Source organism: Amphiura filiformis, chromosome 6, assembly GCF_039555335.1.
Source record: "Amphiura filiformis chromosome 6, Afil_fr2py, whole genome shotgun sequence".
NCBI classification, from domain to species: Eukaryota; Metazoa; Echinodermata; class Ophiuroidea; order Amphilepidida; family Amphiuridae; genus Amphiura; species Amphiura filiformis.
Window position 1 is genome coordinate 52,259,599 of NC_092633.1, and position 231,197 is coordinate 52,490,795.

Genomic DNA, 231,197 nt, shown 5'->3' on the forward strand with positions numbered 1-231,197 from the left:
AACATTCCAAAAACATTTTTGAAAACTTGGTACAAATCATTCTGAATAAAATGTTATTTTGGGGTTGGAAAAATATTTTGCAAAAAATGTTCGCCCAAAATATTTCCAATAACGTTTTTAAAATGTTTTCACAACCTTTATATAACCCGACATTTAAATGTTATTAAAACGTTTTGTAAAAAACATTTTAAGAACATTTCTGTGTTTGCTGGGTGCAAATATTTTAACATAATGTTATTTAAGTGTTGACAAAATATTTGGCCAAAAATGTTTGCAAAAACAGTTTGCAATGACATTTCGAAAACATTTAAAAAATATTGTTGTAGTGTGTTTTCATACAAAAACGATTTCATGGCCTTTATATAACCCGATATTTTAATGTTATTAAAACGTTTTTACCTAAACCAAATCCCAAAATATAACTTATTTAAAACGTTTTAAAAACGTTTTTGTGTTTGCTGGGAAGGAACAAAATGAAATAGAACATTCCGACTTCCGACTGAATTTGCTTCATTACAACACACTTACAAACAAATTTAATATTGTCATCAAAGACAATGGCCATTATTTTGCCACCATAGAATAATAGACAACAAGTCATCATTCATATTAAACACTTGTTGGTTTCTTTGATAAACCAATCCAATATTCAATATTTGTCACAATTGGCAATAGAACATTTTATAATTTATTAGATTACATACATTTGGTCACTTAAAGAGATTTAAGAACCTTGATACTGTTGGAAAAATATATTTAGTTCCAGTTTTATACAGTTTTATGACTATATTTCAATGTCATAAACAACGTAACAGACAAGTTAAACATAGATTTTCATGTAAAGTCAATTGACATTTTGTATTCAATTCAAATTTCAACCAACACTACTTTTCTTTATCATCAAGTAACAAAATGACCCAAGTTGTTTGTCTCAGACTCCACTTCACATTTTTCCTGTAATTTTAACAGGATTTTTCTTGAGAAAGTTTAATACAGCAGCATTTAAATTACACATTTTCCCGAGTATTTTCAATTTTCATTTTTTCAGTAAATGTCAGGAAAAAGCTACAGGGTGTCCCGGAACTATATCGTTGGAAACTTTTTTGGGGTATTTTAACGCATAAACCAAACATAGCTAAATAACCGATGTGCTTGAGGAAAATATCAGCTATCACCTACTATTGTGAATTTTGACGATTGACCGCTCCGCTTTTGAAATAAAAGAATTTTACGAAACTACCTCATTTTCAATCCGTTCCACGGTGTCAAATATCTATCAATGACAATAGACGCCTCTACTCATGCGCTGATGATGTACAGTGATTAGCACTCCGAATACAGATCATCGATTGATATTTGAATCTGTGGAAAGTTTTGAAAATGAGGGAGGTTTGTAAAATTCGTATATCAATAACGGTGTGGTCAATTGTCAAAATTCAAAAAGTATGTTGTAGCTGATTTATTTCTCAATCACACCATCTATTTAGTGATAATTAGTTGTGGAGTTAAAATACCTAAACAATTAAGTTTCCGACGATACAGTTCTTTCAGGGACACCCTGTATAATGCTTGATATTGATTCTTTTTTTTTTTTCAAATCCTGGTGTTAAACTTGAAACGTGAAATACAGTCATTTAGTGTAAGATTTTCGATTTTTATAGGCTTAAACTTGGTCCGCGAGCTTTGGTTTGGATCAACCTTTTAGCTTTTCAAAGTCATATAGTTCGCTAATGAAGGATTTTTACCAACTTTCTAATGCACATCACCGTGACCAATCACAGTTTTTGTTGTTGTTTTTTTTTCACAGAATTTCCGTTTTGATTTCACAATTTGTTACTTCCGGCTGAAACTTTTTCAAAATCAACGCGTGAAATCCGAGGCTAGTAAAGCGCAAAAAAAGCGCAGTGATTTATAGTGCGCTACGCACAGGCACAACGCCTAGACGTTGATCCACAATCCTCAGCACACTTAACAGGTGTGCATTGTGAATCGATTTCCCTGGGATACTGTAAGAAGATTGTGAAAAGCTACAGTGTTGCTTAAACTTCAACATGGCTAAGAAATTCCCAGGCATGACACTTGACCCAAGCACGATGTCACGCAATGATCTTTCACCACGTGAGTGATGTTTATTATTTGTTTTTGGTGGTTTTTTATTCAAAGCGATAGTTTTACATAATTAATGTGTTTCTTTGACCCCCAGAAATCTAAATGATATTTAACTTTACCAGAACACCCATTGGAGATTTGGGCTACCAAATCGCTAGTTGAGTAATCCTTGCTTTCAGTGCAAAAAGGATCTGGATGACAACAATGGAAATATCGATTATTTCTGCTGGTTGCTTTCGAAATAAAAGTACTGAGTTTGACATTTTAGGAGTATGAAGTGAAAAAGGGTGAAATCAAGACGGAAATTCGGACAAAACTATAATATATAAACACACAGAGGTGGGAAATATCTTTCTTTAGTTTGAAACGCTAAAAAATTAATTCCGAAAATAGCTCGCGGGCGAAGTTAAGGCATATAAAAATCAAAAATCTTACACTGAAAGGGACCAGGATTTTAAAAAAAAAGTATATCCAAGCACTATATTTTTAACTCACATTTCTGAAGGAACAAAAATGATTGCTTTATATTTGACCGAGAAAATTAATTTCATTGCAAAAAGGTGTATCTCTGAATTTTGCTGATTTCAATATGTATCGATCGACTTTCAGCGCGACTATGCATAACAATAGCAGCTGGTGACCACCGTTCTGACTGTATCCCGATCATTATGAAATTAATTCGCATAATGTGAAATAGTATCTAAGTAATAACTGTATCTTTCATGAGTTGCATTTCATTGTGGGTGGTAATGATCTGGTATTTATGCAGCAGTCAAAGAAAACCTTCACCCTACACTCCTCAAGACTTTACCATTTCTTTGATGGACAAAACTATTAGTTGAATCCTGACCCAATGAGTTTTCAGATGCGGTGAATCTTCAACCAAATAATTAATGGCAAAAGTGATTCTTTGACTAATCTTTGCCGTCATGTAGATACATAGAATCAGCACTCATGGATCAGGTGAATCATGACCTAATAGTTTTGAATCTTTGCCTAAATATAATTTTCAAAGAGTGAATCAAGGTGAAGGGCTTGAGGAGGGTAGGTTCAAGACACACGTTTTGGTGACCGCTGGTGTAGCCAATGTAAATGCATCGGTTTCCTGCATTTAGGAGCCAAGATGGATTTGGCATCAATAAAGTCAACTCAATTACGAATAAAAGTATCAAGATCATCATTCGGACCCCCTGAATATTTGAGACCAAAACTAGCATACTACGCATGTTATATTTGAAATACATGTTTGAATAATCAATATCACTACTCAAATCACTATTGATATCACTTATCATCATGATCATGCTAATGAGATTTTTCTTCTTTTACATCATCATCATCAGCCATGAAACAATCGCGTAATTTAGTGGACAACCGGTAATTTATGCCAAGATCAACACAAAATTAAATTTTGATTAAATTGTGGTTAAAAAACTATGACAATGTACAATTTGAATTGAATATTTACAAAATAAATATATTATTATGTAACTATGATAACATTCACACAATTTTAATGCCGGTTCAATATGAACTACGATAAAGGGTTATGTGAGTAATTGAACAACAAGAACAAAAATAATTACAAAGATATGTACATGATGTATAAGACACTGTCCATTTATTGGGCTGTTGCATTTAAAATCCTCACTCCCCCTGTGGAAGATTTTAGAAATATCTTCCACAGGGGGCGTATAAATTACAAATGGAATTAGTACATTAACCATCTCTAACTGAAACTCGCCCTCCCTAGATTGAATCTTTCCCAGAGGGTGTATGAAATTCAAATATAGCTGCCCAATGTGTCCATTCCATTTGAAATTCCTCTGTTAAAGACATTTCCAAAATGTTCAAAAGGGGGAGAGTGAATTTCAAATGGAATAGCCTGTGCGATGAAGAAGGATAGTCGGAATCTACCATATTGAAGGGTGTGGCAGATTCGCTACCTGAAAATAAATTCAGTCCAAACAGGGAAGAATTGGAAAATTTAAGCGAAGGATGAATGATGAATAAAATATAATAAGATGATCATGATGACCGATGATTTTAGAATGAAATCGTTCAGACACAGATTAAATTAGCATAATACCCACACTTATGCGTGTCAGATAATTAAAGGCCCGTTCAGTGACTTGCTCATCCGGACGATCGTAAAGATCATCAAATTTCAGATTTTGGTACCTTTGTCATCGTCATAAATTAGTTAACATAGCCTGCTAGTAGTTCAGCCGAATGATGCGTATTTAAAGATAAAAATAAGGAATTTACATGAATCTGTAATTTATATACTGACATTTAGCTAGATGTATTTGAATGGAGCTTCAACTTCGTCAATACTGTTTTCTTCATTTTTTGCCAAATTTTTGATTTCAAAAATACCAAATGACAATTTGAATGACTTATCCTTCACTTTTAAGCAATTTATAAACAATTTTGCTAGGAATTCCTGGGATCACTGAAGGTGTCCTTAATGATACAATAATGATACAGTAGGGTGTGTCAATCGATAACCAAGTTTTCATTTTATCCATTCATCAAGCAACGATATACAATGAATTACAATGTAAATAACTAATATAAATATATTTGATATACAATATATAATGAAAAAGCAATTATTTTTTATGAAAAACGTCAACGAGCAAGATGATGGATGGGGACACTTTTGAACCATAGACAGTCTATGGCTAAACGCAGAGCGTGAGGTGCAGTGCACTCGGCCTAAGTTATAACTTTAGAACATTCACTACAACAACAAAAAATAATATGCAAGGTACATGCCCAGCAAACACAAAACGTTTTCGACATCATTCGCAAAAGGTTATAAAAGGTTGTCAGAAAACGGTTAAATGTCGGGTTATATAAAGGGTACATTAATGGTATAAAACGCTTTCATAACATTAAATAACATTTGTTGGTAATTTACTGCACAGCAAACACAAATGTTTTACAGAAAACATTTAAATGTCGGGTTATATAAAGGGTATAAAAACGTTTTAAACAGAATGTTGAAAACTAAACAGAATGTTATTTTGGGGTTGAAAAAATATTTTGCAAAAAATGTTTGCCCAAAATATTTACAATAAAGTTTTTAAAATGTTTTCACGACCTTTATATAACCCGACATTTATATGTTATTAAAACGTTTTGTAAAAACATTTTAAGAACATTTCTGTGTTTGCTGGGTGCAAATATTTTAACATAATGTTATTTAAGTGTTGACAAAATATTTGGCCAAAAATGTTTGCAAAAATAGTTTACAATGACATATCGAAAACATTTTAAAAATATTGTTGTAGTGTGTTTTCATACAAAACGTTAAAACGATTTCATGACCTTTATATAACCCGACATTTTAATGTTATTAAAACGTTTTTACCTAAACCAAAAACCAAAATATAACTTATTTAAAACGTTTTAAAAACGTTTTTGTGTTTGCTGGGTGCTTACACTAAAAATCGTGCACTGAGTGCATATTGACGAAATAGTGAAAAGCATAAAGTCATTTGCAAAATGCTGTCCATGTCCACTGAACACATAATTTACAGTGGAATACCACATAATTGGACATTCTATTACAACCACGACCCATTGTTCAAAATCGCGCACTGTGATTTGTTGAACCGCGTCGCGTGAAAGACCTTTAATTACAATAAAGTTGTTGTGACGATAACCTATTTGCATAATTGAATATTGATCATTGTGCCTTAAGCCCTGATACCCGGATTCTCCACCACGTATTATGACGTTAATTTGGGGAATTAGTCCGAGGGAAAAGCAGAGCGAGGTACCGGATTTAGAGTCCACAGGGATGAGGGATAATGAACGGGAATGGGAATGACTAACACGAAATTAACCAAATGAAACAGAAATACATTTTAGAGATTTATTGTGAATTTACATCATCAGACAAACTGATCAAAATAACGTAATGTATGTGTTAATATAAAGTCTTACCAGAGTCACATTGCAGCATAATAAGTATATTTGAATATAATTTTCGTGCAAGACATGATGACAATATATTCACCATCATGTTGACCAATCTAAACTAAACATCAGGAGATGAGTCTGGTTCGTTCGTAACCGGTTGTAGGGTTAACAAGGAGTTCAATTGATGCAAGGGGACGAAACCACGTTCACTTGATGAACGGGTATCAGGGCTTAAGGCACAATGATCAATATTCAATTATGCAAATAAGTTATCGTCACAACAAAGTGATCATGGCAACGAACTTTATATTCTTCTCGCATAACATCTCACCCATTACTTACGTTTTTACACCCTTAGACACATTATTTGGGTGTGAAGGATAATGTATTACCCTTTATTTCTTAATATAAAACTAATAGTATACTGAATAATGTACCAAAAGATGAGGGCGATGACAATAAATGCTGACATGATAGCAAAATACGATAGCGACCATGTAATAGTAGCAATGAAACATGATGGAAATTACGAATCACTTGGCAGATATTTTCTATTTTCATATTTAAAAAAGAGCAACCGGTCCGAGGGTCCATTTTTCAGAGTTGATGGTAAATTATTCACACAGTATAGTAATGCAACTTGGATTCCAATGGTGTTATACGCAAGACATGTGTTGGTTTGATCAATATGGATATCACCTGCAATCCTGAATGACGAGTGTGCACATCATCGTGATCACTGTTGATAGTAAAGTAATTTTGAGAAGGACACCATGATAAAATTGATACATAAAACTCACAAGTTGGGAATGTACAAATCGTGTATTTTTAATGTTGTAAATGATTGAAAAATGTTCAGAACATACACATCCAGAAGTAAATAAATAAATAAATTTCGGATTTTATATAGCGCATTTTTCCAGATGATTCAAAGCGCTCTAGTGGTAAATCGTCACAATCAGATCGCATCAACAAAACTTTGTTCGGCTTATATAAAGCGGAAATTATTCGGCACGTCAATAAAGTCCCAAATCACGCTCGCGTAAATTCACAGAAGCGTGCGCCAGTCACGCATTACGCAACGCACAACTAGCGTAAGCATTGCGCCCAAATGCGTGCATGGCATTCTAAATCAATACACGGTGTTATGAGTCTTATTTTTCCGCCTTATATAAATCGAACAAACTTTAGGTTGGTTGCAGCCGAACCTGGCGCAAACCTATCCGCACTTACATTGTAACATCCACCCATTTTCTGCAACTCCCCAAGTTCCATTGGGTGAAGGAAGTTTTTGATAACCAAACAACTAATCACAGATTTTGAAAGCAGGAGCCTTGGGCACGGTCGGGGCTTGAACCTGGGACCTCAGTGGTGCGAGGCGAGGGAACGACCGCTGCGCCAACTCGCTCTCCCAAGCTAATTAATTAGTAGACAAGATATCATCATAGCATCACCATTTGCTGAAGACGGTAGTCGAACTAGTAAAAACGTTACAGGTGAGCGAAAAATAGTGTAGTGTCGAAGATAAACTCTATTCAAATTAATAAATGTTTGTATTATTAGAGTTACATTGCGGCATAATTGAATTGAAATTGCATGACAAGCAGCAAATTCGCCCTCATCTAGTTCCCGGATCTGGTTACGGCATCGCGGCATCTAGGCTCCACATCCACCACAACCTCCACACCCTCCACCACCTCCACCACATCCACCACAACTACCACAACCACCACAACCACCACAACCACCACACCCACCACATCCCCCACATCCACCGCAACCACTTCCATCACCTGCATCATGACTCCCACACATAATGTAACTATTACACGGTGTGTCGTACATGTAACCCGCGGCGACCACCACGAGCAGGCTCTCCGAGTTGAAGGCGTGGATGGGCCGTTTACTGCTGGGCCTCTTGACCACCTTGTCCCTGTCGAGTAGGTTACGGGGCTGGCAGAGGACTTGCAGCACGGCGATGCTGAAGCCAAGACAGATGTTCTGCGGTACCTCGTCCGTGGTGGCTCGGATGGTTATGTTTCCACTCTTCATGCACATGTGGATGTCCTCGATAGTGAACGAGAAATTGCACGCCTGTTCCGGGATCCGTGCATGGTACCATGTCTGCGTCCTTAGGTTGTAGAAGCGGATGGTTAGATGACCAGGACTGCCCGGGATCCCTGGGGTGCCCTCCACAGGTTTGCTAGTTGCTGAACCAGGCTTCCCTGAAAATATGTGTTGTAACATAAGGGTTAATATAAATTGAGCACTTTCTCTCATGTATATGCGACAGAATCATACATCATTAATCATTTAATAAAAATATGTCCATTAATTCATTTTCATAAAATGAACATAGAGCTCAACTTTTTACACTACACTATTTCTTCGCTCACCTGGAACGTTTTGACTAGTTCGACTAGCGTCTTCAGCAGCTGTGATATCTTGAGGCACATTAGATAACCTGTTGATGCCCGGGGCGGCACAACATCGTAACATCCTATGACGTCATACTGTCAATCACATCAGTGAAGAATATCCCGATTGTAGACAATACATCATCACAGCATCACCAATTCACCATCTGCTGAAGACGCTAGTCGAACTATAGTGAAACGTTCCAGGTGAGCGAAAAAATAGTGTAGTGTCGAAGTTCAACTCTTTTATATTCATTTGATCTTCCATTGGGTACGAATATCAACTCGTATTAGAATTGTGTGATGATGGCCAAAAGTGGATTTTTTGGCCTGATAATTATTATTTCTTAATTTTCTAGGATTTTGTTGGCATATGCCAGTGTACTATCCTGGGATTCTACAGAATGTGCCCAGGGTTACCATGGGCCGGGCCAGTCTGTGATCTTATTAGTTATTCTTACCTGGTGTTCCAGGGATTCCTCTGCGGAATCCCTTCCATCGACCTAGGCATATACCCCAGTCTCCTTGTGCATCTTTAATTATAAGTGCTCTCTCCCCCGTAGTAATATCCATGGTGACATGATTCTGGGTAGTTACCTATGAAAATGAATGGATTCCACGCAATTAAAAGGGCATTTCGTGATACACAGCCTCATCCCCCAAAAAAAAAAAAAAAAAGTTGAGATTTTTATATCACTGGAAACCTCTGGCTACATAATGTTTATGTACAAAATATTTCTTGCAGATTAATTCGTTTAGCAAAGATGTCGTGAAATTTCGTTCTGGTGCACCAGAACGAAATTACAACGCATTGTCTATGGAGCAGTGTAATACACATAACCATGCATAACTCGCGAACGCAAAATCGGAATCAACTGAAATTTTGGGAATAGGTTTTTTTCGTGGATATCTAATGAAAAAGGACATAAATAGAGGATGCTAGGATCACGAAATACTCCTTTAATAATTGATATCCTTTGTTTTTCACCTATTTTTATGATAAGATTTGGTTAATTTTGTAAGTGAGTTATTACTTTGTAACAAAATAAAATTTAAATATTGACACAGTTGTTTTTAAGTATTTGAACTTTGGTTTACAGTGACAAATCTCGAGCATTCGACTGACCTGATTGGCTGAGGGCAACTGGTCTGCGCCAATCAAATGAGAGACGCACACCATTTTGTCTCCCATGTAGATCTGAACCGCTGACATCATCAACGGGATAGAATGAATCACTCGACATGTAAACGTCAGCTGCTGAGCGTGGTTGAATAATCTACAGAGAGAAATAGAGTAAAAAGTTAATGGGCTATTCCAGAAAAAGATGCACACCCCTATAGAAGAGTTCGGATTTCCGGACTGTTTGTCCAGTCGTGATTGTTGGGAATCCAGACTAAAAAAAAATCTAGCAGAAAACGCCCAATCGGTGAACACGTCTACTCTAAACCTTTTTGCCTTTTGATATAAACTGTAGCTAATGAGATCTTTTTCAGTAGTCTGTGATCAAGTACTAAATGGTTTATAATTCCAGAGCTGTAAATTGGAACCGTTCGCTTTCCAGATTTTACACGCACCTCAGGGGTATAAGCATATTAATTGTGACACATGCTGGGGTAGGGGACACATTCATATATTCACGATATTATTACATTACAAGTACCTATTATACAATGCTGGTTTCATACTTTCTGCCGCTTGCCGCTGAGCGGCATGACGCTTCATCATGCCACTTGCACTTGTCTGCAAGCGGAGCGGCATACCGCTGAACGGCAGCGGCATGAATCTAATCTAAAAGCCACTCTTGCCGCTCAGCACCGCTCCAAAATGCCTTTTGATATAAACTGTAGCTAATGAGATATCTTTTTCAGTAGCTTTCTGTAGTCTGTGATTTTTGTTAAACAAAACAGAGTTTAGTAATTAAAATAATATTTAACTGACTAAGAATGAGAATCGTCTGCATCCACTTCTCAAAATATTGGACCTTCCTGTCGTCTATCACACGGTAGAGGATAGTAAAAACAAAAAATTCCTCTCGTAATATTCTCTAAATATAATAATTATGTTTTTAAGAGAATACATCAGAAGCGATATTCTAATTTAATGTTCTAATTCATAAACACAGGTAACCTTTGGATGCTATCCTTAAACACAAAAACGTTTTTAAAACGTTTTAAATAAGTTATATTTTGGGGTTTGGTTTAGGTAAAAACATTTAATTAAAATGTCGGGTTATATAAAGGTCATGAAATCGTTTTAAAACGTTTTGTATGAAAACACACTACAACAATATTTTAAAAATGTTTTCGAAATGTCATTGTAAACTATTTTTGCAAACATTTTTGGCCAAATATTTTGTCAACACTTAAATAACATTATGTTAAAATATTTGCACCCAGCAAACACAGAAATGTTCTTAAAATGTTTTTTACAAAACGTTTTAATAACATTTAAATGTCGGGTTATATAAAGGTCATGAAAACATTTTATAAACGTTATTGTAAATATTTTGGGGAAACATTTTTGCAAAATATTTTTCAACCCCAAAATAACATTCTGTTTAGAATGATTTGTACCAAGTTATCAAAAATGTTTTTGGAATGTTATTAAAACGTTTTTATACTGTTTATATAACCCGACATTTAAATGTTTTCTGTAAAACATTTGTGTTTGCTGTGCAGTAAATTACCAACAAATGTTTTTTAATGTTATGAAAACGTTTTATACCATTAATGTACCCTTTATATAACCCGACATATAAACGTTTTCTGACAACCTTTTATAATATTTTGCGAATGATGTCGAAAACGTTTTGTGTTTGCTGGGATACTTTTCAATTTAATAATTAATATTAAAAAAATATAACACTTACTTGTGCGATGCTACAATACAAGTATTTGGTACGCCATCTGGTAGACGGGGAAGCGGTATTGGACCCCAGAGCTGTTCGATATTTTCAGGCATAGTACACGTCTGAAATGGCTCGGCTTCTAGGCTGAACTTGCAATGACCCTTTACTGGGGGTCCCACAAACGCAGACAATACCAAGTTGAGGTTCTGCTGATTGCCCGCTTCATCAGTGAGCGGTAATGTCTGTTCAATCCTCTTGCCGTTAGATGGGGTCGTGTCTACGACTGGCAGGAAAGGAAACCTGTGACCTCCAAATGATTGTTTGCGTGCGAAGCAAAGGAATCTCTTTTTATCCATCAGTTCAAATTGCAGTGCGGTGTACTCACCAGTGTCGAACGTAAATCGAGCAACTCCATTCTTGTTGTCTTCCCAAGAACTCTGTGGCCCTTTTAATTTCAATATGGTTGGACCGAGTTCTTTTCCAGATAGAGCAAGTCGTAGGGAAAATTTCTCTTCATTCTGAGCCAGATTCTGTAAGATCAGCTTATTTATATCCACTTCTGCCATTTTACTGGAAATGGAGTATATCTGTTCTGTGGAAACTGTGCCTAGTTTTCCGGTTGGGGGTTCTCCGCGAAACATACATCCATTCAGAGCGAATTCCTCGCCAAATGTTTCTTTCCACAGTTCCCGTGTTTGCTTATCTGACCGTACAAGTTTAGAATCGGGTTCGCGATCGTTAACTGAATCGTCATGATTGAACATTTGTCCTAAAATGGCAGTTGTGTCACTCTTATAAAGCAATGGGTGAAGCTGGTGAGAATGCCAAATTAGGTCAAAGTCGTAGCAAGGCACTAAGAACGTGTCTGCATTTAACCACTTCAACATCAGATACTTTTTATATCGTGAGACACCGTTGCTCAGAAACTGGAAATCCCGATAATGTGGCAATGATACCTGATAGAAGAAAAGCCTCTGTCTACTGACAGCCGCCTCCAAATTGTACGAACATCTTGACTTGTACGGCTCATTGCATGCCATTGGCTCCACATCTATGTCAACCTCGAATGGTTCCAGCATATACTTCTCTTCCCATAATACCCTAGCTCGTTCGAGAGCAGCACGTCTGACTTGCCCAGACATCAATTTATGATCCACAACAACACCTGAGAGAAGCCTCATGCAGTCCTTCTCATAGAAGTATGGAGCGAGCATGTGACAATGCCATACCCAATGGATGTCAAGAGGAGCTGCCAGTTCTTTATCCTTATTGGCTGCTGCTAACGGTAACCAGAACTTCTCATAACGATATATTGCATTTTGGATGAGTGTTTTTGAATATAGCTTTGGATGTTCATCGACTATGGTAAGAAAATCCAACTGATTGCGTGCGGCATAAACCAAGTCGATGCTAATCTTTATGTCATCTTCTTTGATAGTTATATCCTCTATTGTGGTCGGTACTTTATGTTTATATAGATTCCTCTCCATGGTCACGAAATCCTTTATTGTGGTCGGTATTTGATGTTCATTAGATAGCTGTCCCTCCATGGTCACGGTTCTAAAAAATGACAAACGAAAGAATGATTATATATAATACTAAAGAACCGAATTCTTTTTAAACTTCTGCTTTATGTTTTCAAGTCGTCGGCAGAGTACTACACTATCGTAAGCATGGTAAGTGCAGTTTGGACAATTTTACAGGAGGAGCATATTTATGTTTTGCGTAGTCGTTTGTTTCCAAGAGCCACAAAATGACATGGGAATGTAAAGCAATTTAATTTCTATATAAATGGTGTTAAAGTTAATAAATAGATGAATTATTTACTGATTTTGATGTCGTAAGTGCCACATACGATAGTGTTGCACTCAATTAGAAATGAGTGTACACAATGTTCTTCTTGGCAAGAACATAATAGAAAACATTGAAAAAATCGACTTCATACAACACGCGATATACGATACGAAGTCCACATGGTTATGTCGACACTTTTGGCTCTCATTTAAAGCTAAAATGTGTCAGTCACACAGCCTTTATATTAGTATATGTGGCTTAAGTAAACTATAGGGAACTAATATGGGTGGGTTTATTGGTTAAAAACGATATTGTTAAATTATATCGGTCCAACTTTTGTATAGCAACAGAGGGCGCACCAGCACCCAGAAGTGGGTCGTATACTTCTCTGTTAGTCATATAGACGAATCCAACGAGCCAAGTCATGGTCAGGATTTGGTCGGCCATCTTTGAGTAGTCGCTAGCACCAACCTGGTGTTTTGAGTGCCCAATTGTGCAAATAAAAGCCGCCTAACACGTAGAGTTAATAGAATAATATATAGGCCTACAATAGAGATAATTCCGCAGGTAATCCCGTCGCATCTATTCATACATAGTCCTTTTGTTCGCAAGTACATCCATTTGTAGCGTTTGATATGGTGTATGCATAGATACCGTACCGCGTGTAGTTAATCCGATTATTATATGGCACTTCAACAGCCAATAGACCATGTAGAAGCTGTGTGTTTTGCCGAAGGGAACTGTATTGTGTTGTAAACTTTAATCATTCTTTTGTCTACCTGTTTTTAGGGGAAGGTGTAACACGGGTGATGGATTGCAGTTAAAATTTCCGCCAAGGCCGAATCATTTCACATTTTGGGTGCATTGTAGCCGACGGGTACCCAACTAAAGGCTGCTAGTCAGTTGTAGGAATGCGTGGATTTGGATTCGTCTATAGTGCTCCGTGCTTTCTTCCTTATCCAGATTGCTTCTCTGATACGGCGGGCTCCCTATGATGTTGTCCTGATTTGAATTACTCGCTAACAGATTGTTTTCTTCTGGGCGCTGGTGCGCTCTCTGTTGGTATAGACGAATCCAACGAGCCAAGTCATGGTCAGGATTTGGTCGGCCATCTTTGGTTTCCCGCTAGCACCAACCTGGTGTTTTGAGCGCCCGATTGTGCAAATAAAAGCCGCCTAACACCTAGAGACGATGCAAAGACGAGGAGGGTTAATAGAATAATATATACAATAGAGGTAATCCTGTCGCATCTATTCATACATAGTCCTTTTGTTCATCCATTTGTACATCTATGAATAGATGCGACGGGATTACCTGCGGAATTATCTCTATTGTATTATTCTATTAACCCTCCTCGACCTCTCTAGGTGTAAGGCGGCTTTTATTTGCACAACGGTTGGAACTGTGTTGTGTTGTAAACTTTCGCGGAAGGTGTAAAACGGGTGATGGAATACAGTTTAAAATTTCCGCCAAGGCCGAATCATTTCACATTTTGGATGCATTGTAGCCGACGGGGACCCAACTAAATGCTGCTAGTCAGGTGTAGGAATGCGTGTATTTGGATTCGTCTATAAAGAAGTTGGATCGAAAAACATCACTCTGAAGATGGCCATTGACCAAGATGGTCGAAACTGTCAGGTCAATTTCTTTTGGTTTTGACAAGATGAAATGTATATTATGAGTTTCTACAAACCTATATGAACCTCTTCAAGAATATGGTGTTAGATACAATAATACAATACGAATGTGAGGACACAGTACCATAGAAAGTCTGTGGAATAAGTTCATAACAATTTGATGACATACTAGTACTTTTTTTCTGTTAATGTTAAGTTGAAAACAAAATCCATGATTATTTAGTACCAATTTGATATGGCAGTAATAATTGTAGGAACTAAATAATTAATTAGACTAACGAGCACGTTAACAGGCTCGTCCATGCTTTTTCCCATAGGCTTTTATGTAAAACGTCAATTTTCAGAATACCTGTAATTGGTACGTAAAAAGGTATAACCATTATTTTCAAAATTGATGTTTTCAGCTATGAAAACAGTATGTCACTAAAGAGGGTCGCAACTTGTGACACATGGTCCTATGTATATATTTTGATTTGTTAGTAAATAAAACGCCAGTAGGGTCTAACTTTAGGCTATTCCATTTAAAATCCACACTACCCCTGTGGAAGATTAAGCTAAAGTCTTCCACAGAGCCTGACAGAGGGAGTATGAATTCCAAATTGAAAAGACAACTGGGTAACTTCCATTTGAAATACTCACTCCAGTTGTGGAAGATATAGGGGGAGTGTGGGTTTCATATTGATTAACCCTGACCAATTAGACCTACATTTGAAATTCATACTCCCTCTGTGGAAGATATTTCCAAAATCTTCCACATGCAGGGGTAGTGTGTAAATATAGACATTTTCCAACGTAATAAACAGCTATAAACAGAATGGTAATTTAAAACTGATCATGTCGTATCTTACAATATGTATTTAACATTTTAATCATCCATTCTACATATTGTTCTCCTGCAAATTAATATGCTATTGATACATTCAAAAATATCACAACCCCAATAATGCAGATATTCATTTTAAGGTTCGGATAGCAACGGTTGCACAGTATTTCTTGTGGGACATGGTAGCACATCAGGCACATCAAATTGCATTCTGAATATGAGGAAAGTTCTTCTGATATCAAATAATTTAGATTTTATGAAATTCGCGATATAATACAAACAAATTGGGCTATTCCAGGAAATAAGTGCACACGCCCTATAGAGGAGTAGCTTTTCAATAAAAGAAATGTCTGGATTTCCAGGTCTGCTTTCTGAAAGCGACTGGAATGCCGGTTGCCAATGTTACTGGAAAAAGCTTGGAAATGCAAGTGAATAAATGAAAAATCACGGAATTGTCCGAAATGAGCCCCCAAATTCTGGATTTCTCGCTGATTTTGAACTGATTTTCTGCTGGATTTTTCGCCTTTCGCCTTAAGGGATCTGGAATGAGCGTTTTGAGCGTTTCGACAGTATTTTTGTGGGATATGAAAGCACATCAGACATATCGAATTGCATTCTGAATACGAAGAATGTCTTTCTGATATCAAATAATTTTCATTTTTGAAATTCACGATATAATACAAATTTTATGACAAATTATTAAAATTTGATATTTTTCAAATTTTTCACATTTTGATAATATATAACAGTACATTTTATAAATCTAATGATATATTCTTAAAGTGTATGTAGCTGGGAGGAAAAGCCGACGATCAATTGAAAATGTTGACCTTTCATATTGAAGATATGGATTTTTTCCCAAAAGACTTAATTTTTTTGTGTGTTTTGGGGAAAAAATCCATATCTTCAATACAAAAGGTCAAAATTTTCAATTGATCGTCGGCTTTTCATCCCACCTACATACACTTTAAGTATAAATCATCAGATTTATAAAGTTTACTTCAAGTACTGTTAAATATCAAAAATATCAATTTTAATGATTTGCCATAAAATGTGTATTACATTGAGAATTTCAAAAAATCAAAATTATTTGATATCAGAAGAACATTCTTCGTATTCAGAATGCAATTCGATATGTCTGATGTGCTCTAATGTCCCACAATAAATACTGTCCAAACGTTCATACCCCATCCCTTAAGGCACTTCAAAAGCTTGGATTTCCAACAATCACCACTGCACAAAAAGTCCGGAAATCCTCTACAGGGGGTGTGCATCTATTTTCTGGAATAGCCCACATTGATCCGATTCTCATAATGTCACGCCACTCGCTAAATGAATTTGGATTTGGGTGAAAAGGACTCCAGTTTACTCATAGACAGTAGAGAGAATGTCTATGGTTTACTACTGGATGATTTTGGTATTGTTATTTTGAACAGAACTAATGTGATACTTAAACGTGCAAATGGTATGTGGAAGATTTAGCTAAGGTCTTCCACGCGAGGGTATATAGATCTTAAATAGAATAGACAATTAGGTAATTGCCATATAGTGTAATATAATATGCCAGCAGTCTACGCTTACAGCACAAGTTACCAGTTTGCAAAATTAATGACAAAAGCATGAGGTATTCATGTGATCAAATTGGTATAATTGGGCTATACCATTTAAAATCTCCACCACCCCTGTTGAAGATTTGGTTAAAGTCTTCCACAGAGGGAGTATGAGTTTCGAATAGAATAGACAATTGGGCAACTTCCATTTGAAATACTCAAGTTGTAGAAGATATAAGTAAAGCCGTAATACAGGGGGAGTATGGGTTCACAATGATTGGCTAATTACATTTGAAAAACATACTCCCCTTGTGGAAGATGTTTCCAAACTCTTCCACAGGGGTAGTGTGGATAATAAATGGAATAGCCCATTGTTTATTTGTGCATTGTGTTCAAACAACAGGCCAAAAAAGGAGGAGCATTGGTGACCCGGAATATTAACAGGCATTTAATTGTAGATTTATCAGAACAACTAAATCTATTTTGATTCCTCATCCAGACTCAGATTCAGCAATGTAATGTAAATAAACACTTCAACACTTTTTATACTACTTTTCAAATAATATTGGCTTTTCAAAATCGACACTTTGTAAAGTTTTCAACACAATTATTCTTATACAAATAACATTTGGCTCTTTCAAACTATTTCAACTTCACTGAAAAGATTAATTCGTCAAAAAAGTTGTCTTGTCATTCAAGATAAAACTGCTGAAAATGTGCTTGGGATATCGAGGAAATAATCTATAGGATTTCAAATTAATTTTCATCATTACAAATATGTTTACGACTTATAAATATTCATAGCCAGTGACCCCCTTTTACGTCTGATAAAATTATGATCACATCCGAAACATAACTGATACTGCGCATGTACTGCGCATCGTGTCAATCATCACTGATCATGACTTGTATTGAGTGGTTTAGCGCCCAAAATTGTCATGTAAATGATGTAATGTAGTGGTGTCAAACGTGGGAGGATGCGGGAAGATGTTCTACGTCAATAGCAATATCTAGTATTGCCAAAAGCAACGTGTAAATATGCCCAAAATGCTAACAATCCATCACGCATTTTAACGTCTGGAATTGTAGACTTACACCAAGACCAAGCGTGAAAATATGCGCTAAAATTGATGTACTGTACAGTATACACCAAATTTTCACAATACCAAAAGACAGCATTTTCAATATAAATAAGTCTACCACTAAAAATATAAATGCAAATACATGACGAGATTTAAAAAAAATCATTAAAAAAATTATATCCACTTGATTGCAAGAGCTTACAAGCTATTCTGCTAATTGATAACATAGTAATAAACACTTTTAATTACTCGCTAATTACTATAACATTAATATAATATGGCAGCATCAAAGATACTTTAACCAAAACTAACCATGCCATAGGGACCAAATAAAAATAGATATAGACATTTCAGACGCATTAAAATAATATAGATTCCCGGGTTTAGATTTCTTTGCATATGCACATATTGACATTCAAATATAAACAATCTTTGGGGAAAAAAAACAATACCAAACAATATTTAAAGAACAAAGTTGTCAATTTTCAAAATTCATACAAGTACTTGATTCAATCTTGCTTGGTGCATGAATTAAAACAATAAACAATTCTATTTCCAATGGTAATGTTCTTTCATAGATATGTGACCGTACAGCACGGATAAGCTGTAAATGTCCTGAATTGTATTCTGAGTTACAGTGTAAAATGTGCACGAAGGTCGTATTCATCGGTACCTCAAGTTGCTTCGACAAGTATCTCATTTATATAGTCAAACACCTTTTAAACCAATCAATAATCCTATTGTTGAAAAGGATAATAAGCTTCTACCTTCTACGTCTATAGAATTCTTAAAAGCTCTGGTCTTTGTTTGCTTTGGCTAAATCCTGTTCAAGTGGTGGGTTCAATGACCGCCAATTATGACTGCTTGATATTTATTACAAGCAATGTGGAAAAAGAGACACATGTAGAAACGAAAAGTACCATTTTGCTGAAGGAGCAAATTTCAACAAACCATAACCCCGCTTCTAGATATCGTTTGAAGTCAAATTATATACCATTTTAAAGCTTATGATATATATTTTCTAAACACGAAATAAAATAAAAATTGACCGGGGAGGAATTTACGGCTCATTTGTCGTGTACAGTCACATATTATGATAGGAAACATCTTCCTTAAATTTCACATATTCATCCAATTCCTGATTTCCTGATAATATCGGAATTGTTTGTTATTTTTGGTACCGATGCAAAGGAAGCATTTTTCCTATAATATAGTTTAGTAAAACATAAAGTAAAATAAAGTATAATGAAATTTTACATAATTTTTGTACGTATAGAACCTCATAATAATTAAATAAAATGTTACCTAGCAAGGGCTGGGTAAAAATACAGAGCAATTAAGTAAAAACAGAGCAATTAAGTAAAAACGTTACATAACAATTTGGTTTAAAAAAATACCTAGCAATTGAGTGGATTTTTTTCCTGAGTAGCAAAGTAATGTCTAACCCAATAGCTTGGTTTTTTTTACAAAACATAGGTTTATACGTGTAAGGTCAAGTAAAAAATAACATGTATATCGTCCGGAGAGACGGAGAGACCCTTAATATTTTGTTATTTCCCCAAAGCCCTACCCTAGAATGAAGAGAGTGTTTGCCATGTGTTTACAAATGATAACCAAGAACCTCCTAACATGTCTTTTCATTACCCCAATTTTAGCAACAAAGTAAGGAAAAAAAGAAGAGAAATAACAAAAATATTTGAAAATCTCCAAAAATTGGTGAGGGCGGGGACGATATACATGTTCTTTATTTTACTTGGCCTAATATTATATAATATTTCATCTCCGCCAAATGAATATAAATGAAGTGGTAAATACACGCAAACACATACTATTATATATTATGATTTATACTCTTGATTTGCTCGAGAAGTCTAGCCACGAATTTGCTCACCAATGAACTATATTATTATATTAGACTTTATTTCAACACGGAAAGCCCAATTCAACAAAAGTTGTTCTTCCTTGGGGCCGTGCATATATATACAAACATACATGTACAAAATAACAAACAATTACAAAAGCTTATATTATCTAGACATATACGTCTAGCCCTTTTCTATTCACAGATTATCCATTGTATTCCTTTTGTTTGAGGTTCGTTGCCTCGACCATTACCTAGAGGACTGGAGGTAGCTAGCGGCCCAGAGACCGTTATCAACACAATAGCTCAAGATAACGGTCTCGGGCAGCGAGCTAAACAAAAGGAATACCATGGACATTCTAGAAACACTATGCAAAGGATCACAACATACATGTAGAATCTGAGTTGGTTACTATTATTTGGAAAAAATGCATTTACAGCTCGATTTAAATGCAAATGTTACATGGCAAGAGAAAATTATAGAAGGCTCCTGCAGTCCGTATAACAGTAATTAAATTTTAATTAGCATAACGAAGTAAATATTCATAAATAAAAAGTAACCGTTTCGTTGAATGTAAACTCGGTACATGTATATAAACTTGCCATTGGTTTTTAGAAGGGAATCTGCCTTTATCCTTGCCCAACCCAAAAACGCTCAACGGTCCATGCAAATTAGCTGCTAGGCAAGAACCCCGGGATACTACCTGACCAGGGAGCTTGCAAACTAACCTGCGGTACTCATTACAAGTCAAGAGGCTGCGGGTGCAAAGCCTTACTGTGACCTACCCATAATGGGGAGCACCATTGGACACAACGTTACTAGGTCTTTCAAATATCTGCTTATACTCACATTTTTCCAAGATATAAATTTCATGGTGTTGAAACAGATTGTAGTCCAACAGTCCGTTGACAACTCTATATAATTTGCATTATTCATTAATCATTTGAATAACAATGGTCACGGGGTGAATAAACTCCAGCGGATTAAAGCAAGTGAATAACCTACCAAACCACTTCAAATACAATTGTCAATTGAGATCAATTCTGTATTGACTTGATTAAATCACTTTGCATTTGTCATTAAATAGACTCGCACGCAGGACACATGGGAAGAATATTACACTATCTCGAGGTGTTTTTATTTTGGAAAAAAACCCACAACTTTTACAAAATAATACATCAGTTTTTTCCATTTTGTTTTTTTGGAAAATTGAAAATGAATACACTTTTACAACAAATTCGTTTATTTTTGCTCGCCGTATATGTAAGATAAACGGTTCAAAACAGACCATCACCATAGATAATCGGTGTCTTGTTGAGATATGGTTCGCATGTTAGTCGCTCGGAAGGCTCGACCCCTTCGGGGTCTCGCCTTCCGAGCGACTAACATGCTCACCATACCTCAACAAGACACCGATTATCTATGGTAATGGTCTGTTCTCACCCTTTATCTACTACTTAGGGACAGTTGCGTTTTAGACCCAAGAGAGCTGCCCGAGACGAAGCTGGACTAGACGAGGTGAGCTACCCGATGGAATTCAAAGACCTAGACGAGCGATGAATTGAAGAACCATGACCTCGCGATCGATCGTGTATTGAAACAGCAATTTGCGGTGGCGAATTTTAAGTGCTTTCCTCAAGTGGTCGATTACTTTGGTCACCGATTACATCGATCGTAACTGGACTAGTGTACATAATTTATCTTATTGAATCAGAGAAATGATTCCCGATTTTACCATCTGAAATTACTTGAATTTTTACCTTATAAAATGATACAACAATTAAAGTATCAACAGGCTATACTATATAGCCTGCTAACCCAGATGTTTTAATTTTGAGCACAGAGAAATGTTTTTGGTTCACTTGTAGAATATTTTGGAATTTGGGCGGAATTTCATAGATCTTAAAGATTTCTAATTAAAATACTTTATAGAGCCTAAAAATAAGGTTGTTATATTAAATATTTGATTGTTTTTCTAAATAAAGAGAAATTTATGCATAGGCCTATACATGTTTGTTTGTTTCGAAAGATATAGTGGTATTACGTTTTTTTGTCAACATGATCAAATAAAGCTATACTACTATTTAAATTTAAAAGTGGTAATATGTGGAAAACACGTTAACTTCCTTTAGATATGTTGAAGAAAAAAAACGGTAGGCCTACTTATGTTGTTGACATAATATGTATCATAAATGATTCGTTGTTGAAACAGTTTTATATGCCTTCTTTTAGATTTATACCTGTTTGTGGTTTTGATTTTGGACTAGACACGGAAGCTTGATGAAATACCCGCTGCGTGACAAAATAATATTTGCATTTATTCAAGATGGTGAATTTTTCGAAACACGTGCAAACGTGATTTTTTTTTTTTTTTTTAAGAAAATTCCCTCATTTCTCTAACGGGGTGGTGATGTACTGATGCTGATTTATGAAGGTATGTTTTCCCATTATTTTTAAACGTTTGTTCTGAGATATAGGCCCTATCTCCCGGCCTAGAACAATTCTCGCATCGAGCATATTTTATTATAAAATATTTTTATACTTTTCTATGTAAGCTGAATTTATGCTCCATCGCTGAGCGACGAGCAGTGTGTATTTTACCAATAAGGTAACGCGCTCTTTCCAGTGCAACGAAAAGCTGATTAGGCGCTCTACCTCATTGGCTAAAAACTAATCGTTGTGGCTTAGCGATGTAGTATAGATTCAGCTTTACTTGCGCAACAAACTTCAATATTATCTCAGATTCAGTCGTATTCGTTTTGTTGTTGACATGAATGGTTTAATGAGAGATAAATACAAGAAAATAATTATATTTTGATTGTTTATTCATTTATTTATCTGTAGCTTTATTCTATCTGCTCATATATCTGTTTGTTCATTCATTTACACAGGCCTACATGTCTGCTTGCTTATTTATTAATACACTTATCTTTTGACTTTTCATTCCGCCTCCAACCCCTTCTGTTGATGATTGATTTATTTAGGCCTACATGCATATATCTCAGTATCTAACCATGTATGTATTTATTTGCTTGTTTCACTAATTCATTTACTTATTTATTTATTCCTTTACCTATCCATTCAATAGTTTCTTGTTTATTTATTCATTAATTTATTTTTATATTTTGACCTATTTATTTATTTGTTTGGGCCTAATGATACAATATTGTTATGATGATAATGTTATAGGGTCATATTAAATTCCAATTTTGCTTTAGTTCAGATCTGCTTTTTATTTCAATTAATGTGTTAAACAGCAGGCCTATTTAATGTTAGTTTAAATTAGATATATATATGAATGAACTTAAATCTATTGCATGGTTGAGCCATGAGGAACAGCCGTTAAAAAGAGCATGCATACGGTATTAAGAAAATCGGTTTTTTTTATATTCTTTGGTCATGATATTTTCTGAGCTTAATTCGTGCGTATTAATACTTTTTTCGTCAAAAGTGAAAACACCGCCCATAAACATTTGTTTTTGAACATTTTCCCTATTTTAAACTTTCTACAAAGTGATTTATATTAAGACAAGGACAAAAATAAGTTGAAATATCATGCCATAACGCACCAACCATGTGTGGACCATTTGAAAATGAATTACGACTTTATTATTCTTCCAGTTTATCATGTTTATCATAATTGCAATTATATATAGTTGCTTCGGCAGTCATAAATTCTAGTTCGTAATCAGTAAGGTCTAATTTTTGCATGTCTTTAATTTACTGAGTTACAAAACGGGAACTTTGTAGTTAAGCATGTCCGAACTCGAATTTGAATTGGAATGATGGGACAAACTTTTCTTACGGTACATCTGAAACTTCTAAAATGTATATCTTGCACCTTTAATAAATAACATTGATTAAAATATACATGTTAAATACGATTTTGTTAATTTTACACAATACGATAAATATGTGCATGGATATTGTCAGATTAAAAAATATTTGTGACCTTGGTGATGAGTGTTATTTGTTAATAAATAATGATAATAAAATTTCAAAGTGAATGATAGTTTTATTTCATTTTTGAAACAGTGCGATAAATTGATATGCAACCTATATGTAGAAATTGAGAACGTAATTAAAAGCGATGACGGTGTAAAAATATCATAATGAAGTTCATAGTGTTTCGTTCTTATGGTTTTACGTTAAAAAGATGTGGAACCCTATTTGTTTAATATTTGATACGGAAAACCGACCTTGATTGCAGCAACGGTTTATCGCCGTTTTGTCAATTTTCGCCGTGGTAGGCCTATGTATTGATAGTAATTTCGACCACATTATTGATTGTAGTACGTTGTAAAACATAACGTACAAACGAGATGAAATGAATTGCAAAATTTGATAAAAATTGAACAATTATTTTACTATAATTATTAATAGATATAGACCCTGCACATGAGTCCACTCGCCAACTCAGCAGCCATCGATCAGAAATTTTTGACAGTAAAAATGAAATTACTGCGGTCATCTTCCCTTTGTGTTGTCATAAGTGGGTTGAAGAAATTACTACCAATTATAACAATAGCATCGAGTACCGGCAATTTACAAGATCGATTCTCACAACGAGCGGTCGTGATGCTCATCTCAGTTATCTGGTTTATGATTTGACCTTTCCATTCTTCAGTGTTTCCAGGGGACGATGATGTATAGAAAGCGGGACGATCAATACCCGAGAAAACCAGTGGGTCTAAATCGCAATTACGCCTTACACATACAAAAATGTATTACAAACTCAAAATTATTAATTGTCAAAAGCCAAAATGTTACTTATGGTTTCATACTTACCATGTTTACAGGCATGGCTTTATGATTTTTAAGATTATTTAAATCTAGCTTCGAATCGTTTGCAAATTCGAAGCTAGAGTTCTCTGGTAAGACTAGCTGCCATTTATAAGATACACCGTGCCTATATGTTTATTTCTCGTATGTGATCCTGGGAATGTGATTTAAACGCTTTAACATTTTGCGCAGCTCGCACATTTATCAAATTTCTTCGCAATTTGGTTAATGTTTTTAAAATTGGTACTCATAATACAGATCACCAGATTATTATATATCTTACCTGAGTTATCCAATTAAGTGAATCGTGGAGTTTTCGATAATAAAGATGATTTCCAAGCTAGTGACCCCTACGTCTGATAAAATTATGATCACAGCTGAATCATTAACGGATACTGCGCATGTGCGCACATATATCAGTCGTATGCATACAGCTCTATGGTCGTACCATGAAGCTCCATGACTTACATTGAGTGGTTTAGCGCCCAAACTGTCGTGTAAACTGGGAGCCCACCAGTGGTGTCATACGTAGGAGGATGCGGGAAGATGTTCTACGTCAATAGCAATATCCAGTATTGCCAAAAACAACGTGAAAATATGCCCAAAATGCTAACATTCCAGCATGCATTATAACGACTGTAACAGTAGACTAACACGTGAAAAAAAATCAACGCTAGCCTATAAAAACTGATGTACATCAAATGTTTTCATAATACCAAAAACATAGCATTTTCAATATGAATCAGTATAACATACAAATATAAAAAGAAAAAAAAAAAATACAAGCACTATCCACCTGATAAGAGCTTGCAAGTTACTCTACTAATTGTTAACATAGTAATAAACAATTTTAATAACGAGAATATAACATGGCAGCATATAGATTTTGAAACCATGCCATAGGGACCAAATAAAAATAGATATAGACATTTCAGACACATAAAATATAGGCAACTTCTTTCAGCAATAATTTATAGGCCCAACTTGCTAAATTTCCGGGATTAGATTTCTTTGCATCACATTTGACATTCAAAAATAAGCCATCTTTGTGAAACAACACAATACTAAATTACTGTTTTTAAAGGGCTGGTCTATTGCAAAAACAAGTTTATCTCTATTCAAAGAGAATAATTATTACATTACAAGTTGACACTCGTTGCAATTTTTTATGCGTATTTCTCCTGAAAAAGGAGAAATTGTGTGGGTAAAGTTCAGCCTCGTACGTGTTCTTCCCCGTTTGGCTGATGACGTAAGTAAATGAAGCGAACACTATATCATGCTCTCATCATACAATCACAATCACTTTGACAAGTTTGACATTAGCAAAAATGAGTTGTACTATTATTTACCATAACAATGCTGCATAACAATATGCAGACTATTGTTCTCATTTGGGGAACAAAGCGTTACACAGTATTGTTACTAGGCGTTTGCTTTGTAATATTTCATCCATTATATTGTAATATCGCACAGTGAAATCAGATACATGAGTTTGTGGACTTAGCACGGTTTATATGCTAGTCTCAGATGGATCACGCTGAAATTCTAAGCTCAAATTATTTTTTTTATTTTTTTTTTAAATATTCCTCATGATATTGATATACATATGAATTGTAACATCACAATTTACTAATATATATAAAAAAGAAACGGCTGATTTTATCCATATGTTTTAAAACCATTAAATTTGTAATACTTAAATATTTTTTTCTAGGCCAAATCTGTCTCGTGCGAAGGAACTCATCGCTTAAGTTGGTTTTGCGGAATATCAATTTTAAACGTCTTATTTTCTCAAAAAAAGAGTCATTTTCATTGTCTTCATAATATTACCTTGCCAATGATATCCCAGCAAACACAAAACGTTTTCGACATCATTCGCAAAAGGTTATAAAAGGTTGTCAGAAAACGTTTAAATGTCGGGTTATATAAAGGGTACATTAATGGTATAAAACGTTTTCATAACATTAAATAACATTTGTTGGTAATTTACTGCACAGCAAACACAAATGTTTCATAGAAAACATTTAAATGTCGGGGTATATAAAGGGTATAAAAACGTTTTAATAACATTCCAAAAACATTTTTGAAAACTTGGTACAAATCATTCTAAACAGAATCTTATTTTGGGGTTGAAAAAATATTTTGCAAAAAATGTTTGCCCAAAAATTTTTAAAATGTTTTCACGACCTTTATATAACCCGACATTTAAATGTTATTAAAACGTTTTGTAAAAAACATTGTAAGAACATTTCTGTATTTGCTGGGTGCAAATATTTCAACATAATGTTATTTAAGTGTTGACAAAATATTTGTCCAAATATGTTTGCAAAAATAGTTTACAATGACATTTCGGAAACATTTTAAAAATATTGTTGTAGTGTGTTTTCATACAAAACGTTTAAAACGATTTCATGACCTTTATATAACCCGACATTTTAATGTTATTAAAACGTTTTTACCTAAACCAAAACCCAAAATATAACTTATTTAAAACGTTTTAAAAACGTTTTTGTGTTTGCTGGGATGATGTTGTCCGAGCAATATACCTGACCTTTAAATTAATACATCTGCCTACTCTACCCAAAAATATAGAACATCAAATATGCTTACTATACGCACAATATTCGCCGTCGAAGTGACGCCATAATCGGATTAACTACCATAGCAATAGATGAATAAAAATGTTGAATAGATCGCCCTGCACTACAAGCGGATTGCACTAATCACCTGTGTATGTCAGCAAACATAGATTGAATACAATACCGCTCTTTGCAAAGATACTTATCTTACAGATGCGAGTGATCAGCCAATCTTTGACATCTATGGTTCAATGCACCGGTGCCGCGTGAATGTTGTAGTGCAGGGCGATATAGTCAAAATTTTATTAATCTATTGCTATGGTAGTTAATCCGATTAACTACGTCACTTCCACGGCGAATAGAATATTGCCAAAATAAAAATATCAAAGGATGAATACAATGAGAAACATCAGATTTCTTTTAGGTCTATATAAATACATGGTCAAAATAATAAAGAAGTGTAAAGATTATGGTGGTTCGAAAATATTTGGTGGATGGATTCTCTCAAAATTCGATTGACGTCAGTTCTATACCATATATTATGATTTTGTTCTTTACGTTGTTATTTAAATTTTTAAAAAAAAAAAAAAAATGAAATATGCATATGGAAAGGTTCCTATACAAAATGATTCTCTTATAAACCATCATGCGCACAGTTTCCACCTAGATACAACTGAGCACACATTTTCGTCCCAAGAGCTTCCAAGCAGAGGACAACAAGCGGCGAATGTCTCCACCACAGTCTTTGATTACAAGCTATTACACTACACGGTTGAGTTCTTTGTGAAACAACACACTACTAAATTACTGTTTTTAAAGCGCTGGTCTATTGCAAAAACAAGTTTATCTCTATTCAAAGAGAATAATTATTACATTACAAGTTGACACTCGTTGCAATTTTTTATGCGTATTTCTCCTGAAAAAGGAGAAATTGTGTGGGTAAAGTTCAGCCTCGTACGTGTTCTTCCCCCGTTTGGCTGATGACGTAAGTAAATGAAGCGAACACTATATCATGCTCTCATCATACAATCACAATCACTTTGACAAGTTTGACATTAGCAAAAATGAGTTGTACTATTATTTACCATAACAATGCTGCATAACAATATGCAGACTATTGTTCTCATTTGGGGAACAAAGCGTTACACAGTATTGTTACTAGGCGTTTGCTTTGTAATATTTCATCCATTATATTGTAATATCGCACAGTGAAATCAGATACATGAGTTTGTGGACTTAGCACGGTTTATATGCTAGTCTCAGATGGATCACGCTGAAATTCTAAGCTCAAATTATTTTTTTTATTTTTTAGCCCAAATATTCCTCATGATATTGATATACATATGAATTGTAACATCACAATTTACTAATATATATAAAAAAGAAACGGCTGATTTTATCCATATGTTTTAAAACCATTAAATTTGTAATACTTAATTATTTTTTTCTAGGCCAAATCTGTCTCGTTCGAAGGAACTCATCGCTTAAGTTGGTTTTTGCGGAATATCAATTTTAAACGTCTTATTTTCTCAAAAAAAGAGTCATTTTCATTGTCTTCATAATATTACCTTGCCAATGATATCCCAGCAAACACAAAACGTTTTCGACATCATTCGCAAAAGGTTATAAAAGGTTGTCAGAAAACGTTTAAATGTCGGGTTATATAAAGGGTACATTAATGGTATAAAACGTTTTCATAACATTAAATAACATTTGTTGGTAATTTACTGCACAGCAAACACAAATGTTTCATAGAAAACATTTAAATGTCGGGGTATATAAAGGGTATAAAAACGTTTTAATAACATTCCACAAACATTTTTGAAAACTTGGTACAAATCATTCTAAACAGAATCTTATTTTGGGGTTGAAAAAATATTTTGCAAAAAATGTTTGCCCAAAATTTTTTTTAATGTTTTCACGACCTTTATATAACCCGACATTTAAATGTTATTAAAACGTTTTGTAAAAAACATTGTAAGAACATTTCTGTATTTGCTGGGTGCAAATATTTCAACATAATGTTATTTAAGTGTTGACAAAATATTTGTCCAAATATGTTTGCAAAAATAGTTTACAATGACATTTCGAAAACATTTTAAAAATATTGTTGTAGTGTGTTTTCATACAAAACGTTTAAAACGATTTCATGACCTTTATATAACCCGACATTTTAATGTTATTAAAACGTTTTTACCTAAACCAAAACCCAAAATATAACTTATTTAAAACGTTTTAAAAACGTTTTTGTGTTTGCTGGGATGATGTTGTCCGAGCAATATACCTGACCTTTAAATTAATACATCTGCCTACTCTACCCAAAAATATAGAACATCAAATATGCTTACTATACGCACAATATTCGCCGTCGAAGTGACGCCATAATCGGATTAACTACCATAGCAATAGATGAATAAAATTTTTGAATAGATCGCCCTGCACTACAAGCGGATTGCACTAATCACCTGTGTATGTCAGCAAACATAGATTGAATACAATACCGCTCTTTGCAAAGATACTTATCTTACAGATGCGAGTGATCAGCCAATCTTTGACATCTATGGTTCAATGCACCGGTGCCGCGTGAATGTTGTAGTGCAGGGCGATATAGTCAAAATTTTATTAATCTATTGCTATGGTAGTTAATCCGATTAACTACGTCACTTCCACGGCGAATAGAATATTGCCAAAATAAAAATATCAAAGGATGAATACAATGAGAAACATCAGATTTCTTTTTAGGTCTATATAAATACATGGTCAAAATAATAAAGAAGTGTAAAGATTATGGTGGTTCGAAAATATTTGGTGGATGGATTCTCTCAAAATTCGATTGACGTCAGTTCTATACCATATATTATGATTTTGTTCTTTACGTTGTTATTTAAATTTTTAAAATGAAAAAAAAAATGAAATATGCATATGGAAAGGTTTCTATACAAAATGATTCTTTTATAAACCATCATGCGCACAGTTTCCACCTAGATACAACTGAGCACACATTTTCGTCCCAAGAGCTTCCAAGCAGAGGACAACAAGCGGCGAATGTCTCCACCACAGTCTTTGATTACAAGCTATTACACTACACGGTTGAGTGCATAGCAATGTAGGACCTGAGAAGCTTCTAGCTAAAAAAATGGGCCTCTTTGATTGTTTTTTGTCGAAACCTCAAGTGTTTCCACTTCAGATTTTTTTTCATATCAAACGAAAGCTAACACTTCCCCCTAAAAACACCTTTAGTCACTAGGTCAACAGATAACACAATTCAATGTTATAGCAAGGCGAATGTGGAAAATCTGTTGAAAACTACCTATCCAAGCACATTTTTTGACCAAAATGTAGGTTTTAAAAGTCAAAACCTCAAGTGTTCCTTACAATATTTTTCAAATTTCATGTCATTAAATGAAAAAGCACACTTATATTGTTCATACTAGAGTCACTAGAATGAGCAATGGTCAATTCTCTTTAAATTGTAAATCTTGTGCAAAAAGTTACTATTTTCGCCTGTTTTGTCATACGGTTGTAAATTCGATGTACTATGACTTTTAAAAAAAGAGCGCTTACAAATTGATATGTTACACCTTGTTTTCTAATCTTCTCATAATCATAACTTATGTTTACGTCAAAACTGACTGGGGCTATCGCACATGACACGATCTAGTCCATGGGGGCCAAATGAGGCATTTCTGGAAATTGAGTTACTGTAATTATTACATTATACATACAATACTGATAGGATATCATTTACTGTTGTTTTTTACTCCATATTTTTGCCTATATCTCAGTTTCAAATTTGCCGCCTTTGGCCTCCATGAAGTTTGAAAAGCAAACATGATTCGCATCTCATATGAATTCATATCATCATCATCATCAGTCGGTTGCGGAGCAGGCGACTACAAGCTTTCTCCAACTATTGCGATTTTGGGCAAGCGAAACAATTTTGTTTGGCTGCAGCATCCTTCAGTATCTCCCAGGAGGTGCTGTACATACTGTAAGTACAGTGCGCGTGGCCGTCTTAGTCCCGGTTTCCTCTTCCCATGTGGTGGAATATAAAGGGCAAATTCTTTCACAGGCTCGTCGTCTTCAAGACGCAGTATATGGCCGAGAAATTTGAGTTGATGAATCTTGACTCTGGCAACCAGTGGAGCGGTGTTGGTCAGATTGTGGATGGTTTCATTTGGAATCCGTCCACACGCTTGATGTTTAACATGACTCTGTAGCAAGATGTTGCAAAGGCATTGATCTTGTTTTCCATGTCCTTGGTGATTACCCATGACTCGCACCCGTACAGAGGACAGTAACACAAGTTGTCTCAAACAGCTTGATTTTTGTTTCGATTGGCAGGGATGGGCTTCTCCAAAGGCGTTCCAGTTTCCAGAAAGCAGCCCAGACTAGTGCTTTTCCTCTTTTTAGGTCTCCAACACTAGAGCCCATCTTGGAACCCAAGTACTTGATGAAGTCTGTGACATGGTTGATGGCGCTACCATAGACATCAAGTGCTGGCTGGGCGTTACAGTTTGCAGTCATATATTCTGTCTTAGGTTCGCTGATGACAAGGCCTAGATCTGCTGCTGCTGTTGAAGTCCTAGTAAGTTATCTCAAGGACAATATTGTTCAAGGTTGCGCCGCAGGCTTACAAAGAGACAATATTGTTCAAGGTTGCGCCGCAGGCTTACATAGAAACAATAGCAATCAAGCTTAAACTTTAAATTAGCACCCGATAGAGGGCAGGGCCTGAAGAATGAGGGAAATTATGGGGTAAATATTTAACGGAATAAACTGCATAATCATATTATTTAGATTTATTCCGTTAAAAATCTTATTTTAACTTATCAAATTACTAGTTTTTATATTCTATGGTGTCAAATTTTTATTCACAACGTTGTAAATACGCATTAAATACGATTAATAACAACAGAGGCCGCTTTTTCTTTAATATGTGATCCTGTCTTCTGGAGTACAAGAGTATACTCTCACATGATACTTAATATGTGATCCTAATACAGTATCTCATATTAGTTTTCATGTTCTCCTACCCACTATGGGTGCGGTGTCAGCGTTGAGAATACTTCCATGTACAGAATTTGAGAATCATATCAATCATGCTATCCCCTCCTCCCTGAAGTGCTTCAGCAATTATAGCACAGTCCAATGCTGCTGCCTTGTTGGTCTTCATGGCTGCTATTGCTTCGACTACTTCTTCACGGGTTGGGGGCTCGGTGATAATAGGAAGATCTTCAACAGCTGGTGCAGGAAGTTCTGAAGCTGCTGTGCCACTGTCGTTGTTAAGGAGTGAGCTAAAATATTCCTTCCATTCCTCAAGCAGTTCATGGTCACTGGTTGGGGCTGATCCATCTCTCTTTTTGACTTTTACCCCTTTCCTTGAGTTCTTCCCAGAAAGCGAGTGTATGATTTTCCAGGTGGTGATGTATAATTCCCCATTTCATCGGCCAGCTTCAGGTCTTCCATCTGCTTATTCAGGGTAGCAAGCTCATCAGATTTATGGTGTTCAAGTTCCTCCATCTTTCTCTAGATTGACGAGACTTTGAAATGGAGCACCGCTTTTTGGCCTCATCCCTTTCACGTTTAAGTCTGATGGTTGCATCTGATACCCACCTTGGCAGTCCGCATGGCTTTTGCTTTCGAATAACTTCCTCAGCAACTTCACGAACTACTATCTCAAAGGTCTCATACCTATCAGAGATGGGTGTGGCATCATCCATGCTCAAGACCTGGAATCTGTTCGATAGCTCCAGCTGAAATTCCTCCTTTGTATCAGGATCTTGTAACTTTTTTCCAATTGAATTTTGATCTCTTGCAAGGTTTTCCTTTGCTTGTTCGCAGACTGGCAGCTAGAAGGATGCTCACAATACGATGATCGAGTCCACTTCTACTGAATTGTATGCTCGACAGTTGCGAAGAGAATTTACCCACTTGCTGTTTATTAGAATGTGATCTAACTGTGCATGGGTTGATCCAGCTGGATGGGTCCAAGTCCAGAGACGGTTCCTGGGTTGGGGGAATCTCATTTGGGCCGGTCTGAGGTTGTACTCCTGGCAAAAGTTTACCAGACGCTCACCATTTTCATTGGTATAATCATGGTAGCAGTATGGACCAATCACCCAAAGATGGGAAAGATGACTACCTGTTTCTATTCTGGCATTAAAATCGCCGAGGATGAGATGGATGTTGTGCCTTTTCATACCATCCAAGTAGTCAGATAGAGATGAATAGAATTCCTCCTTGTTTTTGTTGTTGATCACTCAGTGGGAGCATATACAACAGTGATGCTAAGCTGAGGATTACCATGAAATGCTACAAATACTATCCTCTCGGAAACAGCCTCAACACTCTTAAGACATCTGTGAACGTGCTTGGACAAGACCAGACCCACTCCTCCGTGCCTTTGCTTGGTAGCAGAACTGAATATTAAAACCCAGTTCCTATCGTCTGACCAAAGTTCATATCAAACTGTTTTTGAAGATTTAAACACACAAAATAATCAACAAAATGTCAACAACAACTATTTTTAAAGTATAAACACATTAAAAAATACATTTATATTAAAAGCCTAAACATACTGACACCCAAAACAAAGAATATCATAAAAGCCAAAATGTGAACACGTTTACGTAAACGTTTTGGATAATTGCCGCATTAAAGTTGTGAAATTCAGGTTAGCATATTTAAGACTCGGATAGCAACGTTTGCATATTTTTACTGAGACATGAGAGCACTTCAGACATATCGAATTGCATTTTGAATACGAGAAATGTCCTTCTGGTATCAAATAATTTTGGACATTCGCAATATAATACACATTTTATGGCAAACAAATGATTAAAAGTTGATATTTTTTAAATTTAACAGTCCTCGAAGTAAATTGTATAAATGCTAGCACAATTAAACATGAAATTGCAAATGGAAATATGATATGCATAGGCACATAAACCACAGTAAAAACTCCGGACATACCTGCATGTGCGGGGACTTGAACCCAGACCTCTCGCTTGTCGGGCGAGCGCTCTACTACTGAGCTACACGGATGTCCCTGATAAACATGACCCATGTCTGGTACTTATGGATATGAGCAGTCAGGGTAAACAGTACAAAGAACACATTACATACCAGTACAGTGTACGAGATCATTAATGATGCTTATGTATCCGCCAGCCTAATATAATCATACAAACAAGGGAAGAGGCTTACGCATCATACACTGGAACATGGAAACATTCAAACATTACAACTAGCGCACGAGATCAAATTAATAATGCTTAATCGTTATTCTATTAGATGTATCAATATACAGGGGGAAAAGAAGAATTACGCATCGCACACTAGCACAATTAAACATGAAATTACAAATGGAAACATGACATGCATAGGCAGATATACCAGTGTTATATTAATACCATCACTTATATAGCGCTATTACAATTTCAAAGAACATAAACATAGCACTTGACACAAAAAGAAAAGAGGAAAACAACAACAAATTATTCTTATAAGGTTAACAAATGAGTCTTTAGATGGCTCTTGAAACTGATGACAGTGGGACATGACCGTATGGATGATGGCAAGTTGTTCCAAAGTTTGGGACCAGCAATGCTGATAGCCCCACCACCAACCACCCGGTGATTCCAAGGGATGACGAGACGAGTAGTGTCTGTAAGCTTCTGTAGCAGAGCGTAGACCTGGTCTAGTAGATTGATAAATGGTAATGCAGTCTGTGAGGTATGAATGAGCCTGATCATTAAGCGACTTGAAAATGTACAAAAGTGTCTTGACGGCGATTCTATTTTTAACTGGGAGCCAATTAAGACTAGCGAGAAGAGGAATTGTAGAATGACGGCGAGCAACGGCGGGTGATGTTGCTAGAGTTGCATCTAATTAAGAAAGAGTTGGCATAGTCTAATGTGGACAGAACAAGGGCTGTGTCCCTGTTGATGAATCTTCGTACACAGAAGTTTATAGAGCGACATAATGATGTCTATCCTCTACAGACAACCCCGGCAGACAACCAGTGGAGCTGATGTAAAAGCGGCGATACATGGTCCCTTTTCTTTGCACAAAAGATGATTTTGCAGCCCAGTTTTGCAGGGTCTGCAGGCGAGCGATATCAGTAGTGTTGGTTAGGAGAACATTGCCATATCAAGTCTGGATAAGATAAGTGAGCGGATAATGTCATTACTAGTATAAAAGTCCAAGAATCGTCTGATGCGAGAGATATTGCGAAGATGGAATAAAACACTGCGTGTGAGTGAAGAAATTTGGTTACGCATGGTCATGCAGTTATCGAAGATAACTCCAAGATTTCGGACTGTTTCCGATGGTTCAATGGCCTCACTTCCAATTTGGAGTGTGACAGCAGGCATCTTAACATGAGATGAAGCGGCGATGAAGAATTCAGTCTTCTCACGATTGAGTTGAAGCATATTGCACGTCATCCATGATTGAATGTCACCAATGCATGATGTAAGAGAGGAGAGTGCACGATCAATGGACGACTGACATGCCGGGTCAAAGTTGGTATACAGTTACACGTCATCTGCATAAAGATGGTAAGAAAGGCGGTGTTCGCGTATGATTCTTCCAATTAGGATGGTGTACATGCTGAAAGACACAGGACCAACAATTGACCCCTGAGGCAGACCGTAGTCGAGGGCACACTTCGCTGATTGGCAACCATTTACACAGACACTGGTGGTTCGTCCCCTGAAATATGATTTCATCCACTGAAGGGCTGTGCCACAGATACCAAGTTCTTGATGCATTCGCTGAAAAAGGATGTTATGATTGACCGTGTCAAAGGCGGCACTTAAGTCTAATAACACAAGAAAGACCCCTTGTCGATGATGAAGAGATGTCATAATATCATCTTTGACCTTTAATAATGTCGTCTCTGTGCTATGTGCTGCACGATACGCCGATTGCAGTGGCTCACCCAAATTATTATCTTGCATATGTTTGGTAATGCTGTTTACAACAATTCTCTCAATAACCTTAGATAAGAACTTAATGTTCGATACAGGTCTATAGTTCTTTAAAATGTTCCTATCAAGAGATGATTTCTTAATCAACGGACCTATGATGGCATGTTTTAAAGAGTCCGGGAACACACCTGTAGATAAAGACAATTTTGGTAATGGCATTGACAAAACCTTCACAGTTGCTTTTCAATCTAGAATACAATGTTAGCTGCAAATCCATTAATAATCTTCATAACATCATCAGCACTAACTTGATCAAACTCAGAAAGAGTACATGAAACATGACTTTGATACACATTTACACTCAAATCATTGACACTGTTTCTTTGCTGCTCCAGACCTTCCTGGATCTTATCAACTTTTTCTTTGAAAAATGTAGCAAAGTTGTCACATAAAGTTGGTAGAGAGTCATGAGATGGAAGAATCTTATTATTGTTATTCAAAAGGCTATTTACAGTTCTGAACATTGATTTTGAGTCAGCATCTTTCAACTTGCCTTGTAGATACACCTTCTTAGCATTCTAAATCATGGTATTCACGAGCTCCAATTGTTCAAGGTAGAGTTGGTGGTGCACCTCAAGACATGTTTTCCACCACTGTTTCTCATACCTACGGCGGACTCTCCTTGCCTCATGGATCTCGTTGCAATACCATGGTTGATGAATACGACTGCTACGGGTTTTCTTTATAACAGGAGCATGTTTATCTACAGTGACAGATAGAGCATTCTCAAAGTTAATGATGACACTATTTACATCATCCTCAGAAATACAGTTCTCACAATTCATTGTTCACCAAAAGTAATTTTTGAAGGCATCCAAGTCGATGTTCTTGAAATTTCTGGACGTGATTTCCTCCTTTTGAACTTCTGGTCTGGGAACTTTGAGTTTACAGTAGATGATGTGATGATCAGAACCCATCCTTGGACCTATCGACCAGCTTGCAACAAGGTTCTCCTCTTATCATGAGAGTATCAAGTCGAGGGTGTTACCATCCCTGTGGGTGGGACCGACGATATCGCTTACATAACTTTCGTCCAGATCGTTACTCTCAATGTGCTCATTGATCTGAGATTTGGCTGCCTTCTCAATCACTTTATCAATATAGTTGACATTTGACACAGGCCTATAGCGTATTGTTAAGAGGCCCCATGTCCCATGGGGGAATGGTAAATAACACATATTTAGCAGCACTTCTGCTCATTTATCACCATTTTGCAGAATTCAGCAGTGTTGGCCACAGATTTTGTCGTGATTTCTGCCGACCTTAGGAAATTGATCAAAATTTGAAACAATGACAATCTTTGTAAAATTTACCACAAATTTTCCTGTGATTTATCAAAATTGATCACAGTTACCGCAGTTTATAGCAATCTGACTGTTTTTGTGTGATTTACCATTTTCCCCCATGTGACATGGGACCTTCCAGATCATGATTTTACATTTGAAATCACTCACCTTACAACAAGTAACAGGAAAAAAAATTCCTGAGGGGGGTGGTGGGGAGAAGATTGGAAACATTCGAAATCGCCCATATTTTCAACGTCCGGAATCTCAAGGCAGTCAATGTGTGGGATATTGCTCAATGTGTGCTCCAAATCTTATCTTTTCCACAGGGTTCAATGTAAAATTAAAACTTCACATGCATTTTTCTTGAATTCCAAGTGCTTTTTTCCTCTGGCGTCAAAAAAATAGAATTGATTCCGTCACAACGAGAACGTGCATATTACTTGCGGACTTCGAGATAAAAAAAAAGCGGGAAATTTAAAACGAATTTGCTCCACAGCTCCAAAGTACACAATGTGCTAACACTGTGATACCTGCAGCCTACCTGTATGATGTCCGATGTGTGAAATGCAGCCAATGGGCTGTTCCAGTCAAAATCCTTACACCCTCTAGGTGGAGGTTATTGACGTCAATCTTGCACACAGGAGTGTAGATAATCAAATGTAGTCACCCATTCAGGCATCTCCATTTGATATTCACACTCCCTGTGTGGAAGATGTCTTGCCGGGTGGGGAGTTCCAGTTTAAAGATTTCTTTAGTATACATGGAAGCACCACATTAAAGCGATGTATTTACAATATCAGTGTATAAGGTAAAACCACATTGCTTTTTAGTAACCAAAGTAGTTTTGAAAAAAATACCAAGTTCCATCATGTGTGTTGAAACATTTTGAAAAAAAAATCAAGTCCCTACTTGTGTGTTGAAAAATACCAAGTTCCATAATGTGTGTTGTTTTTCAGGTTTTAACGACAGTGGGTTGAAAATACAATGCAATATATATGTGTGTTGATTTTTTTTGGAAAAAAACTAAGCCCTACTTGTGTGTAGACATTTTTGAAACAAATTACCAAGGTCCAACTTGTGTATTAAAATTTTTTGAATTATAATACCAACTTGTGTGTTGAAATTTTTTGAAAACTTGGTAAGTCCCAAAATGTGTCTTGTTTTTCAGGTTTTAACGATAGTGGGTTGAAAATACAATGCAATATATATGTATGCTGAAAAAAAGGCCCTACTTGTGTGTAGATATTTTTGAAAAAAATACTAAGTTCCAACTTGTGTGCTGAAATTTTTGAAAAAAACTAAATTCCAATTTGTTTGTTGAAATTGTTTTTGAAAAAGTCCCAAAATGTGTATTGTTTTTCAGTTTTTAACGATAGTGGGGTTAAAATACAATTCAATAAACACGTGTGTTGAGGTTTTTTTTGAAAATACCAAGTTCCACTTGTGTTGTTATGGTTACTAAAATGATCCAGCCCAATATCACCTGCTTTAATACGAGTTCACTCAATACCAAACACGCAAACACACTGTTTATTACATAGAACAACTTATGATTATTTATTAATTAGTGCATTATGGCCATCAATCAAATCAAATCCTTATACAATATTACAACAATTACTATTAGAATTTCTTTAGCTATATTTCCTTAACTATAAAAAAAGCCTGGAGATCTTGATTGGCTGACTTTCTGATGAGGTTCCGTTGATGGTCTCAGTTCTTTATCCAATATCCGGCAATCTCCAAGATCCTGTCTATCCAAGCACTGTGATTCAAAGTAAACCCCTGGTTTACCACAATCTCAGTCCAAAGTCGTGATGACTATGTTTTCACTATCCTAGCTGCTATTCTAGTGCTTTCCAAATGGTCTTCTATGTTGACCGTAAATATGTATGTATCTCCTCTCTCGGGGACCTCTTGAGCAAACTTTCTGCTCCACTTGACAGACTATGCTAGTCCAGCAAAATACCACTTATAGGTTAATGAACGCGTATTACTTGTTGGGAGAGAAATTAGACAAAATAATGCAGGTCCAGCCCGTTCCATTTCACTCAATTCTCTTCCTTATTAGCTTGGATCGCCGCGGCGCCAGTGTAAGTCTTCGAAAATCTTATACTACCTTGATGATTTCTGGTGTGGCGACGAGAAGGACAAGTGCCTGCAGACATTCATCACCTTCAAACATGTCTGTAATCAGCTCAACATTCCATTATCCCCTGGCAAGTTAGAAGGCCCAACCCCAATCATCACATTCCTGGGCATTGAGTTGAATGCACCCCATCAATCCTTGTCCTTACCACCTGAGAAGCTCCAACAGCTGCAGCAGGAATTAAGCGAATGGGACCCAAACGGCAAGAAGTGCACCAAACGTGATCTCTTATCCTTGATAGGCAAATTATCTTTTGCTTCCAAGTGCATTCCCGCAGGTCGTATATTCTTCCGTAGGCTCATAGACCTATCTATGAAGGCACAGAAGTTACATCACCGTCTGGATCTCACCATCGAGGCTAGACAGGACATTGCCTGGTGGGCCCGATTCCTTCCAGAATGGAATGGCACAGCCCGTTTCATCGAACCTACATGGACACCAGCTGACTCCTTGCAGTTGTTCACATATGCAGCTGCATCGGTTGGGTGCTTACTTCATGGGTAGGTGGTTCTTCATTCCGTGGTCCCAGGAGATCAAGGACAATGAGTCCATCCATATCACATTGATGGAACTCTTCCCAATCGTAGTAGCAGCAAGAGTCTGGGGGCAGTGCTTGGTTCGGTAAACGAGTCCTATTCCATACAGACAACAGAGCAGTCGTTGATATCTGGTATAAGCAGTCCTCACGGGCCCCACTGGTCATGTCTCTCGTCCGCAAGCTTTTTCTCACCGCAGCACAATACAATTTTCATGTTGCCATCACCCACATCCCAGGTCACACTAACACTTTTGCCGATTTGATTTCTCGTAATCTACAGGCCCAGTTCCATATCGTGGGTCCAGAAGCGGATCAGGATCCCACATTGATCCCAGCATCAATCACGGCGGACCTATTCCGCAACACCTAATTCAGCAATCTCAATGGCTTTTGGAGCGCAGTGTTGCCAGAGGAACCAATGCCAGAACAGGCAGCAACATGTGGGAGAAATTTTGTCGTTGGCACTCTATTAACATTTTTGTCGCCCTCTATTGTCGAGATTCCACAATTGATTGTTCCATTTTTAGCATCTTCAGTTTTCTAGCTGCTACTTCCCGCCCTCTCCTCCCATTTAGTTATGCCCTCATTGGCGCTCTCAGCTCAGAGTTTGTTATCTTCTTTTTGTTTTGGGGAAGCGGGTGCTTGGGCGATCGGGTCAGCGCTTTGTGCCTTTTCACAGGCACCACTTCGCTTCCCATAGCCAGATCAGTGGAACCTGACGCTCCGTTTTGCACGCTAGGGATCCACTGGTCTCCTCACTATGTTGAAGCAGCTGCTTTCCCCGGTCGGGCAAATTATTCCCTTTTCTCACCTACACTATGTATAGGTGAGATTCAGTGTGTTGGGTTAGGCCTACGGTCCCGTCATCCTTCGGACCTTGTGTTGGCGATTGTAATGCGCATAACTATAAGTGTACTTTTAACACTATGTACATATACAGTGACTACTTGTCACTCTTGTTGCTTTTTAAAGAAACTTTCGTTTGTCTTATTCAACTCTGGATGGACAAGGCATCGGCCATAACATTCTCTTTTCCTTTTATATACTTGATGTCCAGGTTGTATTCTCGTAATGTCAAACTCCACCTCACCAATCTTTGATTTTTGTTCATCCCATGAATGAATGTGAGTGGAATATGATCTGTGAAGACAAGCACAGGGCACACTGTGATACACAAATATACATCAAAATGTTAGATAGAACGTGTAATATCCTCTGAAGGATCAAGGAACCTGCGGAACGATTTTCAGCGTTATCAGAAGGCGATAGACGCAAAAGCTTACAAGTTGAAAATCAGTGGCGTTTGAATGAGATCCTGAAAACGTGGTGAAAACGCATCACCTAACCATCTTGTGATTCCCCGCTCTGCATAGCAGAAGCATATGGAAGGGCAATTCTAAACAAAAAGTTAGCATATGACAGTACTCAGCGTACGAATTACCTGCATCACAGACAACAACACACAGATAATCCATACATTATATATAGGCCTGCATGAGCTGAGCCTGAGGTGCGAGGCGGTAATCTGGGAAACTGCAAAATAACTTTGGTTTTGAGTAAGAGATTCATATGTAACAGGTCATACTGGTTAACATGCACACAGATGGCCATTGAGCTCACACACTGGGCGAAAGTGAACACTTGAATAATGGTTAATTAACAGGCCACGGTCGTAGGCATCATGAACAAAAAGTTCTGTTCATGAAAACTGAACACGAAGTGCTGTGTTCAAACTCATACTATTATACTAGGCCACTGTCATATGCCTACATAAACACTACAGTGCTGTTTATGAAAAGGTGAAAAAAGGGAACTCATGGTGCTGTTTACAAAATCATACAAGCAAGGCTTCGGTCATAGGCCTCGTAGACACGAAGTGCTGTGTTTTTATGAAAGTTGACAACGGAACACAAATGCTGTTCACAAAGAAATAGAGAAAAGTGAACACAAGCCTAGAGATCTTGATTGGCTGACTTTCTGATGAGATTCCGTTGATGGTCTCAGTTCTTTATCCAAGATCCGGCAATGTCCAAGATCCTGTCTATCCAAGGAAAACCCTGGTTTACCACAATCTCAGTCCAAAGTCCTGATGACTATGTTTTCACTATCCTAGCTGCTATGCTAGTGATTTCCAAATGGTCTTCTATGTTGACCGTAAACTCCTCTCTCTGAGATCTCTTGAGCATACTTTCTGCTCTACTTGACAGACTATGCTAGTCCAGCAAAATGCCACAGTTCGATGAAGATATATCAGTCTGCCGCTTCTTTGAGTCGACAGCACAATCGAGCAATATTTGTTCTACTACCGCCTTTGGCGTATTTTATTCTCTCCAACACAAGAACCGCGAACCGAAGTTTGAAGATTTCAATTATGGTAACTTTGTACCAATACTGGCTAACATTAATTTCACAGACTTCTCTCTAAGAACTTCATCCAGCTTCTCTCTCTCAAGATCATTTCCTGTCCAGGCTTTATATACACTGATAGCCAGAATGGAGTCAAATGACTCTGTAGGTGGAGTAAACTAGCACTGACTCTCCAAAGGAGTCACCTGATTATCACAGGAGAGTCAGTTGACTCTACCTTTGGGGTCAATTGACTCTACATTCAGGGTCGTCGACGGAGTCAAGAAATTTATGTCTCTTCAAGGAAGTCAGACTCTGTAATTGCTTGGCTCTTGACACCATGGAATGTATATTCTCCCATTCCAAGGGGATGGTGCACAGTGTAATTTACCCATTACCAACTTCAAAGTAATGCGCCATATTGCCTTAGCTCCAAAGCTGTAGCACCCATATTTATCCAACAGTCAAATATGTTGTAAAATCACTCATTAACTTTTATGTTCATTTATTTTTCAGATTCAAATTATTGTTAAATTATTCAAATCCTTATATTTACCCAATAACGTATTTGAGATTAAACATTGACTTTGTTGTATATTTTACACCCTGCTACGATTGGTACACGTAGTCAGCAGTACTAGTGTTTATGCATGCAGCGCGTGCATAGCTGAACCCCGTTCCCACACACACACACACACACACCCCCCCCACACAGCGGCCATGCGAAAGATGGATTTTTAATGTCACAAAAAACAAAAGATCCGCCAAATTTGCAACGGATCCGCCTCACAAGCTTCAGCGCATTAAACGCTACGATAATACGCAATGTTAATTTGAGATAGACAGTGACATTCATAATTACAAAAAATAAATATTTGCAATTAAAAACTCGTGTTTTTGAACGATTCTGAATTTCGTGAATGACGTCATTGGGTTAACGATTTTCCAACTGCTGATTGGTTGATTGCGTCACTGTCTGTGATCTGTGCATGCACGGTACGGTCCGTACGGAATGATTTTTCGTATGGGTAAAATACACTGTGTGGTGGTCAAGCCAAATTTTCTCCATCGTGTCGTCTGACAATCGCCTATGGCGTGAAACTCAGAGTTAAGTCTCCTATTCCGGTAGGTCTATACTTAGAATTTTTATCTTGATGTACATCTATATCTATGTGTATCATTATTTTGTCCTTTTTTTTCGGATTGTCGGAGTGACCCTATAATGGAGTCAGGGCCGGTGCCTCTATTAATGGAGTCTGGGTTACTCTAGGAGCAGAGTCCAGCCACTACGTGACTCTATGTCTAAAATGACTCTTGACTCCCAGTATGTAGTCATTTTAGACATAGAGTCGCAGAGTGGCTGGACTCTGCTTTTTAGAGTCACCTAGACTCCAGTTTGGCTTTCAGTGTACAATTTCTTATGATTCTAGATTAATCTTAACTATTTATGGCATATTACAACATTTAATCATCCCATATATGGCACATTACATTATTTCTTAAAATATCTCATTAGATCACCACAAGCCAATCACAGTCATTAATCTGTTTACATCATATCTAAAAATAACACATTACCTCAACACAAACCAATCATTAGCATTCTATATAGAATATTCAATGTACAAACAAACGGAGATAAATATCAAAACTAACGAAAATCAATGTTTGATGACGAAATGCATAACTTTTGATAAATATTATGGATTATTTTGGGGCACATAACAGTGTATTGAAATTTTTTGAAAAAAATTTCTAAGTCCCAAAATGTGTGTTGTTTTTTAAGGTTTTAACGATTGAGGGAAACATACAATGCAATATACATGTGTGTTGATTTTTTTTTAAAGTCCCTGCTTGTGTCTGAGACGAATATTAGGTATATTCGTCTCAGCTTGTGTGTGGAAATTTAAAAAAAAATACTAAGTTCCAACTTGTGTGTTGAAATTTTTGAAAAAAATACCAAGTTCCCACTTGTGTGTTGAAATTTTTGGAAAAAAAAAACAAATTCCAACTTGTGTGCTGAAATTGGTTTTCAGGTTTTAACGATAGTGGGGTGAAAATACAATGCAATATACACGTGTATTGAATTTTTTGAAAAAAATACCAAGTTCCAACTTGAAATTTTTGAAAAAAAATACCAAATTCCATCTTGTGTTTCAATTTTTTGAAAATTTTTCTTAGTCCAAAAATGTGTGTTGTTTTTTCAGGTTTTAACGATAGTGGGGTGAAAATACAATGCAACAGGGCAGGCAGAGGTTTCGAAAAATACTCATAATTATTTAGTGGTATGCGCCCTTATTTTCGGAGTGCTGATATTACAATGCTTCTAGCGAAGTTCATTAAGTCTTCTGTTGTCCCTCTGCGGCTTTGAATGCACACATTCGAGACTATTTTTTCTTGGCTAATGTACGGTGTCTTTCGGTATGCATGATCATGGGTGATTGGAGCTACAAAACAGTCGGGTACCTGCAGAAGAAAAACAAAGAAAATGGCGCAGGAAGAAGAAGTTGTTGTATGGGAATGGTTCTCTGATCACGGCCGATGGAAGGCCTACGATCCCCAGATTGTCAATGCAATCGAAGCAAATTCAAGCTCTGGTACTAGATTTGGCCTCGGTGAGGTCGATCCGTCGTTGTCAGCATACGCAATCGACTTCTCGTCGAACAGACAGATCCGTTTAAACACAGGTTTGTTCAATTCATGAATTAGAAAATTTTACATTCCATTTCCAATCCATGACATTATTATGTTTTGAGGGTTATTAGGAGTTAAGAAAACCTAATAATGATAATATCGGATGGCTTATTTCGCATGATACCATAACATATCGGATTCGTCATACAAATATCGAACTCGCCGTTGGCTCGTCCGATATTTTTATGACTCATCCGATATGTTATGGTTTTATATCATGCTCAGCCATCCAATATTATATGGCTTATTCCATGAAGTTGGGGCACAGTACAAATTGGGAGAATTTTATAATATGAATGCAGTTTAATATTTCTTATATGAACCTTTTCTCCTCAGTTGATATTTTCTAAATAGATATGAAGTTTAACTTTCATGTAAAAGTTACTTGAAAATTGTACCTATTATTTTTTTATTTTTACGGGCCATTAAAAATGATTAAGTGGTTGGTGTCCAGCATTTTTTAGGGCAAAAAACGTGACATAGAAAAAGCAAGTATGCGGAATACAAATAATTTCAATTGTAACATCAAACAGTCACAGTTTTACATAATATTACATGAATTAATGTTGGTAGTAACTAAAAAGTACATTTAAACAAAACAGAAACCAGTCAATTAAAATTTATGGGATGTCAAAATGAGCTTCCGATGCTACATGCGGTGTCCAGAAAAACTTGTGTAGCATCGGTATTTACAGCTCACCCACAGCACATGTACTTATCATTCAAATCAATTTGTTTTGTGTTTTGATTGATGTAAACGTGTTTATAGGAAATTTGACCAGCATTTGTGCCCAAGCTCTCAGTCGTTTTAAATTTCATGAGAAAATGTCACTATGGTGTCCACGTGTAGCATCGGGAGATTTCAAACCATTACACTTGCTTACAGCAAGGTCAGTACACATACTGACATGAATGGACTTATTTTAAGATGTGACTGGGTAGGGGTTTTCAAGGAACTTGATTTGAGGAGCTGCTATTTTACAAAGAGTAAATATTTTGAAAAAAATGGTGCGGTGTCCATGTAGCATCGGGATGTAGCATCGTGATCAAAGTATAGCATTGGGAAGCAAACAGTTAAAATTTATGTAATTTCTTCTTATATTTTGAAACTAGATGACAAACAACTAAACATATTAACTTTTGAGGGCAGCCAAACATTGTAAAATATTTATGTGTTCAATACAAATTTTTATGCACTATCAGACACGGTGTCCACTGTCCATGTAGCATCGGTACACAGTTTTGTCAGTTTTATGTATTCACCAGTTTTTTAGGTATCCTTGTTTTATTTTTTCTACAACTTTTAACATCCCTAGGCCCAAATGTAATTTTATAAATAACTTTACCACAAAGTATGATTACTTATTGTGCAAAACTCACAATCCTACCGATTCTACAGGACACAGTGTCCAAGTAGCATCGGTAGAATTATGTTGAATTTTTGCAACAAAGGCAGGTTTTTTTTACTTCTAGTTTCAAAATAAACTACCAGCTGTGAATCTAATACTTTCTGAACCATCCTAGGTAGCTGTAAATATATTCCTGGTGAATTTTAGATACAAAAAGAAATCAAACATAATTTTGAATAGATTTACCTGTCATTCTCCATTTTTGATGCCTCATAACTTTTGTTTCTGATTTAAGATAGTGTATAATATTATGCGAATTTGCCATGGTAGGACATCATAAAAAAGTATTTTATTAAGACATGTCATGGACAGTATGTTTAAAATAGAGAGAGCTATTATAAAATGGTGTCCATGTAGCATCGTGATATTTGCCTTGACTGCTGAACAACAAACCACTACCACAGAAATTCTGTACTTTCCAATGTAAAAAGATCACTTTTTTGTTGAAGTATGATAGTTAAAGTAACTAAAACACACATTACATTTAGAATTAAGTCATTTTGAAATTTTGACCCTTGTGTCACACTTTGTGCCCCAACTTCATGGAGTTAGCCATATCAGTATCTGTATCTGTATCTGTAGTAGCTCATTCACGTAGCGGTTTCGTTGTCCCACTGGCCTACTTCGTAGATTGCCTGGCGATCGGAGTGTTATCGTCAGAGCACCTCGGACTATATCTGTACTATACAACACTCCCAATGCTGGAGCCAGGCGTAGGGTAGTGTGCGCATACGGAGTGAAAAGTTAGTCTTGGCGAAGGTGCTGAAGCACGGCTTCCTTGAAACTTGTTGGCTCAGTTATCTGCGTAATAGAATACGGCAAGTCATGCAAGTTGTTCCAGTCTTTGACTGTTTTTCAACTTTTTGGCAGGTAGGAATACTTGTGGCAATCTTTGGTGCTGGTTATTATTTGATAGGCTGCTGGATGTGTATGCCGCGATTGACGTGGGTTTGGTCTGAGCAAGTGATCCACCAGCAGAGCCAAGAGGCCCTCTCTGGCTTTCTGAAGTATTGTCAGTCTGTTTGCATGGCGCCTGTTTTGGTGTCCCAACCCAAGTCTTTGATGAGGTTTGTGATGCTCGTTTTCCTGTCATACATGTAGGTATTTGTGGTGAACCTTGCAGCTCTTTTTTGGATTTTTTCCAATTTATTTATGAGATCTTTTTGATGTGGGTCCCACACTGCGTTAGAATACTCAAGTATTGGTCTAATGAGTGACATGTATGCAGTTTGTTTGAGTGGTTTGGGCATGTAAATTTCGCCTAATCGAAGCCTAGGGATCTGTTAGCACTTAGCAGATGATATTATGTTGCTTATGTGGTTTGACCATGAAAGATTGTTAGATATGTTGACGCCAAGATATGGGTGGTTGTCTGTTTCCTCCAGTATGCATTCTCCGATCTTGTAACTGTACATTTTGGGATTTCTGACATGAGTTACCCTCATAACAAAACACTTTTTAATGTTAAAATTCATTTGCCAGTCTTTTTGCCACTTCTCTAGAGTGTTTAAGTCATCTTGGAGAAGGATATGATCGATGTCATTCACAATTTGGCGGTAGACGACGCAGTCGTCTGCAAAAAGTCTGACTTCTGAATTTAGATTATTTGGGAGGTCATTAATGTATGCTAAAAATAACAACTGGCCTAGCACCGTGCCCTGAGGGACGCCAGAACCAACATCTGCCCAGGTCGAGTGTTCTCCACCGACAACGACTCTCTGTTCACGGTGCTTCAGGAAATTTGAAATTCATGCGAGTAAATTATTTCGAATAACATATGAATGAAGTTTTAAAAGAAGACGGTTGTGGGGGACGGTATCGAAGGCTTTCGAAAAGTCCATGATGAGATCTCATATCTGTTTGGGATTTCTTATTTAATGAAGTGGCTAGGTCGTATGAATGTTTGTTTCTGAAACCAAATTGTTTGTCTGTTAGGATGGAGTGATTGTCAAAGTGGGTCATGATATGTGAATGGATGATGTGCTCCAGAACTTTGCTACAAATGGCGGTAAGGGACACTGGACGATAGTTGGAGGCATCAGAAGTCAGAACGGTCACCTTTTTTAAATATGGGAGAGATATTTGCATGCAGCCAGGATGATGGTATCTCGCCAGTGTCTAAGGATTTCTGAAAAATGGTTGTAGTATTAGTAACTACAAATTTTGAACGTTTGAGGACTTGTTCTCAAGTTGTAGAAGGTGCCATAGGGTGTCTTCAGTGTTAATTGTTTTCATTTTAAATGTCGCAAAATAAACAACCTGTTTAACCTCTCCATTAACCTCTCCATATTATATCTTGAGGACTTGTTCTCAAGCGTATTGATGTATGGAACCAGACATAATTCATACATTGCTCACCTGTGTTTTCATATGATATTTTGTAGTGAAAAATGATTACAAATGTCAATGTGTAATTTGCAATCATAGCTAAGCATGCATGTGAATTACATGGATCGAATCCATGGGTTCCTACATTGTACAGTCACCCATGGAAAACAGGGTACTGAAAAGCAGTACACCATGTCCATGATGGGCCAAGCCCAAGGGATGGTTTGTTTTTACATGGCAATATTCCTTCAGAATAGGCAATACAGATTCCAAACATATAAAACTTACCTATCAGTTTTAGTTGCCCCTAATAACGCCAAATTGACATGGCAATTAATTCTATTTGCTCAATTTCAAACCAAAATCAAGGAATACATGGTTTTGTTATTACAAAATAACATCATAACATGAAAATCAGAAAGGTTATATCTGGTCATTTGCAGTAGGCCACTTCAGGTAGTCAATATTGGTACTTGAATTGCATGACTCAGTGACTTTCTGCTCATTGTAAGAGTGATAGTGTTGTAAACTTGATTGCATAACATTAAGATTGCCAACTTGATATCCTTTGTATTTGAGTTGTCTGATGATGGTATTAGAACTGTCATGGATGTAAACATTACACAAAATGTCAACAAAACATATGCTACATCAGAACTCTATGCCTGTATGTGTGTGTCTCAGGTCTGAGGGCCGATCTGAGGGCTGATGACACACATTCGATGGGTGTACATGTGAATGCACATTAAACACATACCGGTACACAGTACCTGTTGGAACTCCCAGTCGGAGCAGGAAGTTTCAATTATTGGAATTGAATCCATGATGATCATGATGATGAATCATTCAATACAAATTTCGAACGTTTGAGGACTTGTTCTCACTAGATACGGTACTCTCGATGTAGGGTGCCTCCAGCCAGGGTTTTATTTAGGCAAGTTTGCATTATAAAATACTCACTTTAGAAACCTGTGTCACTGATCATGCTGATGTCACTTGTAGTAACTGGTCATTTTCACGGTAAAGGGTGTAACTTTGGATTTTTAACATTTTGATCCGTATTGTTCTAATAAAGCCACAGAATTCCATGATTTTTGGCCACATAAGTCATCTAGTTAGCAGCTACCTTGGGTAGCAGAATCATCTTCGAGTGTTCCTGCGTTCAGTTTTAGCAGGCTTAAATGTACCTAATATTGCCATGTTGAAAAACTATAAAAAACAGTAACATTTTTGTAAAACCCTGTGTTTTCTTCAGTTAGTTCATGGATAATTTTTCTTATCCTGAAAGTACGGTCATATGTTCAGTAAACACTGCCACATTAGATTTAATTGTGAACAGCCCTGTATTTTTTGAGAATTTTTTTTCTAGATTTGTCGTTTCTGAGTTTTCATTTTCCGTTAACAATTGTTAACAAACTTTGTGGGTATAGCTTTGGTTCATAATTCTTGGTTATTTCTTCACTTCTTGATTCATAACAGTTGATATCTTAACTTGAAATGGGTTTTTACAACAAAAATTAGTCGATTTGCAAGCTTTTAAAATTTTTATAAAATCTTGACTTCAAAGAGCCGATTTTCCGTTAACTTTTTTGAAGCCTCCGAAACAAACTGTTCAGCAAGCTTGGGCAAATATAAATAAAAGAGCTCATCCAATCTGTTTATCAAAATCTAGCAAAGTAGATCCTCAAGTCACTTGTTTTTAAATCATGGAGATATATATCACCGTTTGAAAATGGGACCCAATACAAACTTTCCGTTAACAATTTAAGCCTCCGAAACAAATGAAGCCTCCGAAACAACAATAAGGTTAATTATCATCTATGCATATCTAAATTGGTGTGTTCCATATATTGATATCTGCATTGTAATTGTTACATGATATGTGCAGAATGTCAAAAAAAAAAAAAAATTGATATTATGGTTAATGTTTGAAAAATATACTGAAACACAAGAAAGCCCGTTTCAAAGGATTCACATGCAAATAACACCATACCGGTACTTAACAAATGGGTGAAAAAATGACCATGTTATAAATCTACAATATCTGCCACATAGAATCATTGATTCAATGTATACTCACAATAAAATAACAGCTTAGATGATCCCAACAGTGTTGTTTTCAAAAAAACTACTTCTGCAATGTTTAACCATTGTTAACATGAAGCCTCCGAAACAAAAAAAATGACTTGCTGTGATAATTTAATTTTGTCACAACTGAAATTCAATACTTAGAAGCAAAGCATGAAAATTGGTAATTGTGATATTTTTACCTATTTTTTCATGTCAACTTGTAGTAGTTAGCCAAATATTTTACTTTTATGATCACCTGTGTTGTTAACTGAAGCCTCCGAAACACAAATCAATTGAATTGCCAATTCTAATAAATAACTCCAATTTCTGTGAAACTTGGCTGGGAGGTTCCTTTCATCAAGTAGTATTTGTACATGAAGTTAGACATTCAAATTATTTTAGGAACCCAATTAAAACTTAAAAAATATGTTTAAGGTTGGGAAATTTCCATTGCAAATGACCCTTGATGTTAAAAAATTTCAAAATTGCAATTACAAACATAGCAAAACATGGTATAAAATTTAACTTATATCTGTTGACTTACTTTGGAATGGGATTTCACATGTATTCCAGCTTTCATGTCATAATTTTCTGAGCTTATGTAAAATACATTTTTTCTTAGATGTTAACCAAAATGTTATGGAAATGTCAATTTTTTTATCAGAAATCAAACGTTATTTTACTGGAATTTAAGTTGCTTCTATGCATGATTACAGTAAACAGAAACATATTTAAGTGGTTTGAAATTTTGACCCTAAAAATCAAAAGTTACACCCTTTACTGTGAAAATGACCAACTACAAAATTCGAACGTTTGAGGAGGACTTGTTCTCAAGTTATAGCAGGTTCCATAGGGTGTCTTCACTTCAGTGTTAATTGTTTTCATTATAAATGTCGCAAAATATTGCTATTGACAATAATTAACAACCTGTTTGACCTTTCCATATATTCATACATTGCTCACCTGTGTTTTCATTTTTCATATTATATTTTGTGGTGAAAAATGATTACAAATGTGTAATTTGCAAACATTTTTGGAGCAACGATTTCTTCGTACCGACGGCGAAGCCCGGCGGCTAAGTATGTATGTGAATGCACATTAAACACATAAACACATACACAGCACCTGTTGGAATTATTGGAACTGTGCTGATGTGTGTCATCTGTGATTGTTCAACTTATTATACGCATCAGCTTTGTCCAAAGAAATATTTAAAAAGATGATTTTTGAGTGATTTTTATGAGCAGCGAAAAGTCCACTCTACGACTGTACATGTGAATGGTGATGAATGCACGCTAAATCGCGGTGACACATACACGTAGCTCTTTGGAGCCGTGAGTTGCAATTATTGGAACTACATCATGATCATGCATGTACAAATGTACATGTACATCATGTCATGATGCATGTGTAGTCCCAGTAACTGAGACCTGCGGACATTATCACTTACATTGGGTATTATCTGTTAATTGCTTAGTCCCAGGTACCCTTTGGCCATGTTGGCGATGGCACCATACAAGTTTATTCGTATTATAAGCGTCTCTGTGCAATTTGAGCTTCCAAGTTCCTATAATATTTAATTCTCAATCATAAGAGCCAACTTGGCATGTTGGGCATTGATATTTGAGCCCGCATCGAGCGTACGGTACTACACAAAGACCACACGCTACGGAGCAAGCATAGCGTGACTAGAAAACAGTGATGTCTGTGACTGCTCCTGTGCAATGTAATCAGTATGTCACTGTATGTGCCTGTTTGTGCTGAAATGCAAAAAAGCTCCGATTGTAGGCAACACGTTGACATTACATAAATTACCGATAACCAAATAAAGCACGTCGGCTGCTTCCAAAAAACAACAACAATAAAATTACAATTATGGTAACTACAGTATCATTTTTGTACTTCCTATCCACTGTTAAATGTAATAAAATATACTGTTTCAATAATATCTGTGTGTCCATGTGTTTCATTTTTAAAGATATTAAGCAAAGGTGTTTTAAAACGAAGTTTAAGCAATAAGCATGTTAATTGCATGAGCGGTAAACTCCCAGAATCAAAACTCCAGCAGGATCCTGCTCTAGGGGGCGGGCCCAAGTAGGCAATTCCCCCAGCAGCTACACCACTGAATATGATGAGAAATCAAAGGTAGTGGTAGAGGTTTTAGGATATGAAAAAAAAAAAAAATGAAAAAAGTAAATTTTAGCTAACAATTTCAATGGACAACTTCACACTACGGTACCTCCTACACTTTTTTACGTGGCATTATATTTGGATTCCTCATGCAATTTCCTTTCAGAAAATGTGTATACATTATATGGTGGGGTGTATGTATGTGAAATTTTATATCAATTTGAAACTCAAAAGACTATAAATAATCTCAAAACGGCTGCGCAACGCAAAATGGGGCAAGTTCAAGACGTGTGGCCATTATACATGTACAATTTAAAATATCATCCCTTTTATGCATCCATGTAAAAAAACAATAACATTTTGTGATTAATTAGAACAATTACCGTACTTACCAAGCTAATATACGCGTGTGGCCCTTGTCATTTGTAAACAGCAAAGTACATGTATGCCATATTTCATGTTGCAATTTCTTTTGAGAAGAAATAGTGATTTTATGTCGATATGTAGTACACTTACTTACAATCTTACGTTCTAAAGCATGCTTTAAGCCTTTCAAAATATGACAGTGTCTAAGATGGGGCTAAATATGTTGTGCAGAAAATCATCCAAAGTATTTTTGCTGAAATGTTCATTTTGTTGTCCGCGAGAGACAATGGAGACAAATAGGCTATTCCATTTATAATCCACGCTACCCCTGTGGAAGATTTTGGAAATATCAACCACAGGGGGAGTATGAATTTCAGATGGCATGGACACATTAGGCTGCTCCATTTGAAATCCACCCTCCCTCTGTTGAAGATTCAGGTTTAAATCTTTCTCAAAGGGTGTATGAAATTGAAATGGAGCTGCCGAATGGGCTCCTTCCATTTGAAATTCATACTCCCCCTGTGCAAGAAATTCCCAAAATCCTCCACATGGGGAGTGTAGATTTTAAATGGAATAGCCCAATATACCTGACCAAAGTCACATAAGGGAACAAACCAAAAGATCAATGACGTCCTATAAACGTAACTAGTTTCGTTTCTCAGCCGACCTCCTCCCTCCCTGCCAGAAACGTAATAATGAAATGTTGAAAAATTTAACATAATAATAATAATGACACATTCTTCAGACAGATGTTTTTGTACAAACGTAATCGAATTTTTTTACCCCCTCCCCCCTAAACAAAACTAGTTTCGTTTATAGGACGTCATCGATCTTTTGGTTTGTTCCCTAAATTTAATTTTATACTTTGCAGGTAAAGTAAGACCAATCCGTCGCAGTACATTCCCCGCTTCTTCAGCACCTGGCAAAGGTATACAATGGCAATGGCTAGATGATACAGGATGGAGTTCATATGACCTGTCTGCTGGGAACATTGTAGAGGAGGCTTATGCCCATGGCAAATCAAGTCTTGATCTGAGCCAAACAAACTGTCACTTGCCATATGTGGTAGATTTCACCAGTATGGAACAGACACGAAAAGGCACAGGTTTTCAAAGGAAAGTCCAAAGGATATCTCTAAATCCTTGTTACCCAAAAGTGCAAAGTGCTGCTGCAGACAATAGTGACGATGATGATGGAGGGTCATTATCAGGTCCGTCAGTAGATGGTCCTGTCACAACTGTGACATCATCATCAGCAGCAGCAGCAACAGCAGGGGGAGCTGGATCTTCATCTGTCGTGATTTGTATAGAGAAAACAGCACCTGCTACGGTGACGAGACCATCTGCCTTAGTTTCGTCAACCAGTGCTGTGATATCTGATGAAGTGGGGACGACAGAATCGCCCACGTCCGGGACAAATCCTCTGCTGCTGCTGCCAACGGAGCTCGTGCAAGCAAAAAGAGCTACAGGCAAGAGAACTGGGTCGAGAAAAGCGGTAGCAGCTGCCACTAGTGGTGTACAGGCTACAGTTGCGTGGTCAACTCCACCTGGTAGCAGTAGTGGTGCTAGTTCAACGACGGTGCTGACGTCAGCAGGGAGTGGTCTACCAAGATCATCTAGTGTCCCTATGGGAATAGGTCCAGAAGTGACGACAACAGCAGGTTTGACTAGCACTTTGTCATCATCATCGTCGTCGTCATCTTCAGGCCCTACTATTAGTCACAGTGCCACCACATCGTGCCTTGCTGCTGCTGCAGCTGCCCCATCAAGAATGACAAGGTATGATGATAATCAATTGACCTATACGGTAAATCCCATAAGCCTTTGCAGGTAGACCTGAGATGTCATTGACGTCACGCCGATGTGTTACATTGTTTAGCGAACATTGTTACTGCGCATATCTTAGCCGTGAAAGTGCGCAGTAACGATGGGCGCATCGGCGTATAGACATCACAGGTCTACCCACAAAAGCTTATGGGATTTACCGAAAAGGTGAATTTTCTAATAAAAAATAAAGGTCATGCATAGAATGAACATCATGATCATGTATGTGTATTGTATGATAATTAAGTTACACAAACCTAAGGAGGCCTGGAGAGAGATGTCACACTTGGAAATCTGCCTTGGATTTGTACATGTATGTACTAGAAATGAAATTCCATGAAGTAAAAACTTGACTAAGGGTAATATAGTACATGTACCATTATTTCTGAGGTGTACTGAGTAGCTGTGAGGTTAGTGATAGTTATGGTCCTGGACTGTAACTGGTCTACTCATAAATCTGCAGAGTGTGGAAATCAGAGTTGAACCTAAATTACTTTTGTCCACCGATCTGATATCCGATTAAATTAATTGATGTTACTAATACCACTGAATACTGGCCGATATCCGATAGTTATAAAACATTTTTTACCAAAATTGAAAAAAAATGGAGTTATAGACCCTACCTGTTAGAAAGCGGAGAATACTGCTACTACAAAAAAGTGTAAATTTGTTTAAAGCAGGGTAAAGTTGCTCATTTTAATTACATACAATTTGTTCCAGCTTTGAAAAAAATACTTTCAAAATAATTTTTTTTGTAGGAGCAGTAGTTCTCTGCTTTCCAACCTTGAATAATAAGTAAGGTTTTTTTACTGATCTGATATTTTACCGATGATGCACATCAATTCGATTCTTGATTCAGCCCTAATGGAAATCAATATAAATATCAGTGTCAGCAAAGACTTACAGCTTTGCCGCTGAAGGAGTTGTAAATTTGCTGACTGCCCATTGTTATTTTACATTGTTTACCCTGACAGGTCACAGTCAACCCCATGTAATATAACAGCCAAACCAGCACATGCTGCAGGAGCTAAACTCAGTCCTATTATGACAGGTAAGTGTTGTGAAATATTAAAAATTAAAAAAAACACCAACTACTCCTTGGGATTATAAATGTTTTACATGTATAAAGGTCTGCCAGATGAAACTTATCTCAATCCTATTCATTTATTTGGTACTAACTGGAGATAAAAGAAAAAGTTCATTACTTCCCATGTTTGCACGCAGGCCTGGAAATAAGCCAGAATTTGTGAGGGCCATTTGGGCCCTAGATCTTAAATTTTTGAGGGCCCTCACAAATTTTTGTGGGCCCGAATTTGGGCCATTGGTTTTAACCTATGGACCCCACAAAAAGTGAGAAAAATTGCCACAAATTTTGCGGGCCATTTGGGCCACTGGATGTATCTTTTGTGGGCCCTTACTGATTTTTTGGGGGCCAAGGGCCCTTCGGCCCTCCTTATTTCGAGCCCTGTTCGCACGTCACTGATGGAGGTTAACAGATCATATGTAATGTTGTCTAAGGTGAATGAATGGGCTTAAGTTAAAGTGACCATGTTAAATAGTCTATATATAGGAGGGTTGGGATATATGTCACTTGTCAATTTGGGGTCTTCCTGGTCAATAATATTATTGAACTTGTTATTCTTCTCAAAAACTTTCAGCGCTTCAGAGTGAGTAAATACTTTTAACTGACTTTTTTCTTCACTATGCTTTATATAATTGGTTTGTCGGGATGAGAATTTCTGCAGTTTATAAAAATGCTAAAGTTGCTAGCAATATTCTTATTACAGGCTTTTGCCATAAAAATAAAGAGGTTTGGGGTTAGGGTCAAAGAAGATTTTCACAGCATCCCAGAATACTTATGTGAAATTTAACCTTTTTCAAATTTCTCATGCTATACTTGTAAAAGTACAAAAGTAATTTACTGTGCTTGGATGATGCGGTCTGCATACATCAATGACAAACAAAAGAGAAGCTAGGTTGATATCTGTGTCAAAAAATGAATGGCTCCCATTTATCATTTCAAATTTCATAACCCTATTTTGTCTTACTTTTGAGGGCTCTTATACACTTGCAATGAGTACTTTCGACCCCAATTACTCAAAAATACCATCCAAATCCCAAGAGCCCCAGTGAAATTGCTGAGCTGTAAAGCCTTCCTTCATGTACATGTTCAGTGGGAACTTGCATGCATTAGGAAACAGTTTTAAGGTGTTTTGCAAAATCATGGTGCATTGTGGTGATAATCTTCTTTGGGGTTAGGGTTTTTTTTGTTTTTGCATTTTGTGAAGAAATTAGAAAAAAATTGGACAAAGTGGTATGCAAAATGAAGGGGCAAATCTTCTCGTTCTATTGGTGGCATGGGTATCATTGTAGCTTACATGCTTTTAAAGGTAGAAGCCAAAAAGTGGTACATCAGTGATGTGTTCAAGGTCATGAGGTCAAAGGTCATTTGAGGTCAACTTGTCAAATTGCTGCTTGAAAATTCTGTTAAAATCTTTTTGCAAATATATGTTTATGTCGATCAAAATCAAGGATATTTCAGGTGCATAAAACAGCTGTATGCCTTATAGACGAATCCAAATACACGCATTCCTACACCTGACTAGCAGCCTTTAGTTGGGTAGCCGTCGGCTACAATGCACTCAAAATGTGAAATGATTAGGCCTTGGCGGAAATTTTAAACTGCATTCCATCACCCGTTTTACACCTTCCATGAAAACACAGGCAGACAAAAGAATAACACAATACAGTTCCCTTCGACAAAACACACAGCATGATCTATTCGCTGTTGAAGTGACATAATAACCGGATTAACTACACACGGTATCTATGCATTGATGTAATTGCGAACAAAAGGACAATGTATGAATAGATGCGACAGGATTACCTGCAGAATTATAATTCTATTAACCCTCCTCATCCTTGCATCTTCTCTGGGTGTTAGGCGGCTTTTATTTGCACAATTGGACGCTCAAAACACCAGGTTGGTGCTACCAGCTACCCAAAGATGTCCGACCAAATCCTGACCATGACTTGGCTACTTGGATTCGTCTATACATTGTGTGCTTATATTTAACAAAACTAAATGTAACTTTTCACTGCTGCCATTTTGTACACTCTAATATGCTAATTTCAAAGGTTTGTTAGAAATTGTTACTAACTTCTGACTGATGCAATAATCGCATTATACAATGTATGAGGATATTGTGTTTAATAGATTTGTGTTAAATTAAAATTAAAAAAAGATTGACTGGAAGAACTTGGGACTCCATGTGTGTGTCACAGAGGGGGAAATAGTGTGCTTACACTGTAGATTCATTGACAGATTTTAATTTTAACCGCATGAGAACTACCTGCCGATTGGCCAAAAAGAAGTTTTCATTATCAATTGGCCCAATCAGCAACATTGTTAGAATAATTTCACCATGCAAAAAAAAAAAATTGGGGTGAATTATTTCCAAAGCTCCATTCTGATTGGTGATTAAAGTGAAGACGTCATATAGCTGACCAATCAGAGGTAGTGTTAGATCGGCAGGTAGTGCTCAGTTAATAGCAAGCTTTTTTGCAATCTGGATCAAGTTTTGTGCCAATGATAAACTACATGCACAAATTTTTATTAAAGCAGTAGATTAAAGATGCCAATTGCTTTTCAATTTCAGATTTTCACTGAAAATTTCCTGCACAATTTTTGGTTCCCATTTTACCAATCCAATATGGCTGATATTCTCATAATTTGTCGTCTACATCACATAGTCGTATCTCAAAAGGCTGCCTTGTGTGATTTTCATTATAATTGTATTTCATATTTTTATTTTATATTTTAGCATGCTGCTTTCTTTTATGAATGGACATGAGATGTAATAATATTGTAGTGATACCTCAAAGTTAATATATAAAGTTCATTTTAAAGTGTATCTTAGGACAATTAGGTGACATTAATAAAAAGATCACACCAGGCAGCCTTTTGAGATACGACAGTATGTGATGCAGACAACAAATTGTTTACACATGTGTGCAAGATGGCGCTCTCCCAGTCTATTGGTTCAAATTCATCCTCACTCCATCGCTTTTGCTTTTATCATTTTAAAAACTATAACTCCCATTGACATTTTCTGCCATCTACATGTAACTACCACCTGTGTTTTTACTTTAACATTTTTGGGGGCCCACTTGTGGCTTTATTGTTGTTGCGTTCATTACTGTTCCATTGACCAATCCGTTGCCATGACAACTGTAACCATAACAACACAGCCATCACCAGCATGTTGCTCTCCACTGCAGTCCCCATCAAGCTGAGCCCAACACCGATACCAGTCTTTACTCCGCCACCTACTTCTCGTGGAGGAATTCGACCAGTAGAGGGTGTCAAGCCAAGCAGGAAGAAAAGAAAAACATCATTCTCAAAAGGTAATAATTTGTTGCAAGGAACATGTCACTCAAATTAATATATTTGGGGTTTTTTTTTCAACGTTAATGTGCGCTGTTGCCCCTTCTCTTGCGAATGCATATTGCTTCTTTGTCACAGATGACTTTTACATCGTTCAATATCACAAAGTAATTTGGCTGATTGCTTTCTTCTATGCTTCTAATTATAATCAATAATTATGCGAACTACCTTCCATTTCAACCCTCATCATAGATATAATTATGCCTTCAATGGGTGTTAACCCTATGAGAACTACCTGCCTATTGGTCAAAAAGGAGTTTTCATTATCAATTAGACCAATCACCAACATTGTTAGAATAATTTCACCATGCAAAAAAATGGGGGTGAATTATTTGCAAAACTCCATTCTGATTGGTGATTAAATTGAAGATATCATGTACATGTAATTGACCAATCAGAGGCAATGTTAGATCGGCAGGTAGTGCTCAGAGGGTTAAGGCCATCTGCTGTTAGTGCAGAGTCAGAGATCTTAAAAACAATTTTTTGGGAATATTTCTTGGTGTTGTTACTAATTGATGTAACCTTAGAAATGTGTTGTTTATTTTTGCTGCAGTTGACAATGCAGAAGATGTCTTGAAGAACTATGTGAACAAAGTCAAGAAGCCACCAGATGAGGTAAGCATATCATGACATTCATTTATATCTATACTCAGTAGACAAGCTCTTTAGTATCAGATCCAGAAATTGAACTTACATTAGGTTTCAGCAATCACCTGTTACCTTTATTAACACTTGAAGAGCTTATTTCCAAACCGTGTTACTGATTTACCTGTGCGATATTCCAATAGGTTGTGACGCTATATAATTTCAGTTAGATGCACCATAACAAAGCAAACAGTGGATGGATGCACAGTAACAATACTGTGTGAGGCCTTTGTTTCCCAAATGATAACAATAGTCTGCATATTGTTATGCAGCATTGTTGTGGTAAATAATGGCTTGTTGGTGGTACAACTCATTGTTGCTAATGTCAAACTTGTCAAAGTAATTGTGATTGTGTCACACAAGTAAATGAGAAACATGTGGTTGTGGACTTAACAGAGTTTGGAAATAAGCTCTTCACTTGATGGGTATTAACTGCTTTTGGCTACGAACGCTAGAAATAGTTCCAGGACGGATCTTAAAGCTACCAGTTGGTTTTTTCTTCCAAGGGATTTTCTTGGTCGCTGTTTCAGAAACTCATCAAAAATGTGAGATAATTGGTACTGTCCTTCATCCCTGTTCATGGTGGTGCCCCTCCTCTTTCTAATTTCTATAGCCCTATTTCTATAGGGAGAACATAAGTGGTATCTTAATTTTGCAGTCTGTATAACTTCGTTTAAGTGGAATTCACTGCAACATGTTAATTCATTATACCTTTTTATTATTTTGTTTACCATATAGGACTGTCCTATATGCTACGAGAAACTAGGTGATACATCTCACTTCAGTGAAGAGACCAGCGGGGAGGATCCTATCTTAAGACTACAAACCTGTAATCATATGTTTCATCAGAGCTGTCTACATGCTATGTATAATAGTGGGCCAAAGGTAAGAAACTGGAGTTGATGTATTATCCCCCCAATGCCCCCCAAAACAATTCCTGGTGCCGCCACTGTATTATAAAATGTTTCATAATAAATGAATGATTTTTCCTGGCATATCCATATTTTGATAGCATATCATAGATTCAGTTTCAATTTGGCAGACTGGCAACCCAACTGTTTTTGTGTTGTAAACATTGTTCATTTTGTGCAATTCCAAGAAAAATGAAGACGTTTAGACTCACATTTTTAGTTACTACAACAATAGTGGTTTCATCAGACTGGCAACCCATCACATCTGACTGTTTCCTTTTATAGGTGACAGAAACCACTGTGGATCGCGTGATGATTTGATCAAAGATATTACTGAGTGAATAGGCCCCCTCGTCCTTATTCAGAATGTCTTTTCCATTTCAGCATATCCAAATGGCTTCTTTCAGCCACCTTGTGGTCTTGTAAAGCTTCTTGTCAATAACTGTTGAGTCCTCCCAATTGTTGTTGTGATTAGTAGACACAACATGATCGGTGATAGCTGACTTGTGAATGTCTGTGTTAGCGATGTATAGATAGATAAGAGAGATAGATAATATCACTGAAATAGCACTGAAACAAGTTCTTTTGTTATTCAAGTGATTGTCCAATCACACTGAAAAATGGAGTGAAACACTTCAGAAAATGAGTGGCCACAATAATCCCAGTGGTGCTAACCACAGTGAAATAATATTGGACCATGCTATTGATTATGGAAATAACAATAGCATGTCCGTGTATGTACGTAATGTGCATAATCAATTCTTATTTAACTTCTATGGGTATTCTGTCACAGAAACCAATCTGGTTTCCGTAGCAATCATTCAACATCAACTACCCTGAATAATGTTCAAGATTTCATTTTGAAAAATTTGGATAATGAATGGCCAAGCCACCGGTGCAACTTCTTGATCTTAAAAAGGCGTTTGACTGTGTTAACCATTCTGTTTTAATTGAAAAGCTTAGCAACTATGATATAAATGATAAAACACTTTCAATCTTACCTTGGTAATAGAGCTCAAGCTGTTTAAAACATTAATGCCTACAAAAATGTATCAAGTCTGACTTCGCCATTCTAAATATATATACTTTTAATATATAGTTAATCAAAACAGCTGAAGATAGTGCTCGATACTATTAGATAGTAGAGCTTGTAATAAAATACATAAAACAGCGTAATTATGTTATAACAGCATGATTTATTACTCGGAGTTTCACGCCTAAAGCGGCGATCATCAGATAAATAGCTGAACACTGAACTGTAACTCCAAAACAAAACAAATAAATTCACAGCGTTGAAAGCGTGCAGCGTCTTCACTAGAAAAGTATGACAGCGCGCATGTTTAAAAGTTTCTTTAAAATGCGGAAGGCGCAGTAGGCGTAGCAACTCACGCAAGTAATGAGGTGCATAATTTATTTTTTTCTTTGCGCGGCTTGGTGGTTTCCGACCGTGTCGGCATTTTGAGATGAGTTCGGTTTTATTATTGAGGGTGTTAGGCCCTTTCGCACGCAGTATTTCTAATTTCTCTTCAATGCATAGGTTGCATTGTCCTGAGTCACGTCTGTGTGTGTTTGATTCTTTCAAGATTTCCCAGTGGATAGAGTAGTTACTTCCTTTTCTTTTAAGTTGCCATACATATTTTGAGAGTTCTGTTTCCTTCTCATATTTGTCATGTTTGAATGATTTGGTGTGGTTGTTGAACCTCTGTTTAAAGGTTCCACCTGAAAGTCCTATATAAGATTTAGATTCTGTATTGAAGTTACACTGGCTTTATATACTAAGGCACTTGTCATGCACTTTCCACGGATGGGACAGGTTTCTTTGACTCTACAGTTGCAACTTTTTGTTGATGGCACTTGGTTGGCTTTTTTGGTGATTTGTGAGTTGTGGGATTTGATGATTGATTTCATATTTTTCATACAACTGTAGCTGATTTTCACAGTGTTCCTGTTAAATATTTTGTTGAGTTTGTGTCCACGCTTGGAAGTGCTTGGCCAGAAGCTTGATGAACGTATTTCCTACATTTGATTTCACGGCTTTGTTGTACGGAGGGTTAAACCAGATGACTTTTCTGGTGCGGCGTCGTTTCTTCTTTGCTGATGGTCTTGTATCATTCTCCTTGGTGGTGTATTGAATGGATTCAGCGTGACCACTTGATTTCAGAGCTTCATCGTATCCGGGGGCGGCTTTCTTGAAGACGTCGTGGTTGGACGAAAGTGTGGAGATTCTTTTCCCAATGGCGATAGGGATGTGGTTGATGACGTGAGGTGGATGGTTGGATTGGGTATTGATGTAGACTGGATGGTCGTTGGGTTTTCTGTAGGCTTGATGTTACCGGTGTCGACTTCCTTAACCTCGACACCGGTATACATCAAGCCTACAGAAAACCCAACGACAATGCAGTCTACATCAATACCCAATCCAACCATCCACCTCACGTCATCAACCACATCCCTATCGCCATTGGGAAAAGAATCTCCACACTGTCCAACCACGACGCCTTCAAGAAAGCCGCCTCGGATACGATGAAGCTCTGAAATCAAGTGGTCACGCTTGAATCCATTCAATACACCACCAAGGAGAATGATACAAGACCATCAGCAAAGAAGAAACGACGCCGCGACCAGAAAAGTCATCTGGTTTAACCCTCCGCACAACAAAGCCGTGAAATCAAATGTAGGGAATACGCTCATCAAGCTTCTGGCCAAGCACTTCCCAAGCGTGGACACAAACTCAACAAAATATTTAACAGGAACACTGTGAAAATCAGCTACAGTTGTATGAAAAATATGAAATCAATCATCAAATCCCACAACTCACAAATCACCAAAAAAGCCAACCAAGTGCCATCAACAAAAAGTTGCAACTGTAGAGTCAAAGAAACCTGTCCCATCCGTGGAAAGTGCATGACAAGTGCCTTAGTATATAAAGCCAGTGTAACTTCGAATACAGAATCTAAATCTTATATAGGACTTTCAGGTGGAACCTTTAAACAGAGGTTCAACAACCACACCAAATCATTCAAACATGACAAATATGAGAAGGAAACAGAACTCTCAAAATATGTATGGCAACTTAAAAGAAAAGGAAGTAACTACTCTAGCCACTTGGAAATCTTGAAAGAATCAAACACACACAGCGTGACTCAGGACAATGCAACCTATGCATTGAAGAGAAATTAGAAATACTGCGTGCATGAAAGGGCCTAACACCCTCAATAATAAAACCGAACTCATCTCAAAATGCCGACACGGTCGGAAACCACCAAGCCAGCAAGAAAGAAAAAAAATAAATTATGCGACCTCATTACTATGTAGTTGCTACGCCTACCGCGCCTTCCGCATTTTAAAGAAACTTTTAAACATGCGCGCTGTCATACTTTTCTAGTGAAGACGCAGACGCTTTCAACGCTGTGAATTTATTTGTTTTGTTTTGGAGTTACAGTTCAGTGTTCAGCTATTTATCTGATGATCGCCGTTTTAGGCGTGAAACTCCGAGTAATAAATCATGCTGTTATAACATAATTACGCTGTTTTATGTATTTTATATATACTTTTATATACTTTAGACCAACAATTTAGCAGTTATGAGGCCCAAAATGTCCCATAATGCCAGGGTTAAGACCAAATCACAAAGCCCAACAATCACCTCCTTTGTATGACCAAAACAAAAATAAATGTATGTTACCAATTGCTATGTTGTCAATTTTACTCTTGCAGGATGGAAGTATACAATGTCCAACATGCAAGAAAATCTATGGTGTAAAACATGGTAACCAGCCCCCTGGGCGTATGGATTATCATGTAATACCACACTCGCTACCAGCGTATGATGACTGTGGCACTATACGTATTATTTATGATATACCACCGGGTACACAGGTAGGGCCAAGATCTAGGTGTACAATTTCCGTCTAATAGCTTTGTCCTCCTCAAGTTAATGCTCTAAAGTCCCAAATTTTGAGATACTTTCTCAAAATATCAAGAGCTATCTTACCAATTTTTACCAATTTTTACCAAAAAAATGTTTGATTTGACATGTTTCACCGTGCAAGCTCCTAACAAAAAGCGCTGAACAAGGAATGACCTCCGTTTACTATCTTCATCCGTCCAACAGTAGAATATGCTGCCACGTCATGGGACTCCCACACACACAGAAACACAAGCTAACTGCAGCAAGTTCAACGTAGCTTAGCTTGGTATGTCATAATAATAATGCCAAATAATTGTGTGCAAATTTCCGCTTTACAGTATTATAGTTATAACGTATATTGTAATTTACATTCAATTATGTGTCGTTTTCTTTTGTTTTGCTTTGTACTCAGGGTGAGGAGCATCCCCATCCAGGAAAAAGATATTCATCCAGGGGGTTTCCTCGACATTGCTATCTACCGGACAATCCTATAGGACAAAAGGTGAGACACATTTTTCAAACAAAAATGTTTGCCTCCCCTTTTTTTTTGACCTGCCCTCCCAAATGTTTGCTTTACCTATAATGCTCCCTGGGGTACACATAAATATTGTACCACCGCCATCACCATGCGAAAATGTTAGTGAACCTTGCAACTGTGAAAATATCTATACACAAATAACTTCTGCTGATAACACAAATACAAACATTTGTAAATAATTGGCCAAAAAACAAAAAAAATCCGGAAATTCAAATGTAAAAAAAAAAAGTTTTTATTTGCATTTCCCGAATTGGATGATGATAGATAATTCATCATAAAAACAGCCAAAACTTTTTAGGAGGGGGCGATGATACTCTGCTGCCTATTCCCCAGACAAACCCCACTAAATGCCGCACACAAGCCCTCGGCCACCTGTGTAAGGGCCAGATGGATATGATCATACTGACTTCTGAATTATTCTTGAGGGACTGTTGAGGAATTTCCTTTCTTAACCCTAACTGCCTAAGGGCTTTTTGGCGACGAGAAGGGAAAGAAGGAAGGAATAAAGAGAGAAAACAACGGAAGAAGTTGCTTGCTCTGGGTGGGATTCGAACCTGAGACTCCTCGCATGCCAAGCACTGGGTCGGCGACACTTTACCACGGGTGCTGGGCTTCGCTAGCCAGCGAAACCGTGCCTATATACCACAGCGCATATATCAAGTAGTATTTTGTAGTACCCCGTCCTGTTAGGAATAAGATTTGTCAAACTCCCTAATTTATAACAAGTTTGGCGAATTTGTACTGCTACAAACTCTTACAGGTTACACAATTTCAGGACAAGAGTTTTTGCAATGCGAAGAATAGCGTTGTCTCTAAAGATGGTATGATGGCACAGCCATTTTAAGCCAATGAATTTCATGTGCATGTATGTATAATAGGCCTACCCTGCTTTATGGAAATCCTATGTGAGCACTCAGTATTGTACAATATGCATTGTAACTGTGTAACTTCATATATCATTGATAGTGTTATAAGAAATGTGAATAAAAGCTGTGTTCATATGCTACATGATGTGTACTTTAAAACAATCCACCTTGCTATTGTATAATGATAATCTCACTTATGAAGTTATGACACTAATCACATTAAATAAAACATTTACACAGCCAACATATCAGTACCATTTACCAACAGCGGAAAGGTGCTGACCGCGAAAGATGGTGACCGTGAAGCACGGGTGACGGCTAGTTTATAAAATTATCCATATCTTGAAAAGATATGGATATGCTATTTATATAATGCTATTTATAACATTTTGGTAATTTTAATTTTTGGTATCATTTTAAAGCTTATTGTCTGATGCTTGAATTTATATTCAAATCATGAATTTGTTGTGCGACTTGTTCCTGGTTTTGTCAGAGTGGGTCACATTTTATAAATAATTGATTTAAGTAAATAACATCTTGGTATCACCCTGTGTCTCTATAGATGCTAGTTAGCTCAATTGATAGGCATTTGACTATGATGCCAGAGGTTGTGGGTTCGAACCCTAACTGTGGTTTAGTACGCTCTTGTGGAAAAATTAAGTTAATTCCCTTGAACAAGAAACTTAACTGCTAATTGTCTCATTGTAACTCGTACCAAAATTGGGGAGCTGATCCTGGCTGTGATGGTTATTATGGAATGTTTAGGGTGTGTGCTTCTTACCTGCAAGTCTCTGTGTTGTTGTTTAATGGTTTATGGCATGATATGGGGCCGTAGTGGTCAGCAACAAACTGTAAAGTGTGCTGAGGCTTGGGGATCAATGTCGATGTGTTGTGCTTGTGTGTTGCGCACTATTATTTATAATAAATCACTGCACCTTCTTTTTTTGTCTCTGTAGATCCTCAAGTTACTGGTGATCGCATGGGAAAGACGACTCATCTTTACTATTGGTACTTCAGCCACCACAGGGGAACCTAACACGGTGGTATGGAATGAAATACATCATAAGACTGAATTTGGCTCCAATGTAACAGGGCATGGATTCCCAGATCCAAACTACTTTGATAATATACTATCTGAGCTTAGTTCGCAAGGAGTCACAGAAGATTGTCTAGATACCTGATTATGGATGAGTGTGAGCAGTCATAAGGCAAAAAAAATTGACCGGGAGCTGACTTCAGGAGAGGTTTGTGGTGGACAAGTCACATTTGATCCTGTTTAAAGCTGGTTTAGCCATTGAGCTATTCCAGTTGAAATCCATATACCCCCTGTGGAAGACATGACCTTAATCTTCCACACAGGGAGTATGAATTTCAAATGGGGTACCTGATTGGGTGACTCCATTTCAACTGGATTAGCCCATTCTAGCTGCCAAACAAGGACTGTCTTTTGGAATTTGCAGGAGAGCATTAAATAGCTCTTCTGGAGCCTTCAAGGAGAGCTGTTTAGAGCATTTATAATAGTGTAAGGAGAGAATGGTCAGTTAAGTAGAGCTAAACATCACTCTTCTATATCAGATTTAAGGAGAGCAGTAGAGAGTGATTGCTCTCGCTCTCCTCAAAAGGCAGTCCCTGCGGCAATTTATATTATTACACAGGAGTGGTTTATGTGTATCGATGATTCACGCCTTTGAAGAAACGGTGACAATAGACCAGACAAAAATCTTAGATATGTGCTTCAAGGCCACTTACACCACGGTACTAGAGGCAGTTCTTGTAGCTGAACAATTTGTTTATATCTGTGTCTGTGGCAGTGAGGTAGAGCCAAAGATTACAGACTCTGTCATGTTTTGTTTCGCTTATGGAGGCCAAAATTAAGTACTTCCAGATTATTTTGTTATGCGTCAGACAAATTTCTCTACAAAGTGGATGTTTGTTTGCGTTCCATGTAACATATTGGGCCAAAATCGCTTAATAGGCATTGGACAACGCACAAGCGTAAAGATACAACTTATCGTTTAGTTTCTGGGTCTTGCCAATAAACGCTGGAGGTACACTCTCTGCCCTCCACAAGCAACAAACCAAAATGGCGGATTTACCTATGTAGTGTTACACATGGTAATTTTGAGTTTGTACTCTTTTGGTATAATCTCTATGATGGATTTACCATAGTGTTACACACTAGGTAATTTTGAGTTGGTACTCTTGGTATATCTCTATGGTGGATTTACCATAGTGTTACACACTGGGTAATTTCGAGTTTGTACTCTATGGTTAAAGTCTTTGGTAGCCTATGGTGAGTTGGCCTATCTGACAGAAATTGTAAAAGGGAATTTCTATGGTGTCCACAACTCCAGTCATCCTTTCAAATGACAAGAATTTTTATATAACCCCAATATAAATTTATTGTCATACTCTCGCACAATGTAAACCCAAATTTATACTCTTGTGGCTATACAAGTGACTATTACAAATCTGACCAATGAGAATGGGCCTTTGAATAGTGCTTTGGAAAGAACCGACTCTTGTCATTGGTCAAAAACAAAATCCGCTTGCCGTTTGCTACTTGAGTGTAAATTTGACCATTGAGTTTGATATTTTGATAGTTTTGTATCAATAATAGCCGATATTCAGAAAGGCGCGTTGATTTTAAAACTGAGGCTGTTGGTGTTGTGTTAATGACAAGGAGAAAAAGGTGTGTGCAAAGATTTGATATATTTATATATAAGCTGTGGCATCAGATGATCAGACTTTTAGATGTTAAAATGAGACAAAAAATATGTGTCATGGATGAATGGACCATCAAAGTAATTCCCCAAAATCATTCGCAAACTACGTCATTCTACTGTCAATGGGCTATTCCAGAAATTAATGGCACCCCCTAAAGAAGACATGAAAAGTTTGGTTTGTACCATAATTTTTTGGGAATTCCCAGACCAAAATCTTATCCAAAAAAAATAGGAATTCCCATTTTGACAATAAAATGATTAAACAATTTGGAATTCCCAGTGTCCCTAAAGAAGACAGGCAAATGTGTGCCAAAATTTTTGGGAATTCCCAAGCCTAAAATAAAAAGGTGTCTTTTTCTTGGGAATTCCCATGTCTTCTTTAGGGTTGTGAAAATAATGACCTTTTTTTTTGTGTGTGTGTGTGGGGGATTCCAAGAGCAAAAATGGTGAAAAATCCCATTCCCATGTCTTCTTTGGGGGTGCCTTTAATTTCTGGAATAGCCCAATGCGCACACTGAACAAGTTGAACACAAATTAAGGCTAGTCCATTTAAAATCCACAATCCCCCTGTAAAAAATAAAAATATCATCTTATTATACAACCCTATTTGAAACTCGCCCTCTCTGTTCGCAGAGGGTGTATATAATTATAATTTAAACAGACTTGTCTAGTGTGTTGATTCCATTTGAAATGCATACTCCCCCTGTGGAAGATATTTACAAAATCTTCCACATGGGGGTGTGAATTTAAAATAGAATAGCCCATTGAGGATGTGTGCATTAACAATGCTATATGTGACCATCCAGCACAACTGAGCCCTGAAGTTGCCAATCATCATTTTTGAGATATTCAACCAAAATATTCTGCTTGAAATTAGCTTTAAAATGATGTATATCATGTCTATAGTACTTGACTTTTAAGTAGTGAAAATCAATAAAACAGTCAAAAAATCCTTTGTTTCCTATTGTTTATTGTTAAGTTCAATGGAGCATATCTCAATAGTGGCACTGGCGACATCCGGGCTCAGTTGTGGTGGATGGTCACATATAGTGTTGGTTTCTTTGCAATGGAATTTTGGAATTACTGAAATGTGAATTGAGATTCATCTGAAATTCAGGTCTTGGAAGACTGATATTTTGGGTCTTTTAAATTCTACAAGAGGCACTGTAGTATAGTATACACTAATTTTCAGTCATAATTTTTTTTCAAATTTAATATTGATGTTAAGATAAATTATAATGTGTCTGTTTCGAGATGTTATTTTGAGAGAAATTATATTGTTATTTGATTGAACCTTACTGAAACATCCTCACAAGATTTAGATAATTCAGACGATTAACCTTTGAAATGAGGTGATATATCATGCCACAAAGGATTCTGGGAATGGTAAGAAATCTTCTCTGGGTGCAGACTACTACACTTGTAAAGTATGGTGATTATTTTAACTTGTCACTGAAACAACTCATTATTTTTACAACATTTTTGTACTAGGGTAAATTCTAAGCTGTATAAACCAAATGCTTTACAATGATGCAATTTTGTACTACTAAGTAAAATGTGACTTTGTAATTTACAGGAAAGCAAAGAACATTTGAAACAATTTCTAAATTGAGCTATTTTATTTAAAATCCACACTCCCCCTGTAGAAGATTTTATAGTGTAATTTTTCTGCAGAGGGAGTATTGGTTTCAAATAGAATAGACAATTTGGCTACTTCCATTTGAAATACTCACTCCAGTTGTGGAAGATATTTAGAAAAGCCATATACATGTAGAGGGAGTACATGTATGGGTTTCAAAATAATTAACCCTAGACAATTCCATTTGAAAAACATACTGGCTCTGTAGAAGACTTTTCTTATATCTTTCACAGGGGTATGGCAGATTTCAAAGAACCCATTAAAGAGGAAACTCCGCCAGAGCAGTTTTTCTGGGGTGAACCAAACGTGCCTGGTTATCAAATTAATCAGTACAAGGTTATCTTTAACTTTGACAGTGCTAATTGATGCAACAACATTAAACATCAATTAGCACCTGTCAAATTCAAAGATAACCTTGTCACTGAGTATTTTGATAACCAGGCAGGTTGGTTCACTCCAGAACTGCTCTGGCGGGGCATCGGAAAGAACATCGGTACCCTGTTCAATGAGATCTTTTTTTAACTATCGACCCACATTTGAATGAGGAATTAAAGTTTGAAAGGATAAGAAATCGATATACGAAAAGCAGAAATTCCAAAAATGAATGAACACAGCTGCCAACAGCTGTACGCGATGTAACAGCGATCGTATGTCGCGTATTTCAAAGTACAACATGAACGCACGACCATGGATACAATAATGAAAATATTAACCAATCATAAGCAAGTAGGCAAGGTTGGATTCATTTCCGCATTACGCCCGTTCATCGCACAGTGTACGCAGAGAATCATCACGCTGTTAACAGCTGTGTTCATTCATTTGAAATTTGTAGTAGACTGGTTCTCAAGTACCCTGATGTTTCACTAGTATTATGGGACAGCCTATGAATCTTCTCTGATCAATAATATTTCTCCATAGGCCTATTTGTCTTTTTTCTGGATATTTCAAGTCTGTTTGGATTTCTTTTGGTTCCTATTCGACTGTTGATATCCAAGTAGTTTGTGGTCCATTGAAATTTTTTATGGGCCCCCTAAAATCCTGGACCCAGGTTAATGCACCCCTTTACCCCCCTCCCCTTGCCAGCGGTACTGATTACAATCACTCTTTGTATTTTAAATACACATGATTGACAACAAGATTCTTGATTTGCTTATACTGTTTTATTTCACAATATCATCAATATATTAAGCCCAATATGGTAATAATTTTCTAGCTTCTATCAGGCATGGATCCAGAAAGGTGTGGGTGGGAGGGGTGGAAAAGCAATGGGAATGAGAGTAATGCTGGTAGTGGTAAATCCATGCCTATCTTTTGTGGTTTATTTTCATTAGAACCATATTAAGTATATTTTAGGTAGATAATTATTGTTGTTTCAAGTAGTTTCTTTAGTTGCATTCTTGATTGTCTCGTGATTTTAATTCATTCAGCACAAAGTGTTTATTTTTGGCCTTTTTTCCACACAACCCATAAATATATGGGAATATTCTCTGCATTGCACAGCGGCCATCTTGGATGTGCAGTAAAGGTGCATTTAAAATCTGTACGAGGAATAATCATATGAAATGTTTATGAAGTAATTTTTGTAGCATGTTTTTCCTTTACTCGCATAGCCAAGATATAGAGTCCATAATATAGGGTCCACAATAATTTCAATTTTTAAGAAGTCCAAAAATATTTTACGAAATATGAAAATGTAAAAAGGTATGTATAGTCCTACTTGTTACACATGTGGACCAATTTATATCGTCACACATCATTGCATTCAGTCACAATGGTTAATTGTGCAAGAAAAGAAGCTGTTTTAAAAGTTGCACCCGAGTCCATAGCAGTCTTTAACAAATGAAAAGACCTGGCCTACTGTATTGTTTGAGAGCCGATTCCTATGGACTCGGATGCAACTTTTAACACTGTTTAAAATGGTCTCTTTTTTTACATAATGAACCATAGTGACTGAATACAATGACGTGTGATGCTATAATTTGGTCCATATGTGTAAAACAAATAAGGCTACCAATACCCTTTTACAGGCCACGTTTGTATTTCGTCAAATATTTTTCGATTTATTTCAATAAGTATTTAGAGGGGGAACTTAGTTGTGGACCCTATAGTTGGTGCATTTATGAGCCATGAGTTGAAGGACCTAGTTAGTTTCCCTACCCTAGTTGCACTTGTGTAACATGGGATAAACTGTTCTTTGTACTACAAATTTACAAAATATATTTATGGAAACTTAATACATTATGCAATACATTATAGAAGATATCAATATCATTTTAGTTAAGGGATGAAATCAAACCGCCGGTTCAGGCGGTTCCGTCCGGTTTCCATTGTTCAGAATAGCAACCGGACTGAACCGGCAGATGACGGCCGGTCGAGTTTTGATTTCGTCCCTAACACTTTTAGCAGTTCTGTTTTTATTTTAAGTGTCTGGTATTTTTGATTATGTCCATGTACAGGTAGAAGCAGTTCAAAAGTGTAAAAAATATATTATATAATGGAAGTTTTTATATGCACTAAATAAAGCAGTATTAACTTAACTAATACATGAAGTGATTTGTTTTGCTATTCAATTTTGATGTCCTATGTTCAAGGGCTGGGCTATGAACGTTTGCACAGTATTTTTGTGGGGCATGACACCTATCGAATTGCATTCTGAATAATGAAGAACGTCTTTCTGATGTCAAATGATTAAAATTTATATTTTTGATATTTAACAGTACTCGAAGTAAACTTTATAAATCAATGATATGTACTTAAAGTGTATGTAGCTGGGATGAAAAGCAGGCGATCAAATGAAAATTTTGACCTTCGTATGAAGATATGGATTTTGTCCCCAAAAACACCAAAAATATGTAGGTCTTTTGGGGAAAATAAATTAAAATCTTTAATATGAAAGGTCAAAATTTTCAATTGATCATCAGCTTTTCATCCCAGCTACATACACTTTAAGTACATATCATTAGATTTATAAATTTTGCTTTGGACCTTGGGATATTCCTTGGTTCCAAAGGCAAAAATGTTTAGATTTTTCACAATGCCCTCCAAATAACCGATGCGCAGTTATTAACTCTAAATACAGACTGCCAAAGAATTAAGGTACCAGTTATGTTCACCCCTGTATATCCTAAACAAAGACAAATATGTCAAGCTTAAAACCAGCAGCCAATACCTGTACCCTTTAGCTTCGATTTATTTGTTGAAATTGGTTGAGAATTAAAGAAACGGTGACCTAAAACCCAAGGAAGGAACAAAATTAGACGTTGCACTTGAATGTTCTAATCAATCGAAAGCACAACGTGACCCATCTTTTTAAAGACAGACCCTGTCTTGGAGCTTACCACCTGTTTGGTTAGGAGTCCCTGCCATAACCCCATGAGAACTACCTGCTGATTGGCCAAAAAGAAGTTTTCATTATCAACTGAACCAATCAGCAACATTGTTAAAATTATTTCACCACACAAAAAAATTGTGGTGAATTATTTGCAAAACTCCATTCTGATTGGTGATTGAAGTGAAGATATCATGTAATTGACCAATCAGAGGCAAGGCAATGTTAGATCGGCAAGTAGTGCTCAGGGGGTTAAACTCTACCTTACCATATCTTTAACCCCCAATGACAACCCCTTCAACCCCAGATACCTAACCCTAAACCTAGGCTAAGGATAACCCCATGAGAACTACCTGCCGATTGGCCAAAAAGAAGTTTTCATTATCAATTGGACCAATCAGCAACATTGTTAGAATTATTTCACCACACAAAAAAATTGGGGTGAATTATTTGCAAAGCTCCACTCTGATTTGTGATTAAAGTAAATACCATGTAATTGACCAATCAGAGACAATGTTAGATCGGCAGGTAGTGCTCAGGGGGTTAAACTCTACCTTTAATACCATATCTTTGATCGCCAATGACAACCCCTTCACCTAACCTAACCTTATGCATGCCTTCTAAACGGAGTATACATAGAGGATACAATAAGCCTAGGATAAGGATAAACAATCCAGCTACAGATCTACCTACCAGCAGTGAATTATAATCACATAGACATTTTGAGGGTTTAGTACAAGATGGCAAATAGCTTGCCAAGTGTCATATAGGGTCCACAATTTCCCCCCTCAATACTCAATCAGAAAGCTATCCAAAGGTGAGCTATTTTAGCTGTTTAGAGAAACAAGATTTGTTTAATACTTTTTAGAATAAATCAAAATATATTTTACAAAATGTAAAAAGGTATGTGTAGCCTTATTTGTTTCACACATGTGGATCACTTTATAGCATCACACATTGCGTTCAGTCACGATGGTTAATTGTGTAAAAAAGAGGCAGTTTTAAAAGTTGCACATGAGTACATAGCATTAACAAACACATGAATGTACCTGGCCTACTGTATTGTTTGCAAGTTGACTCCTATGGACTCATGTGCAACTTTTAGTCTCTTTTATTACATAATGAACCATTGTGACTGAACGCAATGATGTGTGACACATATCTTTTTATACTTTTAAATTTCATAAGACATTTTGTAAAACATTTTTCGATTTATTTAAAAAAAAGTATTAAGAGGGAAGTTGATCCTGCATTTTAGATATGTACAATATAGAAAGCAGAAATTATCAAATGTCTATTTTAGGGCTTTCTTGCTCTATCCCCTCAAATTAGGCTATTCCAGAAATTAATGGCACCCCCATGTAAGTTTGTACCATAAATTTTTGTGAATTCCCAAACCAAAATTTTATCCCAAAAGAATGGTAATTCCTATTTTGACAATAAAATGATTAAAAATTGGGAATTCCCAGTGTCCCTAAAGAAGACAGGCAAATTTTTGCCAAAATTTGTGGTAATTCCCAAGCCTAAAATAAAAAGGTGTCGTTCTTGGGAATTCCCATGTCTTCTTTAGGGTTGTGAAAATAATGACTATTTTTTTTTTTTTTTTGAATTCCCAAAGTGAAAATTTTTGGGAATCCCATGTCTTCTTTAGGGGGGGGAGGTGCATTTAATTTCTGTAATAGCCCATTGTATGAATTGTTTTTACATAACCAGCATGGTTCCACATTGCACTATAGTTTTATTTTTGGTTACAGGTCAATAGTCCAAAGGGTCATTCATCCGAAAACTCAACAACTTGGTTTATAAACCCTAATTCTTAACCCTAACCCTAAACTTCACCCTAACCTATGACCTAAGCCATAATCTAACCCTAAATTAGGGGTTCATTCATATATTTTCATGACTAAACGGTTGTTTATGCCTGAGGGGCCGCTTGTGGCCCGAGGGCATTTCAACCGTTTAGTCATGAAAATATATGAATGAACCCCTGAATGAACCCCGTTCATACATACCAGAACATTTTGTGATTCTTATTTCATCAAAATAATAACAAAAAATTACAAATAACATTATTAAAAACAATGATTTTCCTTCATTTTCCCTACCCGGCGATCTCACATCCGGGACACCGGGCATAAACGCTGTTTATGCCCGGCTCTCGACCAATCACACGCACTGTTATATAGCATGTATGTATGAACATAACTTTAACCCAAACCTAACCATAACTCTAATTCTATCACTTACCCTAATCCAACTGTAATACTAACAGTAACCTAATCCTAACCTCAACTGCCCTAAATATAACCCTTTTTGAACTAATGACCCTTGGGACTAATGGGCTGTTTCCTTATTTTTGTTATATAATGTCGTCTGCATCACATACTGTCATATCTCAAAAGGCTGCCTTGTGTGATTTTTATTATCATTGCTGTATTTCATAATATTGTTATTTTATTTTCAGCATGTTTCTTTCTTTTATTAATGGGCATGAGATTGTAATATTGTGATAATACCTAAAAATAATAAATAGGCTATCAAGTTTTTTATAGTGTCTCACCACATATTAGATGACACTAATAAACAAAGTCACACAGGGCAGCCTTTTGAGATATGACAGTTGTGAAGCAGACGACGCTAAGATTCATACAGATAATAATGATAACATGATTATATAATAGCTTCCACAAAAATATACATTAATAATAGTCCATTTATTTGATCCATTCTTTTTTCTTGATGAGTTTTTCTAGCCTTCGTATCCTACTTGACTCCTGCTCCTGAAACACTGTTGTTGCATTGGGTGGACCCGATTCACCGTGTGGTGGCGCCGGCATATGCGTACGGAATAGATCTAGCATGATATTTTGATCGCTACGTTTGAGACCCTGAGAAGTGGAAAGAAAGAGCAAAATTGTTAACCACAAACATGGCTAGAATCAATGACGTCACATGTCAAGTGGTCTATATATTGAAAACTTGCACCAAATCAAATATAAGCAAATTATAAGGTTATTGAATAGAGCAGATTGGATCAGACCAATCTGGATCAGTACCCTGCTACCATAATTGCCTAACTCACTTTTCAGCAGAATTGAGCTCTTTGTCTAAATCATATCTCTATTACCATATGTACCTGCTGTAATAATGCCATTCACATTGACCAATCATAAATTAAATTCTTGGGTGAGTTTGGCAATTTTGACAGTTGATAAATGGTGAGTCAGCCATTTTAACACCAGAATTTATGCCTAACTAAGCTCTTCATTTGAAGCTTTTGCTCTGAAGTCACAGGCCAAAGTCACACGTATCAGTTATGTAATCACCCTAATCATTTCTGATAATTCCTTTTAATTTGTCTCATTATCATAGACATTTTTCTCGTCAAAAGATCCAGTGAATAAATAATGTTTATATGCACGTTTGAACCATATTTTGTATTTTTCTCGAAACTACAAAAAATGAGTTAAAGCATATTGATAGAACACTTGCTAACCTTGGTTTATAAAACACTGAGTCAACCTCAACTTGTAATACCTTACCTTCATGTCCAGTACTTTTTGGAAGTTGGACGCCAGTCAGTATCTGCTATGAGTTTGATGTAGTTATCTACAAATGCCTCTGTTGGGTCATGTGGGGACATCACAACCTACAAAAACAAAACATGCAAACAAAATGTACTGTTTAGACAATAATTACTGTGCGCTATTTGTTTTTTGAGGTCATTGTGGGAAATCGGGAGGGATTGTTTTAATTGTGAGATATTAATGACCTCCATTTGCGTTCACATTTTTACAAATAATAAAAAATTATTGGATCACATGCATCATGTTTATTCATGAGGTTATGAATTAAAGATATTAATCACTATACCTTAAGTATCATTTCAGCTTTGGTCATGCCCTTAACAACAATTTTCGTATAGCTGTAAAAACAATGAGGAAACAAAAATAGTATTGATTCAAAAATACTGACCAAAATATTATTTAAAGCAGTGTTATACTGCAAAATTCAAATACAAAATAAAAGAAACTCATATAAGTTACAACTGCTATCACTACCAAGGGGTTCTCGATTATATTTGCTTGTAATACAGAAGGCCAAACTCATTTCAAAGTTATGAGTTTGAGGGCCCATTGAGCAATTCGCTCATTTGGAAAATCGTAATATCATCAAACTTTTTTGCATCTTTAGCATAGATGTGCTAACATAGCCTGCTAGTGGTTAAGCCGAAAGCTGCATATTAAAGACAAAATAGGAAAATTAAATTTGTCAATAATGCTGTTTTCCTTGTTTTTTTGCCAAATTATTCATCTCCAAAATATCTAATGGCAATTTTAATGACTTATCCTTCACTATGCACAATTTTTATTTTTTACACTTTTGCTGTAATCACTGATTGGGCCTTTATGGACCAACCACAATTGGTCTGTGGGTCGGATCTGGCCCACAGGCTGCCTATAGTAAGCCGGATCTGGCCTGCATGCTGCCTATTCTATCCAATAATGCGCTTCTTCATTATCAGCAATTGCTATCTGAAGCCTGCCTGTTAATCCTACACCAATTCTGATTGTGGTTTACAAGGCTTCCTAATGCAGAATTTTTGAACAATTTGACTGAAAAGTTTTTACAACTATTTTAGTTTTTATGTAGTTTTGCTATTAATTTCACTACCTAAGCCAAAATGTCACTGACCTTGCAGGAGCTTTCCTGGCTACCTGCGATCCTATGGAAGGAAGATCTAGTAGGACCGTTTTCAAGGAATGTGTGTCGAGAAGAAGTTGCTCTGCTCCTACTGTACTGATTGGTTTACATTTGTATAAGTGACTAATAAATCTGGGTATAAAAGAACTGTTGGAAAAGAGAGTAAGAAAATAACAATAACATTAGTTTAGGCAGCAGATTCCCACTTGAATGCGATTCAAAATCTTCTAGCAACATTAATCTTAACCCCACTCAAGTGGTTTGGGTGGGATGGCCTGTGTGCTACCCAGTGACGTTGCTAGGTTTTCGTAACTGTGTGGGGGGGGGGCACAAACTTGTTAATGTACTAAAGGAAATATTTTTTGTCAACAGAAGCTGTGAATTATTGACCCCAATTATTTTTTGCCAAGTGCTCTCAAGAATATAAAAAGTTGGGGGAGGGAGGGGGTGCAGAGAAAGATTTTCCAATATGTTTATAATGCACATTTATATACCAATATCATTCAATGTGGCAATGCAAACAGCCAAAAAGGGAAGGGTCACATCCCAAATTTGGGGATCAGATACTTTGTTTCTTCACCCTGCACAAGGAGAGCACACAAAATTGTAAATTGTTCTCATTGGGTTTAACCTCTTTGATTGGTACTTACTTTGCAAATTTAATACAGAATTGTGTGAAGTATTTCCTAGCTGATGCCAAGTTATCCCTGACTATAGGTAACGTTTGCTTGATGTGCGTCGTTATCGCCGTCACATAACTACTCTGGTCGCCTACTTGCTCTACTATAGACCAGTTGACTTTATTCATGGCTGTCAACGCTGGCTCACAGGCTGTCTCTAAGTCTTGGACTAATAGTTGAATACAACTGGCAATAACTCTGTAGGAAGCAAAATAATCAAAGCATTAGCAGGAAATGTCCTAATTGTTACGAGTTTCGTGTATGTGATGGTAATCCCTCGCATCTTGTTGTCATAACTGTTGATCAACCAATCAGCGTGATTATTTATCACTTCGGGTTCTGCAGCTGTCAACAGTGTGACGATTCTCTGTGTACACTTTGTGATGAACGCACGTGTGTGCATTACACAAAAGCAAATCCAACCATGCCAACTCACTCATGATTGGTTAGTATTTTCAGTATTGTATCCACAGTCGTGCGTTTGTGTCATACTTTGAAATATGCGACATACGATCGCAGTCGGATCACGTACAACTGTTGGCAGCTGTGTTCATTCAAATGAAATTTTCAGTATAGTTAAGGGGGTACTACACCCATTGCATCTTTTTTGTGTTTTTTTGCATTTTGTGAAGAAATGAGAACAAAATTGGACAAAATGGTATGCAAAATGGAGGGGCAAAATCTTCTCGTTCTATTGGCGGCATCGGCATTAATGTAGCGGCTAAAAGGTAGAAGTCAAAAAGTGGTAATCACACCAATGCAATGGGTGTAGTACCCTCTTAAATTGATTTTTTATTCTTGAATGATATCAACTTACGAGTGAAATACATCTAGTTCTCCAGCCAGGTTGATTTTGTCTTTTAATGAAGCATCCACCTTCTCCTTCAGTTTGTCTTCCAGCTGCACACATTCAAATAAAAGAGATAATGTTATAGTTACAGAGTCTAAACTACCTATTATTCAAGGTTGGAAATTAAAAAAGTAGAGAAATGAAGTCCAAAAACCCATGTTTCTGATTTACCTGTGCGATATTGCAATGGGCTGTGATGCTATAGGTATTATGATTTCAGTTGGATGCACCATTACAAAGCAAACAGAGGATGGATGCACAGTAACAGTACTGTGTGAGGCCTTTGTTTCCCAAATGAGAACACTAGTCTGCATATTGTTATGCAGTATTGTTGTGATAAATGGCTTATTGATGGTACAACTCATTGTTGCTAATGTCAAACTTGTAAAAGTAAAGTGTGATTGTATCACACAAGTAAATGAGACTCATGTGGTTGTGGATTTAACACGGTTTGGAAATAAGCTCTGCTAGTACTACAAAAAAAATTAAATTGCTGTAAAGCAGGGGTGTGATTCAACGCTTATGAAATATCCAGAAAATAGTAAAAAATAAAAACAAGACAGTGTGAGATTGGACAAAAATACCCTAAAACAGGCTGAAAATCAATAAAATTGCATAAATTTTGGACACAAAAAATCCGGAAAACAGGAAAAACACAGGTAAATCACATCCTTGTGTAAAGATAGGGAGTTAAAACTTCCCAGACACTTAGAGGATGGATGAATAAATCTGACAAAATTACATTGTTTCTTTGCATCATTGCAAAATGCAGTTCATTTGCTACTATGTTACCTTTTTTGAGGGGACACCCTGTATATATATATATATATATATATATATATATATACATATGAAGAGCTTTGTTGCAAAACCCCTTACATCCACTTTTGACTTTTTGAGAAAAACAGCTTTTTTTAATTGTGCAAGTATTACTTGTTCGATTTGATCCAATTTGGGTTTGGATAAAGTGTTGATGAATAGAAACTAAAAGAATAGGTTTGGTACAATTTTCAAGCCTTCCTATTTATTTTATTATTTATTTTATATCGCACCTTTTGTGGATGTAAGGGTTTTGCAACAAAATAAAATTACCCCTTTTCTAGAAACCACCTTTGCAATCAAATTTGAGCCCATTTGTTTGCACTACTTTGTGTAACTTGACTAATGCTTTCAAAATCAAAAAGAAAAATTGAAATATCTCATTTACTTTTTTAATTGTGAATTTTTAATTAAATTCGGGAAATTGGCATTTTTTGGTTATTTCTGAAGCTACACCTTTTGTTAATTAAAATGATTTTTTTCAAACATAGTGACCCCAAAATATTTCCTTTTGGTTTTAATAGGTAAAGAACATTACAGGCTACTATTATACCTCAAAAAATTAAAAAAAAACAATTCTATATTCATTTTAAGTTCAGATTTCGAAATTCCTAAGATTTCCCAAACGGAAATATACAATATTCATGGAAGGGAAGGTGGTATGAAGGTCAAACAACCACCAAAATGTGTATTTTTACCCACACTATAATGTCATGTCAATAACTCATTTCGGCCAAAAGTGGATGTAAGGGGTTTTGAAACAAAGCTCTTCATATATACACAGAGTTTTAAGCTAAGTATTAAGCATTGCTGACTTGTAAACATTTATAATTAATCAATTTGTAAGGTGAATTTCATATTGATCAAGTGTTAAGAGACATGTACGCCGTGTGTTACAAGGAAACTTTGTCACATTTTTGATATAATTAAGAACAAAATACACTATTCTATGTAATGCATGTCAACACACTTTTTAGATGAAGTGTCATGTGAAATGAAGCATGAGATACCAGAATAGTTTGGGCATAGTTCCAAGAAATTTTGCACACGATTGTAGGTACCACAATATTTAGAGTTTCACTTGCTTATATCACACCTTTGTCAAAGGGGACACACTCTTGAAATTCCCCGTGGTTTGTACAAGACATTTAGTTGCAGTCAATTTTCTCAGCATAGAAAATTCTAATTTGCCTTTTCTTTTGTAATTATTGAAAAAGGATTCCACTGATAAAAAAATTGGGAAGCGTTTCACAAACAGTTATATATCTTATGGCATGTTTTGTGATTTCCCCATTGAGTAAACACAAGAAGTGTGCCCTCTATGTCAGAGGACACACTACGCAACAGGGCTCAAACAGCCAATGCAATGAAGCGAGGGATGAGCGAGTGATATCATGCACATCCTTGTGAATCTTTTTGAAACACAAGAGTCTCAGGTAAAGTCCCAGGCATGTATTACCACCCACGCAATAATGTTCAATGTTCTATTTCATTCATGAGGAAAAATGTATTCAATTTATTTAGATACTGTGAAGGACATTTTCCAATTATGTTTGTTTATTAACCCTCTCCGCAGTTTCGAATGCAGACGACGACAAGTTCCAAATTTTCTTTATAATTTCAGAAATTTCAGAATTGTACATTTTCATGACCATATTTGAAATCAGCAAGAAAAATGCAATAAAATGAGTACAAACAAACCTAGTATTGGTTCAGAGGCTCTTGAGATAGCTCTTGATATTTTTAGAAAATATCCCAAAACTTTGGACTTTTTATGTTGAAGCCTATATGGCCAGCATGCAGAGCATTAAGGTAATTGTTTAATAATCTATTTTGTGGGAGCTGCTGTAGTTATTCAGTCAATATATAAGACCCCGTCACATATCCACAACTTCAGTTGAGAATTCTACTTTCAAAAACATAAGCAAACAAATTACTACACTGTGAATAAGAAAAAAATAGCAGCGATAAAAATATGGCGGACAGCAACACCACTAGCAATGCAACTGACTCATCTTTGCCAGTTTACATCTTGAATGTCTCCTATTGGGAACAAATTCTTCTCGCAGTCCTTTTTGGATTGATAGCCATCACTGGACTTATTGGGAACTCCATGATAATTGCTGCTGTAGCTTTCTCAAAAAAACTCCAGACTCCAACCAATGCATTTGTGACAAGTTTGAGCGTAGCGGATTTGTTAACATCCTTTACAATTATATGGTATGTTGTTGGTGTTCTTGGCAAAAAAGAATGGCCGATACCAGGGGCCTATTGGATTTGTCAGTTAACCGGTTTCATGATATATGCCTGCATAGGAACCAGTGTGTGGACAATGGGTATGATTGGTATAAATCGACTCATCCACATATCAAAACCGATTCGGTACAAGAAGATCTTTACATCCTGGAAGCTTGTTATTCTTGTGGCGATACCATGGGTCATCCCGGAAGCTTGTCTTCTAATCGCTCTTGGAACTGGAGATGTTCTTTATGGGTACGACAAACATAATTTAGCATGTGCTGACTATAATCAAACATATGTGTTTCTCCTTATTATAAATATAGTTGGTGTTCTTTTACCGCTCTTAGCAATAGTTGGAAGTTACATTTGGGTCTATGTGTATGTCAAGAAACACTTTCGGACACAGAAACAACATTTGTCCCAGTTTTCTGCCTGCTCTGCGACTGATAATTCACACCACAACACAACACATTCACAACACGGTTATAGCATACAAAACTCCACATCAGAGCTTGCAATCACCGAAGAGAGCCATGATCCCAACAGAGCCACAACAGTTCGCAGAAGGAAACGAATATCTAAACAAGAGATCGAGATCACCAAAAACCTCTTCATTGTGGTCATGGGATTTTTCATCTGTTTTGTTCCGTACTTCACCTTGCTGGCATTTCGGCGTTTCACCAACATCGAACACATCCGATTTTATGTCAAGCTTAGTCCATTTGCTAACAGTGCTATTAACTTCATAATATATGCCATGCATCATCCAGATTTTCAAGTTGTACTGAGACTTATGATGAGGTTTTCTTATGCCGATATCCCACAACCATCACCAATCCTGAAATACCTACTGTCAAGAAGGAACTAAAAACCTGACTCAAGATTGCTCAATGACATACCATAAGCAGGGCCGGATTTAGCTTTTTGGGGGCCCTGGGCCAGGCCAAAATTTGGAGGCCCCCAAACGCACCATGAGGAAGGCATCTGCACTTCGCGCGGAAAATTTCAATTTTAGACTGTTTTAGCCCAAATTGAAGTTGAATTTTGCTATTCAATAGGCCAGTGAGGCATGAAGCGCGCAAAATTTTGCACTTCTTGTATAATATTTTGGCCCAAAACTGATGTTTTTCGGTTTAAATGGAAAATGGACACTACACAGGGCAATTTTGGGGGCCCCCAAAATTTTGGGGCCCTGGGCCCGGGCCCATCTGGCCCTATGGTAAATCCGGCCCTGACCATAAGAAAAAAAAACATTTCCTATATGTCAGATGTAACTCTTGATTTGGATAAAACTGTCAGTCAGTCAATTGAGCTATTCCATTTAAAATCCACACACTCCCTGTGGAAGATTTAGATAAAGTCTTCCACAAAGGGAGTGAGGGTTTTTTTTGTATTGTTTTTCCTATTCTACCATGTATTTGTGTTATATTCATAGTTTATTTAATATCTAACTCATATTAAGTCAGTGTACCTGTACAAAATGTAGTTTTATAAATTTATTATAATGTGTTTTTTAAATATATTATAACGTATCTTATTTATTATTTATAGACTACTATATTGTTATCATGTGCCTTGTTACTATGTGATATAGCTATGGCCATGCGTTTTAACCTCGCCGAATTTTCGTCACACACTAATTTTTGACATTCGCGACACTCTTTCACCTTCAAATGCCCATATTTTTCAAACCATACCCCCCCAGCATGATAAAAGTATACATTTTCTGAAAGGAAATTGAACAAGAAATCCAACAAGAGCCTCAGAAACACTGTCAGATGTAAGGTTCTAATGCTACCTTTATGTGAATGAGACAAAACATCAACTGACAGTGGTACAGGGGTATAATGTCACTAACATTTCTGTGTTACCCCTGCATCTTATTTTATGTCATTTTCTAATAGATCAGAGTAAGGACTTTCCTGCAATATATAAATGTATGGGGGTTATCACATTTGTAAAATGATACAACCCTTCAAAAAGTGACCTCAATAGGATTATTTTTTCTTATTGTCTTGGAGAACATTGGCCTATCATATACCCTATAGCATCTAGCTATTTTAACTTTGTACAAAATAAAAGTGTAGATGATAATGTCAGCTTTATTTGATACCAAATTTATTGATAAACACTCATTTTTGCACACCGACAGCGAGGCTCCCAAAATAAAAACTTTGTTTACAGTTTTGTGCAGAGTGCCCCGCTACCTCCACCACCCCTGCCTTGGCCAATTGGATTGAGTCCCATTCTATAGATGTTCAAGATATCATATTGACACCTTTCCATAATTAATAATTGGTGTTTTAGCTGTCATTTGATACCAAATATACTATCAAATCTTTTTTTTATTCCAATGATACATTGAAAAAACTAATGACCACAGTGAAAAATGTGACGCCATTCACCCATTTTAGATGTCGAGTTCAAAGCACTTGCCCCTATCATTAGCTCAAGGCAGTTTATTGCTTCAACTATTTTACAGAATAAAAGTTCAGATAACAATGTCAGCTTTCTTTTGATACCAAATTTATTGATATGCACTAGTTTTTAAAGAAAATTTCAAACTTTTTGCACTGCGAGGCACCAAAAATGAACTTTCCCATTGAGTTGTACATACATTGTAGTGAGCCGCTGCCACATGAGCCGCTGCCGCCACCACCCCTGACTTGGGTCATTGGATTGAATGCCATTCTGCTTCTGTTCAAGATGCCTTCATGTAACTTTCCATAGTTCTTCATTAATATATTAGCTTTTATTTGGTACCAAATTTATTGCCATAGCTTCTTTAGTTTCAAAGATATACTCAAAAAACAAAACGATCATGGTGAAAAATGTGACACCACCACCCTTTTTGGGTGTTCAGATCAAAACGCATGGCCCTATATGTAAGATGGAAAAGCATGTATCTGAATAAAATTGTATAAAATTGAATCTTGTCAACCAGAAAAACTCACTTTGGTTATGGAATCACCGACATTGCGGCCAAAACCTTCAGCCTTCAGCTGGGTGGATGATTTAGGGTCATCCGAGGTCAATCGATGAGGAAGTTGCTTGATGACCCGGTCCCAACCAACCATGTGACAGATTCACTCTAATGCCCCCATTCCTGTTGAGAGACGGTTGTTCGGCTCGTACACACTGCTTCTTTGCGGGTTAGAGTGAATCTGTCACATGGTTGGTTGGGATCGGGTCATCAAGCAACTTCCTCATCGATTGACCTCGGATGACCCTAAATCATCCACCCAGCTGAAGGCCAAAGGTTTTGGCCGCAATGTCTGTGATTCCATCTACCCAAAGTGAGTTTTTCTGGTTGACAAGATTCAATTTTATACAATTTGAACATTTCCCAGATGAATGAAAGTATACATCTGAATAAGCTAGTTAGAATTGAATTTGAATTTACATGGTCATGAGAATTGAGAACAGCTTGTCAATAGTATTTGGTGATTTGTTGGTTGAAAGTGAATCTATATTATGTTTCCAATGTCCATGTAATCACAATGTGTCGGTCGCAACACATATTGGCGTACAGTGATATTGCACACAGTGACATATAAGTTTAGAGCTACAATCAAAGAAAAATATAGTTTGCACACTTTGACAATATGTTGGAACTCTTCATTGCTGCTCTGAGAGTTCAGTGAAATTAGTATAACTATATTTGATGAGAAGTACAAACCTTCCCCTTTCCCTTCCCCATACCCCTCGACCAATGTTGGGGTGACTGGAGAGCCCAATATCAAAATTGCTTTCATCAACATTGAATTGGGAGAGAGGGGCATCGATTTACAGTTATTATGCCAGAGTGTACCAACATTAATTTCTTTGATTGTTGCTATATCCTATCAAAATTCCTTTTTAACTATTAAAGATACAGTTTAATAGTTATGAACCTTGAACTTCAATTTCAAATGGAATCGGGGCACTTAAGATAGCAGTGGAGTAGTATTGACTCTGTTCTTAGAAACATGTTTTTCTCAGAAACGTATTTAGTCCTTCACGTATGCCACTATGTGTTGTGACCGACTAATTGACATGTATATGTAAGCACCAGGAAAATGCACGATTTTTGAGAACAAATTTCACGCACCAGTTTTCAAAAATTTGCGATTTGCGCGATTTGTCCATAATAGTCCCAAAATGCACGCATTTTCCCAAAAAGTTCAATTTTTTTAAATTTTAATTTTTTTCTTTTTTTCCTTATAGGAAATCCTACCCCAGCACGGTGCTGGTGAAATTATCGCCACTAGACTTGCGCTAACTAACCCCTAACTAACATACCAGACTTGTGTCAATTTTATAATTCCACTGTCACAGATAGATGATTAATTAAATATAAATTCCCTATATACTATGGCAGTCCTATATTTTTGCCAATTTTGCTTTGCATATGCAGAGCTTATTGCATGATTTCAGGGAATACCCTTTGCTTTATGTCGGCACAGCCACATGTTTTGCACACGTCACAAAAACAAGAAATTACTAGTTGGGCTGGATTGTAACTCGTCAACACCTTCACTGTACAGCATCAGCACAGTCATGTGGTAAGTTTGTTGACCTATTCCATGAAAGTAATAATAAGTATTAAATTATGCGGTGCAGAGTTGAATTCATTATAATTTAAGTCCTACTGTCTATTTTCTATACTTTTTTCTGCATGGATTGTATTTCAGATCGCCATGGATTCTTTCAATTGAAGTAAAAACTTATGGTTTTTGGAAAATGAATACTTTAAAAATGGATATCTTGGAAAAATCTTAAAATTCCCGGCCGAACCTAAAATTTGTGATTATACCGAAAACTCGCGAATAATGGCGTTTTTTTGCGCATCGCAAAATTCTCACGGTGCTTATGTATGCTAAACACAGTAAACAGATTATATATTTACATAATACACAGAATTGTAACTTGTATAAAATCATTGTTAACTTATAATTAATTAATTGAATACCTGAGTGGAAGAAGGGCCCAACTCCATTTTACCAAAATGAGTTTATCAGACCTTAAAAGACTTGTACCGTTGCCATTGCAACATATATCATTTCAAATGTATGTTATAATGTATGTTCATGTACCAGTACTCAAGGTCCCCTCAAGATAAAAACAGTCTGTCTCTTAAAACTTTTCCAAATAGTGTGTTTTTGTTAGTATCTCAAAAAAAGTGTGAATCATATTAATTCCTTCAGTTAGAATTACCTGGTCAATATGGTAAGTTTTATGTGCAAATGAGTGGGTTAAACTGTATTAGGTATGACGATTAGCATATCAGGGACTTCGTGGGGGTTCATTTTAAATGCTGGACTTCGGTGGTTTTTGAATCACATACAAAGACAACAATGTAGGAATGAGATTACCACTAGTAAGATAATACAAAATAAAGCACACAGGTATGTATAATGTTGATAAACATACTGCTATGTAATATAAACCACACACTTTCCTTGATTAAACCCATTTTTTTTCAAAAGTCACTCTCCGGCAATGAATGTGTTACACAAGTGGACTTTTTATACATACTGGATTTCAATCAATGTGTTACAAGACTCAAATCCTGGACTTGGGTGGTTCTTTCATACATACTATTTTTCACATGCTCAATAGACACAGAGGATGAATTTTGAGTTGTTCTTTCATACATATGGCAGGCCTATAGTAACAACTTCCCATGCTTAACTCAATTTGGCCAAAGTATGGACTTGGGTGGGTTTTGTATTCATGTATTCAATTGTTAAAGGAATTTCCATTTTTTTAGGATCTGTCACAATTTGGTTTGTTCAGTCATTTTTGCAATTTATCATGTTCTATGTGGGGTTGAGAGAGTAGCAACAACCACAGTTTAATTTCAGTTTCAGTTTGGGTGACATGATAGGCTAGTATTGTACATGTATGCTATATGGGGTAATTCTGAACAATGTAACTTTCAGGATATGTAATATGTGTGCTAATGATGACACAGTTTGTATTTTGAATCTATATAGAAAAAATAAATAATGGAAAATAAGAACACCCATAATGCAGCAAATGCATTTAACACAGGTTTCCAGACACTTACGATAAAACCATTTAGTACAATACAGAATAAGTTTTTCAGGATTCTGAACACATGAAACGGACAAAAATAATGCTCAATATGCTGAAAATAATGATTTCCTATGGCTTTCATCAATATAAAATTTTTTTTTAAAGCGCAGTGATTTATAGTGCCCTACGCACAGGCACAATGCCTAGACGTTAATCCACAAGCCTCAGCACACTTTACAGGTTGTCGCTGACCACTATGGCCCCACATCATTCCATAAACCATTAAACAACAATTCAGGGACTCTGCTGCTTCAAGAGCGCATACCCTACACATTCCACAAATAACCATCGCAACCAGGATCAGCTCCCCGAGTTTTGTTCGGGTTACAACAAGACAAATTAGCAGTGAGTTCCTTGTCCAAGGGAATTTCAAGCTAACTCAATTTTTCCACGAGAGCATACCAGGCACCACCAGGGTTTGAACTCGCAACCTCTCGCACCATAGTCGAACGCCTTATCGATTGAGCTAACTTGACTACATTTAACCCCCTGAGCACTACCTGCCGATCTAACATTCTCTCTGTTTGGTCAATCACATGATATCTTCATTTTAATCACCAATCAGAATGGAGCTTTAAAAATAATTCACCCCAATTTTTTTGCATGGTGAAATTATTTTAACAATGTTGCTGATTGGTCCAATTGATAATGAAAACTTCTTTTTGACCAATCGGCAGGTAGTTTTCATGGGGTTAATGATGCAAAGGGGAAATGTAAAGTACGGTTACAACAAAAGCTCAATACCAATTTATTACAGAAAGAGGAACTGAAATATCATACAATTGAACTACATACAAGGTATCTTTATAAGCATTATGCACACAGGCTTTATAAATATGTTTGTTGGTAATTACTTAGTCATTATGTGAACACATTCAACCAGTGCTAATAAAAATGTTAACCTCATGAGAACTACCTGCCGATTGGCCAAAAAGAAGTTTTCATTATCAATTGGCCCAATCAGCAACATTAATATTGTTTGAATAATTTCACCACACAAAAAAATTGGGCTGAATTATTTGCAAAGCTCCATTCTAATTGGTGATTAAAGTGAAGATATCATGTAACTGACCAATCAGAGGCAATGTTAGATCGGCAGGTAGTGCTCAGGGGGTTAATGAGTACAAACGTTGTGACTGACCTGTTGTGATGTGTCGAGACAATACTCTGCAGTACACAAGATGCTGCACACAAGATACTGTTCCTCTGCAGTGAATTTGGGCGTCTCTATGGATGACGTATCCTTGAGACCTTCTTTGATGAGAGCTGAGAAGTTGGTTAGACCAGTACCTGTTGTTACTGTTGTATTCTGTGACCTGCCAAGGGAATATGCAAAATAAATGAGAGCATAATTAGCAAAGCCTCGGTAACCAGTCTGTTTCATACACTGGGCTAGTTCAATAATGTTTTTTTTTTGTAGTTTTATATCTTTATCGATTCCATTCAAAGTGCACAATGTTCCTAATCAATTCTATTGTTCCCTCTATTCAAAATTATCAAAACTTGTGCATACACACAGGCGTGTGACCACTATCGAAACTCAATATAGGCTCAATAAACCCTAACACGTCTGAGTACTACAAAATACTACTCGATATATGTGCTGTTTGTGTGTACATCCCACGTGGTGTGATGACGCAATCGCCCTAAGTGATATATAGGCACGGTTTCGCTGGCCAGCGAAGCCCAAAACCTGTTTGCTTGGCATGCGAGGGGTCTCCGGTTTGAATCCCACCCAGAGCAAACAACTAAAGCCCAAAAGCCATTGGCGGGTTAGGGTTAATGCACATGCACATTGGTGGGCAACCGAATACAAGCATAACATAGGCAAATTGGGAGGCAACGGAATGTGGGACTTCAACACATTTAAAATATAGGCATGTTGGGGGCAATGGAATGCATGCATAGCACAAGCACATGTTGGTGGGCAACAAAATATGGAACTCATGTGTTTCTTTCCATCGCTTCAACACGTTTTAATGAGGCACATCGGGGCGCAACGGAATGTGTGCATAGCACAAGCACATTGGTGGGCAACGGAATGTGGGACCTATTAAAAGTAAAGTGCAAATAGGACTCCTCCATCAATCACTTCATTATTGACAGATCTTGGTATCCATTGTTGTCAATAGAATCACACCAATTGAACTATTCCAGTTGAAATCCATACACCCTGTGTGGAAGACAAGTCCTTAAGCTTCCACACAGGGAGTGTGAATTTCAAAGGGGGTTACAAATAAATAAACAAATGAATAACCAAACAAATTACAAAATAAAAAGATGGTTTAGTTGGTAAATATAAAAGTGGTTTAGTTGGTCATAATAAAAGTGATATAAAATAAACAACATGAAGTACAATTTTTCTCATGCAAAATGAGTAACTTGAGTAATGTTGTTACATTTCAAATTTCTCTGATATTTATAAATAATTAAATTATGTAACTTTTGCTATGATTGAACATGAATTAAAGGTGTTCCATTAACTGCCCATGCCCCTATAAGCGCCCACCCAGCGACTTTTACAACAAGTAAACCAAAATATTATGAAATGCCCATGGGATCATGGTCTGAAACATAATGGCATACTGATTATGTAAAAAATAAGCACCCACCCAAAATAACTTTGTTAAGCACCTGAGCGGTTAATGGAACAGATACGGCATAGTGTTAATTTATCAAGCAAGTGTGGCACAGTGTAATTGACCCATTACCAACTTTAAATGTGCCATATTGCTTTGGCTCCTAAGCTGAAGCACCCGTATTTATCCAACAGTCAAATATGTTGAAAAATCACTCATGAACTATCATGTTCATTTTTTTCAGGTTCAAATTATTGTTAAATTATTCAAATACTTATATTTACACCATAATATATTGAGAATAAACATCCAACTTTTTTGTACCTTGCTATGACTGGTACACTCGGCCAGCAGTATTAGTGATTTTGCATGCAGGTCGTTATCAACAGAATCCATGCGCGCATAGCTGACCCCATTCACACACACACCCCCACACCCCTGTCTGTGTTTGCCTCCAAACGTGGACATTGTGTTTTGCTATCTAACCGAGGATGTGTGTATGATGTTTTCATCGCCTAACCGTGGACTAAAATGGCGGATTTTTTGTGTGTATAATACGAAACGGAATTTTAGCCATCACCCTGCGGACGGTAGTTTTTACACGTGTGGTCCTCGGTTTCAGGCAAATAGCGTTTAAAGCATCTAGCATGCATTTGAGGTCTTTTGCAGCAGTTTGAGACCGAGGACAGTCCTCGGTTGGAAGTAGGTCCACAGTTTAGGGTGAAAAATCTTGTGTGTGTCCTCGTTTGTCGGCAAACACGTACGCACAAGCCTTGGCGCATTCAACGCTACGATAATATACCATGTCAATACAAGATAGACATTGACATTCATAGATAAACAAATGAAATATTTGCAATTAAAACTCATGTTTTTGAACGAGTTTGCAAATTTATCAATGTACATCCAGCGATGATGTCATTGGGTCAACAATTTTGCTGAATGCTGATTGTTTGATTGCATTACTGTCAGTGATTTGTACACGCATGGTACGGAATGATTTTTCCTATGGGTAAAATACACTGTGTGTGGAGTATGGATGTCAATTTGATAGCAAGACTACACAAGTACACATACCTGAACCTAATAAATCTTCAACACACACGTAAAGAAAACAACACATGAAACTGCAGAAATGAACAAATACAGGCAACACAAAGACACACAAAACTATCTGCAGCAATCAAACAAACTGCTACACAAATACATGTAACCATGATTAGTAAGTACAGACCACCAAAATAATTAAGGTACCAGTTATGTTCACCCCTGTATATCCTAAACGAAGACAAATAAGTCAAGATTAAAACCAGCAGCTCTGATTTAAGACCTCATTTGTTGAAATTGGTTGATAGTTAATCGGTGATCGAAAACCCAAGGAAGGATGTTATTATCAATTGAAAGCATGGCAGTGGTGTAGCATTGGTCATCATATTGGGAGGGGGGCACCGACCATGATGTGGGCCATCGGGTCTGATTGGGGGGGCACAAGCCATTTTTCAGTAATATGGAATTTTTAAAAATTTCAGATCGATTGGGGGGCACGCCTACGCCACTGAAGCATAGCACTAGCTAGTTCTCTTGTTCGAGAATGCTTCAAATCAATAGGGCATCCAATAAATGGAGCAAATGGCATCTTTCTTGGGATTTTGGATAACCGTGTCTTTATTTCTTGACCGATTTCAACGATTGAGGTCTTAAATGCAAGCTAAAAGATGCAGCTATTGGCTGCTGGCTCTAATGACATATCTGTCTTTGTTTAGGATATACAAGGGTGAACATATTTTTCATGCTGATTCCAAATATGGTCATGAATTTTACAATTCTGACATTTTTTAATTAAAAACAAAATAATTGAAACTTATTGACACCTGCATGGAGAGAGTTAATCAGGGTCAAATAGACTGCCACATAATGGGCTATTCCAGAAATTAATGGCACCCCCTCCCCCAAGAAGACATGTAAGTTTGTACCATAAATTTTTGGGAATTCCCAGACCAAAATTTTATCTTAAAAAAAAATGGGAATTCCCATTTTGACAATAAAATGATTAAAAAATTGGGAATTCCCAGTGTCCCTAAAGAAGACAGGCACATTTTTGCCAAAATTGTTGGGAATTCCCAAGCCTAAAATAAAGAGGTGTCTTTTTCTTGGGAATTCCCATGTCTTCTTTAGGGTTGTGAAAATAAACACCTTTGTTAGGGGGGGGGGGGGGAATTCCCAGAGCAAAAATTGTGAAAATTTTTGGGAATCCCATGTCTCCTTTAGGGGGGGGGGTACCTTTAATTTCTGGAACAAATTAAAACACAGCACAAATGTAATGGCCGCATTGCGTATAAAATGCATGATGTGCATATCTATCAAATGTACAATGCATATGCCTGTTTACTGTTGCACACAGAGAAATAAAAACTGAACAATTCCTCCCTATTTTGTGCTTATTTAAATATAAGTTACTTAAGTCTTGGGTACACTAAAAAAATGCAATTAATTTATCTCAAAAATGGCATGCAGGATTTTTATATTTGGAAGTAGAAGTACTTACTTTGGTAAATTATTAGTTAATAATTTATTGGCATATTCTCTCAGATACTTCTGGAATGTAGATGACAATGACAGTAATGGAGTGCCTACAATGAATAACAAAATAAAACATCAATCATCAGTGGGTTTATTTATGCTCTTGCAGACATCTTAAAAATCAGAGCCACACCAGTGAGTCAGCTGAGGAAGGGCTAGAACGTGACCAAAACCCTAACATGATCCTCAGCTAGCTGACTTCCTTGCATCCAAGCCTGTTCTCCCCATTGCCCAAATTACCATTACCCATCCGACACCATGTGGAGGTTTGGGTTGAGTTGCCCGTGAACAATTACACGTGCCAGTTCTGCTGATCTTTGCCGGACCCTTACGCTGTTAATAGATAATAGTGGATTTTGTACCCCAGGGTCTTGAAAGAGCAAATGGCTCCGAGAGAGATAAAATGCTGCAAAAATAAAAGTTTGGGTAGCTGCAGGTGGGTAGATTGGACATGAATTATAAACACTGGGCTTCATTTTCAAACTGCACTTTCAAGAAAGAGGTTGATGCACATCAAATCAGAAAGTGACTCTTGTGTAGCTTTTAACCTCTTTCTCAAGTGTGCATCTTTACCAGACTTGCCAAAACATTTCAGCCCAAATCGCGGGCCGAATCATTGAAATGTTACCCATGTTTTTGGGAGCCAAATGTTGAAAAGTCGCCCAATTTTTAGTCTTTACCATTTGTTTCTATGGGACAGGAAATAATCAAAGGTTGTGGGGAAAAACTTCAAAAGTCGCCCAATTGGGCTACCAAATCGTGGGTTTGGCAACCCTGGTCCTTACCTGTACTGAGTTGTGAGCACTGTACCATACACTTCTTATATGCTACAAACAAGTCGGCACAGCTGGGTAATATGGCCCCGCTGTCCTCAGCCTCCATACGAGGTGGACCGTGACTGCGAAAATCATCCACAAATTGTTGGATTAATTCAGCTAGATTCCTACATAACACAGATATAAGAGAAATATCATTATTATCATAGAATTCTATTTACAAATATCCCTTATATTAAATATGAATAAGGATGAAATTTAAACAAAATGCACTTATCATGTTATCAGGAAATCATATTATCAATACTTGCACAACATATCTTTTAAGATATTTTACACAGCTTCGGAAATGCATGCACTATAGCTTGTTCGGCTTAATATAATTGCGAAAAATGATTAAGTTTTTGTTATTGTGTGAGTCACACGTTATGCAACACACAACTAGCGTAAAGGTCCGTTCATACTACACCGCAATTGTGTTGCGATGTGTTGCTGATATATCGATTACTTTTTGCCGCAACTCACCGCAAGTTGTCGCATTTCCAAGCTAAAATGTATTTAACTTTATTGCAATATCGCATCGCACCTCATCGCAACTTAATTGCGACATTGTATGAACGGACCTATTTTGTGCGGTTTGTATTGCAAGGAGATCACTGGCTTGTGCAACGTTATTTTGTGTGGTTTGCATAATTCATTGACCTACAATTTACTCATAGACTAATTTGCAGTCGTTTATAATTTTCTCCAGCCAGGGTCAACAGGATTGTTACTGTTTTTTGTTGTTTTTTTAAAGGAATTTTTATTCTATAATGATAACGACACAATGCCATAATATAAAGGATACTAAATTGATTGAAAAAATGATACCCCCTTGCCCCCCCTCAATTTAACATTGCATGTATGGCCTCTAACGTTGTGTGAGAGCATGGTTTTTGGCATTCAGGGAGACCAAAATGTACAGAATATGGGGTCATTGGTTGAGAGAGTAGATCCGTTTGGATCTAAATTATAGGGGGGCATTGGGTGAGAATGACTTTTAATGGGGTCTTTGTATGAGAGCCTAAAGAAGCCTCGAAAATTGAATTTCTAGTTCTAAATGACTTCAAATGGCTTTGTCATTTCAAAGTCTTTGGGTGATAGATCTAAAGGAAATATATGGAGTCTTTGGTTTACACAGCATGTACTGGTAATGGGGTCTTTTGATGACAGCGATGGTGAAAAAGGGGGTCTTAACAGCCCTACACATACGCGTCACCTTCACAGTGGGAGTGCCCCCCCTCGGATTTCAGCATCTCACATCAAAGCTCCCATTGGGAGCCCGTTCCTTTTTTAAAGGAATTTTTATTGTATAATGATAACGACACAAAGGATACTAAATTGATTGAAAAAATGATACCCCTTGCCCCCCCCCCCCAATTTGACATTGCATGTATAACGTTCTATGTTCATCAACTGTGACAATTTCGAATTGAAGGCAACCCAAATACCTAGATTTTTATCAATTTTAATGGCCATTTAATCTAATGATATTAGTTTTATGAGTGTAGACTAGTGGCTAGACATGGGATTGATGGCATCATATCCCACAATGCAAATTGATTAAAGTGACCTTCTGAGTGTAGGTGTGATTACATTTGGCAAAATATCATTAAAACTCCCACTGCATGATGGGTAGGTGTATTATATATTACAATTTCCCCAACATATTTGCCTGGCCTAATTGATTGTATTTTATAGCTCTCATTTTATTTACTCACAGTATATTAGTCAAAGACATAACAAAAGGTGCTAATAACATGTACAACAGAGTGTGTACTCAATTGAAAAATCAGGAACAATTATATACAGTGTTTCTAAATCAATGGTATAGTTTTACAGTTTCTCTCTACTAAAAGAAACTTTAACCATTAAAACCAATTAACAAACATAACGTCAAAAGTAAAACATAATCCGATATAATTTTTCTGTTGAACAAACTTTAACAAAAACGTCACACAATGATATCAACTCTATTACATTTATTCCTGTTTATAAATAATAGCGACTACAAACACAATTATTGAGAACTAATTTTTCACAATCAAGGAAGGAGGGACTGACTGAAGGACGGATCTTCAGACGGAAGCGTTCTTATAATCTTTACTCTATTTCATGGCGTACGATAATAAGCAGGGATGTAAGTAACCCTGAAGAAAAAATACGGAAAATACGGAAAAAAGCGCGTAAATTCGGGCTAAAAAGCCCAAAATGGGCTGAAAATAAAAGAAATTGCGTAAATCTGGACTACAAAAATTACAGAATTCTGTAAAAATACAGAAAATTTACATCCCTGAATAAGGTTATCAGCCTCAATTTTTTCACCAATTATAAGCCAAACAAACTTTAAACCATAGAATTTTAAGCAGATGAATAAACACTTCAAAAGCTATTTTCTCTGCCATTGGCAACATGAAAACATGGTGGAATCTGAATTTGCCTTGCCACTGACTGCAAGTACAATGTGCCATTCCATTTAAAATCCACACTACCCCTGTGGAAGATTTTGGAAATATCTTCCACAGGGGGAGTATGAATTTCAAATGGAATTAGCAAATTAACCCACTCTTTTTTTTTTTTTTTTTTCCTCTGTGGAAGATTCATGTTGAATCTTTCTCAGAGGCTGTACGAAATTCATAGAGCTGCCTATAATGTGTTCATTCCATTTGAAGTTCATACTCCCCCTGTGGAAGATATTTCCAAATTCTTCCGCAGGGGTAGTGTGGATTTTTAATGGAAGAGCCCATATATGACAGCATGGTTTGCTTACCTGTCTTGAGACTGGATATAAATATATAGATGAGGTTCAAAGCACTGACTGATAATACCCTGGAATGGTGATGGCTTTGGTTTCAACGAATTCTGAAATGATCCATCATTTGACAAAATCAGGGCTAGAATTTTGGCGAGATTTGAGTGAATCAAACTTGATTCAAAATGGGGCAATAACACTGGAAGACGGTATTTGAGTGCTATATGCCATATAGTTATGTCATTCTAAATGCTTCAGAGCATGAAATCAAGCTCTCAAAGCATTACAAACACCATTTTCCTATGAAGATCACATGTCCACATAACAGAAAGATCCGTATAAGTCCAGATAAGGGATATAGGACTGTATAGAGTAATTGATAATGATTAATGATGAATGATGCTGACCACATACAAGTATGATACATACATTTGGTTGGAAGGAACAAGACAGACTTTTGTATAAGAGTTTTGATCACAGCTTCTCCATAGACAACTCTTCAGCATGAAAGCACCAGTGCTTCTGACATACCATTTGTCATCCCAATGTGGCAGTAACGTCAGTGCCCCTTTCATTGGCCACAGTTAACAAGAGCACCAAGGGTGCTGTAGCTCAATTGTTATTTGAAATTTGACGTAAATATAATGTTCAGATATATGTATAACCGTTGAATATATCAAATTGTTTTTTTTTAATATACTGGTATTTAATTGTGTTTATAACATTTCTTTATTTATTTATGTCAAGAATATTGCTAGTTGGTTTTATAAAAACGAGTTAACTCTCAACATTAACAATAAAACTAAATAATATAGTATTTGGTGCATCTCACATTCTTGCAAGTTCAACAATATGACATGCTTGATCATACAAATGAATTCAAGTATCTTGGTGTTACATTAGATCCACTTCTCATGGTGGGGATGTGAAACAAAATTTTAATTTTACGTGGCATAATGTACATGTATATAAAGGTCATTTATGTGCAACAGGGCCCTCCACCTTTGTTCCATAACCATTCAAGGCTTAATGTACGATATCCGTCAAATTTTAATTTTGTTATTCTTTATTCAAAATGTTGAAATAATATTAGTAATAACTGCCAGGGAGGGTTGCTGTCCGTTTTAAGTTGATATAACGAGGTAAAGTGAAAGAAACCCCACTAGTTATTTTGACCATTTAACATGCAGTTCTATGGGAGGACATATTATCATAATTTTTAAAATTATGATAATATGTCGAACTTTGCTCTGTTGACCTACAAAGACAATCGCAAATGTTCCCTCACAGTGCTGACGTACAGATAAAGATGCTGTGTGCATGAAACAGCGGTCTCAAGGTGCTGACGTCACTACCTCATTAGGATGAAAAATGGTAGACCTGACTTTTTTTAGTCTTGTGGATGAAAACATTTACAGTCCAAACTCCCTTATCTGGACCTTCTTTATAAGGATCTCTTTTTTATTTTTAATATCCAGAAATGTGATCTTTATAGAAAAATAATGTTTTTAATGCATTGAGTCTTTGATTTCATGCACTTGTTTTGCTAAATTGACAAAATATAACAGGTTTCACGTTAAATTGACATTGCTAACAGTTTTCAGCCTATGCCAGGAAAATGATGAGACCTTTTTTTTTCATTTAAGGTGGTTCGAAAGGCAAGGTTTAGGGAAATCATGAATTCCAACATTTTTGCAAATATCTCCAAAACCTTTCATGATACAATCTCAAGTGAGTTTGTGCTTATGTAGGGATATGTTGGCCATGTTATGAAGGTAATAAAACCGTTGCCATAGTAACCAAGCAGTCGCTATTGGCTTCTGACCAATCACATTAAAAGTTGTTTTTTCCTGTTTTTTTACAAATCACTTCATTTTCCCAATAGAAGTATACTCACATGTTGAGTCATGTTCCTGCACACCTCCACTGATTTTCCGTAAAAAATCCCAGTGGAGGGGGAAAAGTGAAATTTTTGATTTTGGCCAAAAAATTCCATAAACCCACAAACTTTTTACGGGAAAATCAGTGGAGGTGTGCAGGAACATGACTCAACATGTGAGTATACTTCTATTGGGAAAAATGAAGTGATTTGAAAAAACAGGAAAAACCAACTTTTAATGTGATTGGGCAATAGCGACTGCAACGGTTTTATTACCTTCATAACATGGCCAACATATCCTACATAAGCACAACCTCACTTGAGATTGTATCATGAAAGGTTTTGGAGATATTTGCAAAAATGTTGGAATTCATGATTTCCCTAAACCTTGCCTTTCGAACCACCTTAAGATTCTGTGGGGTTAAAACCCATCAGAGTTCCACAAAAACACTCAATAAAACACTCAACAAAAAAACTTAATAAACTTGTTTATCAGCATTAACATTTTACTAAAGTAATAAAAGCTTAACATTTTAAATTTTTAAAAAATGAACTGATCCCAGAAAGTGAGGAGGCGGCAGACATGAAACAAATTATTTTTTAAATTTGGCCTTACCTTGATTTCTATCTCCCTCTCTTTGACCAAATCATCAGCGAATGGATTCGTAGCATCCGGTGACTCCATGAATGGGTTTGTTGCATCCGCCTCTTTCTTACCAGAAGCTTTAGGAGCACTGGAGCTAGTACTCTCTCCTGATGCCGGTAATAATGTGATGCCACTAAACCTCTTTGTTATAAGAGATTCAAAGTTTGTAGTCCTTTGGATGGCAAACAGCAATAATTTCACATCCATTTCAGATGATCTGCTTTGCATTATTCTGGACAGCTCATTTCTAAACAAAAGCAAAAAGAGAAACAAAAGGTTGGCTTTATATCAGGCCATTCAAATACAGAGTCTCAACAAGTTATGGAAACACATTTTCTAATATCTCTTATAACCAATTATCAAAATCAACATGAAATATTAAAATTATGAGTAAAATTCAGTAGCCTATACTCAAAATTTTGAATGCATAGACTTGTGCCAAGTCTTTGAATTGTGTGACTGCAATTGGAATAAAACATTCAAAATTGAATGTTTTTGGCCCATCTCCCCACAAATTGGCCATTATTGCCAGTTAGAACTAGGATTAGGATTTAGATATGTTTCATTGGCAAAACAGGATATAATATTTTTGTAATCCAAAAAAATCAGTGCTGTATTTTTCTGGAATAGAGAGTAGACACTACATGGAGTTTCAGTTAAAGCCTTAAATGTACGATTTCCGTCAAATTTTGTTATTCTTTATTCAAAATGTTGAAATAATATTAGTAATAACTGACGAGGAGGGTTGCTGTCCATTTTAGGTTGAAATAACAAGGTAAAGTGAAAGAAACCCCACTGGTTATTTTGGCCATTTAACACGCAGTTCTATGGGAGGACATAGTATCATAATTTATAAATTATGATAATATGTCAAACTTTGCTCTGTTGACATACAAAGACAACAAATTTGGCCGATTCCATTTAGGTGCAAGTTGGGACATGTGTAAACATTACAAATATGAAAAAAAATCAGGTTTGAAAAAAATTAACCAATTTCATATTATAAGATCGTACATTATGGCTTTAAGTAAGGATGACAAGGTATTGTCACGTGATCAATCAAATGGACTTTGGATTTGCACACTCACACAAGCTGAATAAATCCAGGCATTTATCAGCACGATACATCCATCTATCCAACCCCATAACTGTAACTTGTTATTGATTTTTCTTCTTGGGCAAAACTGTACCTTGTAACATGGCAAAATTCTACACATATCCTCTCGCTGACCTCCCACTCTGCGGAAACAGTCTGCTGTACTTCTCTTCAAACTCCACAAGCGCCCTCTTGAGCCAGGCGTATCACGATCGATCTTGTCTAACCATGCCACATCTTCTTTGTCTTGGAAGAGTACCATGTATTCCTGGAGCTGGAGCTTAATGAACCATTTCAGGAGTTCTTTCCTACCAAAGTGGAATAAAGGTGAAAATATTTTACCACCACAGCTACCTTGTTAGATTATAAACTGATTAAAGAGGAAGCCCCGCCAGAGCATTTCTTTTGGGGTGAACCAAACCTGCCTGGTTATCAAATTAATCAGTGACAAGGCTATCTATGAATTTGACAGGTGCTAATTGATGTTTTAATGTTATTGCATTAATAAGCACCAGTCAAATTCAGAGATAACTTTTGTCACTGATTAATTTGATAACCAAACTGGTTCAATTTACTCAAAAAGAAATGCTCTCTTAAAAAATAAGACTGTAACACAATCTGGTCCATGGGGCCAAAGGAGGCATTTTTAAAAATTGAGTTATACTAACTATTACTTTACACAAAATTAGGCTATCATGTACTGAAAACACCAAAGGTCTAGCATACTTGGTTCTAGAGTTATTAAGTTTGGGATGTCTATTTTCTTTTTTTGGGTTTTTTTTACTCCATATTTTTGTTTTTATTTCAATTTCAAATTTGCCGCCTTTGGCCCCCATGGACCAGATTGTGTCACAGTATTTTTCAGATCTCCTTTTACACTGCCACTAGATTTTCACGGTTCTCGGGAATAATTTTGATTAAAGCATGGTTCATTCATTCATCCATTCATATTTATTCAGTACTCACATAAAAAATATTACAGCACATATGATAAAAAGATACATTATAAATACATACAAGATGTGGTCAATTGCATGAAAAACCAGATATAGCAACAAAATGTATGGATTATGGAGTAAACACCAGGCAGTACCAAGGATAGCCCAAAAGCCTCAATAAAATTGAGGCTTATTTCCATTGGGGTCCTTAAAGAAAAAAGAAATGGAGGAAACAAGCAGATCAGGCAACAGAACCAAATGGTTTAGGTAGAAATTAACCTTTTTTTTTTTCATTTTTTCATGTTCAATAACTGTATTTTTATGTTTAATTTGTGTTTTATAGTGTATTTTATATATGTGGTCATGATTACTTACATTTCTGAAATTTGTGAATTAAAAAAAAATTAACTTGTCGTCTGCAGTCGCCATCGATCAATTTATCAAAAGAATGATGACTGATTTTATTGAGCTAAAGTGTTCCACTTACTTCACTTTTGGGTCCAATACATTGACCACAAAACATGCTTCCATCAGCAAGGTTGGGTTACTGAGTAACTGTAAAATTATGCAAACAAAACTTATTACAATGTATTAATATGTGTAATAAATGTGAGAGTGATTTGGAAAAAAAAAGGGTTCTATTAATTCCAATATTTGAGTTCTTGAGACCTTAAACTTGACATTTGATTCACCCTAATTAGCTTACATTTCTTTTATCTAAATGTCCCAAGAATCATTTGTCAAAATTCCGAACTGTATTGAATTGAATATTTATTCCCTTAGTCTGAAACCCAAAATATACATCAAAATCACACATCACAAAGAGTATCATAATGCAAAGATGACTATGGAGGAGATGGTCAAATGGCAATAAGGCCAACATCATACTGTGGATAAGCAAAAACCATCATCATGAGTGTTGCCATTTTACTCACCCTTCCTCCTTGAGTTGAGAATGCTTCTTCAAAATCTGCCTGTATCTGGATGCCAAGCTCAGATTGGATCTTCTTTACCCTATGTGACGTAATTACAAACATAAACACAGCACAAGAAATAAGTCCCCCTCTCAACATGTCGTCATAACAGTGTAAGGTTTCATTTTGTACCAATAAAACTAACTTTGAAATAATTATATGACTGTTTACTAAGTGTCTGTGACTTCAGGGCTGAATGAGCTCAAATTGAAGACACAACAGTTGATTCATGGTTTGTTACTAATGGAAAACCCATGTGGTTGAGTGCAGTTTAAAATCCTCACCAAGTGAACATTTACTCTAATGTGTGTCGATTCTTGATCATTCAGCCATGCAAATCCCCTTGGTGCAGAGTTCAGCACAGTGAGTTATAAGATGGTCAGTCCCATTCCTTGTCCCAATACACCTTGCAGTTTTAACAAGCATAGGCCTACTTTGTGACATTTGGAAAGGGCAGTTTTTGTCTTCAATTTAGGCTCATTCAGCCATGAAGTCATGGAAATCTTTCATTTTCTCACAACACTTAGTAAACAGTCATAAAAATTATTTCAAATTAAGTTTTATTGGTATAAAGTTTTATTTTACGATGTCATGACGAAATTTTGAGAGGGGGACTTAATTCTTGTGATGTGTTTAGAAATGAAGTATACATCTCTTTCCCCAACATTTGGGAGGTTGCAATCTCGTATGCCTTTGTGCTTATGCCCACCTAATTATTCCAAATCCCTCTCCTGCAACATGATATTGAATACTTAGACGTGTATAAGTATAGACATTGCAACCTCTCAGTTGTGAAGGTCAATGCACCATTTAAATTTACCACAATCAAACAGGGTTCAATTTACTTTGAAAAACATGCGTAGCAATTTTTAGCAAAAACATTAATATTAAGGTGATGTTCTTATGTTTACATTGCTATACAAGCTGAAATTTGTGTAGCAGGTTGTCCAAAATTACAATGAGAATCATAAAGCTTACTTGTCAGCAAGTTGTCTAATCTGAGGTATAGCCATGTACTTCTGAAAATGTTCCATGACATTCACGACACCCTGCAACAAGTTAGCTACTTCACTATACTGCCGTCTTCTTGTCAGTGCTCTGGGAAAAAATAACAATGATGTTAACAATACATACCATGAAAACAGGATAGTTTTTGTTCAACTCGATGGGGCTATCAGCATATTGTCACCGAGGTATAAGTGCATTAGTGTCATAGACCAGATGGGGAAGTCCTCTTCTGGTCTACGCACTGCTTGTCTCTTCATCACAAGGTTGTCAATAATTGTGGGTTCAAGTCTTGGCAGGACAGAGTGACTGGAACATAGTGCAGGATACTTCAATGAATTTGCTTATGATGACTGGGTGGTCTGTGACAATATGAGTCCGTACATCACGAATGAGCCGTAAATTCCTCCTCCGGTCAATTTTGTTTTATTTCATGTTTAGAAAATATATATCATAAGCTTTAAAATGGTATATCATTTGACTTCAAACGATATCCAGAAGCGGAGTTATGGTTTGTTGAACTTTGCTCCTTCAACAAAAATGGTACCTTTTTTTCGTTTCTACATGTGTCTTTTTTTTCCCACATTGCTGGTAATAAATACCAAACACTACAGTATTGGCGGTCATTTCAAATCATCCCCAAGTCAACAAGGTTCAGGAATGTCTTCTCATTGTTGTTAATTGTTGGTTATACACACCTAGACAAAATACAATGCTTTGTAACCCACCACTTGAACAGGATTTAGCCAAAGCAAACAAAGACTACAGCTATTTAAGGATTCTATACAAATAGGTAGAAGCTTATTATCCTCTTCGGCAATAGGATTATTGATTGGTTTAAACGGTGTTTGACTGTATCAAATCAATCAATCAATCAATCAATCTTTTATTTTTCATCAATCTCATAAAGCATACAATGTAACAACAGAGGTAAATTAAATTATTGCACATTAACAAGTATTGATGAAGGCAGGCACATCACAAGGCCAAGAGGCCTGAAAACGATGTACCACCTTATAACATATAATTATAATTGTACATTAAATAATCAAAACATGAATTATACACAAAAACATAAAAACATACAAAGAACCCATCTTAAGTTATACAAAATGCAAATTAAAGCAACAAATAATTTAGCAGTGTTTGATAATACATTATGGTGAATTGTGTACAGAGTCGGCAAAAAACAAGAAATTATGAGATTATGAGAGGTATTAATTAGATTTTAAATACCTTATAATGCTATTTTTGAATTCATTTACCCGTTTAGCTTCTTTAATTTCACTTGGCAAACTATTCCATAACCTAGGACCAAGTGTTAGAACATTAGTCATTTTATGGATATCAGTACGATAGTTCTCTTTCTTTCTGGTATTATAATTGTGAATAGACTTCATGTTTATGAACAAATTGTCAAATGATCTTGGTAATAAACTCATATGATATTTGTACATAAAAATACCCAGTTCTTTATTAAATAATTGACATATATTAAGTAAATTGTACTTTTCGAACAGTGGTTTGGTGTGGCAAAGATACGAACTATTTGTGATAATTCTAACTGCTCTTTTTGGAGCTTCACAATTCTGTTTAAATTATAGTTATTAGCAGAACCCCACAATACTATACCGTAAGTTAAATATGGTAAGATTAGTGTACAATACAACTGATACAAGCTTGGTTTAGGTAAAAATAGCTTTACTTTGTTTAAGGCGTAATATTCCTAGAACAGGTCTTACAAATGTTGTTAATGTGTGACCTCCAAGTAAGGTTTTCATCAAGTGTAATTCCCAGAAATTTGACATCATACACACGTGAAAGTTTGCATCCATCGAGAAATACATTGTGAACTTCAGTTATATTTTTTGTTTGATGAGGTGTTCCAATAAACATAAGATTTGTTTTACTGGCATTTAAGGATAACCTGTTACACTTAAACCAGTTAACAATTTCCTTCAACTCTTTATTTAAATTATCACAAAGCCTTTGAATATTGTTATCAGAAAGAAAAACAGTTGTATCATCTGCAAATAATATGAAAGATAGAAGTTTCGATGTTTCACTGATGTCATTCATATATACAATAAATAGTAGTGGCCCCAAGATGGAACCCTGTGGCACCCCACATTTAACACTGGTATGAGATGAATTTGCAGAATTAAAGGATATATATTGTTTACGATTTGACAAATAGTTTTCGAACCAGTCATATGATACACCACGAAAGCCATAATGGTACAACTTTTGTAATAGAATGTCATGATTAATAGTATCGAAGGCCTTTGAAAGGTCCATGAAGATACTTGCAGTACACATATTTTCATCAATAGCCTTATTTGTATCTTTAATAAAGTCTAATACGGCCATATCGTAGAATGTTTATGGACGGAACCCGTATTGTCTATTGTACAATAATTCTTTGGCATTTAAAAGTTACTACATCTTTCATGAACAATTCTTTCAAGAATTTTGGAGAAACAAGGCAACACAGATACTGGTCTATAATTACCAAATGATTGTGGAGAGTCTTTCTTGTATATAGGCACTACCTTTGCTATTTTCATGGCATCAGGAACTATTCCTTCTGTGAGCGACTTGTTAAATATGATTTTCAATGGATATACAATTTCATCGGCAACCAATTTTACCACATCAGACTTTATTTGATCATAACCTGGACTTTTTCTATTACCCAAATTATTAATAATCTTCAGGATTTCATTTTCGTCAGTTGGTTGGAAAAAACAAGTAGAGTTGCTGCTATTAATTAGGTATTCATCAAAATTTTTACCTTGATGTTTTATAGAAGCAGCTAATGAGGGACCAATGCTTGCAAAAAACTCATTGAATTTGTTTGCTACTTTAGGGGGGTCAGTATAAGTTTCGTTGTTGCTTACAAACTTCTGACAAGATGTCTTTTTCGGACATCTAAGCACCGAATTCAAAATTTTCCATGTATTTCGCATATTAAACCTTTCTTTGTTCAGTTGGGAACTGAAATAATTTTGTTTTGCCCTCCTTAATAAGGAGTTTAACCTGTTACGATACATCTTATATCTTTGTACATTTGCATCAGTAGGTTTTTGGATTTGTTTTTGAACAGCTTGTTCTTTCTCTGAATACATTTCAGCAGAGAATAGGTTATCCAAGGTGCCCTAGGCATCCTATTTTTAGTCTGAGATTTCTTAACTACCTTTTAGGAATACATTCATCAAATACCTCTTTAAATTTATCAATAAACTTGTTGTACGATGTATTAGCATCATGATTTTCACACACATTGGCCCAGTCAACCTTACGAAGGTTATCTTTAAGTGTATCAATGTTTTGAACACTCATATCCCTAATTTCTATGACAACATCATTGGTATCTTTACCATAAACACTTAGGTTTGTAGACACAAATATAGGAAGATGGTCACTTATATCAGTAAGAATAATGCCAGATGTTTGATTTGCATAATTGTTGGTAAAGAAGTTATCAATAAGAGTTGCTGATTTTCTAGTTATCCGAGTCGGTTTAGTTATACTAGGGTATAAAGAGTATGATGTTATAACATCTACAAATTCACCAGTTGGTTTATGAACATCGTCATTAAATAGGTTAATGTTATACATGTTGCACCAGATACATGTTGCACCAAATTGAGGTACCCATGAATACGACCTTCACACACATTTTACACTGTAACTCAGAATACAATTTGCCGACTATATGGCTCATTCATATTGTACAGCCACATTTTGTTTATTCAACCGTTTGTCTGATATCAAATCATAACATTATAGCATGTGTAGAAGAATAAACGAGTTGATTAAACTTACTCTAATGACTCTACTCCTCCCACCAGCATGTGTAGATGGTTTAGAGTTGTAATGGAGGATGTCAGATGTTTCTTGGCATGGTCCAGCTGCTTGATATCTCTTGTTATCTCTTTCACCTGAAAATAGTTAAAAAGGTAAAGGAGTCTAACCTGCACTTTTTACAGGATGGAGTGCCCATCGCTCTTTCATTAGCTATTAGGCCACTCCCTGTGTGGAAGGTTAAGGTCATATCTTCCATAGGGAATGTATGGATTTCAACTGGAACAGCCTTAATGTAATTCAAGGTTGATACATCGAAACATGTACACCTTCCTTTAATTTCAAAGAAAAACCAAATACCAGGCCCTCGAAATCCGCGGTAACGCGGCCGCGCCGTTCCCAGAAAAAAAATTGGAGGTCACAGAAAAAAAATTTTTTGAAATGTTTTCCTACCCACCCACAAACCTTACTGCATGTATTCAAACCACCCAAGCCCAACTAACCTTTAACATAACCCAAAACCCTTGCCCTTAGGCCTACCCCAAAAGGGAATTAGGGTAGAAATTGATTTCACCTGAAAATGACAGAAAATCTGACCTATATTTAATGTTGCATGAATGTGTTTATAACGTTTTAATTACTTTAAATTTGCCTCATTTCAATTTTCATGGAAATTGTTATTTTTATTGCTAACAAAATAAAAGACAAATCTTTCACATAATTTTGGAAATTTAAATTTCCAAAATTATGTGAAAGGTTTCTCCTTCCTATAATAAGCCATAAAAATCGCTATTTTGATGAGATGAGGCTAAATAAAGTACGGTAATTGAAACTTTATATATTCAGGCCTTTAATAATGCTAAACATGCTATACATGTAGGTCCGATTTTGGGGTGAAATCAATTTCACCCCTAATTCTCTTTGGGGTTGGGTAAGGTGTTAGGCTTAGTTGGGTTTGTATATTTATAGTAAGGTTTGTGAGATGGGTTAGAGTTTGTGTAAGGCCAGGAAAAACATGTTATTAAAATATATGCTATAAATTACTTGACCATGTCGGAAATGAACATTATGAATCTCACAAGATAATTCTGAAGATGAGGAAGTCCAACACTCAACTCTTGTTCATTGTTGTATTGTAGCGCATAAAATGTAGCGTATTTTACACATTACTCTTATCATACAATGCATTCTTCATGCACATTAGTACCCTGCATGGGGGCCCCCTCCCACATACCCGAAGAGGTGGGTGTCAACAATTTTATGAATCAGCATTTTTATATTATGCATTATATATATCCATTTCAGCCATGTAGGCCATGTTATTAGGCAAAGAAAAAACTTTGAAGAATGCCTCTCATGTACAAAAGTATAGGAAACTGAACATTTAAAACCACTTTTTTAGGATGAAGGAAGCATTTTTTTCAAAAGCGTCTGAAACAGGCCAAGAATTACTTTAACATAGATATATGCATTTTTTATGTCACAAATGGCCTCTTTTGGGCGCTAAATATGCTAAAATCGCCTGGGCTCAACCCCTCGACCCCCGCAGGAGCACTGCCTCCTGAGCCTCCTGGACCCACATGGATAATATTTCAGAGTGTTTTTTTATCAAAGCCCACTCTCATGCCTGAATTAGAGCCTCAGAATGGTGATTTCTTACTTTAAAAAGTCTAAAATCCATGAGTTTTTTAGGCTTTTTGAGCCCCTGGACCCCAACCGTTAAGGGCGAGCGACAAGGCGCTCGCGACTTTCACAGAAAATTTAAAGCAACATAGTTTAAGTTCCCAGACAGGAAATATTTTTCCTATGCCCTGCCAAATACATTTCAATATGAAAACTGGTCTTTTATAACACATAAATAAAACAGAAGTTATTATCCCTGCTCAACAGATGGGCTATTCCAGTTGAAATCCATATCCCCTATGGAAGACATGGCAATAATATTTCACACAGGGAGTGTGAATTTCAAATGGGATTACCTGAATGGGTGACTAGAGTTGAAATCAATACTCCCCCGTGGAAGACATGACCTTAATCTTTCAGACAGGGAGTGTGAATTTCAAATGGGATTACCTGAATGGGTGACTAAAGTTGAAATCAATACTCCCCTTATGGAAGACATGACCTTAATCTTTCACACAGGGAGTGTGAATTTCAAATGGGATTACCTGAATGGGTGACTCCATTTGAAATCTATACCCCCTGTGTGTGAGATTAAGGCCATGTCTTCCACACTGGGTATGTGGATTTCAACTGGAATAGCTCAATATCAGAGATACGGACAAGTAGGGCTGTTGTCAATTAGAATTTTCATTGTTGACAATCATCAAATTTCAAGATCCAACGTCGAAAAGTTCTCAACAAAAGCAGTAAATCAGTAAAGACAAAATATTAAGTTCAGAGACCATGGAATTATGGGTCATTTATTTACATCAAAATTGATGAAATTATTTCATGGTAAATAATAGCGATGTTAAGCATATCTTAAGCTTATCTCTAATATTATTAAAGACTAGTATTTTGTTAATAATTGGTCCATGCTTGTCGACAATCAGGAAAATTGCTTTGTCGACAATATTGTCGACATCCGCCATGTCGACAACAGCCCTACTGACAGCCCTACCTAAATTTCAAGATCATGAGCTGACTTACCATGTGTTCCGATTTATCTGCTTTCTCTTTGATGTCTTTTATTCTTTTGAATAATTCTTGTATGGCTTTCTGAGCTTCTCCTAGAGCCTATGGAATAAATATGAATAACAAGGAGACAAGAATACAGCAAATTATCACCCATTCCACAATCATTCGGAGTAGCCTGTATTTGAAAAGCTTGGTTGCAAAAGCCCTTACATTGTACATCCACTTTTGGCTGAAATTGACTTATTGACATGACATTATAGTGTGGATGTAAGGCACGATGTAAAATAAATAAAAAAATAAAAAATAAATAGGCTTGAAAATTGTACCAAACCTATTCTTTTAGTTTCTATTCATCAACACTTTATCTGAACCCAAATTAAATCAAATTGAACAAGTAATACTTGCTCAATTAAAAAAGCTGTTTTCTCAAAAAGTCAAAAAGTGGATGTAAGGGCTTTTGCAACAAAGGCCAAAATACGAGCACCTTGCCTTTAGGGATCATATATTTGCAGTTTCATGACTTTTTTTTGTTGGCTACCTTGCCAATTTCGCAGATGTGAATCGCCTAGTTGGGTTCAATGTTTCTAGATAGAAACATACTGTTGACATTTCTTCAGTGTTTTCAATATGAAAAAAAAAAAATGGATTTCCCTACAGTGGGTAAATTTTTGTGGAAAACGGAAAACAACACGGAATTTAACATTTACAATACAGAGAATTTGGGTCTGTACTTTACCTCTCTGCCATCTTGGCCAGCATTTGTCTGTCCTCTTACTACTACCCTGATATTGTCATCCAGACGACGGATCTTCAGCCTCATGCGAGTTATCACCTCATCTATATTAGCAAGAGACTATGAACAACAACAAAAAAGTGTAAATTAAGCATATGTAACCAATAATAATATAAACACAGGGAGACAGAGCTAGCATATCACTAGGATCCACAACATGCTCATCTAAGCACAGTTGTTTAACCCCAATACATTTGTACATTCATTCAATTGAATGACCTTTGAAAATTTGGATACAAAAACTCATAGCCTGCAACTTGAGGTAAACTTTTTCACTATGATTGTTTAATGAGGTTAACGAACTATGCCACTGGAATGAGGCCATTGTGGTCCATAGTGTATAGTACTTATTTAGTAGTAAATCCGAAAAGGTTGTATCCAACCAGGGTAAGATTTAAGTGGTGGCCCTGTGCCAGTGGATTTTGTATCGGGCCATAAAATTCAACAAAGCTGGTCCAGCGAGCCAGTCGATTTTTGAGATGATACGAGACAAGTGGAGGACAATGGGGACAGTTTCTGGTTTTATACCTCTGTGCATTTTTTTATTTTTCATCGATCTATTCTTATTCTTGTGATTGTACTTTCATGCACTGTCTGGACAGACGTATGTATGACGGGATTTGCGAACATGCCACACTGGATATAATGTCTGCACCTAGAGAATGGTACATTTGTGTTGACTGTTGGGGTCTCCCCGTCAGTCCAAAACACTGTCAGTCCAAACCACCGCTAGTCCGGATTTATAGGGTTAGGGTTCGGGTAAGGGTTAGGTTTATGGTTATGGTTAGGGTTGAGGTTAGGTTTAGGGTTAGGTTCAGGGTTAGGTGTAGGGCTAGTGTTAGGTAAGCTTAAAATTTGGACTAGTGGTGGTTCGGACTGCCTGGGTTTCAGACTGACGGGGTGTACCCGACTATTACACAAATGTATACCGAGTGATCCGATACAAATAATATTTGAAAATACAATCAATGTGTCAGGTACCATGTCATTTAGTGGTATACAATGCATCTTACCTGCTCAGTAGGGAATAGATTGTTGATATATTCTACAGCATTGAAATCAGGCTTGTCCAATGGATCAGTAGATGGCAACACCTAATCAACAAAAAAAGGGATAATGTGTATGGTGAATTAACCATGGCTACTTTGACACATTTTTTCACATTTTGCTCTGACCCCTTTTACTATGGGCAATAATTGGTAATGATAATAATTAAGGCATAACAGTGCATTATGCATGTCCAGTGTGAAATTATTGGAGCACATAATGACCCCATTATTAGAAAAAGATAAGGTACGGTAGCAAAGCAGGGGTTCAAGTGGCCCCTTGCAGGGGCGGATCCAGGAATTTTCAATAGAGGGGGCGCCGAGCCACCACCGCCGCTGCTGCGGCTCGGCGCCCACACAAAGTCAGGCACCGCTCTACAAAAATACACAGAGTCAGGCGCCGATCTGCAAAAAATAGAGGGGGCGCGCGCCGGGTGCGCCCTCCTCTAAATCCGCCACTGCCTTGCAAAAATCACATGGCCTAATGAATTGCTAAAATGGCACACGGTGCGCAAGTTCGGTATCTTATTTCTGCTGACAATTACGTCAGCTCCAGTAAGGAATGATCTCATACCTATATGTATCCATACTGACGATACTCTAAGACTAAGATGGACGTGGATAACTCATTATTCAATACTCACATGGTTGCAAAAACCTGCCATTTGGTAGTCCTATTGGGCGACTTTTGACTTCCGTCCTGTGACAAACAAAGTGTTCCTGCGATTTTGCAACATTTGGGCTACTTTGAAAAACGCACTCGCAAAATCCATTAAATTGTCGGTCGCAACATATAGTGGCATATAGCAATTTTCCAAATGTTCCGTTTCACATAGTAGCGTATAGGTTTAGAGCTAGCTAATATCATATAATAGGTATTCCTGGTTAACTATTAATATACAGTTTAATAGTTTGAACCTTAACTTTAATTTTAAATGGAATCGGGCCCCTGAGAAATAACAGTGGAGGAGTATCGACTCAGTTACTAGTAGCATATCCTTCAAAAATGTGTTGCTCGGAGACGTATTTTGTCCTTCACGTATGCCACTATGTTTTGCGACCGACGAAATGTTGGGCGATTTTTAAAAAAGCCGACTTCAAAATTGTTATTATTTTGGATAGCCTATTCTTTCGATGTCCTTCAACATAAAAGTACCGGCGATCCTTACGCATTCCATACTAGAGTTCTTTGCTATGGTTTTCCGGTTGGACAGCGGTGCAATTCTTTGCACCAGAGGTTATTTATTCTGTAAATGTTGAAATTTGGATGAAAGTTATTTCGATGAGTCAACTGTATCTTTTGAGCAAGATTGACCAAATCTGGACAGTCTAAAATTTTGCTGAAGTGTAATTTTAGCAACATTTTTGATGCAATCACCTGTTGTGATGGGCTGTGTCTGAACTTCCTTTGCTCTACACGGTGTCATGTTTCAGCGAATCCGACTAGATTTTGAATGCAATGGTCTCTAGCCTAGAATGTGAAGCTATCGGTGAGCAAATTCTTGGCTAGACTTCTCGAGCAAGCTAGAGCTCTACCTAGTCGAATAATCAGACCCAGAACAAAATATTAATTTCTGACATGATCGTGTTCTGGGTCTGAACTGTTTCCATATGAAATCTTGTTGGCAAATTGGACAAAAGAAGCACGTCATGGTTCTACTTGACATCTTTTTAATCCCTATTCATGTTACATGAATCGCGCTATTGTGGACCATCCTTCTGCTACTTGAGTGTTTGGACAAGCGGAACGGTCGACGGTCTTTTGTCTACCTCTTTGTTTGTAAACAGACGAGGAGGTCAAAATTGTCATCCTCGCCGAATAGGAAAGACAGCGTAATAGTACGGCACTAGAGCTCTACCTATAGTCATTGTGTAAAGCTGTGTTTACACCAGAGATGTAGACTTGAGTCGTGTGACTTGGACTCGAGTCTGACTCAAGTCACTATTTTTGGGACTTGTGACTTGACTTGCAACTTTTGCTAAATGACTTGACTTATTACTTGTGACTTAGACAAAAATGACTTGGACTTGACAAAAATTTATGGTTTAATACCCATTACCCATCATCGTAGGGTTACTCATCATCTGGCTGAATCATTGTCGTTAACTGCACAAGTTATGTGTGCAATTCTAGAGAACGTTGACCGACAGAGGTTGTCAATATAGGCATACGTGTCGCTTTTGAAAAACAGCGAATCGTGCGCATGCTCAGCAGGCAAATACGACGGCGATTTAGTACACTGATCATGTGTGCGATTCAGGTTTCTGCAAAAGCGATGGAGTATAAATGTATCTTTAGAAATGACCGTACTTCAGAGTAGCTTCTTAAGAGTACCTTTGGAGTAGCTCCGATATGGCGTATCCAGAAGTTGGCACTAGTGTAGCACCGGAGTTGGCTTCTAGACAGACAATGGATGGAGTAACAGCGAAGTAACTCTGATATGGTGCATCCACTATGGGTTTGCTAAGGTGTAGCTACTTTGAAGTAGCTTCAGAGTAGCTCTATTAAGGGGTTGCTTCAGGGCTACACCAGGTGTAGCCGCAAAGGTAATCTGCCGCGGTGGTAAACCGTGAATGTGAATCTGGATGTGTACTTAGCCTAAGTCTAGTAAAAGACTAGTAAAATGCTAGGATCATTTTTGGTTGACATTATTCATTAAAAAAAATTATAAAATAAAATAACAGGTCCTAGTGTTTTAATATGCAAAGTTATAATTTATATTCATGTCATAATAATGATTTCAAATTAGCTAGCACCACCCCCCCCCCCTATACGTTCGCTTTTCGTATCTCTTTCCTTGTTGGAAAGGTATAACGTTGAGGAGATAGGAACATGTACTGAACATCCGGGACCTACTCTGCCATTTTGGCTGAGTAACGGTACATGAACACTGTCTTTTGTGCCTATGTAAATTAGTCATTGTGTAAAGCTGTGTTTACACCAGAGATGTAGACTTGAGTCGGGTGACTTGGACTCGAGTCTGACTCAAGTCACTATTTTTGGGACTTGTGACTTGACTTGCAACTTTTGCAAAATGACTTGACTTACTTGTGACTTAGACAAAAATGACTTGGACTTGACAAAAATTTATGGTTTAATACCCATTACCCATCATCGTAGGGTTACTCATCATCTGGCTGAATCATTGTCGTTAACTGCACAAGTTATGTGTGCAATTCTAGAGAACGTTGACCGACAGAGGTTGTCAATATAGGCATACGTGTCGCTTTTGAAAAACAGCGAATCGTGCGCATGCTCAGCAGGCAAATACGACGGCGATTTAGTACACTGATCATGTGTGCGATTCAGGTTTCTGCAAAAGCGATGGAGTATAAATGTATCTTTAGAAATGACCGTACTTCAGAGTAGCTTCTTAAGAGTACCTTTGGAGTAGCTCCGATATGGCGTATCCAGAAGTTGGCACTAGTGTAGCACTGGAGTTGGCTTCTAGACAGACAATGGATGGAGTAACAGCGAAGTAACTCTGATATGGTGCATCCACTATGGGTTTGCTAAGGTGTAGCTACTTTGAAGTAGCTTCAGAGTAGCTCTATTAAGGGGTTGCTTCAGGGCTACACCAGGTGGAGCCGCAAAGGTAATCTGCCGCGGTGGTAAACCGTGAATGTGAATCTGGATGTGTACTTAGCCTAAGTCTAGTAAAAGACTAGTAAAATGCTAGGATCATTTTTGGTTGACATTATTCATTAAAAAAAAATTATAAAATAAAATAACAGGTCCTAGTGTTTTTAATATGCAAAGTTATAATTTATATTCATGTCATAATAATGATTTCAAATTAGCTAGCACCACCCCCCCCCCCCAGACGTTCGCTTTTACAGGTTTACATTTACTATCTTACACTATCTTGCTGTATTTCAGCTAGAGCGCCAAACAACAAGCTTCCGTTTTTTTTTGGAGAACAATACTGTTACGTAAGACGAAGAAGAAACCCGCCCGGAGCCCGCCCTACTCATTATTTCATTGACAATGTACTTATTGCAATTTACCTCCACACATTACGTAATCAACACAAAGCTTTTGTGAGGATTAGTGAGTGGATAAGAAATTAACAGCGGAGGATCCGATCGCTTTTGATCATCTATCGGCGAATTTGCTTGAAAACATGTGAGTTCATGTTGTGTAAATTAATAATTAGCATGGACACAAATGAAATTATGATGCAATTTGAATGCGCAGCAGATCTATAGAAATAACGTGACCCGGTTTTATGCAGAATTAGACCACGTCTGCCCCCCTCCACACACACACACAATAGGTATCACAGGGAAACCTCGGTTAACACATTTGTTAGTCAGTCAAAATGGCCTAAACCGGCAATACAAATTTACATTGAAATTAAAAAGAAGCTTTTTAAGAAGGAAACCTTCATAAATATGTTGTCTATACTTCACTTGACCCAAATATATGATTTTTTTTGGTGTTTAGTTACTCACAAATGGAATTTCAGAGAGATTTTGATAGCAGTTCCATTAAAAAAAGGTACTATCGTCATGAGACTAAGATCTAGAAACACCCCCGTAATGCTGTTTTTGGGGAATTTTGCTAGCTAGAATCTTTTTGATGAAAGTCAATCTTTGACAAGATGTAACTTTGCTACGGAATGTGCTATGACAAAAAGGTTTTCAGTGTTGGCTTTCTTTACTCAAGGGCTTTAATTTGATATATAAAATGATGCAGTTTGATGGCAAATTTGAATTCACCTGGCATACTAGCTCGAGATACTCTAGCTAAAATACAGGTTTACATTTACTTTCCTTTCCTTTCCTTTCTAGTACTTCCTATTGCAGCTCATTTGAGCTATACTGGAAGTCCTCTGGAACTTAGAGGAGGTGAATACAGATATCAGAACCGGGGATGGTCCCCCTTCTCTTTTCGAATAGCTCTGACACTTAACGTGCACAGGATTTGACTCTTCCTGTACACGGGACCACCAGCTTTATGTGACTTTCCGAACCACGAGACACCGTTCATACACTACATATATCTGCATGTGCTACGTAGTGTATGGGGCGAGAAGGAATTCTACAATTATATTCTATACTGCTTCGAAGCAGAGCTGCTTCACACTTTCAGAGAAAATATCTCTGATACACTAACCTCACAATAACTGAACATAATTGCAGGATTCCCGACCTTATAGGAACATTTTGGGATAGGTTAATGAATTCTCACCAAAGGCAAGCCCAAGGCTCGAACCCACGCAGATCGTATTATCCCGGCCGACGGCTCAGCGCCTTAGACCGCTCGGCCATCTCGCCCCCTACTATCTTACATTATCTTGCTGTATTTCAGCTAGAGCTCCAAACGACAAGCTTCCGGGTTTTTTTGGAGAACAATACTGTTACGTAAGATGAAGAAGAAACCCGCCTCGGAGCCCGCCCTACTCATTATTTCATTGTACTTATTGCAATTTGCCTCCACACATTATGTAATCAACACAAAGCTTTTGTGAGGATTAGTGAGTGGATAAGAAATTGACAGTGGAGGATACGAAGGACATGCCGATTGTTAGTTGTCAATCATGAATTGCCGCAACGTATTAATATTTTACTGCATGGCATTCCGCAAAAACCAAGACAAATTATGCTGTATTTTTCCAAAGATCATCTCATATGAAGTAAGCTGAATGCGATCTGTACATTTGTAACATTCCGATCGCTTTTGATCCCCTATTATCGGCGAATTTGCTTGAAAACATGTGAGTTCATGTTGTGTAAACATAATTAGCATAGACACAAATGAAATTACGATGCAATACAATGCAATTTGAATGCGCAGCAGATCTATAGAAATAACTTTGCCCGGTTTTATGCAGAATTAGACCCTGTCTGTGGCATACCTACACACAATCATTGAACACACATGCACAGGTAGACTGCGGAACTCAGTCCTCAATGAATGATAGTCAGTCATTTATCTTTTGGTCGTTATATGACTATCATTTGAGGGACTGAGTTGTTATAATATATCTTCCGAGGTGCAATTTCAGACAATAGCTGGGGATTAGTGGGGCAGAGGTTATCTATTGAATCCTTTCATGACCACTGAAGCATAGTCAAGTCTGCCAAGGACACTCGGTACAAATTGAAAGACCATCACAAAAGAATGCATGCATGTCAGGTCATCGACACCAATTTGGTGTTTGTTATGACACAAATTTGGTGTCTGTTATGCACCTCGAAATATGTACCTTAAAGTCTGTATCTAATGCACAGGTAGTTGAATTCGTAGGGCTTACCGATAGGTGCTATGTAAATCGAGTTACTATGGACAAATCGAAACATTCAGTACCAAAAAACTAACACATAACTTTTCTTAGATATCGTACCTGCTCGATTGCTTGTTGAACATCAGGAGAGAATGATAGTAGAGCATTTAAATGCTCATCATCAATAATGTCAATTTCTTCGTCTTCGGGGGCAGCCATTTTTAAAGGTCATGACCTACCACTTCTGCGGAATAATATTTCTATATTAGTAGGTATTTATAGGACTAATAATTAATCCTAAAATAATTTATACAAATACATTTTATTATAAAGATAAAAAATACTACATTTTTTTGCAAATAACTTTGGTGTAAATACTATAAATTAGGACTTTCTTAAAGAACTAATTTTTCCCGTGTCAGAGGTTATATTTACGCGGAGATTTATTGGTGTTGCAAGGCACCAACACATGTTTTCAACTTTGTAATAGTGCATTGAAGTTTGAACGATGACTTTATTTATCTCCAACTCACAGTGAAAATAAAGAACGACATTTGCGTGAAAGGTATTTATATGATTTATTTTTAAATGACTAAGTTGCAATGACATTTCTGATTCACTCACGCACTGCATGCTGCTAGTCCGAATATTCAGTCCCAGAACTAGTTCAGAACAAAATATTTTATTATTAATTTCTGACATGATCATGTTGTTCTGGGGCTGCCTGAACTAAATTTAATTTCTTATTGCTTCCGTGGTCCGGGTACGCGCTGGTAACTTGCGATCGCGTATGTCAAGTCAAATTTGAGTTCCGTGAAAATATTTAGCCATTATTATTATTATTATGTGCGTTCACAAGAGTTGTATATTATATAGTCTAATGCCCCTGACATTATGCCTGGTCGAGCACCCTCACAGACCCGAACGTAGTGAGGGTGCTTGGTATATCCGCCATGTTTCAAATACATGGATGGCCAGCATAATGGCCCGCAAATTTAAGCTTTATGAGAAGCCTATTTTAGTTGCAAAATGAGAACACAGAGTGCCTTATCTTTAACCCACATTCTCAATCTCTCATGCCAGAGTTTAAAATAAAACAATTATCAAAAGATCGTAAATTTAATTTCTTGAAACGTGCCGGCGAAACGATTTGTTTACAAGTAACAATCCTTGTTCCGACACCGATAGGCCTACCGTTCATTCGGCTTCATTCGGCAAACCACGTGATCACTCAGGTGAACTAGGATTGGACGATCGATTGCGTTAAATTTTATCCATGTTACCGGGCCATCCCTAATGGCGATACTCGCGTCTTGGAAATATTTTTTAACCACATTGCAAAATGATCGGAAATACGCCATCAAGGCGACTCGATCGGTAAGCATCATTGAAACTAAGCAATATTTAGTATTTCTTCTTTTGATTTTTTCGATAAAATTGTAGTTTACAGTTTTGATTAGTTTGATGAGAGTGGATTTAAAAACCAGTCCACTAGTAGATGTTGTAATTGACAGTTTGACAGTTCCGCCGGAGGATAATGTGAATCCATAAGATGTGGCGATCAATTTCACGATTTTAAAATCTTTCCTTTGGGGCGATTTCCATTTCTTGATATCATTTAAAGCCTGAAAGCATCAATACTAAAGATAGGCTAGTATCAGTCGCTTGTGCAGATATACATGTTTTAAACATTGGATTCCATTTCTTGTTTATTGTTCACTGTATGAAAAGCCTGTTCTGTTGTATCTTGTATCAATTGGTTGTATTTCCCACATAAACATCATGTACATTGACATTGTCGTTGACCATGTTCAGTCAAGAGCGAAATCAAAACGGCGATCGGGAAAACATTAAAAAAATAGATGTTCGGATATGAATACCCGCAATTGTTTAGTTTTGTATGGGAAAGGCTGAGGTGACAAGGTCGCCTACTAGTACATGTACACGCCGCACCGACGACCAATGGGTCAACCGGCTTGTTGCGTTGATCAGCCACGCTCTTCTACGCCAGGCACACGGCTCGGACCACGGAAGTAATAAAAAATTAACTTTATACAAATTGATTCGTACCACATGCCAGGCCCTCGAAATCCGCGGTAACACGGCCCCGCCGTTCCCAGAAAAAAAATTGGAGGTCACAGAAAAAAAAAATTGAAAAAAATAAAAATAAAAAATAAATCGATTTTTTTTTTTTTTTGTTTTGTTTTTGTTGTTGTTGTTGTTGTTTTTTTTTTTTTTTTTCCTACCCACCCACCCACAAACCTTACTGCATGTATTCAAACCACCCAAGCTCAACTAACCTTTAACATAACCCAAAACCCTTGCCCTTACCCCCAAAAGGGAGTTAGTGTAGAAATTAATTTCACCTAAAAATGACAGAAAATCTGACCTATTATTTAATGTTTTTAAATGCATTGCATGAATGTGTTTATAACGTTTTAATTATTTTAAATTTGCCTCATTTCAATTTTCATGGAAATTGTTATTTTTAGTGCTAACAAAATAAAGACAAACCTTTCACATAATTTTGGAAATTTGAAAAAATTCTAAAATCCTGAAATACAAAAAAAAAAATACATTTAAGTGCAAAAGCTTTTTTTCTTCTGGGTAAGATCTTTTTTTACATGCAACAGCTTTTTATTGCAGGGTAGAAATTCGATAAATAGGTCATCATATACAACATGCATGCATGGACCTATTTATCAAATTTCTAACCTGCAAGAAAAAACTGTTGCATGCAAGAAAAAAATTCCTACCCAGAAAAAAAGCTTATGCACTTAAATGTATTTTTTGTATTTTCAGAATTTTAGATTTATTTTTAAATTTCCAAAATTATGTGAAAGGTTTCTCCTTTCTATAATAAGCCATAAAAATAGCTATTTTGAGGATGAGGCTAAAGAAAGTAATTGAAACTTTATATATTCAGGCATTTAATAATACTAGGCTCCCACATACCCAAAGAGGGGGTGTCAAAAATTTTATGAATCATCGTTTTTATATTGTGCATTATATATATCAATTTCAGCCATGTAGGCCATGTTATTAGGTAAAGATAAAATTTGAAGAATGCCTCTCATGTACAAAAGTATAGGAAACTGATGAACATTTAAAACCACTTTTTTAGGATGAAAGAAGCATTTTTTTCAAAAACGTCTGAAACAGGCCAAAAATTATATGCATTTTTTTAATGTCACAAATGGCCTCTTTTGGGGTGCTAAATCTGCTAAAATCGCCTGGGCTCGACCCCTGTGGGGGGCTCTGCCCCCTCGACCCCCGCAGGAGCTCTGCCTCCTCAACCCACATGGATTTTAAGAGGTTTTTTTGTCAAAGTCCATGCACTCTCATGTCTGAATTAGAGCCTCAGAATGGTGATTTCTTTCAAAGCCCATGCACTCTCATGTCTGAATTAGAGCCTCAGAATGGTGATTTCTTTCTTTAAAAAGTCTAAAAATCCATGAGCTTTTTTAGGCTTTTTGAGCCCCTGGACCCCAAGGCGCTCACGAATTTCACAGAAAATTTAAAGCAACATAGTTTAAGTTCCGAGACAGGAAATATTTTTCCTATGCCCTGCCACATGCACAGCATTAGACCAATGGAATTTGATTTCATGGTTCACTTCTACCACATGCTGCAAAAAACTTTTAATTTTGTCCGATTTCATTAATTTCTTATTGCTTCCGTGGTCCAATCCTAGAGGAACTGCATTGGCTTCCTGTCACACAAAGAATTGTTTTTAAACTTATGTTGATTGTATATAAATGCAGCCCTCGAATTAACCCACGGCACCGACAGCATATTGCCGTGGGTGCCCACCCCCATTGCCGCAATGCCCTCAAAATACGTCCTTTACCGACGGCAGTCACTTGCCGTGCCCCTAAATGAAGTTGCCGTGGGTGCCCTAGCCGGCCAGCCCTGTCCCTTCATTATAAAATCATTAACAACTTAACAAGTACTGGTTAAATCCCCGCAAAATTGTGGAAAATTAAATCGAAAATCTTGAACACGATCGCTATTTTGAGCATCGTAACCCAGCTATCAATCACTGTATACACAATAGTTTGTTGTGAATTAATATTCATTACCCCTACGTAAGCTTACATATTCAGCCAATCACATAGGCTTTTATACATTATCTGGTTGCTAGAAATCTGACATTCTGACTTCACTTTCTCGATTGGTCAGAGAAATACCTTCAACGTACTATCGACCAATCAGAAACGCTGTTAGTAACTAAGACTCCTCGACCTCGTGTCGTGAACAAAATCTGAGCGCTGGGCAAATCAATTGTTCTCTCGATTATCAAACATTGACTTCCCATTGCAAACCGATGGCGATACCCTTCCGGTCTTGTCTTATCTTGTACATGTATGTGAGCCCATCTCTAGATATGTTTTGCACGAAATAGTTTTTATCCCGGCGAATTTTATCAATATTATTACCAAAGTTACAGCTGTTTCATCGCTGTTTCGAGTCAGTTTTGCAGCTCAGAACTAGGGATCGCAAAATTTAACTAAATTAAACTGTTGATTTTTGATTGCTTTGTATTATAAAGCAGGTTTTTTAAGCAATCAGGTTAGTTTTAGTGTAAAGTTGAGAGTCAAATTTTACTTTGGTGTCGAATTCAGCTGACGGTATTAAATGCATCTATTCGCTTTTGAAAAATTGCCTTGGTGCCCTTCTCAACTTTTCAACAGTTGCCTTGATGCCCTTTTGAAATATTACAAATTGCCGTGCTGCCTTGCCTTTTCAGTAAAATCCACGGCAATTATCAACTTGCCCTAAAAAAGTTGCCGTGCCCCTTCAGATCCTTAATTCGAGGGCTGTATAAATGTATTAATGATATTGCTCCGTCATATTTATCTGAACTCCTTTCACATTATGTTCCCACCCGTACCCTTCGCTCTGGAAACATGCAACTTCTTCAAGAAAGAAAATCCAATCGCACATGGGGTGACAGATCATTTGCAATCGCAGCTCCACGTCTATGGAATGAACTGCCTATTTATATTAGAACTGCTAAAAATGTAACTGTGTTTAAAAAGTTGTTAAAAACTCATCTTATGTCAGAGACATTCTGTAATTCTTAAGTTATGTTTCTTATTTTACTTCCAGTTTTCTTTTTCTATTGTTCAGTTTTTGGTTTTTGTTTTAGTGCCTTATGAGCGCTCTTAATTGAGTGGATATGTGCCTTGTCGCTATTATTATTATTATTAATTGAAATTTTCTTTTGTGATACCTGAGGTGGATTTGGGGGGGGCGCCTCCCCCCTAATTTTTGCAGAGCGGCACCTGACTTTGTGTGGCCGGCTGGGTGCCAAGTGGTGGTGCCTCGGCGCCCATGCCCTATTGAAAATTCCTGGATCCACCCCTGAGTACTATAGTATAGAAATTTATTTGCTACACTGAAAACTGATCAAATCTTGCATCTTGCTGTCTGATCATGATCAAATTCATAATTACTCAATCTGCCCAAGCACTTCCTATCCACGAGACCACGACTGTGCACGTGCATACATGTATATGTATCACCCATTCCAAGCTGGGATTAAGTTTTATGTTTCACAGCGATTAGGAATTTGAGTACTTTTGTTTTGGTGTATGTAAGTTACTTCCAATAGACTTTAATACAGTTATTTCAGTATTTTGGTTTTCAGTGGCCAACTATCATGTTAAATTATCTTTTCCGTTTTCCTTTAAAAAATCTTACTTGTATAGCCAAGCATCGGTCATAATGGGACGCAAGAACAAGAAGCGCAAAATCAATAACAAGAAACAATCGGTTCAATCCACTGATACTCGGAGTAAAGTTGTGAAAGACAAAGGACAAGCAGATGCCTCACGGATAAAGATTGAACTTGGTTTTGCCGTGGAAGACTATAAATCAACAGCAGATGATGGCACTAATGCGCTGGTGTTGCCATCCAAACGTCAGAAGGAAAAGAAGAAGAGCTCTGGAGCCCAATCTGTCCCCAAGAAATTGAGCAAGAAGCAGAGGAAACGTCTGGAGAAGGTTGTGCAGCTGAAAGAAAAGAAAGGCAAAGTAAGTGGTTCATTGATAACCCCCTGAGCACTACATGCCAATCTAACATTGCATCTGATTGGTCAATTACATGATATCTTAAGTTTAATCACCAATCAGAATGGAGCTTTGCAAATAATGCACCTAAACTTTTTTGTGTGATGAAACTGTTCTAACAATGTTCTTGATTGGTCCAATATTGCTAATGAAAACTTCTTTTTGGCCAATCAGCAGGTAGTACTCATGGGGTTGCAGACAAAATGATAGTTGTACACGGATCTTATCGGGGGTTTAGGGCAAGAAAGCCCTATCTGCAGTAGCTGCCAGGTGTCATATATTTAGACGTGTACAATATAGAATGCAGAAATTATACAAATATCTATGGGGCAGCTATTGCAGATAGGACCTGGACCTATAAAAGTACCCTCGATGTGATAAACCAAAATGGGAAATTACACAAACTGAATATAAATGTACAAATGTAACATTGGTTGTTATAGCTTTTTATCCTGACTTTTTATCATTCAAAATTCGATGTTATTCATCTTATTGGTGATGCCAAATGTCACCGTTGAAACTTGTGACAATAATTAACCCCCTACCTGCTGATCTAACATTGCCTGTGATTAGTGAATTGCATGATATCTTCACTTTAATCATCAATCAGAATGGAGCTTTGCAAATAATTCACCCCAATTTTTTCAATGTTGCTGATTCGTCCATTTGATAATGAATACGTCTTTTTGACCAATAGGCAGGTAGTTCTCATGGGGTTAACAAACAGATATCAATGCCAATTGCCAACACTCATTAGCGATGTATCCGATCATGTTAAACTCATCCGCATCCCCATTAAGATATTTTCAGCGCAGAATATAATCTTTTGCTGTTTTACATGACTCTATGTTTGTTTTGATTTTAGCGAGCGGACTTGTTTGCTTCCTTAGCCCAACATCAGGCGTCAAAGGAAGAGCTCTCAATGTATATGTCTGCTGCTCACCTGGGACAAAAAGTCACTAAAAGGTATGTTCAAGGAACAATCAGCAGGCATGAGAATGGGCTATGCCATTTAAAATCTACACTCCCCCTGTGGAAGATTTTGGGAATTTCTTCCACAGGGGGAGTATGAATTTCAAATGGAATGAGCCCATTCAGCAGCTGATTATGGTTACACAGGAAAGTAAATGATTTTACTATTAGACCAATTTTCGGTTCAGTGAACTTGCATTCTACTAAATTACAAGAGAAAGAACGAAAGCAAAATGATATTTGCAGTACAGTCACACCACTCCACGCCATACATAAATTCTCCCAGTCACATTTCCCCAATATGAAATTTTAAAAAAGTTAAATTTTAATATTACTTCTATTAAAGTTTGGCAGAGGCGGGGTTCGAACTCAGGCGGCGGACCACGCCGCTTTGGATATGCTCTATGAGCCTAGCGCCTTAGACCACTCGTCCACTTGTCTTGATGGAATCCATTTGAAACTTATTTGAAGATATAATCGCAACTTCAATATAGGCTTACCACGTGACAAGCAAAAGCAGAAAACGTACCATATTTTGGAATTTTATTTGCCTAAAAACATTAATGTGTATTAATAGCGCTCAATTGTTGTTAATCTGACAATAATAAATGATAAATGCGGCGTCTATATGGACAATACATTATATCGATTTTGACATGTGCTCGCACGGTGTCAGTACATTAGCATGGTCAGTAAAATACTATAGAGGAACCTACCATTTTTCTTGTATACACGTGAGATGTTTTTATCAATTACATAAAAAATCCATTTTAGACCCCAAATGTTTCTTCGGGAAATAAAAGATTAGAATACCATAAAAACGAAACAGTAATCTTTTGCCGGGTCTAATATTATATTTACATAGAATTTTTAACGTTTTTTCTATCCTTATTCTTGCTCAATTAAAAAAATATTTTGGCGTATATAAAATTGAAATAAAATTCTCTGCCTCATAAACGACCTCAAATATGCCACAATTGGGTATCACAAATAGTTATATATGATGTGCAGTTAATATTCATATTTTCTTTTATACAGAGGATGCTTCAGTTTTGACAGGAAAAATATTTTCTTGAAAACCCTCTCACTCGGTTATTTCAAAACAGTAACCACGCTTCCCTAGAATGTGCAATAATTTAGCATTAAAATTTTTCTTATTCTAACAGCATGCGTTTCTAGAATGAATTATGGCGAAATGTGGTGTACAGTACAGTATCAATACCCACTGTACCTCATGTGATTTAAAATTGCTAACTAGAACTTTTTGTTTTGATCCTATTACCTGGAAAATAAAACTAATAGGCAAGCAACTGTACAGAACCAATCCATTAAAATCAACAGCATTATGGGAAGCAATAAAAGGAAACGAAAACTGTCAGAAAAATCCCAGGAACAAAATGACACAGATTCGGACACATCATCAAGTGATGACGATGATGATGAGGAGGAGGAGGAAGAAGAGGAGATGGAGGAGGAGGAAAAGTGTGATGATGATAAAGACAATGAAGAAATGCAAGAACTGGTAGCAGAAGAGGATATGGAGAAGACACAAATGTCTTCAAATAAGGATATTGAAAGAACTGACTCCAGTGAGGCATGTGGAAGCGAGTCGGCAATAGGAGATGCTGCAAATAACGGAAATGATGCCATGGAAACCAAGCAAAGTGAAAGTAAAAATAGCTTGGAGAAAGATGGTGCTGTTGAACTGGCAAAGAAGGAGCCAGCTGTGTTTGTTTCTTTGAACAGGACACCAGAAATACAGGTACTGTTAATTTAGCAAATTATTGTGTGTATTTTTTAAGTAAAAGTAGGTATATCACCTCAAAAATAAGGGCAGCAGAAACACGTTATTTAATGTTTCTACATGAATGACCTTTATTAAAGCATCAAAAATCAAAAAACCGAATTGAAATCGGTCAATGCATTGTGACGTAGTGTCAATTTTAAGATGCTCATAAATGGAATGCAAATCTGCCACAAATTGCTATAATGACAAAATTGGCACATTTCGAGATTTTGAAGGTTTATTTGGACACTTGCTTGAAAAAGCAACGTTAATTTAAGTATCACAGGTTAATTGCCTATCTTTTTTAACTTCGTCAAAGAAAACAAAATTTAAAAATATATCATTGAATAATTATAATAAATTAACCAAATATACTATTTTAGCAATTCCGGCCAATCTGCAGACAAATAAAAGTTGAAAAAATGACTAAGTTCAGCTAATTAATATGCAAAATTGATGCCAAAAGAAAACCGTACATGATACCAGGGTGCGGTTTTTTTCACAAACATATGTATACAAAGTTCTTTCAATTGATAACAAAAAAATACACAAAAGTAATCAATTATGCAAATTAGCTTATTACAGCTAATTATGTATTCATCATATTATTATGTAAATTTGGCATGAGTAACTTTTTTTTTTCAATATTTAATGAAAGTCTTTTCATTCATCATGAATTTGTCAAATATGAACCTGTTATGATGTTGAGTAAAGAATCTGCAGTTAATTACTTTAATATAATACAAAAAATACAAACTTTGACATTGTGACGGTGTCTGGAATAGAATTTTCATTTTTTCTGTAAATATGGTATGTGTCATCATTGCTCAAAGCCAAACCGAAAAGTAAAAATAAAAATTAATTTGCAATGAGACTTTAAATTAACATTTTGTTATCTGGATTAACATGGGAATAGAAACGGTAAAAGCAACAGCCCTCTACTATACCGCAGTATACAAAAATGGTGTGGCCTTGGACACACACAATAATGGCTTAGAGCTATTGTGGTTTGGAATATTACTTCCTTTAAACTCACTTAAAAAATGTTTTGTTTCAAATCGTTTTCCTCAAGTGTGCCATTCGTTGTCGACGGAAATAATTTACATGCTTAGAAAGATTAGTATTTCAGCTAAATGGTGGTAGATCTTGATTTTTCAAAAGGCCTATATTTATTGATTTATGAGGATCTTCAACAATCCATAAAAACAGGTAGTAGCTCTTAAACGAAGCAATATTTATTTTTAAAAAACCCGATGGTAGTCACAGAAAGGTTTCACACACCATATATCAAAAATTCAAACAATTGTGATAAATAGCACATATGAGGAAATTAATTTTTCCTCATGGATGTTTGCCAAAATTGAACAACTTTCATGCGTGCGCTTTTCAATTTACTGTTATGCTTGCATGCACAGTGTGGCAGAAGTATTGTGCAGCCACTGTGACATGCCTAGTAAAAGGTTGGTGTTTATAATACAATTGTTTATTCCTTGAAGCTGCCTATCAGCAATACTAAGGAGAGAATCAGAATGGTATGATTTTGCCATGCTAGAATAAACCTAAAACACAGGGGTGTGATTCTTTCAGGATTTTTCCTGATTTCAGGATTTACTGTGGCCAAAATTAACACAATTGTATTGATTTCATCCCAATTTAGCCAAATTTCACAATGCCTTTCAGGATTTTCTACTGCTTCCAAGATATTTCACCCCTGAAAACAGAGACAGAAACACTGACAAGAATGAACCTTGAAATTACATGTTTAATTTGCCGGCAGTTCCACCATGAGCTGTTGTGGCATGTGGTGGTGAACTCAACAACATGTAATTGTGAGTGTGTGCTGGTGTGAATAAGAACGGTTCGGATTTTCTCTCTCCTTTATTGTAGTGCCAGTTTGCCCGAGCGTCACTTCTTTAATTATTATATATTTTCTCAGGCATGTACATGTATCCTCTGACCCATTCCATGTCAACTCCAGGGATGTGCACCGCAGCACCTCTTCAATTTTTTTCTTTTTCTGTGTGGTGTTAGATATTGATGAGAAAGTAAAATCCTGAAAATTTGAGCTTCATACTCCATTAAGTTTTCCCGTGGCATCAATTTGAAATTTAGGGGGGTCAGCGTAAAATATGTGTCGCAACGTGAAAGACGACTTTTGGAGGTCCATAAATGTATAAAGGAACCCTTTACAACTTTGAAAAGTATGTATCCTGGGGTACTTTTTGTGTAGAATTCAAATCTGGCATCAGAAAACTTGTAACTCCTTTACTTTAAAAGATATAGGGCCCTCAAAATGCAACTTCGTCCATCCAGGACCAACTTTGGGGGGTCAGAACTCCAAAAGTGAAAATAATTTTATTGTCCATTTTTTTGCCAGTCAGAGCCCTTTGGTAGGACATTACTCTTATCCAAGATTGAGCCTATTAGAATACTTTTAGCTGAGATATTACCCATGCAAAACCCCAATTGTACATTTTTTGTACATTTTGACCCCCCTGAAAACCAATGTCAGACATTTTGACCCACCATCAACTTCAGGTATATTGAAAATATGTCCTTGGACAACATTTCTGAGAGATATTGGCTTGGGGTCTTGATGGCTTCAACACATTAGTTAGGTTTGCCTTCTCCATAGAGTTGTACATTAAATCATTATACATGCAAAATCAAAAATGTGTACAACTCTATGGAGTAGGCAAACCTAACTGATGTGTTGAAGCCATCAAGACCCCAAGCCAATATTTCTCAGAAATGTTGTCCAAGAACATATCTTCAACATACCTGAAGTTGGTGGTGGGGCAAAATGTCTGACATTGGTTTTCAGGGGGGTCAAAATGTATAAAAAAAATGGTTTTGCATGGGTAATATCTCAGCTAAATGTATTCTAATCTGCTCAATATTAGATAAGAGTAATGTCCTACCAAAGGGCTCTGACTGGCAAAAAAATGGAGTTGCATTTTGAGGGCCCTATATCTTTTAAATAGGGATAACCATCAAAATTTCATGTTGACCCTATTGCTACAAAAGATTGTTTTCTGAGTAGAACTAATCAACAGAAGTATTTTGGTGGTTAAATGGTCAAAATCGGTCAAAAACTTTTGAATTATGAATTATCAAAGTTTCCCATTCTGACCGGTCATTGGAACGAAATAAAATGACAAGGTCCAAAAATAGCAGTTGGGAGCAAAATTGGCATAAGCATATATTTACCTTTATATATTTCTTTATTTTAACATATTTGCAAACATGAAACAAGCATATTGTGAAAGTATCAAAGGGTTTCTTATGAAATGGCACTTAACTAGTCACTGGCATAACTTATTTTTTCAAACCAAGGCATTGAAATCATGCATTTAGAGGACATTTGCCAAAAATCATCCAAGATAGCCGATATGGCACAAAATCAAAATTGCACTAAGTAGGTGAACTTTTTTTTCACAACCAAGAATTTCAATGTTATTGGGTTTAATATGACCAATTAGTAGGTGTATGTAAACAAAATCTTAAGTTTTGAAGGTCATTGACTCATTCACAACAATAGAGATTATCCTCATCATGCTCATGTGTATTCCTGTAGTATTCCTCATTCAAACCAAAGTAGCACTCAATACATTATGAGTATCTTTGTTCAAACCAATTCAATGCTTGACCTCGGAGTTACCTGCATGACTATCGCGGGCTATTTTGAAACAGTTATGGTTGCACATTCAGGTACTTCTTTTGAAAGTCCTAAACAAGGTATAGCCAGCAGCAAGTTGTAGATGTTATAGGCCTAAATATAAGAAAACGTTTAGGGTTAAGATCAGGTGAACAATACATCAAATGAGCACGAAACTTCACATTTATGTTCAGAAAGGTGTCTTCTTAACATGATTTGAAAGGAATATAAAAATTCCAAAGGGAAGCTGGTGATTTAATTTGTAACTCGAGATCTACTTGTTCAATATTTTAACCTTTTTACAGAGGGTATGATAGAGGTATTACTGGCAACTCTGCCCAATTACAGCTCAGTAGGCCACGTTTTTCACCTGATCTTACTGATTTGAATATTTTGTGCCATTCTTGAGCAGTGCTAAACTCAGCCACTGGCAATTAAGCGCACTGTGGCGATGGACCAATTTTGACTCGCACTTACAGAAAAACAAAATAAGTTATGTTGCTGTAATTTGCAAGATAGGTACAAAATATAATTGGCAGTAACTTCCCCAAATTTTACAGAAAAATATTGAAAAATAAAAGAATGAGATCAATTTAGAAATGTATGTGCAAGCAGTGCACAGTTGAGCTCCCTGCATGTCTATGGGAGTGTTCTAATCAAGTTGATGGTTCATTGGTCATCCCTATTTTAAAGTAAAGGAGTTACAAGTTTTCTGATACCAGATTTGAATTCTACACCAAAAAGTACCCCAGGATACATACTTTTCAAAGTTGTAAAGGGTTTCCTTTATACATTTATGGACCTCTAAACGCGTCTTTCAAGGCGTTGCGACACATTTTTATGCTGATCCCCTAAATTTCAAATTGATGCCACGGGAAAACGAAATGGAGTATGAAGCTCAAATTTTCAGGATTTTACTTTCTCATCAATATCTACCACCACACAGAAAAAGAAAAAAAAAATTGAAGAGGTGCTGCGGTGCACATCCCTGGAGTTGACATGGAATGGGTCCTCTGTGATTTTTGCATTTTAATATTTAATGTTTCACATTGACTGATATCCTGCTAAGACACAGCTGTCCCCTCTTTTTATAAGAAATCAACCTTGATCGAAAGACTGACTAGATGTTGTAATTTTGCATGATGTACTGATGTGAAGTACTTTTAATTTCTATGTGCTGTGATCACCTACCTACCTACCTACCTACCTACCTACAGGAAGCCAGATTAGCCCTGCCGATTCTTGGAGAGGAGCAGCAGATCATGGAAGCTATCAATGCCAATCAGGTGGTGATCATCTGCGGTGAAACAGGAAGCGGCAAGACCACACAGGTGCCTCAGTTCTTATATGAAGCTGGATATGCACAGTAAGCTTTAACCCCATGAGAACTACCTGCTGATTGGCCAAAAAGAAATTTCATCATCAATTGGCCCAATCGGCAACATTGTTAGAATAATTTAAAAAAAAAAAAAAATTGCCGGGGGGATTATTTGGAAATCTCCATTCTGATTGGTGATTAAAGTGAAAATATCATGTAATTGACCAATCAGAGGCAATGTTAGATTATCAGGTAGTACGTAGATTAGTGCAGTTAGTGACTTTAACCTGTCAACTGTTGCATGCAAAAATGCTTCTACTTTTACAGTAAAGTGTCACCTGAAATTGAACCATTTTGACAGGATGCAATTAGAAAAGGTGGCCATTTTCACGATACATTTATTTTCGCTCATTTCACATTTCAAGTAGCTACTGCGAAAATCAAACTCGCAAATATATTTCTTTTGTGTATATAGGACAGTTTAAGGAAGCTTAGAATTGTGAATTTAAAAATAAATGAAAGAGTTGGAAATTGGCAAAGTGCAAAAAAAAAATCGTGCAGATATTTCCACTTTTACTGTATTTTTGAGTTGCTGTAAGTGACAGTAAGTTGAAATTTTGACTCCTATGTTACCAAAAACATGTCATTTTGCCTATAGATGAGATTTTTGTAGAATAACTCAATATCGATAGGTCATAGATAGTACAAATTATACATTTTTTAATCATTGTCATCAGACGAGTAATTTGATATATATATATCTTTCAACAAGATCGAAGCATTTTGAGTTTTTTACCCCTGTGTGGTGACCTTTCGTGACCTCTAGCGAAAAAAGAACCCTACAATTTGAGTCCACTACCCCCTAGCAGTGATCTAGAGGGTCTATCCTAACACCTCATGGTATTAAACATTGGTTGACATGGGTGTTAGACTCAATCCTTAACTAAGGCCTATATGAGATATAGCTCCTAGACTATGACAAGAAGTACCTGAATGAACTGCGCACATCCAGATCTTGCAAAATATGTTTATTTCTTGACTATAGACCCATATTTTGCCAGTCTTATTTTCAACATGAAAACAAGGGGGACCTGTACAAAGCAATAGGAGTGTCATTTGATGTAATTAGGTGGTGCATTATGTTGCAAAGGATTCTGGGAAGAGTATGATATCTTCTCTGCCCATCTTGTACCAATGTAATAAATTATCAGGTATTTTATATTTTATTTTCAGCTAACAGCTATTATTTCAGCTATTATTATATTGTTTTCTTATTTAACCAACAGGAAAGGTTTAATAGGGATCACAGAACCGAGGCGTGTTGCAGCTATAAACATGTCACAGAGGGTTGCCAAGGAGATGAACTTATCAACAAGGTTAGAGATCAAATGAAAAAAACAAAATACAAATAAAACAGAAAAAAATTGTATGTTTAATTTACAAATTGTAACAGAGTCATTCCTGGTTAAACAAGTGGATTCTATATGTGACCATACACCATGAATGAGCCATAAATTCAGCCCCCTGTCAATTTTGCTTTGTTTCGTGTTTAGAAAAAATATATCATAAGCTTTAAAATTGTATATCATTTGACTTCAAACGATATCAAGAAGTGGGGGCTACACTTGGCCTAGCTACAACCCTGCTCTGCATCACCTGCTGTCGTATTTCAGAAGGCTGCCTTGTGTGATTTTTATTATCATTGCTGTATTTCATAATTGTTATTTTATATGTCAGCATGCTTCTTTGTTTTATTAATGGACATGAGATTGTAATATTGTGATACCTTAAAAGTAATATATAAAGTAAATTTTACAGTGTATTTTACAGTGTATTAGATGACACTAATAAAACAAAGTCACACAAGGCTGCCTAAATATTTCAGATTTTTTTCTTTTTCTTTTTTACGAACCACAATTGCCACTATTTGGGGTTTTATTTCTCCCCTATTTTTATTTATTTACATTTCTTGATTGATAGTAGCTATAGTTTTTTTTGGCTTAAAATTGGCAAAAAAAATGAGACTCATAAAATCATGGATTGATATAGAATTGTGTGAACTCTATTGGTCTCAGCACATACACTATTGCGCAGTGCGTACCTGGCGCATCCTTATGTGAATTTAGGCAAACATAAGTTTGAACTTCATTGATGCACGCACTAATAAAAACTAAATAATTTTCACCAATTATAAGCCGAACAAACTATAGCTGTTGAGAATATCAAGATTTTATGACCACATGCTACATCTGAAATCGTCTATCTAACGGCACAGGTCTTTTAAGTTCTTCTCTAAGACGCTGCCAGAATAGGTACTGTCCATACCCATCTGCAGGCCATCTAAAGCACTGGACTCTACAGAATAATTGTCTTAGCAGCAGAGTTAATCTTCTCTGAGGAAGCTCTTCCAGGAGGACAAAGATCAGGACATTAGGATTCTCTTCCAGAAGCCTGCGATGTGACATGTTTAGTTCAAAGTGACACCAGTTGTCATCAACAAAATGAGGCGAGAGTATTGCAATAACTTTGCGACTTCTTTGTATGTGAAGTGACAATTCATTTAAGATGAGTCTGCCTGCCCGTATGTCTCTGGTCTTAAGACAAAGTCTGAATGGTTCTTCACCTTCCTCGATGTTGGCTAAAAGTTCACCATCTACCCAGTCTTCATCTTGTCCATGGTATATCACATACGCATCATATCGAGGTACACCATCCTCATCTTCATCATCACCAAGAACATCATCATCGTTGTTATTAATAAGGTAGTTTTGATATGGTTGCTTGTTGAACAGAAGGAAGCATATGTATTGAATATGCCAGCGATACCGTACTACTAGCAATGTTGCAACGACTACAACTAGGAAACTTGCAACGCCAATGGAAATGTATATCCACAGTTTAGATTTGCAGTCCAAATCTATCTGGGTTACACCCAAGCCTTGCTTGGTATCTGGTGAATAGCAACAGTAATTGTCGTCATCAACAAAGTATTCAAGAAGATCGACTTGTTTATCTGTAAGCAACCAATCCTTTAATGGCATGATATTGCAATCACACACTAGTGCATTATTGTTCAAATCCAAACTTTGAAGCTCAGGGTGACCTGGTTTAGATAGAAATGACTCTGGGACATACGTTATTTTGTTACCGCTCAAAAACAATGCACGCATATTCGGCATATTGCGTAGATTGCTGAGCGATGTGAGTTGATTGTTTCTCAAATCCAGTTGCGTCAAATTGCTCAGTAAACATGCATCTTCTTTGTCAATTGCAGAGATTTGGTTAGAACGCAAGTCTAAAATTTGCAGATTGTGCCATTTGAATATCGTCAGCACTGTTTTTAGTGCGTTTTGAGGATAGTGTGACCGTATCTCAGTGTGTGCCATGTGAAGTCTTTGTAAATCGGGTACATAAATCTCGGTACCTACCACATTAATAAGTACGGTTTGATCAAGATGTAGCGCCACAAGGTTTAAGCATGTGCAACTGCTAAGCTTAATGCCATGAAATGAGGCATCCAAGATTTTCAGATAGGGTATATTATGACACATTTCTGCTATGCTTACCGGTGCTCTAATTATACTTTGACGGGCATTAAACAGTAATGTGTTCAGATATGGGTTACATGGAGCTTCCCAATATGGCAATGATAAGAATCCATTTTCTGATAAATCGACCTTTTCAAGTGACGAAATCAGGCAAAGCTGATCATGAGAGACAGCAGCGTGGATATCATTACCAGCAAGGTTCAGAACCTTGAGAGAATTGTATGTGCCGAATATTTGTAGTGCACCGGATGATAATACATTGAAAAATAAATAGTTTAAATGTAGTTCTCGCAAGTTTTCTAATCCATCAAAGGCCGTTGGTGAGAATGTCAGAATAGGGCTTCTGCCGCTCCCAATTAACTTAAGCAGGTGTAAGTTAGGAAACCACTTGAAAGGAGAACCTTCAATAGAAAATTCACCAGCATTGAGTTCAAGTACAGTTAAGGTTGCATTCCATTTTGCCACACATTCAAATGTCGTGGAGTTGACGCTGACAGTAAGAAACGTTTCCAGAGATAAGTTTTGAAGTGGTGAATTCAGTGATTTTAAATCATGTGTGATTTCACTGACATCTGCCAATGTTACAATAGAAAGATTTGTAAGGCGATGTAGGTACATATATGGGGGTAATTCATCAGAGTAAGCTGCAATATGTTTCAAAGGGATTCCACTAAAGCATTCGTCAGCTATGTTTATGCCAGCATCAACGCCTTTCATTAAAATTAGTGTCTGCAGTGAGATAAGTGGACACAAATTGAATTTTGGACATCCTCCATAGCCACCCATGTTTAATTCCAGGCTTTCTAATTGACTCAGTCCGATGAAGAGCTCACTGGTGGCATTACAATTGGATATGAATGGTATTCCCAATGTAAGAGACTGCAGAGATGTGAGGTTGATAAAAGGGGTGTTTGCCACATTGCTCAAGCTTGCGAAATCAATGCGGAGGTTCACCAAGTTTGTCAGCGCTGCGAGTGTTGGAGATGTGAGGCTGGTGATTAGATTGCCTGTAAGGTCAAGTGTCATTAATGAAACAAGATCTCTAAATGGGGCACCGGTCAGGTATATCATCTTGCTGGACGACAGGTCAAGTGTTAAGAGTTTGTGTAGCCCGTTGAAGCTGTTGTTATGCAGATAAGAGATATTGTTCCAAGACAAGTCCAGATCAAGCAACTTGTAGAGTCCATGGAATGCTTCAGCAGGAATAAAATTAAGCTTGTTGTGGTCCAACTCAATCACCTCTAGAGAAGCATTACTTGGTAATAATGGTATGCACACTAGGTTTCTGGTGCTACAGTCCACCCTTGTATAGTTGTAGACTTTACAATGAATACTACCTGATGGGTAACATGGTGACTGATGAATGGCTGCTGAGGTCAGTACTAGTGCGTGGCACAATAAGATTATTTGGATGTATTGTAGTATAATCACAGCCATGTTGAAACTGTTAACATGGTGGGAAAATGAGAAGAGAATTAAAATTCGTAGTTTTTCATATAACAAAGGCTATGTGGAAGTACCTGAGTTCACAATGAAAACAAGTTAGCACTGCTAAGTTATAGTATCAACATGTGACCATGACTGACCAATCACAGGGAGTATCTGTTGTGATCTGTTTTCATTGATTTTATCAGTTATGCACCTTTCATTTCTTCCTGGCTATTAGGCCATGTACAAAAAAAATCATGTTTAGCATCCCGACCTGCTTCTTTTTTTAGGGATTCTGACATTTTCTTTTTATTCTTTTTATTTTGGGCGTACCGGTAACCTTTGTTGTAAAAATGTTTCAGAAGTTAACATAATTGATTGGCAATACATTTGCTTCTGTCCAATAAGCATTTTAAAGCAGCCGCTGAGTTAATTAACTCCTCACAACCATCAAATAAAAAGATTTTACAAGAGCCTCCTCTTCAAGTTGCACAACTCATAGCGAGATAATGGGTGATTTTGCATTGTAAAGGAAAAAAGGCTGCCTCCTTTTTTTTTCTTTCAAAAAGGCTGGATGCTAAACATGTTTTTTTTTTACTTGGCCGTATAATTTAGTTATCATTTTATACCAGCTGATATACAGTGTTGCTACTCTAGACTCTCAGTGGACTATTCCATTTAAAATCCACACTACCCCTGTGGAAGATTTAGCTAAAGTCTTCCACAGAGGGAGTATGAGTTTCGAAAAGAATAGACAATTGGGTAATTATCCATTTGAAATGCTCGCTCCAGTTGTGGAAGATAGTGGTAAAGCCATAATACAGGGGGAGTATGGGTTTCAAAGTGAATAACTGTGACCAATTATATTTGAAAAACACACTCCCCTTGTGAAAGATATTTTTAAAATCTTCCACAGGGGTAGTGTGGATTTCAACTGGAATAGCTCAATGACAACTAAGGATCAATTTCACCTGGGAAGACAGATAAGATTTCACTATCAGTTGTGATGTAACATTATAGTTTGTAAACCCATCCATATCAGGAAGAAATTAGGATTTTAAAGTACCGTATTGGTCCGAGTATAGTCCCACCCGTTTTTTAGGTGAACATTTTTCACAATTGGGGTGGGATTATACTCAATTTCAAAAAAAAAAAAATTGATATCAATGATATCAAAATGCATTGAATTTGAATGCATTTTGATATCATTAATAGAGTATGACATGAATACAAAATATCAATTTTCATATTTAAAATACAAAACATCTTGATTTTTTTTTAGGTCAACCATGAATGATCCTAGCATCTAGGTCTAGGTCCAGGGACACTCCAAAACCGAAAAAAAAAACTTTAAAAAAATTTTTTTTTACAATTTCTGGAATTTTTGAAAAATGGGGTTGGGACTATACTCGAACATGGGACTATACTCGGACGAATACGGTAATTATTACCCAAGAAAGTATATTTTTCAGCTGATAAAGAAAGATACACCAAAAAAAACCGGAAAGAATGCAGCAAGTTTAAAAAGGCATCCACCTTTGCTGGAAAATTGACAGAGAACCAGTGGCTGCAGGAGCATCAAAACAGGGGAACAAGTAGATTTTGGGCTGGTTTTACCAAAACAAATTTGTGTGACTATTTTAGCCCAAAACAAAGTTGAATTTTGGTATTTACCAAACCAGTGTGTGCAAACAATCTTGCGACTTTATCATATTTTTGCCCAAAATATGGTGTTTATTGGAAGATGCATTTAAGTATTTTTGTATTATTTTTCTTCTCTTTTTAGTGAGGATATCTCATTGAAAAAATTTGTTTTTCCACTGATTCATAGTTAGGCCTGAAGTTTGATGAACAAATTCTGGATTTTTGCAGATAATTTTGGTTGTGAAATCCGATTAAAATGACAGACAATTAATCATTAACTGTAGTATTGGTGTCACATGACAAAGTGTTAAATTTAAAACATTTATACCATTCATAATTGGCAAATTCAAATGTTGGAATCTTTGCATTCATGTTATCATTTAAATTGTTATCTTATAGAGAGGTCTCCTACATGATTCGATATGAAGGGAATGTAACAGACCAGACCAAACTGAAATTCATGACTGATGGTGTGTTACTAAAAGAAATACAGAGGGTGAGTATGAGATTGATATTTATGTTGATTCCATACCGCGGAAAGTAGGCATGTTGCCTGTGGTGGTCGACATGAAGTCAGGTTTGCGTTACCGAACTCAAAATAGTGCGAATGTATACAAAAGAAACTTTGCGCGTATGATGAGCGATGTCGCCAGGTCTGAACGTTGTACCGACGTTAGCTGAATTCAAGTATGCTTAGAGGACACAGGCATGGAAAATTCCAATCTATGTGTTTATTATTCATGGTTGATTCAATCCTTTAATTTTGTTGAGTAATGAACATACAAGTATGACAGATTATATGTAATTTTTGCATCTTTATTTTTCAGGATTTCCTATTGACAAAGTATTCCGCCATTGTGATAGACGAGGCTCATGAGAGAAGTGTGTACACTGATATACTGATAGGTCTGTTGTCAAGGATAGTACCATTGAGGCACAAGGTGAGTGAGCAAATACTGCCCTCAATTCTAAGGCAATCGAAAAAGTCAAGTTAGCTCAATCAATAAGGCGTTCGACTATGGTGCGAGAGGTTGCGGGTTCGAACCCTGGCGGTGCCTAGCAATTGAGTTTGCTTGAAATTCCCCTGGACAAGGAACTTACTGCTAACTGTCTCGTTGAAAACTGTGCAAAACTTGGGGAGCTGATCCTGGTTGTGATGGTTATTTGTGGAATGTCTAGGGTGTGCGCTCTTGAAGCAGCAAAGTCCCTGAATTGTTGTTAAATGGTTTATGGTAGGCCTGCTAAGAATACGCGATTTTGGAGGCCAAAAACGCACCCGATTTTCCAAAAACGCAAAAATCCGCGATTTCCGCCAAAAACGCAAAATCAAAAAAAAAAAAAAAAAAAAAAAAAATTTGGAAAGTCCCTGGGCCTAACATCAAGTGCTACCATCATTAAAAAAATAAAAAAAAAAAAAAAAGAAAATAAAAAATTTAAAAAAAAATAAAAAATAGATTTAAAAAAAAAAAATTTTTATGGATTTAGAGAGTCCCTTGACCTTGAGTGAGGTACTGCAATCATTTGTGGCTGATTTAAAAAAATTGGAAAAAAGATACAAAAAAATTACAAGTTTGTATCCAAATGGGACCGATTTGTAACTTGTGTTCACTGCATAGTCTATTGAAGATATAAAAATGCATTGGTTTTGTACACAAGTCTGTATCTTAGATAGATTTTGAAGTGAACACAAGTTACAAATTGGTCCCATTTGGATACAAACTTGTAATTTTTTGGTAACTTTTTCCAATTTTTTTTTTTCCAATTTTTTTTTTTTTTTTTTAATTTTTTTTTTTTAATGATGGTAGCACTTGATGTTAGGTCCAGTGACTCTCAAAATCCGCGAAAAAAATTAAAAATCGCAAAAAAAAAAAAAAAAAAAAAAAAAAATTTTATAGATTTTTTCAAAATGTCAAAAACGCAATTGGAGCCAAAATACGCAAATTGCGGCGCAAATAACGCAATTGCGTATTCTTAGCAGCCCTAGTTTATGGAATGATGTGGTGCCGTAGTGGTCAGCGACAACCTGTAAAGTGTGTTGAGGCTTGGGGATCAATGTCTAGGCGTTTTGCCTGTGTGTATATATAGTGCACTATAAAGCACTGTGCTTTTTTTAAAATTTTTTAGAATTAGTGTTTAAAGGGGCATTTCCTGATCCACAGCCTCATACCCCACTTTTCTCAAAAACAAGTTGAGATTTTTATAACCAATGCATTCTCGGTTAACCATTAAAGGTTTCAGACAATGAATGGCAAACCACAGGGCAAGATGATGGCAAGATCTTGCGACGTAGATGCCTACAATCACTGGTGAAGACGCAACCGGTGATAAGTCTGCACGATATTAATTCATCGGCACACTACTGCTTCTTGAAAATGCAAGATGCAGGAGAGCCATCTAAATGCTCTGAGACGACGTTGAGAGATTGGCGAGATTCTGCACTGTGTCCTAAGGCACAAATCTCAACCACTAATAATGGGCATTCCAATTAAAATTGGGCTATTTCAGTTGAAATTTGAAATCTACACCCTCTTGTGGGAGAGTAATGTAATGTCTTCCATAGGGGGTGTATGGATCTCAACTGGAATAGCCCATTGCTTCTTAACTGGATTTTTAAGCAAATTGCTAAAATAGCAAAATGGACAGGGACTGACACTGCGCTTAATGCTCTGTAATCTAACCATAGCCTTCAACATAAAAGGTCCAAGTTTTGAGATTTTTTTTTAAATATCAAGAGCTAACTACTGAACCAATACTAGGCTTGTTTGTACTCATTTTAATGCATTTTTCATGCTGATTCCAATTATGGTCATGAAATTTACAATTCTGAAATTTTTTTAATTAAAAAAAAATTGTAACTTGTTGTCTGCAGTTGACACCGGCATGGTGAGAGTTAACAGCTATATATAATAAGTAATAATACAACAACATACAAAATGAAAATAATACATTAATTTAATTAATTTAAAGAGGAAACCCTGCCAGAGCAGTTCTTCTGGGGTGAACCAAACCTGCCTGGTTATCAAATTAATCAGTGACAAGCTAATCTTTGAATATGATAGGTGTTAATTGATGCAATAACATTAAAACATCAATTAGCGCCTATCAAATTCAGAAATAACTTTGTCACTGATTTATTTGATAACCAGGCAGGTTTGGTTCACCGCAGAAGAACTGCTCTGGCGTGGCTTCCTCTTTAAGATAAAAGATTAATCTGTTTCAATAAATTTTTGTTTACTCCAGAAAAACAAACCCCTGAAGTTGATCATCATGTCAGCTACATTAAGGGTGGAAGACTTCACAGAGAACAAGACCCTATTCAAAGTAACACCACCAGTGATCAAGGTAGACTCTAGGCAGTACTCAGTCACAGTACACTTCAACAAACGCACACCACTGGATGATTATCTACAGGAGACATATAAAAAGGTAAATTTGTGTGTGTCTGTGTGTGTGTTTGCTTTTCAGACATTTAGGCCAGTCACAAAAATTGTTTGCTTGTCCATAGATCCCTTCCAAGGGGCTGGGTTGGTCGGTCGGTTTTGAAGGTCATAGCCAAAACATGTTTGCCTAATGAACTTAAACACAATAGGTGTGAATGGGGATGTTGCTCTACTGTATACCATGTCATTCATGTTTTTAAAACAGTTTAGAAGTGTGAAGAAACTGTTTTAAAAAAATTTTAGAATGTCAAAAATTTAGGAAAAAAAACCTTTTTCTGGAATTACAAAATTGGGGTAGTTATTCTTTTACACAGTAAAACAAAACAAAAAAACACCCTTTTTCCAAATTATCCAGATTAGGGTGGGTCAGATGAGGACAATCAAACAACTTATTTATTTTTTTGCCTTGGGACATTTTTTTTTCTGTTTTTCAAATCAAACAAAATTTGTCAAATTTTCAGCGCATTTACCCCAATTCTAAAAATGGGAAAAATGGTGGTTTTTTTTTAAATCCTAGATTACATGTAGGTCAAAAAACTTGTGCTGTGTGAAATGAAATTGGCAAGAAAGTCCCAGGTTAGGCCCTAAAAAGTTGAACTGTGTGTGTTTGTCTTCATGTTAAGTCAATAATTGTTGTCCCTGTTTAAACACACACAGTGCTTACAGGTGTTTGTATGGGGTGGGCATGGGGGAGGGGGTGGGTGGCTAATGAAGGCATGTTTTCAGACCTGCAAGTGGTAAGTACCACACAGGGCTGCAGTTGTTGCATAGTATTTTACCGTAAACGTCGCCTAATGGTGCCCCTGGGCTCCTTTGCCTTGGGGTAAATTTCATGTACAAATAGAGAGCTCCCTCCTCTAAAAATCTCAACAAGAATTAAGGGCACATGCCCTTATTTGCTGGTGGGATTTTTTATAGGAGTGCACTTTTGGTTTATGTCTAAAATTCCAGGTATGTCAAGAAAGCCCATAGCGCCATTAGGCGAATGTTTACGGTATGTCAATAGTTTGTGGAGATTTCATGATTTGTGTGTCTTACCAGTCATGGTTCATCTACATGATGTTTGTCTTTTATGATTACAAAAAAACTTTTGTCATTTACTTGGTTAATTGCAGAGCATCCTACTGATCTTTTATTTTTGATGGTCAAAATTAGACTTAACCCCTGAGCACTACCTGTCGATCTAACATTGTCTCTGATTGGTCAATTACATGATATCTTCACTTTAATCACCAATCAGAATGGAGCTTTGCAAATAATTCACCCCAGTTTTTTGTGTGGTGAAATCATTCTAACAATGTTGCTGATTGGTCCAATTGATAATAAAAACTTCTTTTTGGCCAGGTAGGCAGGTAGTTCTCATGGGGATAAGTTAGTGATTGGTTGTTCCTGGACTTTGGGTAGGTTCTAGAGAGTAGAATCCTTCAGTGGTCTACTCTGCACATATATTTGTGTTATGCTGGTAGTGACGACTGAGTAACTTTCAGTTCGTAACATTGCGGACTCATGAAAATATTCTCGTGTAACTTTGGTTGTACTGCACCATTGTGACAAGATCACACTCTGAAGTTCTAAAAATATGTGTTCAATAACAAACACGGTCAAAAGGTCACTTTGGACACAACTGCAGTCTCAATGCAACAAGAATCTTGTTGCAAAGTCTGCCACTTCTTTTACCCCATGAGAACTACCTACCGATTGGCCAAAAAGAAGTTTTCATTATCAATTGGCCCAATCGGCAACATTGTTAGAATAATTTCACCACACAAAAAATTTATATGAATTATTTGCAAAGCTCCATTCTGATTGGTGATTAAAGTGAAGATATCATGTAATTGACGCGATTCCAAATACAGCGCGCCACCAACGACGGCAGTGAAAATGGGCATTTCCGTGTCTGGGGTCGACATCCTTTTCATCAACCATAGCTGACCATGTTTGTGATTATTACTCTAAAAACACAATGTTTTATAGCACTTTTAGAATTTTGTTGAGATTTTCTGTGTTGAAGTGAAATATTGCAGTTTGATATGCACAGATGTCCTTTTCTAAAACCCATAAACTTGATGTTGATACTAGGTGTTTCCTTTTTGTTATACATTTTCTAAAACCGCCTTTTTTTTTATGTTTTAAACTTTACGATGCTTTTCAGCCCGATACGCTGTGAGCCTAGTCAATGCGAAGTAGGCCTAGGCCTGTCCTTTTTTAAATGGAAAACGCATAGGTTTTATTTTGGTTATTAGAATAAAGTGTTTTAATTCTTTCTGAATTTATTGTTTGATCAATACGATACTAACAACAGCATACTTAAGAACATCCATACTATAGGTGTTGCGCTTTTTTGTAATCGGATATCGGCCTATATTTTCTAAAAGGGTGTTTTTTTGCACGAAAGGCGCTTATAGCGTCGCCTTGCATGGATAGGCCTACAGCAAAGAAATTCAAGTAAATTTTAAAAAGATTCTTAATGTCTCATTACTTATAAACATGCATCACATTGGTTTGCCGTTTTTGATATTGTTTGATTTGTCCTTATTTTATTTTTAGCCTAAATTTGTATTTTTAATTATATTAGGCCTACTATCAAACATTAACAAAATTACGATCGCAATAAAAACACTTTGTAGGCATAGCCTACCGCATAAAAATAACATTTATTTTTTGTTAATATTTCAATTTGAGACTTTAATGCATAAGTTCAACAATACCTCATAGAGTTCTAGCATTATAATAAAGATGAAGAAAGTTTTAAACTGCAAAAGAGTACATGAATTTTAAAAGATCATTATAGGCATAGGCCTATCATGAAAATATGCATGAAAAAACTTCATAACGTTAGAACCAAGTATGCTAGACCTTTGGTGTTTTCAGTTTAAAATGATAGCCTATTGGACGTGTATAATGTATAATAATTACAGTAAAACAATTTTCAAAAATGCCTCCTTTGCCCCCCATGAACCAGATCGTGTCAGAATTAAGGTTTAAATTTGACAATTGTCATGCCCGATTTTAATATTAATTCATATTTCTTTTTCATATTTTATTTTTACTTCCGCTTTCTTGCATGTCATACCATAACCTGTATTTCATCTTTCCACTTTAATATTTCATAACCCAAGGAAATTTACTCTTAATGTAGGCCTAGGCCTACTCCCAAATAGCACACGTTGGTTGGAATGAGTTTCTTTTTAGTCATATTATCGGTCGGCACAACATTGAAAAATCAAAAACTTTTTCGACTAAATATTCAATTGGACAATTTTAAACACCTAGGCCTAGGCCTATTAGGCCCTACATGTTTTTTAAAAAGAAAAAGAAAATGGGAAAGAGTAAAATCTTTCTCATTTTCTTTTTCTTTCTCATGAAATTATAAGTCAACACTGTGAAAAGAACTGAACTGTAGTGTAGCCCAACCTTTACGGCATTGAGGAATTTGACCAAATTGGAAAGGTTTAAATTCGGAGGGTCGACATTTCTTGCATATTAGATAATGGATCAGGCCCATGGATCAAGGACTCAACCTACAAAGTGAAGAGGTCAAATCTGGGGATGGACTTTATTGGAGGGGTGAACGCATTGTTTAGACCTGCTTCATTTCAGACTGCAGGGGCCAACCGGGAACCCCCCCCCCCCCCCACACACACACACCGATGGGACAATTTGCAGTTGATGATTTTGACAAAAACAAGATAACTTAAGGGATCCAAAATGGCGTTTATTGCGTTTCGACAGTATTTTTGTGGGACATGAGAGCACCTCAGACCTATCAATTGCATTCTGAATCTGAAGCATGTCTTTCTGATATCAAATAATTTTTTTTTTTTTTTAATCACAATATAATACAAATTTTATGACAAACTATAAAAATTGATATTTTTCAAATTTTGATATATAACAGTCCTCGAAGTAAATTATATAAATGTAATGATGTATTTTAAAGTGTATGTATGTAGCAGGGAGGAAAAGCCGACGGTCAATTGAAAATTTTGACCTTTCATATTGAAGATATGGATTTTTTCCCAAAAGACCTAATTTTTTTGGTGTTTTGGGAAAAAAAATCCATATCTTCAATACTGAAAGGTCAAAATTTTCAATTGATCGTCGGCTTTTCATCCCACCTACATACACTTTAAGTATAAATCATCAGATTTATAAAGTTTACTTCAAGTACTGTTAAATATCAAAATATCAATTTTAATGATTTGCCATAAAATGTGTATCAAATTGCTAATTTCAAAAATCAAAATTATTTGATATCAGAATGACATTCTTCGATTCAGAATGCAATTCGATATGTCTGATGTGCTCTAATGTCCCAAAATAAATACTGTCCAAACGTTCATACCCCAGCCCTTAACATGCTTAACAATGTAGTTTGGAGGCCATTATAGGCCTAAATGAAAATGAAAACGTGCCTATTCATACAGAAGGGTAGGCCTACTCGAGCCCCCGCACCAATTTATTGAGGGGCTGAGCCCCAGCCCCGGTTCATAAGCCTATGTAATTTTGTTGACAGAATTGCACCACGAGAGTTTATTTTAAAAATTTACAGGTTTATTTGTTTAGTGCATGTATATATTTTCTCCCGACATTATACATTGGGGCCAAAGTGTTTTGTGCGTTCAAAACATTTATGAAAACCAAAAGCTTTAGTCTTAATCATGTATCACGCATGGTAATAATTATGGGAAAAGTTATCCAAACAAGAAAAAAAAAGGCACGAATTTGAGTTTTAGATTAAATTTCCTGTTTGAAATTGTCTTGCATCAAAAGCATCTATTATAGGCCTACCCAAACTCGAAAATTTTGACATCGGGTTTATAGGCCTAGATGGTCGATCAGAGACATCAACATTTTAGACATCGAGTTTTAAACGTAGATGGTTGAATAGGAGTAGAGTAGGCCTACATTTGAAATTCGAAAACGTTTTAATCGTATTAAAAAAATTAATGCTTTACGCTGTCCAATCCATGCTGTTAAAATATGTATTGAATATTTCGTTATTCTAAATATTGAGAATTAGGCCTACTTCAAAAAAACAAGGTTTAAAAATGGGGGTTTTTAAGGATATATTCATGAGGGTCTAAGTAGGCATATCCCCAATCATATTTTTTTAAATCAAGTCTAGCCTATTATAGGCCTACTTACAACAAAGCTTAAAGACCTGAAAAGAGCCTAAAGTATTTTCCCAAGCGCCTCGGAAAGTTCGGAAAAGTTTGGAAATAAGGTTGATGCCCATTATTTTGTGTGGGAATAGGTCTAACACTCTGAACATTCACAGAGGTAGGCCTAAACCATGACTGTCGAAATTAACTTTAATAAAAATTCCCTTTAAAGGGAAAGCCAGCTTCAATGCAGAAGATGCCTTGTAATTAGTTTGGGTGGTGGCATTTTAGGATCACTCTTTTTATGATCCATCATGTTTCATGACAGTCCACCAAACCATCAATGATGAGAACATGTACACAGAAACAGCAAACCAAACAACTCCTATAACTTCCTGTCAATTAATTACTCCAAATTGTTCTGTCTTTTTGTCTGTTCTGCCTTTTAGGCTACCCTTAGCTCATTATTAATATAAAGAAATGCAGTTTTTAGTTAATTGGCTAAAACTGCCATCCTACTTGCCTTATACATGCACATTAATTTTATATTAATTCGCAATTTATACTTAATATAGCACATTATAAAATGTATAAAGACTGATATTGTTCAATTATAATAGGCCTACATGTATATAAATTATACCCATATCAAAAATAGGCCCTGAAATTGCATCAATTTTTCCCGTTGAAAAGACAAAACTGATGTTTAAGATATAAATTATTTCATAAATGACATTTTGAGTCATTTTTATCCATAAAACGATACAGATTATAGGATATTTTTACTTTGACTTTTACGTCCATAAAGGTTTTAATCATGTTATCAATACACTCACATCTCACGCTGTGCTGATCTCCAGGAGGTCTGCGAATGTAAATCTAAGAACGCCTGATAACAAGGATTCTATAATTTTCTTTCGTTGATATGCTGTGGAAACTATTATAGGCCTGGCATGAACTTTTAATGTCATATTTCCTTCAAACCATAACTTTTGAAATTCTCACTCGTTTTCATTCGTTGAAACGGCAAAACATACTTTCTTTTTCTTACAAATCCAATAACAGGTCTATTATATATTTTCACCATAAAAAGTTCCGCAAAGTAATTCAAACCAATGCTAGTACCCCGTAATCTCTTTAGCAAACAAAGACGATCTCCGAATTAGATCATAGCCAGCTAACGCTGGCGAAAAGGAGGCAGAAATGAAAACTGAAAATCGTCGGAGGGTTGAATCAACAGCTGATCATCATCAACGTAAATAAACAAATCGATAGCAACACGTACACTCGTTTTGCGTTTCCAGGGTCGATGGTTCATCGTCGACGCGTCATGGATGTCGACTTTTACCCATGATGCTCATGAAGTAGATCAGCCAGGCGTGATCGTAGGTGGCGCGCTGTATTTGGAATCGCGAGAATTGACCAATCAGAGGCAATGTTAAAATGGCAGGTAGTGCTCAGGGGATTAACATGTAAGTTTCTCAGTCATCAACCCAGACAGTTGATGAATGAGTGCAGCAGTCTATTCAGAGAGTACTTTTCTAACAAATCCTTTTTATTTTATTAACAGGTGCTTAAAATTCACCGTACATTACCCCCTGGTGGCATCCTGGTGTTTGTCACTGGCCAAGGGGAAGTCAGCGCACTGTGTAGGAAACTGAGGGCGCTGTTCAGTTTGAGAAAGATGTCAGTAAAGAAGCGGGAAGATGAGAAACAAGATGGAGAAAAGGAAGGTACCAAGGATGATGAACAGGAGAAGATGAAAGCTTTTAAGAAAATCAAATTGCCAAAGATAAATCTAGATAGGTGAGTTTCAATTCTGATCACTTTGTCTCAGATGAATCTATATAGGAGAGTATACTATATTATTATATAATATGAAGGTTCCATCTATGCCACTCATTTTTAGTACTGAATGATGTTTAAATCAAACTGTTCAGTATTTTTACAAAACTGTTCAATAAATCTTGATACCCGCACGCTCATCACAATACCCAGAAGGCGAGCATCACACAAACATAGTATTCACATAGAACATTCACAAACAGTGTTTGAGACTAATTTTGGTACCACACGACCCCTCTAATCGTACGGTTCACCGACGCTGTGTGGGAATTTAAAAATAAAATATGGCGAATAGACAACACAAATGCGATTTGCAAGCGTAACCAAGGAGGAATGTGAAGAAATATTAAGAAATGAAGCCATTAAGCCCCCAGCGTAACTCTGAAAGCCCCTCTGACCACCCGCAGGAACAGATCCTGGACACACCGGTGAATATAATACTGTAAACATTTTCTTTTATCATATTTACAGTTACTCTGTGCAACCGCACGAGGAAGAAGAAGACATGGAGCATGACGATGAAGATGAGAGACACACATCAAAAGAAGATGACAGTGATGAGGGGGAGGATGTGGAGACTGAACAACTCCTGGTGAGTTGTATCTCAGTATATTTTAACCCCATGAGAACTACCTGCCGATTGGCCAGAAAGAAGTTTTCAATATCAATTGGACCAATCAGCAACATTATAAGAATAATTTCACTACACAAAAAATTGGGGTGGAATATTTGCAAAGCTCCATTCTGATCGGTGATTAAAGTGAAGATATCATGTAATTGACCAATCAGAGGCAATGTTAGATCGGCAGGTAGTGCTCAGGGGGTTAATTTAGGTCTTTATGACCTCAATTTCAATAAATACATCGTTTATAATTCTACAGTAACCAGGACTATCCCACCTCCAGACTTCCATTTTAATTATTCCTTTGTAATAAATCAATCAGATTAATTTTTTCAAACTGAATCTCACAAGTGCAGCTTTTTAAAAGCAATTGTCAGTTTATCCTGTGTGTAAAAGAGCACAAAATTTGCCTATTCCATAAGCTGTCTAATTCCTCAAAGGAGTCTTTGCACTAGTCTAACACATGAATATCTTATACCAAGGATACACCCAGTTGTCTTTATTTGGAACCAAATCTGTAGCAGTATCAACAAATTTGTGTGGCATGCTATATGTCCCAAGTTTGCTCTCACCTTTGATACAACTTGTGTCTGTGCCACAGATGAGACCACGATGGCCTCATCCCAATAGTATTGTTCATGACCTCAATTAAACAATCATTGTGCAAAATTTGACCTCAAGTTGCAGAGTATGAGTTTTTGCACCCAAATTATCAAACGTCATTCAATGAATGTGCAAATGTATTGGGGTTAAAGAACTGTGCACTGATGGATGAGCTTGTTGTGGATCCTAGTGTTAGGTAGTATTTTTATGGCTCTGAACTGATAGTTTTTTGTAACCAAATTATTCTGGTGTTTATTATAATATAGTGAGTCTGAAATATATATGGGAAATCCAGTCTATATAATAATCGCTTGCCATTGCAAATGTCAACATCGGGCTATTCCAGATGGAAGACATGACCTTAATCTTTCACACAGGGAGGGTGAATTTCAAATGGGTTTACCTGAATGGGTGACTCCATTTGAAATCTGCAACCCCTGTGTGGGAGATTAACATTGCATCTTTCATAGGGGATGTGTGGATTTCAAATGGAGTTACCTGAATAGGTGACTCCATTTGAAATTTACAACCCCTGTGTGGGAGATTAAGGTCAAGTTTTCCATAGGGGGTGTATGGATATCAAATGGAGTTACCTGAATGGGTGATTCCATTTGAAATCTACTACCTCTGTGTGGAAGATTTAGGTAATGTCTTCCATAGGGGTGGAGGATTTAAACTGAAATATCCCATTTGTTGTAGCATGCACTGATTATTTTACCTCTTTTAATTATTCTTACTTTGCAGGATAGTGGCATTGCCGACGCGAGCACAGAAGATGATGTGCCCCTGTATGTGCTTCCTATGTACTCCCTGTTAGCTGCAAATCAACAAGCCAAAGTGTTCCAACCAGCGCCCCCTGACACAAGGTTATGTGTGATAACCACCAATGTAGCCGAAACATCTTTGACAATTCCTGGAATCAAATATGTGGTGGATACAGGGAGGGTAATTAGCAAGTAAAAAAATAACACCTTTTATAGAAGTGTGCTATGCCAAATCCACAGGCCTCAGCACACATTGTCAGTGGTGTAGCTAGGGGTTGTGGCTCCCAGGGCTAAGGCTATATAATGGTGCCCCCCCATTCTCGAAACAATTGCGCGCCAAACATGCTAAAATTTACACAAATAGGGCATACCACTGATTAATTTTGGTTATAATGAAGTTGGATATCAGTCTTAAATTGATATTTCAGATGACTTTCATTGCTTGGAGGGGGCACAGAATTAATGCTGAATTGGTCAATTTGGTGCCCCCTAAGGGTGGCACCCAGGGCACTTACCCCCCCCCCCTCCCCAGTCGAGCAGTAAACTATGATCTTGTTATCTAACATTCTTGATGACAATTGAAGAAAGGTACCACATTACTTTACTGTCACAATGCTTCTTTTACAAGTTGAAAAGCATCTGCAGAGACTATTCAAATGAGTGGACCTATAATGGCTTTTGAAAAACTGGATTGTCAGAAATAGGCTTGTGATTTTATAATCATCACACATGTGAATCTCTACTGTGTAATATCAATAACTAATTTTAAGCATCTCGAATATATGAACACTTTCAGGTAAAAAGACGCTACTATGACAAAGTGACTGGTGTGTCGTCATTCAAGATTAGCTGGACATCTCAAGCCTCAGCCAATCAGAGGGCGGGTCGCGCAGGTCGTACTCAGCCCGGTCACTGTTACAGGTTGTATTCTTCGGCAGTATTCGGTAATGATTTTGAACAGTTTGATCCTCCTGAGATCACAAGACGACCTGTGGATGACCTGATACTCCAGATGAAGGTAAGCCATACAGCATGTTATATTGCAGTTATTTAAAGTTCTTTGTCAAGACCAAAGGAAAAACTTTCATTTTTCTGCTGACAGTTTTGCCAGGCTTTCTCAAAACGTTGATATTGTTTTTGATCCATCTGCTTGGAGCAGGAATCCCGACCGGATGTTATTGTTTTACCGGAAGTGATCTTGAGCAGAGGATTGAAGAATGACCCCTTGTCTCTGTTCATGGTGTTCATGGTGTTGTCTCCTCTCTTGCGAATCTATACTGATTCCTTGACTCATCTTGCCTTGCGGTTTTCTTCCGTATCAAGGATTGATGTGCCGTCTTGGTCTATTAATTGGTTAGCCCTTGACACATGATCAGTAATGGCTGATTTCTTTATTTCGGTGAGCGATTCCCTTCTTTTTGATTGTGTGTATTTAAGTTGGTGAGCTTTCTCTGCTTTACTTTTGTGTTCATTCTTGCAGACCCTGAACTGTCTTCTTTCTATCAGCAGAAAACATAAGTTTTTCCTTGCGTCTTGACAAAGAACTTTAAATAACTGATTAATCGACAGACCTGATGAACCTCTTCAGTTATGTTATATTTACATTCAAACATTTCCTGTGATCACCAGTGATGCTAACGCCACACCTTAGCGCTTACGATTGGGCTGCTTGGCGATCACTTGCCGCTACTCAAAAAGCTGTGCCGCTACTTGCCTAAAATTGTGCTACTTTTGCCAGTGTCAGGGTGTGGCAGTAATTTGATGTATTTTCCTTTCAATTTAGCCGAATTATAAAGGTTTTGAGTCTGAAGCTCCGAATTTCAATTACAAAGGGTTTTGTGACCATTTATTGATCGGTCAGTAACTTCCCATTATCTACCAGAAGTTTTTAAGTCAAGTGCTCTTCCGCCCAATTGAGCGATTTGCGTTCTAAATTTGGATCAATCCGCCCAAACATCCAGTATTGGGTGCTTTTTTTGGAAGCTTAAAAATTGGGCTGCTTGAGACTCCTTTACCACGGCCTCATGAGCCAATGTGCCGCACCTTGATGCTGAAAAGTTTTGGCAACACTGGTGATCACCACCCTAGCCATTTCTGTTTTGACATGGCCATGGTGGATGTTTGGTGGTAGCTTACAGCTGTGGGGTTTTACATAGCCATCTTCTCTGTAAACATGAATAAACGAGGTGCATACATAGAGGGGCTCTTAGATATTTCACACACACACACACAAAAGAATGAGAAAATGTTGCCTTATTTTAACCCCCTGAGCACTACCTGTCGATCTAACATTGCTTCTGATTGGTCAATTACATTATATCTTCAGTTTAATCACCAATCAGAATGGAGCTTTGCAAACAATTCACCCAATTTTTTTGGTGTGGTGAAATTATTATAACAATGTTGCTGATTGGTCCAATTGATAATGAAAACTTCTTTTTGACTGATAGGCAGGTAGTTCTCATGGGGTTAATAGATCCCTAGCAAGAGCCTACCAAGCAGTAATTTAGAGACAAAAATCTGTTTAACTATTGAACTGTGATGTTGAAATGCTGAATGTGTTTATAATATATGTATTGTGTAATTTTAGTTCTTTTTCTCGTATTTGGTGTGTGTATAAGGGCCCCCATCTAGTGGGCCTGCATGCCTGTTCGGGGTTGCCCTTTTGCACCACACACCGCATTTTGATATTTTCACGTGCAGTGAAGGTAATAAAATAAAATAAACTATTTAAACAAACTTGGTCTACATGTTAAAACCGGACTATGGCCAAAATAGAGAGCACAATGCCCCTTTAAGTTAAAATGTGTATTTGAAACTTGGGGAAAATATTATTATTGTTTTTTTGCAGGACATGGGCATTGACAAGGTTGTGAACTTTCCCTTCCCAACATCCCCGGATATACAGGTTATGAAGGTAAGTGTAGTTTAGTTTCCCCATCTGGGAATCGAACCCAGGACCTCAGGGTGGTTAAGGCACAGATTTCGTAAACCTGAGGTCCTGGGTTCGATTCCCAGGCAGGGATCACTTTTTGTACTTGTCTCCTTTATTATTTGTGACAGCGAACGTGGTGAATAAATTATGTTTATTTTATATATTCCCATCGATCATGACACTGTTTTTCCATGTAGTTTAGTTTGTCTGATTCAGCTATTATGCTGGTACTATTACAAGTTAAAATAAAGTTTTGCTGATAACGATCAATTTGTATCATCTAAAAATAATACATGCATGTTCATTACAGGGACGTAGCCAGCTCTTTTTGGTGGAGGTGGGCGGCAGAGTACTTGACAATTGTGTTTGATTTGTTTTTCTGGAGCACACACTTGTTCAGAATTGATAGATTTTCCCAAATTCAACCGCAGCAATACTGTAACAGCATCAGAATGGATTGAATTGTGTTCATGGATGCGGAATGTCTCTGTCGCTTTCTTCCATTTTTTAAATCCATTTTCAGCGAATGTTGGTGAATATTCCTTATTTTTGCGGTTTGCAAACACCCAACATGGGAAGCAGTAGGCGTGATTATTTACTAGAGAGTATACAAGCCAGATGCGGTATGATTTCATTCCATTTTTTAACTGCGAGATGTACCATTCTTGTTGGATCGCACGCCCCTGGTCATTTCTAGGATAGTCTATATTTGCCAGAGTTGTAATGAGTCCAGTCATTTCATGGTCGAGTCGAGTCATTTCTTGCAATATCTTGAGTTGAGTCAAATGATTCGAGTCACTGTACAATCTCTATGGGGAAAATTTGAAAATCCGAGTCGAGTCATTTTTGAAAAGTCAAGTCTTGAGTCATGACTCGTTAAAGGTCTGATATTTGGATTCAAACCTGGTTGACATGGTTCTAATGCCAGCAGCTCTTCAATCAGAGCAGGAGTAATTGCACGATTTGCAAATAAAGCAAGTTCGGTTGGAAACTTTTGCGTTTTGTCTACCAGAGGCCTGGTGGTATAGGAGCAGTTCAAGTCTGACTCTTCGGTGAGGAATCGATAGGTCTGTTTTCATTTTTTTCCGCATCCAACTCCGAGGATGATTGACAGAAGCCTCATCTTCATCAGCATTTTTCAGCATCATCATGGTCCAGCGGTTGCCCGGGTATATCAGCATCAGGCTCTGTGTAGATGGCGCTACAGTGTGCAGTAAAAAAGAATAGTGCAATGCTCTTTTAAAGTCTTTTCAGTCACATTTTTTGTGGAAGTATAGTGTTTCACTCTATATGGTCACAGACAGTGATTGGCCTAGGTAATAGTTTCTCAAAACAAAGATAACATAATTTGGGGACATCTCCCAGGCCAGGAATTTGAGTGAGTGATGCGACCAGCCAAGTCTTTGAGTTTCCAAAAAAGGCTTTATGTGCGCGCAACAATTTGGTATTTTACACTGTTTTGAACCATGATCAGGGTGAATTTTGGTGGGAAACGGGCAGCACAGAAGATGCACCTGTCAATTATGTGGAGCCTCTTTCCTTTTTTCCTTCCCCTTCTTTTTTTTTTTTTTTTTTTTTTCTTTTCTTTTCATTTTTCAGAGGGGCACTTTTCTCTTTAAGTTTTTGTCAGTGGGACATTTTTTGTCAGGAGACACTCTTCAACCCTGCCCCCACTGGCTACGCTACAGGTTCATTATGATAAATGTACCATTTTGTTGGTGATGTTTAGAAAAAATGCTGTAACTAGAAAAGTGATTTATTTACTTTGACCAAAAGTTGAATGCATGCAGGACCTCCATATATTGATAGCTCATTTCTGTGGAATCAGCTTGGATGTAGTAATGTAAATAAAATATCGGATCTACATATTTTTGTTATTATTGCAAGACATATACATATCTCCTAGAATTAATTGGATGATACTGTTGCTGATGTTTATGTTGCTTCTGTCCCTAAACTTCCATCATTGCCTAATTATGGTAGAATGTCACTAATCTCATCAGATTCTTGTTTGATGAAGCACTTACAAATGTATTTTCATTGTACATTTGTATTTACCACATCTTGAATTTAAGGTGGTACGAAAGGCAAAATCAAATTGCTCTGATTGAGATTAAAATAGACTTGTTGCAGAGAGATATGCAAAATAATCTTAATTCCAAAATTTGAGCCAAATCGGACAAACGGTTTTTGAGATATTGCTGTTGAAAGATTCTTTGTATTCTATTGTTTTTTGCCAATATATTGATGAAGTTAATGAGGAAAATTGGCAAAATGTGCTCATTAATTAGGGGTTCATTCATAGGATTGAGGGCATGATCGTTGTTTATGCCCGAGGCGTGAGCCGAGGGCATAAACAGCGATCATGCTCAAATCCTATGAATGAACCCCGCTCATACATACCAACATTCTTAGCAATTCAATACAGATGAAAATAATAAGGGTTTACAAGTTTAAATAACATTTCCATACCGTTTTCCTTCATAAATTGGAAGAAAATGAGTAGGCCTACTTGCAGGAAGCAGCACGGCTCATGAGGTCAACGGCCGGGAGTCAACGCGTGATATGCGTCATCTTTTGCGCTCCGCGTGAGATGGGCGCGGTGACATGCGCGTGTACGCAGAACTAGCAAATCGTGGATCGTGTTAATTGGGTTCCAACGCTGCGTGACGCAAATCCAATCAGAAACGTCGTTATATCGTGAGTATGTATGAATATTAATTTTTGCCAATATTTTCCCAATATTTTATGAATAAACCTTCATACTACTTTTTTTACCTTTAAATTTTGACCTGAAACTTTGCCAATGTGTCTCTATGACCTAAACCTTTAACATGTGATTTTCCCGCCCATCTAATTTGCATATTTGCATACTTAATTAGCTATAATGCTAATTAATTATGCAAATATGCAAATTAGATGGGCGGGAAAATCACATGTTAATGTTTTAGGCCATAGAAACACATTGGCAAAGTTTCATGTCAAAATCATATAAAATAAAAGTAGTATGAAGGTTTATTCATAAGATATTGGTATAATATTGGCAAACATGAATATTCATGAGCACATTATGCCAATTTTCCTCATTAACTTCATCAATATATTGGCAAAAACAATAGAATACAAAGAAACTAAAAACATGTATATCTTGACAACCGTATGTCCGATTTCCTTCAAACAAAAACTATTTTGCTCAGTGTATTTAGCTTAACTTATTCAATCTATTCAAATGGTTTTGTCTGTTTTCCAGAAACATCGTTTCGAACCCCCTTAAGCCGGAAATAAGTAATTCTTCTTAAGTTTGCCGCTGATTTGAAGCTTTTTTCACTGAAAATTCACTTCTAATAATCGCCTTCCCCCTTTTGGAAAAATGCAACATCCCCGGGACGTTTCTTCCAAATGTTAACATTTGAGCGTTTTGCTATGAGCACATTGTGACATGACAGCAGTAAGTATAAATGATTAGAAACATATGGGTCATTTATTTCATACTCATTACAATTTTAATTCTTGTTTATACTGTAACTGTGTAGTCAGCGGAAGGATTACTGATATCTCTTGGTGCATTGGACACTCCATCTAGGGCGAAAAGTTTTCAAGATGCTAAAAAAGGTAAGATCGTGAATTCAACAACTATACATTTGGGTTGAATTGGATTGGAATTGAAATAATTGGGAGCAATGAAGAATTGAATTGGATTGGAATTTCCATCGTAATAATAAAACAACGGTTCCTGCGTTTATTCAAAACTATGGCACCTAGGATTTTAATTTTTGCCAGATATGTTGGTTTAATAAAGTACATTATAATCATGTAAAAAAACAGAATTGTCAAAAATATTGAGGCGACCTCCTCGGCAAATGTTATAATATGGCTTTAAATGGCTGAAACTGGAGAATTATGGCTCCTGCCATTGATTCACCTTAAAGATGTGCTTCTAATTCTGACTAAAAATGTAGTAATGGAAAGGGGGAAAGTGGGAAGCACTGTCATACTCTCTCCGTACGTCTTTTGCTCTCTTTCTTCAGGTTTGCATTCTCTCTCCTTCTTTTTATCTCGACATATATCTAAAGTAAATATCCTAGCTTTGTTGTGACTGAGAGTAAGCTTTCCCGTTTCTCTTGTAGAATCATTTGGAACACGAGTAACACCAGTTGGTAAGGCAATGGCTTGCTTCCCTGTATCGCCATGTTATGCCAAGATGATTGCTATGGGAGAGCAAGAAAACTGTTTGCCATATGTGATAGCCTTGGTATCGGCTCTCACTGTCCGGGTAAGTTTTGTGGTTATCTGACACCAGTGTCCAAAATTATTAAGTGACGGCACCCTAAGCATAGATTCTGTGTGTCCTCAGAATATATTTCAGTTGTCTCAAAAAATGTGTGATATTTTTGGCTGCAGAAAATCAAATTTGTTGGATAATTTTTGCTCTTGTAAATCCATAACTAAGAATTTGGAAATCTGTGCTAGATTCGGAATTCACCATTCTGATCATGCGAAACTCCATCACTGATACCATTAAATGATTTGGTGAAATGGGTAATTAAAAGTATTGGGAACTGTACATGCTGAACAAGCGGATATCACTGCATATAGTGTGCTTTAGGCAAAATAACTAATTCTCAATCATGAGAGAATGTACCTTCTGTGTCAGCATACTTTACAGAAAAACACACTCGCGTGATCTACATGACTGAACTTTGATCATACCTAGCAACAACCGTGTGATTGGTCAATTCTCAAAAGCTGTGTTTGCATTGCAAGTGTCGGTCGTTGCATAGTACGCTCGACGCAAATACTTGTGCGTACCCAAGTTGGCTCTCATGATCGAGAATTGATATTTTGCCTATAGCAGTGATGAGAAATTGTACAAGTAGATCCTGAGGATACAAATGACATTTAAAACACGACATGTCAAGTTTTATTTATTTATTAATCATGAATTGGGAGGTAAAATACAGTTGTTTTCCGTCAGACAAGTGTATGGCTCATCATGGATCCTCAGTGAATTTTGGACAAGCGAACAAGATAAGTGCTTATTTCAAGCACTGTCTGACACTGCTAATAATATATACACTCACAAATCAAAGCATAATTCTTACTTTGTTGCCCTGGTTTAAAACTGTTAGAAAATTTGCAATTCTGGTGAGAAAAGTTTAAAAAGCTGCAGTTGCTCATGGAATGGGCTTTGATGTGATATATCTTGTTTCTGCCATGAGTGTTGTTTATCTAAAATTGATACATTTTGTTGGATTATCTGTTTCTTTTCAGTTGGTATGTTTTTCCTGGTGGGTGGTTAAACTTAATAGCTTATAATTATTATGATAATGAAGTGTTAGAATTGTGAAAGTGATATTAAAGCAGGGCCTACTTCACATATTATTTTAGTATATTTTCCTACTTGTTAAAGAAAATCTTGAAGTGTGCATCATGACATCATAGTATAGTAGTAGTGGGTTTGCTCATTATTTTCTTTACTTACTATAGGTTTCCAATATGTTTTTACTGTTAATGAAATCAAAATAATAATTTTTGTCTCTTGTCTGTGGCAGGAAATCTTTGATGTCAGTGACATGCAGACCAAAACAGATGAAGAGGTAAGTCTGTCTTAACCCTATTAGAACTACCTGCCGATTGGCCAAAAAGAAGTTTTCATTATCAATTGGACCAATCAGCAACATTGTTAGAATAATTTCACCACACAAAATATTGGGGTGAATTATTTGCATAGCTCCATTCTGATTGGTGATTAAAGTGAAGATATCATGTAACTGACCAATCGGTGGCAATGTTAGATCGGCAGGTAGTGCTCAGGGGGTTAAATGTCAGTAGAAGCTAACTTTGTAAATCCCATCAGTGGATCATGCACATCCACTAATAATGATATGGGATTGACTGTTAACCCCATGTATTCTACCTGCTGATTGGCTAAAACAAGGCTGTTACAATTTATTGGGCCAATCAGCATCATGTTAAGAATCGAGGTAGGGCTGAAAAGGATTGAACTTTAATATTTAGAATTTGTATTTTAATTGGTCACCCAGATGAATATGTCACATATTTAACCAATCAGAAACAATGTCAGAAAGGCAGTAGTTTGCAAAAGTGTCTGTACCGAGCATGGTGTCAAATGCATGTGCGTACTTTAAAGAAGTTCCGACTTTAGCGACCGGTTGCTTAGTAACAACATTGCATAACATGATCGGTTTTCTTTCAAGTCATGCATAGAAGCTCAAAGTTTACAACGTCATATGCATGTGAAATGCTTGTGGATGCACACTTTGCTTACAAATGTACATGTTGTGTCCAAGAATTAAATATCGCAACATTAGTGCAGGCTATGTTGTACTTAAGGTTTCTTGAAAATCAAGTAGTGCAGAGTTTGGAAGAAAAAGTTGTTTCAGTCAATGGGTGTTGTATACACATACACTTGTGTAAGTATTGATCACAAATAGTTAACATTTGCTCTAGTATATATATTACAAGAGAATACCTTTGCAAGAAGTGAGCACAGCCATTCAATGTTGTTTAATGGCAATACTTAAGGTTACGAAGAAAGCGTATAAAAAAGCGTATAAAAGGCGTATAAAGTTGTTCTCTAAAACCGCGTTTTCTCAGCAATCAAATATCGCAGTGAGTCAAATGTTGGTGCATGGATGTATCTTTACATTATTTTTGTGTGTTTATAAAAAATTTTAGAATCCGTTTGAAAATCCTTCGTTTAAATCAGTTTTACGCACCATGTTCACAAGATCAAAAACACGTTCCATGCAGTTTTTTTCAAATGTTCGCTCCGTATAAAACCACGCCAAGTGATTGTTTTCTCATTTTTGTCTCGCCTCCTTGTCTCGCCTGATAAGGCAGGAGACTATATAATCACTTTTCCGTGTGTAGGGGTGTAGGGGCGGGTGTGTGGGGGTGTGTATGTGACAAATTTGGTTACAGTTTTGGTTAAAGTTTGCCTTCCGCCTATTTTCTCGGAGACTATGAGTCGCACGTTCCTCAAACTTGGTGGGTGGGTGCATCTTGACCCGAGACAGAACCGGTTTGTATTGGTTAGTGCGTCAAGGTCACTGAGGTCATGTAGGGGTCATCTGAGGTCAAATTAGTAAAAACTGTCGCGTTTGTAAATGCCTCCAACTGTGGAGGTGTGTGCGTTTTGTCACATTCACACTGTGGAGTCTGCTAACAACCGTGGAGCTCCACAGTTGAAGATAAGCTCAAAATGGGGTTTTTGAGCCATAGGGGGTATACCACCTGTCATTTTCTGATTAGAGCAACCTCCACAGTATGGCGGTTGCTGTGAGATTTGTGTAAAAAAATCTCCCCAGTTTGAATGTGGGTGTGTGAATCTCCCCAGTTGGAATATACACACACCTCCACACTTGGCGGCATTTACAAGAGGGGGTGTATGGGCATGAAACTTGGTTGGTACAGTCAACATTTAAAGCCAAATTTTTGGAAGGTCATTTCAAGGTCACCAGGGGTCATCTGAGGTCAAATTAGTAAAAACTGTTGTATGGGCATGAAACTTGGTTGGTACAGTCAACATTTGAAGCCAAATTTTGGGAAGGTCAATATGGGACACCAGAGGTCATCTGAGGTAAAATGAGAAAAAACTGTCCTACGGGCATAAAACTTGGTAGGTACAGTCAACATTTAAAGCCAAATTTTTAGAAGGTCATTTCAAGGTCACCAGGGGTCATCTGAGGTCAAATTAGTAAAAACTGTTATATGGCCATGAAACTTGGTGGGTACAGTCAACATTTAAAGCCAAATTTTTGGAAGGTCATTTCAAGGTCACCAGGGGTCATCTGAGGTCAAATTAGTAAAAACTGTTGTACGGGCATGAAACTTGGTGGGTACAGTCAACGTTTAAAGCCAAATTTTTGGAAGGTCATTTTGAGGTCACTAGGGGTCATCTGAGGTCAAATGAGTAAAAACTGTTGTCTTGGCATGAAACTTGGTGGGTACGGTCAACATTTAAAGCCCAATTTTTGGAAGATCATTTCAAGGTCACCAGGGTCATTTGAGGTCAAATTTAGTACAAACTGTTGTGCGGGCATGAAACTTGGTGGGTACAGTCAACATTTAAAGCTCAATTTTTGGAAGGTCATTCCGAGGTCACGAGGGGTCATCTGAGGTCAAATTAGAAAAAACTGTTGGTTGGGCATGAATCTTGGTGGGTACAGTCAACATTTAAAGCCAAATTTTTGGAACGTCATTTCGAGGTCACCTGGGGTCATCTGAGGTCAAATTAGTAAAAACTGTTGTGCGGGCATGAAACTTGGTGGGTACAGTCAACATTTAAAGCCAAATTTTTGGAAGGTCATTTCGAGGCCACCAGGGGTCATCTGAGGACAAAATAGTAAAAACTTTCAGATAGGCATGAAATTCGTGGGTACAGTCAACATTTAAAGCCAAATTTTTGGAAGGTCATTTCAGGGTCACCAGGGTCATCTGAGGTCAAATTAGTAAAACCTGTTGCATGGGCATGAAACTTAATGGGTATACGGTCACCATCAGCCAGATAATCGTGCCCAGCCGATAACCACCAAATTCATTTACCTCTACCAAAAGTAATCGCGAAAGCAGGCGAGACTCGTGGTTCGAGAACCGCCTTGTTTGTATTGTACTACAAATCGATTAAAGAAATAATGTTGCCATGGGGAAGAATCAAATACAGTACCAATCAAATTTAAAAAGCCCGTTTTTGGGGAACATTTTCGAGAATCTTGTCTGAGAAAAAACTGTTTTGTGAAATCTTGATAACGGGCGTTAATTTAGACATCTGAATACCTACATTATTTCTCAACATTCTGCCAATTGCTATCCCATTTGATTTTCACTCCAAATTGAAGCTAGTATTGCAAAAACAAGGTTTTTCCTCCATCAGTTCGTTCAAAATTTCAGCGCCGACATGCGTGTTTATTCTAAGAGCCATTGTGCGGACGCGATTGTAATCAAGTAATTACATCAAATTATAGTTACATATCCGCTCGAGAATAAGAAATTGCGTAAGCTGATGTATGGTCCAGTGGATAGAGCGTTGGACTGGGAATCTGTTATGAACAATTTTTGTGGGTTCGAGTCCCCATGTGGCTGAATTTTCTTTCTTTTTTTTTTTCTCTTTTCTCATTTTTACTTCCTTTCTTTCCTCTTTTCTTTCTCTTTTTCTTTTTTTTTTTTTTTTTTCATTTCTTTCTTTCTTTCTTCCTTTCTTTTTCTTTCTTACTTTCTTTTTCGTTCTTTTTCTTTCTCTCTCTCTCTTTCTTTCTCTTTTCACTATTTCTTTATTCTTTCTTGCTCCTTTCTTTTTAGTTTTATTTGATTGATTCGCTGACTGCAGTGAATCGTGATTGATTGTTTTTCACTTTATATAATTCAGAAATTTGTTGGCCTGCTAAGTCTGTCTTTTTGAATATTCTTCCCAAATTCGATTTGCAAATAATTGCTTTTTGATATTGTTGTTGATATTATTGTTGTACCCTATTACATTGTAATCAGGGGAATAGCAGCATTGATTTATTTCATCAAAGATATCAAGGCTATAAATTCAAAATCAACACGAAAATGGCTTGTACCCTCCCCGGCATCCGACCCGCATGTCGCCCCTCATCATAACCCCGCCCGCCCCGACTCACGAGCTCCGGGCACGAAGCTAAGCCAAGTTTCATGTCTTGACCGTGGATCAATATTCTATTGTAACTAGGCCTACGTCCCAGTACGCTTGTTCATTTTCTGCATGGCTGTTTCTGTTATGAACTTACGCCACTCTGAAATCAAGCGCATGAAAAACTCTCGGCTAACCTTAATTTGATCTGTTTCTTTTTGTATTCATTTAATTCAGAAATCAGAACATAGGAAGAAGCATGCTAGGATTGCTAAGAACAAACAAGTGTGGGCCGGACAGGTAAGTAATGGGTTATTCCAGTTGCAATCCATACACCCCTATGGAAGACATGACCTTGATCTTTCACACAGGGAGTGTGAATTTCAAATGGAGTCACCCAGACAGTGTCGTCTGCTCTAAAATGGGTTATTCCAGTTGAAAAACATACACCCCCTATGGAAGACAAGACCTTAATCTTTCACACAGGGAGTGTGAATTTCAAATGGAGTCGCCCATTCAGTGTTGTCAGCTCTAAAATGGGTTATTCCAGTTGAAAAACATACACCCCCTATGGAAGACATGACCTTAATCTTTCACACAGGGAGTGTGAATTTCAAATGGAGCCATCCATTCAGTGTCGTCTGCTCTAAAATGGGTTATTCCAGTTGAAAAACATACACCCCTTATGGAAGACATGACCTTAATTTTTCACACAGGGAGTGTGAATTTCAAATGGAGTCACCCATTCAGTGTCGTCTGTTCCAAAATGGGTTATTCCAGTTGAAAAACATACTCCCCCTATGGAAGACATGACCTTAATTTTTCACACAGGGAGTGTGAATTTCAAATGGAGTCACCCATTCAGTGTCGTCTGTTCCAAAATGGGTTATTCCAGTTGAAAAACATACTCCCCCTATGGAAGTCATGACCTTAATTTTCCACACAGGGAGTGTGAATTTCAAATGGGTTTTCCTGAATGGGTAATTCTGTTGGAAGTCTGCACCCCTGTGTGTGAAGGGTTTATAGATCCAACTGGAAAACCCCATTATAATTGTTAAGTAGTGATTACATTGTCATTTAATAGTTTTTTACATTATCATTTTTAATGTAATCCCAGAATATAACTGGTATCTTGTATTTTTTGAGACATTTTTCAAGGTATATAATTCCTACTCTCAACATTGTCAATAATATTTTTAAAGGCCAATATCTCAATTTTCAATTTTATAATACCATAACTTACGAACTTAATATCTTCGCTTAGGAATGTCCGATTTCATTGGGAATTTCTCTATATTTAAGATATGTTAAAACCTCAAAATTGATAACCTGCCCAAAAGTGTCTCCTTTTGTCATGACACGGCACAATTTATTTCTAATTTAATAGGTATCGATCAACAAATGAAGAGCTTGGTTCCAAACCATGTTAAGTCCACAAACACATGTTTCTGATTTACCTGTACGCTATTGCAATGGGCTGTATTCTATAGGTATAATAATTTCATGTGGATGCACCATTACAAAGCAAACAGTGGATGGATGCACAGTAACAGTACTGTGTGAGGCCTTTGGTTCCCAAATGAGAACAATAGTCTGCATATTGTTTAGCAGAATTGTTATGCTAAATAATGGCTTGTTGATAGTACAACTCATTGTTGCTAATGTCAAACATGTCAAAGTAATTGTGATTGTATCCCACAAGTAAATGAGAAATATGTGGTTGTGGACTTAACATGGTTTGGAAACAAGCTCTTCAAATATAAATCACATCTTAATTTGTTGTTCTTTGTATTCCTGCTAACATATACAAGTGATTTTCAAATGGGAGTTTTCTTTTTTTTTTAGATGTGTACTATGTTCAAAACACAAAACCAAAACAAACAAAAAATACATGAATGTACCAAAGAGCATCTTTTGAAAGGTACCAGTTATGTGCTGTACTTATGTGCTGTACGATGTGACACAATAGTGATAATTTTGATGTAATCATTGTTTCTCACAGGGTAATTCCTTGTTGCTAGGTGATCTGATGGTGTTGTTAGGTGCCGTAGGAGCCACAGAATATTCTGGATGTACCCCGCCCTTCTGTACCTCGCATGGACTGCGATATAAAGCCATGATTGAAATCAGAAGATTGAGGAGACAGTTAACTAATGCAGGTTTGTAAATAAATATTCCAGATCTTGAAGGATTCAAAGCGCTGTAATTTCACTGCTATGGTGAATCATCACATTTAGATTGCATCAACTAGGCCAGTTGCAGCCAAATCTGGTGCAGACCTCTCCGCACTTGTAACATCTATTAATTATCTGTGCAGCTCCCCAAATTCCATTTGGTGAAGGAAGTTTTTGATAACCAAACAACTAATCACCGATTTTTTGAAAGCAGGAGGAAACGGAGATCCCAGAGGAAACCTGCGAGAGCGAGCATGGAATCAGGATAAACCAAATGCACATAGTCCTTGGGCACGGCCGGGGCTTGAACCCGGGATCTCAATGCTGCAAGGCGAGGGAACTACCGCATTGAGTAAAATTCATTCAAGAAAATTAGAGGTTGTACTACTGGTGAATAAAACAAAACCGTGCACACATCATAAATAATACTAAATAACATAAATGTTGGAATTTATATAGTATCTTCAAAACAGATAGCATCATAAAGCACTTTTACATTCCACTTTCACCAGGACATCACATTGCTACCTGTGAACAAGTGCACAATGTGATCCATTAAATTTTTTTTGAGTAGTGCATGTATGTGTAAAAATGTAATAAAAGTAACAGCAGGACTGCGACACTTGTATTCAATCCCTGTATAAAAATTTAAGTCACTTCGCTGGCATTTGGGCAAATTTTTAGCCTAAAATTTACATATATTTGCAGATAGCAATGCTTGCGTACTACTTCAATAGTGAAACTGACTTACTCGTAATTTTGTTTGATTGACAGTTGCTAGGCTGGATCACACTAGTTTCCAGATTACAGATTATGATTGTGATGCAATACATGCTATATGTTACTCGAGTCTTGATCCAAGTCTAGCATCATCTTGTGATTGTACATTGGAGAGATCAGCCACTGACTTCATTTGTGCAAATGAATGGCTTCTTCTTCTTTGCGTTACGGCTTAACACTCCAGGTGGAGAAAGGCGAGTCAGAATTGTGTGTGCTTTGATGCTTATTACTGGAAATGGTTCTGTAGTTGCTGTTTGATTGCCTTTGGTTCTTCTATGTTGATGATGTGTTGAGGCAAGTTGTTCTAGTCAATGAGGGTTGTGGGTATGAATGAATACTTGAAACAGTCTTTGGATGAGTGAAGTTCAATAAATGATTTTGTGTGGGATCTCCTGATGGAGCGCTTGACCGGGTGCAGCAGCGTTCGAACTGGTCTTCAGTCTTCAGTGGGTGGCTTCCTATAACAGCTCGTTGAGCTAAACTTGAAGTGGGTTGTTTGGACCTCACAGTCGGTGCGGTGCTAAAAACATAAATTTGGTGCTGTACATCAGAAGGTGCGAGTAAAAAGTGGGCTGGCTGGTTTAAAGTGTCTTCAGGCTGGCCGGTGGCGACATAGCACTGATTGAACTCAGTGCTATGGGCTTGAAAGCACAGATAGAAGGCGCACACACAGCTGATTCGGGGAGATTGTTCCACACACAAATTGTCCTTGGAAAGAATGAATAGTTGTAGACATCTATAGTTGCACTGGGCTGGCGATAACACAGGGATGGTTATGCCGGATGTAGGATGTGATGCACTGGTAACATGGAGGCAGGCTGATGTTGACAAGTTGATATTGGATTTTAAAGAACATAACGGATTGGTAGTATAAACGTCTGACGTGAAGGCTGTCCCAACCAAGCTTCTGGATCATATCTGGTATGGACAAGTAACCCTTGTAGGCTTTTTGGAAGACAGTCAGGCAAGTGATCTTCCTCCTCTCCGCTAGTGTTCTCCAATTCAGGTCTTCAATCATGGCAGATACACTGCTACGCCTATCATAATCTCTCTTCACAAAATGGGCTGCTCGTCTTTGTATGGCTTCAATCTGACAAATTTGGTCTGCTGTGTGTGTGTCCCATACTTCTGCACAATACTCAAGTGTTGGATGAACTAGTGAACAATAAGCCCGATCTTTTAGTGCACCCATGCAAATTTCTTTTTCTAAAGCCCAATGATCTATTCCCCTTTGCTGTCATGTGGTCAATGTGTTTGTTCCATTTTAGGTTGTTTGCCATTTCTACAACCCAGTATGAATGCGAGTCTTAACCTATAGTATGTTAATACTCCAGAATCCTTGGTAAAAGTAAATAAATGCAGATCAAATTTTGAAAAAGTGACAACAAATTGTATATCTGATTGCACCTGTATTGTTTTGTTTGTTTCATTTCAGTGAATGCTGTTAATCCGAAATGTGGCGTCTTTGTCAATCCAAAAATGCCTCCACCATCTCAGACACAGGTAAATAATCCAATTGCAATGTTTTTCACAATTTTTTTCTTGTGCTTTGCTTATGTTTTTTTCAGTCAAAGTAAATCTAATTTTGCCCCAAATGGTGACTTTACATCCATTCAGCGATTTCCATCAAATTCAATCCACTTAAGGGCAGTGTAATGGGAGAGAACATGGACCTTTTCGAGCTTCATTATTTCTTAATTGTATGTCCAAAGTATATAAAACTATACATTTTTGGAAAGGAAATGAGTCAAGGAATCCCATGGTGACGTCAGATTTGTTCAAAAATCTCAAGTTTTTGAAAAATTCAAAACTTTTTTACCCCAATTTTTTTGTGACAACTTAGAAAAAAATCCGTTCGGAGTAAAAATAATTCAGTTAGCTTTTCATGAAGAAGAGACATGAACTTAGGGAAGGGTTTTTTTATTTTTTTGAAATTCGTCTCTTTTTTCGAAATATTGAAAAAAACATGTGAAAAAACCATTTTGTCACTCTATTAAGCTAAAAATTGCACATAATGGTGTATATTTTTGTTTAAAACAAATATTTTGAAAAAATGAAAAAACCTTCCCTAGACTTTGATGTACTCTAAAGGATAGTGCAAAAGTTTACCCTTTGCTTGCATATTTTTCGAGTTATCTTGTCACAAAAATCGCATAATATTGTCAAAAGTGAACTCTGAGAAATCGATGTTTTAGTAAAAATGTCAAAATTATGCACAAAACGTCCTTAAATTTTAAAACGGTAAGACTTTCACACTTGTAAAAGCTGTATCTGGTGCATGGTCTAAATATGCATCTTTTTGCACCAATGAATCTATAATCTCTGCTTTCAGTGCGCCAAAATTCAAAATAATTAAAAAATCTAAGTGGCATTTTGTCTGCAAATTTTTGTTTTGTTTACACCACATTTGCTGGCGTTAACAACATACCGAATGCGCCTTGACTGCGTTGGACATACGCGCAGCGTTCTTGCGCGATCAGCGACACGATCCATGCAAGCAAGCATCCGCAAGCAATATTTCGCGATTCGCGCATTTCTGACTCATTATTTCCGCCAATTTACTAAGCTGTCTTGAGCCATGTGACTTTTTAGAGTTGAAAAGAGTGAAATAAATCAAGCAAAAATACGAATAAATATTAGCAAGTTGTATTTTATCAGTTTCAAGTGAAAGAATACATCTTAGTGTTGATAAATATCAAAAAATCTCAAATTCGGTCGTGGACGAATGTGTCTTCCATTACTCTGGCCTTAACAAACTTCTTGAAACAGAAAATCTAGATTGGTCGGGCCCGTATTACAGGGTGTTTTTTTTAATTGCCTAAGGGAGCTAATTGTGTTAGAATATATTAGAATAGATATACAAATTCCCTTTTCCCAAGGAAAAAATTGTTTATTTCCATGGATCCATGAAAAGTAAGCCAAATTTCCTGCAAAAGTAGCAATATTTACCATAATTTCCTAATTGGGCTATTCCAGTTGAGATCCATACACCCCTAGGAAGATTTCAATTGGAGTAGCCCATTGGGGAAGCAAATTTCCCTCCAAACACCAACATTTCTCTGGAAGGAGCTGTCTGATTTCCACAATTTGATTTCCACTGAGCGGTGTGCCCCTCTGCTTGCAGACAAGTGCAAGCGGCATGATGAAGCATCACGCTGCTCAGTGGCAAGCAGCAGAAAGTATGAAACCAGCATGACATGGAAAATAATATAGATGTATTTTTTGTGTGTAAACTACAGAATGATATCAATTAGTATGTTTATATTAACCATCCTTCTATTTTGCTTTGTGTTTATTCAGATCAACATGTTACGACAGATTGTACTTGCAGGCCTAGCTCATCATGTTGCAAGGTAATGGCTACCCTATTAGTACACAGTGGCGGCGCTATGGGAGGGGGTCAAGGGGGCATTTCCACCCAAATAATTTTCTTCCCCCCCCCCCACCCCAGTTTGCCCCACACACTTTTGAGAAAAAAACCCAAATTTACGTAAATTAGCACTTTTTGTGGCAATTTTGCGCAAAATTAGTTGATTTTGCCCCCCATTCACTTTGCACCCCCAATGTCCCCCACGAAAAACTTCCTGGTGCCACCACTGTTAGTACAGTAGAGATGTAAAACATGTTGTTAAATATGTTAAGATATAAGAGATAAAATGGGTGTATATGGGCAAATTGCATGATGATATGCTGCATGCACATCATTCTGTTGTATTTGCTTTCCTTGAAAAACAAACTTGATCAGAATTTTGTCCAAAGTATTAGAAATACTTATTCACTTGATATGTCTTGTCAAGAATCTACACAATTTGATTGGTTTACAGGTCTACGTTATGACACTACATTATGTGTGCGCTGCCACGCAACAGCGGCACGCTTGTTGATCCTCAATGATTGTACAATAATGCGTTCACGAAAATTCATGTGCGAGAACTAAGATTGTGGTCCGGTGACTTAGATGTTCCCAGCGGTTTTGTTCACTTAAAACAACAGGGACGTCCTCACAAAAAGGCAATTTTACATATAAAAATTATACTGAAACTGAATAAGAATAAAGATAGGATTTTGTTTTCTGCCTATCCAATATCGTATCGTATCTCTTATTCTCTAACTCTCATTTCTTTTCCAAGTGGTACAGTCCACACAAAATAGTTTGGATGAGTCACGTTAAAGAAAATTAAAAATTTTCAGGATGGGTTGGGTTAGCAAGTGACATGTTTCTGTCTGGTAAAGCAGAGTTAAAGAAAATTAAAAAGGATGGGTCGGGGTAGATGTTATGGGGTATTGTCGGGTCAGGGAAAAAATTTCTTGTCCAAAAGGACTCTGTAACTAATTTTATTTTATAATGAAATTACAGTTGGACTTTTCATTCTCTATGAATTTATCATTTTAGAAGAATGTCGGAGGACCAAGAGAACCACGAGAGAGGTGCTTATCAAAGCGTTGGAATAGAGGGCGCTGTATTCATCCATCCCAACTCTGTGCTTGCCAAGAAACAACCAGAATATGTAGTGTACCAAGAGATCATAGAAACTAAGAAACCATACATGAGAGGTAAGCATGAGAAAGGATGACAAAGCCACTTGAAATCCACACCACCCCATCCTACCGACCATCACCCATCACCACCTCACCTCTACCTCCCCTCTTTCTATCGCCCAGTCTGCCTCCTCTCTCTCTCCCTCCCTTCTCCTCTTTCTCTCCCTACCTTCCTACCTTTCTATCTCTCTCTTCCTTAAGCTTCTCTCCTCTGTCCCTCATTTCCCTCGCTCTGGCACCAGTCAAGAGAAAAATAACAGGGTTTGATCAGGCTCTACTTTTGTGAAAAAGTAGAGTCCAGTTGAGGTGGATTTTGTGGGAACCGGAAAATATATTGTTACACACTGTGCATATATTCTGGCATGCAAGTGTGAGGTATGTTGTACAAGAGGCTAACCAGAACATGGTAACAAGTGGGCAAATGTGAGTGGACACTACGAATGAGCCGTAAACTCAGCAAATTGTATTCTGAGATACAGTGCAAAATGTGCGTGCAGGTCGTATTCATAAGTGTCTCAATTAGGCGCGACATGTTTCTCATTTGATAGCATTTAAACCAATCAATAATCCTATTGCTGAAGAGGATAGTAGTCTAATCATTAAATAGCTCTAGTCTTTGTTTGCTTTGGCTAAATCCTGTTCAAGTGGTGGGTTACAATTGCATTGTATTTTGTCTAGGTATGTATAACCAACAATAACAATGAGAGGACATTCCTGAACCTCGTTGACTTGGGGATGATTTGAAATGACCGTCAATTATGACTTAATTACCAGCAATGTGGAAAAAGAGACACACGTAGAACCGAAAAAAGTTACCATTTTGTTGAAGGAGCTGAGTTCAACAAACCATAACCCCGCTTCTGGATATCGTTTGAAGTCAAATGATATGCTATTTTAAAGCTTATGATATATATTTTCTAAACACGAAACAGAATTGACCGGGCCGACTTTACAGCTGATTCGTAGTGTCCAGTCACAAATAGAGCCTGGGTGCCTGCTTATTTTTCCCTTGGATAGACCTTTTCAAATCAAGATCAGAAAAGATCGGAAAATCAAAGTATTTATTCAGTAAGCTAGGGGGTCAAATTGGTGCATAATAAATCAAGTGGAATCACATACCCTTTTGAGTGAAAATACAACATATTTAGCCAAAATCAACATGGGTCATCACAGAGAAATATTTTCACTTCCACTATTTGGCACTTCACGATGTGACAGTAAAAGAAAAATGCAAATGTGTGTCATCTGCAGCACATTTGATTTGGTCTTTGTGTGGTCTTCGCAATATAAATATCAATCTCATGCACAAGTCATACCCAATGCTTGACCATGTCTTTCATGCAGATTTGTGTTCAGACGTAATAGTTGCGTTTGCGTTAGCGTCGATGACCCGGAATTGTAAATGGGGTCATCCATAACAAACTTTGGAAAACTTTTGACTTGAAAAGGTCTATTACCAGCAACCCTGTAGGAAAGTTGGGATTTGCAGTTTTCCAATGAGTTCAGTACAAAATAATAGATTATAAAAAGCTTTGTGAAAGGGACTCCACACCAATTTGACTCATTAAAATTTGACAGGTGTGACAGCTATTGAACCACAGTGGCTCCCTCTACTAGTGCCTCATCTATGTACCTTCTCCAAGCCATTAGAACAACCCATACCAACCTATCATTCGGACTCAGGAGTGCCACATTGTCACATGACCTGTACATTTGGTGAGTATAGTATTGATGGGTTGTAGGTACACTGTATTCATGTAGATAGCGGCACTTTATGATCTCACACTACCAAATAAATCCCCATAGAGATATGTACTAAATTTGCCTCAAGAAAACATCAATTTTCTTCGCAGGAGCGACTTAGTTCTTAGCGACAGCTATGATGGTTGAAATTAGCCCTAGCCTGATCCCGCTGACTGAGAATAAATATAGGTTGACCATCATTATTTTTTACGACTGGCCCTCAAAGTCTATGATGTTTTTTTGAATTACCTGATTTACATCCAAAATCATGCCAGTGTTTCTGTATAGAAAAGGCTGCCTAAAATCATTAAAAAATACTTGATCTCTCCCATCTGTGTACACTTGCAGGATTTGATATTATTAATCATGAGCAATCCAAATTTAGCCAAAGTTATGCAAATTTCTGCTCATTTTAATGCTTACTTTTGGCCATCAATCAGTTTTTCTGAGAATGCATTCAGGGCGCACAACCATATAATACTATTTGGTGGTGTGAAATTTAAAGCAGATCTCTTGTATACAGATCTTTCTGTTATATGGCCATGTGATGTTCATGGAAAAACATGTTTTTAAATGCGATTATGAAGATTATCATTCCTCCAGGTATTAATAACTATGAACTTGAGATTATAATCAGGTCTACTGGACCTATGTTTTTATTAGTGGCAATACATGTATTTCACATCCTATCTCGGATGCATCATCAAGCCAACTGATGTTAATGTGGCAAAAGTTCATTGACCTGTGATGCACAGGTCGAAGATGAGCCAAACCTGTGAGGGATCTTCTTGATAGCTGAAAAGTAGGCCAAGTTGTGACATACAGGCCTTGAATTAAGGATCTGAAGGGGCACAGCAACTTTTTTAGGGCAAGTTGATAATTGCCTTGGATTTTCACTCAAAAGGCAAGGCAGCACGGCAGTTTGTAATATTTCAAGAGGGCATCATGGCAACTGTTGAAAATTTGAGAAGGGCGCCAAGGCAATTTCTCAAAAGTGAAGAAAACACACACAAACATAGATAGATGATTTTATTATGAAGGGGCAGGGCTGGGGCACCGGACGGCAACTTCATTAGAGGGCATGGCAAGTGACTGCCTTGGGTAAAGGACATATTTTGAGGGCATTATGGCAGTGGGGATGGGCACCCACGGCAAAATGCTGTGGGTGCCGTGGGTTAATTCGAGGGCTGGTGACATAGCCCGCCTCCCTTGTTAAGTGAAGGCCCGTTTTACATAAATCGCTTCTCAAACCATCTGCTTTCACGATCTAATATTTTGACATCCTTGTTGTCAAACGAATGGGGAGGCGGGCTACGTCAGAACTTGGCAGGGGCCTACTGTTCAGCTATCAAGAAGATCCCTCATAGTTTTGGCTCATCTTCGACCTGTGACACAACATTCGCATCACAGGTTAACAAACTTTTGCCGCATTAACATCAGTTGGCCTGATTGATGCATCCGAGATATAGGATGTGAAATATTGCCACTGCATAGAAACGCAAGTCCAGTAGATCTGATTATAATCTCAAGTTCATATGTTTTTAATGATATGCTCTGAATCAGTTTTGTACTAATTTTAGCTCTTCAGTACAATGCAGAATCATGCATGATTCATTTTCCAGATTTTTTCACATATCCAGCCAATGCTTGGTCATGTTGGGGGGAGGGGGTAAAAGAGGTTGGACTGTACTTTGATTCATTAATGCTATGCTTACTAGTGATAGGCTTCAACATAAATAGTACAAGTTTTGAGATATTTCTCAAAACATCAAGATCTATATCAAGAACCACTGAACCAATATTGGGCTTGTTTGTACTCATTTTAATGCATTTTTCATGCTGATTCCAAATATAAACATTTACAATTCCGAAATTTTTGAATAAAAAAACAATTTGGGAGCTTGTCTTCTGCAGTCGACACCTGCATGGAGAGAGTTAATCATGTAATTACATGTATATACATTTTCTGTAGGACGCAATGCATGGCTAATACCAGCTCAGGAATTGGAGTACCCTAGATGTCTAGATAGGTACAAATGGTTTGCCAGGTTTCTGCTGGAAGGAAAGGTAAATACTTTAGTATACAAATATATACTGTCTATGTGTGTCATAGTCAAAATATAATCACAAGGTGAAAGATGGATGGAACCAGAATGGCAAATCCTTTGACTACTATTTTTTTTTTCAAACCAAAAATTTTAATCAGCAAAGCTCCATTCAGCTATGTGTTGCATAAGGTTCTGTACATGCAGAAACCAGGGGGCACTCGACTTTGTTGGAAGTGACGGGGATGTGCGAACACCAGTTCAAAACTAAGGATCGTTTAGTGAGAGATTTAACACCAAAAAATGAGTCATTTGGTGAGAGGGCCCCCCAAAGGGGCCTTTCTGTTAGACAGGATAATTCTACCAAAACAGGGGGTCTTTCCATGAGACTCAGAAAATATTTGGGTCAAACTATAAAAGTTGACAAATGTTTGATTCAAAATTTTCAAAAAGTAAAAAAATTAAAAGATATTTAGAGGATTTTAGAGAAAAAATTAAGGTCATTTGGTGAGAAATTCTCAGACATTTGTTCAAAATTATTTTTAAAAGGAGTCTTTTGATGACACTAAAACAAAAAAGGGGTCATTTGGAGAGAGAGAATGACAGTAAAACAAAAAGGGGGTTATTTGTTGACATAAGTTGAGTCGATGTGGCCGTACATCCATATCATTTTTAGTGAGTGCTCCAAAAAGTGCACAAATCTGATTTTCAAATCACTGATAGAACTTTTGAAGTGATAACATTAGCAGTGCACTTATGGTGTTTGATATTTTGTTGGCAGGTTATTTCATCTCTACAGAAGTACACATCTAGTCTCTCTTCAACACCTAGTACGATGGTCAAGACATGGGCAAAGTAAGTCATGGGTAAAGGCATACCGGGACCACCATGCAAGGGGAAAAAATTCCAAATTTGAAATAAGACATTGGTAAATACTTGGGGAGATATCAGAACTAAGGGCTTATGTTTGACAAAGCAAGCAACAATATGCCTCGGAAGTGTATCAACTATACCCCCAAGACCAGTAAATAGCATGACGATCTGTGTGCATTTTGCCAGAGTGACAAATGCTGGGGCCAAAAACATTGAGAAAGAAGATCAAAAGCAGACCTGCCAACTGTCCCTCATTTTGAGGGACTGTCCCTCATTTGGGGTTTTCCAAAGTGAAAAAGAGGGACAGTCCTGCTTTCTGAAAATTTCAGTGATGGCAAATTTAAATGTAAGAACAGCAGAAAATGATGCAAAATTCACTTTAAAATTTTGTTATAACATTCTCTTTAGTCTATTGTGATAAATTTAGACCTGCAAACGCTTCCCTGAATTCTGAACGTATTGCACACCTCAATTATTTGAATTTGTCGGTACTTGGTTTGTGTACATGTACAAGGTTTTGGCCTCAATGTCCCTCTTTCTAACTTTGGTAGGTTGGCAGGTCTGCAAAAGCCCTAAATGAAGCATAAACCATCTGAGGGAAAATCAGAAAATACAGCAGAGAATCAATAACGGGCTATTCCATTCAAAAACCACCCTCTCCCTGTGAAAGATTGGCGTAAGTCTTCCACAGAGGGAGTATTGTTTTTATATAGAATATGGGTAACTTTCATTTGAAATACTCCAGTTGTGGAATATATACAATTAAAATAATTAACCCTTGCCTTGTCAAATCCATTTCAAAAACATACTCCATCTGCGAAAGACTTAATTCTTAAATCTTCCAGAGGGGTATGACCAATTTCAGATGGAAAAGGCCAATGCAGAGTATGTCGCAAGAAAAGACAGATGCAAAATTACATGTATGCTGTCTTTAAGCTGATTTAATAATCAGATAAAGATTTGTAGGCTTTGAAACGGTTTCAATTCTTATTTGATTTGATTTCAGCTTGCAGCCTCGTACACAGACGCTACTGAATGCACTGATCAGTGAAGAAGTAGACAACAGAGATGCCCTAATACAGGCATGGAAAACAGACAAGAAATGTAGGTATTATTCCCTATTCCAGAAAAATACAGAACTAATTTTTTTGGGATTAAAAAAATATTATCCTGTTTTGCCAAATGAAACATAGCTAAATCCTAATCCTTTAGTTAGTCTTAACTGGCAATAAAAGTCTTGATTTGAAATTGATTTTTACATGCATGCAGCTAATTTTATTAAAAATCCCAAAACAGAAAAGCTGGGTCCGTCGTTCCCTTAAAACAGGGTCAGTCGTTCCCTTAAAACAGATTTTAGGTTGGTTTTTTCACCATCAAATTAATATGAATGTTCTGGTTTACTGGGTTAAATTTTTGAATATATAAAAACTTTTATATTTTCCCACTATCTCACCCGTATAGCATATAGCGAATACCGTATATTCCTATGTGAACTCTGCCTTTTACATGCACTTATTTATATGAACTTACATTGATCTAAAAATTATGCACTTTTTCTTTTCTGCAGACTTGCTCAAAGCCTACTGTGACTGGTTACCACAAGGTGTGCACATGGAGCTGGCATGTAATTGGCCTCCCATTGATACGGACTCGTCAGACTGAATCAACAGAAGATGACTGCCATCTTTTGAGGAAATCATTGTGAGAGATTGTTTCCATCTTGAAAACAAACAAAAACAACAACATAGACCTTTTCAGCAGCTGATTAAGAAATCGTCGGAAATGAGTTTAGAAAGATGTCGCATGCGATAAATAAAAATACCACAAACAATCACACTGGCAACAGCGACTTTGACAAGCGCCACCATATGCGCATGGCGTGGTATGATTGTTCACACCAATCATATACCCCGTTACTCTTGCTTAACGCAGCACATTGAATGTGCATTCAACTTGACAGAAATTGATTGGTTGACTATTTTTTGATGATACCACATGATCTGTGTTTATCGAAAGTTCTCTTGAAAAGGTCTATAGGCCATTTGGTCTCTGTACTTGTGCAAAAGCTCAGGGTCAGAATTTTGGCGAGAATCCGTGAATCGATCCTCGTAAACAGATTTGTGTGAATCAGAGTTGATTCTCGCAAACTTTTACACAGAAATTGATTTGCAACAATCAAATAATTCCCGCAAATGTATTCTGCAATTAAGATTGATTCTCGCACTGTGAAACGAAATTCTGACCCTGAAAGCTGCCCTCAAATGAGATTGCAATTGTTTGCAAAACTGAAAAACTTTGTACTTATGTTGCTTTGATAAATTCTCTACTGCCTAAGGTTGGTTTACATATACTGTAAAAGTGGAAATTTTAACGTAAATATTTTTTTGCGCTTTGCCAGTTTGTAAGTGTTTCCCTTGTTTTTGAATTTTGAATTCACAATTTAAAGTTTCCTTACATTGACATAATACACACAAAAGGTATATACGTGTGTGTTGTCATTTCCATGTTAAAAAAACACAAAAATAAATGTAGCGCAAAAATGTCCACTTTTACAGTATAGACAAAGTGTGATGCACAATCATTACTGAACACAAGGCAATCGGAGGGGGTCTATAATTGGAATTCCAATTGAATGAATGCAGCTTTCAATAGCGTGTCAATCCAACCATGCCAACGCACTTGTGATTGGTTAGCATTGTATCCAAGGTCGTGCGTTCGCGTTATAGTTTGAAATACGCGACATATGATCGCGGTTGGATCGAGTACATCTGTTGAAAGCTGCGTTCATTCAATTGGAATTCCTACGATAGGTAGCACAGCCCCAATGGGTCTGCTAGCAAGCAGTAGCAAACACTTCTGACATCTTTTAATTTAAAAATTGCTTAATGCGAGTCAGAGCGTTGCCTGAGCTAGCTATGTTTGTGCTCAAATATTGAGACAAATAACTCCCACATTCATAGGGAAAGTATGGGTTTAATATGTGAGATGCCAAGGCTCATTTTAATGGGTTGTATTTTTCCCCATGTGCATGATGTTCACTGTGAGGGGGAAAATAGTTAAATCTTTTGTTTTTACCTATCATATGTCATAACTATAATGTTTTCCAGATTTCCTTTTACAAATTAAGCGTACTGATAGCCGTCCAGCGCGTATTATTTTGCTCACGGTCCAATGCACACGCTTGATGTCGCCCATGTATACACAATGGTTAATGCTGAAAAGGAACCTTGGAAAAAATTATAATCATGTACATGACTCAGACAAAAAAATTAAAAGAATCATACATATTTATTAACATTTTTCAAAAATAGAGATGAGTCTTTTTTTCATCAAGTGACTGCAAGAAAATCGTATATGCAATAGCTGCCTTTTATAATTTAAAATTTGAAGCACTGTTAAGGTGTCCTCTCTGTGGATAGTAGGACTTGACATGGTTCCAGGAGCAACTTTAATATCCATGTCCATAACTTTTTTACCAACTGGGCTTTTTGCGAGAGTTGTTTTGTCATGTTCAGTAGATGCTGGGTGAATGATGTTAGATGTGCCACACCGACATCGCCTGGCTAATAATTACTTGGTACAGCAGAGATACTAAAATGAATACCGGGATCGATACACGTGCATTTGCTATGCACGAGTTTGATATGAGAAGAAAATCTTTTGATACCGGTGTAGAAAATGATGAATATCTCCCGTAAATGATTTCGTATAAAGAAACCAGATGTGGTTCCTTGCACATGAATATATATTTTGAACAGATATGATAGTCGTTAGCTTGCGCTTTGAGACAGTAGCTTGCGTCTTGAGTCAAAAACTGACAATAATTCCGCAATAATTCTGATTTATATGTGCCGAATTATATAGCGCAGTGTATAGGCCAATCGTGAAGGTTGTCTAAAAGAATATGGCCTATGGCATACCATGCTTGACTGACACACAGCGAGGTCAGTCACCGAGGTAATCGGGGCTATTGTCAGTAGCCTTAGTCAGATGTCCTTCAGCCTATTTATGCGAAACTATTAAACAGGTCGATATGTTTAATGGCCATGCGTGGCGGTGGATTCAGTCTACCATGGCGATTTCTGCCATGAAGATATCGGGTCGATGACACTGTGTGTGCCTGCAGATTACCCATTTTCTTCCCTTGAGTTTTCTTCTTTGCTTCATGACTGCCAAGCGAGCATTTTATCAGGTAAACTTGATAATGATAGGCCTGTGTTTTCCTACCTGTGGTTTGCCAAGCTGATGTGATCTGTCAATATCGGCATCTTCAATTTTAAAATCTTCTGATTCTTTTCCCTTTTGTTTGGCTATACCTGTCACTAAAATGCAGTTGCGTCTTGAATACTACATCTGATTCTAGTCTAAACTGCAAGTATGACAAGTTCTGGTTTTAAATCCTCAATAATATTAACAAAGTGTGCAATTAGCCTAGGCCTACCTGTGACTACTGTGAACAGTGTGGTATCATCCATGGCCCATTTACCATAATGACCCACCATATTCATGTTTGCTATGACCTGGTTCCTCAGTAATCTGTATTTTAAATAAATAAAAAGATAGAGAGAAAGAGAGACAGACAGAGAAATGAAGCAGCAAACCGAATTATATTGAGGCAAGAAGGGAAGAACTATCTTCAACATCTTTGTATAGGGAGTTGAACTTGCTATTCTGATTTGCCCCACATTTAAGATGTGCCATCATGCATGCCCGTACGCAGGAAGGGGATGAGGCAATCAGGGCAGCAAAATGTAATTGTGGATGTGGGGGTTACGTGTCCTAACCCAAAAGATCCACTTTTTGCTATTTATTGCAAAATTGACGAAATGTCCCCTTTTTGTTGATAAAGATGTAAACAATTCCACTAATTGAAGAAAAATACTAAAGAAATTATGTTATGAATTTTAAATCAAAAAAGGCCTCATAATAGGTGAGAGAATAACTAAAGTTGTTCATTGTGTTTTTTACTTTGGAAATAAGCTTTTTGCTGGTATGTGTTGTGTCTGGATTATCTAGAAGTTGAGAAAATGTATTCATCATGAATTTGAATGCGTCAAGCTGCTGTTCCGATTCACCAGAGGGTACTGGGATGATTCCAGCAGTTAAGGTTTCCCCCTTACTAACTGTTACCTCAAAATCAACAACCTTCTCACCATCACGGCTGGTGCCATCACTGTTCCTTGTTACTATTGTAGCATTGTCCAAGTCTTCAGCTATGAACTGTGATGCCGCTAGGTTGGCTTCCTGAGAAATGTATTTGTTGAAGCTAACCTTAGGGAGGTCAGCTTCTGTCACATCACAATTTCCGACAGTACTCAGAACAGTGTATGTCACCTTAGACATTTTGTTTTGCGCTTACACCGATACTTGAAAGGCCCATGTAGCATTCTCTAAGCTTGTAAGAGTACATATTCCTGTACTTTTTTTGTTTGTTTTTCTTTATCAATTGATGTTTCTAAATCATCATACCGCTTTTGCAAGGTCTCATGTCTCTGTTTCAGCTTGGTTTCTTGAGTTTCTGGCTTGTTTTTGCTGATATGGTAGCGTCTTGATTCTGCAAGATTACGTTTTTTGACGGTACATTGCTTTGGCTTTGCCGCTCTTCTTTTCCAGTTCTCTGGTGAGGTCGTGAATTTTGTTATGCCTGGTTCCTGCTTCTCTTCGTTTCACATTGATTGGACTGAAGTGGGTTGATACTTGTTCTTGTCTCACTTTGTTCACTTTGGTTTCTTTCCTTTTAACTTTTGATGCTTCTCTATCTACAACAGAGGCCTTCAGATTTAAATCTTTTTTGAGATCAAGCACTTGTTGTTGAATCTTTTTTGATTTATCCAAATCAATTTTTGCTTTTCTCAGTTCTTTCCTCTTTTGTGAGAGCTGTTTTTGAAGTTTGCGGTTGATAATTCTAAGATTTCTCAGTTCCTGTTTTGTTTTGTGGAGAGTATTTATCTCTGTGGGCACAGTTTCAGTTTCCACAGGAAGAGCAAACTGATCTTTCTCCATCTGCTGAAGAGCTTCTGTATTTCTGGTGTGCTCAAGAGCCTGCCTCTTAGTTCTGATGGAATTCAGTCTTGCGTTGAGATTGACTTTATTTGCCTTCAGCAGTAGTTCTTTTCCAAGGATGTTGGAGAGCCATGTAATAAGATTAAGGCGTGACAAATGCTTTTTGATTCGGTAAGCCTCCATTTCATACACCATCATTATTGTTAAGTTCATCGGAGGATTTTGCTCTTTTTCAAGCGTGCTAGCAGTGATGTTGGCCTTCTAACATTCTTTGCCAACGTAACTTGACGACTCGAGCCCGGGATATAAGTTTCTTGCTGGAATATGTAACTTAATGCAGACATCATCATAAGATTTACAAGTCTGAGCAAGTTTCTTTGTCTTTGCCAACAGAGATGTAGTTCTATCTGGGATTATTGCTGTTTTGTCCCATGTTGACAAACAAGCACAAAGCAGTTTCGTAGGTCTTCCCAATTTTCGAAGAAAGGCATCAACAACATAAAAAACTGCATACGTAATCCTAGGATTGGGACTCTTCTTGACTGAATCTGTAGTTAAAAAAACTAAATGTTACACAAAATAAGGCAAAAAGAAGTTGGTAAAATATTTTAACTTTGTAAGGGCTTAAACAAACCAAACAAACAATCCCTTGCAGCTTTCATATTTTTATTTATTTTTTTCATTTGCTAATTATTGATTATTAATTTTATGTAGAGAAACAAAATCTGCTGTAGGTGATGCCAATTGTTAAAAAAAAAAAGTTAGGCCTAGCCCCCCCATTTTTTTTTTGGTTACTTTCTAACTTAGGATTTATTTATTTTTTCTTCATTACAATAAATTATTATTGGCTTTTACAAATTCAAATGGAAGGATATAGGTAAATAAACCGATAAGCATTATAATTTGATATCACAAACCAAGCAAGTTATCCCGCAGCATGTACATTCCCTTTTTCTTGTGTGTGTGCCTCGCAAGACAGCGTACGTTGCATGGCGTGACCCCCCTACTATTAGGTTGAAACAATATACTGTAACAAGAATTGAATGGGAAAAGGGTAGGGTGGTTTTCTAACCACAATGCTGGACCATGTCCATGTACCCAAGGTTACCTTCAAGGGCGTATGAATGATTTCAGGCACCTTAAAATTCCCAATCATTTCGTCTTGAATGTTCACACGATGTAAACAGATGTCCACTGTTGGCAGTGCCACTTAAACACTCTGTCAATTCCAGATTGATGTATTTCTTCAGCTGTTCCTCTAGCTGATCACCAGCGGGTAGGGTGGTTTTCGAACCACAATTCTGGACCATGTCAATGTACCCAAGGTTACCTTCAAGGGCGTATGAATGATTTCAGGCACCTCAAAATTCCCAATCGTTTCCTCTTGAATGTTTACAAGATGTAAACAGATGTCCACTGTTGGCAGTGTCACTTAAACACTCTGTCAATTCCAGATTGATGTATTTCTTCAGCTGTTCCTCTAGCTGATCACCAGCGGGTAGGGTGGTTTTCTAACCACAATTCTGGACCATGTCAATGTACCCAAGGTTACCTTCAAGGGCGTATGAATGATTTCAGGTACCTTAAAATTCCCAATCATTTCGTCTCGAATGTTCACACGATGTAAACTGATGTCCACTGTTGGCCAGTTCAGTTCCTGGTTGCTCTGCCGGTTGTTTTGGAACGTTTCACTTGGCTGCACTGAGTCCATAACCTTCTGCTGTTAACCCATTTCTTCAAACGGAAACCACCTTCTGCTAACATTGCTTTCAACTCTTTCACTAATTTCACTGCTTCATCTTCACTCTCCATGGACTTCACAAAATCATCCACATAAAAGTTATTCAAGACTGCCTGAGTTCTTGTTTCTTCATACTAGTCTGTAGGTATTGTCTAATGCACATCTTCTTAGTGCATAATTTGCACATCATTTTGGTGAGGATACTGCACCAAAAATGTGCACTTTCATCCAGTAGATGCATGGTTCTTTGTGTAGATCACCGTTAGGCCTCCAGAAATATCTCATCATATCTTGGTCATCTTTTGGGACATGCAATTGATGAAACATGGCGTCAATGTCCGTCATGAGAGCTACCTCTTTCAGCCTCCATCTGGTTATTATACCATACAATCTGTTGGTCAAATCTAGACCTTATAACAGTTCCTCATTCAAAGATGTTCCACCATACTTTGCTGTACAGTTGAAGATGACTCTTTTGCAAGTGTCTCACAGCATGATGAGGAATATACCATACACGTTGGTCGTCTCTTTGTATTTCTTCTGGTGGCACACGTTCTGAGTATCCTTTGGCCTCCAAGTTTTCCATGAACTCCACATGTTCTTCACGTAACTGCTCGTTTTTACTAAGTCTTTGCTGTAAGCAGTTTGGGTATGATGTGGCTTGGTTGTATAGGCATATTTCATTTCATTTCATTTCATATTTATTTAGTCTTATCAACATCAACAATTGACATTTTAAAAGGCACATATAGAAAATACTTATATACATTTTATAAAAACAGAATAAGAATATAAACAGCACATATTTATAGAGAGCACGTTGATAAGACCAAGGATAGCCCAAAAAGCCATGGAGGCTTATTTCCATTGGGGTCCTTTAAAGGGGACAACATCAATGACAAAAGAAGGAAACAAACGAAACAGTCAAGTACTAGAACTCCCACCTTCTTGTGATCTTGCTTTTGTAGCAAGATGAGCTTTACTTCTTTTTTGAAGTTGGCATAGCCATTGATGGATTTAATATTGCTTGGGAGACAGTTCCAGGCCTTGACTGTAGTGTATTGGAAGGTGGTACTACCAATTTGCCCATGAAACTTTGGAACAACAAAATTGAGGTGGCTATCCCTGGTATTATACCGGTGTCTTTCAGTTACTTTTATAAAATGGTCACTCAGATAATCTGGAGACATGTTATTAAAAATTTTAAAAGCATGGTTAAGCTTCAACAGTATTTAAAAACTCAAGCCTATCAAGTTCAGTCTGGCCAACATGTGTCCGTGAGTCCAGACCAAGAATGAACCTAACAATTTTATTTTGCATAGTCACGTGTTACTTTCTAAATTGCCCATCTTTAACTTTGACTTCTTCTTCCATTAACTGTAAGAACTTCTTGTCCTCCAATGATGGCTGTGTGGCAGTGTAACTTAAACACTCTGTCAATTCCAGATTGATGTATTTCTTCAGCTGTTCCTCTAGCTGATCATCAGCGTTCTGTATGTTGCATGGTCATACAGCTGGTTTCACAAAAGTCAGCATGGATTGTGCTCAAATGTGAATTTCCTGGTTAATTTAGCCTGAATTTAAACAGAAATTATTCAAAGGCCAATAAATTAACCATAATATCAATTCTGGTTATTGATATACAGAAATCATAACCTGAATCCAATTTCAGGCTAAATTCTTAACTTGAAAATTTTTCTGGCTAACATATTTAGCCAGGTTTTGTATTCTAGTTAAAACATTAACCAGAATCAAAACTATATTAGCCAGATTTGGTATTCTGTCTAATTATTTTTCAGGCTAATTATGGTCACATATATGATATTAGGTCAGAGTTCACCAACTGTAAGAAAGCAGACTACAGTATGTATGCTCCTCAGAAACTGCCACAAATGTTGAAAAATTACCAGTTTAAAAAGTATTTTAGGGTTTTTTAATAGTGTCTAGTTGATGGGTTAAGCATATCAAATTGTCTCTGGAAGAATGATCGACTGTTCGTAAGTTTTTAAGTCTGTATTTTGTGCTACTTTTTCCCTGGGAAACATTGTCTATAAAGGTTGTTGAATTCAGCAAAACATGCATACTGCAGGTGATGCTGGCTGGCCCAGGTGAAATTTGCAATGTAATACACATTTTATGGCAAATGATTAAAAATTGATATTTTTGATATTTAACAGTACTCGAAGTAAACTTTATAAATCTGATGATTTCTACCTAAAGTGTATGTAGGTGGGATGAAAAGCAGACGATCAATTGAAAATTTTGACCTTTCGTATTGAAGATATGGATTTTTTTTTCCCAAAACACCCAAAAAAAATTAGGTCTTTTTGGGAAAAAAATCCATATCTTCAATATGAAAGGTTAAAATTTTCAATTGATCGTCGGCTTTTCCTCCCAGCTCCCATACACTTTAAGACTATATCATTAAATTTATAAAATTTAATTCGAGGACTGTTATATCTCCAAAATGTGAAAAATATCAAATTTTAATAATTTGTCATAAAATTTGTATTATATCGTGAATTTCATGAAATGAAAATTATTTGATATCAGAAAGACATTCTTCGTATTCAGAATGCAATTCGATAGGTCTGATGTGCTCTCATGTCCCACAAAAAATGCAGTCGAAACGCTCAAAACGCTCATTCGAGTTCCCTTAATAATGTATAATTAAATTGCCACCTTCTTGGCATTTTGAGATATGAAAAGGACCCAAAATAGGAATATTGACCCATGTCTTATGAGGAGTGTGACCCCGGTTGGAAAATTACTTTTATTATATTCTTTACCTCTTTCATTTGATACCACTCAGGGTGGGGGTACATACCTTCTTGGCATTTTAAAAAGGATATAAAAAGGACCCATATGAATATTGACCCATGGCTTATTACGAGTGTCACCCCCAGGTGGGGAAATATTAGTAGTATCTAAGGCATTGAATGAAAAATGTTATAAAGAAAGTGTCCTATACCTACAACACAGAGCCATGTGCTGAGGTCATGCTTCACTTACAGACACAATGTGCAGCGTAAAACGTACATTAAGTTCCAGCATTACGAATCAGGTGGTATTTTGCAGAAATAAAAACAAACAAACTTAAATCTACTAACCGGCCCAGGTGTTGCCACCTTAAGGTTATACTAAACTTTGTAATGATCGATCCAGAATGAGACTGCATGTAGCCCCCTTTAAAATTATCTATTTCTGGAAATAAATATCGAGAGAGAAAACATAAACTACGTCTAAAAGCTGAAAGTGTAAGGGTTATTATTATGCTTGAATTTTCCACTTGGCTCAAAAAGAAATGTACTTTTCAAACATTTCAATTTTTTTCAATATCCGGAGCATCAAGATTTTTGGGAACACGGCCATAATTTCTCAGTGGAAGTGGCGATTTTGTTGGGAACTACGACGACATTACAAACAAGTCAATAAAAGAATGTGCATATTCATTCTTGATATTGCTTGTCTCGATTTGTTTTAGTAAGCTTACATGTTTGCGAATTTGAAGTAAAATGGCCTCCACTTGTATGTCGTTTTGTAACCAGTAATAACAATTCCGTGCACGATTTCATAGACAAAATTCTGACCTACATTATTTCTATAAACCCTCTTCTATATGCAGGTGCTATTTAAATTTTTATTTCGATAGCAGAAAATTGAGATATTTGCTATTTTTCCGACTCGCTGCTGTCAAATTGTCTAGTTTCGCGATAAAAAGATACAGCGAAATCAATTTTTTTTTAGAACCATTTCACCTCGTTTGCTTGTGCTTTGAAGTACAAACTTCAAAATTGATATAGTGACTCTATATTTCAAGCTGCGTCATACTGTGTTTTTCTTACCTCTGATTGTCGCTGCTCAAGGCCAAAATTCGACATTTTTGGACAAAAGTGACACTCTCATTTTTTTTTTTTTTTTTCTGTTTACGTATACGACGGGCTCTATTTTCCCGATTCCTTCCGTCATAGTGGTGTTGCCGAGTTTGGATTTTAAAATATTTAGGTATTTTCTAGCTTAAAATCTAGCGCCAATGAACCTGGTGCATGGGAGGGAAAATGTGGGGTGCGAAAAAAAAAAATGTGCACATTTTCATGCTTGCTGCGCATGCAACAGGTAGATATTTAGAAATCCATTTAAGGTATGGGTATGGAAATTGGGGATCCCAAAAAATTGGCATAGGCCTATATGCCTAGGCCTATGCAAAGGGGGTGGGGCATTTTGGGGAGGCCAAGGGCAAGGGCCACAAAAATTTGGCAGTCCAGGGGGGTGCGGACAAGCGATTTTTGGCTGGCCGAGACGGGAGGCAAGCGATTTTTAGCGAGTCGCTTGGAAATTTTGGCTCATAATTAGTAGGCTAATACCGGTAGGCCTACTGATTGAACAGCATTTCGAGAAAGCAATTTTTTGGCAAGCCGGGGCGGGAGGGAATAAATTTTGGCATGTCGAAAGGGAGGAAGAATGACTTTACCTAGCACACATTAAAGGGGCATTTCGTGATCCACAACCTCATACAACCCCATAGGCCTACGACCTTACTCACAAGTTAAGATTTATATACCACTCATCCCGCTCTGGCCACATGTTTAGGCATTTTCACGCAGATCAATTCGTTAAGCAATGGAAAATATTGCCAAATTTGAATTTCGTTTTAAAAGCCTACTCTTCATTAAAAAAACCCACTAATTTTGGGGGGATTAAAAAAAAGTTCTGTAAAATGAAACAAAAGGCTGGCTCAATCCTAATTATTCATTTAAGGCCAGGCCTTCATTTCTGAAAATAGCGGGAGCTCAGTTAGTCACTGTACTCAGGAGCTTGACAAGGAGCTCAATTATATAATATCAATATTAAACCATAGGAGCAGCTCAATAAATGCCATTGGTAAAATTATTAGGCCTATACGATATTTTATTTGACTGTGATCCGTTTTAATAGGCTATATACACTGTATATACCTTTAAAATTTCTAAAATTGGTGGAATTGAACAAGCTCTAAATTTCTCATACGTCCAGCATAACCAAGGGCAACTGGGGGTGGGTGGGAAAGCCCCCTAGCTATGGCCATACCCGTAGTGGCGGAACCAGAATTTTTTTTCGCGTGTCATGGGGGGGGGGGGAGTGAAGATTACACGGGGGGCACTTGGAAATCATTGCAGTAAATTGCCGCAAAAAGTGGAAAATTACATAATTGTGCTGATTTTGCCTAAAAACTGGGTGGGAAAGAAAAATATTGGGGGAAATACCCCCCCCCTCAAGCGGCGCCACTGCATATCCATCCATGATGCTAGAAATGACGGAAGTTCTGGCGCTGAAATTCAATTTCAATATCACGAGTTTTTATCAGGGATTTTACCAAGGGAAGGCGATAGGTGTAGGATTTTGCTGATATACCAGGCAACCCGAGAAAGGAACTGAGGTGTGGCTTAATAAGGGAGTGTTCATTATAAATATTTTCCATTATCATACTTTCGGCCTTGAGAGCATAATTATTTGAAGCGTTCATCGTGTCAGTCACGTGGTCACATTATTTTCTGTTGAAAGAGAAACGCACATGTCTCTGATTAGCTCGGGATTAGCTACTGCGGCCTGCGTGCTGGCCTGTTGTTGTCCCGGTTGTTGTCGAGTGGAAATGGGAAATTTATGAATGAACTTCCATAACTTTGCAACATCATCACGCAGCGGCGTAGCTGGGATTTTTTTCCAGGAGGGGCAAGACTGTAGGCCCTAGGGGCGGGGCCCAAATCCACCAAATTTCCCACTGGGGGCGGGGCCCAAATAGACAATTTTTGCCAGGCTTATTGATAATAATCGTATATGGTAGGCCTATTGAGCTGTATTGCATATCGTTTGGATTCCCCATCTCTCTGCCCCTCCTCTCACCCTCTCTTTTTTTCCTCTTCCCCCCGGCAGCTACGCTACTGTCATCACGGTAGACATATCTGCGGTAGCCTACAACTACAAGAAAGGTTTACAGACAAATATAGGTCTAGTAGGCCTATCAAAATGTTATAGGCCTATGTTGATAAGTTCAGGTGGACTCGAGGAGAATATCATGTCATGGAGGTCCCGGCGCTGGGTTGGGGGGTCTCAAGGCATTTTGGTATGCCTACCCATGCTTGATTCCGGGAGGTTTTTTAGCAGGCCCGACCATTTTTTTAACACCTCGGGCGGGTCTCCGACTTCAAAACATTTGTACCGCGGGGATCAAAGTCACCCACATTTGGCCTAATTTGACGCTTTTTTAAGGGCACTTTTGCCAAAATGCGCCCAAAAGTTGGTCTTCGCTGTAAACCCACCCATCATGAGTCGTTGAAAAGGTAGGCCTACCCCAAAACTGTGGCACATCCACGAACCCGAGGGAGAGACCTCCGCGGGTAAAAACACACCTCTAGCGGGACCAGATTTATAATTTAAAATAGGCCTACATTTTGGAAGCCAGTCATCACGACAAAAGCGGGACATGGTAGTGTTAATGGTATTAACACTTTGATTTTAGGCTTAAATGATGAGTGTAGGCCTATAAATTGCAAATTTGCACACACCCGGGGAACCTTCTCAAGTTGGTTTGGGTAAGGATGTGAGGCTGTGACTCCGAAAAACTACGGTAAATTTGAATAAAACAGACCCAAAATTGTATCAACTTTTGGACTGAAAGTTTTCGCAAATTTTTACTTTTTCGAGAAAATCATTTTCAAGACACTGAGGGTCAATAAAATCATGGCTAAAAATACAACAGAGTCTAAACTAAATGGCTGAAAATGCACCCCAAATCTGCCGCACATCCCCACGACACCGTATTTCACCTTATAGATTTTGAAAATTGTCGCAATAAAATAGGCCCGAACTTATCCCAAATTATCCCCGAAAAAATATTTTTTTGCAGGTGAGGTTGGAGTCTTATTATTTTTATTCTCAGAGAGGATAGGGGTTGATATTTTTAGCAGGGTACAGTTTGTCTTGTTTTTGTTTTGTTTTTTGACGTTGAAGTTCCAGATTCTTTTTTTCATATATTATTATTCATTTATTATTTATACCCTGTACATGGGGAAAAAGACACACGACAGCTACAGAGAAGCCAAGAAAAAACTCCTGTGAAGTGCATGAAAATGCCCCGGAAAATGTGCCAACCGAAACATCCGAACAGGAAGATAAAATAAAAAAACAAAACCAAAAACCCAGGAAATTTCCCGAAATAAGTTCCAAATTCTTTGTCCTCCACTAAAATATATTATGAACACTCCCTTATGAAGTCTGCCCTCTTCCGGCTATTCTGGTAGTAGGCGTTGACAATAACCTCATATTTTTGAAGATGTTTGAACCCGATTTGTTCTCTATTCACATTTTTAACGTTGCAAGTAACATTTCAAGACCTCTATTTGTGACAGGTATTTAATTATCTTGCTAGAGATGTGCCTAAAGTTGAAATTCAATATTTCGGATCGAGAGATATAAAGTTGCTGAATATCAGTTTAACACCATGGATCATATGGGCGTCTTATATGAGCGATTATGATAGCTAAGCAAAATGGCTGGGATACAGGTTGTATAAATACTACATGAATATTCATGAACTATACAGATTCCATTCTTCTCTAATAATAAAGGTGTCAATCACTCTCCTAGGCGACAGTTGCTTGGCGCTTGTAAACAAATCGAATAATAGTGCTTGACAAGAGCTAAAAAAATAGGCTAAAAACACATTTTCACACATTTTTTTCCGGATTTTTTTATTTCACATGATAAGTAGACATATTTTCTTACGTATAAAGTAATAATACATTTTTTCTGGAGGTAAAGCCCTTCAACACTTTGTTTAACCTTAAGGGCAAATCAACTGTTTGTAAGCCTTATGATATACTTCTTTGATTTGGCATTCTTGTAAAGCTTTCCAGAAATAAATGGTCTAAATGTATAAATTTTATTCTTACGATTTGGCATTGACTATGCCGGTTAAGTGTCAAGGTGAACTTTTTTGTGGATCCAGTGACACCCTGCCAGTGTCTGGTCAGGGTGTCGGAAGTTTTGATCATGATCCCTTCACGACTTAAAAAGAACAGATTGCTTCTCTTGGTGATTGATGACGGGCCTTATGCATCTTGCGTGTAGCCACATTTTGTATAGTATGGCGTCTTCCAATACTATCTGCATTGTATGATTCTTCCATGTCTTGAGCCTTGGATCGTTGACCTAATTATATAATGATAAATATAAATTAAAAGAAATTCAGAGATTAGGACAAGTAAAATAAAAAACATGTTTCATGTCCGGGTTTTTGATAAAAAAAGGAGGAATAGGCGGCTTTTTATTTTTGATCACAAAATCAGTGTGAATACCCATAATTAGAGCTGTTTTAGCGTATCAGGCCTGATTGTGGTCCTAAAAAAAAGTCTGTTTTGGTTTAAGTTGGCGAGGGAGCGGAGCGACCGTAGTCTCGCCCCTCATCACGGCGGGGGGTCCAGTGCTTGTACAGCTAACAAGTTTTGTTTCTTGACATTCTGTTTTGTCAGTAATGTCTTCTTCTTCAATTTCAGCTTGGCTTGTTTTACTTCCTTGGCAGTTTTTGCTTCATTCAATTCATTTTGGTACCTTTTGTGAGCTGTTTTCATGTTTTTCACTAGGGATGGAGACACTGGATCATGGAGGATATCTTTCCTTTTAAAGTGTTCCACTGCTGAGTGATTTACTGCTCTCAGGTTGTACTTGACTGTTTGTATGGCAGAGAATGTGCTGATACCAATGCTACTGTGGTGTAATCACATTACCCATAATACTAAATGAACTTTCAACAGCTGGGCTGTGAAAACAGCTACAAACAGCTTTAATGACTTTCCAGATGGCTGGATACCTTTCTGCTATACTTGCCCACCATTCAACTATATCTGTATCTGGTGTCACAGTTGGTAGTTTGGTATTTGCATGATGTACAGAATACATACATGCCGCCTTAATTTGAGCATCAAATCCACTGTTGTCCACCTGGATTCTTGACAATAAAGCAACAGTTGATTTCTTAATACTCAAAGCATCAAGAATGTTGAGATCTTCTGTCTGGAGTGTCTCTGTCAACCTCTTTGTTTTCATCATTATGTTTTTCATAAACGTAAGTGAGGAAATAAAGTCAAAGGTCTTAACTTTCTTGAGGATTCCTGAAGCCTTGGCACGTAGCTTTGCATCAATAGGGGGTGGTGATGAAATTATCTCATCCAGGGCATTCAGGATAGCTTCATACGATGTCCACACCGCCTGAATGGACTCGGCTCTTCCCATCCATCGAGCTTTAGGTTGCGAAGTTTCAAGGCGTTTTCGATGTCATCCATGCATTTGCTTAATATAGCGTGTCTCTTTGTACTTCCTGAGAAAAACATGTACATCTCCTCGATGACATTAACCCTAACCGCCTAGGGGCTTTTTTGCGACGGGAAGGGAAAGAAGGAAGGAATAAAGAGAGAAAAGAAGGAAAGAAGTTGTTTGCTCTGGGTGGGATTCGAACCCGAGACCCCTCGCATGCCAGGCACTGGGTCGGCGACACTTTGCCACGGGTCTTGGGCTTCGCTGGCCAGCGAAACCGTGCCTATATATCACTTAGGGCGATTGCGTCATCACAACACGTTGGATGCATGCACGAACAGCGCATATATCAAGTAGTATTTTGTAGTATACCGTCCTGTTAGGGTTAAGGAAGCCTATATTGGGTTTCGATAGTGGTAACCTACCGCCTAGGGGCTTTTTTGCGACGGGAAGGGAAAGAAGGAAGGAATAAAGAGAGAAAAGAAGGAAAGAAGTTGTTTGCTCTGGGTGGGATTCGAACCCGAGACCCATCGCATGCCAGGCACTGGGTCGGCGACACTTTGCCACGGGTCTTGGGCTTCGCTGGCCAGCGAAACCGTGCCTATATATCACTTAGAGGCGATTGCGTCATCACACCACGTGGGATGCATGCACGAACAGCGCATATATCAAGTAGTATTTGTAGTATACCATCCTGTTAGGGTTAAACATCTCTTCTATGATAGGGCTACTGGCATATGCATGTTCAACAACTGTGTTGCACCTGTGGGCTTGGCATGGTATATATGGAATCTGGCAATCCAACTCCTTTGACACCATTGCTTGAGCTCCGCTTCTGCTCCCGGACATGTTGGATGCAAAATCATAGGACTGAAACGCCAAGTGTTTGGGATCAAGATCATGTTCTTCTAATGATGTGATAATGTCTTTTGCCTGACCTAGCCCAGTTTTGTCAGTTGTCTCTTTGATATGTAAGAGGCGTTCCTTGGGTTGACATCTATTGTCGACAAATCGGACAGCAATAGCCAGTCTGTCTTTATTAGATGTATCCGGAGTAGTGTCTGCCATTACAGAATAGACACCAGCCTGCAAAGTTGCCATGGTAACAATACAAATTTTTAATTCACTATGTTACAGCATATAAACAGAATAGTAAAGTTTTGACACTGTGCAAGTTGGCACTTCCTTGGTCTACCTTGTGATAGAAATAAAGATGTTAATGGGCTTGATATTTTTTCAGCGGGCTAGTTTCTTTGGGTAGTTTTTCCATGTAAGTCTGACCCCTCCTGAGGCCCACTTTTTTCCATCTCAAGATAATTAAAGGAGAAGAAAGTTCCACAAGTTAGATGCAAAGCAGGCTTGATACCTCCAATATATATGTGAGTTTTACCTTCATGTAAGCTATCATTAAATCACGCCCTCTGTTGCAAAATAAAAATGCTGATATATAAGCTCTTTCGCAAATTTAGAATCATGACGCATTGTGGGCAATATTTGCCGATCGACGGGAGGTAAACACGACAAGGCTGCTGCACATTTTCAATGTCGTGAACATTGCCGTTTTCATAAAAACATCTTGTTCTTGAATTTTGCCGACTGTTTAGTCTTCATTCCATTGATCGGTCTTATTTTACAGGGGTTCATGCCTCTACATGTGCATGGCTGGCCCTTGCTTTACCTGCATCTCTCATTTCTTTAGCGGGTTGAGCTCTCCCGTCTGTTCGTTATCCAAGATGACCTGAAACTGAGGGTGGAGTCAGCTCTGCTTGTGGTGTTTCTTGAAACATCATTGCTGCCATATACACGGATTTAGGGTTTCTCTACCTGAAGTCAATTTGTGCCGAAATTTCTTCCCACAATGCAATATGCGTTTTGCATAACAAAGAATATTGATTAACCTCTCAACTGTACGTATTGTTATGCAAAACGCTTATTGCATTGTGGGAAGGAATTTCGGCACAAATTGACTTCCGGCAGAGAAACCCTAAATCCGCGTATTGTGTGCCTCTCCCCTGCAATCTTGTCCCAAGAAGACCTGAAACTGTAGACGGAGTCTGCTCTGCTTTTGGTGTTTCTTGAAACATGTCATTGCTGCTGATTGTGTGCCTCTCCCCTGCATTCTTGCCCCAAGAAGACCTGAAGCTGTGGATGGAGTCTGGCCTGCTTGTGGTGTTTCTTGAAACATGTCATTGCTGCTGATTGTGTGCCTCTCCCCTGCATTCTTGCCCCAAGAAGACCTGAAGCTGTGGATGGAGTCTGGCCTGCTTGTGGTGTTTCTTGAAACATAATTGCTGCTGATTGTGTGCCACTCCCTGCATTCTTGCCCCAAGAAGACCTGAAGCTGTGGATGGAGTCTGGCCTGCTTGTGGTGTTTCTTGAACATGTCATTGCTGCTGATTGTGTGCCTCTCCCCTGCATTCTTGTCCCAAGAAGACCTGAAGCTGTGGATGGAGTCTGCTCTGCTTGTGGTGTTTCTTGAAACATGTCATTGCTGCTGATTGTGTGCCTCTCCCCTGCATTCTTGCCCCAAGAAGACCTGAAGCTGTGGATGGAGTCTGGCCTGCTTGTGGTGTTTCTTGAAACATAATTGCTGCTGATTGTGTGCCACTCCCCTGCATTCTTGCCCCAAGAAGACCTGAAGCTGTGGATGGAGTCTGGCCTGCTTGTGGTGTTTCTTGAAACATTGCTGCTGATTGTGTGCCTCTCCCCTGCTTTCTTGCCTCAAGAAGACCTGAAGCTGTGGATGGAATCTGGCCTGCTTGTGGTGTTTCTTGAAACATTGCTGCTGATTGTGTGCCTCTCCCCTGTATTCCTGACCCAAGAAGACCTGAAGTTGTGGATGGAGTCTGGCCTGCTTGTGGTGTTTCTTGAAACATTGCTGCTGATTGTGTGCCTTTCCCCTGTATTCTTGTCCCAAGAAGACCTGAAGTTGTGGATGGAGTCTGGCCTGCTTGAGGTGTTTCTTGAAACATCATTGCTGCTGATTGTGTGCCTCTCCCCTGCGTTCTTGTCCCAAGAAGACCTGAAGTTGTGGATGGAGTCTGGCCTGCTTGTGGTGTTTCTTGCTGCATATATAAAATTTGAAGCTTCTCATTAACAATGTCATTCCAAGACATGACTGTTCTGTAGAGTTACTGTTCTTCAGGATGGGAAGCAACAGATCATGATGTGGACATATTTTCAATATATCGTCCCTCCCTTACCAGACGTGTTCTTCTTTTCTGCGTCGTAAAAACGTGACTTCAAGTACTTGTTCTTGTTGATAACTGATGCTTTCACCTTTTCAAGTGGAGCTTTGAGTTCAAACAATTCTTTCAAGCTATGTGCAACTTTCGCGTACCACACGCCGTTACGTTTGCTCTTCTTGTCTAGTTTTTTGTGGAACTTTGCCTGTAAATTAGTGAAAGTAACCAATTGAAGGAATAATGAACATAAAGTGCAGCCTTGGCAACATGTTTTGGGAAGCCAAGTCAAAACTCCTACCAGTTACCAATGATACTATAAGTCTGTTCCAGTTCAAACGTAGCCCAACTATCATCCATAATAATCATGAGTGAGATCATTGCTGATGCTCGCAATTAGGTGGACTGTTGCAGCATTCTGTGTCTGAGTTAAATTACAGCACACCCCTTTTTTTATCAAGAGACAAGAATCAATTGTAAAGGGCCTTAACCCGATTAAATAATAATCATAATTTACAAAAAGTTTTTAAAAAACAAAAACAAAACTTTAAAAAATGTCATGAGATAGATAATAATCCTGGGGTCACTGGTGATTGTGGGCCATCCCAGGCCAGAACCAGGACAACGCTCATGGAAACACAGAAAATAAAGACAAAGTGTTTTGATACCTTCTACTATCAGTTTTGTGGTGGTTTATTACTACACCCAGATCCGGTTACACCTCCTTCTCTCTCTACACCCCTTTACCCTACCTCCTCCTACCCACAACCTCTATCCTACCTCCTTCTACCTTCTTGAAGAGGATGTTGAACCTGTTGCTATGGAAAGGTTCAATGGGCAGCCTTTGAAATTCTTATGTTTTTAAATCTTCTCTGGCAAACTCCAAGAAAGTGCCATTGCATCCAGACTTCTCGTCACCACCATGTGAGACAGCTTTGCAGGCTGTTCGTACCAGTTGCATTGTTCCTGGTTCATTATAATTCTGAATGCTTTATTGTATATAGGAGGATCGTCTTTGAAGAAACCTTACTCTGACTCAAGAATGGAAGACGATGCAACCTCCGCAAGGTGAAGGCGAGCCTGAAGGCCACAAAAGAAATTGCAGAAATAGCTTGTTAGAGAAAGTCTCTGTACTTGAGACAGTTTTTCATAGTTTTGCCCAGTTTCTTTCAACACTTGTTGTCTGTATTCCTCCAGTAAGTTGTTAAACTTAATTTGAGTGCTGGCCTGGTCAGACATGGTGCAGGTAATGCCAACTAGGATCTTCTTTACTGCATTATCTGCATTTTGGGGACTTTATGTCCTGTAAGATCATCTTAAATGCATGAAGAACCCCGACTTTGAAGTGATGTCACGAAGGCCTAATACTCTCATGTGACCTTCAGGAGTGCTTACGTGGAAACCTTCAAATTTCTGACTAAACTTTGATATCTCATCACTGAAAAAACCCATGCTGCTGATGGATGGCAACTCTTCAGCTATAGTTGTTGCTGGTACATTTTCCCTTTTTGCCCCCAACCCACTCCACCCTCCACCGCCAATCCCATGCTCGTACCCTGGCCCTAAGCTGCCAATCTAACATTCTCATTATATACATCTAACTTGCTTAAACACAAATCTGACTTTGTGCAAGGGTTTGAATCTCTGATAAGAAGGCTTTTTGTTTTGGATGTAGCTTACTAAGATAAAAGCGCAGAGTAGCTACTGGGCACTTTTCACCTCCGGTTGCATTCATTCATCGCTCGTTGTTATTGTCCGGATCATTAACCAGTTCCCCAGGATGGATTTTGGTTGCCTCCCGGTGGGCCATTGTGACATACTCTAGGCCTTGGTCATCTTGTTTGAAATCAAAAGAAAACTTGGTCAACTCATGGAGGGCTTCCCGTCCACGTCTGCAAAACTGTAGTGCAATTTATACAAACACCAACCATCGTAACCCAACTGAATTAGACTGTTCCAGTGCATCAGATTCCATTTTGCGTAGATTCCCTTCAGCAATGTTGCCTTTCTGCTTTGACGGGCGGCTACCTTCCCTCTTTATCATTTTCAACTTGCCAGTATACACTTTATTTGCAGGGTTGAATCTGGCGTCACGCATCATATTAAAAGTACGATTGTAGGGTGCACTTTTCAGATGCCGCTGTGTAGCTGGTGCAATTCGGCTCATCTGTGTCACCTCCATTTCTTTGTATTTCTCTTCCATCTGTTCAACCTGTACTCTATGTTTCTCTTTCATTTCTCTTTCATATGTCTCCCCTCCATTTCTTCAATATGTGTTGTGTGTTTATCCAATGATTCTTTCATTATGTCTTCTTGTATAGTTAGTGTCCCATTCTGATAACATCCATTTCATGGAAGGTTTGAACTTATCATTGTTCTTTGGCAAGTTCAGTAGCCATGCCGATCTTAATAAGTGTATTCACAAGTTCCATATTGTAAAGGGCCTTAACCCGATTAAATAATAATCATAATTTACAAAAGTTTTTAAAAAACAAAACAAAACTTTAAAAAATGTCATGAGGTAGATAATAATCCTGGGGTCACTGGTGATTGTGGGCCATCCCAGGCCAGAACCAGGACAACGCTCATGGAAACACAGAAAATAAAGACAAAGTGTTTTGATACCTTCTACTATCAGTTTTGTGGTGGTTTATTACTACACCCAGATCCGGTTACACCTCCTTCTCTCTCTACACCCTTTACCCTACCTCCTCCTACCCACAACCTCTATCCTACCTCCTTCTACCTTCTTGAAGAGGATGTTGAACCTGTTGCTATGGAAAGGTTCAATGGGCAGCCTTTGAAATTCTTATGTTTTCAAATCTTCTCTGGCAAACTCCAAGAAAGTGCCATTGCATCCAGACTTCTCGTCACCACCATGTGAGACAGCTTTGCAGGCTGTTCGTACCAGTTGCGTTGTTCCTGGTTCATTATAATTCTGAATGCTTTATTGTATATAGGAGGATCGTCTTTGAAGAAACCTTACTCTGACTCAAGAATGGAAGACGATGCAACCTCCGCAAGGTGAAGGCGAGCCTGAAGGCCACAAAAGAAATTGCAGAAATAGCTTGTTAGAGAAAGTCTCTGTACTTGAGACAGTTTTTCATAGTTTTGCCCAGTTTCTTTCAACACTTGTTGTCTGTATTCCTCCAGTAAGTTGTTAAACTTAATTTGAGTGCTGGCCTGGTCAGACATGGTGCAGGTAATGCCAACTAGGATCTTCTTTACTGCATTATCTGCATTTTGGGGACTTTATGTCCTGTAAGATCATCTTAAATGCATGAAGAACCCCGACTTTGAAGTGATGTCACGAAGGCCTAATACTCTCATGTGACCTTCAGGAGTGCTTACGTGGAAACCTTCAAATTTCTGACTAAACTTTGATATCTCATCACTGAAAAAACCCATGCTGCTGATGGATGGCAACTCTTCAGCTATAGTTGTTGCTGGTACATTTTCCCTTTTTGCCCCCAACCCACTCCACCCTCCACCGCCAATCCCATGCTCGTACCCTGGCCCTAAGCTGCCAATCTAACATTCTCATTATATACATCTAACTTGCTTAAACACAAATCTGACTTTGTGCAAGGGTTTGAATCTCTGATAAGAAGGCTTTTTGTTTTGGATGTAGCTTACTAAGATAAAAGCGCAGAGTAGCTACTGGGCACTTTTCACCTCCGGTTGCATTCATTCATCGCTCGTTGTTATTGTCCGGATCATTAACCAGTTCCCCAGGATGGATTTTGGTTGCCTCCCGGTGGGCCATTGTGACATACTCTAGGCCTTGGTCATCTTGTTTGAAATCAAAAGAAAACTTGGTCAACTCATGGAGGGCTTCCCGTCCACGTCTGCAAAACTGTAGTGCAATTTATACAAACACCAACCATCGTAACCCAACTGAATTAGACTGTTCCAGTGCATCAGATTCCATTTTGCGTAGATTCCCTTCAGCAATGTTGCCTTTCTGCTTTGACGGGCGGCTACCTTCCCTCTTTATCATTTTCAACTTGCCAGTATACACTTTATTTGCAGGGTTGAATCTGGCGTCACGCATCATATTAAAATACGATTGTAGGGTGCACTTTTCAGATGCCGCTGTGTAGCTGGTGCAATTCGGCTCATCTGTGTCACCTCCATTTCTTTGTATTTCTCTTCCATCTGTTCAACCTGTACTCTATGTTTCTCTTTCATTTCTCTTTCAAATGTCTCCCCTCCATTTCTTCAATATGTGTTGTGTGTTTATCCAATGATTCTTTCATTATGTCTTCTTGTATAGTTAGTGTCCCATTCTGATAACATCCATTTCATGGAAGGTTTGAACTTATCATTGTTCTTTGGCAAGTTCAGTAGCCATGCCGATCTTAATAAGTGTATTCACAAGTTCCATATTGTAAAGGGCCTTAACCCGATTAAATAATAATCATAATTTACAAAAAGTTTTTTAAAAACAAAAACAAAACTTTAAAAAATGTCATGAGGTAGATAATAATCCTGGGGTCACTGGTGATTGTGGGCCATCCCAGGCCAGAACCAGGACAACGCTCATGGAAACACAGAAAATAAAGACAAAGTGTTTTGATACCTTCTACTATCAGTTTTGTGGTGGTTTATTACTACACCCAGATCCGGTTACACCTCCTTCTCTCTCTACACCCCTTTACCCTACCTCCTCCTACCCACAACCTCTATCCTACCTCCTTCTACCTTCTTGAAGAGGATGTTGAACCTGTTGCTATGGAAAGGTTCAATGGGCAGCCTTTGAAATTCTTATGTTTTCAAATCTTCTCTGGCAAACTCCAAGAAAGTGCCATTGCATCCAGACTTCTCGTCACCACCATGTGAGACAGCTTTGCAGGCTGTTGTACCAGTTATGCGTTGTTCCTGGTTCATTATAATTCTGAATGCTTTATTGTATATAGGAGGATCGTCTTTGAAGAAACCTTACTCTGACTCAAGAATGGAAGACGATGCAACCTCCGCAAGGTGAAGGCGAGCCTGAAGGCCACAAAAGAAATTGCAGAAATAGCTTGTTAGAGAAAGTCTCTGTACTTGAGACAGTTTTTCATAGTTTTGCCCAGTTTCTTTCAACACTTGTTGTCTGTATTCCTCCAGTAAGTTGTTAAACTTAATTTGAGTGCTGGCCTGGTCAGACATGTGCAGGTAATGCCAACTAGGATCTTCTTTACTGCATTATCTGCATTTTGGGGACTTTATGTCCTGTAAGATCATCTTAAATGCATGAAGAACCCCTGACTTTGAAGTGATGTCACAAAGGCCTAATACTCTCATGTGACCTTCAGGAGTGCTTACGTGGAAACCCTCAAATTTCTGACTAAACTTTGATATCTCATCACTGAAAAAAAACCCATGCTGCTGATGGATGGCAACTCTTCAGCTATAGTTGTTGCTGGTACATTTTCCCTTTTTGCCCCCAACCCACCCCACCCTCCACCGCCAATCCCATGCTCGTACCCTGGCCCTAAGCTGCCAATCTAACATTCTCATTATATACATCTAACTTGCTTAAACACAAATCTGACTTTGTGCAAGGGTTCGAATCTCTGATAGAAGGCTTTTTGTTTTGGATGTAGCTTACTAAGATAAAAGCACAGAGTAGCTACTGGGCACTTTTCACCTCCGGTTGCATTCATTCATCGCTCGTTGTTATTGTCCGAATCATTAACCAGTTCCCCAGGATGGATTTTTTTTGCCGCCCGGTGGGCCATTGTGACATACTCTAGGCCTTGGTCATCTTGTTTGAAATCAAAAGAAAACTTGGTCAACTCATGGAGGGCTTCCCGTCCACGTCTGCAAAACTGTAGTGCAATTTATACAAACACCAACCATCGTAACCCAACTGAATTAGACTGTTCCAGTGCATCAGATTCCATTTTGCGTAGATTCCCTTCAGCAATGTTGCCTTTCTGCTTTGACGGGCGGCTACCTTCCCTCTTTATCATTTTCAACTTGCCAGTATACACTTTATTTGCAGGGTTGAATCTGGCGTCACACATCATATTAAAAGTACGATTGTAGGGTGCACTTTTCAGATGCCGCTGTGTAGCTGGTGCAATTCGGCTCATCTGTGTCACCTCCATTTCTTTGTATTTCTCTTCCATCTGTTCAACCTGTACTCTATGTTTCTCTTTCATTTCTCTTTCAAATGTCTCCCCTCCATTTCTTCAATATGTGTTGTGTGTTTATCCAATGATTCTTTCATTATGTCTTCTTGTATAGTTAGTGTCCCATTCTGATAACATCCATTTCATGGAAGGTTTGAACTTATCATTGTTCTTTGGCAAGTTCAGTAGCCATGCCGATCTTAATAAGTGTATTCACAAGTTCCATATTGTAAAGGGCCTTAACCCGATTAAATAATAATCATAATTTACAAAAAGTTTTTTAAAAAACAAAAACAAAACTTTAAAAAATGTCATGAGGTAGATAATAATCCTGGGGTCACTGGTGATTGTGGGCCATCCCAGGCCAGAACCAGGACAACGCTCATGGAAACACAGAAAATAAAGACAAAGTGTTTTGATACCTTCTACTATCAGTTTTGTGGTGGTTTATTACTACACCCAGATCCGGTTACACCTCCTTCTCTCTCTACACCCCTTTACCCTACCTCCTCCTACCCACAACCTCTATCCTACCTCCTTCTACCTTCTTGAAGAGGATGTTGAACCTGTTGCTATGGAAAGGTTCAATGGGCAGCCTTTGAAATTCTTATGTTTTCAAATCTTCTCTGGCAAACTCCAAGAAAGTGCCATTGCATCCAGACTTCTCGTCACCACCATGTGAGACAGCTTTGCAGGCTGTTCGTACCAGTTGCGTTGTTCCTGGTTCATTACAATTCTGAATGCTTTATTGTATATAGGAGGATCGTCTTTGAAGAAACCTTACTCTGACTCAAGAATGGAAGGCGATGCAACCTCCGCAAGGTGAAGGCGAGCCTGAAGGCCACAAAAGAAATTGCAGAAATAGCTTGTTAGAGAAAGTCTCTGTACTTGAGACAGTTTTTCATAGTTTTGCCCAGTTTCTTTCAACACTTGTTGTCTGTATTCCTCCAGTAAGTTGTTAAACTTAATTTGAGTGCTGGCCTGGGCAGACATGTGCAGGTAATGCCAACTAGGATCTTCTTTACTGCATTATCTGCATTTTGGGGACTTTATGTCCTGTAAGATCATCTTAAATGCATGAAGAACCCCTGACTTTGAAGTGATGTCACAAAGGCCTAATACTCTCATGTGACCTTCAGGAGTGCTTACGTGGAAACCTTCAAATTTCTGACTAAACTTTGATATCTCATCACTGAAAAAACCCATGCTGCTGATGGATGGCAACTCTTCAGCTATAGTTGTTGCTGGTACATTTTCCCTTTTTGCCCCCAACCCACCCCACCCTCCACCGCCAATCCCATGCTCGTACCCTGGCCCTAAGCTGCCAATCTAACATTCTCATTATATACATCTAACTTGCTTAAACACAAATCTGACTTTGTGCAAGGGTTCGAATTTCTGATAGAAGGCTTTTTGTTTTGGATGTAGCTTACTAAGATAAAAGCACAGAGTAGCTACTGGGCACTTTCCACCTCCGGTTGCATTCATTCATCGCTCATTGTTATTGTCCGAATCATTAACCAGTTCCCCAGGATGGATTTTGGTTGCCTCCCGGTGGGCCATTGTGACATACTCTAGGCCTTGGTCATCTTATTTGAAATCAAAAGAAAACTTGGTCAACTCATGGAGGGCTTCCCGTCCACGTCTGCAAAACTGTAGTGCAATTTATACAAACACCAACCATCGTAACCCAACTGAATTAGACTGTTCCAGTGCATCTGATTCCATTTTGCGTAGATTCCCTTCAGCAATGTTGCCTTTCTGCTTTGACGGGCAGCCACCTTCCCTCTTTATCATTTTCAACTTGCCAGTATACACTTTATTTGCAGGGTTGAATCTGGCGTCACACATCATATTATTAAAAGTACGATTGTAGGGTGCACTTTTCAGATGCCGCTGTGTAGCTGGTGCAATTCGGCTCATCTGTGTCACCTCCATTTCTTTGTATTTCTCTTCCATCTGTTCAACCTGTACTCTATGTTTCTCTTTCATTTCTCTTTCAAATGTCTCCCCTCCATTTCTTCAATATGTGTTGTGTGTTTATCCAGTGATTCTTTCATTATGTCTTCTTGTATAGTTTTGTCCCATTCTGATAACTCATTGTTCTTTGGCAAGTTCAGTAGCCATGCCGATCTTAATAAGTGTATTCACTTTCAGAGAAAATTGTAGTAATTTAAATATCAGTCGCTCGGTTGATGTCAGGGCGTACTCCTAGATTGTGTAGCTGAAATTACATAGGTTTTACATGCATGGCTGGAGCATGTTATACTTGACAAAAATCATATCTTGCTGAGTGTGTAGTTATCTGTGTGATAATATGGTGCCAATTAAAGTCCAACGGACAATGACGGAAGTATGGACATTTTATATTAGTTTGACATGTTTGAGATGATGACCTAATCATATTTTGATGTACTTGTTTTAAAAGGATTTTAATGTATTTTGTTTTGACCACTGGGCACCCCTAAAAAAATAAAATAGAATTAAAATAAAATCTGTGAGTTATAATGAAATAGAATTAAATGCAGCCCCAAATTTGATTTGCCATGTTTGTGGTTTCTTGGATTTGTTGCAAGTTTTACATTTGTTCTTTAACCTGAAATTTAATAGAACGCATAACTCAAGTTCTTTTATTTGAAGTATAGAGCCAAGAAAATTTTCAGGCGAATCTGAAATATTCCGGAAAATGCTGATGCGTAAAATGATAAATAACACAAATTCTCAAAAAATTTGAAAACAATTCTGAAAACAAATTTTAAGGGCCTCTGGTGGGGGTCGAGGGTGCAAAGCCCAGCGAAGCCAGACGGTTTCTGCACATTTTACACCACAAGGGAAGCTATTTTTAGGGGGAAGAATTAAAAATTAAAGCAAATGATTTACAAATATACAGCTAAAATCATGAACATTTTCGGGTGCCCCATATGGTAATGTACATTCGCTACTAGTACTAGGCCCTGTTTCCTCTCTATCTCCTCTCTCAATAGCTTGTGATACACGAAACATGGTTGGCAAAGTTTGGTTTGAATCTTTTAACTCATGTTTTTCTTTGTGATTGGGGATTGTAAAGTGGTAGTGTTAGAGATTATGGAGCTTGAGAGAGTTCAGCAGCCACAAAGCCACTGACAGACAGTTGTAGAACTGAGCAATTTTGCTCACAATGCTCTGGTTGTTTTGATTTAGTTTTCTTATACATTATTTTATAATACTTGCTTGCATGATGTTGATATTAAGGGATCTAAAATGAGCGTTTATTGCGTTTCGACAGTATTTTTTGTGGGACATGAGAGCACCTCAGACCTATCGAATTGCATTCTGAATACGAAGCATGTCTTTCTGATATCAAATAATTTTCATTTTTTGAAAATCACAATATAATACAAATTTTATGACAAATTATAAAAAATTGATATTTTTCAAATTTTGATATATAACAGTCCTCGAAGTAAATTATATAAATCTAATGATATATTCTTAAAGTGTATGTAGCAGGGAGGAAAAGCCGACGGTCAATTGAAAATTTTGACCTTTCATATTGAAGATATGGATTTTTTTCCCAAAAGACCTAATTTTTTTGGTGTTTTGGGAAAAAATCCATATCTTCAATACTGAAAAGGTCAAAATTTTCAATTGATTGTCGGCTTTTCATCCCACCTACATACACTTTAAGTATAAATCATCAGATTTATAAAGTTTACTTCAAGTACTGTTAAATATCGAAAATATCAATTTTAATGATTTGCCATAAAATGTGTATTAAATTGCTAATTTCAAAAATCTAAATTATTTGATATCAGAATGACATTCTTCGATTCAGAATGCAATTCGACACGTCTGATGTGCTCTAATGTCCCACAATAAATACTGTCCAAACGTTCATACCCCTTCCCTTAATATGAATATTGTGCTATTTTAAATAATATTTATTTTGCGACCGGAGATTTTCTTCCCGTAAAAAAAAACGTGCGGTCCGGATTTCTGGAAATATCTGGAAAACTGGCATCCCTGCTACTTCTTGAATGACATTCTCGCTGTCTCTCCCATCACGGTGCAAAATGTCACAAATTCAAGCCTGTCAAAGAAGTTCTGAAATGTCATCACATACTGAATGTCTACCGAACAGTGTCTCCTTTTGTTCCCAGTTTATGACCATTAGAATGTCTTTTGATTGTAGAAAACTCAAGCACCTCTGCAATTGGGTTCCCATTGCCCAGTTTATAAATGGGTGCCATCTGCTGTGGTGTCTTCCTCTCATCCTCTACTTGTAAACAGTGATGCACAGAATTGCACAAGCCCATAGGTTCTTGCGATTTAGATTTCTTGTCTCTCCATTAACCTCCCATATTGCCAAAAGTTTTAAAAAACAGGTCAGGTCGTCACATTGTGCTACTTTGCTCATGCATGAATAATCCTATTTCCTTGCATAAATATGGCACAGGGTTCCCGCGGTTCTTGAGGGTCCTTCCTTGAAAGTCCTTGAATTTGAAAACACCTTTTCAAGGCTTTGAAAGACTTGGAAATTTGCACAATGTCCTTGAAAGTCCTTGAAAATTGGAATTTTACCTAAAGTATAATTTTAACAAAATTTGGGGAGTGGAGAGTAGTTGTCACTTTCTTTAACAAGAGCCACATCATGATTTTTGTGTTGTAGTAAGTCTCTGAAAATCATGCTTTTGGACCTGAAATAATGTCATTTTTTCAGTTGCTCTATATTTTGGTACTGTTATTTTGTATCTCATGCGGCAAATCTTATGATATCATGGCCTTGGTTGTTGTCTGCGTCTGAAACGAGAAAGAGGGGCAAGGAATCCAGTTACTACACTGGAATTTCTGTGACTCAAGACAAGCGGTACGCTATTTTATGATAAGAAAAGAGGTGCCGCTAGTATGTACTTCATGAACCACTTGTCTTGAATCACGGACATTTCAGTGAAGTAATTGGATTCCTTGCCCATATAATATACATAACTTTTGTTACCAGTATGTAGTTATTTCCTTAATGTAAAATTGTATTTATTGAATTAAAATTATATCAACAATTCATAGTTAGTTAATTACAATGTATTAAGTTTTAGTAGTAATTCGTGGAACTGGAATGCATGAATGAAAAATATTTTAATATGTTTCATTCATGTAAAAATTGTAAGAAGACAATTTATTGTTATCAAGTTTCAAATAGGTTAATACATGTAATGAGTAAAGCAAACAATTAATACAATGCAGAATAACTGAAATAAAGTTATGGTTCAAGTTAAACTTCAGTTAGAACCCACCTGGTTGGGACATTCAAAAAAAGGTAGAGCTGTCATTAAGAATAGAGCATACAAACTGCAATTGAGCCAACCAGCTGTTGATAAATCCTAGTATTCTTGTGAACAACACAATGCACTTCATCTTGATGTGAATCTGTTGAGCTTTTAGATTTCTTGATGGATTTACTTTTACATCATGACTTGATGACTTCAGTTTCTTGCTTTTGCTATGTCTTTGACTCAATTGTTTGTGGCTGAATAAACCATTGTTGATATCAAATTGCTTGACTGAACCAGTCATTGGTACATTCTTTATTCTTACTCTTAGTAGAAGGCACATATCTTGTTTATGAACATCTTTCACACGACCGACACGTATGCTTCCTTCGTTTGCATGCCCTGATACCTTACAAATATCTCTGCCCGCGAAACCCCCTTCATCCAGGATCAATATACAAGTGCTGCGAATGCATATTTGTGTATGTTTTGGAGAGTCCCCCCTTCTGCGACAAAACATGCATAGAGTGTTTGGCCGATTTCTGATTTCTTGTACCACGGTGAATCTTCCACTTTTGGTTTTGCAGGCTTAGGAGTCTGAAAAACGCATCACATTCTGAGTTTAGCTTTGCAGCATAACTCTTGAACGATGCAACTGGGCAATTGACTGTATTAGTCGCGTATATTTGACCAGCGTCAAGTCTTGATCCTTGGTTGTCTTCTCTACTCCTCTTTGTTAATTCATCCACTGTTTGAACGACATACTTGCGTCTATCCGCATTTATTTCTACTGCAAAATGATCTTTCCTCAATGATCTCAAGTTGATCTACTACGACATATATACAACATTAGCTCGAACCATACTTTATACTGAAGGCCAGCAGGCGAGGTGTGATCAAATACTCCAGAATTATACAGTGTTTGAATGTCAGTGTCCTCAATATGCGAATGATGTGGGATATCACCTTTCCCAAACTTTTTCAGCTGCACTAGCTAGACTTGCTTTGAAACCTGTGTTCAAGGCAGTAAACTCGGTCTCCTTTATGATATCAATGTATGATCCGCATTCATTCTTCAAGTGGTGATTAATCCCATTTCAGATCCCATTCATTGACACAGTTTTATTGAAGTCGCTGTCTGCTTTCCGTAGTTCTGTTTAGAAGCAAAACTTTAAAAAAATGTCATGAGGGATGAGGTAGATAATAATTCTGTAAAAAATATATTATAAATATATATTACAAGTCTCCCCCCCCCCCCTTTCCCAAAGGGGAGGGGGAGGTAGGCCTACTTGGATCATTTTTCGACGGCCCGAGCTTCCGAACCCTTGCCCATTTCTAAGGGTAATTTTACTAAGGATTTTCCGAAAATAGAGAAGAGCCGCAGCTTGGTGACTCCACAGATTCCACAGTTGCTGAAGACCTGATGCTCCTTCCTCTCCTCCGGCTTGGCGACCGGGACGCGGCAGACTGCCTGTTATGAATAGACCGCATGCGACTCATGATCCGTAATGTGACTTTTGACAAGTTTATATTTTGACCAAGTAATGTTTATTAATATAAGTCTGATGTGATCTGCTGTAGAAGTATAACGAAGTAATAATGTACTGTACTGCCTTTTAAATGTGTGTTAGCATGGTTAGTCACTCGAACAGGTGACCGATACACCATATATCAACAATGATTGGTTACATACGATCACCCAATCAAATTCTTGATAGGCCTATTAAAAATGGAACCACTATACGTCGATTACTCGATTACGATCATTGATTGACCAGCTAAAAGTGAGTTACCCGACAAAAGCCTACTTTTCACTCTTTTTGGTACCCAGGTATATAGGACCCCTAACGAAACCACTTTCCCGTATTAAAGAATGTGTGCAAACAATACAATTTGGCCTATAATATGAGAGCTTAGCTTATAAGGGGTCATGGCGTTATCTTATTTTTATTTTAAGACTTTCCAAGACGGCGGAAATGCACCAAAAATATTGCAGTACCCCATGCGGAACTACACCAAAAATGTTGCACTCCCCCATGCGGAAATGCATGTCGGGATGTGCAGTTCCATCTTGGAAAATACACTAAAATATTGCACATCCCCATGCGGAAATGCACCAAAAATATTGCACTTCCCCATGCGGACATGCATTTTTTTTTATTATTATTATTATTAAGAAATATTTTCTGAGAAATACAGATGCCATGGGAAAAAGGTGGAAATTTACTTTTACATCATGACTTCAGTTTCTTGCTTTTGCTATGTCTTTGACTCAACTGTTTGTGGCTGAATAAGCCATTGTTGATATCAAATTGCTTGACTGAACCAGTCATTGGTACGTCATTCTTTATTCTTGCTCTTAGTAGAAGACACATATCTTGTTTACAAGCGTCTTTCACACGACCGACGTACTTGGCTATGCTTCCTTTGTTTGCATGCCCTGATACCTTACAGATATCTCTGCTCGCAAAAGCTCCTTCATCCAGGATCGATATACAAGCGCTGTGAATACAGTGATTTGTATATGTTTTGGAGAGTTCCCCCCTTCTCTGACAAAACATACATAAAGTTTCCGAGTGTTGTCTGGCCGATTTTTGATTTCTTGTACCACAGTGAATCGTCCGCTTTTGGTTTTGCAGGCTTAGGAGTCTGAAAAAATGTGTCACATTCTGGGTATAGCTTTGCAGCATAACTCTTGAACGACGCAACTGGGCAATTGATTGTATTAGTCGCATACATTCGACCAGTGTCAGGTCTTGATCCTTGATTGTCTTCTCTACTCTTCTTTGTTAATTCATCCACTGTATGAACGACATACTTGCATCCATCCGCATTTATTTCTACTGCAAAATGATCTTTCCTCAATGATCTCAAGTTCTCCCTTCTACTACGACATATATACAACATTAGCTCGAACCATACTTTATACTGAAGGCCAGCAGGCGAGGTGTGATCAAATACTCCAAAATTATACAGTGTTTGAATGTCATTGTCCTCAATATGCTAATGATGGGGGATATCACCTTTCCCAAACTTTTTCAGCTGCACTAGCTAGACTTGCTTTGAAACCTGTGTTCGGCAGTAAACTCGGTCTCCTCTATGATATCAATGTATGATCCGTATTCATTCTTCAAGTGGTGATTAATCCCATTTCAGATCCCATTCATTGACGCAGTTTTATACAAGTCGCTGTCTGCTTTCCTTAGTTATGTTTAGAAGCAAAACTTTAAAAAAAATGTCATGAGGTAGATAATAAACCTGTAAAAAATATATTATAAATATATATTATACATTATAAAAAATAATTAGATAATGTCATTTTTTCAGTTGCTCTATATTTTGGTACTGTTATTTTGTATCTCATGCAGCAAATCTTATGATATCATGGCCTTGGTTGTTGTCTGCGTCTGAAACGAGAGAGAGGGGCAAGGAATCCAGTTACTACACTGGAATTTCACCTTTCCCAAACTTTTTCAGCTGCACCAGCTAGACTTGCTTTGAAACCTGTGTTCAGGCAGTAAACTCTTGTCTCCTTTATGATATCAATGTATGATCCTTATTCATTCTTCAAGTGGTGATTAATCCCATTTCAGATCCCATTCATTGACGCAGTTTTATAGAAGTCGCTGTCTGCTTTATTTTCCTTAGTTCTGTTTAGAAGCAATGAAGAAATGTCATAATATTATGAGGTAGATAATAATCCTGTAAAAAATATATTATAAATATATATTTTTTCTCAATACTGGCCTCTAACTCATTACGCTTGTTTAGTATGCTATCAGCATTTGTATACATTATCTACAGTTTCACCTTATCATCAGAAGAACTGCTATCATCAGGAACTTCACTACTGGTTGACTTGTCAGAAGTCTCTCTCTTGTCCTCTCGAGTTGAACCACTGTCATCGTTGCTGCTTCTACTGGAGGATGACTTATTTCTCCCACTATTTACTTCTGCACTACTTACTTCTGAAGACTTGTTTTTCTCATTACTATTAACTTTCTCTGTGCCTCCTGCACTACTTCTTACCGAACACTTGCTCATCCCTTCCTTATCCATGGCATTTGTGCCTCCTGCACAAACTCTCTTGGAGGATACCTTTCTCCTCCCTTCACATCTAACAACATTATCAACTTGTGCATCAACTTGGTTGGTGCCTTTTGAGGCTCTTTTGCACCAGACTTATTACTCCCCTCTTTCTCCACGACGTATGTGCCTCCTGCACAATCTCTCATAGGTGACACCTTACCTCTTTTGTAACTAACATCACTATCTTCATCAGCTTGACTAGTGCCTTTTGCACTTGTCTTACATGAGGGTTCCTTTGACCTCATAAACACACAATCAGGGGAATTGATTTTTTTACCTTTATTTCTTCTATCCTTACTTACTGATTTACTACTGTGCTTCTTGCACATTGAGTACTTGAGGGTAGCTTGCTCCTCAATCTTGCATTCTTCTTATGCTGTGCTGACTTATCAACGACGGTTGGTTCTCTTTCCTGACCATTCTTGTCAACGTCGTCCTCAAAATTATCATCATCATCATCATCACACTGGTGCAACAGATCAGCTAAGGGGGGGAACTTATTGCTAAGTGGTAGTGCTGTGCCTGGCGCTGTGTTAAGTTGGTGCAAATCCCAGTAGCCGACCATCCTCTTGTTACATGTACAAAAGAAAAGTCTGACTGGAGTGAGGGCTGGTGTCGGTGTCACCTTCCTCAGGCTCAAGTTGAACTATCCTCCCCCTTCTTATCACCAATCTATCTTCTCCTTGTTCAGTTCTTTCTTTCAGTTTTTTCTAAGTATCTTATTAGCTTCTCTTTCTTTTGGTGACAAGTCAGGTGTGATATACACTTGCTCCCAGGACTGCGTTTTCTTAAGCTACTTAGCATTACGTAGCATGCCTCTTTTCGCGCCAACAGAGTCTACTACAACCTTAAGTTACCTCTTCACTCATTCCTTCATACCAAGTCTCACAGTTGTCTGTATTACCACTTCTTCAAGGCCTAGGCCTTCAGATAGCAACTCCTTGACATGGTCTATATCCTCTTGTATTCTATCTTTGCATTCTGTACGGTAAGATTCAGGAAGATTGTGTACGATGATGTTACATTTCCTATAATTTTCTCTTTCCCTGTACTCATCAATTGCTTCTTTAACTTTGGTGTCTATTGAGTCTTCCAACTTATCTACCTTTTTGTTGAGATGATCTATTTTTGAATTACATGTAACTTGCTCATTCTTCACTCCTTGCAATGTTCTCCCAATATTCTTGATTGTAGGGAGCGCAGCAATACATGGGTCACAAGTCCATAAGAACTCCTTTTCAAGCATCATGTCATAAACTCTCTCAGGGAGTCCTGTGCAGTGGAGGCACATCCATGATGAACAAAACTCACATTTAAGTGCCTTAATACCATCGTTTACTATGCCATTACATTTACTACACGGCTGGTCTTGTGCATTAATCTCTACTGGATCATGGCCTGATACTTGTTGGTCAACAACACTTTCATCTGAGCTATCAGTAGTGGACTTATAATGAGGAAGTGGTTGGGAGCTGAATTTGGAAGACTTGTTCCTAACACTTCTAGTACCTCTCTCACCAGGAAGATCATCAATAGCAGAAACACTCTTAGCTACTCTACTAGTTATTTTCTGGGTTGGTTCTATACTACTACTATTGATTGTGGTATTACCTTTCTTGGTATCAGTCTTGGGCTTGGGCGCCATCTTGGTAAGCTTATGGACAGCTGAACATCCAGTCACAAATTTTTATCTTCAAAAATCACCTCTACAGATACTACATCCAACTTAGGGGCTGTGCAATAATTATGAGCCCTGGGGGAGGGTAAAATTTTTTTGGGGGGGGGGCAAGAACATTTTGGCAAGCCGAGTGGGGGGGCAAGCGATTTTGGCACACATTCATGGGCGCCTTTTTAATAAAACGCTCTAAAAGGCTTAGGAAAACAGTACGGAAACGCTTAAATATGCTCATAACAGGTATATAGACCATTTAAGGTTTGTAAATTGGGATCCCAAAAATTTGGCATGCGCAAGGGGGGGCAAAAGAATTTTTAGCGGCCGAGAGGAACAAGCGATTTTTGGCAGGCGAGAGGGGGGCAAGCGATTTTTGGCGAGCCGTTTGAAATTTTACCCCGGGGCTCATAATTATTGCACAGCCCCTTACTTACAACAGTGTCAAATAATAGTTACTAAGCACCATGCAGTGAATATTAGGAGTAAATATGAGTGATAAAGTGACAAAAATAGCCTAAAATACCAGCAGGTAACTTGATGTTTACCACCTCCTGGCTGACCTCTGACCTCTTTTTCTGTTTAGAAGCAAAACTTTAAAAAAATGTCATGAGGTAGATATATTATAAATATATATTATATATTATAAAAAATTATTAGATAATGTCATTTTTTCAGTTGCTCTATATTTTGGTACTGTTATTTTGTATCTCATGCGGCAAATCTTATGATATCATGGCCTTGGTTGTTGTCTGCGTCTGAAGCGAGAGAGAGGGCAAGGAATCCAGTTACTACACTGGAATTTCACCTTTCCCAAACTTTTTCAGCTGCACCAGCTAGACTTGCTTTGAAACCTGTGTTCAAGGCAGTAAACTCGGTCTTCTTTATGATATCAATGTATGATCCTTATTCATTCTTCAGTTTTATTCTTTGGGATCCCATTCATTGACGCAGTTTTATAGAAGGCGCTGTCTGCTTTCCTAGTTCTGTTTAGAAGCATTCCAGGATTTCATCAATTTTGCTGCAGTCATACTTCCTTGGATATGTGGTGCCTCGTGTTCAGCAAGCTCAAATGAGCCCAATTCACGTACCACAACCTCACAAAAACATGAGTATCTGCAAAAATAATCTCAGTACCAGTTTTAGCTCTACAGAGTCAAAACATTGTTTTGTCAATACAGTGAAATATCACTGTCTGTGTGCAATATAGTAATTGACAACAAGACGGATTAGGACGATGCACAATATTATTTTCGAATCGCACAATATCATTTTTAATATTGTTCACATCAGGGTACTCTTGTTGGACAATAACAAATATATGTTTTTATTGTATCGATAAAAAACCTTATATAAATAATAATACAAGATATAGGTAATTATAAAATAGCAGATAAAAGATTTTAAAAAAATGAAATACTGCAAACAAGAAAATACTGACTGAGACAACACATACTCATTAAATGTGAAAAGGGAGCAAAAAATGAGCAACAGACACCTCAGAAAGCGCAAAGAGCGGCCTAACTATAGAACAAAGATCCCCCGAAAAGATGAAAAGAGGAACCGCTCACCCCACCCCCATGGGGTTGGAGAGGAACTACACTTACGAACATGAACCCAAAAGGAAAGACTTCATGCAATTCTGGAGGTAGAAGGCTTGAACACTCAGCGCTACTCACTGGGATACTGGACGCAATATATGGGTAGCAATTTTGATGTGTTGGGATACCGAGTGGGAAAGAGTGTCATCTCTTTACAAAAATCCTCAAATACTGACATTGCAGGGTCCGTTTCCTTCACACTTTCCTTGAGTTACTTCATACATACATACATACATACATACATACAAATTATTTATAACACGCTGTTTCATAGATATCACAGCGTGTGTGATGATACACTATATAATGAATAACAAACAAAAATAAAAGCAAGCAAATAATATGAAACAAAAGAAAAATCATTGTGTGAAAAGGTGTGTTTAAAGTCCTTTCTTAAACATTTGAAGTGATGGGACAGAACGCAGAGCAGGTGGTAAAGTGTTCCACAACCGAGGAGCAACATATGCGAATGATCTGTCGGCAGCAGATTGAAGAGTGCGAGGTGTGTAAGTTTGTTCAGTGAGTCTGGTAGTGTCAGTTGAAGAACGTAAACCAGTTCGTGCAGGTGAGTACAGAGACAAGTTGCAGGCAAGGTATGATGGAGCAAAGCCATTTAGGCACTTGAAAACAATGACAAGTATTTTGAATGTTATTCTGTTCTTGATAGTAAGCCAGTGGAGCTCTTTGATGAACGGTGTTGCATGATCACGCTTCTTTGCACAGAAAATTAGTTTTGCCGCCCAATTTTGCAGTCTCTGAAGTCTCGCGATGTCAGTTGCATTTGCTCCAAGTAGAACTGCATTTGCATAGTCGAGGCGAGAAAGAATTAACGACCTAACGATGTGGTGGCATGTGTCTCTGTCTAAGAACCGCGATAACGTGTTATGTTACGAAGATGGTAAGTGACATTACTACACAAGCTTGTAATGTGGGTTGACATGGAAAGCTGACCATCAAAGAGGACACCCAGATTACGAACAGTGTCAGAGGGAATGATAACATTATTATCAATTTGAAGATGAATATTTGATGGTAACTTGCGCCTATTGTGTGGTGAAGCAGCGATAAAAAACTCTGTTTTGTTATCGTTCAGCATCAACATGTTGTTAGTCATCCACAGTTTTATCTCGCTAATGCAGTTTGAGAGTCTTGACAGAGCACATTGAATGGAAATCGGATCAGAAGGATTGAAATTTAAAAAGAGCTGAATGTCGTCAGCATACATATGGTAATGGATTTGATGCTTCCTGATAATACGACCAACCGGGATGATGTAAATTCTGAATGATGCTGGACCAACGATGGAACCCTGTGGAAGGCCATAGTACATCTGATGAGGATCAGAAAAAGTACCATTGATACAAATTTTGGTGGTTCTGTTGGTAAAATATGACTTGTACCAGTCTAGTGCAGTTCGCTTAGGCCGATTTCATTAGCCATACGATGAACCAAAACACTATGCTCTACCATGTCAAATGCAGCTGACAGATCTAGTAAAACCAAAAACACAGCTTGCTGGTTGTAAAGGTACTGCATGATGTTAGTCTTGGCGTGGAGAAGCGCTGTCTCTGTACTATGCAGAGAGCGATAGGCCGACTGGTATTCTTCACCAAGATTGTACTTATCAATATGAGCATTGATGCATCTGAAAACATATTTCTTGATCAGTTTTGAAATGAACGGAATATTTGCGACAGGACGATAGTTTTTCATAACATTTGGATCCAGGGATTGCTTCTTTATCAATGGGTTAATAATAGCTTGCTTGATTGCGTCTGGAAATACCCCTGTGGTAAGAGAAACATTAATAATACGGTGGATTACAGGTACAAAAACAGACATATTTTGCTTGATATACCAAGTGGGTATTGGATCCAAAAGACTACTTTTGTTAGCAGACTTATTGATAAGATCAACAACATCATCTTCATTAACAGGATCATAGTGTGCAAGATTGCAAGAAACAGTATTATCATATGATACATCAACAACATTATTAATTCTACTCTGTTCAATATTCAATTCTCTATGGATATTAGCAACTTTTTCAGAGAAAAAATTGGCAAACTCGTCAGAGAGCTCCTTTCTTGAGCTATGGTCTGGCAGAACCTTTTTACTGCTATTTAGGAGACCTTTTACAAGCTTAAAACAGATTTGCTATCTGCGTTTTTCAAACTCAGATTTGTAGTAGGTTATTTTAGCATTTTCAATCATTGAGTTAACAACATTGTTTTGAGCAATATACAACTCGTGGTGAGCCTCAGACTTGCTTTTTCTCCATCTTCTTTCAAGCCTTCGTCTTTCACGACCCCGGGGGTGCCACTGTAATGGTGAAGGGGGGTATCAGGCGCGTCCGTGGACTCACAAAAAGCACCCTAAACAAGTATTGCTGAAACTGAAATTTGCACCCTAAACAAGTATAAGTAGCGTGATTTGCTACCCTAAACAAGTAGTTGTCTTTTCTCTAACCCTAAACAATTGATGCAATTATTACCCCTAAACAACACTAAGAAACAGGTGCTTTTAACCATAAAATAAGTAAGAAGCTGTTGCCTTGGTCAATTTTGGAAATAACTTGGACCAAAAACGTGTTTTTGCTTCCTTTATTAAATAAATGCATGTTATTAAAAGCTTGAACATGTTGAATGTAAAAGTATCAACTTCAAAGGTTCATAACTTGAAAACTGAGCCCCCTACGTACATATGAACTGTATCAAGAGATAGAGCTCTTTAAAATAAAGCTTTTCTGAAAAAAATGGACAGAGCTCCGCCGTCTGACAGAGAAATTTAAGGTTTCCAAGAGCTTGCTTTTTAATCACAAGTCACTTATTCACAGAGCTTACCTAAAGTACTAGTAGTAGCCTCCATTAAACAATAGTTTAAGGATGCACAACTATGTTTTCTCAAAATTTGAGTTGGCAAAATCCCTAAAAAAGTAAGTCCTAAATTTATTAATTTATTCAATTTGGCAACTGGCTAAATTGCGAAAAACAAGCAACCAGGTTTTGAATTTGGAGTTAATAGGACATCAGTAAAGTGGTCAAACATCGTTTTTTGGTATTTATCAATTATTAATTTAAATGAATAGGACTGGCAACCCACTAATTTCCGAAAATCATTGATCAATACATCATTAAAACAGTCAAGTGCTATGCATGGTTAAAGAAAATATATTAATGTGCCCGTGCTGCACCATTAGAAAGTCACGAAAAAACAAAGTCGAAAACCATCTTTATTCTTTTGCACAAATAGACCTAAATAGTTAACTAAATATACCTTCAGAAGACAAAGCATGTGTAGCAGTTAAAAATATTAATGTGCATGAAAAATCGGCAAGTTGGAAGAAAATCATTTCGGAAACCATCTTGTAGGCCTATATAGTTTTTTTTAATGTGCATGCATCATGCGAAAGTCGGGAGAAAAACAAAGTCCAAAACCATCTTGTAGGCTTATTTTTTTTGCACCGATAGAGCTAAATAGTTAACTAAATACCTTCAGAAGACATAGCATTAGATGGTTGAGTAAAATATTAATGTGCATGAAAAATCAGCAAGTCGGAAGAACATTATTTCGGAAACCATCTTGTAGGCCTAGCCATATAATTTTTTAATGTGCATGCATCATGCGAAAGTCGGGAGAATAACGCAGTCGGAAACCATCTTGTATAGGCTTATTCTTTTGCACCAATAGAGCTAAATAGTTAACTGAATACCTTCAGAAGACATAGTATTAGATGGTTATTAAAATATTAATGTGCAGAGAAAATTATTTCGGAAACCATCTTGTTGTAGGCTACACCAAGATGGTTTCCGTAGGCCTATTAAATATTTTTTTAATATGCATGCATCAACGAAAGTCGGGAGAAAAATGATGTATATTTTTGCCAGTTTGGTATGGGTTAAGTGTCTAGCGTCGAAAGAATTGAGTCCGTTGGCAAAACCCCGGGGCAAAACTACCGTAAGTACGTAAGAGCTCCAAAAACATACCCTTTTACACCAATTTTACATGGATTTGATACCCTATTCGCGTTACGCACGTAACGTGCCCTAGTCTGAAAAAATACACTTTTTACGTGAATTTACGGACGCGCTTGATACCCCCCTTCACCATTCGAGTGGCCCCCCCGGGTTCACGACGAGCTTTGTGAATGTCTTGGGTATACCACGGTTGTCTGACTCTGGCTCTACAAACTTTCCTAGTATTGGGAGCATGTGTATCAAGAGCATCTGTAATGATCTCATTGTATTTGCTAGTGACTAGGTCACTATTATTAGGTTCAGAAACAAGCATTTCAAATTTGCATACAAGATCATTGTTCAGCGATGTCTGGTCCATGTTCGAAAATTACGACAGTTCCTGACTTCTTTCACATCAGTTGGCTTGTCCAGGTTAAGTGTACAGAAAATAACATGATGGTCTGATAGGCGAGTGCCAGTACACGTATCCCTAAACAAGCCATCTTCAGGATGCGAAAAAATCAAATCCAATGTGTTACCATACTTGTGGGTGGGACCAGTCACATGTTGGCAAAAACCAGCACTTTCAAAGGATGTTATGAAGTGCTTGGCATCATAATCATCAGGAGTGTTAACATGGACGTTGAAATCGCCGAGCAAGATCATTTTAGTACTTAATTGGGATTCCAGGTAAAAACCACATGTGCCTGCTCACGGTCAAATTTTTTTTATTGCATGAGGCGAAGGGGCTTTGGTAGTAGTCTACAAAAAGGCACATCAAAAATTCCTCCGGAGCTTGTTGCCATAGCAACGGCAGATTTTATGATTTTAGCGGTTTTTGCTTATTTTGGGGTGAAAATAAGAGAAAATATACACTTTTCTGAATTGCTCTTGACTTAAAATTTGAGGTCAAATTAAAAAGCAACCTTATCACCATAAAGTACCATCTTTGCACTTTTCACAGGTGTAAAAAATATTTCAATAATATTTCCCCATGTGCAATTTTAGTGATGGGCAACATTGACATTTTAGCACTTTTGAAAAAATGACATTTTTACCCTATCTTTGAAGTCAAAAAACTAATTTTGCTTGAGCACCCAGAATTATTTTCTCTTTGGTGGTACTTGAGCAGACATTACCCCTTCAAAATCTGGTAAAAAAAACTCTGGGGCTATTTGTCCTGTAAAGCCAGTGTTGCCAGAAAGTTTGCCAACTTTAAAAAAAATGCATTTTTCGAAATAATGCATTTTCTACATATTTTCTCATATAACTTTTTATACGACCAACTTAATTGAAATATTGACCCTTTGCGTACAAGATTTGACACACAACTGCTTCCGGCTGCTTGGAGGCTGCAGAAGAGTCGTGTTCTGCAAAAACCGGTATTGCCAGAAAATCCGACTTTTTATATAGATATTTCCAATAAGCGCATTTACTACAGGCTCTAGGGAGGAGTTCGTGTACATGACTCTTTTACATGAGCATTTTCATGTTATATAAATTATGCAAAGACCTTTAAAAATTTTGAGTAAGAAAATCAGATCAAGTGCAATCAAAAATGGCGTCCAAAATGGCCTGCAAATAGGGATTTTCCATTAAAACACACTATAGCAACATACAAATGATCTAATGATAAAAAAATATTGATACAATATGTTTCTAATCAACGGAAATACATATATGCCCATTTTGTTTCATTCGGATTTTTAAAATTCAAAATGGCGTCCAAAATGGCACTGAATAGCCTATTTCCATTGAAATACACTAGAGCAACATGAAGTTGATATAATAATAAAGTATTCTCAGTGGAATTAATTTTTATAACCAAAGGAAATAAATATGCACACAATTTGTTTCATTGGTATCTCTCAAATTCCAGTGTTGCCAGAAAGTTTCCCAATTTTTAAACTGCATTTTTCAAAATAATGCATTTTCTACATATTTACTCATATAACTTTTTACACAACCAACTTAATTGGAATATTTACCCTTTGCATACAAGATTTGACACACAACTGCATCCGGAAGCAACACTTAAAGGCTGCAGAAGAGTCGTATTCTGCAAAAACCGGTATTGCCAGAAAAGCTGACTTTTTAAATCTATATTTCCAATAAGTGCATTTTACATAATTAAATGTATTTAATTATTTTAACTGTTACCGTTATTTTATCTAGCTTTCTGTACATATGCTAGCACGATCTCATACAGGTTTTGAAACTTGGGCTTGGTGTTGCCAGATAGTATGAAAAACTGCTGTCACCCAAAGACCCCTTAATTTTCCTTTCAATTTGTCACCCAAATACCCTTATATATCCATTTGAACAGCTAGCAACCAGTCACCTATCACTGATTTTGTTACTTCTTTTGAAAGAACAAAGCCATCAAAACCATTTGAAGCCATTTACAACTAGTTTTTTTACATTTAATTTGACTTTTCTTTTGTCTTTTCAGTTCGGTGAAAAGTATGGAGAGTGCAGAGGTGTAGCCTAGTCAAGTTCCGTAGCATAGCTGTATAGTCTAGTCAAAGTTCCTATATAGCTAGCCTTTCCCTAGTTAACTTTATAGCTATAGTCTAGTTAACTTTTTCAACATAGCTGTAGCCTATTAAACTTTTGTAACGTAACTGTAGCCGAGTCCACTTTCCTAACATATTAGTACTAGTAGTACTTACAATCGCTTTTGCAAGGATGGATTATGTATTACTAATAAAGCCATGACCATGCATGTTACCAAGAAGCTGGTTGATGAAGATACATTTATCATGTGACTAATCAATGTCATAAGAAGTATACCATGAAATCCATTCTAGAAATAATATCAAACCGGAATCCTAAGACTCAAGACCAAAAAGCATCTCAGTAGAACAACATAGGTGTTACAAAACCCAGTTATCCGACATCCGCCTAGAACAGTTTAATTGTCTCTTGGTAACATGGTCAATATGTATTTCACCGACTCTCGCATTCTTTTACCATTGCTGGTACTTGTACCATTGCTGGTGCTTAGTGTTATCACCAGTTACCCAAAAAAGACCCTGTATTTGCACATAGACCCTATAAACTCTATAGGGTCTATGGATCTATATGGTGTATAGGGTCTATGGTGTGGACCGCGCAGCTCCGAAAAACACATGCATTTTACGAAAGTAGAGTTCTGAAAGACTCCTGATTTTTATAATTTCAGCTGTAAAAGACCCTAAATTGGTCATTCCTTACGTTATCTAGGTTATTCCAGACGATTTTCAACCAGAAAGTTAAGAAAGACCCTTGATTCTAACCGTTTGCAGGTCCGAAAGGCCCCCTTTTACCGGTTCGCCGTCAGCTTCCAAAGACCCACCATCTCCAAATTCCAGTGGAGCATACCGACCCCGGTAGGGGGGCACTTTATCTCATCAAGCGAAACATCGTGGGAAGTGGGATTGCTTTATTAGCCAGAATCCATCCTTGCAAACAGATTTTAGGTACTAGCACTCACTCAGAAGTTACGAAAATTGACTCTGCTACATACCAGCTACGTTACGAAAGTTGAATAGGCTACAGCTATGTTGAGAAAAGTTAACTGGGCTATAGCTATATTAAGATAACTATAGGCTACAGCTATAATAGGAACGTTGACTAGACTACAACTACTAAAGTTCACTATGCTACAGCTTTGTACTCTCCAAATAAGTAATCATGGCATCACACTGCTTATTCCATTTGGCTCACGAATCGGAAATATGAATTCTATTTGTATTTAATTATTACTAGGACAGTTAAAGTCGAAATATCCTAATTTGGCGGCCATTTTGGATTCCATCTTGAATTGCAGAGATTCAAATGAAACAAATTGTGTGCATATTTATTTCTTTTAGTTATAAAAATTAACTCCATTGAAAATACTTTATTATTATATCAATTGCATGTTGCTCTAGTGTATTTCAATGGAAATATGCTATTCTGGCGGCCATTTTGGACGCCATTTTGAATTTTTAAAATCCGAATGAAACAAAATGGGCACATATTTATTTCCGTTGATTTGAAACATCAACTGCATCGATATTTTTTCATCATTATATCATTTGCATGTTGCTATGGTGTGTTTTAATGGAAACCCCTATTTGGCGGCCATTTTGGACGCCATCTTTAATTGCACTTGATCTGATCTTCTTACCCAAACTTTTTTGAAGGTCTTTGCATATATAACATGAAAATGCAAGGTAAATTTCTGAAAGAGTCATGTACACAAACTCCCCCCTAGAGCCTGTAGTATGCGCTTATTGGAAATATAGATTTAAAAAGTCAGATTTTCTGGCAATACCGGTTTTTGCAGATCACGACTCTTCTGCAGCCTTTTAGTGTTGCTTCCGGAAGCAGTTTTGTGTCAAATCTTGTACGCAAAGGGTCAATATTTCAATTAAGTTGGCCGTATAAAAAGTTATATGAGTAAATATGTAGAAAATGCATTAAAAAAAAAATGCATTTTTTGAAAATTGGCAAACTTTCTGGCAACACTGGCTTTACAGGACAAATAGCCCCAGAGTTTTTTCACCAGATTTGGAAGGGGCAAAGTCTGCTCAAGTACCACCAAAGAGAAAATAATTCTGAGTGCTCAAGCAAAATTAGTTTTTTTACTTCAAAGATAGGGTAAAAATGTAATTTTTTCAAAAGTGCTAAATTGTCAATGTTGCCCATCCCTAAAATTGCACATGGGGAAATATTATTGAAATATTTTTTGCACCTGGGAAAAGTGCAAAGATGGTACTTTATGGTGATAAGGTTGCTTTTTTGATGTGACCTCAAATTTTAAGTCAAGAGCAATTCAGAAAAGTGTATATTTTCTCTTATTTTCACCCCAAAATAAGCAAAAACCACTAAAATCATAAAATCTGCCGTTTATATGTCAACTATCTCCGGAGGAATTTTTGATGTGACTTTTGTAACCTACTACCAAAGCCCTTTAGCCTCATGCAATAAAAAATTTTTGACCGTGAGCAGACACATGTGGTTTTTACCTGGAATCCCAATTAAAGAATTTAAATAGATTAGAAAATCTTCAAAATCGCTTAAGAAATCAGATGTTTTTAATTGATTTGCAGAAGTTGGTCGTGGCCTATATACAAGAGCGTAAATAACTTTCCTTTGTTTGTCGGATATAAGAGCATGTTCAAAGGTACCAGTAGAGGTACTGAAATCAGATGGCATAAGTTTCAGTTTCAGGGCATCTCTGAAAATAACTCCCAGACCTCCACAATGATTGGCTGCAACTCTCGGAATATTAATAAAAGAGTACCCTGGTGGGATAGATTCGCCAGATACTGCATCATCATCGTCTCAGCCAAGCCATGTTTCAGTAAGAAACAGAGCGTCCAATTCATGTTCAAGGATTAAGTCCGAGCATGTTGTTGTCTTGTTCCGCACGGATTGAGCATTCCATTGGCATATGTTTAGGTATGGACCAACAGAGATATTAGACAAATTGACAGAGTTTTGATTGGGGAGAGAACCATAAGATGAACTCCTTGAAACACTTGAGTGTTCATCAGCAACAGGTAAATGGGTTGATTTGGGATGTGCATGTTTACATCTGATATGGGTACCTGCACGCCTGCTTCTGTTACTGAAATAAAGTTAAGTTCTTTAAGGTACTGTAAGTATCATTAGGTAACCACTTAGAAGCCTTACTGCGTAGGCCTAATAGTTCCTTTCTGCTATACTGTATACTAGTTGTAGTTGTGCTATTAGGTGCATGAACAGATTGAGATAGTGAGCAATTATCCAAGACAGTTTCATTCATACTTAGCTGCTTGTTGGTACTTGATATTGATAAAATTGATTTCTGAAAAGTACTTGTGAGCTGAAGTGTACTTGATACTGGTTCAGTGATTTGCATCAGAAAACCATAATGTTGAGTATCCAAGTGCTGTGTAGCATGTGTGTACTGGTAGATATTCACAAATATCCAGAAAAAAAAAAAAAAATCATCATGAAATTTCACTGGTTACAAAGATCCAATTCACACCAAAAATGATCTACAGGATCAGAAAGTTATAAATGACAGCTGGTAAAAGTCTGGGATCGTAAAATCCCTTAAAACACATGTAGAGATGAAAAGATTACAGAGCATCATCACAGTGGCTGCAGGTCAATGAGTATCAGCGCCTAAAGGTCTATAGCTGCTTGATCTGGACCTACACCATCTGGACCATTGGAGTGAAAGGATAAGGAGAAAAACAATGACAATCTGGTACAACTGTGACTTCCACATTCATTTCACAACCCCAGAAATCTTGGATAGATGAATCATACTTAAGTAGATTCCCCTTTTTTGAATTGCTGCTGGGGAAGAAAAGGAACTTGGCAGCTTTTATAATAACTGTAGCTCTTTGTTTACTCTCAATTGACTGGTCCCCCACCCTCCATTTTGGATGCGCATCTGTGGCATATCCATAGTCTAGCCAGTCCAGTTCAACCCACCTATCCTTCTTTGTGGCATTTGTACGAGACGAAGAATTGAAAGGATGTCCATTATCTGCCTCTGGTTTTCGTTTTTGATAGCGTTTGCCAAATTTGTTTTTAAGTCTCTCAAGTAATCTGATATGTTTCACAAAATTTATTTACTTATGCTTTCAAACATAATAATAATAATAATAATCATAAAATAATAATGTGGTTTCGGATGAAACTCTTGATGCAACGTCAGTCATATATGAGCTCTTTTATCTAACTTCCTAATTTTGTGCATACTGGAATTACTCAGGAGACAATTTTACTATCACACAAAAGTTGAAGGTTGTGTTTCCTTCCTCCAATCGATGGCGTAACTTCAATGTCCATAGTTCTACAGACATATCTGTTTTGATGTATGATATTGATGCGTTTCTAATAGAGAAGCTGTTGCGGCCATAGCAAATTGGGATGGCAGCTTTTAGCCATTGAACTAAAAAACTACAGTGTTTTTATTTTTATCAGGCTTTTGGGAGATACAATAGATCTGCGTATTGCATAGTGGCTTCAAAGTACCTGGGCCGGATGACTACAATATTACAAAGTTATTGTATGCGCAGATGATATACGCTGGCGTACGTTTCACTGATCGGTATCATACTCGCACTGGATTAGGTCAAATCTGTCAAATTTCATATATTTTTACCTGATATATAATACCGGTAATAATATTGAATGGCTTAGTTTTATGTGATAAAAGAATATATTGGATGAGATAGAAAAATATTTGACTCGTGCAATATGTTTCTATCTCGTGCAGAGTATTTTTGTATCACACTCAAAGTCATTCAATATTATATAAATATTGATACATTGATGGAAGACAATTATCACATTTATATTTTCATAAGTCATCTTGCAGTACTTGATTTAAGGCCAGTATTATATCAAAACAAAAGTTTCCCCCTCCCGAGAATAATCATGCACATGGGACAGAAATGAGAGCCTTGGGACCTCCTTTGTAAAATCCATACCATTTTTCTTATGTGTCAGCTTTATTTGTCTCAATATTTGAGTGCAAACACAGCTAGGTCATGCTCCTGTGTGACATGCCTTTAAGTATCCAAAAAAATGCAAGAAAAAAAATTACATATTTTGCAAGAGATGACCTTAATCACCCACAGAGGGTGGAGATTTCAAATGGAGTCACCCATTCAGGTAACCCTGTTTGAAATTCATACTGTGTGGAAGATTAAGGTCATGTCTTCCATAATAGGTGTATGGATTGTCTTCCATAAGAGGTGTATGGATTTCAACTAGAATAGCCCAATACATCCAGACTACTTTTAGACTCATTTCAATTGTAGTACAGTTGGAAAAAATTAAATTTAAGTGTAGCATTTTTGGTGGAATAAAAATCAAAGCAGAAATCGCCAGTAGGTTTTACACATTTTAGTTGATGTTCTGCTTTCGAACCATTTTAACTATAGTCGGATTTCTGGAAAAGGGGCCTTATTTTTTGGTAAAAATGGTATTTCTTTTAAAGTCAATTTTTGGTCTGAATCCAAAATCACAGATACCAAAAATAATTTGCATAAAAACCAAAATAATCATTTCGTTTCACTACCTGGAGAGAATTGATCAAAAATTGAACTGAGTTTCATATCTGTCAATGAGTTGACCAGATCACAAGGATGTCATTATAAAGGCAATATACATGTATATTACACAAATGGGTCAATGAGTTATTGAGTTACATAAAAATGACCTTGTGTGGTATTTGGTTCCCAGGAAGTGAGTTTTGCCTGAGGCAATTTGTGGTTAAATATTGGTCCCTCACTACAAGAGTTATTATTGTCGATTTGGTTGAAAAAGGAGGCGAGACATGATCAAATATCTCCAGGTAACAAAACGTAATGATTTAAGTTTACACACTATAAATTTAATGGTTTTGGGTGCATTTCAAGCAAAAACATGAATATCCATAATTTTTTCCTCATCCTGTGAAGTATGTGCGCAGCAATAATGTGCAAATCGACGTAATGACATAACAGGTCTTCCCACAAAGGCTTATGGGATTTACCGAAAAGGTCAAGAAAATGGTAAACCGTATTGTGTCAAACTATAAGAATGAACAAAAACTGTAATTTCCCAAGTTTTAGTCCAGGTCCTGGTGTTACAATGTAAGAACAATAATAGGTAGAGAACAATTTCAGCAATGCAACAGAATGTAGTCTTACATTTTTAAGAGCAAGAAGAATTTTATGAATAATACTGTAAAAGTCAATATTTTCGCGATTTTGTCAATTGCGCGAGAATTAAATTTCCCAGTTTTGATATTGATACAATAGAAACCTAATGCCCCCCCAGTCAGAACTGTTGCCCCCAGAAAAAACCCAAAATTACGAAAATTTCCACTTTTTACGGTAATTTTAGCATAAACTTTGTTGCTTTTGCCCCCTGAAATTCACTTTTCCCCTAATGCCCACCTCGAAAAAAATTTTCCTGGCGCCGCCACTGGCTGGGAGGAAAAGTCAACCATCATTTGAATATTTTGATCTTTTGTATTGAAGATACACATTATTCCCCCCAAAAAAAGACCTAAAAATTTTGCCATAAATTTTGTATTGTATCGCAAAGTTTAAAAAATAAAATCGAAATTATTTGATATCAAAAGGACATTCTTCATATTCAGAATGTGCTCTCAACTCCCACTAAAATACTGTGCAAAAGTTGCTATCTGTCCCCTTAAAAAAAATTTTAAATGTTGGAAATGGCCGCGAAGCAGGCATCCCGGAGCGCTTGTGCGACGCAGGGCGGGTGTCTGAGGGGGGATGTTCCCCCCGAGAAGTTGGAAACTTTTGGAAAATGAACACCCAATTGAAGCCAGGTGGACCATTTTGTCACTATTATTGTGTAAAGTATTAGTTTCAAAAAGCCTAAACTTTGCGAAAAGACAGCCCAATTGAAGCCATTCGTGGACAAGTTTTGACTTTTATTGTATAAATTATTGCTTTATAATAATTAGTATCCATAAAGTTGCGCATGCAAGGGATGTGCCCCCTTAGAACTGAGAAACTTTTGCAAAATGGCCATTACAATGGGGCAAAAAGTAGAAATTCGAAAAAATTGAGGGCGTTGCTGTGGAGCAAATCACACATTTTGGCTTTAAAAGGGCCACACCACAGAATGATCATGGTTACATTTCTAAATGGGAGGTTAAAGGGACGTCCCATTTCTAAATGGGGGTTTAAGGGACGTTCCATTTCTAAATGGGGGTAAGGACGTTCCATTTCTAAATGGGGGTTAAAAGGGACGTTCCATTTCTAAATGGGGGTTAAAGGGAAGTTCCATTTCTAAATGGGGATTAAAAGGAAGTTCCATTTCTAAATGGGGGTTAAAGGGACGTTCCATTTCTAAATGGGAGGTCAAAGGGACGTCCTATTGGTAAGTGGGGGATAAAGGGACGTTCCATTTCTAAATGGGGGTTTAAGGGACGTTCCATTTCTAAATGGGGGTTAAAGGGATGTCCCATTTCTAAATGGGGGTTTAAGGGACGTCCCATTTCTAATGGGGTGTAAGGGACGTTCCATTTCTAAATGGGGGGGACGTTCCATTTCTAAATGGGGGTTAAAGGGACGTTCCATTTCTAAATGGGGGTTAAAGGGACGTTCCATTTCTAAATGGGAGGTTAAAGGGACGTTCCATTTCTAAATGGGGGTTTAAGGGACGTTCCATTTCTAAATGGGGGTTTAAGGGACGTTCCATTTCTAAATGGGGGTTTAAGGGACGTTCCATTTCTAAATGGGGTTTAAGGACGTTCCATTTCTAAATGGGGTTTAAGGACGTTCCATTTCTAAATGGGGGTTTAAGGGACGTTCCATTTCTAAATGGGGGTTTAAGGGACGTTCCATTTCTAAATGGGGGGGGGTTTAAGGGACGTTCCATTTCTAAATGGGGGTTAAAGGAACGTCCCATTTCTAAATGGGGTTAAAGGAACGTCCCATTTCTAAATGTGGGAAACGGAACGTTCCATTTCTAAATGGGGGAAATGTAACGTTCCATTTCTAAATGGGGGTTAATGGAACATTCCATTTCTAAACGGGGGTTAATGGAACATTCCATTTCTAAACGGGGGTTAATGGAACATGGGGGTTAATTGAACAATCCATTTCTAAATGGGGGAAATGGAACATTTCATTTTCAGGATTCTGCCAAACTCATATTTATGGTATGATTTTTTTCAAAACCACTAAATATAGTAGAACACATGTTTCTTGCACGACATTAGTTTTATTTGACTATTCATAGCAAAATAAATATTTACAAGACTTTTTACATCACAAAATATCAGGGAAATCCCTGCAATACATCACAATTGTAAAAATACAATATTGATGACAATTTATTTCCACCAGGCAATATGATGTACCGTATAAAAAGGATTTTTGTTTGAACCCTCCCTATTTTCTGGATGCTAATGTTGGATCCATTCCTATAATGAGCACGTTCCTACCATTGAACGAATGAACGTTGATGTCATGTCTTTGCTTTTGTTATTTTATAATACGTGATATCGATGTATACCCCATCCACAGCAGGAAAATGCCAATTATAGAAATGGTCTACATCTGTGATAATTAACCT

General features: G+C 37.3%; 5 protein-coding genes across 6 annotated transcripts; 3 read left to right on the forward strand and 2 right to left on the reverse strand.

Moving 5' to 3' along the window:
• Nucleotides 1-6,379: 6,379 nt before the first annotated feature.
• On the reverse strand, nt 6,380-25,220 carry LOC140155584 (uncharacterized). Its single transcript, XM_072178486.1, has 5 exons — nt 25,122-25,220; nt 11,330-12,868; nt 9,586-9,736; nt 8,921-9,056; nt 6,380-8,267 (listed from the first exon to the last, which is right to left on the reverse strand). Exons 2-5 carry the CDS (start codon nt 12,856-12,858, stop codon nt 7,699-7,701), a joined length of 2,385 nt encoding a protein of 794 aa, XP_072034587.1. The 5' UTR covers nt 12,859-12,868; nt 25,122-25,220; the 3' UTR covers nt 6,380-7,698.
• Nucleotides 25,221-37,560: 12,340 nt separating this feature from the next.
• Nucleotides 37,561-40,352, forward strand: LOC140154599 (uncharacterized). The gene is made up of 2 exons (XM_072177167.1): nt 37,561-37,578; nt 39,771-40,352. The coding sequence occupies exons 1-2, from the start codon at nt 37,561-37,563 to the stop codon at nt 40,350-40,352; spliced, it is 600 nt and encodes a 199-aa protein (XP_072033268.1).
• A 4,837-nt stretch (nt 40,353-45,189) lies between these two features.
• LOC140155585 (E3 ubiquitin-protein ligase DTX4-like) lies at nt 45,190-73,775 on the forward strand. 2 transcript variants are annotated; one of them, XM_072178487.1, is made up of 9 exons: nt 45,190-45,419; nt 54,601-55,507; nt 56,527-56,603; nt 59,804-59,959; nt 60,553-60,614; nt 61,383-61,529; nt 65,273-65,434; nt 65,878-65,967; nt 67,826-73,775. In XM_072178487.1, the coding sequence occupies exons 1-9, from the start codon at nt 45,221-45,223 to the stop codon at nt 68,048-68,050; spliced, it is 2,025 nt and encodes a 674-aa protein (XP_072034588.1). In that variant the 5' UTR covers nt 45,190-45,220; the 3' UTR covers nt 68,051-73,775. The 2 variants fall into 2 exon arrangements, with proteins under 2 accessions (XP_072034588.1, XP_072034589.1); XM_072178488.1 differs by having other exon boundaries at nt 59,834-59,959.
• A 3,337-nt stretch (nt 73,776-77,112) lies between these two features.
• Nucleotides 77,113-119,952, reverse strand: LOC140155587 (vacuolar protein sorting-associated protein 53 homolog). Its single transcript, XM_072178489.1, is given in 23 exon segments — nt 77,113-77,450; nt 78,105-78,140; nt 78,143-78,211; nt 78,436-78,487; nt 79,258-79,413; nt 79,917-80,144; nt 80,764-80,846; nt 91,079-91,253; nt 95,062-95,146; nt 95,882-96,039; nt 98,682-98,773; nt 101,159-101,435; nt 102,379-102,430; nt 102,433-102,492; nt 102,495-102,592; nt 103,710-103,777; nt 104,158-104,236; nt 105,175-105,294; nt 109,030-109,145; nt 111,661-111,747; nt 112,385-112,501; nt 113,455-113,535; nt 119,838-119,952. Coding segments are annotated over 23 exon segments (2,562 nt in total). The 5' UTR covers nt 119,937-119,952; the 3' UTR covers nt 77,113-77,276.
• Nucleotides 119,953-120,172: 220 nt separating this feature from the next.
• On the forward strand, nt 120,173-179,562 carry LOC140155594 (probable ATP-dependent RNA helicase DHX37). Its single transcript, XM_072178498.1, has 27 exons — nt 120,173-120,282; nt 125,432-125,756; nt 126,658-126,758; nt 128,067-128,526; nt 133,426-133,574; nt 134,813-134,902; nt 140,546-140,642; nt 140,974-141,087; nt 143,387-143,572; nt 150,262-150,497; nt 151,008-151,128; nt 152,506-152,706; nt 153,322-153,543; nt 155,377-155,442; nt 158,994-159,072; nt 159,588-159,733; nt 161,013-161,057; nt 165,311-165,373; nt 167,076-167,232; nt 169,463-169,530; nt 171,328-171,380; nt 172,421-172,581; nt 174,145-174,282; nt 176,282-176,376; nt 177,136-177,209; nt 178,234-178,331; nt 178,795-179,562. The coding sequence occupies exons 2-27, from the start codon at nt 125,448-125,450 to the stop codon at nt 178,887-178,889; spliced, it is 3,624 nt and encodes a 1,207-aa protein (XP_072034599.1). The 5' UTR covers nt 120,173-120,282; nt 125,432-125,447; the 3' UTR covers nt 178,890-179,562.
• The last annotated feature ends 51,635 nt before the right edge of the window (nt 179,563-231,197 follow it).

Excerpts from the sequence above, each read along its gene's own strand:
- LOC140155584 (XM_072178486.1), bottom strand. The coding sequence starts at position 12,858 with ATGGAGGGACAGCTATCTAATGAACATCAAATACCGACCACAATAAAG. Across the intron at positions 9,057-9,585 it reads AGTTGCCCTCAGCCAATCAG|GTAACTACCCAGAATCATGT; the intron begins GTCAGTCGAATG and ends TCATTTTCATAG. Across the intron at positions 8,268-8,920 it reads AGGAATCCCTGGAACACCAG|GGAAGCCTGGTTCAGCAACT; the intron begins GTAAGAATAACT and ends ACATATTTTCAG.
- LOC140155585 (XM_072178487.1), top strand. The coding sequence starts at position 45,221 with ATGGCGCAGGAAGAAGAAGTTGTTGTATGGGAATGGTTCTCTGATCAC. Across the intron at positions 45,420-54,600 it reads ACAGATCCGTTTAAACACAG|GTAAAGTAAGACCAATCCGT; the intron begins GTTTGTTCAATT and ends TATACTTTGCAG. Across the intron at positions 61,530-65,272 it reads TGTATAATAGTGGGCCAAAG|GATGGAAGTATACAATGTCC; the intron begins GTAAGAAACTGG and ends TTACTCTTGCAG.
- LOC140155594 (XM_072178498.1), top strand. The coding sequence starts at position 125,448 with ATGGGACGCAAGAACAAGAAGCGCAAAATCAATAACAAGAAACAATCG. Across the intron at positions 161,058-165,310 it reads AGACCAAAACAGATGAAGAG|AAATCAGAACATAGGAAGAA; the intron begins GTAAGTCTGTCT and ends CATTTAATTCAG. Across the intron at positions 172,582-174,144 it reads TAAGAAACCATACATGAGAG|GTGTGACAGCTATTGAACCA; the intron begins GTAAGCATGAGA and ends AAAATTTGACAG.